The sequence below is a fragment of the Eleutherodactylus coqui genome, chromosome 12, assembly GCF_035609145.1.
Source record: "Eleutherodactylus coqui strain aEleCoq1 chromosome 12, aEleCoq1.hap1, whole genome shotgun sequence".
NCBI lineage: Eukaryota > Metazoa > Chordata > Amphibia > Anura > Eleutherodactylidae > Eleutherodactylus > Eleutherodactylus coqui.
The window spans coordinates 88,819,290-89,107,647 of record NC_089848.1 but is presented as its reverse complement, the minus strand read 5'-3'; the positions used below and the strand labels follow the sequence as shown (position 1 = coordinate 89,107,647).

The 288,358-nt window shown below is 44.4% G+C and overlaps 3 protein-coding genes across 5 annotated transcripts; 2 read left to right on the top strand and 1 right to left on the bottom strand.

The window, feature by feature from the left end:
• Nucleotides 1-60,499: 60,499 nt before the first annotated feature.
• GNGT1 (G protein subunit gamma transducin 1) lies at nucleotides 60,500-64,179 on the top strand. Of its 2 annotated transcripts, XM_066585781.1 has the most exons (3): nucleotides 60,500-60,587; nucleotides 60,676-60,774; nucleotides 63,776-64,179. In XM_066585781.1, exons 2-3 carry the CDS (start codon nucleotides 60,679-60,681, stop codon nucleotides 63,899-63,901), a joined length of 222 nt encoding a protein of 73 aa, XP_066441878.1. In that variant the 5' UTR covers nucleotides 60,500-60,587; nucleotides 60,676-60,678; the 3' UTR covers nucleotides 63,902-64,179. The 2 variants fall into 2 exon arrangements, with proteins under 2 accessions (XP_066441878.1, XP_066441879.1); XM_066585782.1 differs by lacking the exon at nucleotides 60,500-60,587 and having other exon boundaries at nucleotides 60,594-60,774.
• Nucleotides 64,180-94,736: 30,557 nt separating this feature from the next.
• LOC136586445 (probable acyl-CoA dehydrogenase 6) lies at nucleotides 94,737-188,826 on the top strand. 2 transcript variants are annotated; one of them, XM_066584532.1, is made up of 10 exons: nucleotides 94,737-94,840; nucleotides 94,998-95,172; nucleotides 111,726-111,846; nucleotides 146,127-146,256; nucleotides 155,728-155,834; nucleotides 159,146-159,313; nucleotides 164,280-164,453; nucleotides 171,694-171,855; nucleotides 181,335-181,485; nucleotides 188,240-188,826. In XM_066584532.1, exons 2-10 carry the CDS (start codon nucleotides 95,008-95,010, stop codon nucleotides 188,331-188,333), a joined length of 1,272 nt encoding a protein of 423 aa, XP_066440629.1. In that variant the 5' UTR covers nucleotides 94,737-94,840; nucleotides 94,998-95,007; the 3' UTR covers nucleotides 188,334-188,826. The 2 variants fall into 2 exon arrangements, with proteins under 2 accessions (XP_066440629.1, XP_066440628.1); XM_066584531.1 differs by lacking the exons at nucleotides 94,737-94,840; nucleotides 94,998-95,172 and adding an exon at nucleotides 105,987-106,188.
• Nucleotides 188,827-196,496: 7,670 nt separating this feature from the next.
• BET1 (Bet1 golgi vesicular membrane trafficking protein) lies at nucleotides 196,497-215,632 on the bottom strand. Its single transcript, XM_066585012.1, has 3 exons — nucleotides 215,419-215,632; nucleotides 205,796-205,852; nucleotides 196,497-197,184 (listed from the first exon to the last, which is right to left on the bottom strand). The coding sequence occupies exons 1-3, from the start codon at nucleotides 215,539-215,541 to the stop codon at nucleotides 197,029-197,031; spliced, it is 336 nt and encodes a 111-aa protein (XP_066441109.1). The 5' UTR covers nucleotides 215,542-215,632; the 3' UTR covers nucleotides 196,497-197,028.
• Nucleotides 215,633-288,358: the final 72,726 nt, after the last annotated feature.

Here is a 288,358-nt window from a genome sequence, read left to right as displayed (position 1 = left end):
GGGTGTGGTACTGTCTGCTAGCCAATCCCCTGGTCAGTCTGTATGGCCCCTCAGGCGAGCAGTCATGAATGCTTGTCTGGTGAGGGTTGCAGTGTGATCAGGTTCATGGCCGTTTGTACGTTTAAATTCTGTCAGTTTTGTGTTAGTTTGCTGTGTGACCTGCTATCTGTGTCCTGTCCTGTTGCAGCGTTCTGTGTGAACGGTGTCCGGTTCTGCTGGACTCCTGGTTAGTGTAGGGACTAGCAGTATAACCAGGAGCTGTGAAGTGGCCTACTAGCTTTCAACATCTTGTACAACATGTCAACTAATACCTGGTATTTATATTCAGCTTCCAATCTGGTACTAGTGGTTGCATTTTGTGTGCAGTGTATTCTGGGTCTGTCATGTGGCATGTGAATGCATCCTGTTCTGGTGTGTGGCTCCTAGGATCAGCTAGGGCCCAGATCCGAAGACCGCTGGGCTGCCCTTATTAGGGCAATGTCCCCGCTTAGGTAGGGCCACTGTCATCCTCCCTTGTAGCACAGGGTCAGTTGCCTGAAACCGGTGTGAGTCCCGTGTGACCCTGATGATACCCGTGTGCGTCCCCTTTGGTCATGATCATGTGGGTTCCGTGCTTTGCCTGCCCACACGATCGTAACAGACAAACTTCTGCAGCTCCTGGATCCCAAATTCTGCATCTCTGACAGCGCTTCTTACCAGACTCATCTGTGATGAACTTCTGGCTGCAGCCGGCAGGATCCAGTGAGATGGGCCTCTGAGGAAGCCTTTGTCAGGTTAAAACAGACTCTGGTGGGCACATCAGTCTGGGGGGCTGCTGAACTAGAGCAAGCCCTTTGTGCTAACTGTTGACTCAGGAGAAGGATATATCACCTCTGTGTTAACTCAGGAACACGGTGGGAAGCAGACTAGATCCAGTGGCCGAGCGCTCCCAGCCTGTGTACAAGCGGTAGTCAGACCTTCTGCCACTATAGTGCTGTCCCCCCACACACTGAGTACCGCACGCAGTTAGTTATACTCATATCTTAGTCCTTGTAGACATCCCCCTGCAGGACACTACTGCTCACAGCCACACCTGACAACCTTGGGATGTGCTACGCTTCATCCATCTACCTTACTGCCTATTTCTTCAGACGTTCCTCCATACAACTGTCTAGGAGAGATGGCACATAAGGTGTTATCCAGACCAGATCTGCAGGATGTATCTCTTGTAGATGCTGAATACACTCTTGTAGATGAACTGTACATCTCCGTTAAAAAAAAAAAAAAGCTATCTTACCTAAATTGTTCTTCAGATGTGCAGCAGTTTTGAGCCATGGCCTGTGTCATGTCTCAACAGGGGGGATGGTGGCACTCATATGGAAAGTATTCACAGCCTAGGGGTTTACAAACTACTCTAAAAAAATTTTTTGTCTTGTATTATTTGTGCTAAACAATGCAGAAGGGAGTATAAGACCAGGAGGGGGCGCCGTCCGACACATGGGGGATGCTGGGAGAGCTCTGAGTGTAACTTCTGAAGGAGTGACGAGCGCCATACTGGTATATCTGCTCCCTGACTTATTGACTGCAATCCCTGCTAGCCATCATAAACCGCTCCTGCAGTCATACCGTTTCTGCCGTCACACGGCTAAATGTCTGACCATTTGTCTATGTGTATAGCATCCCTCACTCTTCACTTCGCCATACCGTGCACATCTCCACCCCGCCATACTGTGCACATCTCCAGCCCTTTACCTTCTGTATCACCCCATTACCTGTAGTATGTAAGCTGGTTGGAGCAGGACCCTCACCCCTATTGTCTGTATCAGCTGATTACTATGTAACTGTGGTTCTGTAATGTTTGTATTGTCTTTCTGTATCCCCCCTGTCTATGTAAGCGCTGCGGGATATGTTGGTGCTATACACAAAGATTATTATAGATGTGTGTCAGATGAGGGACTTGTTGGCATTGCACATGAAGGTATAAGGTGTGGCTAGATGCTTGCCTGGCTTGATAGTACTCCTAGTCAGGCCACGTCCCTGGCGGCCATCTTAGTGCTAGTCATGGCCTGCGGCCATTTTAGTACCTGCTGTAATACCTTCGGCCGCCGCCCAGACGCCATCTTGGCTCCTTACATCCCATAGCTGTACCTTCTACCTGGCATCCCAATGCTTGCACTTGTAGTACACAACACCAGTGATTAGTGCCTTCTCTGAATTGCATAGGAATAGTCAGAACCCTCCATCACTGTCCTCTGTGTGTTGATGATATGTTGTCTATCTTATTAAGTGTGTGCTATAAGATGGGGTCAGTATGATACTGTGGGATATTAAGTCATAGCAGAGGAATATGTAAGGTCTCCTTCAGATAAGTGTCAGAGGTGACAGGTTGCTATGGGTGACAGTGTTGCTGACAAGGACCAGGGATAGTAGGCAGCAGGACAGAAGGGATGATTACATGATGCAGACAGTCCTGGGATCACACAGTGAAGGAATGAAGGTTTACAGTAGTATTAGATGAAGATGACAACGGCCTGAGTGCTGCTCTGTGCGGTGGGGTCAGCTCACAAATGGTTAAATCATCTGTTACATGGGAATGCTTCTTTCACCCTCACCCCCACCTTTCAGCTTAAGGCCTCATGTCCACGGGGAAAATCAGATCCGCTGCAGATTCTCAATGGAGAATCTGCAGCGGGTCCCTCCTGCCCCGCGGACATGAGCGTCGAAAATAGCAATTTATAAGAATTTACCTTTCCGTAGCGGGCGGGGACGCTCTGCTCTTCCTCACGGCCGGATCTTCATTTTCGGCCGGCGGATGAATTCCTGACGCCGGCGGCACGTCGCCGGCACGTCGTCGACGTGCCGCGCGCATGCGCCGGGCACATCCGCCGAGCCGAAGCAAGGGAGATGCGGCCGTGAGGAAGAGAAGACCTTCCCGGCCCGCTGCGGGTGAGTAAATGCTTTAAATTCCTATTTTAGGTCTCCCGCGGATCCGGACGGCTTCCATAGGCTTCAATAGAAGCCCGCGGGAGCCGTCCCCGCGGGAGACCCGCATGAAAATGGAGCATGGTCCAGATTTTTTCATGCTCCATTTTTTTTAAAATCACTTTTATTGACGATCCGCGGGTATTTATGTACCCGCGGGTGGTCAATGCATCCCTATGGGGTGCGGATCCGCGTGCAGGTAATCCGCTGCGGATCCTAAATCATATTTTCCCCGTGGACATGAGCCCTTAGAGTTCAGTGAGAAAAAGGGAGGGGGGGAGTGTGACTGACTCTAGCCATGCTCTGCTTGCTTGATATGAATAGACCTGTAATGAAGATGATCAGGAATGAAGTTTAGTATAAACCTGTGTGAATAGGGAACGTCCATTCTTGCTGTTATTTGTGTACAGGTCAGTTCTGTGATTGGTTTGCAGTGATTTTGATTGTTAAATGGTGTTTTCAATGTGATAATGTCATGTAAGATATAATAATAATGAAGTTGTTGATAATGTGAGAGCTAAGTGTCCCTATTAAGGGGAGGATATCACAAGGATGCTGCAGTTATCTGTAGTAGTCCAGCCACAGTTAAAGCTTTGTTTATCTTACTCCATCACCTCTCCCTGATAAGAGAAATTCCTGAGGGGGGGGGGTTGTTAAGGTTGGAGGACCAAGCGACTGCAGATGATTGGAGTAGTAGTAGTTGTGTAAATCTTAATGTTATGCAGTAAATATTGTGTATAGAGAATGTTAATAATTATATGAGATAGAAAGACTTGACCCCACGATAGATAAAAGTTAATGACAAGTCTTCACGCTGTGATGAACGTAAAATGTGTGATTAAGCTTCTTCACTGTACCTACACCTCACAGATAAGTGATCCATGTTATACATTGAGTTTGCTGCTTCCACCTGTGGGCGGGGACCAAATACCTGCTGTTGCCTCTGATCCTGGGGTCATGCTTGCTTCGCGCTACCTGGTAATGGGACCAAGGCAGACTACGGGAGACTGCCTGAGGGATGCTGTGCGGAGAGGAGAACCGTAAGGGCACGCTGTCTCTGGGATATGGCCTGAGCTACAGAGAGCACGCACAGATGTGTGATGGTTGTGTGGTGACCGGGCCTAGAACAGGTGCCAGGTACAGCCCCTAACGGGATTGTGCTTGGTACAACTGATAATGCCTGTGTACCTAAAGACCTCCGAGGGCAACAGCAAGGGCCGTGTCTGGAGAACTAGGAACACCTCTCCCAAAGGTTCCTCTGACCCATCGGGGTCCCAAGGGGGGTACCGGACGAGTATGGAACGAGAAATCGGATGGCTGCAGGGGGTTTGAGTCTCTTCTTGCATGGTGGGTAACAGTGAATAAAGATGTAGACTGGATTAATTACACATACTATAACCAACAGAGATTTGTTAATTATACAAGAGATGCAATCAGGAGCCTAGCGGAACAACTAGGACACACCTTACACTTATTGCATGGCAAAATAGAATGGCTCTTGTTATGTTACTAGCAGAGTTTGTAAAATGATTGGAGGATATTGTTGTACTATCATTCCTAATAACACGGCACCAGATGATACCTGAGCACTGGAAGGGTTAAATGCATAATAAAATGAACTAGCTAATAACTCTGGAATAGACGATCCATTCACAGACTGGTTGGAAAACTTGTTCGGACACTGGTCACAAGTCATATACTCCACATTAGTCTCTATCTCAGTATTTGCCTCCATTCTAGTACTCTGCGGTTGCTGCTGTATTCCATGTATCTGAGGACTGTTACAAAACCTTATTATTATTAACACTTCCATCACCAAAACTATGTTTCAAAATATACAAGATGACGAAGAACAAGATGGCTTACTGGGTCAGGTGACCACCTCTGTCTGACAAGTGATGGGTAAAAGTTCTACGAAGAAAGCGCCATTTTACTTTGATGATTTTGAAGTGTGACATTTTGATTCCAGTGCGTTCTGATTGTACCGGAGGATTGCGCTAAATAACTGACTGACACTTCAATAAGTAAGATTTTACATCAGAATGGACAATGATTTATATATGAAGAAAGAAGCATCAATTGGATAATAATAAATCAAGGCCAAACTTCTCTTGGGGGCGGGCCTAATTTTGGATACAATTGGTGGAAGAACTTTATATATATATATACATCAATGTAATGCTTTTATATGAAATAATTACATACTTAGCCTTGAAGTGTGAACCCAGGCGTCCTGGTAATAAAGCTTTGGGTCTGAATAAGCCAGGGGGTCTGTGGTAGAGTCATTATATATGTGTATTTACTATTATACTGTGTTGATGTATTGATCTAAAGTGGGGAATGTTAAGAAAATTGTAGATCAATGTATCAGTTAATTGTTCTTTTATTGGATTGTAAACTAGAAAGATATAGCCTGTTGCTAGTATAAGTAGTTAAAGGGTTAAACAAAAACTTTTCTATACCATTACGGGGTAGACAGACAAGATAAGAATCTCCAGACTGCCTCCCTTGCATTCCTTTTCACTGAATTCATAACGGTCTCATTGTATGTTATAGTAGCGCCTTAAGAGGTGTAACTTATGTTAATCATTTTTGTTTTAGCCTATCATGTATTATTATTAATCTTGGAGGTATATATACTTTTGCTGTGATGTCATTTATAGTATAAAAACCAAATACGCCTTAGAATAAATTAGAAAAAATTATCTGATACAGCACAGGCTGATGTGATGTGTATTTCTCCTGGGCCCAGACTTCTGCACGAGATCTGGGATCATCTTCTCTTTGATAAACACATAAATTCTCCTTACAAATACCCTGCCGGACGTCTTCCGACATCGTAAGCTGTACAACCTTCAATCAGAATGTCTTTAGACATCAGACAGTGGATTGGAAAGGGTTAATGGCCATTCTAGTCCACGTCGAGGTTGTAACACCCAAACATGTGAACTGGAATTTTGATGACAAAAATTACAGAACTTTTCGCTGGTACGTGTGTGTCAATCTGTTTCTTGCCATCTCCCAACCTATTTGATGCACAAATACAATCTGTAGCCGTAGGAAAGTGAGAGCCCAGCAGTACCAGAGGACATTAGAAGTGGCGGAGGGCGTCCATGGACAATTGTCACAGCCCAATGAAAGAGACTAGGGAACCTGATGACATGGTGGCCGAAAAGCGACACCAGATGGAGAAGCGGACAGACTTTTGGGGTGAAAGGCCCTGCAAGGCATAGGAGAAGAGCGAGTCTCCTTCCCCGCAGTGCCCGATATGGCAGTAGTCTTGCTGAAGAAATACATACATCGCTGTGAGAGGTCTGTGAATGGGTTATGATGCAGATGAAGAAGCATGTGAACGCCAGCAGCAAAATGTTCTGACAGCATTATTCTCAGCAGGACTGTGTAACATAAAATCCCTGGCTTGGGGGGTATTATGAGGACTTACAGGGACTGGGATATTACTATCATAGTTACGGTGCTATAGTGGGAATTAATGCAAGGCCTTGCTGAATGTTAATGTCCGATAAAATCCGATCCGATTTTTGATGAAAATCATGTGAAAATCAAATTTGTCATAACTAGCTGATCAATACACGAACATAAACCGGGTTGATTCACATCTGCATTGTTTTCCTGCATGGCACTGTGTTGTGATGCTATGCATGGAAAAAAGCACAGCATGTCCTTTCTTTTTGCAATATCGCCCATTGTTGTTAATGTGGCGTGTGGCAGCAGCTCCAGCCTCATTGAAAACAATGGGAGAACATCATGATCACCTTCCGTGGCTGTGACAGCCACGCAGGGATGCAAGGCTGTTTCCATGTGAAAACATGGCACTATCGGGTCGTGATTCACCAGTGTGAAGGAGCCCTGACACTCCCTAGCAGCGCTGTTTGCTAAAGCACAACAGCGCTGCTAGACTTAAAGGGGTTGTCCCGAGGCAGCAAGTGGGGTTATGCACTTCTGCATGGCCATAATAATGCACTTTGTAATGTACATTGTGCATTAATTATGAGCCATACAGAAGTTATAAAAAGTTTTATACTTACCTGCTCCGTTGCTGGCGTCCTCGTCTCCATGGTGCCGACTAATTTTCGCCCTCCGATGGCCAAATTAGCCGCGCTTGCGCAGTCCGGGTCTTCTCCTCTTCTCTATGGGGCTCCGTGTAGCTCCGTGTAGCTCCGCCCCGTCACGTGCCGATTCCAGCCAATCAGGAGGCTGGAATCGGCAATGGACCGCACAGAAGCCCTGCGGTCCATGAAGACAGAGGATCCCGGCGGCCATCTTCAGCAGGTGAGTATGAAGACGCCGGACCGCCGGGATTCAGGTAAGCGCTGTGCGGGTGGTTTTTTTAACCCCTGCATCGGGGTTGTCTCGCGCCGAACGGGGGGGGGGGGTTTAAAAAAAAAAAAACCCGTTTCGGCGCGGGACATCTCCTTTAACATAGGAACTTTGACCTTCCCTGATGGGTCACTGAATATATCAAACCGAAATGTTATGATTTTCGGCGGTGGTGAAGATGTCACAAATCTAATGACACCAAAATCATCCACCAGAGGTCCCGCAAAAGGGTCAAAATGTGGTGCAAGAAAAAGCCTGTAGGCTTATTTATATTAGATGCTTGCTACAGAGGTCAGTGTGTAGCCAATAAGCAGCCACAACACCTGGATGATGTCATTAAATGTGTTCTCCATCTTGCATGTGGACATCTGTTTAATTGGACATTTACATCACATGACCTAGCCATATATGACATAAACACAGTGTAACCAGCAGCCTTTTTACAGCTAAGCACAGGACTGAGAAGTTGCATCAGGTTTATATGCCTATATACCACGTGGTCTGTTATTAGGGACAGATATTCTGCAGAGGATACATTGCTGCTGGTGTGAAAGCTTGTATACCAACAGAGAACTTAAATGGGGTTGTATTAGAGGGAGCAGAGAAAGAAGCTGCATCACATTTATATGTCTATATGAAACCTGGCCTGCACATTGGGAGAGGATGTATGTCTGCTGCTGTCAACGTATATAGCAGCAAGGCAGACTGACAAAATACACTTTGGCGTGGGGAACATTGCAGTTCCCTGTTTGTGGCCTCAGATGTCGTTCAAAGTTGCCAGTCTAACCACTACAAATTATTTTCAGGTCTTATACAGCTAGTAGTGGGGTTTGGGGAATTCAATTACGCTGCGCCAAACAGAGACAGCGTACAAATATAAAAGCTATACTCTGTGGCCTTCGGTTCTCACATTGTGCCTCCCAGGGATTGCAGCTTATGTAGTTGGTGCTGGTGTGTGTCATTAAAAAGAAAACAAAACAGGGAAACAACAAATACACACAATGTGTTTCAACGACCTCAGATGTCATTTAAAGTCGCCAGTCGGGCCGCTGCAAATCGCTTGCAGGCCTTAGGCCCAAAGCCCCCAGATGGATTTTCGCTGCGGCCTGACGCCAGCCACGAATTCTGCAGCAATGTCTGTCTATAGACATGTCATGTTAAAATATTCTTCCTTAACCACGAACGGAAATCAACTGTGTGGAGAATTGCATGGACAGCTTCCATTGCAGTCAATAGAAGCTGTCCATCCCGCGGCACTTCCGCAGTGAGCACTACGGACGTATTGTGGGAATTTGCCTCACAGCCCAGTGCTGGCGAGTCATGCCCTGCACTGCGCTGTGTGCTGGCTCGCCAGCCAAAATACTCATGGCGGATCCCACCGAATGAGTATGAGTTTCTGGAGGTCACTGCCGGGGCACCGGGTCTGATTCCGCTGCAAGATTTCGCAGTCAGAATCTGAACTAGCCGTGGGCATGAGGCCTATGCAGTAATCAGTGGTTTATTTACAAACTACAAAGTTAGCTGAAAAGTTACATAAAACTACACAAAATGTAAACAAGAAAAGAGGACTAAGCAAAAATAAATAAAAACGAAACATGAGTAAAGCACGGGTTAGGGAACATGTTGGTGGTAGAGGTGGTAGGGGAGAGATCAAGTTGGCAATTCAAGTGGCTCCCATGTTCTGCAGAAGGTGAGGCAAACTCGCTGCTGTTCCCTAGAAGTGGTTATGCTCATGTGTTACCTCCACAGCATGTAGAACAGGTCATAGAGTGGATTACAGCTTGGCTCAGGTACCACCACCTTCTCCTCCCAGTCGCAGGCACACAGTAGTCAGTCTGCACCAGTCGGCAATGAGCATCCTCGCTCTACTTCACCTTGGCCCAAATCCTCCCCCCCTCCCCGAAACAGTCCACATGGATGAGGAGCTGTTTGATCATTCAGTGTCATGGATGTCAACCAACCACCAGCCCAAGCAACCAGAGGGAAAAGACCTAGACATTGAATGCACTGATGCCCAACCATTTTTTTCCTTTGAAGAGGAAGAGGATGGTGGGTCAAGGCACGCAGCCAGCCCTCCACAGGTGGATGTGGAAACAGTCAACTCAGGAGGAGAAAGACGATAGAAAAAAGGTGGAGGTGGAAGATGAGGAGGTCCTTGACCCAACATGTGCAGACAGGGAGAGTCATGATAGCAGCTAACACGGGAAGGAGAAAGAAGCGAATGTTACAGGGCAGCAGCATGCAAAGACAGGAAGTAGGGTGTCGCAGACAAACATAAGGGCCGTACTGTCGTCATCATTTACTGCTAGTCGTAGCAGCATCACCACCTGTGGCAGGGGAAATCTAACAGACACGTGGCATCGTTTTTTCTCTCTGGATGAAAAATATGACAATACGGAAATACAGAGTTACAACTTTCAGGTTTCCACGAGCAGCAAACGCTGCCCTCAAAGTGCTGTTGTTGCTGGTGAAACTGCTGCAGCTCTCCTTCTCCTATTTCCACCATGTTTCCTCCTCTGGCTCCCAAAACAAAAATTTTCTAAAGTACAAAAAACAGTTGTAGCTCTACAGCTTTGCCTTGGAGAAGGTCCGTGCTCGGCTGTTTTGTTCACCTGATAGAATTCATCGTTTGCAAACTTTGTGACATTGCTTTTAAAACAAGCAGCCCATCTGCTGTCCTCCGTAGCACAATGGTTGTTCGCTCTACAGCTGTTCCTTGGAGTAGGCCCGTGCTTGAATGTTGTGTTCATCTGGCAGAATTTGTCCTTGTAAATTTATGACATTGCTTTTAAAACAAGCAGCAAACCTGCTGTCTTCCTTGGCACAACTTTTGATCTAGGAGACCCTAATGTGGACCTTCTTTTGCTTTCAGTGACACCCCTGTGCTACGATTGACCTCTACACTGTACACTACTTTGACCAATTTTGGGTAGGAGCACAGTATTCCCAAGATGTGTGACTGTATTCCCATGCAATATGGGGGGCTTTGGCTGCATTGGAGACCTTCTGGAGGACAAAATAGTGAAACCAATTTTTATCCCAATTCACTTTCAAAGAAAGTTGGAATCATCCGTCTTGATTCACAATGATTTCAGTGAAATCGCCCCGATCCTGACTGATTATTTCACTAATTGCTCATCACTAGTCATGCACAGTCCATCACTTTTACTATAATCTAAACCAGAAAGTGGTGTAGATTATACCAAAAACCTACTGCTAGTTGGTATAGGTTTTTTATCTGGTGCACGGAGGCAATGCTAGGTGAAGCAAATGTATTAAGAGGCTTGCATCTCTTAATACATCGCTGGTAGATTGTCGCAGGCTTTACTTACTGTAGACTGCCATGTAAGATCCCAGTCTAAGTAAATATTCTCCAATATTTTTTATTCCCATTGCTCTGCCTGAATATAACCTCCTTGGACAGATCAAATTCTACCTGACTTAAAATGCGCATTTTAAGTCAACATAAGTATGTGATAAGTAAAAAAATCTTTATACTATGGACTCCTAGTATGTGAAATTCTTACTAAAAACTGTGGATTCTCATTATATATGCTAATATATGTGTATAATTTGTTTCGCTTGTGGCTTAGCTGCAGACTCTACAATCGGGAAGTGACTTGGTAGATCACTGCATTCCTGAAAAACCTGGTGATGTAACTTATCATCCATGAGAAGCCCTGAAGACACTTTTTGATGATGTAATCAATTTCCCAAATTGGAGATTCATAATGAATCAGTGATTGTCAAAAGATTTACTCCTCCCCATGGGCGACTTCACATGGATGCATTTGTGTGCGTCTCTGTGCATACACAAATTGAGTGCAAAAAACATTGGTTCGTTCTTATTTCCTTTTTTTTGAGCATGCAGTTCTCACACGAGCAAAAAAATAGGTGCTGCTTTATCTTTCTGCGTATTTGCACAGCAAAGGTCGCCGTAGAAGTCCTTGGGAGGTGCCCAAATGCGCACACAATACAGAAGGGGATGCGCAATATGCTTAGAAAAAACACAGAGAAAAGAACACATCTGGACCTCATTAGGCTTAATAGCCTTTTAATCAACGGAAGTGGCGTGTCGCGTGCGTGTGAACTGGCCCTGTGTATGCGTAGACACGTGCGCAAATCTACCTTATCCAACCTTGTTCACTGTGAAAATATGTTGAGCTGAGGCAAGCGTTTTGCAAATATGCTTGTGTGAAGCCGCCCTTAAATTGGGCTTCATCGGGGGTCTATCATTATGCCTGACATATTTATGGGAAGAATCACACAGCATGCAGCACTAGTCCTCCTGTCTGCCAGAATTGGCAATGGACTTCCAGTGTAAATATGAACAAAGCCTAAAGCACACTTACGTTAAAAAAATGTCCGTGTTACGTCCGCAAAACACAGACTTTTTTCATACATGTGCAGCTACATGTGGCCTCTGTATTGGGTCCATATTCAGTCCGTGTGGCAGTTTTTTCATGTATGCCATGCATTTTTCATGTCTGCGAAAAAACCCTGAAGCAAGATCAATTCTTCTTTTCTAGCATCTTTAAAGAAACGGACAGCAGACGGACTGCACACTAAGGGGCAACCTAATACCTATATATAAATATATCAGGGGACAATTCAGAGATCTATCCCATAATCTGTTTATACCCAGGACTGTAACAGTGGAGCGCCCTCTACATCTAGAGGAATTCTACATTGACATAGAAGGGGGTTCTTTACTGTAAGAGCAGTGAGACTATGGAACTCTCTGCCTGAGGACGTGGTGATGGCAATTTCGATAAATTGTACAGGGGCCTGGACTCCTTTCTTGAGCGATACAATATTATAATCATTAAGAACTTCAAAAGGTTCGGTGATCCGGGGATTATTCTGATTGACGGATTGGAGTTGGGAAGGAAATTTTTTCTCCCTTAACCCCTTCAGTAACAGGTTTATTATTACCATGTCAGCGTAACAAGCAGTGGAGATTTTCCTGAGGTTATTCGAAGTGGCAAACATGTACAGTAGCACAATAACTGTGTGTCTTCACCAGCATTTCAGCACTAGAGCTGTCCACAGAAATCTTCTAAGGTTTAACTGCGTGGTCAGTGCAGCAAGCCCCAGAGATTTTCCAGGCATGCCACTAAAGGGGTGAAATTAACTTCTACCTCATTGAAGATTTTGAATCAAGATGGGGGGGGGGGTTAATAGGCTGATCTAGATGGACATATGTCTCTTTTCGGCCTTACATACTGTGTTGCACAGATGGAATCTGTGCGCTGTCCTTTTTTTTCTCTCCCCGGTGACTTAAAAACCCTTTCCAATCCAATTTGTATCTTGGTTTTCCTAGGGGCTTACTATTTTTCTGCCATTATAAAACCGTGCTATATGCTGGCTAAAGCCAGTACTGCATGAGGTGATACATTGGATAGCCTCCAACAGCAGAGAGGCTGGCAATACACAGTAAGAGAACCCTGGACGGATGTCTTCCAACATCGGACCTGTACAGCCTTAAATCATAATGTCTTTAGACGTCAGACAGTGGATTGGAAAGGGTTAAATGGGCGACTCTTGTCTGTAAAATGGATCAGAATAGTGCATACAATGAGTTTTTTACGTGTCTGCATGAAAAAACTTGATAGTGTTTTGCAGCATAGAATTATATGTGTCCGTGTGCTGTCTGTGTGCAGACTACACTTGGATGAAAAACCCTCATGTGCCGGAGGCCTAAGGCTGTGTATACATGAGTAGTTTCTTTTACTGCTTTTGCATACTTTTTGCCACCATTTGCCACCATCGTGGTGGCAAAAACAGCTACAAAAGAACACAAAAAAAACCTCATACACACATTATAATACTATTAATTGTTTCTTTGGGAATCAGGAAAGCAGCTTGAGCGCAAAGGACCAAGCAGGGAAGAATCCTGTTTAATCTCCAGTTTCTCCAACACGAATGTTACTTACCAGCCCATAGTTACTTACGCTCTTGTATATGACCACATCACCCAGTCACTATTTGCAATAGTCATGTGTGATACATACTGGCATTATGGGTGTGACCAATGATTGGCTTCAGCAGTCCCATGTTAGTACATCATGCCATTGCTGATAGAAATTAACAAGAGAACATAAAACCATCGGAAAGGTGATGGATTTACCAGGGACAATCCCTTCAGAGCTCGTTCACATGAACGTACTTGCACAGTGTATCTATATATATTTAAAGACGAAAGCCCTCACTGACTGATTCACTGACTGACTGGCCACTAATTTTCCAACATTCCGATGTCGTAGAAACATGAAATTTAGTACGAGCATTGATTATGCCCAAAATAGGAAAAGTAAAGGGGTCCCAACTCGATTATTCAATTCTAGCGCAAAAGAACTAGCGTCCAAATTTTATGTACGGAATCTAATTCTCTCACTTCCTGATGTCATAGAAACATGAAATTTGGCACGAGCATTGATTATGTCATGAATAGGAAAAGCTAATGGGTCCCAACTCAATTATTCAATTCTAGTGCAAAAGAATGTGTCCAAATTTTACGTACGGAATCTAATTCACTTTACTGATGTTGTAGAAACATGTAATTTGGCACGAGCATTGATTGTGTCATAAATAGGAAAAGTTAATGGGTCCCAACTCGATTATTCAATTCTAGCGCAAAAGAACTTGCGTCCAAATTTTATGTACGGAATCTAATTCTCTCACTTCCCGATGTCGTAGAAACATGAAATTTGGCACGAGCATTGATTATGTCATAGATAGGAAAAGCTAATGGGTCCCAACTCGATTATTCAATTCTAGCGCAAAAGACTGTGTCCAAATTTTACGTACGGAATCTAATTCACTTCCTGATGTTGTAGAAACATGTAATTTGGCACGAGCATTGATTGTGTCATAAATAGGAAAAGTTAATGGGCCCCAACTCGATTATTCAATTCTATGCGCAAAATAATTAGTGTCCAAATTTTACGTACGGAATCTAATTCTCTCACTTGAAATTTGGCACGAGCATTGATTGTGTCATAAATAGGAAAAGCATATTTCGCACTACAATAGGCCATTGAAGTGAATGGGCCAGTGCAAATACGCAGAGAAAATGCAGGAAACACGCATAGTCACTGCATATGTGTGCAGAAAATCCATGCGCCCTTCTGCATAATTTTTCTCCTGTGTAAATACGCAGCATATTTGCACACACAAAACCCTGCCGAAATACACAGGCAATCGCGACTTTCGGTGTTGGGCTAGCATAGGGCTCTAATTTACTTGTAGTGTGCGCCCTGGGTGGCTGGGTGATCTGCCATATCATTCCTGACATGTTAGAACCAGGCTGGTTGTTAGCTTGGCACAGTTAAATGTTTTACATGGAAAAATAAAAATACTTCATAATTACAGGTTATTTCCATGGAGAAACAAGTAGCAGGATGCCCGGGCAATGGAGATAGAATGCCAATGTAAGAACACTAAGATACAAAACAAGGCAGTGCACAGACATGTCTGATCAACTCTGAGAAAGTCGATAAGTGTTTTATTGGGTATTTGGGAAATTAAAAAGTAGATAGTCAAGAGATCCAAGGTTCAACACAGCAGACGTGTTTTAAATACAGATGTACTTAATGATAGCATCAGACACTTGTACTAGGACTAAGGGCATGTATGTTTGAGACTAGAGATGAGCGAGCGTACTCGTTTAGGGCGTTTTGCACTTGAGCACCGCTTTTTCCGAGTAACTGACTACTCGGGCGAAAAGATTCGGAGGGCGCTGGGGGTGAGCAGGGGGTTGCAAAGGGGAGTGTGGGGGAGAGAGAGAGAGCTCCCCCCTGTTCCCCACTGCTACCCCCGCTCCACCACACCGCCCCCCCAAATATTTTCGTCCGAGTAGTCAGTTACTCGGAAAAAGCGGTGCTCGAGTGCAAAAACGCCCTAAACAAGTAAGTTCGCTCATCTCTATTTGAGACACATAAGCTGTGTTGGACCTTGGATCTGCTACCTATCTCCTTTTTAATTGCCAAAATATCCAATAAAACATTCAGAATTTTCTTCATATACGTACAGTTTGTTGGAGCCAATGTTTGTCCATGCACAGCTACAAATGAGTATCGTCCCTTATCTATAGACTCTACTATAAAAAAAAGTCAATATATGAAATTTACATGGCAATCCAAAATAACCACAATAAAAAAAATGAAATAAATATTACCAACGTTCATTGAAACAAGCAAAACATCTAAAAACACTTTAAAAAATCCCAATAATTGGGAACATGTTAATGAACAAAGGCCACATGTAACCCAGAATACAGAATATCTTTACTAATAGAGATATAAACAGCAGCATACACATTACACATTATATAATGAAATCTTAATACTTTGCCTTCAGTACCAATCGGGTAAACAGGTCCAATCCCTACTGTATGTGTTACACAAGTACCAGTATACATACAAAGCCTAGAAAGGTTAGCCAGCATAACAATCTAAGGCACAAATAAAGTGCTGATGCACAGCTCAATAGACATAATAATAAGTAGCAAGGTTACATCCAGCTTTAAACAAACCCAACATGTATCACCCCCATTGGTGACTTTCTCAAAGGCAAGAGGCAGATTGTTGAAAAGATTGGGGTTCACTCACCTTTGGATCGACAACTTTTCTGTCAGGAAATGGGCACCACACATGTAGAAACGACTCAGGAGATTTGCAATCTTTTTAAATCTGGCACCTGCCAGTTTTATTTCAAGTCACTGCAAAGGTAAATGCAGCATATCATAAAGTCCATTAGCACCCCACCTGGGTGTGAGTCCAGGGTTGTCATCCCTGTCAGACTTAGGCCTTTACTTGTCCACCTATGACCACCAACCTGCAGCACCTCCGCTCTGCTGCGCTGTTAGTCTCCCCCTGAGTGTGGCAGGAACTGATCCTTTTGTCTCACTGCCACACCCATAGTGTTAAACCCCTCTTTTAGTACCAAAAGGCCTGTCTGCAGCCCCCTACAGGCCCCTCTGTGTACTGCATGTCTACCACATCTATAGACTTTGTGTCACTTCTGTCCATGTCATGAGCACACTGCATGTAAATAGCGTTATCATAATGTGAAAATTCAGCTTTAGACCTTATCAATATACCACATTTTACCAAAACGTTTTACTTACACGAATGCCATAATTTAGGAAATACCCTACTGTAGTCTGCTAGGACGAATAAGAACTGCACTAGTCATGGCAACAGCACTGACAAGAAGTATAGGTAATACTACAACTTCCAACATGTCAACAGTTGTAGTATTTCCTTTGCTGCCACTTGTCGTCTGCCAGTGCCACTTAATCGTTGTGGCCTACGCATGTAGCAAGGTTTATCTTGCCATTCACCTCATTATGATAACTGAAGTACAATGTACTACAGTGCAGTAAATCGAGTCATCACGATGTGCTAGTCATGTTAACGATGGCTACATCTGTACATCAACCAGAGGCGACTATAACAAGAAATGGTGTTCCTTGGACTTCAGTTTTATCCTAATAGAATAGGATAAACTTGATGGTTCATCATCTTCAGTTTACTTAGTGAGGTAGAGTCTTTTATCAAATTGTGTAACGTACAAAGAACTCTAGTGGAAGATTGGGATTGTGTACTTTCTGAGTTATTAATCATTGTCCTCTACAATCTTCTCTATGTACGTAACAAGCTCAGTTTTGAACAGCACCCAAGAACATTTTGATCACCTCTAAAATTCCTCCCTTTTAGAAACTTGCCCTTTTTTGTTAGGAATTGACCTAAAGAATTAGTTGTATGCAATAAAAGTCATGTGCTGGAATATCCTGCATTAGGGTGAAAGATGTGGTTGGATAATCACTCTAATATCCACTGGGTACATGGAATGATGATAGATATCTATATAAACTCAAGATGTATTCTAGATGCTGACATCTCCTTCCTACACCCATTTCCGATACCTGATTTTATAAAGTATGATCAGCTATAGTGTTATGTTCGTGCTAAGTGTTTAAATACCATGCCCAGCATGAACGCAACGCAATGTTCACACGGGACAAATAAACACTGGTAGGTCCCACATAAAATACCAAAACCACCACCAAACACAACCAAGGAGGGAAAGAATGGTAAATCTAGCCTAAATTGGGGTGTTCGCCCCGAAGAGGATGGCCCCACGTCCCAAATCTGGGCCACCTGCACTGACCCTAGGTGGTGACCGGGTTGCTCTTTAAAAAAAAAAGAAAGAATTAAAATGGATATATACCCTGGACACATTGCAACTAGAGATGAGCGAACCTACTTGTTTCGAGTAATTACTCGATCGAGCACCGCGATTTTCGAGTACTTCCGTACTAGGGTGAAAAGATCCGGGGGGCGACGTGGCAGAGCGGGGGGTAGCAGTGGGGAACAGGGGGGAGCCCTCTCTCTCTCCCTCTCCCCCCCCCCCCCCACTCCCCGCTGCAATCCTCCACTCACCCACGGCGCCCCCCGAATCTTTTCGCCCAAGTACGGAAGTACTCGAAAATCGCGGCGCTCGGGCGAAAAAGGGGCATGGCCAAGTAGGCTCGCTCATCTCTAATTGCAACCCAATGGGTTGAATATTGAATACCATGTAACACCATTTCTGTGAATCCATTGCCAGCTGTCCCTTGTTGTGTGTATATGTAGACTTGATGTCCATAAGATTATATTGTCTAGCTTAGGGTGCGTTCACACGAACGTATATCGGCTCGGTTTTCACGCCGAGCCGATATACGTTGTCCTCGTGTGCAGGGGGGGGGGAGGCTGGAAGAGCCCAGGAGCAGAAACTCAGCTCCCGCCCCCTCTCTGCCTCCTCTCCACCCCTCTGCACTATTTGCAATGGGGAGAGGCGGAACGGGGGTGGGCTAATTCCCGGAACTTAGCCCCGCCCCCATTCCGCCTCCTCTCATTGCAAATAGTGCAGAGGGGCGGAGAGGAGGCAGAGAGGGGGCGGGAGCTCAGTTCCTGCTCCTGGGCTCTTCCAGCCTCCCCCCCCCTGCACATGAGGACAACGTATATCGGCTCGGCGTGAAAAACGAGCCGATATACGTTTGTGTGAATGCACCCTAACTCTGTTTTAATTTATTTATATATTTATTGTTTTGCAGCTGTTTTTGTTGCTGTACTTGGATCAAGTTGGTATACCGTCTCTGCTGGATTCCTCAAGAGTGATCACGACTTGGACTTTATTATACATTTTTTGAGAAACTGATGATATTGAATTAGGGGATTGCTTTTTTGAGGACTATCATAATGGGATCCAAAGGGGATTGTAAAAAGTGATGGCTATAATTGCTTGTAAAGATTATGATCTAATAAATGGAGTTCTGCAAGGATTTCTTTAATAGTGTCGCTTTTTCACCCTAATATCAAAAGCTCCAAAATGTTATGGAGCCCTATATTGTGGTTAGGGACTAATATGGTTTATGCTGGATGTGATATGCAGTTAGGCTATACCTATAAAAATAAAGACGCAATAGTTACATAAAAATATGGGTTGTGATTGGTTAGAGTGATGTAAGATTTATTCCCTATTATACCAACAAACCATGGGTTATGGGTGCTTTTGGCAGTTTGGGGTCCCGTTGGAGTAGGGCTCCGTTCTATGTTTTTATATTACTGTCTCCATACTGACTTTTTTATACATCTGTTTATGCTCTATATAGGAATGCAGATGAGTAGTATATAAGTGTGTACGTGTAAGCGCTCTATTAATATTCCCGACATACTACTCAGGATTTCAGAATGTACCCACTGCTTGTCTTGTGCATGCACAGCCATACTGGACAATGGTGACGTGTATTTACACAGCATTCTGTCCGATAGCGTTATCGCGTGAGTAGGATACTCCCGTGTATGATATAGTTATGACTTGTGCGGCACATGTGATCTGTCCTAGTGCCAGGTACAGCAAGAGCTATGTATGTTCGCGCTTGCGCACATTACAGGTATGACATGGTTTGAATTAGTTCCATTGCGTACTGTAGTGAGAGTCCTGGATGATGAATGGGGGGATATGTTTAACCCTTTTGTTACTCAGCAAAAACCCAGCAGAGACGGGAACCTCCTGCATTGTAAGCAAAGCTGATTCAGTCTTGAGCTGGTTAACTTGATTGTAATCATGACAATGAGTTAATACATCAGTGGTGACATGCAGCAACACACCTTCTTACAGCTGTAATTGTTTTTGTAATTTTGTGTGTGTGTACTTATATGTGGCATTTGTCTATGATGACTGAGCTTGATAAAGATCTCTGTATGTAGGTGGAAACGTTGCCAGTTGTTTTTTTACTATGGAGGAATAAAATAATGGATTTTAAATTCATCTGATTCTGCCTGGAATCTTTATTACCCTAGGTATAAACAGCTGGAACAATTATAGGCAGCAGGGGCGATGACAGAAACCACTCCAATATACAAGTAAATAAGCCAGATACTTTACTGAATCAGGATGGCAACACTAACAGAAATATGGACTAGACCAACTTCACCACAAGAGATGAATAATCAGCAACTAGTAAGAGCAGGGGCTGGAATATATAGGCCCCCACTCTAATAGATTGGTCAGCCAGGGAAAACATCTAAGAGAATCTCAACATATGACTTCCAATGGGTACTGTTGTATCTTGTCGCCACCGTAAGCTAGGGATGTGAGAGGCGTTAGCAGGAGTGAATGCCCCTGTCACTACCCTAGATGCCGATTGGGAGACAAGATGCAGCAGTAATGCCCAGGGGAGTGAGCAGCACACTATGTATTCCGACACAGTGGCAGCGCTGCAAGGCGGATGGGGACAGTAAGCACCTGCCACTCACCAGTGGTGCTCAGAGTCCCGGTTGGCCCCCAACACAGTGGCAGCGCTGCGAGACGGACAGGGACAGTGAACGTCTGCCACTCACCAGCAGTGCTCAGAGTCCCATTCAGCCCCTGACACAGTGGCAGCGCTGCAAGGTGGATGGGGACAGTGAGCTGCTGCCACTCACCAGCGGTGCTCGGAGTCCCAATCGGCCCCTTATCCGAGGAACTACCTCATATCACCTTACATCTGCTTCTGTGCAGCCGCGCCGCTCCCTCCGCTCTGTCTTACTGTGGGAGTCGCAATATCTCCCCCCATGGGCCCCCACGCTCCGCCGTCAGTGTCCTCGGTGTGGCCGCAGTCACCCTCCATCGCGCCCCTGATGCCCAGTCTCGGTCTCCCCCTTCGTCCTCCATCCAGCTGTGGTGTCTTGCACAACAGGTTAACAAAGTTGGTGCTATACCGTAAGCCAATGGGAAACTAGGGGCATGACGGTGGGGTATACTGCAGCTAGGGCTGTCAGCCCCTATCTTCCGGTGGTGACAAGGCACAATAGTACCCACCCAATGACCCTTTAGCAATGACTGGGGAACACTAAGGAATAAAATACATACAATCAAAGCAAGTGTCATAACATGGCTAACACTGACATAGTGCCACCTTGGCCCTGTCGCAGCCGTCTAGCCATGGCACAGTGACAACAATTTTGTTTTTCCTGCAAACCTTTGTGTGAAAAAAAATGTGGATAGTGCAAATATTGTAAGTCCCATTCATTGTAGGCGTTCTCTACCCTAGTTTATAGATGAAAATCATGAAAGAAGGATCACCCATATATTAATTCATAGTTCTCCATAACAAAGCATTTGGACATAGGTTCTAAATTGGTGGCTGTAAACTAAGGATCTTTTGGATGAGAGTTTGGGCACTAAAGGAGTTTTTCCTTCAACGTTTTCCAACCCACATCCGTCTTTTTACATTTTTCCCACTCACAACGTACCATGAACATTTACGTGAAGCCACCTCTCTCTAAGGAACAAGGGACTGGTAAAGGTTTACGTTTCTAACAAGATGTCTATGTGTCTGCAATGGGACCCATCTCCTTTGCTATTGAGTGTCAACAATAGCAGGACTCTTCAGGACTCCCCGGCCCTAATAAACTGCATTGTTAGAAAATAAAGGTGGATGAGAATTGATCATAGGGCTATGGAAAGGCGGTAATGGGATGAAACACACATAAAACCCTTCTGTCCCACTTTACATGATGGGGGGATGATTTTGTAAGGGGAGTCCTCTGTTATCTATGTACACGACTCTGTAAAGGGTATCAAACTCGTGGGCATCATGGACTGAACATGAAACTAAAATACTATGCATGCCATGGACTGGACATTGTATTCCAAATTATCAACAACATAGCAAGTAATCATGCTTGTTGGGGTTAGTGGCACATTCTTTGGCTTGATGTGCAGTAGAAGTAGCCTAATAATATCCAGTGGTGTAAGACAAATCAAAGTACTGACTGTGCTTCATGTCAATGGAAGTCACATTGTCAAAAACGTAATGTGGCCTGGTGTTCAATATCATTTATTTGGTCTTTGTTAATCTACTTACCAACCCATTGGTAACAGGTCACCTATCTGACCATATCTGACTACAATTTCATGCATCTCCCTTTTATTATTACTATTTATTTTAAAGCAACATAAGTTCCAGGCCACTGTATATTTAAAAACGGGGTTTAAATATATTACATATGAAGAACAGGGACAATGAACATGAACTAAATGTGTTACAAACTGGTACAGAGGGAGAGGACTTACAATCTGCAAGAAGGGGTAAGGAGACAGTAGGTGAGGCTAGAAGGTGCTCATGTAGTACTGGCAGCAGGTTATTGTAAGCTGTAGGCTTTTCTGAAGACATGGGTTATCAGGTTCTTTTTGAGTTTGGGGTACCAAGTTCTAGAGTAAAGGTGAAGCTCTGGAAAAATCTTGGAGACGATTGTGTGAGGAGCATAGTAGGGAAGAGCAGAGGAGGAGGTCTTGCAAGGACCAGAGATTACGCGTCTGGAGGTATCCGGATATTAGTACAGAGATGTATTGGGGTGGACAGGTTGTAGACAGCCTTGTAGGACATTGATAATATCGTGAATTGGATTCTCAGCCAGTAAAGATGACTGCAAATAAGAGAGAAATAGGAGTAACTGGGTTGAGTTAAATTAGTAAAACAGCAGAGTTAGGAATGGATTGGATGGGTGCAAGAGTGTTGGATTGGAGACTGTATAGAAGGAGGTTGCAGTAGTCTAGGCAAGAGATGATGAGGGCATGTGCTAGCATTTGCTTTCTCAAGGTTAAGGAAAGATCATATCTGAGGGATGTTTTTGAGTTGAAGGCAGCAGGAGGTGGGTAGGGATTTTAAGTACAGTATGAAAAACTGGGCAGAATCAACTGTTACACCAAGACAGTGGACTTGTGGGACTTCCATAGATAAGATAATATCCTAGCATTGAGACATCGATAAAATGAAAGTGATTTTTTTTCTAAGGTTGCCAATTTAATGTCCAAGCATTACTTGGACCATGCCCGCGCTCTACCTCACTGTGTACCGTAACATATACCCGCTAGGTAAAAACATTCGGCTTACTTCCTCTGCAGATGTGGAAGCCCTTCCAGCCAATGATTCAGATGAAGATATAAAACAAATCAATCGACATGTAATCAATGACAGGATAGTGATATCCTCATAATTCCTGCTGCACAGCACTAGAGGCTACAATGAGCAGGAATGTTGGCACAGATAAATATAAGTAACGTTTATAAGTAAAATTTACGTCAGTAAATAATGGAGAAAAACTGTTGCAGGGTAGACAGTACATACACTGAGGAACACAATTTTTGGTGACTGAGATGTTAGAACTTTTGGGGCGTATTTTGGGGTCATTGATTCTGAAAATGACATTAGTTTTCCTCCAACAGGTCTACTTATCAAGATATGACATGTGTCCATATAAATGTATACATGTAGACATATTGTATTAAACATGTAATAACTGCCAATCAAAAGCTGAAGTTATAAAGATAAATCCCAAGAAGCCTAGAACATGGATAAAACAAGAGTTTCTTTATTAAAATGTCGAAGAAACTACATGTTAGATGTTTCACCAGTAGTCCGCCATCATATGTGTATCCCATCGTCCGCAGTACTGTTCTTCCACGGTCACCAGTAGTCCGCCATCATATGTGTATCCCATCATCTGCAGTACTGTTGTTCCACAGTCATCAGTAGTCCGCCATCATATGTATATCCCATCGTCTGCAGTACTGTTCTTCCATGGTCATCAGTAGTCTGCCATTATATGTGTATCCCATCATCCGCAGTATTGTTCTTCCACAGTCACCAGTAGTCCGCCATTATATGTGTATCCCATCGTCCGCAGTACTGTTCTTCCATGGTCACCAGTAGTCCGCCATCATATGTGTATCCCATCGTCTGCAGTACTGTTCTTCCATGGTCACCAGTAGTCCGCCATCATATGTGTATCCCATCGTCCGCAGTACTGTTCTTCCACAGCCACCAGTAGTCCGCCATCATATGTGTATCCCATCATCCGCAGTACTGTTCTTCCACAGCCACCAGTAGTCCACCATCATATGTGTATCCCATCGTCCGCAGTACTGTTCTTCCACGGTCACCAGTAGTCCACCATCATAAGTGTATTCCATCGTCTGCAGTACTGTTCTTCCATGGTCACTAGTAGTCCGCCATCATATGTGTATCCCATCATCCGCAGTACTGTTCTTCCACGGTCACCAGTAGCCCGCCATCATATGTGTATCCCATCGTCCGCACTGCTGATCTTCCACGGTCACCAATAGTCTTTCATCATACAGTATCTGTATCCCATCATCAGCAGTACTGTTCTTTCGCAGTCCTTATTTCCTGGTGAAATCATTCATCTTGTTCATCACTTGCTTCACCAAGACCATCGGGAAAATCCATCCAAAATGTCTGCAGGTCCTGCAATCTGATATTCATGTTACACCCAAGTGTTCAGAAACAGAAGGGAGCGTATTCTCCACAAGCTCACCAGTTTGCGGCCTTATAGTTCCCAAGAAAATGCTTACAACCATACAAACCAACAACCGCGCCTCAAAGTTGTCCCCTGAATCTTGGAAGCACTGCTCTTTCATGATTTCCCAGATTTATGGTCCATTGAATTTACCTGCTTTTAGCTTCTCCATGCTCATAGCAGGAAATGTTCTACAGTTGTAGTCTAAACACGTTCCATTTCTCTTCAATGTCTTTACACATTGTTTCATCACACCAAGTCTGATGTTCAGCGGTGGCGATATGTATCATATGTACTAATAGTAAGCAAATGCTGGCGGGAAAATAAAGAAAATATAACAAAAATAGACAATAACATCAGGAATATCTCAAAAACTAGAGGTCCTAGAACCAAATGGATGGAATTTTCAGAATCAGTGGCACAAAAATACCCAGAATAAGGTCTAAAATTCCAGGCGCCATGAAAATTTTTTATTTGTTCCCCAGTGTAATTGATGTAACAAGAAGAAACCCTAAGTAAAGTTAGAAGGAGGACTCTATGGTCATGGCCATAGTCAGAAGTCAGAGCCTCCTTTTTTGAAGGCCTCATGTTTGCCATATGACAATAATAAGACAATCATGCATTCCCGAACAAAAAGCTTAAAGACAATGTAGGCAACATGTTTCCTTCATTCCTCCCAAGGACTGAGTCTTGTGAAGGCATGCTCCATGCTTTTATTTAACATAAACATTATAATTCTTCAAATTCTTTGTCATGCATGCTCTAGCATTCATCCCACCAAGCTCATGTTAATTATTACCAGGTAATTAATCTTTGCCATTGTACACAATGTACAGCATGTATAGGTCTGTCTTTATTACCTTAGGTGGAGATTAGGTAACACTCTTTCTTACTGAACCACAATTCCTAGCAAGATGTAATACGCAGGAAGTGATAGAAGATGCTGGGAATATAGTACCATGAAAATCATTGTCTAGACTGAACAATGCATTACAGGATTTTGCAGAAATATGGCTACTTTTTCTCAAAACCATTATGGATTGTATATGGTATTGTTGTTTAGTGCTATTTACTTCTAAAGAGCTGAGATACAATACCAGACACCATCCAAGGACCAATTAAGGCGACTCGGAAACTGTGAGTGGCTAGCACTATTATGAGGCAGCACTTTGCGGCTGGCACATTGTCTTCCCTTCACTGCCAGACTCCCATTCTCCAGATAAGAACCCCATTCTCCAGAAGTGAATCCCTAGCTATCAGACATAGCATATACTGTCTCACATGGGACTAATGCAATCTCACAGTATCGCTCTCGAACCAGCAAAAAGTGTGCAACCCTGGTCTAGATTAAAAGTGATGACCTCACCTCTATGTGACCATAGTTACAAGTTTGGAAGAAGAGCTCCTGAGTAAGACACAGTTGTTGCAGTTTAAAAGATTTATTGAATACATGTAGCACAATCCTACATACTGTCCTTAACCGAGGTCAGGAATATCAACTTCTCAGGAGTTCCCTACAAGTTATTTTGCGCCAAGGTGAGTGCAGGTTATGCAACTTGTCCAACTGTGCCACTATGGGTGTCTGAGGGGCTACCTTCTACACACAATATATATGAGGATGCACCAGTCACCTTGAGAGGGCAATGACCTGCACCTCTGTGGGTAATGATGTCTGATATGTCAAGACCTTTCACAGATCCTGACCTCCCTTGGCAGCGAATATGCAAGATACATGTTGTGTAAACTTTCAAAGCAATGAAGAGAACAGCCATAGTCTTAGTAGGGTAATTATGGTTAAAGGGAACCTGTCAGATCTGATAAACACCTATGGTGCTTATAGGGCAAGGAACATTAGGTCCAGAGGTGTACATCTTATACTTACCCAGCTCCCCGTTGCCTCGCTGTCACCCTCTAGAAGTTGGCACTCTTTCTGTGAGTAACTCATTATTTTAGTCAGTGCATGTGCATACATACTGTGCTCTATGGGACTGTGCATCGTCCCATAGGGAGACCCTGGACACCTGACATACGGTGGGAGGGTGAAGTGCTGACTTGCCAGAGTGGCACTTACCAGGCTCCTTCCCAGAGGGACACACGCAGCCAAGGCTAGAGTATCACAGCAGGGCACCTAGGACACCCATAAGATAGGGAATTCCCACTGAGACAGGATAACAGGGGGCTAATTGTCACGGGTGACGCCAATGTTTCTTTACACACCCGTATGACCCTTGGTGGATAATAACTTCAGCCACAGACAGTTGTTTAGTACCACGGGTCTCTAGGAACGGTTAGCGCCCGGCATAAACTTTACTTAAAATGAAGAGTAGGCAATACAAGGTAATTACCTTGTAGAATTCACAGTGCGGGTAAATAAACAGACTTCAAAGATCAGTACATATCTCCTAGACTTAAAGACGCACGTGGGTGTGACAAACAAAGGGTGTAACTCTACACGGTGATCCTGACTTCAGACGGCCGTGTAGGAAGAAGACTAACTCAGATAGTACTCTGCACTGGGCCTTGTAGGAACAGAGTCATACTTATTGGTGCTCTCTCTCTCTTTCCTTGTGGCTCACTCCATTAGCATCCGATCACATACAGAACGGGGAATCTCACCTTTTCTTCCATGCTTCCGCACACAAGGGCCAAAGGTGCCCTCATGTGCCCGGACCTCTTGCACCACCAAACTCCTGAAGACATAGACTCTCTTCCTGCTTCCAATCACTCACTTTTATAAACTCTCTCATACCACGTGACATGAGAGACTTGGTACATTTACATGCAGGCTTTGGATTTTATTAAACATTAACCTCTTAAGCGCTGAAGCTGTGCAACACACATACTGGAAATGACAAGACAGCTTTGCATAGTGCATCAACATAGGACATTACATGTATGACATTTATGGAGGGGACCAGGATGATGTGCCGGGCCACTACAACTGCACACACTGGCGGAAGAAAAGAGTCACTCACAGAAACAGTACTGACTTCCAGAGGGTGACAGTGAGGGAACGGGGAGCCAGATAAGTATAAAAAGCACATCCCCAATCTGATTCCTAACACCCAAGGGGAGGAGGATTATCTCAAGGAGTTGTTTCCATTCACCAACAGCCCATTCATTCTGGAAGTCTCTACAGGAGGAAGAGTCTTACAGTCCATTCTGGAGACCAAGGTCCCCTTTCTCCTCCACTTACAGTCTCTTCTTTCCACTGTCCTGACTCGCTGGGACTGAATCAGGCTTGCCGCTTGAATGGTCATGTGTTTCCTGTGTAAGCATCACACTCTCCCGTTCCCACAAAGAGGCAGGGCTCATCTTCTTCTCTGCTGGAAGCCAGGAAACCATCTATCTTAGTAACCAGTGACATCATATGTGTTTGGTGGTGGCCTTGATGTACAAAAAAAGGCTCCTAAGATGCCTGGTCCTGGTCATTTGTGTTGTTGTTGTAGCGGTGGTGGCCTTGGTCTCAGAGGCCTGCTGAAAAGTGAACCAATTTAAGTTAAAAAGACAGATACTAAAGGGAGAAACAAAAATTAAATACAGTAAGGGTGGTAAGGCTTGTACTCCCCTTACTCCCCTTAAAAGCTGCTTGAAAAAATGCTCCTTGATACTGGTAGTATTGAGCAAACCGAACCTGTTGTGGGTTGAACGTTGAAAGTTCAGTTCGGCACAAACCCGAATCAAGCAAAGTTCAACCCGGAGCAGGTTTCTATTAGATTAGTTCACGCAACACTAATTCTGAACACTGGTGTTATAGCCCTCTCAGAGCCTTATACAGGGCTTTTATGGCTCTTAGACACCAGTTTGTGGGGTTTTAGTAAACTTTCAGTTTAGTTTGATCTAAATCTGACTGATGAGCAAACTGAACTTTTCAAAGTTTGCTCATCACTACTCATTGACTCATAGTTGACAGCAAGTCAAGAAGTGATCATAGCTTACCCCTGATAAGGTCAAAGCACCAGAAAACGTTCTCTTGATGGACCTTGTTTAATGGTATCTGAACAGTAGCTGAAATTCAAGATAAAATAACTATTTCTGTATAATTCAACTAGTAGCACACCGGGGAACATCTATAGAAAATGTACTGAGGATGGTTACTCTTCTAGCAGTAAGCCCCCCCAAAATTTTGTGGGCCCATTGACAATATTTAAAGGGACATGCAACCCTAAAAGTGAAAAGCTAATCAAGAATATGGACTAAGCACGAGAAAACATTCTAAAAGAAATTAATTTCTTATGAACCGATTGCCAGCGGAGTCCTCTAGGGGCTGCTGTTCTCCTAATTAGATTTAAAAAAAATAGTCCATGTAATTGTTTGGCAGTGAGAAAGAACAAAAGAGCAACGGCATCATATAAATAGGCGAGGCAACTGATACAGGAAATCATCAGGGGCCAGATACACAATCCTCTTGGAATTTGAAGCGAACAATAGAAGATTCAGGTTATAGAGGGCTCAGAGGGGGCAAATAATCCCACACCTTACAACTTTATAAGAGGGTCATATGAATGCTGAACCCCTGATTGATACATTGCAGAAGGAAATAGAGAGCAAGACCTCTATCAAAGCTAAGTCATGGGAATATGCTTGAAAAGAAGTATTCACACTGCTCATATACCATAAAGCACGACTTTGCAAATTTTTTGAAAGGGTAATTCATGATAATGAGTTTCTTATGGTCAGTGCCAGTTCCTGGAGTATGTGGGCCGAGGGTTACATGCGGTTCCTGTCTACTATATTTTTGGTACGGCAAGCATGTTTGCCAAATTGCCATGTAGCCTCCTGCAGCCTAGTTGGTGCTGGCATCTGGTCAAGTTTGCTCTGTGTTGACACCAGTGTAATATAAAGGAAATCCTTAAGACTCAGCTGTATATTAATTTGGGAAATGTGATGCATAATATTGTGTAGATCCAGCCAAAGGGGTCATCTGTTACCAGCACTTCCATCTATGAATTCAGTTTTTTTTTTAATAAAGCTATGAGACTCACCCAGGCATATAATCTTCTTTCTCCATGCACAAGCATCTTATGGAGCTACATTAATTATCAACCTCCTGGCTCTCTCTTCTCCTCTGATGTTCTGAGGCACCCCTGTCAACCCATTGGCACCCCCGCAACACATTCACTTAGTGCTGCTACTGTATTTAGGTTATGAACTTGATTCTGGTACCGTATTTATGTTATGAGCTTGGTTCTGGTATTGTATCTATGCACTGAGGTTGATTTGTGCTGTATTTCTGTGTAGAGCTTGGATCTCGCGCTGTATTTATGTACTGAGCTTGGTACCGATGCTGTGTTTATGTCAAGTGCTTAGTTCTGTTGCTGTATTTATGTTTATGAGTTTGGTTCTGGTATAGTATTCATTTACTGAACTGTTCTGGTGTGAGTACACTGCTATCTTGCTGCAGAACACAGGCATACTATCCATCAGTGCAATATATATAGTTTTTCCTTATAACAGGGGTAAGTGTGCCAAAAAAAATCCACACAGTGTCCCATCTTACCTAGGGCTGGCATTGATGGGCTATGAAGTAAAATAAGGGATGCTGCGAGACAGTCTCTGTAGAACAGCGAGGAGATTTAGTGTTCATGTTTTCTTAGATTGTTCTCAGCAAGAGAAACGACGTAATCTTGTAGATAATCTTGCTCTACTGGCTAACACGGTACCAGATCTTTGTTTTCTTAGAGCGCTGCCTTTTGTTGTACTTCTGTTATTCTCCCTTAAAATATATGAATACATTGTCAAATGAGGCCCGTGTCACACAAGCGCATGCGTATTTGTGGAACAAATTTTTTTTTGCGTGCACATCGGCATATTTTGCTGTACTTTTTGTATCTGCAAGACATATTCATTCGTGTGGCAAAAAAATATAGACCGATGGCTAATTAGTCTAAAAACTTCCAGATGTGTTCTTTTTGCTGTGCAGTTGCGCAGTGTTTTATGCATCTCCTAGCATAATTTGCGCATCTCCATGGACTTTTTGGGGGATTTTGGGACAATAGAGCATGCTGCGCAGGAGAAATATGCGCATTTGAACGCCGGCACTGAGTGTAGTTGTGTCTGTGCGAGGTGAATTTCTTCCCCTTCACTGACTTTTTAAACCAGAGCGTAGGAATTTGAAAAAAGCCGCAGGAAAATAGGTGCCGCCCAATCTTTCCCGCACGTAGTATTTACTACATGCAGGAGAGATAGGGCAGGTCCTATCTTTTCTCGCCCATACAATTAACGGGCGAGAATCCTGATATTGCAAACAAAACCACTGAAATCCTATTGAAATCAGTGGTTCGTTTTGTCCCATTATGCGGCGTGGTTATTAGGCGGGAGAAATACATGTTTGTCTGAATCCGCCCTTAGACTTCATATAGGTTTTAGATCTGCATCCAGGGGTTTCACATAAAAAAAACACCGTTGCCGCAGTTACCAGCATTTTAACAAACGTTGTCATATAATTTTCGCCGCAGACGTTTTTGCGCATGTGAAAATAGCAGAATTCTACTGGCAATTCCGCATTCAAAATCCGCATTTAAACATAAAGATTTTGGTGCAGAATTTGACAGTGAAATATTCCACAGCATCCTACTGAATATTCCAAACAAGGAAGATGGAACAATACCTCTGCAGCGCCACCTATTGGATTGTAGCATTCCTTCAAATCAATGTCTGACCCTTTATACAGGTGTGTAGAGCAATGATTGGAAATTGAAAACCAAGCCAGAATCCATACACAGACAGCTGTTTCGGGGTGTTTGCCCTTCATCAGTGTGCAGTGTGATCGGGAGGAGTTACATCTCTTCTTAGGCAGAGGCAAAAACCCAGAATCAGCTGTCTGCGTATGGATTCTGGCTTGGTTTTCAATCCCCAATCATTGCTCTACAGACCTGTATAAAGGGTCAAGCATCGATTTGAAGGAATGCTGCAATCCAATAGGTGGCGCTGCAGAGGTATCGTTCAATGTTCCTTATTTACATATTACCCAGAGGATCAGGCATGGCCTTATAAGTCTCCTCACTCACCTTTTTGGTGCTCTCCCGAAGGAGAACTATTGCCCCTCCCGACTGAATTTTCCAGCATGCTTGAAAGAGCCATAAGTAGCATAGGGCTTCTTTAGATGGGCATGTTTTTGTCGTGTTATGTGACCGTGAAAATCACAGCCACATAAAGGGACGAAACGAAACCATTGATTTTAATGGTTTCGTTATCACTGTTGGGATTCTCACTCATCAATACAGACGAGAAAATATAGGACTTGCCCTATCTTTCCCGCAAATAGTATTAACTACATGCTGGTAGGGCAGGGGATATCTTCGCACTTTTTATTTTTAACACTCCTAGTGCAGAGTTTGAATAGGGAAAAAAAAAGCTGGTTCATGCGCCTAAATGCTCCGTAGCCACGAGCGTATTCGCGCATGCGCCCATATGTTTATGCCCTTACATTGGGCAACTGATCACTGAGGCAACTTGATATGGGCCTGTGCCATATGAACACATTTGCACAGCATTTTGCGCACGCAATACGTAATAAACAGAATCTATTAATTTCAATGGGTTCGCTCCCATGCACATGTTTTGAATATGCATTTAATTCTTGCAACAAAATACACAACGAGCTCTAAATTCCTGTACAATTGTGCACAAAAATGGCACATATTGAACTAATTAACTTAACTGCCTATTTCAATGGACGGGAGCATGCTTACGTGTTTCTTTGCATGCTCAAATTATGCGTGCAAAATGTACGGTAAGACGCACACGCAAATACGCAACGCCTATTGCGCAATTACGCACGTAAATGACACTGGCCATACAGGAGAGGATACCCGTTCGAAAAAATGCCCCTTTTTCCAGACATGACGTCACTGTTCTCCATGGGCTGACTCTGATATCGCAGCTCTGCTTGACTGAGGATGAACTGCAATACCTGACACAGCCCATGGACAAGAGTGGAGCTGTTTTTGGTTAAAAATAAAGCAGGCCCTTTTTGATAATCTTGGAAAACCCCTGTAAGCCGTCTGCCTGAATATTAACCCTTTCCAATCCACTGTCTGATGTCTAAAGACATTCTGATTAAAGGCTGTACAGCTCCAATGTCGGAAGACGTCCGGCAGGGTATTCTTACAGTAGATTACTCACCGCTCTGTTGTCGGGGGCCTCTCCAGCATGTCACATACCACAGTACTGGCTCTAGCCAGCAGATGGCGCCACTGTATAATGGCAGAAAGAGAAAGACCCCCTAGGAAACCCTGAATCCAAAATTGGATTGCAAAGGGTTAAGTTTTTGCATCAGGCTATGCAGGGTGTGGTGGTTTTGCATCTCCTGTAGAGACACAGGCTGTATAGCAAATGATTATTAGAATGCTTATTGTGATCATTATTATTAACTTTTGCGTATATTTGGTGAGACACTACAGATTAACCTGATAACTTGTACACACATGTTAAAGCCAACACATCCGCTGTCACAGAGCCCGTCTGCTCACACCCCTTATTATGCACCTTCCTGTTGACAGAGCCACATTCAGCGCCGGTCACGGTCGTCACCGTCCTTATGTGTAGTATGAGTCGTACAGCTATGAATAACATCCTGGTAAACTACTGCAGGCTTATCCTCTGTACAGGTCATCCACATAACCTCCCAGTTCAACCCACTTAATATACTGTGTGTTTAAAGGGGTTGTTCAGTTAAAAACTAACTTTTAACCCTTTCCAATCCAATTTGTATCCTGGTTTTCCTAGGGGGGGGGGGGCTTACTCTTTTTCTGCCATTATACAATGGCGCTATCTGCTGGCTAAAGCCAGTACTGCATGAGGTGACACGTTGGATAGACTCCAACAGCAGAGAGGCTGGCAATATACAGTAAGAGAACCCCCAACGAATGTCTTCCCACATCGGAGCTGTACAGCCTTAAATCATAATGTCTTTAGATGTCAGACAGTGGATTGGAAAGGGTTATAATTAGATACCAATGACGGATGCAGCTTCGCGATTATCCTATTCCCTGTTGACAGCGGAAGTTAGATGACCGTTGCCTGGCAATCAGAAGCCATAGCCTCACTGTTCTGAACTTCTAGCATAATGGTGCCTAGGAGGTGATGCCAGAAGAACGGGCAGTGACGACCGCAGTCAACAGTGACTGGGAGGGGTGCAGCGCTGGATCACCGGGGGTGAGGACAGATAAGTTCTGTTTGTTTTATAGTGTTCAGTCATTTGGATCTAATTTTAAAAGTTAGTTTTACCAGACAACCCCTTAAAGGGTGAGTTCATACACAGCGGAATTGCTGCAGAATTTCGGCTGCGGAATGCAAGGTGAAATTCCGCATCCATGTGCACTACAATGTAACTAATGTAACAAACCCCATTGACTTAGGCCCAATGTCCATGGGCGGATTTGATTTGCAGAGCACCAGTGCGAGAGATCCACAAATCAAGCGGCCCATGGGGATGCATGGGCACCCGCAAAGCAGTGAAAAGCATTTTTCTTTCCAGGTGTGCGGATAGCACACGCGAGAAGAAATCGCAGCAATGTCCATTTTCCTGCGAATGCCGCGTGGACGTCCTCCATTGAAGTCAATGAAAGCCGTTCGATCCCCAGACCGCCTGCAGCTGCCACTATGAACATGCCGCAAATCCGTGGGAAAGCAGGAGATTTACAAAAAAAAGCACTGTGCACGTGCCGAGCGCATCAGGCGGTGCGCTTAGACACATTTGCCATGCTGAAGAAAGAAGATCCGGCAGCAACAGAGGAGACCCGCGCTGGATACGGAAAGGTAAGAAAATGACTGTTCCTCTCTATGTCCGTGGGCACGCACAGATACTGCTGCGGGATTCAGCAGTGGAATCCACGCATGCAGGTGGACATGAGGTCTTACAACGTAAAAAAGCTGCAGTGGAAAATAGTTATGCTGCGGATTTTGAAGTACACCACGTGCTCCATTAGTTTCAGAAACACCACAAATTCATTTATTGCAATGTGATTAGTAGATTCTGCAGTAAAAATGTACAAACTGGTATTTATTTATTTTTTTATTCTTTATTTATAAGTTTTTTTTGGATTTTTTTGGGCCAAAACATAATTTTTAACATTGTTGTATCATATAAAGATAATAACTAGAGATGAGCGAGCATACTCGTCCGAGCTTGATGATCGTTCTAGTATTAGGGTGCTCAAGATGCTCGTTACTTGAGACGAGCACCACGCGGTGCTCGTCTCGATTAAACGAACACTGACCATTGAATTCAATGGAACCGGCAATACAGCCGGCTCCATTGAAAGCAATGGGCTGCCGGCGAGCGCGGGATGAATTTTCGGGAAGGGCTTAAAAATATAAGCCCTTACCTGAAATTCATCCAGAAATGTGTAAAAATAAAAATAAAATATATATACTCACCTGCTCCCGGCAGACGGAGTTCAGCTGCGGCCAGCTGGCAGTTCTCCTGAACTGCTCTCTGTAGTATTCAGCAGCCGGGGATTTAAAATCTCTGCCTGCTGAATGAGCTGCCTCTGATTGGTCACAGCCTGACCAATCAGAGGCAGCTCTCACTCACACCCATTCATGAATTCATGAATGGGTGAGTGAGTGCAGCCTCTGATTGGCTCAGCGCAGGGCCAATCAAGGGCAGCTCTCAGCTGAATGACAGCTGAGCTGAGCCAATCAGTGGCAGCACTCACTCACCCATTCATGAATTCATGAATGGGTGTGAGTGAGAGCTGCCTCTGATTGGTCAGGCTGTGACAAATCAGAGGCAGCTCATTCAGGAGGTGGGGATTTTAAATCCCCGGCTGCTGAATACTACAGAGAACAGTTCAGGAGAACTGCCAGCTGGCCGCGGCTGAACTCCGTCTGCCAGGACAAGGGGAGTATATATATATTTTTTTTTTAACACATTTCTGGATGAATCGCAGGGAAGGGCTTATATTTTTAAGCCCTTCCCGAAAATTCATCCCGCGCTCACTGGCAGCCCATTGCTTTCAATGGAGCCGGCTGTATTGAATTCAATGGGCTAACATCGTTCTACTCTGCCACAGCTGTTACAGCTGTGGCAGAGGAGAACGATCGTTATGCTGACAGTGCGGGGGGGGGGGTCTCACTCTTGCCACTATTGTAGCTTAATAGTGAGACCTCGGAGCCCGAAATGCAGCCCTGCATGTTGCTCCTCGCCTGCCCTATCCATTTCTGTGTTTTTTACATGACTTTGGTGATTTGCTAAGATTTTCACAAATGAAAACCTTAGCGGAGCACCAGTCATATACAAAAATGCTCGAGTTGCCCATTGACTTCAATGGGGTTCATTACTCGAAACGAACTCTCGAGCATCACTGAAAGTTCAACTCGAGTAACGAGCACTCGAGCATTTTGGTGCTCGCTCATCTCTAATAATAACCATTTCAAAACAAACATGGTAATGCACATTTCACATGGCTGATATGTGGCATAAAACTACTAACTCAATGGGTCCACCTAATTCTCGATCATAGAACTAGTCGGATGGTAGATATAGTAAGGTGGGGGATGTAAGCCCCAGGCAGCGACTCACCACTCTGCCCCTTCAAGTAATGAAAAGGTGAACGACTGGTCATGTGAATGGTGCCGTCAGCGAACATTTGGATTTCTAGACCATGGGGTGAATTACCTATAGGATGGACTGCTTGCTAGAGACGGGTTGCACCTTATAAGAACAGGTAAACATATATTCGGTGCGCCTTGCTTCACTCATTAGAAGAGCTTTAAACTAGAACAATATGGGAAGGAAGGGAATGAAAGGCCAGGTAAAACTATACAACTAATTAATACATTTGGGAACCTCACTGTTAGGCCTCGGTCAGACGGGCGTTTTTTTGCGCGATTTGCACATGCGCATGCGCATGTCCGGCGATTTTATAAAACCATTGCTATGCAATGGTATCGGACACATGAGCGCTTTTTATGCGCTCGTCCGATTAATTATAGAACAGAAATCGCAGATCGCACCTATCTGCGATCTGCGATTCCTGTTCTCTTCTCTATATGCGCTCAATGGGGCCGGCGGCAGCAGCGTCGACCCCATTGAGAACATATAGAAGACAAATCATTCTCCTCTGCCACAGCTGTAACAGCTGTGACAGAGAAGAACGATGTTTGCCCCTTTAAATTCAATGGAGCCGGCAATACATCATTACTAGAGATGAGCGAGCACCAAAATGCTCGGGTGCTCGTTACTCGGGACAAAATTTTCGCACTGCTCGAGGGTTCGTTTCGAGTAACGAACCCCATTGAAGTCAATGGGCGACCCGAGCATTTTTGTATTTCGCTGATGCTCGCTAAGGTTTCCATGTGTGAAAATCTGGGCAATTCAAGAAAGTGATGGGAACGACACAGCAACGGATAGGGCAGGCGAGGGGATACATGTTGGGCTGCATCTCAAGTTCACAGGTCCCACTATTAAGCCACAATAGCGGCAAGAGTGGGCCCCCCCCCCTCCCAACAACTTTTACTTCTGAAAAGCCCTCATTAGCATGGCATACCTTAGCTAAGCACCACACTACCTACAACAAAGCACAATCACTGCCTGCATGACACTCTGCTGCCACTTCTCCTGGGTTACATGCTGCCCAACCCCCCTCCCCCCTGCACGACGCAGTGTCCACAGCACACACCAAACTGTCCCTGCGCAGCCTTCAGCTGCCCTCATGCCACACCACCCTCATGTCTATTTATAAGTGCGTCTGCCATGAGGAGGAACCGCAGGCACACACTGCAGAGGGTTGGCACGGCTAGGCAGCGACCCTCTTTAAAAGTGGTGGGGCGATAGCCCACAATGCTGTACAGAAGCAATGAGAAATATAATCCTGTGCCACCGCCATCAGGAGCTGCACACGTGGGCATAGCAATGGGGAACCTATGTGCCACACACTATTGATTCTGTCAAGGTGTCTGCATGCCCCAGTCAGACTGGTAATATGTACCTTAACAGTAACCGCGTTGGTGGTAATGTGGTGGTGACTGCGGACCTAGTAGCGCGGTTTTATTTTGTTGGTTTTCGGAATGTGGCCAGGATTAAGTTGGCCGTGGCGGGGGATGTTTTTGAGGCACTACGTGTCCTCTCCACGTGTTCGTGGTTATATGCACCTTAACAGTAACCGCGTTGGTGGTAATGTGGTGGTGACTGCGGACCTAGTAGCGCGGTTTTATTTTGTTGGCTTTCGGAATGTGGCCAGGATTAAGTGGGCCGTGGCGGGGGATGTTTTTGAGGCACTACGTGTCCTCTCCACGTGTCCGTGGTTATATGCACCTTAACAGTAACCGCGTTGGTGGGAAATGGCCTCGCCGCCATCATGTCTTTGGGAAGCCTCTGTTTCCACACCCCAGAGACATACCATTAGCAGCGGTATAGGCAGAGCCCATAATTCGTAACATTTCAGCCGTAGCATTAGGACAGGCCCCACTAACATATCACTAGCAGCATTATAGGGGGAGCACAGTATTAGTTCCATTTCAGTAATAGTAGCACTCAAGACAGGCCCCAGTAACAATTCCGAAGCAGCAGTATAGTGGGAGCGCAGTCTTCGTTCCATTTCAGTAATAGTAGCACTCAAGACAGGCACCAGTAACAATTCCGAAGCAGCAGTATAGTGGGAGCGCAGTCTTCGTTCCATTTCAGTAATAGTAGCACTCAAGACAGGCCCCAGTAACAATTCCGAAGCAGCAGTATAGGAGGAGCATAGTGTAAGTTCCATTTAAGTAATAGTAGCAGCCTACACAGGCCCCAGGAACAATTCCGAAGCAGCAGTATAGTGGGAGCGCAGTCTTAGTTCCATTTCAGTAGCTGCAGTATAGCCAAAGCCCAAGTTACATTTATGTAGCTAAAGTGTAGGCCAACCCCACACACCTTTCTGTATCATGAGTGCAGGCGAAGAACATAGAAATTGCTATGATTACACTGTAGGCGAGGGCCCCAAAAAATTGGTGTACCAACAGTACTAATGTACCTCAGTAAAAATTGGCCATGCCCAACCGAGATGGCAGGTGAAACCCATTAATCGCTTTGGTTAATGTGGCTTAAGTGGTAACTAGGCCTGGAGGCAGCCCAGTTTAACGAAAAATTGTTTCAAGTTAAAGTTCCAACGCTTTTAAGAGCATTGAAACGTATAAAAAATTTTTAGAAAAATTATATGAGTGAGCCTTGTGGCCCTAAGAAAAATTGCCCGTTCAGCGTGATTACGTGAGGTTTCAGGAGGAGGAGCAGGAGGAGGAGGAGGAATATTATACACAGATGGATGAAGCAGAAATGTCCCCGTTTTGGATGGTGAGAGAGAACGATGCTTCCATCCGCGGGTGCAGCCTACGTATTGCTTACGTATCGCTGCTGTCCGCTGGTGGAGAAGAGAAGTCTGGGGAAATCCAGGCTTTGTTCATCTTGATGAGTGTTAGCCTGTCGGCACTGTCGGTTGACAGGCGGGTACGCTTATCTGTGATGATTCCCCCAGCCGCACTAAACACCCTTTCCGACAAGACGCTAGCCGCAGGACAAGCAAGCACCTCCAGGGCATACAGTGCTAGTTCAGGCCACGTGTCCAGCTTCGACACCCAGTAGTTGTAGGTGGCAGAGGCGTCACGGAGGACGGTCGTGCGATCGGCTACGTACTCCCTCACCATCCTTTTACAGGGCTCCCGCCGACTCAGCCTTGACTGGGGAGCGGTGGCACAGTCTTGCTGGGGAGCCATAAAGCTGTCCAGGCCCTTAAAGACTGTTGCACTGCCTGGGCTGTACATGCTGCTCGATCTCCGCACCTCCCCTGCTACCTGGCCCTCGGAACTGCGCCTTCTGCCACTAGCGCTGTCGGATGGGAATTTTACCATCAGCTTGTCCGCCAGGGTCCTGTGGTATAGCAACACTCTCGAACCCCTTTCCTCTTCGGGAATGAGAGTGGGAAGGTTCTCCTTATAGCGTGGGTCGAGCAGTGTGTACACCCAGTAATCCGTAGTGGCCAGAATGCGTGTAACGCGAGGGTCACGAGAAAGGCATCCTAACATGAAGTCAGCCATGTGTGCCAGGGTACCTGTACGCAACACATGGCTGTCCGCACTAGGAAGATCACTTTCAGGATCCTCCTCCTCCTCCTCCTCCTCAGGCCATACACGCTGAAATGATGACAGGCAAGCAGCATGGGTACCGTCAGCAGTGGGCCAAGCTGTCTCTTCCCCCTCCTCCTCATCCTCCTCATGCTCCTCCTCCTCCTCCTGAACGCGCTGAGATATAGACAGGAGGGTGCTCTGACTATCCAGCGACATACTGTCTTCCCCCGGCTCTGTTTCCGAGCGCAAAGCGGCTGCCTTTATGGTTTGCAGGGAACTTCTCAAGATGCATAGCAGAGGAATGGTGACGCTAATGATTGCAGCATCGCCGCTCACCACCTGGGTAGACTGCTCAAAGTTTCGAAGGACCTGGCAGATGTCTGCCAACCAGGCCCACTCTTCTGAAAATAATTGAGGAGGCTGACTCCCACTGCGCCGCCCATGTTGGAGTTGGTATTCCACTATAGCTCTACGCTGCTCATAGAGCCTGGCCAACATGTGGAGCGTAGAGTTCCACCGTGTGGGCACGTCGCACAGCAGTCGGTGCACTGGCAGATTAAACCAATGTTGCAGTGTCCGCAGGGTGGCAGCGTCCGTGTGGGACTTGCGGAAATGTGCGCAGAGACGGCGGACCTTTACGAGCAGGTCTGACAAGCGTGGGTAGCTTTTCAGAAAGCGCTGAACCACCAAATTAAAGACGTGGGCCAGGCATGGCACGTGCGTGAGGCTGCCGAGCTGCAGAGCCGCCACCAGGTTACGGCCGTTGTCACACACGACCATGCCCGGTTGGAGGCTCAGCGGCGCAAGCCAGCGGTCGGTCTGCTCTGTCAGACCCTGCAGCAGTTCGTGGGCCGTGTGCCTCTTATCTCCTAAGCTGAGTAGTTTCAGCACGGCCTGCTGACGCTTGCCCACCGCTGTGCTGCCACGCCGCGCGACACCGACTGCTGGCGACGTGCTGCTACTGCTGACACATCTTGATTGCGAGACAGAGGTTGCGGAGGAGGATGAGGAGGAGGGTGGTTTAGTGGAGGAAGCATACACCGCCGCAGATACCAGCACCGAGCTGGGGCCCGCAATTCTGGGGGTGGGTAGGACGTGAGCGGTCCCAGGCTCTGACTCTGTCCCAGCCTCCACTAAATTCACCCAATGTGCCGTCAGTTAGATGTAGTGGCCCTGGCCGCCTGTGCTTGTCCACGTGTCCGTTGTTAAGTGGACCTTGGCAGTAACCGCGTTGGTGAGGGCGCGTACAATGTTGCGGGAGACGTGGTCGTGCAGGACTGGGACGGCACATCGGGAAAAGTAGTGGCGACTGGGAACTGAGTAGTGCGGGGCCGCCGCCTCCATCATACTTTTGAAGGACTCCGTTTCCACAACCCTATACGGCAGCATCTCAAGGCTGATAAATTTGGCTATGTGAACGGTTAACGCTTGAGCGTGCGGGTGCATGGCGGCGTACTTGCGCTTGCGCTCAAACACTTGCGCTAGCGAGGGCTGGACGGTGCGGTGCGAGACATTGGTGGATGGGGCCGAGGACAGCGGAGGTGAGGGTGTGGGTGCAGGCCAGGAGACGGTAGTGCATGTGTCCTCAGAGCGGGGTTGGATCTCAGTGGCAGGTTGGGGCACAGGGGGAGAGGCAGCGGTGCAAACCGGAGGCGGTGAACGGCCTTCGTCCCACCTTGTGGGGTGCTTGGCCATCATATGTCTGCGCATGCTGGTGGTGGTGAGGCTGTTGGTGGTGGCTCCCCGGCTGATCTTGGCGCGACAAAGGTTGCACACCACTGTTCGTCGGTCGTCAGGCGTCTCTGTGAAAAACTGCCAGACCTTAGAGCACCTCGGCCTCTGCAGGGTGGCATGGCGCGAGGGTGTGCTTTGGGAAACAGTTGGTGGATTATTTGGTCTGGCCCTGCCTCTACCCCTGGACACCGCACTGCCTCTTGCAACCTGCCCTGCTGCTGCCCGTGCCTCCCACTCCGAAAACCTGTCCTGTGTAGGCGTTGCACACCAGGTGGGGTCAGTCACCTCATCATCCTGCTGCTCTTCCTCCGAATCCTCTGTGCGCTCCTCCCTCGGACTTACTGCCCTTACTACTACCTCACTGCAAAACAACTGTGTCTCATCGTCATCGTCCTCCTCACCCACTGAAAGGTCTTGAGACAGTTGCCGGAAGTCCCCAGCCTCATCCCCCGGACCCCGGGATCTTTCCAATGGTTGGGCATCAGTGACGATAAACTCCTCTGGTGGGAGAGGAACCACTGCTGCCCAATCTGAGCAGGGGCCCGAGAACAGTTCCTGGGAGTCTGCCCGCTCCTGAGCATGTGTCATTGTAGTGGAGTGAGGAGGCTGGGAGGAAGGAGGAGTAGCAGCCAGAGGATTTGGATTTGCAGCACTGGACGGCGCAGAACTGTGGGGGGATGATAGCTTGCTCGATGCACTTTCTGCCATCCACGACAGGACCTGCTCACACTGCTCATTTTCTAATAAAGGTCTCCCGCGTGGACCCATTAATTGGGCGATGAATGTGGGGATGCCAGAAACGTGCCTCTCGACTAATCGCGCAGCAGTCGGCTGCGATACACCTTGATCAGGAGCTCGCCCTGTGCCCACACCCTCACTTGGGCCTACGCGTCCTCGGCCACGTCCACGTCCACGTCCTCTAGGCTTACCCCTACCCCTCAGCATGCTGTATTACCAGTGATTTCCCAGGCAGGAAATAAATTGGCGCAAGCCTGCAGGACAAATAGAATGTTTCCCTTTTTGGGAAACGGAGGGCCCACTGACTATATTCAATCAGATAAGATATGTGTTGCACAGAAATGCAGTTATATGAAGTGCAGCACAGCGGAGACTTCTCACAGGCAGCAAATAAATTGGCGCAAGCCTGCAGGACAAATAGAATGTTTCCCTTTTTGGGAAACGGAGGGCCCACTGACTATATTCAATCAGATAAGATATGTGTTGCACAGAAATGCAGTTATATGAAGTGCAGCAGAGCAGTTACTTTTCACAGGCAGCAAATAAATTGGCGCAAGCCTGCAGGACAAATAGAATGTTTCCCTTTTTGGGAAACGGAGGGCCCACTGACTATATTCAATCAGATAAGATATGTGTTGCACAGAAATGCAGTTATATGAAGTGCAGCACAGTGGAGACTTTTCACAGGCAGCAAATAAATTGGCGCAAGCCTGCAGGACAAATAGAATGTTTCCCTTTTTGGGAAACGGAGGGCCCACTGACTATATTCAATCAGATAAGATATGTGTTGCACAGAAATGCAGTTATATGAAGTGCAGCACAGCGGAGACTTTTCACAGGCAGCAAATAAATTGGCGCAAGCCTGCAGGACAAATAGAATGTTTCCCTTTTTGGGAAACAGAGGGCCCACTGACTATATTCAATCAGATAAGATATGTGTTGCACAGAAATGCAGTTATATGAAGTGCAGCACAGCGGTTACTTTTCCCAGGCAGGAAATAAATTGGCGCAAGACTGCAGGACAAATACAATTTTTCCCTTTTTGGGAAACGGAGGGCCCACTGACTATATTCAATCAATAATATATGTTTTCTGGCCCTGCCTACACAATTCTCTCCCTGTAGTATTACTGCAGGGCGCAATGCTCTGCAGACAGCCGATTTTGAAAAGAAAAAAATATGCAACACTGCTAACAGCAGCCTGCACAGTACTGCACACGGATAGATGTGGCCCTAAGAAGGACCGTTGGGGTTCTTGAAGCCTACACTCACTCCTAACACTCTCCCTACCTAAGCACCACTTCTGTCCCTGTAGTATTACTGCAAGGCGCAATGCTCTGCAGACTGCCGATTTTGAAAAAAAAAAAATTTGTGCAACACTGCTAACAGCACCCTCCACAGTACTGCACACGGATAGATGTGGCCCTGAGAAGGACCATTGGGGTTCTTGAAGCCTACACTCACTACTAACACTCTCCCTACAGCAGCTCCAGCACCAGCAGCGCTTTCCCTCAGCTAACTCACAAGACATCTGAGGCGAGCCGCGGGAGGGGCCGACTTTTATACTCGGGTGACATCTGATCGCCCCAGCCACTCACAGCAGGGGGGTGGTATAGGGCTTGAACGTCACAGGGGGAAGTTGTAATGCCTTCCCTGTCTTTCAATTGGCCAGAAAAGCGCGCTAACGTCTCGGAGAGGAAACTGAAAGTAACCGGAACACCGCGTGGTGCTCGTTAAGAGTAACGAGCATCCCGAACACCCTAATATTCGCACGAATATCAAGCTCGGACGAGTACGTTCGCTCATCTCTAATCATTACATTGAGAAAAAAAGAAATGTATTGGATACACCGTCTCAATACATTAACCCCTTTTGGCTTGAATGAATTGTTAGAAAAGATTTAGCATTTTTATATTTGTAAAAATTAATCATCTAATTATTTAATTATTTATTATACCTTGTTTCCGTAGGGTCCTTATAAAAATTCCTTATAAAAATTGATTATAATAGCTGATTGCATAAAAATAGATTTAATTTTTATTTAATTATATATTATAAATTTTATTAAATGAGAATATTGATGCATGATGGGAATATTTTAAATTCACTATATGATTATAGTAACGATATATTTATAATACACTATTATTTAGTGTGGTAGGTTTAATTTGTATTTGACCGCACTGTGTTTGCGGCTTTTTTGAATAAAGTTTTAATTGTGAATACATGGAACGCATAGAGCGTTCCATGTGACGTAGTCTTAGTTGACGCTACTGGTGACGTAATTGTGGGACGGGAGGGGCGTTCCCCACGCCTCGTTCTCCGCTCGGAGTAACACTGATTGCTGCTCTGAAAGCTGAAGGAAACATGTGAGTAGGCTATAGTGTGTTATATAAATATTTGCTAAGTTATGCATGTATGTATGTTCGTCTAGAGCTTGAAAAAGGCGATTGCATTCGCCGAAATGCGTTGCTCTTATTAATGTAAATAAATCTAAGTACATTTACATTTTTTTTGTCTTTTATCCCAACGAGCACAAAAGCAGCTTTTTTCTTTTCATTATTGAGGAAGAGAAATATGATGTCATAGGCATCACGGAAAGTTGGTGGAATGATACACATGATTGGAACACAAGGCTTGAAGGATACAACTTATTTATAAGAAACAGACCTAAAAAAAGGAGAGGAGGTATTGTGTTGTATGTTAGGAAGACATTCATCTCCACAGAGATTCCAGCTTCAGAGCATGGGAGTTCTGTAGAAACTGTTTGGGTAAGAATACAAGGAGAGAACAGCAGAAAGGACACCATTGTAGGCATTTACTACAGATCACCTGGACAAGCAGAAGATATGGATGAACTCTTTCTACATCAGATGGCCAAGCTCTCAAAGAAGCATGACATAGTGATTATGGGAGATTGTACCTATCCAGACATTTGTTTGGAATCTCTCTCAAGTTAAAGTAACGGATCCAACAATTTCTTATCTGCTCTTGCTGTCAACTTTATCTTCCAAAAGGTCGAAGAGAAAACAAGGGGATCTGCCATCTTGGACCTAATTCTTACCAACAGGAAGGAAATGGTTGAGGAAGTAAGGGTGGTTGGGTCTTTAGGAGGCAATGATCATGCTGTCCTTGAATTTTGGATAAAAAGTGGGGGGGGGGGCTGAGAAAACACAGACCTCAAGGTTGGATTTCAGAAGGGCAGATTTTAATGAACTCAGAAAGAGGGTAGGAAGAATCCAATGGCTGGATGTTCTTAAGGACAGAAATGTCAAAGAAGGTTGGGAAATATTGCGAAATGAGATTCTCAAAGCACAATCATTAACAATCCCTAAAAGAAGGAAGAATGGGAAGCATTTAAAGAGACCAGGATGGATGAATACAGAACTTGCACACATGTTAAAAAGGAAGAAAAATATGTTTATCAAATGGAAAGAGGGGGGAATATCTAAAGAAGAATATAATGCGGTCTGCAGAAACTGTAGGGCAAGTGTCAGAACAGCTAAAGCTAATAATGAATTGCAACAGAGGCCAAAAGCAATAATTAAGGATTTTGGGGGTATGTCAAAAGCAAAAAAAGTCAAAGATGCTATTGGATGCTTACAAAATGAAAATGGTGAATTGGTTAAGAATGCTGTTGAGAAGGCCGAACTTTTAAATTCCTATTTTGTATCAGTTTTCTTTCAGAAAGTAGATGTAACATCAATTGATCTTCCTTGTGCTATTGGGTGAATAAAAGAATGCAGGCTATCTATAAGCAGAGAGATGGTGAGAGAACACTTAGCTAAGTTAAACGAATTCAAGTCTCAAGGTCCACATGAATTACATCCTAGGATACTGAAGGAAGCAGCAGAGGTAATTGCTGAACCACTCGCCATAATATTTAAAAATTCCTGGAGAACAGGAGAAGTCCCAGAAGATTGGAAAAGGGTAAATGTTGTCCCTATCTTCAAAAAAAGGAAGAAGATGGATCCAGGAAACTGCAGGCCTGTGAGCCTAGGGATGGAGTCTTGCAAGAAAATATGTTTCTTGTATAAAGGTAATGTGCCCTTTTCTGCCAGAGGAGACGAAGGAGAGAGGATCTCTTTTCAGGAATGTTTAGACCCTTTACATTAGGGTAGACAAAAAGAATGTTATGTTTACTGGATGACATCTTTTCCCTAAAACAAAGAGGAGACTAATGGTAAGATGGGATCTTAGTCTAATGGTTCGTACTTTGGGGTAGGATAGGGGCTCCAGAGAAAAATTAGGTGAAAGAAAGAAAAGAGAAAAAAGAAAGAAAAAAAGGGGAGGGGAGGTGGTGAGGTAGGAAGTTAACGAGAGGAGAGCAGGACCCCCCTAAAACCTCAACTTCTCTATCTATTAAGCATCTAACTAGGATTTCTAATGTCTTTGACAGCGTCCCTGGGTGTAACCACCGAGGGGGCAAGGACCAAAACTCCCTAAGTGGGGTGCTGTGGAACCACAAGGAGCTGGGGATGCGTTCTCTTGCTACTGCTATTTCTTCTATCTGTAGCGAGCAATTATCACAGTGGGCAAGTATGTCCTGTTCATTATGTTAAGAATGTATAATAGAAAAGTCCATCTTCAGCCAGTTCTTTCTCTGTCCTTTATTGTCTTTATTATCATTTTTTTCAGCTTTTTTTCTTCTTGAGAGAAGAATTTGAGGTGACTTAATCGTGAGGGGAGGTCCAGGACAGGTCTCTCTGAGGTTCTCTTTGAAAGTTGTCTGACTAGATGGAGAACGATGTTCTCTTCATTAGTGTCATCCAGAGAACAGACATGGTGAGGTGTGTGTGTGTGTGTGTGGGGGGGGGGGGGGCAAAGCCCTCGTACTTGGACCTCTGTTACTCCCAAAACGTTGAACGTTCCTTCTATATCTGTCACTGAGCGGACCACGTATATTGTGAGTCCCAGTGGGGACAGAACCCGCTATCAACTGATGTCAAGTGCTGCGTAACATGCATGCGCTATATAAATAAGGGTGATTATTATTTTATAACTATTTATTATACTTTTTTTTTTTGTAGCCATATCACAGTGATGATTTTACAGCTGCATTGGCTCTTGGAATCAGCGCTCATACCAACGAAGTTACAGCTGTGAGTAAATGCTCAGAGGATATTTTTCTCCTACAACATAAACGCGGGAAAAAAAGGAAAAGGAAATATTTCATTACGAGTCAGGAAAGCTCCCAGCCCCCACACCACATCCTTTGTGACAAAGCTGCGGTGGAGTCCGCTGAGGTCAGCGCACAGTTAGAATTAGTATTCAATTCTTCCCAGGAAAAATATTGTTAAGCCAACATACGCAAGAATATTTCTTCCGAACGCTAACTTTTGAAATAAGTAAACAATAACATAGCACAATAGATTTACACATGAAAGAGTAAGAAACTGATATCCGGAGCAATAACAGCATAAAACAGCACAACCCAGCAAGGAGGCAACGATGTAATAAGTCAGTCATATCATTCTTATTCAGCAGTGTAATAATAATAGCATATTACATTTCTGGATGCTGAGAAGTAAAAGTGGGTCTTGTTGCTGGGATCCCCTGCGATAAGATAATGGAGAAGAACCCTAAAAGAAATCTAAAAGAAAAGTCCTTATTGTTCAGGGTCCACACCACATTTTTTACGGTAAACAGCACAAATAAGGCTGCCTTCACATTTTCGCTGAGGATTCCACTTTTCTGCTCCGTTAAAGGGGCCACTTTACACCAAGTGGTTTTTTCCCTCGATGCTCCTTTACTGGGCTGCTTAGGACTCCAGTCACATTTGTGTTAGGGATTTCCATTTGATTCAGTCTGTCTGTTTCTATTTTGGAACAGAAAAATTCAAACAGAAACCCATAACACAGATGTGAGCAAGCCCTTACCTATGTGGCAACTGCGGCGACTCAAATGGGAGGCCCGCCATGACGGGAAAGACCATGGAGAAACCAAGATGGATTTCACGGGTGGTTCTGTGATCTCTTCCGCCAGCTGCGCAAACTTGGCCTAGCTCAGCCGCCTGCAGAACATAAACGTAGCAGGGAAGACTGTATTTGTCACGTGACGCCAGCACCCCTGCAAGGCCGCTATTCACACGGCATGAAATATAGAGTCCACAGTGCAATAATGAATTTTGGAGAAAAACTACCAGAGGTGCACGGTTATACTTTTTACTTACAACTTGGTAGTTTTGAACCTTCATCAAGTAGTTGCTGGTGGGAAAACAACAATTTTCTGTACAGATTCTTAATTCACTTCCACACCTTACTAGGAGACACTCTTTCCCCCGAACACAAAACGTCTTCAGTCCCAGTTATCTGATAAACCATCCGTGGGGTATGCACTCCCAACTTATTAGCAGCATTCCCTCAATTGGTTGCTCTTGTACTTAATCACAGCAGCCATCCACATACATACTCATTACGGCTTCAGGCTATTACAATTCCCCCACTTGAAGGAAGCTCACCCCGGCGCTCTCTAAACATAGAGAAAAATGGCCGAGATGAAGACTCCTCCCAGCGCACCACCTCCTGCCCCAGGATTATAACCACTCAGGAAAGAGAGTTTATATGAACTCCTTTTTTTTTTTTTTTTTTGTAAAGAAACAGAGATGGGACCCCCTCTGATGAAGTAAAGTGGTACAGTTTTTGAGCTTTGGTTGCAGGTTGGGTCTGCTCAGTTTCCTCTCGGGCAGGCTCAATCAAGTCTCTATGCCTTTCTGCCTTACCAACCACAGCTGGGGAAGCTTCTTGCTCAATAAAAATCTTTTGCAACTTCATAGCTGAGGCTGACATTTCCTCCAGGGAACGTTTTGAAGTCCCCTGACACACTCCTTGATTGTAGCTGGGCACAATGATGGCACAAAGGGCAGACTCTGCAACAGTCCGACTCAAGTCCACAGGAGAACTCTCAAGCAATGGGCAAAACTTGGGTAGAAGTTCCTGCAGCTCTCCCTCGTTCCTGAAGTACCACCAGGGGTCCACAGGAGGGTAGCCAGCCGGTACAAATCGCATACCACTACCGGCTGCCATCTGCTCAGTCCCTCGATCTGCCTCCAACACCTGCACAACCTAAACTGAATCTGTGGAGCTCACTGCAGACTCCTCCTCCATCTCCGCTGTAGGGGTTTCCCTCCCCCCTACTTTATTCCCACCACTCCCAGGCTTCAGACAGGGGGAAAGTTTGGTGGGCTTTTGCAAAGAAGAAGAAGAGGAAGTAGAAGGTGTTGGCTGGGTGCCATCTTGCATGTCCATTACAGCACCTGCAGTTTCAGGCACACCATGAATGCTTAACAAAGTCACTTTTCCCAGTGACCTTACACAGTCCTTTTCTATACGATAAGGCATTTCGGCCATCACAGGCATTTGATCAGCCATTATTTTCAATAAAGTCACTGAAACATTGGTAGACAATGAAAAGTCCATCTCACCCACTCTGACACGACAGGCACAGAGGTTTTGTCCTGTTTGTGACACCAAGGTGTAATGCAGTGACCTGAGCAGGAGGCCCACCGTGATGGGGAAGACCACAGGGAAACCAAGATGGTACATAAACGTAGAAGTACATAAACGTAGCAGTGAGGAATGTGAATGTCACGTGATGCCAGCACCCCTTCAAGGCCACTATTCACACAGCACAAAATAAAGAGTCCACAGTCCAATAATGAATTTTGAAGAAAAAGAACCGGAGGTGGCAGCTTTGACCCTTCATCAAGTAGTTACTGGTGGGAAAACAACAATTTTCTGTACAGATTCTTTCTTCACTTCCATACCTTCATCGTTACACTCTTACTAGAAGATACTCTTCCCTCCAAACTCAGAACGTCTTCAGTCCCAGTTATCTGATAGACTGTCCGTGGGGTATGTGCTCCCGACTTATTAGCAGCATTCACTCAAGTTTCTTGCTCTTGTTCTCAGACTTCTTAAATGACTTTCCTTCTCTTTCCCTGGCAGAAGGACCATTACTCCACACCTAGCTTAGCGCAGGCACGTCCACCTCCTCTGACTACATTTTCTCAACCTTTTCTTCTAAGCTCCGCCTCACAACTACTCACATCTCTCAACCACGTCACTCACACAGTTAAAGGGATACACACACAAAACTCACTCACAGCAGCCATCCACATCCACTCACTACAGCTTTGGGCCATTATACTACTAGAGCTATCGTGAATAGAGATGAGCGAGCACCCAAAATGCCCGAGTCCGCGTTATTCAAGTCGAGCTTTTCGTAAAATTCGAGAGCTCTACTTAAGTAACGAACCCCATTGACTACAATGGGAGACTCAAGCATTTTTGTATGTGGGACGCTGGGTGCCAAGCTTTTTTTTTCCCCTAGGTTCTCTCTCTCTCTCGCCAGCCAGCCAGCCAAAAATTTGCCGATGATGCACACTGCGTCGCGGCGGGGAGGGGCCAAAAACTGGGGCGGGGTCGAACACGGCTTGATGCTCATTCGAGTAACGAGCATCAAGCGCGGCAGAGTATGTTCGCTCAACTCTAATCGTGGATCCAGGTTGACACTGCTCATGCCCAGGAACTCCAGACTCTGGTTGGTTGGAGGTCTAAGTTGCTTCAGTGGTTAACATTTAATATTTAAGGTAATGACTAGAGATGAGCGAGCACCAAAATGCTCGAGTGCTCGTTACTCGAGTCGAACTTTCAGTGATGCTCGAGAGTTCGTTTCGAGTAACGAACCCCATTGAAGTCAATGGGCGACTCGAGCATTTTTGTATATGACTGGTGCTCCGCTAAGGTTTTCATTTGTGAAAATCTTAGCAAATCACCAAAGTCATGTAAAAAACACAGAAATGGATAGGGCAGGCGAGAAGCAACATGCAGGGCTGCATTTCGGGCTCCGAGGTCTCACTATTAAGCCACAATAGTGGCAAGAGTGAGACCCCCCCACTGTCAGCATAATGATCATTCTCCTCTGCCACAGCTGTAACAGCTGTGGCAGAGAAGAACGATGTTAGCCCATTGAATTCAATGGAGCCGGCAATAAAGCCGGCTCCATTGAAAGCAATGGGCTGCCGGTGAGCGCGGGATGAATTTTCGGGAAGGGCTTAAAAATATACGCCCTTACCTGAAAAAGGAAGATTTTAGTGTAAAAAAGAATTAAAATGCAGGCATTCTCTTCAATGGAGCCGCTGCAGCTGCCGGCGACTCCATTGAAGACAATGGTCCGCTGGCACACCTGAATTCTTTTTCAGGGAAGGGCTTTACATATAAGCCATTCCCTGGAAATGAATAAAAAGTGATTTAAAAAAACAAAAAAAATAGATACTCACCTCCCTTCAGCTGCTGGGGCACAGCCATGTCTTCTCCTGCTGTCCCCTGCACTGTGGTGCTGAACTGCTGTCATTCAGCTGAGAGCTGCTCTGAGCCAATCAGAGGCAGCATTCACTCACCCATTCATGAATTCATGAATCGGTGTGAGTGAGATCTGCCTCTGATTGGTCAGGCTGTGACCAATCAGAGGCAGCTCATTCAGCAGGCGGGGATTTTAAATCCCTGGCTGCTGAATACTACAGAGAGCAGTTCAGGAGAACTGCCAGCTGGCCGCAGCTGAACTCCGTCTGCCAGGACGAGGTGAGTATATATATTTTTTTTATTTTTACACATTTCTGGATGAATTGCAGGGAAGGGCTTATATATTTAAGCCCTTCCCGAAAATTCATTGTGCAATCGCCGGCAGCCCATTGCTTTCAATGGTGCCGGCTGTATTGCCGGCTCCATTGAATTCAATGGGCTAACATCGTTCCGCCGGGACAAGGTGAGTATATATTTTTTTTTACTTTTTACACATTTTAGGATGATTTTCAGGTAAGGGCTTATATTTTTAAGCCCTTCCCGAAAATTCATCCCGCGCTAGCCGGCTGCCCATTGCTTTCAATGGAGCTGGCTGTATTGCCGACTCCATTGAATTCAATGGTCAGTGCTCGTTTAATCGAGATGAGCACCGCGTGGTGCTCGTCTCAAGTAACGAGCATCTCGAGCACCCTAATACTCGAACGAGCATCAAGCTCGGACGAGTATGCTCGCTCATCTCTAGTAATGACATAATTATATTGGTTATGTAGTTAAGGCCCGTGTCTTGAGATGGACAGATTCTGGATGAGGATGGTGAACATGATTTTGGATGATGCAGCCAGACATTTGGAGTTGTAACAAGGTGACTCATAGCTGGTTGAGGCATATCTTCCACCAGCTATAAGTAAGTGGGGCCACTAGGTACTACAACACCATATTACCACCATCACCCTGCTTCAGTAACACAAAAGGATGGAAATCCCATAGAGACCGCTAAGGCACCCCTACAGAGAGGAGGAACCCAGCCCCAGTTGACCTAATTTCATATACTGTAGGTGGTAGAAGCCTGCACTCTTGACTAGTCTTCACAGCTACACAGTGTTACTAAACAATGGAGATCGGATTCAACACACATTATTAATTTGGTATTATTCACCGGCACCACAAGAGGCCCCATTTTTAGTCTTGATATGTAGGCCCCAGAAATGTTTAGCTTAAAGCTGATGGGCCCCAATGCAAAATCTATAAGAGAGGCCCCACAGCTATAATGCTTCATTCATAGTACTGGTCTCCTTCTACGGGGAAGGAAAACCTTATAGATACACCTCTAGTATGGACCCTCTTCTCTATGAACATCCATGGATAGAAGCCACTGAAGCAATATAACTTCTCTATAGAAAACTTGTCAACAACCCAATATGGTTACTAAAGGAAAATGAGCAACATTATGATATTCTGGCTCTCATATGAAAATCCAAGAGACCACCATGCTTCTTTTGCATAAGGATAGGAAGGAAATGGTCCAAAAAAGTCCGAGGGCTAGGCCGTTCTTGTCTGGGCATAGTGGGAGGAATGTCCATCAGCAATAGAAGACAGGGTGAACCATATTAATTCATGTTTTGGAGTTCCCTGACTAGGGGGATTCTTATCATGTAAGGTTCAGATGGTTATAGGCCAGAGATACAGATGCTTGAAATACATGACTGACTCTAGGATTACTGGAAGGAACCATATGGTCAGAGACAAGAAATGTGAGTCATTGTCATGTCACTGTCCATAAGCTGCGGCTGCAATGCTCAGAGTCTGTTCTTTGTGTCTCAGGAGACTGTATTGTCACTCCTATAGAAATGGAGACGTTTGGATAACAAGAGCCTTGTTCTTGACTCACACTTGACAAGAATAGGAAAGACATTCTAGAGAAAAAAAAGACAATACTTCTTGGCTCATTGCTATTCACTGAAAGCTTCTTCATACTTATGATTATTCAAGTGATGCACCGTTGAAGAGCTGAAGGTAGTATCAACCAACATATTATGATGCGCCCAGAGGTGCATAAAAGTGAATGGGGACCACTTCCAGCATCTGTTCTAACATGTAGATAGATCAATAAAGCTTTGGAAAAAACAATTCACTTGCTCATTCTTCCTGTTGCAGGATTGTAAGAGTCGGGCTACCTTCCTGTAGCCCATCCTGTATATTCAATTCCATCTTGAATCTGAATCCAGGACTTTCACCCCTCAGCCACCCCCATTGAATAAACTCTTGTATTAGAATTTATAAAATGGCATAACTAGGCAAGGATGCAGGCTTTCACAACCTACAGTATATTAAATTTGGTCAGCTGGGGCTGGCCTCCTCCTCAATGTAGGTTACCCTTGGCAGAATCTTTGGTATTTCTGTCCTTACGTAATACTGAAAGTGGTAATATGGTGTGGCAATTACAGACGTGGTGGAGGTAATGTTTTTATATACACAAATATATATATATATATATATATATATATATATATATACATATTTAATGAACTGAACTTTACTTCATGCCTGTTTGCACTTCACTCTGTAAGAGGGTACCTGGTTCTTACATGGTATATGGCCTTCAAAGCGTGGCAGCAGCAAGTCACCTGTGGGGAACATAATGGCCGTTGACCGGTATTGACACAGTTTACTGTTGCACAGACCTGTTCTTACCCAGTAGGGTCTGTGTCTCTGCAACTGAGATGACAGGAGTTGTAGACGCCACAATTTCACAATTCACGAAGGTCTACTTTTTACACTACATTACTTTTCCCCACGTCCCTTTTCTCATCGCATCAGGTGGATTGCCACATTGTTACACATATTGCATTAATCACACCAAACATTCCACCAAAATTTCACTACTCACGAGAATGAACCTAATCCAGTTTGTTGCCGCTTAGTCTTTTTCTTCTTTATTTTTCAATCGCAGGCCTGTGAACCCTCATAATGTCTCTATGACGTGTGCTCCGATATCTGGGGGCCCTATTGACTCATAGCTGGGGGGAGGTACGACTTAACTGTATGAAGGTCACCATGATACAAGTCCAAATGTCTGGCTGCATCCTCTGAAATCATGTCCACCATCCTCATCCAGAATCTGTCCCTCTCAAGACACAAGCTACACTTTCTTCTATGGTCCATTAAAAGCTCCAGGCAGACTCCGATGATCGTTTCCCCAGTATAAGGGCACCGTTGCTCAGGCTGCTCATATGTCACACGCATTCCTCTGTTGGCTATAGTCCTCTGTAATGGATACTAAGCAGCACCCACTGCTGTTCCCTAGTCTTCCGCGTCTCTTGCACTCAGCTGATGGCGCAGCTACAATTCTTTATATCCCAAAGATGGCCACCGATAGTCTCGCAAAAGGGGGCAGGGCTTCGCTTGAGCACGTGAATATTATCTTAGGCAAATTATTCATGAGTGAGCTACAGCTATCTATCTGTCTCATATCTATCTATCTATCTATCTATCTATCTCATACATATCTTTCTATCTATCTCATATCTATCTCATATCTGTCTCATATGTCTATCTATCTACCTAATATCTATCCATCTATCTCATATCTATCTATCTATCTATCTATCTCATATCTATCTATCTATCTATCTATCTATCTATGTATCTATCTCATATCTATCTATCTCATATCTATCTATCTATCTCATATCCATCTCATATTCATCTCATATCTATCTCATATTCATCTCATATCTATCTATCTATCTCATATCTATCTATCTCATATCTATCTATCTATCTCATATCCATCTCATATTCATCTCATATCCATCTCATATTCATCTCATATCTATCTCATATTCATCTCATATCTATCTATCTATCTATGTATCTATCTCATATCTATCTATCTCATATCTATCTATCTATCTCATATCCATCTCATATTCATCTCATATCTATCTCATATTCATCTCATATCTATCTATCTATCTCATATCTATCTATCTCATATCTATCTATCTATCTATCTCATATCCATCTCATATTCATCTCATATCCATCTCATATTCATCTCATATCTATCTCATATTCATCTCATATCTATCTATCTATCTATCTATCTATCTATCTATCTCATATCTATCTATCTCATATCTATCTATCTATCTATCTATCTATCTATCTATCTATCTATCTATCTATCTCATATCTATCTATCTATCTATCTATCTATCTATCTATCTATCTATCTATCTATCTATCTATCTATCTATCTATCTATCTATCTATCTATCTATCTATCTATCTAGTAGTGCTACATTCAAGTACCTGCTGATTCTCTGCTTCCAAAGTGCTGTTAATAGAGAGCATCGGTATACTATAAGTGTATAAGTATACTATATGAGTGCGGCTCTGTGGTCGGCACATTTTACAAGGCGCTGTTATAGTATTAACCACTCTACGGTGCTGCTAGGTGATAGTTTTATGGTCACTTCTACGCGGTTGTCATAATTTTATGGGAAATTCCATTATAGACATTATCACTCTGCCAGAACTCCTATTTGACCTATGCTACTAGAAATATAAAACATCGGAAATTGCTATAAACTATACAGTATTCACAACCAAGCAGGTCACAACGTTCTGTTTTAAAATTATGTTCAGGATTTATAGCCACTTATATGTATATTACTAGATAATCCAAAAATGGATTCTAGACATTATTTTTTCAAGTTTTCACTAATGTATTGAATGGGTGAAAAATAAGATCAGTAGAGGTCCGACTGTTAGGACCCCCACCAATCCTTTTCTCCATTCCTTCTAACTTCCAGGTGTCTTCTCCCACCTGTAGGGACATCATTTAATGGAGTACAGACACCTTTCCACTCATTTCAATGGAACTTACAAAAATGTCTAAGCACTTTGTACTTGGCTAATTCTGGCAGTTCCATTGAAAATGAAAGCAGCCGCACATGCATGAACACCGCTGCATTCAATTTCCTGCTTACTGTGGGGGGGCTGTTGCGAGGAGGGAAGGGGAATGGGATTCCTGTTCTGGGAGTGGTGGGAGTACCAGCGGTTGGACCCTCACTGATCACTTCGTTATCCCATACCCCACAAATAGTGGATAATTATCACAACAGGAATACTCATTTCATATCGGTGGCTACTGTAAACTGAATAACTAATTTAATAGAGACACCGGCCCTTTCATTATTGGAGCTTTCCTGTATGGAAATTAGACTTGTGACCACAGTGTTCCGCATGAAATCAAGAGACAAGTTTTCCATGGTTCAGTTTGTGTAAATTCACATTAGATTGGGAAAATCCAGCAAATTGAGTGACTTCCAATGAGGCCTGGTTATCGGTAATAGACTGGCTGGGGCCAGGATTTCACTGCCAGCCTTATGGGGTTTACTCGTGCAGCGATGTGGAGAGTATATAGAGAATGGTGTGATCGAGGAAAACCATCCGGCAAAAGCAGATCCAGTGGACTTAAAGGAGTTGTCCGGCCATAAACATCATATCTCATTACTTCCGTTTGCACATTTCCATGCACTTTGTAATGTACATTGTGCATTGAAAATGTTGCAAACAGAAATTATTCACTTACCTTTAGGGTGGCCCCCCCTGTGTTGACCCTCGGTCGTCCGTGGTTACGACAAGAAATCGTCTGGTTTTCTTGTCGGGCCGGCAGCAGCTATCGTCGGCGCGGGAACGCGCCTCTTCCCCTCCGCGCATGCGCAGTCCTTCGTTCTTCCGCCGGGACCACGCTCTTTCCCTAATCATTGCAGGGGACGCGCGCGGCCGGTCGGCGCATGCGCAGCACACTCACTTCCTGGTTTCATATACCAGAGCGGAGTGAGTGTCTGCCTGCCGCTGCTGCTTGGAGAAGAGCCAAGGAGACACCATCGGGGCTTGAAAAGCATGTGACCGACGTCATCGGGAGCGCGCACGTCGGAGCATATACTGTGGTGCACCATAGGAGAAGTCCCTCGGTACACCATGGGAGAAGACCCCCGGCGCCATCTTTGAAGAGAATTTTTACAAAGAAGATAAAAAGCTTGTTCAGGTAAGTGGAAAGGGCTACTTAAATGGGGGTTTAGTGTATATTTTATACGCTTGTATTTGCAGGTTGTATCTCCAAAAAAAAAATTAACTTCATCTGCTGGACAACCCCTTTAACTCGTCAGTCAGAGGAGGATGTCAAGAATCATCCTGATGAACAGTCAGTGCACAGTCCAGCAAATTGCAGCCCAATATAATGTTGATGCTCCAACTAACATCTCTGAATGCACAATTCGTAGTTCCTTAGTATAGATGGGCTATAACAACAGATGACCAGTTTTAGCACCATTGTCTCTAAGAGAAACAGAAAGGCGAGACTCTAGTGGGCAAAAGAGCACAAAAATGGGATCCCTGAGCAGTGGAAAAACATCAACTGGTAAGATGGATGCAAATTTCTGTTGCATCATGCTGACTGGAGGGTCAAAATTTGGTGCAAGCAGCATGACTTGTTCAACCAGTCATGAATGTATCCGGCATCCTTACTTTGACCCTGGCAATTCTATCAGGGGACCTCTGTGTCCAATGTGTTATTCCTGTGTGTTTTACTTTAATTTTGAGCTGTTTTCTCGTCTTTCTCAACTCTAAATAAGTCTGTTTTTCTGTAACCAATGTGGGTGCAGGCATGTTATAAGGGCCTAGGAACAATATACGAGTTAAAAAAGGACAGCAAGTCTGATGGACTGGGTATTGTATAGTGTGATCAATAAATTGACTCACCTGTTGTTCAGGCACTCCCCAACTAGACTGTGCCATAACATCAAAAATCCATGATTTCTCATAGAATGAACTAAATTTTCATATGTCTCTATCCACCGAGGAAGAGTACCAGCCCAAGCCGTATAAACAGTGAAGTCCTGATAGTATATGAGTAGTGAACAGAAAAAAAAAATAGCCAATGCTCAGAGAGCAATATGGTGAGCCAATAGGGCAACTAGTTGTGCTATGTGATATAGCTAACTCTGATGAGGGCTAAGGCACACTGGAACCCCTATTACAAATAGGCGGGGTAGATCCCCCACTATTATGGTATCTATATAGGCAAAACACATAGTGTTAAGGTAGCAGAAATGCAGTTCTAAGCTCTCGTGCACGATCTGAAGGTTGCAAGTTCAATCCCCACATGGTTCGGGTAGCCGGCTCAAGGTTAACTCAGTCTTCAATCCTTCCAAGGTCAGTAAAATGAGTACCCAGCTTGGTGGGGGATAAAAATTGAAAAAAAACCTGAAAGTGCTGCGAAATCAGTTGGTGCTATACAAATAACAACAAGATTGAATACCCACTCCAAAACACATTGCACTATTGGACTTTGTACCACAGATATATCTGCATTCAGCCATTAAACCTCTTCAGACTTTTATCTATGCTTTGTTTGGATATCTGTTTGGAGGTTCTACCTCAGCCTACGGGGAATTGGGGGGTTCCTGTGGTGCCAGAACCCCCATAAGAGTTAGTTATATCACATAACACACCTAGTTGTACAATTGGCTCTCCATATTGATCTCTGAGCACTGGCTATTTTTTTCTTGCTTTCAACCCAACATTGGAGGGAATTTATGAGGACCAACATTTTATATGCAAGTCTTAACACAGTATGAACGCAGCTGGAGTAAGATGTGCCAAATCTATTAATATATTAACCAGAGGATAATGAATGGTCTTATACGTCTCCTCACTCACCTTCTGGGTGCGCTCCTTAGGGAGAGATGATACCCTTCCCGACCAATGTCATAGGCCTCACTACAAGAGATGAGCGAGCATACTCGCTAAGGACAATTGCTCGAACGAGCATTGTCTTTAGCGAGTATCTCCCCGCTCGGGAGCAAAGGTTTGGGTGCTGGCGGGGGTGAGTGGTGAGTTGCGGGAGTGAGCAGGGGGGAGCAGGGGGAAGAGAGGGAGAGAGAGATCTCCCCTCCGTTCCTCCCCCCTCTCCCCCGCCACTCCCCGCCCGCCACCGGCAGCCAAATCTTTGCTCCCGAGCGGGCAGGTACTCGCTAAGGGCAATGCTCGATCGAGCAATTGTCCTTAGCGAGTATGCTCGCTCATCTCTATTCACTACCCAAGCCAGAAACCTACTGCACACTGATGAGGGGCAAAAGCCCTCAAACAGCTGTCTGTGTATAGATTCTGTCTTGGTTTTCAATTTCTAGTCATTGTTATAAGACTTGTATTAAGAGTCTAACATTGACTTGCAGGAATGCTGCCTTCAAATAGGTGGCGCTGCAGAGCTATTGTTTCATCTTCCTTATTTACATATTTCGCAGAGGAGCATGGATAGCCTTACAAGTCTCCTCACTCACCTTTTAGGTGCTTTTAGGTGCTCACCTTAAGGAGGAATTATACCCTTCCTGACCCATTTGGAGCATCTTGGGTCATCCATGCACCAAAAAGGAGATCTAGAAATACACAGAAATAGCAATCTATCTACCTTATAAAGGCAACATATGTGATACATATACATGAACAGCAGCCCTGTAGCGGATTTACTAACATGTCAGGCTATATTTGTTTTGTACTAATCTGGATTAAACAGTCTACTTGCTAAATGGATTAAATTATGATGCCCATATGACCTAATTTAAGGCTCCTTATAGCCCTTGTCGAAACACAAGTCTCATCCAGCTCTGTAAAGACTTTTAGTTCCTGAAGTACCCCTTAATATAACTTAACCTAATGGAATAATTCTAAATGGATAGTTGTAAAAGGCTCAGAATTATAATATTCAGCTGGTACATTGTATTACTCAAGACGTTTTCTTTAAACTTCCAAGAAAATTGATCATTTACACGGCTACACCTGGGAAATTCTTGGGCATGTATTGGAAATCTGAAATAGGAATATTTCCAGTACATTTTTCAATCAATAGCCAACCTGTCCTTAGCTTAAAAATGTATAGGTGTTCAGATTATCAATACGAGTATCAGAAAAGCTATGTATATCAAAATTTTCCTAAGTATATTGTCATTATTCAGTATAGAGTAATCATAAAAATATTAACAAGTATGAATATCAATAATTAATAAAAATGTGAAAAATATTAAAAACAATAAAAAGTTTAAACTAAATAAATAACATTTGAAAATTGTTGCAAAAAATAATATACATTTTATTTAATTTTAACATGTTTTTCGTGATAAATGTATAAAAATATTACAAATTCTTAAAATAATTTCAAATCCCTGCAAACCATTAAGTGACATAATTATAATCAATGATAAAAATGTATTTTTTTTGTATTATTATTTTTTTTACATTTTTAAGTAATAATATTTTTATTATTTTTTTTATTAGTTTCTTGCTTATAGTAAGTAAAGTAGATATTAAATCATTGTAAAATGATTGTGGAAGCAGCATATACTTTCAGTGGCTGTGGATATGAAAAGAAATTATGTGGAAGATCCTGGCCCTTGATTAGATCAGATTAGCCGAGATTATGCAGATTACTTTGGAAAACAGCTAACTGCTATTGTTTTAGAGAGGCTTTGGGGAAGGTAGACAGAAGAGGCTGTAGCAGAGGAAGCTGCTACTTCAGGGAATTCAGCTACCGGACCACTGAAGTACAAGTAAGTCCTCATGTAAAGAGCTCTACATACTATGACCTCTTCCAGAAAAGCATCAACGGCCTATATTGTACCTTTTTTCCCCCATCAGAAAATGCCGGTCATCAATATAGACGATCTAACGGATAAAGATAAAGCAAAAATGGAAGTCGAGCAACTCAAGAAAGAGGTGAAACTGGAAAGAGAACTGGTAAGTGAGAAAAAGCTGTAAGAAACTTTTTAAACTTTGTATACAGATGTAGCAGAGCTGAATTTATCATATATTTTCTGTTTTTGCATTGTCTGTGTACCCGGAAAGCTTTTTGAGTTACAAAAACGCAAAGAGGTTTCTTTCAATCCTGTGCGATATAATAATGGGCCATGCTAAACGACAAACTCTGCTCTGCTTCATCTGTAATGGCGACTATATTATGTAACTTTTACGCTGTGCAGATTAGAACAGACTAGGGCGCACAGTTGTTTGGGTCTATCTGAGGTAAAGGGAGGATTTGGTGGTTTCTGCTAGTGACGTGTGAGCCTGGGAAGTTAGGAAGGGAGGCAGTTGGGAGTCAACACCCAGGAAATGTCTTCATGCTTAACTTTTCCTGGGATAGAATAGAAACTGGGACATAAATGTATGAAAATATATTAATGGTCGATAGTCTCCATACAATAAGATGAAGACTAGATAGATATGAGATAGATAGATATGAGATAGATAGATATGAGATAGATAGATAGATAGATAGATAGATAGATAGATAGATAGATAGATAGATAGGAGATAGATAGATAGGAGATAGATAGATATGCGATAGATATGAGAGATAGATAGATAGATATGAGATAGATAGATAGATATGATGCAGATAGATATGAGATAGATAGATAGATAGATAGATAGATAGATATGAGATAGATAGATATGATACAGATAGATATGAGATAGATAGATGGATAGATAAATATGAGATAGATATGAGATAGATAGATATGATGCAGATAGATATGAGATAGATAGATATGAGATAGATAGATAGATATGAGATAGATAGATGGATAGATATGAGATAGATATGAGATAGATAGATAGATATGATGCAGATAGATATGAGATAGATAGATAGATAGATATGAGATAGATTGATAGATATGAGATAGATATGAAATAGATAGATAGAATGCAGATAGATATGAGATAGATAGATAGATAGATATGAGATAGATAGATAGATATGAGATAGATAGATAGATAGATATGAGATCGATAGATAGATAGATAGATATGAGATAGATAGATAGATATGAGATAGATAGATATGAGATAGATAGATATGAGATAGATAGATATGAGATAGATATGAAATAGATAGATAGATATGAGATAGATATGATGCAGATAGATAGATAGATATGATGCAGATAGATAGATAGATAGATAGATAGGAGATAGATAGATAGGAGATAGATATGAGATAGATAGATAGATGACATAGATAGATACGAGATAGATAGATAGATAGATAGATAGATAGATAGATAGATAGATATGAGATAGATAGATAGATAGATAGATAGATAGATAGATAGATAGATAGATAGATATGAGATAGATAGATAGATAGATAGATATGAGATAGATAGATAGATAGATAGATAGATAGATAGATAGATATGAGATAGATATGAGATAGATATGAGATAGATAGATATGAGATAGATAGATATGAGATAGATAGATATGAGATAGATATGATGCAGATAGATAGATAGATATGATGCAGATAGATAGATAGGAGATAGATAGATAGGAGATAGATATGAGATAGATAGATAGATGACATAGATAGATACGAGATAGATAGATAGATAGATAGATAGATAGATAGATAGATATGAGATAGATAGATAGATAGATAGATAGATAGATAGATAGATAGATAGATAGATATGAGATAGATAGATAGATAGATAGATAGATAGATAGATAGATAGATAGATAGATAGATAGATATGAGATAGATAGATAGATGACATAGATAGATAGATACAAGATAGATAGATAGATAGATAGATAGATAGATAGATAGATAGATAGATAGATAGATAGATATGAGATAGATAGATAGATAGATAGATAGATATGAGATAGATGCACATTATAGGCAATTGTATATCATTACATATAAATATAAGTTTGCTTAAAGTTGGGAGGGGAGGATACCAATGTGAACATGTGTATTATTAACTTATCCCTCATTTGCAGTACAGAGCATTAATAGTAATATAATAGTATATAGTGAGGATTATGACAGTCATACCCTCAATCCTATTACTGAAAGAACTCAGTCTTATCCTATTTGTGACATATGTTTGATGACATAAACTAGGTCACCTAGGAAAACTAGCAGCAGGGGGTCTACTGAAACATTGCATTTTGTTATTCCCTTTTACTAAACACCTTGGTACATTTATAGATATCTGGATATGGATTATATATACATATATGCATTTCATCTTCCATTTTCACAAATAACCCAGCCATAGACGTTAACATGTACCCTTGATCAGGCAAGGATGTTCTGATTAGAAGAAGAGTTCTTTGGGGAAGGGCTTTTGGGAAATGCTGGAGTGAGGTGTTCAGAAAGTTGAGATACAGGGAGCTCATAGGCAGAGACTAAAAAGTGGAGAATTGGTAGGGACAGATAGTCACTTACATGATCTTGAATGAAAATTCAAGATGTCTTAAAATATCGGTCTACTCAGATGGACATTTACAGTAAGTTCCTCTACAGCCAACAATAATTTCAAAGATCTTATTACTGAAGGTGACCTCAATATCTAATATCTTCCATTTCATACCACTATGTATCCAAGAAGCTGAGGTCTAGGTAGCTGGTAGGCACAAACAAGAAACTGGAAAACTGGTAGATACTGGTCGTCCATGGGGCCAAATAATGATCTGGAAATTTATTTTTTTTTGGCTCAGTAGTATCAGGCATCACAGTTGACCTTAAGAGCACCAGTTTGAGGACCCCAAAAATAAGTTTCCATATCCTAACTTCCTGGGCCTCATAGGAGAGTTAACTGTAGTCAAACCTGCAAATTAAACTCGATGGATAATTCCTTTAAGTGATAAGATTTGTGCTGTAGATGAGTTTAGGTAGGCTTTCTCCACCAACCTGATCTTGAGTACCTTTTTTCCTATTAAGGTTTCCAAAATGTGTGAAGAAGTTAAGACTTATATTGAAGGCAATTCTGGAGAAGACCCTCTTGTAAAGGGCATTCCAGAAGATAAGAACCCATTCAAGGAGAAAGGTGGATGTGTCATTGCCTAAGAACCCTAGGACTGTTTTCTTCAGTCAAGCAATGGTGTAGATTTCTTTTTTGGCTCTCCTGGCACATGTACACAACCCAGTGCTACACTGTGTGGAAACTGGATGATGGACTTTACTTAATTTCCTACTGCACTCTGCAAGAACTAGCACCGACCTTGGGCTTGCGGCTCACAAAGAATGTCTCGAAACCAAAAAAGTCTAACTTGACCCTAAATGTAACATGTTGCTATGTGAGTTGCACTAGATTGTTTTAATAAAATATGTGTCTGTAAATCCAATTAATTACTTTTATTCTAGAATAAAAACTTGATAAGGTTGTATGGTTCCTGCTGGTATATAACAGCATGAGAAAAATCTGTGGTTTGTCGTATGAAAGCTTGTGGTAGGATGCCATCTGTTAGCTATAGCGGCTAAAAAAAGAGGACCCAACTCATCTGTGCATTACATATAAAACTCAGGGATCTCAAAAGGATCTGTCTAATATTTAAAGTAGTTCTCTACTTGGGACCCTATATGTTAGAAGGCTCCTTTAACAATAAGCTGACCCTAATTGTCTGTTACTGTGTGCCATCCATAACAGGTAGTGGAACCAGGGTGGCATTATTGTGTCAGTTGGCTATGCTTTGAGCTCTGCTGTTTACCCCTTAACTGTCACTGCAAACGATCCTTGTGAAATTATCTGTTGGAAATACTTCACTGGGGTCCTCCTCTCCACTCTGCTGTAACATCTCCTATGATGGTCGACAGGGAGTTGCGTCCCCTGCTTGGCTAATCAGCCATAGTCTGACCCTGGGTGTGGGTCATTCTGTAGTCTGGCTGTTTGTGTGTTGATGAGTGTCGTGCCGCTCTCTGTCTGGATCCAGTTTGGTGTGTGAGTCTAGCTCTATGTTGTGTCAGATGGGTGTAGTCTGTTTGTTGGTGTTTGAGTGTAGACTCTATGTTCTGTCTGTATTTGCCTGGATCCACATTAGAATTTGTGTTCTGTTTGGTGGTGCTTGTGTCCCTCCGTCCATAGGTGTGTGCACGCCTCAATCTTCTTGGTCCCAAGATGTGTGGACGCTTAAATCCACCACATCTGTTGCTGCATTGACTTCTGAATCCCCTCCATCCACTGCTGTGGGGACGCCTGAATCCCTTCCATCCATTGTTGTGAGGACGCCTGAATCCCTTCCGTCCGTTGCTGTGAGGACGCCTGAATGCGTTCCGTCTGTTGCTATGGGGATGCCTGAATCTCTTTCGTCCATTGCTGTGGGGACATCTGAATCCTTTTCATCCGTTGCTGTGGGGACACCTCAATCCTTTTCGTCCGTTGCTGTGGGGACACCTGAATCCTTTTCGGCCGTTGCTGTGGGGACACCTGAATCCTTTTCGGCCGTTGCTGTGGGGACACCTGAATCCTTTTCGTCTGTTGCTGTGGGAATGCCTGAATCCCTTCCGTCCGTTGCTGTGGGAACACCTGAATCTCTTCCTTCCATTGCAGTCGAGATGCATGAATCACTTCTGTCCGTTGCTGTGGGGATGCCTGAATCTCCTCTGTCCGTTGCGATGGTGAAGCCTCCGTCTGTTGCTGTGGGGACATCTGATTCCGCTCTGTCCATTGCTGTGGGGATGCCTGAATTCCCTCTATCTGTAGGTATGGCGACGTAGCAATCCCCTCTGTCCGTAGGTTTTGGGATGCCTGAATCCCCTCCGTCTGTAGGTGTGGAGACGCCTGAATCCCCTCCGTCTGTAGGTGTGGGCACGCCTGAATCACCTCCATCTGTAGGTATGGGCACGCCTGAATCCCCTCCTTCTGTTGGTGATGGGACACCTGAATCCCCTCCGTCTGTTGGTGTAGGGATGTCGCAATCCCCTACGTCTGTAGGTGTGGGGATGTCCCAATCCCCTTCGTCTGTTGGTGTGGGGACGCCACAATCCCCTCCGTCTGTAGGTGTGGGCACGCCTGAATACCGTCCGTTTGTTGGTGTGGGGACGCCTGAATACCGTCCGTCTGTTGGTGTGGGGACATCGCAATCCCCTCTGTATGTTGGAGTGGGGACGTCACAATTCCCTCCGTCTGTAGGTGTGAATCTTGTTATACCTTGTTAAGTGGTTCTACAGAAGACAACAGCAGCAAGAGTAATCGATTTTACAGGTCGATATCTGTAGCCTCAGTGAAAAAAGTTTAGTAGTCAGTGGAACAAAATGTTGTTGTTTTCAGAAAGGGGCCGTCCACACTGGTGCTTCCATGCACATTTCAGGTATGTGAGATGTACATGAAAAAAGTGTAAAAACGCATGCATTTACATTCTGAAATCGTATGTGCTGTATACTCCTTGATCCGGTTATTGATATGAAAAACAAACATTTTTCACATAAATCTTTTTTCTTAGTAAAGTTTTGTTGTTCAACACTTTTTTCCTTTAAAAGCATTTGATCACAAAAACTGTATATGTTTTACAGTCAATGGAAAACCTACAGCCAGACCATTCCATACGTTTTCCATTGACTGGAATGTTAAAAAAATGCATCTGTTTCTCTACTTTTTTGTGACACCGAAAAGCGCAGTAGGCTATGCTTTTCAATCACACAAGAAAAACACATGGCGAAGTATGCTTTGCTACATGTAGTCAAACATCTGCATTGTTTGACTACATTTAACCGACTCTACCCTGTGGGTCTGTAAAATGATATATTTTCGTCCGTTTTGTGGAGTAAAAACGCGTGCGTTTCATGGATAACCATATGACAGGCCCTGACAAAAAGAGAAAGCTTTCAAGGCTACATAGGCCTCTTCATCAGGCTTTCTATCTCTTAAAGGGGTTGTCCCGCGGCAGCAAGTGGGTCTATACACTTCTGTATGGCCATATTAATGCACTTTGTAATGTACATTGTGCATTAATTATGAGCCATACAGAAGTTATAAAAAGTTTTATACTTACCTGCACCGTTGCTAGCGTCCTCGTCTCCATGGTGCCGACTAATTTTCGCCCTCCGATGGCCAAATTAGCCGCGCTTGCGCAGTCCAGGTCTTCTCCTGTTCTCTATGGGGCTCCGTGTAGCTCCGTGTAGCTCCGCCCCGTCACGTGCCGATTCCAGCCAATCAGGAGGCTGGAATCGGCAGTGGACCGCACAGAAGAGCTGCGGTCCACGGAGGCAGAGGATCCCGGCGGCCATCTTCACAGGTAAGTATAGAAGTCACCGGAGCGCGGGGATTAAGGTAAGCGCTCCGGTGAGCTTTCTGTACGTCCCTGCATCGGGGTTGTCTCGCGCCGAACGGGGGGGGGGGGGGGGGGGTTGAAAAAAAAAAAACCCGTTTCGGCGCGGGACAACCCCTTTAAGGCTTCTTCACACAACGCTAGAACACATTGATTCCTAAACGTTTGTTCGTGCGCACGGGAAAAAGTAGAGCCTACTCTATTTTCCTGCGTTTTGCATAGCAAGAGTCCAATAGAAGTATATGGGAGGTGTGAGAAAAAAAGCATTTAACCCCTTGAGTGGCACGCCCGGAAATTTTCCGGGACAAGCTCCACTGCTCATAGTGACATAGCCCGGAAGATTTCTGGGCTATGTATCACTATGGGAGCTGCAGAGCACAGTGCCACAAGCTGTGACAGTGTGCTCTGCCTGCACAAACCCACAGAGAGCAGTGCAAGGGCTTTGAAAAACCAGCAGAAGATATTGCCGATATGTCGGCAACCTCCTGCACTGGTTTGTTTACAGGTTGCCATAGAGACCATCGGCTTGTCAGAAGCCAGCCGATGGTCTCTGTGGCAGGGAGAGCTGGTTGTTAGCTGTCAGAGGACAGCTAGGTACTAGCTCTTACAGCAGAGATCAGAGAAAACCTCCGATCTCTGCTGTGTTAACCCTTTACATGCTGCAGTCTATGTGACTGCAGCATGTAAAGGGCTGTCACTGCAGCATGTAAAGGGCTGTCACCATCAGACCCCTGGAATGTGATCAGGGGTCCTGATAGGTCCCTGTGGAAGTCCCCTATAGGGACAAAAAAAAAAAAAAGGTAAAAAATTATAAAAAAAATAATAAAAACACTTGTCTCCCTTTACTTTGTAAAAAATCAAAAATACAATCACACATGTGGTATCCATGCGTCGTAATGACCCAGAGAAGGAAGTTAATACATTATTTAACCCCTTAATGACATGGCCCCTTTTTTTCTTTTTCCCCATTTCTTTTTTTCCTCCCCCCTGTTTCAAAAAATCACAACTTGTCCCGCAAAAAACAAGCCCTCATATGGCCATGTCAATGGAAAAATGATTAGACCATTTTAAAAAACCTGCCCTGGTGGGCACGACAGGGTAGTAGGAAACCCGCCACTCAAGGGGTTAAAGGTACAGTGCTATGTGCAGACACGTGCGCAACACAGATTATCTACCTCTTCAAACCTTGTTTATGCGCAAATACGCTGTGCTGCACCAAGCGTTTTTACACATGGCCTTGTGTGAAGCTCGCCTTTGGCCTCATGCCCACGGTTGAGTTTTTGCTGCAGAATCCAGAGCCGGCGTTCCGCTTCAGATTCCCCAGCAATAACCCTACAAAGCAAGCTGAGGAAAAAATATTTTTCATGTACACGAGCAGAAACCAATTGTGGTTTCCGCTGGCGGATTAAAAATCGCAGCGTGCTCCATTTCACTGCGATCCGTGCACAATGGAAGTCAATGGAAGCCGTCCGATCCCTAGCTCGTCTGCAATTGACATTGCAAACGGGCCGCGGATTCTGCGGAAAAGCAGGAGCTTAAAAAGAAACAACTGTTCTGCGCATGTGTGCCGGCCAGCACTTTGGCACATATCCGCAGTACAGAAAAAAAACAAAAACATGGACAGGTACTCAGGGTCGCCGGCGGCAGGCACGAACGGATTCCGTGCGGGATTCCCCATGCAGATTTTGTGCGGGATTCTCTATGCGGAATCTGTGCGTGGCCGTGGACATGAGGCCTTACGCCCAATGTCCACAGGTGGATTTGATTTGCGGAATCCGCACGGGCAACCCGCGCAGAAGATCTGTAATTCGAAATGCCCATAGGAAAGCATGAGTATAAGCAACTGAATTTAAGCATGCAGATTTCATTTGCAGACCATTTGGTACGGAAAACAAATCACAGCATGCGTCATTTCAGTGAAGTTAATGGGTTCGGACGATCCGCAGCGTATTTGCAAATACAATTGCGGATGCACTGCGGATTTAAAGGTTACCATCAATTAGTTAGGTGGGGAAAAGGCTGGGAGGCAGGACTGCATATCTTTTTCCATGCAGAGGATCCGCAATACATCCGCGTGGAAAAACCATTACATCCGCGATCTCCCGCAAATGGTTTCCGGAGGCCCTCCGCTGCGGAAATCCACATGAGGAATCCAACCCGCCTGTGGACATGAGTGGAATACGACCGAGTGTCGGCTGGCGCACATGCGCAGTTCACAGAATGCCGTGTCGGCGATGACGCAGATCCGGTGCGATTTCGAAATTGACGTGGGTCGGACGGCTTCCATTGTCTGCAATGAACGCCGTCTGTGTGAGTTTCGCATGAATATAGAGCATGCTGCAATTTTTCCTCCGCAAGCGGAAATCGCAGGTGATTTCAGATCAATGGAAGAATCATTTTACATTGCATGTTATGGACAGACACTGCTGCGTCCATAGACGCCCGCCGCGGATTCTGCAGCAAAAATCTGCCCGTGTACATTGGGCCTTAGGGCTCCTGTCCACGGGCGTAGCGATATCCCGCGGCAGATCACTGCCGGGGAGCAGGGAAGAGCTGACAGCTCTCCATGCTGAGCCTATCTGACAGTTGGCTCACTGCGGAGAATCATGGCACGTCGCAGCATGCTGCGATTTAAATCCCGCGAGTGCATAGTAAGTCTATGGAAAGTGTTCACTGCTGGATTATCGCCGCAGGGAATGCTGTGAAAATTCGCCCGTGGACAGGAGGCCTTAGGCTGGGTTCTCACTAGCGAAAAACCGTGAGATTTCCTCCGGGAAAGCGTTGCTTCAAAACCTGTGGCACTTAAAGGGGTTGTCTCGCGAAATCAAGTGGGGGTATACACTTCTGTATGGCCATATTAATGCACTTTGTAATATACATCGTGCATTAAATATGAGCCATACAGAAGTTATTCACTTACCTGCTCCGTTGCTAGCGTCCTCGTCTCCATGGTGCCGTCTAAATTCGCTGGCAGCTTGCTTTTTTAGACGCGCTTGCGCAGTCCGGTCTTCTGCTCTGAGCACGAGCCGCTTCAGCCTGCTAGCCGCTACAGCTCTTCTGCGCATGTGCAGACGAGCTGTCACTTCTCGGGAGCGCGCTGGAGCGGCCATTCTGTACCATCCTCTCTTAGAGGAAGGTGCAGAGCCGCCCAGCTGTCCCGAGAAGCCGCCCAGCTGTCCCGCCGTCCTGCCGTCCCACCGTCCTGCCGCCCAGGTAAGTGATGGGCCGGGGGGGCTGCTGCTGGGCCGGGGGTCTGCCGCTGGGCCGGGGGGCTGCCGCTGGGCCGGGGGGTCTGCCGCTGAGTCGGGGGGGGGGCTGCCGCTGGGCCGGGGGGGGGGCTGCCGCTGGGCCGGGGGGACTGCCGCTGGGCCGGGGGGGCCTTCGTCTGTTGTCAGGGGTCTAGCGCCAGTTACCTGCTGCCTGGCGGTGGGTGACTGTGTGCCGTGGTCGGCCGCGTTCAATCCAGGGGTCCGGTCGGCGGCTGCGGGGCGTCTGGTTGTCAGGGAGACACAGCTGGTAGCGTCTCGGGAGCGCGCACGTCGGGCTACAGCAAGCGACGGGAAAAAAGCCGGCGGCCATCTTGGGAAAATTTGTATAAGTTGCTGAAACGCTGGAACTGTAAGTACAAACCAGCTAGAAAAGTCATTTACAGGGGGGCTTAGTAATGTATGCTTAATTAGGGGGACTGGGCAAAAAAAAAAAATTTACTGCTTTCTCGAGACAACCCCTTCAACAAAATTAAAAAATAAATGGAGCATGCTGCGATTTTTCATCCGCGGGTGGAAACCGCAATTGATTTCCGCTCATGTGCATGAAGAATCATTTTTGCATAGCATGCTATGGTCGGTATTTGCTGCGGAATGCGGAAACGGTCGCCAGCACCAGATTCCGCAATTCAAATCTGCCCGTGTGCAGCTGGCCTTAACCCTTCCTACGTGAGTTAAAACCACAGCATACACGTTCCTGCACAGATTGCTGGCAGTGTGTTGCTATATATCACTTTCCCCGTAGTAGGCTGTGAAGATGAACTTGCTGAGTCTGAGACCTTGTGAGTCATCCTTCCCACGGATCTATGTGAGAAGGTTTAGTACATCTCTCACGACCTTCTGCTCTCCAATGACATTTGTGCTTTCCTGTTACATTGTGTGAATTGATTGTTAGGCTGCCTTCACATCTGCGTCCTCCATTCAGGGAGCAGTAAACGTGAATACCCTGGCCGAATAGATCCGTCTTATGATGGTACTGAATGGCACCAAATGGACCCCATTGACGTTAATGGGGGTGCGTTTGGTCTCCGTTCAGCTGTCTGGCATTTTACTGGACGGTAAAGTCCTGCGTGTAAGACCTTTTCTTCCGACACTTTGTACTGGATCTGTGACCTCCTAAAGCAGGTGTGAAAGTAGCCTTACCAAGTGTTCATGGGTAGAAAGATGTAGGATGAGTACCCATTCTTAAAAGTATTCTCAAAGCGATTGCACCACCACAGCAAGTTATCTGCTATCCACATAGGGCACATTGTGAAACTCAAGACCCACAGGCCAAATCCAGATTAGCATGTCATTTTATTTGGCCCGCGAAGAGGTCTGGGCGCAGCTAGACCGGCTCTCCACTTTTCCTGGACGACACAGCTAGCACTTGGCAGAGGAGGTGGCACCAGCCCATGGTGCCATCTTGGATTCTGAGCTCCGATGCACACCTCTTACTGTGTTCAGCAACTCGCAGGTGGTGACACAGCTTTGACAGCCTTACCCAGGCACCGTTGCCACCCTCTAAGGTAGGAAGCTCGGTGCCAAAGATACATACAACACATGAACCTATTCCCTGTTTGGTCAGCTTACTCTCTTTGGGGCTTCAGTACACCAATTTTATATCCCCCATATATCTCTTGTAGGTACTTGTATGTTCCCTTATTATATATTTATATTTTCTGTATCTTACTTTGCATCATTTTATATATTCTTTTATCACTCCATTGTTTGTCATTTTTCCTAATTTAGTGATTTTAACTATTTACGTACCGTTCTGCTTTGTGTAGCACTTTTATACATATATGCCCTTCTCTTCCCTTTTCCTTTGTTACTATTTTTATTTTATTTTATTTCTCAATAAGTATTTTTATCCATAAGTTATATACACTTTAGGGTTTTATTGGTTCATTGCATGATTTTCTGGTCCAGCTCGCTTCAACCGATGATTAGCTGCAGTGGTCATATGTCCCTATGGTGAGATGTTATTGCCATTGCAGCCAAAGGACTGAGAGAGCCGCGGCGGTACGGGCATCAGCAACATGGCAGTGGCAGGGGATCAGACGAGGTGAGTATGGCTTTTTTTGTTATTCTTTATGCAATATCTTCCCCGATAAGCCCTTTTAGAACTAAGATCAGAACTCTTTCTGATATCAGTGGCACCAAGGATTACTCTTGTGAAAGCGCTGATGTTGCCACAAGTGTCATGTAGCTCTGCAAGTAGTCCATTTTGGTTTACATTTAGGGGGTCATAAACGCTATCTTTTCTCCTTAGGGAGAGCAACTATAAACTAAGTAAGTATACTCAAATGGCCATGCACGCTCCTCTGGATAATATGCAAATAAGGGAGATGGAATAAATCCTCCACAGTGCCACCTAGTGAAAGGCAGCATTCCTTCAAGCCAAAGTCAGACTTTTTATACAAGCCTTGTTACAATGACTGGGAATTACATGCGGTTTACATTTACACTTTTCAAAACCCTAAATGGCTTGATCTCTGAACTGATCTGTAAGGCCTCTTTCACAAGGCGACAGCAATATAGCCGCGAAAACATTGCAGCAATATTGCAGCTGTGTTCTGTGCAATATCAGTGCGTTTTGTCGCGGCCATTTTGTGGCACTACCAAGTCGCACGACTTTGTGGCGCTATTTTGCCAGGATTTTCGGAGGGGCTTGAAATATAAACCCTACACCCAAAAAAGCCCTGGCTACATTTAAAAAAAAACAAAACAATACATTACCTAAGAGGCTATGTCCGATCCACCGCACTTTCCCCCACGGCATTTCCGCGGCACTTGTCTATACTCTTCAGTCAGCACTTTCTGGTGAGGGGGTTCAAAAATTGCGCCTCAAGAAAGTGCTGTCTCTAACTGGTTCTCGAGCGCCGTGGCTCAGCCAATCACTGCAGCGCTTAATGAACCAATAGCAGCCATTCAATGCGATGGCTGTGATTGGTTCATCGAGCTCTCCAGTGATTGTCTGAGCCGTGGCACTTGAGAACCAATTAGAGCCAGCGCTTCCTGGAGGCCGGATTTTTGATCCCCCAGACCAGGACGCGCTGTCTGAAAACTACAGACAAGTGTGCTGGAGCTTCGGAGGAGAAGTGCGGCGGAGCAGACAGCGCCTGTTAGGTAATGTATTGGTTTTTTGGGTTTTTTTTTATGCAGCTAGGGCTTGAGGGACAAACAGTAGGACTTCCTACTGTAAAAGTTGCATTGCACAGCACGAAAACCGTGTTTTTGTGCGATGCGATGCAACAGAAAGAAGTGCTTCATAGGGAAACATTGGGTACAAAACATCGCGCATCGCAACTGTATAGAGCATGGCGCAATTTTTTTGCAATATAGCAGCCTACAAAACATCACTAAAGTGAAGGAACCCATTGGAAAGCATGGGCTTTACATACATGCGACCTGTAGCACTGTCACATTGCGAGAAAATCGTGTGATTTTGTCCCCCGTGTGAAGGGCAAGCAGTCTAGGATTTTCTCCTACCTTTAACATCCAAAAAATGGGAAGACTTGCTATTCCCAATATGCTCAGTTTTTGCCGTACTTGGCAGAACAGATCCAATATTTTGTCTTTTGATTAATCATTTTGTTCGAATTTGGTGTAATATTATGATTTATTGAACTTTTTTGAATTACTGGCAGGGGGTCTACAATGTCAGAATACGATGAAGAATATTACTGTATATTATATACAGTAATGGATATGGATGACGCATAATGGGGTTGCGCCAATATGGCATTCCCTGTTCATTCGTCCTGTTAGTGTCAAGGAGTGGGGTTCCCTGCCCAGGACCCACTTCTATGACCCAGAATGGAGTCCTGGCAAACTTTTTGCACTCCTGATATTATAGAATGGCTGTGCTGTAATACTACATTTGCCCTGGAGGTGAATGTCAGGCTGGCCACTACTTCCCCAACATGATTAGCTGTTTGCCGAGGGTGTCAAGAGAGGTACAGAGATTAAAATTCGAAGGCTAGCTTTTCATAGATGCCCCAATTGCCTTCATGATTCTGCAGATCTAATACCCCTCCTTTGGAGGAGAAAAAAAAACTTTTCTGTCTTTTTTTTTACCTCTAGGTTCTAATGGTAGAATTCGGGGTTTTGAGGGGAATATATTTATGGCTGCGTTCTATTTTTCATTCTTGCTATTGTATGATGGTATTTTTATAAAGAAGTATAAAAGGGAAGGAGGAAAAAGAGGAAAAAACATCTTCAGGGTACAGGAAACCAATCAGACAGCAACATCCAAGTGTGATTTGATAATTGTACGGGTCATAGTGTATCCTTGGGTGTGATTTCTGCATCTTAAGCAGAAGCCGCTGCATCATTACTAATCACTTCTAGAAGGACATTTGGCTGATATTTCCTCAGAGACTGAAAAATGCAGAATTAGTCGAGGTTTGAGAAAAGTTTTGTGCAGTTTTGGTAGAAAGAGAATGCTTATCTGTATGATAATGGCTGATTGTATCTAAGCAATATGAGTGAGAGGTATCAAAACAAGTGCAAGGGAGATGTATCCTATTAACCCCTTAGTGACAAGCCTGTTTGCGTTTTACTTACCAGTTCAAATGTTGGAAATCTGACGTGTCACTTTAACATAAAATAACTCCATAAAGGTTTTGCACATCCAAGTGATTATGACATTGGGGTTTTTTTTTGCCACATATTGTATTTTCTTTAGGTGGTAAAAATAGACTGATAGAATTTGTGTATATTTATTAAGTGCCAAAATTGGGAACATTTTGAAAAATTGTAATTTTTTTTTCACATTTTCAACTGCAATATGTCAAATATGTGCAAACATACTGTACAAATTTTTGATAAGATGTATTTTTTCATCTGTTTACCTTATTCTGGAAGCACATTTAAAAAAAACTTTAGGTTTTTGTTAACTGGTTGTAAGATCTGGCCTGGAGTAAAAGAGGATCGGACTACATCACAGAGGCTAATAACCTCTGTGATACATACCTTCCACTCCAGACCACACCTCTCACCCTGTTACATACCTCCCCCTCTGCCCCAAGCTGTCCGGCTGGGCACCAACTGCCACTGAACAATAAATTCTAGACAGGGCATCTGCATTGCCATTTAATTTTCCTGGCCTATTCGAATTCTTGTAACGTTAAGAACCATCTTGTCACCCTGGCATTATTCCCTTTATTTTTATACATCCACTTCAAGGGAGCATGGTCTGAGATTAGTTTAAATTTCCTTCCCAGGAGGTAGTACCTTAGGGAGTCTAATGGCCATTTTACCGCTAACCCTTCTTTCTCAACTATGACATAATTTTTTTCATAAGGGGACATTTTTCGGCTCAAGAACAGCACTGGATGCTCCTCTCCATTAATCTCTTGGGACAATACAGCCCCTAGCCCTACTTCCGACGCGTCCATCTGGACTATGAATTCTTTTGAAAAGTCTGCAGCAGCTATCAATATGGGCTGTCGACACAATACATGTTTTAGCTGCTCAAACGCATGTTCCGCCACTGGGGTCCACTGCACCATTACCGACCTGTTCCCCTTTGTAAGCTCTGTCAGCAAGGCTTCAATCGTGGCAAAATTTGGGACGAAGCATCAGTAATAGCCCACTATACCTAAAAACGCCCGCACTTGTTTTTTGGTTAGAGGTCGTGGCCAGTCCTGAATGCCTTCCACTTTATTAATTTGGGGTTTAACTAGACCCCTACCCACTATGTAGTCAATGTATTTGACCTCTTCCATTCCCACTGCGCATTTTTTTGGATTTATCATGAACCCCACCTTTCTGAGGGAGTCTAATATTGCCTGAACTTTGCTGAGGTGGCTTTCCCAGTCCCGGCTAAATATTATGATGTCGTCTAAATATGCCACCGCGTACTTCGTATGGGGAGCTAGGATTTTGTCCATCACCCTCTGGAAGGTTGCGGGGGCTCCTTTTAGTCCAAAAGGCATGCTTACATGCTGAAAACAACCTTCTGGGGTAGAAAGAGCCGTCTTTTCTTTGGTGTCGGCCAACAGGGGAATCTGCCAGTACCCTTTTGTGAGGTCTAGTGTAGTCATATACCGGGCTGAACCAAGTCTGCTAATCAGTTCATCGACCCGGGGCATTGGGTACGCATCAGATTCTGAAACTTCATTAAGCTTCCTGTAATCATTGCAGAAGCGCCATTCCCTTGACGGTTTCGGCACCAAGACTATGGGGCTTGACTATCCACTTTTGGGTACCTCAATAACCCCCAGTTCAAGCATCCTTTTTACCTCCTGGGACACTACTTCCCTGCGGGCTTCAGGGATTCTATTGAGGGATTATATTGACCCTTAGGTTAGGGTCTGTCCGGATCTCATGCTCCAGGACCCTAGCGTGACCGGGTCGGTCGGTAAACAGATCCATATTCCTCTGCAAAAATTCTTTGCTTTCTTGTCTCTGGGATTTCGACAGGGTTTCCGCTATAATCACGTCCTGGATATTACCCTCCGGCTTTGTGACCAAGCAGGGAGAACCCAGTGAATCCCGCTCCTTCCAGGGTTTTAACAAATTTACATGGTAAAGTTGGACAGGCTTTCTCCTACCTGGTTGGAGAACTTTATAATTGACCATCCCTATTTTTTCCACCACCTCGTATGGTCCTTGCCACTTGGCAAGAAACTTACTTTCTATGGTGGGGACTAGCACCAGCACCCGATCCCCTGGGTTAAACTGTCTGACTTTGGCTGACCAATTATAGAGGTTAGCCTGCCTTTCCTTCGCTTGGAGGAGCTGTTCTTTTACTGGTGGCATTATCTTGGCAACTCTCTCCTGCATTTGGGCCACATGTTCAATGACACTCTTATGTGGGGTAGCTTTGCTCTCCCACGTTTCTTTAGCTATGTCAAGTAGTCCACGGGGTTGTCGTGCGTACAATAGCTCAAAGGGAGAGAACCCCGTGGAGGCTTGTGGTACCCCCCGAATGGAAAATAGTAAATACAAAAGCAAACAGTCCCAATACCAGCCATCCTTTTCTACCATCTTTTTTAACATATTTTTTAGCGTTTTATTGAATCTTTCCACCAACCCATCTGTCTGGGGGTGGTAGACGGAGGTGCGCAATTGCTTAATCCTCAGCAACTTGCACAGTTCCCTCATTACCTTTGACATAAATGGGGTCCCTTGGTCTGTAAGGATCTCTTTGGGGAGCCCCACCGAGTGAACATCTGGAACAATTCTTTACCGATACATTTAGAGGAAGTGTTCCTCAGAGGTATTGCTTCTGGATACCTGGTGGCATAGTCCACGATTACAAGGATATACTGGTGACCTCTACATGACTTCACTAGGGGTCCCACCAAATCCATAGCAATTCGCTCAAATGGTATTTCGATTATTGGTAGTACCAACGGGCTTCTGAAGTGCGAGATAGGAGCAGATATCTGGCACTGAGGAAAGGATCTACAAAAATTCTCTATTTCTTTATGGCACCCTGGCCAGAAAAACCTCTGTAAAATACGTTCCTGTGTTTTTTCTGCCCCTAAATGATCGCCCAATATGTGAGTGGGGGCTAGGTCGAGGACCGTATGCCTATATCCACCAGGTATCAGAAGTTGTTTTACAACTTCATTCTTTACCCAATACAACAATTCATTAATCAATTCAAAATGGGGAAATCACACCTTATCCCCTGCCTCTTGGGGTACACCATTAATCACAGAGATATTTTCTCATGCATTTCTTAAAGTTAGGTTATTAAGCTGTGCAGTCCGAAAATTATCCCTGTTCACCTCAAGATCAGGTACCTGGGGTTCCGGAGTGGGTTCCTCAGAATCAGTCAGTCCTGCAAAGGGAAATTCGTTAGGCTGACGTTGAACATCTCCCGTGTTGTTCGACGTGCTGGTTCCGCAAGGCCACGGTACCTCCGCCCACAGTTCCCAAAACAAAGGGAAGTCCCTCCCAATTATCAGTGGGTAGAGTAATTTGTTAACCACACCTACCTGGTGTACATAGGTTCCACACACTGTGCTTATGGTCACCTGGACAGCCGGATATTCTTTGGTGTCCCCGTGTATACAGACCACCCCCAATCTGCCCCGGGGGCCCAGTCCAGTCCAGTGGCGATGGCTGAGTCCAGCAATGAAATCATGCTCCCAGAGTCCAGCAAGGCAGACACTTCCACACCATTCACTGTCACTTGACACATCTGTGGCTGGGTGTCTCTGTCCACCCCTGTAGCGCAGGTAGAATGTGCCACCACAGAACAGTCCCGGCCATAGGAGCATTCCATGGGTTCAACCCAAGCTGGACAATGAACGGCGATATGCCCTGGACATTGGCACTCCCAGCACGTAATGGGGTGACCGGGTTTCTTTGCATGTGCTCCAGACCCCTCTGGTTCCTTGGCTTCCTTTCTGACACGGATTTGGAGCTCTCTCTCCAAGCGTCTACAGGATGACTAGGAGGCCTCACAGCCGCCACTGTCTCTTCCGCTGCAACATACCGCTTGACCAAGCCCACCAGGTTGTCCATGTTCTCGGGATTTCCCTGGGCCACCCATCGTTGGATAGGCCTGGGCAGAGTCTGTATAAACCGGTCAATCACAACCTTCCCCACTATTTGTGTAGGCGAGGAGGTTTCCGGCTGCAGCCATTTTTGGGCTAGGTGCAAGAGATCAAACATTTGTGACCTGGGCGGTTTGTCTTGGCGAAACTTCTAGTGATGGACTCGCTGTGCTCGGACTGCCATGCTCACCCCCAGGCGAGCCAGAATCTCCGTTTTTAGCTTATCATACTCCCCGGCATCCTGTTGGGGCAAGTCATAATATGCCTTTTGCGGCTCCCCAGTGAGATAGGGGGCTATAACTTCGGCCCATTGTTCTGTTGGCAGTTTTTCTCTTACTGCCAGCCTTTCAAAGATGGCCAGGTAAGCTTCCACATCATCCTCTGGGGTCATTTTTTGTAACGACCCCCTTACAGTTTTTAATATGTCCATGCTAGTGGATGACTTCTCCTCTTTTCTTTTAGTCTCCATTAGTATCGCCATCTGACAAGTCAGCAAGTGATTTGTTTCTTGCTGCAGACACAATGCTTTCTGCTGCTGTATACTAGTTGCTGCTAGCTGTTTTATTAACTCCTCCATGGCTATGGCAACAGTTTGTTTTTTCCTCGGGGAGTTTACTACTGCCAGTGCCTCGAGCTGTTTTATTAAAGGGGTTGTCCGGCCATAAACATTAGGTCTCATTACTTCTGTTTGCCCAATACAATGCACTTTGTAATATACATTGTGCATTGTAAATTAGGCAAACAGAAGTTATTCACTTACCTTTTGGGATGCCCCCCCCCCCTGTGTTGCTCCTCGGTTGCCATGGGTTCCGACAAGTCTCTTGTCCTCTTCTTGTCGGGACGACGGGGACACGCTTCTCCAGCACAGCTCTGCGCATGTGCAGAAGAACTTCAGCCGCTGGGAAGCTCAGTTCTGCCTGCAGGGGAGGCGTGGCTGCTGGCTCTTCATCTCCAAGGTAAGAATGAGTGGAGGGGCGGGCTCTCGCGGGGGGGGGGGTGGAGAGGGAGAGATGGATGGATGGATGGATGTTTGCAAGGGTGGGGGTGCAGTGATGTGTGTGTGTGTTCATGGTGTCTGGAGACCCGGCTGTCAGAAGTCCCGGGGGAAGGGGGGGGGGGTGGAGAGGGAGAGATGGATGGATATGTGCAAGGGGGGGGGGTGCAGTGATGTGTGTGTGTGTGTGTGCAGGGACCCGGCTGACAGAAGTCGGGGGGGGGGGTCATTGTGAGGGGGGGGGGGCTGTGGGAGGGGCACTATGAGGGCATGTGTGTGTGGGGAAATGTTTTGTTTTACTTTACTTTAGCAGGGTGGGGGGGGGCAGTAGGTAGCCTTGCAGTGGGGGGCTGCAGGAGAGTTCTCTCTCGGCTCTCCCCAGCCCCTCTCCATTCACTATACACTCATGCCAGGATTTTATCCTGAACCATGAGTGTATAAGTGTCCCCTGGCTACAACCCCTCTGAGTATAGTATGCAGCAGGAGGCGGGGCCTGGGTGGGGAGAGACTGTAGAGCAGTTCAATAGAGTTGGGCGTGTCGTGGGCGGGGCTGGGAAGTGAGCTGAGGGAGGCCATGAAATCCTGCTTTTTCATGCCTCTTACTGCCATCGGGAGCGCGCACACAGAAGAGGGAGAGCGCAGAGCATTGTGGGAAGGCAGCACAGAGGCGCCATCTTTGAAAGCTGCAGTGAACATCAGATTCTAAGGTAAGAAACTGACATTGCAGCTGATCTGCCTGCCGGTTTGAGCCCCTGTATGCTGTGTGTTACTATCCTTACTGAAAGGGAAGCAGCAGCATTATAAAAATGTTTACCCTGTGTGGCCGGACAACCCCTTTAACTCCTCCAGAGCTATGGCAGCAGTTGTTTTTTTTCCTCGGGGAGTCTACTACTGCCAGCGCATCCTCCACCACTTGTAGCACAGCGGGGGTTAAAGAGCACACCAAACGGTCACTTTTCTTCTTGTTTGGGTTTATTCATATAATCTTTGTTTTTTTTTCAAATCAAGTTTTATTGGAAATTTTTCAACAATATAAGGGGTACAAGGCATTGACTGGCATTCGGCTTCCAACGTCCGGAAGAGGACCAGAGATAATACACAGGTTATAATATTTCGCATACACGCCTCTCCGGTTATCAATGACTACTACTGGAAAACAATAGTAACAGTGATGCTGGAAGAAAGATCCAAACTCTTCACATATAAGTTATCTGGAAACCGCAACCAGAGAAGAGGAAAGGCAAAGAATAGTCTTAAGAAGACAAACACAGGAAAAGAAAAAAGGTGGGGGGGTCCAGAGGGGGAGGGGGGAGGGGAGGTACAGGGGCGGGTGGGGGATATTAGGGTTTAAAGGAGAGGAACACCCTGGGGGGGTGAACCCCGTCTCACTTGTCCCAAACCGCCAGGAGCCTCACCTGTCTCCAGGGCGTCCAAATTTGGCTGAACTTGTCGTGGGTGTTTTTGGACCAGCTGTATAACACTTCTAGATTGTAAAGGTGGTCTACTCTTTCCTTCCACTGTCCGAGCGATAGGGGTGTGCTTTGTAGCCAGAGGGACAAGATTAAAGATTTGGCAGCATCAAATAGAAAAGCTATCAGTTTATTCCTCAGTGGGTGGAAGTGGTTTGACAGTCTCCAGAGGAGGACCATGTCTGGTGAAATGGACAGGTTCGCTGAGAGTTTCTGGATAATTTTCTCTACCTCTTTCCAGAAGGGGACCAATATCGGGCACGTCCACCAAAGGTGTAGGTATGACCCTGTGCCGCTCTTGCATCTCCAACAGGTTCCCTGGGAGCGAGATTATGACCGTGTAGCCATTGGGGGGTTCGGTACCATCTGACCAATAATTTGTAATGCGACTCCTGACTGAGTATACATGGGGATAGCCCGAAGGAGGTTCTTAAAATCAAGCTAGACTCATTTGTCGAGAGCGAGATACCCAGCTCCCTCTCCCACGAGGTAAGGAATGCTGGCTTATAGGTGGTGGGAGGTGATATGAAGTTTTTGCGCAGGAAGGCAATTTTCCTAAGGGAGGGTTTATTTTCAGCCAGGGCCTTCTCAAAAGGAGTTCGTGGTCTAGTGGATTTGTGTGTTTGGAGGAACTCCTTAAATACCCCTAGCACTTGAGCTTGATGTAAGAAGAAGAATTTTTCCAGTGGCAGTAACGTATGTAAGATAGCAGATGGCGGGAGGTGGGCGAGGGATTGCAAATTGGACAGAGTGAACGATTTGAATCTCCTCCATACCGAGGCAGTGCTCGGGTCCAGAGGAAGGTCGAGTGTTTTGGTAATATTGCGCAATGGAAAGATGGGGGAGGGAGCCGGAGCAAGGTCCGCTCTAAGCTCATCCCAGACTCCGCATGGGCCCCTGAGTAATGGGTTACAGGTCTTAGCTTTGTAGCGGTTCCCCGAAGGGAGCCATAGGTCCTCGGCCAGTGAATCGCCATTGTACCCTTCAACAAGCGTAGCCAGAAGTATGTCACGACGTGCTTGGGTTAAATCTAGCCAATAGCGAAGTTGTGATGCCCGGTAGAAATCGTACAGGTTAGGGAGGTCGATACCACCCTCAGAGCTCCTCTTGATCATCAGGCTGTACGCTAGTCTTGGCCTCCTCTGCCTCCACACGAAGCCTGAAAAGGCTGAGCGTAGTGTCTTTAAAAAGCTAGCTGGGAGGTGGATGGGAAGCATTCTAATCTTATATAGAATGATAGGTAGTATGTATGATTTAATAATATTTTTTCTACCGAACAATGATATAAGTGGCCCATTGAAGGATTTAAGAAGGTGTTTGAGCTGGCCCAACAGAGGGGTAAAGTTTGCGCTATAGAGATCTTCAGCGTGTTTAGATAGTTTTATGCCTAGGTAGTCCGAGGAGGACGACCATGCAAAGGGAGAGTTGGCTCTCAATAATTTGCACTGGTTTGTAGGAATGGAGATATTCAATACTGTTGACTTAGCAAAATTAATTTTAAAGTTGGAGACCGAGCCAAACTCCTCCAGCAGCTCCGTGAGTCTGGGCAGAGTCTTTTGCGGATCAGTTATTAAAAAGACGATGTCGTCAGCGAATGCTGCTGTAGAGAGCGATTGACCACCAATAGGCAGGCCCCGGACCACATGGTCCTGTCTGACCTTTAGTAGCAGGGGCTCCAGAGCCAAGATGAAAAGAGAGGGTGAAAGGGGGCAACCCTGCCGAGTACCGTTTTTTTATATTGAAGGGAGGGGAGAGAGTGTCATTAATTTTAAACCTAGCATAGGGGCACGTGTAGAGGGAGAACACCGCCCGAATAAACTCCACCGGGAAATTAAAGTGGTGCAAGACTCTTTATATAATGCCAATCGAACCTATCAAAAGCCTTTTTCGGCGTCAGTGCCTACTAAGGCTAGGGGTATCTTATGGCATTGAGCGTAGCGGGCCGCATGGCGTAATCTAATGCAGTAGTCTCTCCCCTCCCTTCCCCTAACGAAGCCTGTCTGTTCCCCATTGATCAAGGAGGGCAGGAAGGGCTCTAATCTTTTGGCTAGTAGCTTAGCCCAGAGTTTCATGTCTAAATTGATTAGGGATATTGGGCGGTAGCTTCCACATAATTCTGGGTCCTTACTGTCTTTATGGATCAGGGTGATGTGAGCCTATTGGGACTGCCTCGGCAGGGATGCCCCCACAACAGTTTGTTAAACAGGTCCGTCAATTTCGGCTTTAGAATAGGCAGAAAAGATTTATAATACTGAATGGGAAGACCATCCGGGATGGGGCTTTTGTTAGGGGGACATATTCATGTAATCTTTAACAGAAAACATAGACGACTGAGTCTCCAGAGAAATAATAAATGATGGCAACAACAAAGTCTCTTTTTAAGTTTAACCCTCCACAGTCCGTAGGTGAAGCGAGTAAATCCTCAGCTGAGGAAACCATACAAGTCCATAGGTTTTCACAGACCTGTGGATGTCCAGAGCGCAGCTGGTCCTTACGCCTTCAGTATATTCAGACTCTAGTTCAAGGGCAGGCGTACCCCAGGGGTCCTGCTGGAACCACGCAGCACCTCGTCCACAGCACCTCTCTGCTCACCAAGGAAGTCACAGTTTAACTGCAGCCTGAATCTCCCAGGCACACACACCTCTCTCTAACTTCCACCTGTCTCCTTAAATGGCATGCTGGACTGGTTGTAAGATCTGGCCTGGAGTAAAAGAGGGCCAGACTACATCACAGAGGCTAATAACCTATGTGACACATACCTTCCACTCCAGACCACACCTCTCACCCTGTTACAGAGGCTTGAGTGAAAACATCGCAAATAAGTATGAAACCATTGAAAAATCCTTGGTTTCATAATCATACATTTTTACTTGCTCTCGCATAGCAAAAAAAACTATCGCTGGTGGGTAGGAGCCCTTAAACAGTCACATTTTATGCAAAAAAAAATGTAGCTTGTGTAAAAAAATGGAAAAACCTTGAAGGAGTCACTAAACCAGCACTGCAGAACCTTAAAGGGGTTGTCCCACTTCCAGCTGATTTGCAGGAAGAAGCAGACTACTCCGTACATTGTGCAGTGGCCTCGGTGCAATAGGACTCATCCTTCAATAGGACTCAGCCTGCAGTACCAAGTTAGGCCACTATGCAATGTACAGAGCTGTTTGCATCTTGTAGCAAATCTGATAGAAGTGGAACAACCCTTGCAATTTGATAATCCAGCAATTTTACACTGAATGACCATGTTATTAGAGACCCTAGCCCTTTCACGATTGGGGATTCCCTATATGGAAATTAGACATATTTTCTGTGGATCAGTTGCATTGTGAATTCTCACTAGATGGGAAAATCCAGTGATATTAGCGACTTCCAACGAGATCTGGTAATTGGTACTAGACTAGCCGGGACCAAGATTTCACTGCCAACCTTGTGGGGTTTACTTGTATAATGATGTGGAGAGTATATAGAAAATGTCGTGATTGAGGTAAAAGATCCAGCGAAAGGGGATCCTGTGGACTTATACAACTTGTTGCTGAAAGTGTTCAGAAGAGGATGTCAAGAATCATTCTGATGAAGTTAGCAAATTGAAGCAAAAGACAACGCTGGTGCCCCAACTAAAGTGTCCGAACACACAACTTGTTGTTCCCCAGCACGGTAAGGCTATAACAGCAGGCGACCAGTTCCAGCGCCATTGACTCTAAGCAAAACAGAAAGACAAGACTCCAGTGAGCAAAAACGCACAAAAATTGTATCACTGAGCTGGTAAAACATCACCTGGTCAGATGACTCCAGATTTCTGTTGTACCGTGCTTTGGGTGGGGGGTGTCAGGATTTGGCGCAAGCAGCATGAATTGATGCTCCCTTGTGCCACAGAGGAGTAATGCCATGGGGAATATATTCTTGACACACCATGGGTCATCTGATAACTGTTAATGGGTAACATGATGAATTGCCGAGGCTCTGAAGGACAAAGGAGGTTCTCCATGCTTCTACATGGGTGTATCTAATAAAGTGGGCATTTAGTGTATGTAGTTTTGCATGAAGAGGTTATGGGCTCCTTCACACTGGCGAGGGCGATATCGCCCTTGCCACCTATGCGAAACCTCCTTTCATGTGGAAACAGCCTCGCATCACTGCGGGGATAAAGGAATCCCCCATTGAAGCGGACACAGTTCTCCCATCGTTTTCAATTGGGCCGACATTGCTGTCGTCGGTCCAATTATAAACAATGGGTGATATCGTAAAAAGATAGGACATCTCGCAACGCACAAATCTCGCACGTTTTTCTTGCCAGTATGAAGGCACCCTAAAAACAGCAACCATAAGAGAGTTAGCTTGTGGGTTATTGGATGGCTCTGTGAATGCATCCAAAGGAAAATTAGGGATAGGATGTCATAAAACAGTTTGGTTCTGAGGGTAGCATGGCAGGGAGTTTGAATCCTTCACAACCTCGCGGCTTTATCATTGGGATATTTCCGAACCTTCCACGACTGAGGGCTGTTTGGAGCTTTGATGTCAATGCAAAATTTCACCTTTGAAACAATGCATTATAAGGGCTCTTTCACACGACTGTATGCATTTTTATGTTTGCCCATACGCGCCGTAAAATGGCATAAATGAATAATTGCCACAATCAAACCATTGTATATCTTCAATTCTAGTAAAACCGAGCATTGCAAAAAAATACTGTTTCAATGGAAAATATACAATGGAAACTTCACAGGACGCAGCAGTAAGGAAGTGTGGATTCTAACCCTCATCCCTTGCTGTTTTCGAGGTACCATCTGGAGCCTGAGTCCTAGGGAGTAACCACTGAGCTCTTCATCCTGCTGACCTGTTCAACTGTAAAGCAAAACTTTTATGGCTTCCTGTGGATAAAATAACCCGGCAATCCTTTTATCATGTGTATTCAGCCAAATACTGGGGGGATCCATGCTGCTGTCTCTACATGTCCCTATTAAAGTCATGTGAGCACATAAATGTTAATGTAGGCCATATGTTTTATGACACATGGCAAGCTATAGATGAGAAGCTCAACGGGTCAGACGTGGCTTGCACTGTCCTTGTTTGAAGGAAAACTTGGGAAAATGCCCAAAGGAAAAACAAGGATAAAGGTTTCCGTGACACACAGTATATAGTCAAGGGAAGTTTCATTTGTCCTCTTTAAGGGGGCTTTCAAGTCTCATGAGCTAGCCTAAAAGTGTAGCACCCATATAATAGTAATATAGTGCGCAGGGCTAAAAAACAATAATGTCCATCTAGTTCAGCTTATTACACACCCCCCATGTTGATCCAGAGGAAGGCAAAAAATAAATATCAATGAGGTAGAAGCCAATCGGCCGCATTTTTGGGGGGGAGGGGGGGTGGATCCTTCCCGACTCCAATCTGGCAATCAGAATAATCCCCGGATCACCAACCCTTCTGAAGTGATTATAACATGTAATACTGTAAGGCCTCCTTCCCACGGACGGATTTCCGCTGCAAAATTCGCTGCGAAAATCCGCTGCTTCGCCCGCAGCTATTAGGTTCTATTGAACCTAATAGCTCAGGGCACACGGTGCAGAATTCCACCGCGGAATTCCGTACTGTGAAATCTCCCTTCCTCACCCGCGGCATGCTCTATTTGCCGCGGGTATACGCCCCGACGGCTTCCATTGCAGTCAACGGAAGCCATCCATTCACGCTATCTTCTGCTGTAGCACAGCGGAAGATAGCGTGAAAACGCTTCCCCGCCTACCGCCACCGCGTCATATGATGCGGCCGGCGCGTCACATGACACGGCTGGCCGCGTCATGCGACGTGGCCGGCGTGTTACATGACGCGGCGGTGGTGGGCGGGGAAGCGCCATGCAGGAGCGAGGACGCCGGATCCGCAGGTAAGTATGGGGTCTCCTGGGGGGCGCCGTGACGGGCTCCGCCACGGAATTTCGTGGCGGAGCCCGTCACGGCCGTGTGCAGCTGGCCTAACACTCAAGAAAGACGTCCAAGCCCTGCTTGTACTTTTTTAGTGAATTTGCCATCACCACGTCCTCAGGCAGAGAGTTCCATGGTCTCACTGCTCTTACAGTAATGAACCTCCTTCTATTTTGGTGTAGAAACCTTCAAGATGTAGAGGATGCCCCCTTGTTACAGTCACAGTCCTGGGTTTAAATAGATGATGGGAGAGATCTCTGTATTTTTTTTTTTAAACTAAATAGCCCCAATTTTGATAACTTCTCTGGGAATTGTAGTCCACCCATTTCATTTATAATAATCGTTATTTATATAGCGCCAACATATTATGCAGCACTTACAAAAACAGGGGGATACAGAATGACAAAAGTACAAAAACCATGGTTACATGTAGTAATCAATTAAAGGAAACAATAAGGGTGAGGGTCCTGCTCCAACGAGCTTACATACTACAAATAATGAGGTGATACAGAAGGTAAAGGGGCTGGAGATGTGTCCGGTATGACGAGGTGGAGAGTGAGGGATGCTATACACATAGGCAATGGTCAGACATAAGCCATGTAGTGGCTGAATCGGTATGACTGCAGGGGGTGGTTGGCTGCGGCTGGCTGGGATTGCAGTCAGTAGGACAGGGAGCATGTTATCAGGTGGAGTACAGAGGGGTTTGGTTTAGGAGATGTGGTATGTGTTCTGCCCAGCAGAAATCGAAGCTACATAACATCCCATTCTAGGTGTTTAGTGGTTACAGCACCATCTAGCTGTGTTAAAAATGTACGACACCTTGTTTTTCTATCATAAAGACTGATGCATTATGGTTAGTTTGCAACGCATTGTGGGAAGAAGGAACTTTCAGCCAAAGACAGGCAGAGTTCAGACTTGCCTTTGCACCCTCCTCTTCAAGTTCCACTATCCTTGTAAAAGTATATCTGGTAAGAAAGCTACCTTTGTTTCTGTGACAGTATGTTATGCAGAGCTGTTCAGTGGTCAGTTGTGTTGTTACTCAGGGAGTTAGAACTTTTTAGTTAGCTATTAGAGATGAGCGAACGTACTCGGATAAGCACTACTCGTCCGAGTAATGTGCCTTATCCGAGTACCGCTGTGCTCGTCCTGAAAGATTCGGGGCGCTCCGCTGCTGACAGGTGAGTCGCAGTGGGGAGCAGGGCAGAGCGGGCGGGAGAGAAGGAGAGAAAGATCTCCCCTCCGTTCCTCCCGGCTCTCCCCTGCAGCTCCCCGCTCCGCAGCGCGTCCCGAATCTTTCAGGACGAGTACAGCGGTACTCGGATAAAGCACATTACTCGGACGAGTAGTGCTTATCCGAGTACATTCGCTCATCTCTATTAGCTATGCAATACCATGTGTAGCAGCCACTTTGCCATGTACCTTCATGTTACTGTTGTGTAATGTTATGCGTGATTCCTATGCATCATACTTATGTAAATTATTTGTATTCTTATAGTTTTACCAATCGCACATTATCATCATCACGAATGCACCCTTGTATTCTATGATCTGTTAACCAATAAACCTGTCAGATTAAGAAGAACAGTTTGTTTATTTGGAAGACACAAATGGTTAAACTGGGTAGCACGATCCAGAGGACTGGTGCTGCTCTAGAAAAGTCTTGGAGGTGGGAATGAAAGGTTTGCATTAAAGGGGTACTCAGTCTGATTTCGTTAGCAGAGCGGAGAGCCTGGGCTAGGTGGTGGATTGACATAAGGGAAGCAATGTAGGGCGGCGCGGTGCTGTGGAGGGCTTTATGGATGAAGGTTGTGAGTTTAAATTGAATTCTGTATTTGACGAGCAGCCAGTGCAGTGACCGGCGCAGGACAGAGGTGTCCAAGGAGCGGCTGGACAGGAAGATGAGCCTGACTGCTGTATTTAGGATGGATTGGAAAGGTGAGAGTCTAGCGCAGGGGAGGCCAATCAGCAGTGAGTTGTAGTAATTGAGCCGAGACTAGATTAGGGTAACAGCGAGCATTTTTAGCGTGTCCATGGGGAGAAAGGAGCAGATTCTTGCGATGTTCTTGAGGTGCAGGTGGCATCTTCTGGCTAGAGATTGGATGTAGGTGGTAAAGATCAGAGTTGAATATAACCCCAAAGCAGCGGTCGTGCTGTCTGGGAGTTATGATGGTGCCACATACTGAGATGGAGATATCAGAATGAGGTCGGTTTGTAGAGGGTGGAAACACTAGTAGGTCAGTTTTTGAGAGGTTCATTTTTAGGTAGAGAGAGGACATAGTGTTAGAGACACCGGACAGAAAGTCGGTGGTGTTCTGGACTTATGTTGCTGTGATGTCATGGGAAGAAGTATATAACTGGGTGTCGTCAGCACAGAAATGGTACTGAAAGCCAAATCTCCTGATGGTTTGTCCAATAGGGGCTGTATAGATAGGGAAGAGGAGGGGGCTGAGGACCAAGCCCTGGGGTACCCCAACAGCAAGGGGAAGAGGAGGGGAGGTAGAGCCAGCAAAGGAGGCACTGAGTGAGTGGTCAGATAGGTAGGAGGAGAACCAGGAGTGAACACTATCCTTTAGGCTGATGAAGCGAAGCATACTGAAGAGGAGTTTGTGGTCAACAGTGTCAAATGCTGCAGAGAGGTCGAGGAGGATCAGTAGGGAGTAGTCATCCCTCGATTTGGATGGAGGGATCTGTCAGGAGGTTGTTTGACACCTTTGTAAGGGCGGTTTCTGTCGAGTGTAGGGGGCAGAAGATGGACTCTAGGGGGTCAAGAAGAGTGTTCTGATAGATAGCTTATAAGGCAGGAGTAAACCAGGCTAGTAGTTTGAAGATGAAGGGGAGATTCCAGATGGGTTGGTAGTTAGCGGCATCAGTTGAGTCAAGAGTTGGTTTCTTTAGCTGTGGGGATATGATGGCATGTTTAAAAGATGAGGGAAAATGCCAGAGGTCAGAGAGAGGTTGAATATAGTGGTGAGATGGGAGATGACCACCGGGGAGAAGGAACGGAGGAGGTGTGAGGGGAGAGGGTCGCTAGCACAGGTGGTGGGGCGAGCAGAAGAAAGCAATCTGGAGACTTCTACCTCTGTCGTTGGTCTGAGTACAGAGAGTAAGCAGGAGCTAGATGCAGTACCCAGGAGACTAGGGTCGGGGATAGTCTGGGATTGGGATATTATTTCCTGCCAAATGTCATCGATTTTCTTTTTGAAATAAGCAGCCAGCTCTTCAGCAGCTGCCTGACACTGGTTGCTCCAGTTAAGCTTACAGTTAACTGAAACCCCCAAGTCCTTTTCCATGTCAGTGTTCCCCAGTGGTTTCCCATTTAGTGTGTAATGGTGACATGTATTTCCCTGCCCATGTGCAGAACCTTACAGTTATCAGTGTTAAACCTCCTTTGCCACTTTTTTGCTCAACCCCCCAATTTAGGGCCTTTTCACCCTGAACAATTATTGTTTAGATTATTGCTGGATCGCAGGAATCTGAACGATAATTATTCCATGTAAATGCCTGCACAAACTGAACGAGGAATGATAATTCGTTCATTGTTTGGTTTGTGCAGCCATAAAAACCCTGTGTAAACATCTAACTGCCTGTTTACTGTGAATGGAGGCGATCTGGAGCTGGAACGATTCCTGCTGCGCTCCGCCTCCATTCACTGAGCGATGATCACTGCTGTGTAAAAGCATAGGAGTAAATATCACTGAGATGACACTTGGGGTCTTCTGTGTCAGACAGTTGACTCTTATCCAGATTCATTTGCAACCATAAACTATCCTCCCTTGTGTTAATTACTTCACAATTTTATATAATCTGCAAATAATATTTTAGTGCACAATCCCTCAATATGTAGGTGCACAGCACTTGTGTTCGAGACTCTCTCTTAGGCTGGATTCACAAAGCCATATGGGAGTTGTGCCTGAGAAACTCCCAAAGATGTTCAATGGGATTGAGATTCGGACTTTGGGCTCCTCAAATCATGCATCAACACTGTGTGCTGTATGACATGTCGGTAGAGACACTGCAGGACAGGTTTCATCCTGTGTATCCTCCCTGATCTCGATTCTACCTTCACTTAAAAGAATTTGTACCTGCATTGTTTTGAATAATTGTTTGCATAAGTTACTTCAAGTAAAGTTATGCCGGGCCCTAACTGTTCCTGGGGACCGGGGTACTATACACAAGTCTCCATGCTTTAATCTCCGCCACGTAGCATACCGGTGTGTAGGAACATTGGCATCACGAGTGATATCTACTACTACTCCCCTCATTCTGTTTATTGGCATTCCCTATCCTAGGGGTGTCGAATGTGTGCTGCAATCCTGCTCTGGCCTTGGCTACGTGTCATCCCTCTGGGACCAGAGCCTGGTAAGTGCCTCCGTGACAAGCCAACACTTATCCCTCTTAGCTTTCCGTGTTAGTCAAGTGTCCGGGGCATCCCTCTAGGGTGTTGCAGCGATTTGGTGATATACATTTTTTAAAATTCAGCTAGGGCTTATTTTTGGAGTAGGGCTTATATTTCAAGCCCCACCCTCCTTCCCCCTCTCCCGGAAAATCCCAGCAAGAGAGCGCTACAAAGTTATGGGACTTTGTAGCGTAACAAAATTGCGATATCACACAGAACACCAATGCAATATCGCCCGTGTGAAAGAGGCCTTACGGTCCAAGAACAGAGCTCCAATCACCATCATGGGCATGTCCGTCCATTCACTGCTGTGATGTTTGACTTCTGTGCAGCCACTCATTCATGGTAATCCTTCACATGCAGTTCCCTACAGATGGTTCTGGTGCTAATGGATGTTCCAGTGGCCTGTGAGATCTCCAGAGTTAGTGTTTCAGAGTAGACGATGTCCGTGATGACTTCACAGCTCGTATAAGAACGGCACTGCACACACCAGAAGTTTTCCATTTCTGAATAATATTTCCAACAGTGGATTTTGGAAGGTCCAAAAGCTCCGAGATGTCCCATACTGATTGGTTGGTGACATCCCACCACCAGACCCAGTTGGATGTCTGCCAACTCTACCCATCATGACATTTTGATGGTTTCTGTACTGGGATATGCCTGTGCGATACTCTTCTTTATATCCAATGGTCTCACATCCGAGTTGCGTATCCCCTTCGCCTGACAGCACAGGATTGCTGGGGGGTCCCAATACTTTTGTTAGCATAGTGTATAACTTAGGCCTCATGCACACGGGCATATGCAATTTTGGTCAGTAAAACTGCCTTGTTTTCACTGCATATGTGTATGTGTCTTTTTAATGTTCATTTCTTGCGCTTTGGTGCTATCCTTTTTTTTTTTTTTTACGTCCACGTTGCATACGTATTCGCTGCACTTTTCACGCATGCAAAAAAAAAAGCAAGAAGGCCCAATTTATGTCACTTTTTCCAGTGCATGCAACTGTGTATTTGCTGTGTTTTTACACAATCTCATAGACTTTAATTGGCGGATTTTGGTCCGTGGTACGAACCAAAATAGTACATGTGGTGATTTATTTTTCTTTTTTTATGTGCGTAAAAAAATGCATGTTTGAATACACCAATGCAAATCAATGGTATTGTATGCTGTCCATCTTATATCTAAAAAATACGGATGTAATGCGAACAGAAAATCTGTCCGTGTGCACGAGGCCTTAGGATGTGTTTACATGCAAACACGATCTCCTGAAATATGCACTGCATGCAGGGTCGGCTCCAGGCTTATGTGGGCCCTCAGTGGGCCCCTCTCTCTATCAATGCGCCTTGCGCTCCGATTAGCACCTTCTTTTGCCCCAGTCAGCAATATTACCTTCTCTTACCACCTTTTAATGCCCTTGTGCCCCCTTTTTATATATAAGACCGCCTATTGCCTTTTTTTAAATTTGTGATGAAAAATAAATTCCACACTCCCCTCCTCTGTTCCTCTCCGTTAGCTGCAGTTGGCGCTTGTCTTCCCGTTGTTTAACTTCCAGGTCATGTGACACACATATAATCGCTGCAGATATTCCCCAATCTCCATGACTGAGGAGTGTCCACAAAAAAAAAAAAAAAAAACTGTAGAAGGTCCAGTATTCTTCCAAAATTGCTTAGCAATGTTCACTGGAAAATGGAGCGTACACAGATGTCCTCCGTACGCGCTTCATGTTATTTTGCGCACCCACTGACTTCAATAGTTGGCTGTCGTCCGAAAATTCGGACCAAAATAGGTAAGGCTGAACAACCTTTCGCACGTGTGTGTATAGCTTCATCAACTGTAAGGGCTCATTCACACGGCCGTGATTGCACTGCATATTCACGCGACGCACGGCCGCATGGACTTTCATTGATGTGTTCACATTGGCGTGTAAACACTGCGTGTAGATACACACGTGAAAAAGATCGAAGCATGCTCTATGTCACCGTGTACCATGCAGCATGAGCCCTAAACATTTGTATGGGTAGTGTATGCAACACGCATGTCCATGCGGAATACATTTGTGTATGGGGAGGCGATTCATACGCAACTCTGCCATGACCGCGAGAGTGAGATACACTGTCAGGCGCAGCGCACTCGCTGCCATACATGGCGATAGCCGGGTCACACAGCGGGTAAAACGCTACGTGGCCCAAGCAACATTTTTACGCATACAGTCGCATGAATGAACCCTCAGGCCAGGCTTACACGGATGGTAACTCGCAGGTAATCAATTACATTACCTTAGACCGCCTACACACGGGCGGATTTGCATTGCGGAAAATCCGCCTCCGGATTTCGCGGCAAATGCTGCCCATAACATGCTATTGAAAAACGCTTTTTTCTGCACACGAACGGAAATCAATTGCGATTTTTCCACTTGTGGAGTAAAAATCACAGCATGTTCTATTTTTGCGCGGATTAAACGCGGACAGTTATAATTAAAGTCAAAGTAACCCGTCCGATCCACTTGCCCTTCCGCAATGACGCAAGAAAAGCAGAGGTTTTAAAAAAATAAATAAAAATCTGTACTGCGCACGTCCGACGGCTCGCAGTGCGGACCATCCACAGTACAGAGAAGATTAAAAAAAGATGGGTACGTGCGGATGCCAGCTGGGCACAGGGTCAGATTCCGCATGTGGAATCCAACCCGCCTGTGTGTAGCTGAGCTTACACTGTTCAAATCACATGTCAGAATTGCGTAATAAGCGAGCGCAAAAAAAAAACAACCCGCAGCATGTTCTGTTTTTTTTTCTGCATATATACAGAGAGAGTGCCCATTCTTCTCTATGTGTGCGTATATACGTGTGCCCGTACGCAATTACATTATGTGGTGCGGGAAATATAAACAGAGGGGAAAAAGTGGTGGACTGCGCAGGACAGCGTATTTCACGCATCTACAATTCCGCCACCATAAGCCGGCTCCGCAACGATAAAATGCGATGTTAGCGCGGCAACGTCATACGCTTACGGCCGTGTGAGCCCGGCCTAGTAGGTCAGTGTGCGGCTCTTGTGCAGCACAGACATGAAAGCCTCCGTATGATGTGAGGTAACCTCCTCCCCCTCCTCAGGAGACGGCAGCCGCCTGCCTGAGTGGCAGCCAGGCCCGAGCTGTGTGTAGGGGCGGGCTGTCAGTGGACTGCTGACAGGAAGTGCTGCAGCCGGAGCTTCAGCTGCTGTGTGAGTGACTACAAGCTGCAAGCTGACTTTTACTAATAAAACTGCTGCGAGTGACGTAATAATGGCTGCACACAGCGCACCAGCCAAGCCTGTGTGATACGTGTATTGTACACGCACAGCACTGCTACACGCGTGACATTGTGTCCTTTGTTTGCAGGTCACAGTTCATGGCTGCAGTCATGGCTCTCAGACTGAGCATCGCACAGCGTCTTCGGCCCGGATGTCTCCGCAGACTCTTCTCCCTAACCGCCCCCGCTAGCCAAGCCGGCAACCAGGCTGTGAACGGCCTGTACACCCCGGAGCACAACGCCATCCGCGACTCCCTGAGGAAGGTACAATATTTGCGCTGAACACTTGTCAAACAAAATCACGTTGAGATCTGCGGCGCACTCCGTTTACTGAATGACTATGAGGTCGGGTTCACAGCGGCGATGAAATCGCGTGAAAATACGGAATTATGAAACCCATGCTTTTCAATGGTTTCCTTCACATTTGCGGTGTTATCGCCCATGCGTCCCTATGGAGCCTTCGTTTTATCGCATCGCAACGCACAAACTTGCGATAGACGATTATGTGCCACACCGTCGTCTCATGTAATATCCCCAGGCGAGCGTATTTAATCTGTGCATTAGGCACATTTCTGTACATGCGTAATACGCATTGCACAGCAAATACGCATGCATCTTAGGTATTTACTGCGCATTTTATGCACAAGACTATAATAATGGTGCGTAATTTGCGCCAAGATAAAACATGCTGCGTTTTTTGAGCGCAACTAATGCATAGTTCTGAATGGTCCGGTGTAAATTAATGGGCTTTTAGCACTGTGTATGACGCCCGCAAAAAAAAAAAAATGCACTTGAGGAGAGGATTACACAAGCGTATGCGTAAAACATTGTGTGTGTAACGCAGCGTTTTACCATTGTGTGAGCTGGCGCGATTTTAGACTGCGCATGACAGCTTATCTCACGCACACGGTCTTCCTGGTTTCTTTTTCAATTTGCTGCTGTTGCTTCGCGATGGTGCATAGAAACGCCGCACATTTGCAATATGTGCGGCGCGTACATACGCACATATGCATGCGTGTCCATAGAGAACAATAAGGCTCTATTGTGCGTAATACGCGGTAAAATAGAACATACTGCGCTTTTTTTTCCTTACCTGTATTATATGCAATGTATATACACAAATGCGAATAAATTAATGTAATGTCATTGGATCCATTCACCACGTATCATTCACCACGTATCATATGCGCACACATCGTGTGTGTAGTACGCAATTAAATTACGCTCGTGCGAGCCGGCCCTAATACGCGGACTAAATACGCTTGTGTGCGCTATAAGACCATCGGGAGGGCGATGTTGTTCTATTTATTTTTAGACTACTCTTTTTCTGTGTAACTTTGGCGCTGCGGATGTGGATTTAGCCCTTTTCATTGGGCAGATCCACAAGTAAGATTGCCAACATGGATTCTGCGTCAAGAAACGAGATGTCACTTTTTTTCCCGCATGCGGATTTAAAATCCGTGCCAGATTCTCATTGAAAGTAACGAGATACTGATTCTGCACCAAATACATGGCAAAAATCTATATACTGTACGGGCTCATTCCCACGAGCGTGATTTCATCGCGTATTACACGCGCATAATCCGTGGGGATGGGAGTCAATGGAAGTGCATTGATTTTCATTGATCCATTGACATTAGCGTATAAACATTGTGTGTAATACGTGCGTGAAAAAGAACGCAGCATGTTGTATTTTACCGTGTATTACGCGTGTACAGCCCTTTTGTTCTCTACGGGTAGCATATTCAATGCTGTCTATATGCAATACACTGCGTATGAATGGCGTTGTATATGTATTTTTTTTTCTGATGACGTTCACTGTGCAGGGTGAATAATCTGTTAAATAGATCGGACTTTTAGGGATTCAGCGATGGCAAATATGTTTTTTTATTATTATTATTATAATATGGGAAAAGTTTGTTTTTTTTTGACCTATCCTTTATTTTTTTTAAATAGTTAAGAAAACTTTTTAAACTGACCTTATACCTCCGTGCGGGGGACTATTTGGGACACCCCAACTCCGGTCGGGGGATTTAAATGCCGTTGTCAGAATTGACAGCAGCGGCATTTAAAGCGTTAACGGCTACGATCAGCAATTCGTTTCCACTCCTGTGCATGAAGAATCAATTCCCCATGGGTGCTATTTGCTGCGGACCCGGGGTGCGGACACCCATCGTGGATTCCGCAGCAAATATACACCCATGTGCATTTACCCTTAGGCCTCATATCCACGGTACGCGTGGATTTCGCACATGGATTTCTGCAGTGGAAGATCTGCGAGTCCGTGCAGAAATTATTTTTAAATGCTGACCCACGATCGCAGATGCAATTTTCTTTTTTTCCCGCCTTTCGCGCAGATATACGTGCATGCAGATGGTCCGCCCAGGAAAAATCGCAAGCCTAAAGTGACTGCCTCTCCCCTCCTCCCAACCTCCCTGCTTGGTCTCCAAGCAACCATTGAGGTATCTGCCTGCAAATCCACAATTGAATTGTGGATGCATTGTGGATTTGCCCACAGTGGAGACCATCCGTGCCGAATCCACAGTAAAATGAAGCACACTGCGATTTTCTTTGCTGCACAAAAAATCCGCATTTGTGCACAGAGGTGCGAACACTCCATACTTTTTGGGGGGGCGGCTTGAACTGTGGATCTTTTCCGTGGGTGCCGATCGCAGATTCCGCAAATCAAATCTGCCTGTGGACACGAGGCCAAACAAAATATTGACACAACTTTGGCACAGAGGCCCGTGCATTTAGGCCCGTGTCCCCTTTTTTTTTTTTTAAGAAAACTGCACCCCTTACTGCTAAGCCATGCTTGTTTGTTGAGCAAGTGAGCCTCTGAAAGTGTCTAAACACATAATTGTGGTGCAAGTCATGTAAGACAGTTTTCTGGAGCAACATGAGACGGAATTGTGCTGCATTTAGTCGACTAAATTTTGCAAACTGTTTATCTCATCAAACCTATAGGCACCATGATGGAACAGTGACGGACCTCAATGTATTGTACGTCAATAGTGTCCAACAGGACAATGGATCGGGAGAGCATAACATGACCACTTGCTGCCTCTGTTCCATTAAATAAGAGGAGACATAAAGTGCTACATGTGATAACCCGCAGGGAGTAAGCGCTGCTGACTGCTCACCTGTGTGTAGGGGCGTAACTAAAGGCTCAGGGGCCCTGATGCAAAAGGTGAGCTGCCCCCCCCCCCCTCTATCTGCTTCTGTACCCGTACCCATACCTAAACCATGCTGCACAGAGATATAACGTGAAGCTTCTGGGCCCCAATGCAAAACCTGTAACAGGGCCCCCAACTATAATGCTTTATTCATAGTACTGGGCTCCCTATATGGAGAAGAGAGGCCTTATGGGCCCCCTTAGGTTCCTGAGCCCGGGTGCAACCGCATCCCCTGCATCCTCTATAGTTACGCCCCTGGCTGTGTGTGTTGTATCTCACACAAATTTGGTCAACGTACAGAGAATCCCCCAGTGGCTGCCGACTCCGATCTAACAGATCAGCTGTATTAAAAGGATGAGGAGTTTCATCTAGCGTGCTTCAAGGGAAGGTACGTATAACATTCTTTATTCGGTATAGAGTACAGGCTACGCATTTCGATATCTAAAACTGATAGCATTGGCAGGCCATGTGTAAAGCCTGACGAAGCTATAAGTTGTAGATGGCGAAGCGCGTTGCCTGTATTCTATCCCGAATAAAGAATTTTATACTAACCTTGTCTGGATCCCTGGAAGCGCGCTGGATGGAAACTTATCATTTGTGATGCCTCTGTTTCATGCCAGGCGGTCATTTAACTCTGTGTATGTAAGACCACAGAGGACAGAAGTGGTCAAAACTACTTCTGTCTTCTCCTAGAATTACCTACTGTACACACAGATGAGCGCAAATTTGGGCCATGAAACTCACCCGTTACCATGTTCGTGAACATGATATTTAGCCACGGATGTGGCCAAAAAAGATCCTCCGGTGCAGCTTTCAGCCGCATCGGAGGGTCGGCAAGTGTTTCCCATTGTTTTCAATGGGGAAACCTAGCCTCCTACTCACATGCACATTGCACACCGTGCAATGTCTTTTTCTGTCCCATTGAGAACGATGGGCGGTGAGTTCCAAGGAACATGAAAATACAGGACATGCTGCGACTTCTTGTCTGGCATCGGTGCAAGGACTTCAAAAAAATAGAGGTAATATTTGTGCGAAATTGGTGCGTCTTGCAAACACTATTTTCCCGGCCATGTGAACGCGGCCTAAGGGTACACAGCAGTCTCTAAATGGCAGGCACCCAATAGCTTGGGTCATCACTGGCACCCCCACGATCAACCGAATGAAGGGTTAGTGGGGTGTCCTGGAGTGCTGCGGCCCTCCTCCTTGCAGTACTCAACATCTATGCAAGTCTTGAAGTGAATAGAGCTGAATGTGGTTGAGCCGCAGTACTAGGTACTGTCATACTCATATGAGTACTACAATCATGGGATTGTGTTGCTGCAGGGAGCAAAAGTCAGCGTGAGTAGCCCGAGTGGATGCGCTACTTCTGACCTTCTGACCTGGTCGCGGTGATTGCTACTCAGCCTAAAATGGTGGCTCATGCAGTAGATGTGATTGCAATAGGGATCCTTGTTGAGAGTAATTAGACATAAGTGTAAGTTCAGTGTGACGCTAGTGCCTTTGAATAAAGAGACCAGTCCAGGGATGCATTAGTAAAACCGAAGGCGCACAGTTTACTGGAATTCAGAATCAATCCAACAGTCACAACTCTTCAGAATTAAATACAATGCTCACAGTTTCATTGCAACAGGCAATAACTTCATCAACAACTTTGTAGGCATAAAGAACGAAATGCATGGATTTTCTTAATCCCTTTGTGGAGGAGCGAGGTGGCCAAGATAAGTAAAGTGGAGCTGAACTGGAAGGTTATTTGTGGAGGAATCACTGACTTTTTCTATTTCAGGGATAAGTTTACCTCATGGTTGCAGTGTCCCATCCTTCCCTCTGGCTGACCTCCAGGACTGAAAACCTCCTAAGCTTTAGTCGTCTCGCTTTCCGGGCCTCTTCTCTGCTCTACCTCCATAACCAGGCTTTCCCAGCCAGGCCTTGACTGGACAAGGCTGGGTTTGGCTTAGCCTATGCTTCCCTGCACTTAGATGGAACTCCTTAACCCCACCCACTCTCTGTCTTTTATACTTCACCCGCCAACCAATACTCGGCTAACAGGTATCCTCCTACCCAATCAGAGTCCTAGCTAGGGGTGACTGACAGGTAACAAAGTGGGTTAGGGTGAACTCTGCACATTCATGCTGGGTTAGCTTGAGAAGACACCAGACATTAACTCTTAGTGACCCAGACAAGGCCAATAAACACAACAAAACATTGGTACACAGACATACATATATACACTCCACAAGAGTTATTTATGAAAGTGCTGTGGGACCCCAACTCTGGGGTACTGCAGTGCTCCAGCAAGAGTGCTTTCACCCATCATGCATTAACCCTTTCCAATCCAATTTGTACCCTGGTTTTCCTAGGGGGTTTACTCTTTTTCTGCCATATAATGGCCCTATCTGCTGGCTAAAGCCAGTACTGCATGAGGTGACACGTTGGATAGGCTCTGACAGCAGAGAGGCTGGCAATATACAGTAAGAGAACCCAGATGGACGTTTTCCAACATCGGAGCTGTACAGCCTTAAATCATAATGTCTTCAGACGTCAGACAGTGGATTGCATGGGGTTAAGAATAGACTATCCTTGTTATAGCCTGAAAAATCCCTTTAAGTTTTGCCTGAAGTTCTGAAACTATTAACTTGTGATAGGTATGCTGCAAAAAATAGAATAGCTTGTGGGGAATACTTTCCCAGTGGTGCACGTGCAGCGCACAGCATCACGTAAGCATAGGGTGGGACTTGCATTACAGTCTGCTGGGGCTTTGAAGTATAGCAGTGGGTTGGGGACATTTGCCATTGTCATGACATCATTGGCATGTCCTGATTTTCTCTACAAAGGAAATTGTAATTATTGCCAGAATTCTCACGTGCACAACACTATACAGATAATGGCCCTTGTTTATGAATGTGTTTCCGGCAGATTTATGTCTCCTTCACAGGGGGGTATTTGCGCATTTACGTGTGCAATACGTAGAGAATAGAATCCATTGATTTCAAAGTGTTTGTTCACATGGGCGTAATTCTCCTGTGCATTTCAGTTGAACAAAAAGCCCCAAAATGCAGCATGCTCTTTTCTGTGCATTTGCGCACCAAAGGTTTCCATAGAAGTCGATCAGGGGTGCGCAAATAAAAAAAAAAAGGGGGATGCGTGAAAGGCTTGCGCAATTCCACTGGAAAAAGATTAAATAGCTATTTAAATTGGGGCATGTCTGCCTGCTGTGTACAAATGAACATGCCCTGTGGGCACAAAAAGTACAGTAAAACGTATCGACAAATGCGCAAAAAAACTCTTGTGCATAGAGCGAACATGTTGGATTTAGGCTAGCGCAATTGCGCATAGGCCCGTGTGAAGCCGCACTGAAACTGTGCCAGAGTTAGGGTGCATTCACACGAGCGTATGCATGTATAGGTGCGCATAAAACCGGGCACCCAGGTACGTGCACAAACGTGTGCATGCAGGGCCGTGCAGCATTGCTTTCAATGCAGCCGCGGCTGCTGCTGGCGGCCCTGTTGATGGCAGTAGGATGCCGGCAACCCCTGCAGTTATTTTTTTTCAGGGAAGGGCTGGAAATATAAGCCCTTCCCTGAAAATCATCCCTGGTTTGTGTAAAAAAAAAAAAGTATATACTCACCTCTCCGCTGCTGCTGGAGAGGTGTAAATATTCCCTGCAGGGAGTCTCCTTGTCACTGAACACTGTCACATCCTGTGGCAGAGGATCGTGATGCTGGCACCCCTGCAGTAATTTTCAGGGAAAATTAAAAAAAAAATAAATAAATACTCACCTCTCCGCTGCTGCCAGGGCTCAGGCGCGTCTAGCAGCTTGGGTCCCGTCACTGCTCTGAAGCTTTTTCAGCAGGCGGGAATTTGCTGAAAGGGCTGTATCTGATTGGCTGATTGCTCAGCCAATCACAGGCAGTGCTTGGCCATTTATTGAATTCAATGAATGGCCGAGCTCTGCCTGTCATTGGCTGAGTGCTGTGACCAATCACAGGCAGCACTCAGCTGTCATTCAATGAATGGCTGAGTGTTGCCTGTGATTGGCTGAGCGCTCAGCCAATCAGATACAGCCCTTTCAGTAGGCAGGGATTTTAAATCCCCGCCTGCTGAAAGGGATTCACAGCAGTGCAGGGAGAAGATGCAGCTTATATTTGAAGCCCGCCCCCGAAAATACCCGCAGGGCTTGCCAGCAGCCCATGGCTTTCAATAGGACTGCAGAAGTGTCAGTGCCATTGAAAGCAATAGGGAACATCGCGATCCTCTGCAACAGCTGTCACGGTGTTCAGTGACAAGGGGACTCCCCGCGGGGAATGTTTACATGCACCACGGATCTATGGTGCATGCATGTCCTATCTCTTACAGGTGCACATGTTTGTACACCTGTAAAACAGGACATGTGAACACATCATAGGGAACCAGTGGTTCTAATAGACGCGTGGTTTTGTGCGCACATAAAGACGCTCGTCTGAATCCACCCTTAAGGTGTATAGAGTTTCAGACAAATTTACAAATAGAAGAAAGATATCCAACAAACTCGCCGATTTTTTTTTTTTTTTTTTTTTTTTTTTTTTTTTTTTTTTTACTTCCCCCGAAAGTGGGTGTGGCAAGCTTCTGTCTACTTTTCGGATACATTTCTGAAGCGATACAGCAATATATGCCAATATTTCTAAATGAGGACAAATGTGTTCCAATGCCCATCGTATATCCAAAATTGAAGATACCGGGGTTGGGCTGACCATGGCAGACTTTTTGGACTGTGCAATCTTTTTGCACAAGACTAATTTTAATAAAGAGTTTCTCTGCCTATATTTTTACAAAAGTCTGGTGCTTAATTTGGAAGTCAGCGATAGAGGGGGCAGAGGTTTAAATAACTCTTTTTGCCCCTTCTCTCTGCTCAGTTCAATAACCTATGTGATTTGAGGCAGACTAGTTGCTCGGCTCTTTGGAAAAGACTTTGAAAATATTATGGTTGTTAGGCAATGTTTCAATAGCAACCGGGGTGTCAGATATATCCATAGGATATGTTATAAATGCCAAAGAGGTGTGGGTGCCAAGTATATGCCCCTCACCTATTGGGATAATAAATGTCTGGTGACTCCTCTCACCAGAGGCATACATAAAAGTTATGGTGCCCCGTATCGAAACTCAGAATTTGGGCCCCAGACCTTCCCAAGTTTGAAAAAAAAAAGCCCTATATGTTCTCGGCAGGTGTTTGCAGGATGAATGGAGGGAAATACCAGCTGAAGTGTATCAGATGTTGGTAGAAAGTATTCCACGGAGAGTTTCCAATGTTATTAGGGACTTTTGATTCTTGCTCAGGTGTCAATTACTTTTGGTAAGATAGTCTACCTACGGTATTTATTCTCATATCTAGCTGACTTCTCCAAACTTCTTAAGGCCTATTTACATGATGCCTGTCAGCGCGTCCCCGAGAGGCTCGCTCCTGCCCTGTTACACAGGAGTGAGTATCACTGGCATCGCTCAGTCTCTGCATGTATTTACATGGGACAACTATTGTTCAAAACTCACAGGAGCGTGGGGTTTTAAACAACTCGTAATGATAATCGTCCCACATAAAAGAGCCTTAACCTAAGCGCTGAGTTTTGACAGACTCTTGGGCACAGGGGACCCCCAGCTATCAAATGTTTCTGGCATAGCAAAGGGAACTTTTTTCCAACTAAATAGGTTCTTATGCAAAACTGGCACCAGGACCTCTCAATTATCAAAGGGCACGTACAGATTAGACCTCCCATTATAAGCCAGAGGAAAGATTCGCTGCAAAGAGCAGCCAATGATCCAGTTGACTCTAGGGTTTGTGTTCTAAACCATTAACTTAAGAGGGATGAAGTGCCAAACCTAGCTCTAACTTCTGCCAAAACTCAACTCAACTGCATCTGACATGCTCCATTCTGCAGTGTTACTTCTTTGCCAGCTCTCTAAATACTGTAAATGGATGAGTCTTATTGTTAGTGGTGCATCATCCATGACCAGGAATGTTGCTTCTATAACTTTGTAGCTTGTAATCAACATAGTTTAGTGACCTGGACATTGTTCCTGCTAGGCCAGATGATCCAAAACAGCATCAAAGAAATATAGTATACACAGCAGCCAATATCTGTATTTGTGGTGGTCTAATCCAGAGGAGTTAAAGTCTGCATACCTGGTGGTCTTGGGCAGTGAGTGGATTAATATAAACATTCTTGGAGGTCTAATACAGGTGAGGAGTGAATGCCAATTTCCTTGATGGCCTAGGGCAGAGAAATGGTGACTGGAGGTACTTCCTCTCTTAACAGCTCCCCTCTATATTAAATAACAAAAAACTCCACAACTTTTGGCTTTTAAAAGGTGGGGTAGGCCACAAGTTTATTAACTATAACTATTTTTAAAATTCAAAAACTTTAACCTTTTCCATGCTTCCTTATTGCCAATCATCTTCTTGAAACCACAAAAGGCGCCCATAAACCCCGATCTAATCGGCTTGCTAACCACCCTTATCCTGCTGGCATGGAAAGTTTCCGCCACCAAGGATGTAGCATACCCCCCTATGCCATACTCCGCCCCACCCCACCAGCTCTCAATAGCACTGCCTCATACCCATCTTGCAAGCCTGACAGGATGATGTCTAAACTGATATCCTTAAGGTGAACCCCATTCCCCCTTAGAACACCCCACTCTTTACCTTCTAACTCCCAATGATGAACCGCTATCCCACGTAACAATTGGACAAACTTGGAAATCTTGGCGTTGATCACTCTCCTAACCGAGCAGCCTCTTTTCCCGGAAGCACACCTCCTATATAAACCAACCACGATGACCAGACCGCACTGTAGCTCCTCCAAATACTTTCGGCCACTGACGCCTGCACCAACTTCAATATTTCTCCTCTGCCACGTCCTATAAGAAAGAAGGACAACATACCCCCTCGGCATCTGCCATCGGGCAGCCAGCGCATGCGCAGACCGGAGCCGGTGGCCGGTGAGTGACGTTTCTGTGTGGGGCTCTGTGAGCCCCGCACAGAAATAGAATATGCTTCAGTTTGTTTGCCGCGCGAGACCTCGCGCGGCCAAACCGCAGCCATCTGCCTAGGATTGCGTTTGCTAACACAATCCTATGGCAGCTTTCAAGGCCGGAAATTCCGCGGGAAATCCCGCCGTGGAATTTCCGCCCGTCTGCAGGCGGCCTTAAAGGGCTTGTCCCGCGAAAGCAAGTGGGGGTATACACTTCTGTATGGCCATATTAATGCACTTTGTAATGTACATTGTGCATTAAATATGAGCCATACAGAAGTTATTCACTTACCTGTTCCGTTGCTGGCGTCCCCGTCTCCATGGTGCCGTCTAATCTTCAGCGTCTAATCGCCCGATTAGACGCGCTTGCGCAGTCCGGTCTTCTCCCTTCTGAATGGGGCCGCTCGTGCCAGGAGTAAGTAGATGTGCACCCCACGCTGCACAGTGGGAACTCGCACTTCTTGCGGCCTTTCACTCTCCTATTCCTCCATACAAGGAAGAAGGGGATCCACAGCACACATCTTCGGTATTATTGTATCTTGACACCACCAGAAACTAGGGGTTTGACAGGGCTTGGATGCAGGAATGCCCCTGTCATACCCCTAGCTCTCGATTAGCTGACTTTTCTAAGCTCCTAGCAGCACAGTGTGTATAGATTGTTGGCTGCCCTGGAGGGTTAGGGTTAGGGATTATTTTCCTGTTAGTCTTACATTATTACTTGTGTACCATGGAAGTATTTACCTGTGACATGGAAGTATTTACAGTTAATAATCTAAAGCTAACAGCAAAACAATCCCTAACCCTAACCCTCCGGGGCAGCCTACAATCCAGACACACAATGCAACAATCTGTTTCCCAGTACTGTGGATCTCCTGCTGCCAAGAAGGTAGACAGACAGCGGGGATGAGCAGCGGCGGCAAAGGGCCAGGGAACAGATGCCAGCGGGGATCAGCAGCAGCAGGGACGAAGGGCCGGGAAAGAGATGTGAGCAGGGATCAGCAGCAGCGGCAAAGAACCAGAGAACAGATGCCAGCAGGGATCAGCAGCAGCGGCAAAGGACCAGAGAACAGATGCCAGCGGAGATCAGCAGCAACGGCGAAGGGCAGGTAACAGATGCCAGCGGGGATCAGCAGCGGCAAAGGGCCGGGGAAGAGATGCCAGCGGGGATCAGCAACGGCGAAGGGCCGTGGAAGATACACCAGCAGCAGAGAGCAAACGTAATGGCCGGGGAGCCTCGAAGAGGGGCCGGGAGCTGGGATGGGAGATTTATACTGGCCTGCCAGGACTTGCAGGGGAGCCATCTCTCCAGCCAATGAGGTACAGCGGGCATCACCTCCCTGTCACTGTTGTCTCCACTAGTACTTCCTGGTGGCGTCAAGATACAATAATACCCACATCTTCTATCCTCTTCCATATCCACTACACACAGACTAAAGGTGTCTGTGTGCAGAGCAGCTCCTCCCCACACGACAGATAGGAAAGACCACCAAAGGCAGACAGACAGGCTGACTGACTGACAGAAATCCACTCACTCATGCACCTTGCATCCACATATTTAAAACAAGGTCACATGACATACAAAGAGCTACTTTTCCAGACATAACCCAGACTTTAACCCATTCAGTGCTGCATGGAACACATTGACAATACACAGAAACACAAGACTACATAGACCATCCGAAAGCTTCCACATATTAACTTCTGTACACTACACTTGTTTGTTCCTGCTATTCTTCTCCTTGAGCATCACACTGGAGGGGGGTTGAAGTATACAGTTCATCTCTGCACTTTCCTATTCCTCTAGACTCCATATCTTATTTTGTCTCAGGAAAATGCTAGAAGCATCTTTAATTTGGAAAACTTTTCTCTGTTAACCTGCAAAACTTCCATGCTCTGTTTCACCATGCGTCTTGGGAGTGACTTGCAGCGCTATATAGTGGTATACACCTCCTGGCAACATTCACTTTTGATTTCCTCTTGCCTGTAAATAATGTGGTGAATATGGGGCAGATGCTTACCCAGTGGAAGGTAACTTGTCAAAGGAGACAAGGTGAAAAATGTCTAGGGAAAACATGGAAAATTATGCAAAATTAATATTATACCATCTGCATGTGATTTCTGGTGCATTGTGCTGTTCAGCGGCATCTGGCTCCTTAGCAGGAAATCTTAAAATATCCTTCATTAAGACTTGGCTGTATCATGACTTGCAGATTTTGCAACATTCTTCTTGTCTAAAAGGTAAAGTATTTGAAAGTAAAGCTCAAAACCCCATTTGTTCGGCACCTAAGTGTTTCAGCTAAGGGTGTTTTTACTTTTGCATTGTACTGATCTACATAATGTACAGTACGAAAACTATGTTTTACAGATACAGTTGTGATTCCCCTCCATCCAAAACTTACTGCAGCATAGAACTTCAATTATAGCCCTACCCTAGACACCACTATAGGCAGCCAAGGGGTTGTCTCTGTAAGGACAGTGATGGCATATTCCAAGTCAGATCATTAAGGCCCAATGTCCACGGGCAAAATAGAATTAAAAAAACCGCGTGGGTCTCTCGCACGCGTGATCTACGCCCATAGGGAATCATTGAACTACCACAATTAATTAAATACCTGGGAATGTCATTTTTTCCTGGCACGCGGATCGCATGCGCGGGAAACCACCCTCAGCATGCTCCATTTCAGGCAGTTTTCCCGCACGGATGGCTCCCGCGGCTTCCATTGAAGCCGCCTGGTCCCGTGGCACACCTGCAGCTGTTATTGTGCTGTACCGGGGAAAAGCAGGAGTTGAAAAAGGGTTTGCACGGCGCATGCGCGCAGCACGCTGAGCACATCCATTGGGCTGAAGAAAGAAGATCTGGCATCGACGGAGGGGAAACCCGCAGCGTCCGGACAGGTAAGTATAATCTATTTTCTTGACCTCCTGTCTGCGGGCCAGGAGGGACCCGCTGCGGGATTCTGCACGGGGAATCCGTGAGGGTCTGAATTTCCCCGTGGACAGGAGGCCTAAGGTTCCAACTGCTGTGACCCTGCACCAGTTCCTTTCAAATCTCACTCAACTTTTTCGGAAGCTGAATGGTTGGGCACTAACCATACTGGGTCACCTGTCCCCCAAAAAATGATGCTGCAATAGCAGTAAAGAAAACCCTAAACATTAGCAATGCTGAGAATTTCTGATATCAGAGCTGTACTTGCCTCACTTAAGGCAATGAATATTTAAAAATGGATTTCTATTTTATCGTACACTTTCTAAAATGGCACTAGAATACAGTTGTCTATTGTCTAACAGCTTATTTCTAGTAGAAACTTGGGGAAAATCACTTGCATGTAGGATGAGGAACAGTGCCGGCGTTACCAAACTTCAACCTTTACCAAAGTACTCTTCCAAAGAAAACTCAAAGGTGTTGCTCTCTTGCTCCTCCCTTTGTGTTAGGGGGTTGGAACATGAGACAATCGCTGTGGCGCTGCCCTAAGTGCATTAAAAAGGGCTGGACCAGGTTTTATGAAGGATAGGATAAACCTATATATAACATTGCCAAAAGGCCACCAGGGCAATTAAAAGAACAGAGGTGTTCTCTCTGTGGGTAAAACCCAAATTTCACATTTTTTTTACTTGTCTTTAATACACGGTGCAGCAAATTATTTGCATGTTGTTTGAGGAAGACTTCAGAGGTTTCCAAACTTCATCCATTACCAATGTACTACCCCAAAGAAAACTGGAAATGATTGTGTCTTGCTCTACCCCCTAAGTTTGGGGCATGATACAATTGCTGCGCATCTGCCTTAATCGCCATTAATAAGGGTACTTTGTCAGGTTGTATGCAGGAAAGGAAAGCCCCATGTTTTTACAGTAATACCACCAAGACCATAAGAAAACCAGGGGTGTGACGGATGCATATCCACCCCGGGCTGAATCTAGTTTTTACATGTTTGTGCAGAATATTATATAATATTAATATTGAAGTTGTATTTTTGTTGGAGTTCCTTTTTTAACCTATAAAGACTGTGGAGGAAATAAGTCTTATGTGGCCTAAAAAGTCAATCCAATTCCCAGAGTCCCCACGATTATGCCAACTGCAGCGGGAGCCATGATGCTCCAAGGACAGCTATAGTGACCCAGGTCCTCACATCAGGCCCTTGTCCACATGTTTAATCATCGTGAGGTCCATTGTCTCTACTTGGACAGAAGTCTCATGTCCTGTTAAATCTCGAGCTCATTGTCATACTGAGGTGTCCAGGGCCCACCAGGAAAATTTATTTTGGGGGCCCATTGTACAGTCACATACAAATTTTACCGGATCCTTGTTCACAAATGCCTCGCCACTGTATTTTCCATATACCTTAACCCTTTCCAATCCACTGTCTGACGTCTGAAGACATTATGATTTAAGGCTGTACAGCTCTGATGTTGGAAGACATCCATCGGGGCTCTCTTACTGTATATTGCCAGCCTCTCTGCTGTCGGAGCCTATCCAACGTGTCACCTCATGCAGTACTGGCTTTAGCAAGCAGATAGCGCTGTTGTATAACTGCAGAAAAAGAGTAAGCCCCCTAGGAAAACCAGGATACAAACTGGATTGGAAAGGGTTAATAGAAAGGTGGCTGCATTTGCATTTGCCATGCCTCCATGAAAGTAGATGGAAAATGTAGCAGGAATTGGTAGACTCCCATTTAGCCAATATGTGCAGATCCGGTGTGCAGCTCATGCGGAGGGTGGCCCACCGGGGGATTCTCTTGTTCCCCTATGGGCCGGTACAAGCCTGCTAGGGCTCCTGGGTGGTAAAATCATACTCGGCAGAAGTTACTCTAGAGGTAGTCACCTTGCCAGCCAGAAACTGTCTGTAAAGATCACCTTGCAGCAGTTTAGCTGAGATTTATCTCACATAGTATGTTACTTTCTTGCACTCTGAACTCCTGTCTGTAGCAGTTATCTCTCCTGGCAAAAGTAATTCAATTTCTCAAAGCAGTTTGACGATAAGTGGTTTTGCCGTAATAGGATATAAAGGTGATTACAAAAAATAATTAACGTTAATATCCATCCAATGTGTAGTGTAACTCCACGCGCCCCTGATTTCATATATTACAAATGTGTCGTGATTGAGATGCAATGCCAGGAGCAGCCCAAAGGCAAGAGTGGCGCTTTTCTTGAAGAAAAAGTAGACCTTGTTTGTAATGTTGGACCATCCCTTAACCCCTAATTGACCAGCCATATCGGTTTGTACAGTGTTCACTAACGGGTGTTAGGCTCGGCTGCTATGTTTTGACCTAATCCAAGGTTGGCACGGAAAGAGCCATGTTCCAGATGTCAGGTGACAATCAGGACCCTGCATCAACAACTGTGTGAAGAGAAACCTCTGTTCCTGACCATTTAACCCCTTACATGCCGTGATGTAAGTAGGTGACAGTGGATGGTAGCTCTTCCTGCCATCCCTTGGCACCCCGCAATGTGATAGCGGGGTGCTGATGGATTCCCATGGCAGTTAGAGGTCTCAATAAGGCCTGAGGATCTGCCAAGCATATCAGCTAATCAAACCCTACCTTTGCTGATTGTAGAAAAGTACACTCTACTGCACTACATAAGTAGTGCAGTATAGTGTACTAGCGATCGAATGATCGCATCTTCAAGTTCGAAAAAGTTAAATAAAAGTGATTTTAAAAAAGAGGAAAAAAATTCCTACTCTTTCCCTACAAAACCCCCTTTGTAATAGAAAAAATAACAAAAATATATTATCCATTTCCATGTTCTAATAAGCCGTACTATAAAACCCCACATGGTTTAAGAAGAATTACTATTTTATATCTATTTTGCAAAACAATGCATTAAAAAAAATGAGGTTGCAGTCAGCCCAAAAAGGGACCAATGGAAACTACAACTTTCTGCAAAAATCAATACCTGACGCAGCTCTATTGGTGGAAAAATAAAGTGTTATGGATCCTGGAATGCGGCGGTGCAAATATATATATTTTTTTCAAAGCGTTTTTAACCCTTTGCAATCCAATTTTGGATTCAGGGTTTCCTAGGGGTTTTTCTCTTTCTGCCATTATACAATGGCACCATCTGCTGGCTAGAGCCAGTACTGCGGTATGGGACATACTGGAGAGGCCCCCCCGACAACAGAATGGCCAGTAATATACAGTGAGAATACCCTGCCGGATGTCTTCTGACATCGAAGCTGTACAGCCTTCAATCAAAATGTCTTCAGACCTCAGACAGTGGATTGGTAAGGGTTAATCTAAAAAAATAGTACCACATGAAAAACTCTCAAATTTGGTATTGCTGTAATCCTATTGACCTGCAGAATAGAGATAGCTTTTCATTTATACATTACGGTGAACCTCTGTAAAAGAAAACATGGTGGAATCTTTTTTTTTTTTTCCATCCTCTCCAAAAAATATTAACGTTTTGATAATACATTATATGTCCCCCAAAGTGGTACATTGGAAGATACAACTCGTCCTATAATATAAGGGGATATCGACGAATATATATAAATATTATGGCTCTTGGAAGGTAACAATGCAAAAACGAAACATATATATTGTTTGGTTATCAATTAGGCCGGCCACTGAGGGGTTTAAATTTTACAGTACATAATATACAGGAAGAAAAGAATTGTGATTCCTTTCAATTTCTCCATCCACAGATAATAGAAATCGAGATTAACCCTTTTGTAGACCAATGGGAAAAAGAAGAACAGTTTCCAGCACATCATGTTTTCAAAATTCTTGGACAGGCTGGGATGTTGGGAGTGAACAAGCCGATAGGTAAGACATTCTAGTAAGGCTATTATAGTGGTGGAATAAAAGGAACTTCTTCGGAATGTAGGTATTATGTAGTGATGGAAACAACTTGGAAAATTGGTTATACTCTACGGATGTTCCAGGAAAAAAAAATCTATTTATACGGGAGTTTGGTGCCAGATTATCAGAATTCTAATTAGTGTTGAGTGAACCAAAATAGTAGAACCAAAAACTTAGGTGCTTCATTGTGGCCAAAGTTGCTAAAAGAAGAGGAAATAAGCTTTTTCTTTCTTTTTCTTCTTCTCCTTTCCCTTTTTTCCTCCTTTGTCCTTTTTTCTTCCTTTTCCATCTTTTTTACTTCTTTAATTTTGCCTTGAAAATAGCTCAAAAGTATTTGGATACACCTTAAGGCCTAATGCCCATGGCTGTGAAGGGCTCCGCAAGCGGAATACTGCAGCGGAGCCCATCACGGCGCCCCCCCCCCAGAGACCCCATACTTATCTCTGGATTCGCTGCCCGACGTCCCACATGACGCACAGGCGCGCACGCGCAGTAGAGTGCGTGGCGTGCCGGCCACGTCATATGACATGCCCACAGTGTCACATGATGCGCCGGCTGCGTCATATGACACGGCCGACGGGGAAGCGGTTTCATGCTGTCTTCCGCTGCAGCGGAAAATAGCGTGACGGACGGCTTCCATTGACTGCAATGGAAGCCGTCCGCGGCAAATAGAACATGCCGCGGGTGAGTACGGGAGAATTCACGCTGTGGAATTCCGCACCGTGAGCATTGCACTATTAGGTTCGATAGAACCCAATAGCTGCGGGGCAACGCCGCGGATTTCCGCCACGTGAAACACGGCGGAAATCCGCCAGTGGGAATTAGCCCTAAGAGAGCTAAGAATGTAACATTTTTTAATGGTTTTTAGACAGCGTTATACGCCAGTCTTAGGGATTTTACGAAATTCCGGTTGGTTCGGAGTAAAGCAAACCGTTAGCCTAAATTTGACGAATCGGCCAAACCCAACTTTTCAAATATTCTGTTCTCAGAAGGTTTATCTATCTACAAAAAGAAAAAAGACATTATTTCAAAGAAGTACAGTAAAAAAGTGATAATCTATTTGATAAGTAATTGATAATGGTAGCCGTTCACCAAAACCACAGCCCAAAATAAAACAATAGCATAAAATACACTGCAGTCATTGTGGTTTTTATTTATGAGTCTCATAGTTTGTTTGGACTATTCCACTGTTTAATTCCGATATTCTGAAAGTTTAAACTACATTTAGGACGCCTCAATTTTCCCAGTTTTTATTGATATTTACACAGCTTAATGTATCAGATGTACTTTGAAACCAAAGCGTAGAACAAATAAATGACCCTTCGAAGTACCCGCCTCCAGCTGATAGAACAGCTGGATCGTTGTCTTGCTGTAATATAAACTCCTGACCAACTGAACGTATACCGGAGGGCAGGGGCGTAACTACAGGGGGATGCAGAGGATGCGGTTGCATCCGGACCTAAGAGCCTTAAGGGGCCCATAGGGCCTCTCTTCTCCAGTAGGGAGCCCAGTACTATGAAGAAAGCATTATAGTTGGGGGCCCTGTTACTGATTTTCATTAAGGGCCCAGAAGCTTCACGTTACGCCTCTGGCGGAGGGTATAGCATGGCTTATCAAAATGCTGTGGTAGTATTTTTTGTCCAGTGTGCCAGTCACCCTGTGCAAGCTGCCAAGTCTGGATCCAGCAAAAGGGCCTCAGACCATCACACTTCCTCCATGTTTGATAGTTGGTGTAACACGCTGAGGATCCCTCCTTTCACCTACTCAACGGGGCGCAAAAGGCCTGTTTGATATACCAAAGATGTCAAATTTCGATTAGTCAGTTCATAAGACCTTCCGCTTTTTGGTAGTCCACTGGAGGTGCTGCTGGGCCCAGGCAAGTCTTTTGTTTTCTTATTTTGCAATCTTAGCAATGGTTGTCTTAGGCTGAGTTCACACGGGGCGGAATTGCCACGGAAATTGAGCTGCATTTACTTACAGTATCAGCAAGGTGGTCCAGACTTTGAAAATCTCGGCCACATGCTGCAGAATTAACCCACACAAAACCCGTGCAGAAATCCGCGACCTGTCAATAATATCGCTGTCTCCGCTGAGGAATTCACACTACCCCCCCCCCCCCAATGAGGGGGTGAATTCCTCAGCGACCCAGGCGGTCAGCTATTGATGACCTATCCCGATGATAGGTCATCAATAGTATTTCTCTGGAAAACCCCTTTAAGCTGCGCTTGTAGATTTTGTGCTGTGAGGTGTCGATCGCGCAAACTGTTGACTCTCAAAAACTTGCCATCTGATCTTGTGGTGCCCCTTGGTCTGCCAGACCTCTTCCTTTCAGTTTCCTCCAGTTTCCAAGTGCCTTTGGATGGTATAGGAAACTGTACTGACTGCCACTTTGGCTTTCTTGGCAATTTCTCTGTAGGACAGACCTACAATTCTAAGGTTCTCAGGGTTCCAATTGTCTGTCTGTCGGTCGTCTTTGGTTAATTGCATTTTCTTGCTATTATGATAGCAATGTGTTCTATCTGAAGAGCAAAACTGTCCAAATCCTGCCCTAGAGGGTGTTGTAATGCCGTCTGTTCCAGCACTGATTATATAGAATCAGAGGGTTTGAAGGTAATCTACAGAAGTTGAGACACCTGTATGGAATAGTTTGCATCCAATTTCAAACCATAAGTGCTTTCTGTATTGCAGAGCAGCTCTCCTTTTTTTCAGGGAACACATCAAGCTTTTGGTTAAAATCATAAATTCAGACTTATGTTGCGTTTCAGGTTAGAATTTCATAATATTTTATGTTTTTAACTTACTTTTGAACAATTTCATGTTATTTTCTGGACTTAAATTGTGTAAAGCTACTAACAAATGGGTGGATTTGCATTGTGGAATCCGGAGCAGGTGTCCCCCTCCAGATTCTGCAGCATATACCGCCCACAGCATGCAATGGAAAAGCGATTTCCCCTGCACACGAGTGGAAATAAACTATGATTTTCCACTTGCGGAGGAAAAATCGCAGCATGCTCTATTTTTAGGCTGATTCCGTGCAGACTGCTTCCACTGAAGTCAATGGAAGCCGTTCGACCTGCGGCCTTTCTGCAATCATTGCGGAAAGATTGCGGAATCCGCGCCGCTAGGCAATGGCAAAATCTTTACTGCACATGTGCGCTGGATGGACCATCCGCAGTACAGATTTAGAAGATTCTGCACAGGTACACGGGGTCACCGGCCGCGCACAGGGTCAAATTCCGCTGTGGGATCCCGCATTCGGAATTCCGATCCGTTTATGTGCAGGCGGCCTTGGTGTAAACAATAACTGGCACAGTTGGTGTTCTAAAACTTTTAGCAGTAGTGTACATTTCAGTTTCGCAACTTCCTGGATTATTTGTCACATAAAGAATTTTTTGTGTAAACTTATCTATAGAAACGGTGAGCTTCCTGCGATGTAACATTTGATACTTTGGCATTATCCATTGTACTTCAAAAACTTTTTTCACCATTCTAAACTATTCCTATATGCTTTTCTATGAGTGTCCAATCATCTAGAGTATCTGATAATGTGGCCCATTTCATGCCCAGTTGATGCCAGATTGAAGACGTTTTACTGCATCACTTTCTGCTTTCTCATTACCACAACTGACCTATTTCTGAGGAAGTGCCAGTACTGGAGCCGAGTCAGATCTTGTGGTTTATATGAGATGTACATGAAGGAAATTCTGTCTAAGCAAGCCACAACCCAATCTACACACCTCATCGATAGACATGTTGTCTATATACCCCGAGGTTATAATTTACTGTACAGATGCAGTGGACCGTGCAAAGTGAATTTGCTGTAATGATGTTCTGGACCATATATAACGGAGGGATATATAAAATATAGATGTTCCTGCAGATTTAATGAGATGTTTGTTCCACTTTTTCTTCTTTTTACAAGTAATTGTGTAACGAGTTTCTGCCATTGATGTAACCACATACACAATAGACACAAATCAGGTTACATTCCTCAGTGCAGCTGCGTGCAACAGGAAAACTGCTGACAGAGCTGAAGGTGCAGGAGACGACAAGGTAAAGAGGATTATACTGAGTATTATATTATCCTAGTAACCCAGTTATCAGAAATCTCCTTTCTTATCTGTCTATCAGTCTACACTGAATGGCCACTTTATTAGAGACTAGAGATGAGCGAGCACCCAAATGCTCGGGTCCTCGTTATTCGAGTCGAGCTTTTCATAAAATTCGAGAGCTCTACTCGAGTAATGAACCCCATTGACTTCAATGGGAGACTCGAGCATTTTTGTATGGGACCCGTTTTTTTTTTTCTCTCTCTCTTTCTATCTCTCTTGTTGACGTGCGCAGCGTCGCAGCGGGAAGGGGGCAAAACTGACAGGTCACATGGGGGCGAACACGACGTGATGCTCGCTCGAGTAGCGAGCCCCATCGAGTATGCTAATACTCGAACGAGCATCAAGCTCGGCAGAGTACGTTCGTTCAACTCTATTAGAGACTCATCCAGTGGCACGTTGGACCTATTTTGGTTTCAGAACCACACCAATTTGTCTTGGTGTCCATTAACGGATATCCGAGAACCCTGGGTCTGCTAAGAAAACCTTCTCCACACTATTAGGCCATTCTCACACAGGCTAAAAACCTTGTACTGAGCCTCCATTGATTTCAATGGCACGTCTCAGACGAGCATTTTAGCGCTGCGTTTCTAATGCCCCGCTAAACGAACACTGTATGTTCTATTTTAGTGCATTGCAGTGCTTTTTAATCCACCACATTACCCATTGCCATGATGGGTTGCATTAAACTCTGTCAAGCCTGCTTGAAAGAACTGTTCCAAAACGCTGCATTTTTACAAACTCCTGAACTGATGGCACCAGATAGGAAGGGTTCATCAATTCATGCTGCTTGCTGTAAGTTCTGACCCTTCCAGAAGCATGGTGCAACAGAAATCTGGATTCATCTGGCCAGGTGATGTCTTTCCACTGCTCAGTGATCCAATTTTTGTACCCTTTTGCCTTGTCTTTCTGTTTCTTTTATCTAACAATAGTTCTGGAACCGGTCGTAGGCTGTTATATCCCATCCATGCTAAAGGAAGAACTAGTTGTGCATCAAACGAGTTTTGGATTCGACTGCAATTTGCTTGACTGTGTGCCACTTGTTCATCAGAACAATTCTTGACATCCTCCTCTGACTCCTTTCGTCAATAACTTCTTTAGATCCTCAGGATCTCCTTTCATTGAATGTAATTCCTCAGTCACAACATTCTTTGCGTTCTCTCGGTACAAGAAAACCCCACAAGTAGAATCCGGGCACCGGCTAGTCTAACACCGATGATTAGGCCTCATTGGAAGTCACTCAGATCGCTGGATTTTCCCATCTAATGTGTATTCACACTGAAACTGATCCACGGAAATCTTGCTCATCTGATTTTATGCCGCACTCCGGGGTCACGGGTCCAATTTCCACACAGAGATGCTCCAATTGCGGAAAAGCTGGTTTTTGTAATAAAGCTGTCTATCATTAAGACCCCAATATTCAGCAATATCCACAAATCCTCCTTCTATGAACCCAAGTGATAATAGTAGAAAGCAGCTCTTGTAGAACATCATAGAACAGTTGGAAATACCACATTTCCCTGCAGCGGCCACAGTAAAGGCCAGACTTAAAGCGGCAGCAAGTGGGTCTATACACTTCTGTATGGCCATATTAATGCACTTTGTAATGTACATCGTGCATTAATTATGAGCCATACAGAAGTTATCAAAAGTTTTATACTTATCTGCTCCGTTGCTGGCGTCCTCGTCTCCATGGTGCCGACTAATTTTCGGCCTCGAATGGCCAAATTAGCCGCGCTTGCGCAGTCCAGGTCTTCTGCTGTCTTCAATGGGGCCGCTCGTGCAGAATGCCGTCTCCGTGTAGCTCCGCCCCGTCATGTGCCGATTCCAGCCAATCAGGAGGCTGGAATCGGCAATGGACCGCACAGAAGCCCTGCGGTCCACAGAGAGAGAGGATCCCGGCGGCCATCTTCAGCAGGTGAGTATGAAGACGCCGGACCGCTGGGATTCGGGTAAGTACTACCCGGTTTGTTTTTTTAACCCCTGCATCGGGGTTGTCTTGCGCCGAACGGGGGGGGGTTAAAAAAAAAAAAAACACGTTTCGGCGCAGGACAACCCCTTTAACTTCCTCCTGGAGCTTGGAAAGTTGGGCCCATGGTTATCAGCTGATCACCAGACAATTGCCCGTTTCAAAAAGGGTTAAAATGGGATAAACGGAGAAGGAAAAGTTTCTTCTTGTTACTTTGTTTATTTTTTTGGGGGGGAGGGGGGGTTGTCTTTTTTTTTGTCTATTTTTTAATACTTTATTGCAATCCTGTTCTAATTTACAGAGAAGTTCCAAAGTAATAAAACAAGAGCTTCACATCCCATTGTCGATTCTGAGGGGTTTACCAACGACTCTCCTCCATAGATTTCCTTGTTATTTGCTTGCACAGTAATTTAGCAAGAAAATGATTGATGTAGCCGCTTCTACATCCCACACAGCAGCCTAGAGGTGTACGGAATATTTCAAGTCACTCCAGGAACTTTTATAAACTCCTATAGTGTCTTCTAAAAAAGTTAGTGTCAGGAAGATTGATGTGGAAAAAGGAAGGACGCCCCCACAGAATGCACTTTTGTAGATTTATTTTCTGGTTTTCTGTACAAATTTAGTATTAACTGTTTCATGTAAAGTCACTTGTATTGCAATTGGAAAGCCCTATGGTTTGTCTTAAAAACATATGGGCCAACAGATTGGATCAATTGAATCCATCCTTTATGTGACCTGCTGGCTGCACTGTATTGTCTGCATGTTCTAATAGCAGAATATAAGCAGACTTTAAGTAAGTGAGGCAGAGCTGCAATACCAGACATGACCTGTAGGCAAGAATGGCGCTGTTTCTGGGAAAAAAATACCTTTTTTTAAAAAAAAAATCTCATAAAACCTTTAACTAATTCCTTAATATAAGTATACGTCATGTGGGCACGATAGCTGTATGGAGTTGGCTCGAGAGCCAAGGGTAATTTGTACTCGGCAGCTATCGGCTGTTTCTGACAGCTGCCAACAACTGTTATGATCAGAGTTGGCTCCAAACATAGGTGTTAACTAAGGCTGATAGCATGTCTAAACAGCCAGCTGGAGGGGCACGCCCCTGGAATGTTGCCGCCGAGTGCCAATGGGTTAGCATGGCACCCTGGAGACCAGTGAAGGCTTTCAGGGCTATCATTCATGGATTCCTATTAAGCTCTGCCTGTAGTAGTGCTTACTAGGCAATACAGAATATTGCTACAGGCTGCAATACATAATCATTGCCGTATAGAATACAATCGATCACAAGTTCAAGTTCCCCTATTTCATATAATGGTTCAAATTCACAAAAAAATCTAAAAAAAGAAAAAAAAACACGATTTGGTATCACTGTGTTCATAAATGTATTAAATTATCACACTATTCCACATGGTGAGCACTTTAAAAAAACATGAAGTACAGAATGCCGGAATTGTTATTTCCCTGTCTCCCCCCAAAACAGAATTATAAATGATCAAAAAGAGGTATATATCCCAAAATGATATTAATAACGACATCTCACAAAAAAAGGACCCTGTATACAACCCGACTGATGAAAAAAGGTATAAGTCTCCGAATATGACAAAAAGCTATTTTTGGAAAAGAAAGAAAAGAAAGTTTCTTCATTTTTTTTAGCAGTAAAACGATAAAAACTATATGACTTTGGTATTACCGGAATGGTACTGACCCAAAGAGTGAAGTACATATAGAATGTTTACTGCATCAATGCTGTAAAAACTACCCCCCCCCCCCAAAAAAAATAAGGTAATTTCATTTTTTTCCACTTCCCCGGTTTTAAAAATGTTTAAAAGTGTATTTTAAACAATATGGTTTTTCTGTAAGTCAGGAGCTTCATCCAAAGCTTTGTGTCAAGTATGCACCAGAGGTGATGGACATGCATCAGACCCTCAAAATGGAGCCTCTAACGCATTTGTAAAATAGCCTAAGGCCGCCTTCACACGGGCAGGAAAATCGTCCAAGATTTGTGCGTTGTGACTTGCACAAACATGAGACCCATTCTTTTGAATGGGGTCATAAACACGATGCGATGGGGGAAACAAATTGTGGCATGTTCTACCTTTCCGTGAGCTCATGCATTGTAGCACCTATTGTCTTCAACGGGGCTGATGGCAGCATCACACCACATGCTAGGCACATGCGATATGAGGTCTCCCATTGGGAAAAAGTGAGAGAAGCTCTGCGATCATCCGCTGCGGCCGAGGATCCCTAGATTCCCGAAGTGATGCCAAGCTGATTTGACATAAAAGCGCCTCGCGTCCGCCAGGAATTCACATAGCGGGGAGAGCGATATGGGGCTATGATTCACGCCCTTGTGAAGTTAGCCTGAGGGATTTGCATCACAAGTAGTGAATATGACCCCTAAACTACTGCAGACGCCAGACCCTTAAATAAATACAGACCCCAGATTAGACCACCTGAACGAATACAGACCACCGACCAGAGCCACCAAATAAATACAGACACCAAACCAGACTCTCTAAATAAATATGGACCCAGACTAGACTCTGTGGTTAGTCATCTGCCCTGACCCCTGCATCAGGACCCTGTCTAGGGTGGAACGCATAAGTGAAGCGAACTCCAGGAGTGCAGAGAGGTGATATTTTGTCAGGATGTGGTGCCTAGGAGATTTGTCTGACATCTGGGAGGTCTCCCCAAAAGTGTTCAAGAAACATTTTGGGAATAGCTTCCAAGTTTCATCAACTTCTTACAAATAAGAGCAGGTCAGGCTGGGATGGAGAATGACAGGATGTGATCTCGGTTAAGTCTCATCCTTTGTAAATAAGTGAACCATCTCTCATTACTTGACTGTACTCCCCTGTGTACAGTTAATGGGTGTAGAGGACCCAGCAACAACTGTTTCATTTTACTGCTTTGGGCTATAAACCTTCAACATCAAGACCTCTCCTCACTGGGTATTAAAAACCACAAGAAAAATGCTGCTGCTTGCTTCGTAGATAAAATCTACTGTGATGAAGGCTAAAAGTTGAGTCATTATTTGGTACATTGTATTGGGGCTGAATGCTGACAGATATGGTTTATGTGACACACGAATACAGGATTTTGCAGTCTGTAGAGTCTTCTGTGGATCTTTTTCTGTTCTTTCTTACCTCTTTCAGAATTGCCCATTATGCTCTTAACAGGATGCCCTCTCCTAGGGAAGGTAGCGACATCTTGAATTTTCTCCATTAGTAGATAATTTGTTTAACCATGGTACATCCAGGTCTTTAGCGATCCTTCCCAGCCTTTTTCCAGCTTCATGTATCTCTATAACTTGGCTTCTGCGGTATTCTGAAAGTTGTTTGCATCAAGTCACGGTTCCCAATAACCAATCTGTTTTGAGAAGAACAGATTTGTCGGTAACCAGGCTTTGTGTGCCTTTATTTAATGGACCCCTGTGAAGCTTCAGTTCCAGTCTTCTCTCCTTTAATGGGGTTGTCCAACTGTAAACTATCGATAGCCTATCCTAAGGACAGGCCATCAATAGTAGATCAGCTGGGGTCCGTTGCTCAGGACCCCACAAGAATCAGCTGTTCACCAAGCCAGCACTTGTGTACTGAGCTGTTTTCTGCACAAACCAGATAGCTCTGTTTTCACTCCAGTGGCCCAGCTTGGGAACTGCAGGACAAGTTCCTATTCATTTCAATGGGAACTTGACCTGCAATACCAAGCCTGGTCATTGCTATAAGAATGGAGCTGTCTGCTTCTTGTAGAAATTGGCTCAGTGCACAAGTTCTACAGCTGATCTACTATTGATAAGCTGTCTTGAGGATAGGCCACCAGTAGTTTATAAATGGACAACCCCTTTAATTGAAACACCTTTTTCTAATTCTCTCAGAGAGAAGTCATTAAAGGCATTTTCTACTGCGTTATATTTAATAATATTTTAATATGCTGCCCATGTCCAAAAACAATAAACAAACCTATATTCACCTGTGCTGGCTCTATGCTGCTCCAACTCTGCCTTCCCATAATCCCCTGCGGTGCTTTGTTTATAGACTGCGGTCAGCCTATTCATGGGGTGTGACAGGCTGCTGCAGCCAATTACAGAAATCAGTGGCTGACCTCTGTGTAGTCTTTCCCCTAAATCACAGGCTAAAGCTAGTCTGCCCAGCAACAGCTTGCTTTGGATTGGCTGTTTGCTAATAAATTCCTGATTGTTGGGAGGGTGAGGAGGAGGATTGGTAGGAGGCGACGGCCATTGCAGGAGGAGCAGCTATGGAGCCACCATTGACAATACCATCTCATCCTAAGGCCTCGCAACAGCTATACGTCGCTCGGTCGACGCACTCTGAGGTCTGTGATTGGCTGCAGTAGTATGTGATGTTCCATTAAAGGAGGACTAAGGCCTCATGTCCACGGACTCGCACGGTTTTCCCCATGCAGAATACTGCAGCGGATTCCACCCGGCCCGCAAGCATGAGGCCAAAAAATACAGTATACTCGCTTGTCCGGACGCTGTGGGACTCTCCTCTGTCGAGGACGAATCTTCTTTCTTCTGCCGGCGGGTGCTCTTCGGATGCCAGGGGAGTGCCGGGTGTGTGCACCGTGCCATCTTTTTTTTTAAACCCCTGCTGTCTCGCGGCACGGACGCAGTGTCGTCTGTGTTATGGGGCGGATGGCTTCCATTGACTTTAATAGAAGCCATCTGTGCGGGTAAACCGCACAAAATGCAGCATGCTGCGGTTGTTTTCCCACGCGTGCGATCCGCGTGCCGGGAAAAATTGCATCCGCAGGTATTTAATTACCTGCGGGTGCCCAATGATTCCCTATGGGCGCAGATCACGGGAGACCCGTGCAGATTTAATAAATCGATTTACCCCGTGGACATTGAGACTTATGGGGGCTTTAAGACCAGTTATGGTGGCAGAGCAGCCTTGCACATGGCCAAAATAGTTCACAAAAACGAAAGCAATTTAAAATTTGCGGAAATAACTGTGAAGGGGGTGGGGCCATTTTGAGCAGAATACTATATAAAAAGGAAATTTAAAAAAAACCTGAAGTTTATTTCAAAAAGTAAATGGAGAAAGGTTTTCCCCATGGATGTGACTCCAGAACAAGTACAATCTCAAAAGTTCATCTATGTTATAATTAGAATCCAATAGGCGTGGCTGGAGTTTATTGGCCCGACCGGATGCAGGATTATACGTTTTCATTCCCAACATGCTAAACAATCTCCTTCTGAGCATCAGATTTAGCTTGGATGGAGTTTGCTGTAATCTATTGCACAGCCATCCTGTAATGAGAGAAATATGTTGTCCCTGCTTTGCTCCAAACTATCCAGTTTCATTTTTTTTGGCTGACAGACAAGCTCATCTTTTGTTCTGTCAGCCTGTTATTTTCTTCTGTCAGTGACTCCTTGTGTAGAAACCTTCCTTTATGCTGCAAATATTTTTTGTATCATGTCAGAACACTTTCTGAACAAAGGAAACATCTGTGAGCATCTAATACAAATGCACAGGATCACAGCTTTCCTCTAGTAAAATGGCAAAAAATAAAATCATTATAAAAAAATATCTGAAAACAAAAATAAAAAGTGTGTGTGGGGGGGGGGGGGGGGGGGGTGAAAAAATAAAAATGTAAAAAAATCAAGCAAAAAACTAAAGGAAAAACACATTGAAAGCAAACTTTAAAATATAAAAAAAAAGTAGACCAGGGAAAAAAGTAAAAAAAAAAAAAACAACTAATTATATATATATATATATATATATATATATATATATATTTATATATATATATTTATATATATATATATATATATATATATATATATATATATATATATATATATATATATATATATATATATATATATATATATATATATATATATATATATATATATATATATATATATAGAGAGAGAGAGAGATTTAAAGACAAAAAAATTAAAGTGGGGAAAAAAGTGGAACGTTGGTTTTGCATATTTTTTTTTTTTTGTTGCAAAAACAGCACATTTTTTGTTTTTGTGACGCACTAAGGTAGAAAACACAGCATCCAGATGTTTGCTATAGGTCAGAAGTGAAATATGAAAAGCACGACAAGCATGGTGGCTTTTTTTATATATCCTCACTTTTGCTGTTTTTTTTGGGTTCGTGGTGCTTTTTTTTTTCAAATCGTAGAATGCTCTGGCCTTTGTTCTGGCGTGTTTTTGTTTGACTTTGTTATAGGCAAAAGATATTTTAAAAAAACCAAGACACACGTATTACTACAAAACGCCACAAAAAGAGCAGTAAGAAAACTCATGCATCATCCAAAAATCGCATGATGCTGCTCTTTTTTACGCTCTCAAAAAAACCACTAGGAAAATTATGCAGTTTTAGGGCGCCCATCCACTGGCGTTTTTTTTTCCCTGCGAAATTCGCAGCATTTTTTTCCTGCAGGGGTCTATGGGACTTGTAATGTTAAAATCGCGATCGCGCAAAATCGCAATTTACCGGGTCTATGGGACTTGTAATGTTAAAATCGCGATCGTGCAAAATCGCAATTTACCGCGATTCGCGTTAAATTGCGATTTTGCGCGATCGCGATTTTAACATTACAAGTCCCATAGACCCCAGGAGAAAAAAAAAAATGCTGCGAATTTCGCAGGGAAAAAAAAACGCCAGTGGGTGGGCGCCCTTATTAGAAGGAAAACTAAAAAGGGTGAAAAAAAACTCTCAAAATGTAAAGAATAAAACTTAGAAAAAAAAAGCAGAAAGGAAAATAAAAATTAAAAAAATGTAGAAAACAAACAAATTAAAGTGTAAAAACAAAATCAAACTAAAGTTAAATGTAAAACGCAAAATTAAAAATAAAAAAAAATAGTTAAATAAACAAAAATCAAAGCGTAATAGACAACAAAAATATAAAGAATATAAATGTAAAGAATTTAGGACCCCCACATACGTGCATGCGCATATATACACACGAAACACAATGCACAATGGCAGAATATGTACTTAATGAGAAAGCATGCCCTAAATATAAAATATGGCTAGATAGCAGAAAAAATATTTCTTGATGTTTGGCTTCAACGATGCTTTAAAAAACTGCATCACCATCCAGCTGTCAGAGACATGAGCCAGAAATACAGTTTGCTCACTTCATCAAGCCCTCTGAGGCTTACGAATAAGAGAGATGACAAACCGCGCCGGATATTATACAGCCCTGACCGGCACTTTGATATAATGTTCCGGAGGAGCGCTGTGGAGAATTTGTGTATGGAGATACAAACCAATCACACAGCACAATAAAACAAGTCCCGCTCTAGCACTTTATCAGTTGGCACATCGAACTAATCTGCAGAGATGTAAGTACCTTTGTTCTGCAGCATCATGTGATATCGTAGGTCTGGATTTTGTGTAGTGCGGTCCTTGATCTCGGATTTCTGTAAAGAATCCCGCGTCATTTCTCATGTAAACGTCTCTCCTCTCGTACACATAATGCTGCCGCTTTGATGGCAAAAAGGTTTTTGTTGCAATGAAATGGATTTGATCATTCATGGGATTTTAACCCTTTCCAATCCACTGTCTGACGTCTTAAGACATTATGATTTAAGGCTGTACAGCTCCGATGTTGGAAGACGTCCGTCGGGGTTCTCTTACTGTATATTGCCAGCCACTCTGCTGTCGGAGCCTATCCAACGTGTCACCTCATGCAGTACTGGCTTTAGCCTGCAGATAGCGCCGTTGTATAATGGCAGAAAAAGATTAAGCCCCCCTAGGAAAACCGGTATACAAATTGAATTGGAAAGGGTTAAAGGGGCGGTCCAACATTACTTAATCCTTGGAAGTAAGGAGTACCTATGGGTGTGATTTCAGGAGGTGCAACTGACCCCTGCTACTTATGGGGGCCCAAAGTCTCTACCACATAAAGACACCAGTTCTATAGGTTGAGTCTGTCGCAGATATTGCATTGTGCTCAGGTTACACCTCTAGGTTTTCATCAGTGAAAATTAAAATCTTTTTGGCCTTTTAAAACTCTTCCCGCTGCAGCCCTTTTTTTCTTTTTCTCATTTTCTTTTTCCTCTCCACTCTCAAAAAATCATAACTCCTTTTTTTCTGCTCACATGCCTACCTGAGGGCTTGTTTTTGCAAAACAAGTTGTACTTTCAGGTGCGTGTGTGTGTGCGCGTGTGCGTGTGCGCGCCCTGCAGCTTTTATTAATACCAGTTTGGCTACTTATGACTTTTGAGTCGCTTTTCATTCAAATTTTTTTTTCGATACAGGTTAACTTGTGTGGGAGCAATGTTGCCAAATTTTTATTTATTTTTAATTAGACTTTTTTAAAATTTTTTCTAATATTTGAAAACCTTTTAAACCTATTTTTACTTATTTTTATTTTTTTTGTAAATCCCATAGGGGACTTGAACTTGGGATCATTTGATAGTATAGACTGACTGTACTGACAAGCATTCATGGTAGCTCTGGGTCCTTCAGAGGGCATGACACCCCCAGCCCATCACACTGCAGAGTGGCTGTTTGGGACCCCTGAATGCTGATCAGGGTATATAATGCCACTGCTAGAATTGACAGCGGTATTTGAAAGGTTAACAGCCGTGATCAGTGTGAACGTTGATCATGGCTGTTGCCAGTGGGTGTCAGCTGTCTTTGGGTGACACCTGACGGGCACCTTTTATTCACGTCACACATCGAGAAGGGGTTAACGAACAATTCTAAACTAAATTCATTTAGTTTATCCTGGAAAGGACATTTATTATTAAAGCCCTATCTGCCAGCTGAACTCAGCCAGTCAGCATTACTAATAACATTCCCAGTGATGCTCATTGGCTGAGAGCAGATGACTGATTGGGCTCTTTCCCCAATACTCCTCCAAACATCCTTTTTAGTTGAATGAAGGTACAGAGTCTCTTTTAAAGCCATACACCCCTATGTGCCATTTTTTTCTAAAATGAAAAATAAAGCTCGACAAATAGTCTTTCAGAAGGCCCATTTAGACTCAAATTCACTAAAAGCCGTCTTTTGAGCGATTAACCGTTGAGTCTAAATGCATTGCCATCATGCAGTTTTCGTGCATGAGTCATTCATCGTTCAGTTCTAGTTTTCTTGAATTGAGCAATGAACTCTTACCAGCATTGCAGGCTGTTATCACAGTCGGCAGCGCTGATAAGATTCTTACAGCTCGTGTCCCGCTAGTAGTTCACAGCGGGATGCGAGCTTTACTCGCAGAGAACAATGCAGCTGTTTGCTTATACAGAACAGCTGTATTGTTTGCCGAGCGATAGCGGCGGTGTCCCGCTCCTCCTGCATAGCTCTTAAGTAGCTACTTAGCAACTATAGACTATGCAAAGATAATTGCTCAAAACTGTCACTCAAACTATAGTTTGAGTGACTTTTGAGAGATCATCTGTAAGAGTAAATGGGATCTTGGTCTTAAATGGGTTCTGCCACTTGTAGCTATTTATGACCCATCCTCAAGATAAGTGAAATGGTACCAGTCAATGGCTTGTTACTGGTTCAACACCTTAAGGAGTTATCCGGTTGTGAGCTATTGGTGACGTGTCCTCAGGATGCATCATCAATAGTAAATTCAAATATTTAAAAGCAAGACAACACTCTGAGGAGAAAAGGACTCGCCTGGTGTAAAGAGCCTGACCTCCTGGCAGGCCGTCACACCCGTTGTCCGTGCAGGTATATGGATAAAAACACTTAGTCACTAGAGCATCCCAGGATGGGAGTGCATTGGGAATGGCCCAAGACTTCTGCAAGACTTGGTCATTAAAGCATATAAAACAGAAACAAATAAAATCTAGCGCTCAAAGTGTTAAAATTCATTGCTTAAATCCATTTGGCAAACTTTGAGGTACTCACTTAGAGGAAGGGGGGCTGGTTCTGGAAATCAACAAAAGGATCGACGCCCCCCCCCCCCCCCCTCCTTCCCCAGTGTCAAGAAATGCTAAATAAATAGAGCTGTTCTCCGTTGACGCATGGCTAAATCCAACAATGTATAAAGTTACAAAGATTCATTAGCAAATCCAAAACAGTCAGGGTACGGAGATGGAACAACGCGTTTCAGAGAACGATTCACCTTGAAAAATCTTTTTACATTTATACAACGTTGCATTTAGCCTTGTGTGGGCGGCGACCATTGTTTGGCATTCGGAGACAACAGGGGGATCTCTTTGATGATTTCCGCCTCCCCTCCCCCTCTGAGTACCTCAAAGTTTGCCAAAGGGATTTTAGCATTGAATATTAACACTTTGAGCGATTCATTTATTTGTTTCTGTTTTTTATCAATAGTAAATTGGTGGGGGTTCATTGCCTGGAACGCCTGCTGATCAGCTGTTTCTCGGATGGGTGCACTTGTGTACTAAACTGAATTATGCAGGAAGCAGACAGCTCCGTTCCCACTACAGTGGCCATGTTTGGTATTTGCAGGGCAAAGTCCAGTTGAAATGAATGGGAACTTTGTCTGCAGTACCAATCCTTAGCACTGCAGTGGGAATGGAGCTGTCTGCTTGCTACAAAAATCAGCTCTGTGCATGAGCACACCGGTCTGGCAAAAAAGTGATCAGCAGGGGTCCCAGGCAGTGGACCCCCCCCCCCCTTCCCCGCTAATCTACCATTTATGTATCCTGAGTATGTCATCAATAGCTTACAACTGGACAACCCATTTTAACAACAGCCATAGATGAATCGGCACCAGTGTGTTCAGGAGGACCCATAAATTCATGTCTTACTCTTATCTTAACAGCAGCATATTTCACATGAAGCCCTTGGTTGCAAGGATATCGCGGTATTAGAAGGGATGCTGGAATAAATAACTTCTAGAGCCGCGTTAGTGTTCCACAACAAACGCTTACATGAAGAAAAGCAGGGGATGAGCAGATTTATAAAAACGGTCTAAAAAAAGTCCTGTTTTTTGTTGCCCATTGCAACCACAAAGCAGCAAAGTATGTTGAGGTGGGCATTGCAAATAAATTAATGCTTTCTTAGTGTCTGCCTCTCTCACCGCATCTGTTCAGCCAATTCCTTTTCTAGTTCTTTACATAGGTAATCAGTAACAGATCGTGGGGGGCCGCTGCTCGGTACTCCCAGTAATCAGCGTTTCCCCTGGAGTTGCTGCCTGTGTGTACATAGCTGTTTTACAGCCAAAAACGGACAGCTCTGTACACTGCATAGTGGCCATTTTTGGTATTGCAAAGTAAATGGGACTCAGCCTGCAATGCCAACTCAGAGCACTGCTTCAGGTAAAGAGCAGCTCTGTGCACTGTGTCAGCAGCCTGGGGGAACGGCAGCCCTGTTCTTCTTTATGCTGAAGATAGTTCTTAATGACGTTGGCTGTATGTTCGAGCTCGTTATCCTTCTGGAGTTAGACGCCTTCTATTTTTGAAAACAATATTTACTTTGTAACATTTTTTCCAGAGATGCCTAAGCTTTTGCACAGTACTGTAATGGATCAGAGCAGAATTTTGGAGCTATTGAGATAAAAAGGAAATGGTGTTCCGGGACATACATTTACTTTATAACGGGCAACATCACAATATGATTTCAAGCCTGAAGTAATTATCTAAAATTGCCTGTAAATTGCAGACAATGAAAAAAAAACAGCAAGGTATAAAGATCACCTTCATAAAAAAAAATCCTAAAATAAAAGTCTTGTTAATTTGGGCTGTAATTACCTGGTAGTTGTCTCATAAAATTAACTAATCACTACCTAACTCACCGTTGTATACATCATATAACAGACTAAATTATTGCAGTAATTATCTTCTCTTCACAGCGATAAGTGAAAGGTCAGGTATTAAAAAAAAGATAAACTAAGGAAAATAAAGTTCCGCTAATGCATTTCATGACAAAAAAACAACTTAATTTGATACTGGCTAGGCTGGAAATAGACATGCACCTGCCATTATAAACCTGCAGGAGGAAGGAGTTGGAGTGGGGCTCCACTTTTATGCTATGAGGCTCAAGTCTGTATTTAAAATTCATGCTACCTAGTCCCCTTTAGTGGTACGCCTGGAAAATCTCTGGGGTTCTCTGCACTGACCATGCAGTTAAACCCTGGAAGATTTTCATGGACAGCTCTAGTGCTGAAATGTGCAGAGCACTGAGCTGTCATTTGAAATCTTCCGGGGTTTTTACTGCATACTCAGTGCAGCAAACTCCGGAGATTTCCCTGCCATAATATGGTAATAATAAACCTGCCACTGAAGGGTTTAAGAACAATGCCAAATGCCCCCACCCTCCCTTCTGGTTGCAGTAAAGGCCCAATTATGCTCTTCAATTATCCTAATGATCCACTCATTTGAGTCATTGTAAGGCCATCTTTTGTGTCTAAACACGCTGCCATCGTGCACTATTTGTTCATCAGTGATTTCTAGCAAGCTGCAGCTGCTTTGTTTTCGGAGCTATCTCAGGGGTATCCCACTCCGCCTGTATTAACTCTCACGTAGTTAATTAGAGTTATGCAATGCTGATCGCTCAAAACTGTCACTCAAGCTATCGTTTGAGCAATTATCTTTCAGTGTAAATGGGCCTTACCATTTTATCATTGCGTACTGATTCTCAAATAGGCCTGACTTGGGAAGTGTCGGCTTAAGGATGTCATCAACTCGGGGCTTACCTTCAGCCAGTATTAGACCCCGCATACCAGTGATAAATGTTTTGGGAGCAAGGGTTCCGGTCAATCAGACAATAGGTTGGTGTAGATACAAGATGAGACCACATTGGGAAGTGTTGCAACGTAGGAAGTTCTTTCAAGGGAGCCTGTCAGCTCTGAACCGAACCAATAATTAAGTTACAGCGCTCTCAGGGTAGTGTGTGTGTGTGTATGTATGCATGTATGTATATACATACACACACTACGCTAACAGCACTGTAACTTAATTAATGGTTCGGTTCACAGCTGACAGGCTCCCTTGAAAGAACTTCCTACGTTGCAACACTTCACAATGTGGTCTCATCTTGTATCTGCACCAACCCATTGTCTATATAATATATAATTAGTATGCATACATTTAATCACCTACTCTCCTGTTGTTGCGGTATCCTCTGGTGAAATCTACGTGCTGCATGAAAATCTGACTCTGGGCCGTTGACCCTTTAAATTCCTCTGACAGTAGCATTTAAATGCCCAAATCGGTGTTTCGGGATCCCAAAGAACCCCCTCGTGATGAGATTATGAGGTGTCATTTAGTTGCCACTACAGCCGAGGGCTTTCTTGAAGGCCCCAAGTCTGTCATGAGTAAATGCCTAGAAAGGTATGCCTGTGGCATGCCTTGATAGACTGTCTATCAAAATACAGTATAATGCAATACTATAGTATTGCATTATACTGCATTAGAAATCAAACGATAGCAAGTTCAAGTTCCCTTATGGGAATAAAAAATGAAAACAAAGATAAGTGGGGAAAAAAAGGTTTTTTTCTTATTGTAAAGAAATTAAAAAATCCCTTTTCCCATACTTTTAAAATAAAAGCAATCAAAAATCCTGTTGGCATCACTGCATCCATAAAAGTCTAATCTATCCTAATAACACATTATTTTTCCCAAATGCTGACTGATGTCAAAATTGCGCCTTTTTTTTTGGTCACCCTGTCTCTAAGAGAAAATGTAATAAGTGATCAAAAAGTCATATGCAATCCACTTAGAAGGCTTCGAAACGCGTTTTCCTTCATTCATCTGGGCTATGAATTACCTGTATAATGTTCTGTCAGTGAAGAAGAAATTGAGTTTTGCAAAGTTCACAGTGCTGGGACTTTGCTTTATTGTGTTTAGCGCATGATGGGAAAATCCATTTGCCATCATGTAGTGGCCCTGTATTACCTGCCTCGTGTGATTTACTGCAGACTGTGGTGGACAACAGCCAGCACCACAGCAGTCTGTTCTCCGGTGATCACTCTTGTTGTACCTTTCCACTTTCATCCGTATTATCTACGGCATGCAGAATCCTAGAAAAAAAAGCTGTCGCATGTAAAACAGCGCTAATATAAATGTATCCCTACAGCAAGCACTGGCACACCGCAGATTACCAGCTGCTGGAAAACAAGTCCTTGCATGACCCCCTCAACTGTCTGATTAGACATCGGTGTGGGGAAGAGCACAACCCTCATCATGTTTTATTATAAAAGATATTACTAGATTATAATACCTCCGATGTTACATAGGCATACAGTGAATCGGCACTTTATTAGAGACACCGACGCTTTTTCACGATTGGGGCTTCCCAATATGGAAATTAGACCTGTGACCCTGGAGTAAAGCATAAAATCAAGTGACAAGTTTTCTGTCGATCATGCTGTATGCAGAAGACAAACGGGGCCGCTATCTTCTGCATACAGCTATTGTCTTCTCAGAGCGCTCAGCTGGTATATAGCTGAGTGCTCAGAACTGGGTATGTAGAACACAGCTGGAGCGCTGTCTTCTGCATACTCCTGCTGTGTTCACGGAGCGCTAAACTGGTATCCAGCTGAGCACTCCGAGCGGAGTATACAGAACACAGCTGAAGCGCTGTCTTCTGCATACTTCTGCTGTGTTCTCTGAGCAGGATACCAGCTGAAACAATAGTATCAGCGGTATCCCGCTGAGAACTCAGAGCACGGTCCTGATAAAACTCATCGTTGCCTTTCAGCTTGCTGAAAGACAACGATGAGTGAATCATAACGAAAACTGCATGATGGCCGCGCGTTTAGAGCCAGCAATTCTCACTCAAAAGACGGCTTTGAGCGGATTTTGAGCGTGAATCGTTGGGTCTATATGGGCCGTAACTCAGTCAAGCTCTGATCAGGATAGGATGCTGCTATAGCTTAAAGAAGATCCTCACCACCCCTCCTGGCATCTGAGCTGTGTACAGTACTTGCAAGTATGCAGATACTGGGGAGATGAATGATGATCTCTGAGCTGCAGCAGCATTCCATCATGACTAGAGCTTGACTGAGTTATAACGCTTGATGACAGAGTTGCTTCTCAGACAGAGGTTCAGGGGAGGTGAAGGCAACAAGAGGGGGCACTATTAGTGCTGGGTTCATTAAGGGAGAGAACTATTCCTACTGGGGCCACTAAAGGGGGCACTATTATCACTAGGCCACTATTACTGGGGCCACTGAGAGGGAGTGGTGCTATTATTGGAGCCACTGAGAAGGGGCATCGGTATTACTAGGGGCGTTATTAGTACTGGGCTTACTGGAATAATGGTGGTAAAAACCTTCCCCTTGTGATAAACCACGCCCCCTTTTACATTGGCTGGCATTTCTTGGTAAAAAAATGTTTCAACACTATCTGTGCCAAAGTTTTATTTAATGAATCAATAAATAAAATTGATCAGGTGCTCGCAGGATAAAGTGCAAATAAGTGTTGGATAGAAAGCACTTACAGTGGAGGAGGTCTTACTTCTGGAGACCTCCCAAAAGGATTCCCAAGAAGAGTACTTGTCTTAAAGGTTCAGTAAAAGTTTACTATTCCAAAAGATAAGGTACAGAAATGGATCAGGTTTGCGACGCGTTTCGGAGCTTCTGCTGCTCCTTTGTCAAGCAATTCTGGAAGGTTTTCTGTTCCTATCAAGAATTGCTTGACAAAGGAGCGGCGGAAGTTCCAAAACGCGTCGCAAACCTGATCCATTTCTGTACCTTGCCTTTTTGGAATATTAAACTTTTACTGAACCTTTAAGACAAGTACTCTTCTTGGGAATCCTTTTGGGAGGTCTCCAGAAGTAAGACCTCCTCCACTGTAAGTGCTTTCTATCCAACACTTATTTGCACTTTATCCTGCGAGCACCTGATCAATTTTGCTTTATTGATTCACTATTATCCCTGAATCGCACATTTTTTTTTTTAATGCCATCTGGTGTTTTATTGATCTGCATGCTTTCCCCCTTGTGGTGGATTTGGGTAGGGTCACGTTGCTGCACGCATTGATATTGATCGAATTGAGATTTTTATAAATGTATACAAATATATATTTATTCCGTACATAATCAGAGCGCTGTCCCTAAACTATCTTCTCAGCATAGTTTTACTTAAGGGCTCGTTCATGCGAGTGTATTTCACCGCGTATTACGAGCAACATTTTTGCACGTGTAATACGCAATAAATAGAAGACATTGATTTCAATGGGTTCATTCATTTGAGCGTATTTTTTTTTTTTTCAAGCGATGTGCAATTGCATGACAACATAGGGGGCAGGGCCTAACTTGGTGCATATCGATCACCGTAGAAGCCTATTGAAATAAATTGGTGTGCATCAATATGCAGGAAACCTGCATATTTATGCACAAAATCAATGCAATTTTAGCTCATCTTTTGCACTGACAAAAACATGCCAGAGTGGGTGTAAGCGATTTTCAGGTCGCAAATAGAGATGAGCGAACGTACTCGTTTAGGGCGTGTTTCCAAGTAACTGACTACTCGGACGAAAAGATTCGGGGGACGGGGGGCGGCGTGGTGGAGCGGGGGGTAGTAGTGGGGAACAAGGACTCCCCTCTGCAACCCCCCGCTCACCCCCGGCACCCCCCGAATCTTTTCGCCCGAGTAGTCGGTTACTCGGAAAAAGCAGTGCTTGAGTGCAAAAATGCGCTAAACGAGTAAGTTCGCTCATCTCTAGTCGCAACGTATTTATGCAGCCGCAATGCTCTTACACCCATGTAAACAAGCCTTAACGCTTTCCAATCCAATTTGTATCCTGGTTTTCCTAGGGGGCTTACTCTTTTTCTGCCATTATACAATGGCGCCATATGCTGGCTAAAGCCAGTACTGCATGAGGTGACACGTTGGATAGGCTCCGACAGCAGAGAGGCTGGCAATATACAGTAAGAGAACCCCGATGGATGTCTTCCAACATTGGAGCTGTACAGCCTTAAATCATAATGTCTTCAGAGGTTAGACAGTGGATTGGAAAGGGTTAAAGCATTAAGTGACCAGTTAACCGTTGCTAAGCCTGTCTGCAACAGGAAGTAGTGACCAGCTTGGTTGTGAATGCTAGACAGTATATAGCAAGTGTAATATGAAGACTAATAGTATTATATATGTCTGGTAGCATAGGCCAAATAGTCCTGGCAGAGCGATCATGTCTACAATGGAATTTCCCGTAAAATTATGACAACCGCGTAGAAGTGACCATAAAACTATCACCTAGCAGCGCCGTAGAGTAGTTAATACTATAACAGCGCCTTGTAAAATGTGCCGACCACAGAGCCGCACTCATATAATACACTCATTACCGCTATGGTACACTGACGCTCTCTACTAACAGCTATCTACAGGCACGTAAATGTAGCGCTAAGGCAAAGAGAGAGGCGAGAGTGGTAGTTATAGTCACACATTTGTTGCGGTTAGTAACAGACTTTCCTGATTGTAGCGACTTGTCATTTTTTAGATGCATGTTAATTAGCAGTAATTTGCATGTCAGTAAATTATTGAGGGGGTTGTGGTTGATGCGGCGAGTTTTCATAGTGTTGCTGTATATGACTTGTGCCAGTGATAAACTGAACGTGTTACTAGTATCCTTTTCCTGTTTCTTTCTTGAAAAGAACAAAAAAAAAGGGAAGAGCAGGCGGAGTATCCCCAAAAAGTGATGATATAGGTGATGCACTGGTGGGCCGTATGGGAGAAAGAGTTGTAGAAGAGGATGAAAATCAGAGGCTGCAGCGTCACTGTCATAACTCTTGGCATCAGAGCTCACAATCTGGGCACCATAATGCCAATACTTAGTGATAGTTCACCCTGCAGTCACCTGACTTCCACTGTAGAAGTGGCGCCAGTCCCGTGGTAAACTGTCAGCTGCGTCCCAGAAGAGAGGGGAGTATGTCCTATTTTTTTTTTTTTTTATTTTACACCGGGCCCAGTGGGTGGACAGGTTTTTGTCTTTATGACAAAATCCCTTTAAGAGTTTACATAATACATATAGCAATTTGCAGCATTTTTTCACACCTACCTAAAACACTTTCAATGGAAAAATGCTTTCAAAAATAGTGTATTCAGATCAGTTTTTGGTGTGACCGCCCTTTGCCTTCAAAACAGGTACATTTCTTCTAGGTGCACTTGCACAAAGTCAGGGATTTTGTAGGATTATGATTAACAAGTATACTCAACAGGTGATAATGATCATCATTTTCATATGTAGGTTAAACCAGTCATAAATAGAAACAGCTGTGTAGGAGGCTTAAAACTGGGTGAGGAACAGCCAAACTCTGTTAGAAAGGTGAGGTTGTGGAAGACAGTTTCATGTCACAGGTCATACACCATGGCAAGATTGAGAACAACAAGACACAAGGTAGTTATCCTGCACCAGCAGGGTCTTGGCCATGCAATGATTTCAAAGCAGACTAGGGGTTCAAGATGTGCTGTTCAAGCTTTTTGAAGAAGCACAATGAAACAGGCAACGTTGAGGACTGTAGAAGCAGTGGTTGGCCAAGGAAACTTAGTGCAGCAGATGAATGACACATCATGCTTGCTTCCCTTCAAAATCGGAAGATGTCCAGCGAAGCTCACAGCTCTGAACTGACAGAGACCAGTGGGACCCCGATACACCCATCTACTGATTTGAGAAATCTGGCCAGATGTGGTCTCTATGGCAGAAATACGGCCAAAAAGCTATACCTTCAATGTAGAAGCAAGGCCAAGCAACCCAACTATGCACAGGAATATAAGGTTCAGAAAAATGGCAGCAGGCACTCTGGTGTGAAATATTTGTTATAGCAGAAGGCAATTTGTTCGCTGAAGGGCTGAAGAGCGGTACAATAATGAGTGTCTGCAGGCAGCAGTGAATCATGGGGGAGAGCGGTATAATAATGAGTGTCTGCAGGCAGTAGTGAAGGATGGTGAAGAGCGGTATAATAATGAGTGTCTGCAGACAGCAGTGAAGCATGGTGAAGAGCGGTATAATAATGAGTGTCTGCAGGCAGTAGTGAAGGATGGTGAAGAGCGGTACAATAATGAGTGTCTGCAGGCAGCAGTGAAGCATAGTGGAGGTTCATTGTAAGTTTGGGGTTACATTTAAGCAAATGGAGTTGGGGGTTTGGTCAGAATTAATTGTGTCCTCAATGCTGAGAAGCACAGGCAGATACTTATCCATCATACAATACCAACAGCGTCCGATCGGCTTCAAATTTCTTCTGCAGCAGAACAGCGACTCCAAACATCCAGCCAATGTCATTAAGAACTACCTTCAGTGTAAAGAAGAACAAGGAGTCCTGGAAGTAATGATTTGGCCCCACAGAGTCCAGATTTAGGCCTTAGTCAGACGGGCGTTTTTTCGCGCGATTTGCGGATCGCATGACGGATGCACATCCGCAAATCGCGTGACCGGTGCGCGCAAGTCGCCCGCAAATCGCCCGAAAATCTGTTCCTAGCCGCGTTTCATTAGAAACGGGCCGGAGCTGTCCAGCGCATTGCATTCAATGGAGACGGCAATAGAGCCGACTCCATTTAAAACAATGCGCTGCGGGCGAGCCCGGGATGAATTGTCAGTAAGGGCTTAAATATATAAGCCCTTCCCTGCAATTCATCCTAAAATGTGTTAAAATACAAAGAAATTGTATACTCACCTTCTCCCGGCAGCCGGAGCTCCGCGCGGCCGTCCTGCAGTGGGTGTGAAGGGGGTGTGAGTCAGACCTGCCCCCTGATTGGCTCAGCGCTGAGAGGCAGCAGTCACTCACCCATTCATGAATTCATGAATGGGTGTGTGAGTGAAACCGGCCTCTGATTGGTCAGGGCTGTGACCAATCAGAGGCAGATCATTCAGCAGGCGGGGATTTTAAAGCCCCGCCGGCTGAATAGTGCCGAGAAGCAGTTCAGGAGAACTGACAGCGGCCGCGGCTGGACTCCGGCTGCAGCGGAAAGGTGAGTATACAATTTTTTTTTATTTTAACACATTTTAGGATGAATTGCAGGGAAGGGCTTATATATTTAACCCCTTCCCGACAATTCACCCCGCGCACGCCGGCAGCCCTTTGCTTTCAATGGAGCGGCTGTATTGCCGCTCCATTGAATTCAACGGGCAAACATCGTTCTTCTCTGTCACAGCTGTTACAGCTGTGGCAGAGAAGAATGATTTGTCTTCTATATGTTCTCAATGGGGTCGGCGCTGCTGCCGCCGGCCCCATTGAGTGCATATAGAGAAGAGAACAGGAATCGCAGATCGCAGATAGGTGCGATCTGCGATTTTTTTGTTCTATAATTTATCGGACGAGCGCATAAAAAGCGCTCATGTGTCCGATACCATTGCAAAGCAATGGTTTTATAAAATCGCCGGACGCATGCGCATATCGCCGCTAAAAACGCCTGTCTCACTAAGGCCTCAATCATCACCCAGTCTGTTTGGGATTACAGAGAGAGGAGGATTTAAGTGAGCGAGCTTAGTTCTCCAGGATGTCTGGAACAACTTCCCCGCTGAGTTCCTTCAAAAACTGTGTGCAAGTGTACCTAGAAAAACTGATGCTGTTTTGAAGGCAAAGGGGGAGTAGGGTCACACCAAATATTGATATGATTCAGATTTCTCTTTTCTTCATTCACTTTACATTTTATTAATTTATTTTCCCGCCAGCATTTGCTTACTATTAGTACATATGGTATATATGATGAAACAATGTGTAAAGACAATGAAGAGTAATGGAATGTGTTTCAGCTACAAATGTAGAAAATTTCCTGCGATCAGCATGGAAGATCTAAAAGCAGGTAAATTTGAAGGACCACAAATCCAGGAACTCCAGAAGATTCAGCGGACAACTTTGAGGTGCGGCGCGGTCGTTGTTTGTTTGTAAAGCATTTCCCTGGGAAGTATAAGACTAAACTCCAGTAAACTTGTGGAGAATATGTGCAATATTCTGTTTCTGAGCACTTGGGTGTAACATGTACTGCAGATGATGGAATACATATATGACTGCAGACTACTGGTGACCGCAGAAGAACAGGACTGCGGGTGATGGGTTACACATACCGGTATGATGGCAGACTACTGGTGACTGTGGATAATGGGATATATACATATGATGGTGGACTACTGGTGACTGCAGAAGAACAGTAGTGTGGATGATGGGATATACATATGATGGCGGACTACTGGTGACCGTGGAAGTACAGTTCTGTGGACGATGGGATACATATATGATGGCGGACTACTGGTGAAGCATCTAGTGCGAATGTCCAGAAATATCTAATGGCCGTCTAATGACCGTGAAAGAACTGGAGTACAGACGATGGGATACACATATGATGGCGGACTACTGGTGACTGTGGAAGAACAGTACTGCGGATGATGGGATACATATATGATGGCGGACTACTGCTGAAGCATCCAGCGCGAATGTCCAGAAATATCTAATCACTGAAAATCATCACTTCTATTTTTTAAAGCATTTTTACTGTGCAGTATTTTTCCATACCTGCCTTAAACTTTTGCACAATACTGTGTGTGTATATATAATTTTGCCCATTAATATAGCGCATGGATATTCCGCAATGGGCCCTGTCTCCTTAAGGGGGTCACAATTTATAATTACCTGTTAGTACGTTTTCGGCGTGTGTTAGGAAACTCACGTAAACATGGAGAGAATATATAAGCACCAAATGGATATTGCCCTTGGCTGTATTTGGACCCCCAGCGCTGCGGGCAGCAGTACTAACCACTGAGCTATTGTTCCTTAAGGGCACAAACCTTTCATGCTCGGTGCCATCTGTAAATCCGTTTTCCCAATCTGCTGATACATGTTTGTGCGAAGTGATTGGAAAATGATCTTGTTTTCATCCAAAGTTTGTGAATTGTCGATTGTGCAGCTGTTAGGATTGCACTAAAATACATTTCTAGGATTAAGCGCCGAGGGAAGTCGTTTACAGGCATCTGAGCAGCTGCTTTATCTTCAGGAGGCTTCATAATTATATTCTGACATTGTATTTTCCTCGCAGTAAAAGCTTTCATAAAGAAGAGTATTTTCCAGTGTTGTATCTCACGCTGCGACCTCGGCATACACAAATGGTTCTGGAGAACAAAACGACACGTTGTCAAACAACAATCCCTCCCCTAGAAGTTGTCGGAATCACAGGAAACTTTTTCTGTGTGATTGTAACATTGTTATAAGTAAGTGATGACAATATAAGAGCAAAAGGAGAATTTATTGTGGAAAACCGACCCCTTGAAGGGAGGCTCTACCACCCTGTTGTACCGCCTCTAGCTTGGATACAAGATGTGATACGGATGGACATGGAGGCTCTACCACCCTGTTGTACCGCCTCTAGCTTGGATGTAAGATGTGATACAGGTGGGCATGGAGGCTCTACCACCCTGTTGTACCGCCTCTAGCTTGGATACAAGATGTGATACGGGTGGGCATGGAGGCTCTAGTACCCTGTTGTACCGCCTCTAGCTTGGATACAAAATGTGATACGGGTGGGCATGGAGGCTCTAGTACCCTGTTGTACCGCCTCTAGCTTGGATACAAGATGTGATACGGGTGGGCATGGAGGCTCTAGTACCCTGTTGTACCGCCTCTAGCTTGGATACAAAATGTGATACGGGTGGGCATGGAGGCTCTAGTACCCTGTTGTACCGCCTCTAGCTTGGATACAAGATGTGATACGGGTGGGCATGGAGGCTCTAGTACCCTGTTGTACCGCCTCTAGCTTGGATACAAAATGTGATACGGGTGGGCATGGAGGCTCTAGTACCCTGTTGGTACCCTGGAGGCTCTAGAACCCTGTTGTACTGCCTATAGCTTGGATACAAGATGTGATACAGGTGGGTATGGAAGCTCTAGTACCCTGCTGTACCACCTCCATCTTTGATACAAGATGTGATACGGATGGGCATGGAGGCTCTAGTACCCTGCTGGAACGCCTCTAGCTCGGATACAAGATGTGATACGGCAGGCATGGAGGCTCTAGTACCCTGTTGGTACCCTGGAGCCTCTAGAACCCTGTTGTACTGCCTATAGCTTGGATACAAGATGTGATACAGGTGGGTATGGAAGCTCTAGTACCCTGCTGTACCACCTCCATCTTTGATACAAGATGTGATACGGATGGGCATGGAGGCTCTAGTACCCTGCTGGAACGCCTCTAGCTCGGATACAAGGTGTGATACGGCAGGCATGGAGGCTCTAGTACCCTGCTGTAACGCCTCTAGCTTGGATACAAGATGTGATATGGGCGGGCATGGAGGCTCTAGTACCCTGTTGTTACCCTGGAGGCTCTAGCACCCTGTTGTACTGCCTATAGCTTGGATACAAGATGTGATACAGGTGGGTATGGAAGCTCTAGTACCCTCCTGTACTGCCTCCATCTTTCATACAAGATGTGATACGGATGGGCATGGAGGCTCTAGTACCCTGCTGTACCGCCTCCATCTTTGATGCAAGATGTGATACAGGTGGGCATGGAGGCTCTAGTACCCTGCTGTAACGCCTCTAGCTTGGATACAAGATGTGATACGGGTGGGCATGGAGGCTCTAGTACCCTGTTGTACCGCCTATAGCTTGGATACAAGATGTGATACAGGCAGATATGGAGACTCTAGTACCCTTTTGGACCACCCCTAGCTTGGATACAAGATGTAATATGGGCGGGTATGAAGGCATACAGGTTCCATATGGCATCCTATGGCATATCTGTACACATTGCTGTAACTGAGCCCCTAGATTGTGCAAACTTGTAGGCTGCTGATGTTGCCGTCCCATACATATTTTATTGGTGATATGTAGTTTCATCATTCACAACATCCCTGCAAACGGAGGCGATGGTGGGTGTGAAAGGCCGTACACCTAATGAATGCTGTGATACCAAATTTTTTTCAGCCAAGCGTCTGGAAATGGTTCCGACAGACACAGAGGCCTGTAACAATGGCGTCACCTGTCTCTGGATGGTGGACAATGAAACAGATGCAACAGCTTGTGCTTGTCAGACAATCAGATGATCCTCTTTACTGGTGGTTTGTCGTTCTGAGCCCGGTCGGCTTGTGTGCCCTTACAAATCCACTTGTCCCAACACCTCCTAACAGTCTGGTCAGGGCCCCAGGTGGCAAGACTGATCATCTAATAACACCACAACTGTAATCATTTGCAAAAATACAACTCCTTTTCGGGGTGCGATTTTTATTTACATTTTTTATAAGTGTATTTCTCTTACAAATCAAAAAATTACTGTGTGTCAGTATTTACTACATGTTTGGTATTCTGTTCATAAACCAGGAACTCAGGATGAGCCTCTGTAGTGGCACCATCCTGGTTCCCTCCATAAATGTCATACATGTTTTGTCTCATGTGGATGCACTGTGCAAAGTTGTCTTTTCATTTTCTGTATGTGTGTTGCACAGCTGCAGCGTATGAAGGGTTAACTTTAAAAAATCATTGCATGCCTGTAAATGTATCAGTTTGTCTTGTTATGTGGTACAAGTGAGGATATAAATAAGAGTGATTGAGAGCTGGAAAAGCCCTTCCATCTTGCCTGTTACAGAGTTCTAACAGAGAGCCACATGGAAGCACCTTCAGCTTCCATGTAGGTGAAGATGGAGGAAGAAGAGCAATATCCCAGAGTGCTTGGAATGTGAATGTGAGAGGAGTGAATCCAAGCAACAGAGAGAGCGCACTACTCCAGTTTTCTAAAACCAGGTACCCGTTCATACTACAGGCTTTCCCTGTGCGGCCGTCCGTCATTAGGATCACCGCACAGAGGTACTTGATTGCGACACTCATGCATATGCTGTGCTGGGTGTATGTTGGCTAAGCCTTCCTGAGTATTAAATGTTTTGCTGGAGTGTCTGTGGGGGGACCAATGCCCCCTTCCTCCTCCAGAGTGCTCCCAATCCAGGACTGGTGACATATAGATAACGTGGACTATAGGGCCGTATTTATCCTGTGTATCCTCCCTATCTGTGAGCTTTAGCCTGTTTCTACTGAAAGTGAATTGTACCTGTTACCTGTCATACCAATTATTCTTCAAGTAAAAGTTATACCGGGCCCTAAGCGTTCCTAGGGACCCGAGGTACCACACACAAGTCTCTGTGTTTATTACTCAGAGGCATAGAATACTGGTGTGTGGGAACGGTGGCGTCACTAGTGATATATACTACAACCCCCCTCATCCCCTTTATTGGCGCTCCCTGCCAAAGGAATGTTGAAGCTGGCCTGCGATCTTGCTCGGGCCTTGGCTACATGTCATCCCTCCGGGACCAGAGCCTGGTAAGTTCCACCATGACAAGTCAGCACTTATCCCTCCCAGCTCTTCACGTTAGCCAGGTGCCGAGGGTCACCCCTCTGGGGTGTTGCACCTCTATGCCTTCAATCTTTAGGACTCCTGGAAAAATTATTTTAACCTTCCAACAGTCATGTTAAAATTGTAAAAACCCTCCTGAAAAATGTCACTTTCTTAATCGTCGATTTTTAATTTATGTTTCATGTTAATGTGTATGACGCAGACCTCCGTGGTCTTAAGTGCCTTATTAACCCCTAATTTATTTTAGCCTTAACCACCAGTATATCATATCCCCTTCTGTGTTCCAGTGGTTGTACCCTTGTTATGTTTTCAGCAGTGTTGCTGTAGGACACCTTGTATTTTGCGAGACGAGTTTTAGTTTTTACAGGAACCATTTTCAGGATATAGGTCTTGCATAACTTTTTTTTATTACTTTATTTACTTTTTTTGTTGGGGACAGTGCAAAAAAGCTATTTCCCCACAGCTTTCTTTTTATTTTACAGCATTCACACTGCAATATAAATATTATGTTACTTTGCTATTCTACAAGTCATTATGATTGTGACAACACCAACTTTTATAGAGGTTTTACTACTTCTGTGCACTATAAACTTTTTCTTCTTTAACTAAGACTTTTTGTGTGGCGCCACACTGCAGGACCACAGCATTTTTATTTTTCAATAAACACAAGGCCTATTTTTTGGGGTACAACTTGTAGTTTTTTTTTGTATCATTTTGATATATATAGCCTTATGTAGAGCAGAGTGCTAAGGCAGCAGAAATGCAGTCCTAAGCTCTCGCTCACGTCCTTAAGGTTACAAGTTCAATCCTCGCCTGGTTCAGGTAGTCGGTTCAAGGTTGATTCAGCCTTCCATCCTTCTGAGGTCAGTATTTTTTTATATATAAAATATTTTAGCAATTGTATATACATTTTATAAAGTATTCTTTTTTCACATTTGGGGGAAGTGAGATGATCAAAAAATGGCTATTTTGGAATTTTTTTTTTAAATGGAGTTTTCCATTCTTGATAAATGATGTCTTAATTTATAGCATGGGGTGTTATAGCTGTGGCAATACCAAATATGTGCATTTGCTATAATGGGGGTCTGTTCGATTTCCGGCCAACAATCAGCATTTTGCTGGAATTTACAGGACGGAATGGCGCTACTGTTTTTTAGCAGAAATCTGTGATGGAGGTTCAAACGCATTCTCCGATGCTGATTTGAATGAACCCATGGAGACAACCTGCCCCAAACCCCAAAAGGAGAAACTTTTTCTGACTAAACATGTAGTTACACGGCAGCGCTGCGGTCTCTTCTCAGGCCTCTGACCTTGTGTTTAGGGGCCATTATGCAGTTGTGTCCCATGTACGTGAATGAGACGGAGCTGCTCTACTTAGAAACGTTCAGCGCTTTGCCGTGAACACTGATCGCCACTTCAGACGGATGATCGTCAGAGATCCCAAGCAGTAGACCTCCACCGATGTGATATTGATGACCTATCCTCAGGGTAGGCGAGGACGCTGAGACATATTAAGCAACTTGGTTAAGGGTATATTTACAAGGTTGAGTGTGATATCGGTCCAAGAAATTTGGATCAATATTACACTTGTAAATCTGTGCTTTTTCTTTGAATGCGATGCATTTTGCATGTAGATGCCAGGAGGAGAGGTGAGAGGTTCCAGCCTCTAAATCCTGCAACGCGGCCAGACGGGAGCTAGACAGAGTGTGTGACACACTTAATGCTGTGGGGCTACTGCCAGATTCAGGATGGGAAGGGCACAAAGAAAGGGCCCTATTACTACTGGGACCACTTATGGGGGCCCTATTACTTTTGTGGGTCCTATTAATATTGGGGTCTCTACTGGGCCTCCGTTACTATTGGAAGCACTATTACTATTGGGGCCACCATTAGTACTAAGGGCGCTGTTACTATTCATGCCACTATTGGAGGCACTATTACTAGTTGCTGCTACTAGAATAATGAAGCTAAAACCATACGCTGTCATAAGCCACTCCCCAAACCTTGGTCGATACTTTTTTGTGGCAAGGCCGGCAACCCTAAGTCCACCCTATATAACTGGCACATAGTAAGTGGTGGCCCTGTTGGTGAGTGTGCATTAGGGCCCAAGAGCTTTAAGTCACACCTCTACAGGTTACAATACAATAGAGAGATTAGATGTTTTTCTGTCCTATCCTAAAACTGGAAATTGGATTCAAAAGAGTTAACTTTATTAGCTCCTCTGTCAGTTATTGCAATTTAATATACTCCCTGATACATACGAACACTTAACCGCACGTCTCGATGGAATTCAACGCAAAGTCTTGTCTTTTGAGAGCTGTATTAAAAATTGCTAATTAAATGCCCTGGTCCTTCACAAGCCGTCATCTTCATTCATGTCCAGCGCTGAGGGCAGCAGGTACTTTGCTGATTCCAGCAGAAAGGGATGCGGTCTCGGGGGCTGCCTGACCTGACCCCAATCTACCAGCGGATGATTAGAAATAAGAGACTCCTATGGCCTCACACTCTCCTTTTCCTTATTCTAGATTTTCTCCCAAAAATGTCATGACCCCTTCTGTTTCCGTTCACCCACAAAGCAATCTGTGTATTACAATTATTATGCACAACGGGGAAATAAGTTGTTGTGAGACATAAACCAGGTTGACATATTATCAGAAAAAAAGTCAATATTATTTACTGCTTACCGAATAACAGAAGCCCTGAGTGTCATGCTTATGGTAGAAACCGTCATGTACACGAGCGTCCCATGTTCACATTTAATAAAAGGTTATAGTGTTATTGGTAGAAGTAACATGGAACAGCTGGATCTTATACCCTCTAGACCATCCTGACTGTCCCAAAATCCCACAAGTCTTGGAAAATGTTGTATCTTTATTCTATAGTCTCTTAACGTCTTGAAGAACATTTTGATTATAATGACTTGGATAGGACATTGAGATCTAAAAATGTTTAAACTGTTTTAATAAAGCCATTTTTACATTTTTCCACATTAGAATATGGCGGAATGGGACTGGACTTCTCCTATAGCATTGCTATTGCAGAAGAACTGGGAAATATTCACTGTGGCGGCATACCCATGGCCATCGGAGTCCAAGCTGATATGGCCACACCAGCTCTCACCAGGTAATGTGTTACCAGTTATCTGCATTAAAGGGGATCGGCCTCCACTATCTTATTCTACAACAACAAGTGGTACTCCATGGTTGAGTATGCAAATGTATTCAACTATCCCGCGCTACCGTACCCCAATCTGATGAACCACATGTCAAGGAGCCATGAAAGCAAGCCAATATTGAGACCTGTGTTGGTGGATTGCATGCAGTAGCTTTATATAATGGATCATAGTCCAGAAGGAAGGGCATTCTTTATAAATTGCAGCACTTTGTTGATAATTGATATGAATAGGGTGACAATGGCATTATTATAGAAGAGGGAAGAGGCACTAACAGGATTACTGATGCATCAGCCATAGTGACCACCTATAGTCACCAAAAATACTCCGTGCCAGTCTTAAGTTAGATAGTACCCTGTGTTGAATATTTTTTGGCACTCAGACGGTTATAATAGGAAAAATTATATATATATATATATATATATATATATATATATATATAATTTTTCTTCTTTTAACCGGCTGAGTGCCAAAAAATATTCAACACAGGGTACTATCTAACTTAAGACTGGCACGGAGTATTTTTATATATATATTAATCTAGCAGTCTGCTCCTATTCTACTTGTGAAGATAGCATATCTACAACAGACAGCTCAGTGAATAGGTACTATACCAGAATAAGCCTTATAACCTAAATATAGCACTAGAACCAAGCTCCGTACATAAATACAGTATCAGAACCAAGTATCTGGACAGAGCTCAGTACAGAAATACGGCCCCAGAACGAAGCTTAGTTCATATATACAATACCAGAACCAAGCCCCTAACATAAAGACAGTAGCAAAACTAAGCGACTGTGTTGTGCGGCTGCCAATGGGCTGACAGTAGCATCTTGAAACATCAGAGTGCAGGAGACAGAGCTAGGAGGAGGGTGATTTATGTAGCTCCACAAGATGCTGCTGTACAGAGGAAGATGGTCATCTGACCGGTCGGAAATAATGGGGGCGTTTGCTACCACCTTATGGCCGCCTGGTGCCCCCTCCACAAGCTGCGGACTAGTGCCTTGTACGACTGCCAGCCCTCAGAACACCGACTATATTTCTGACTGCTGGAGACATGATTATTCCACCAAGTAGCAGCTTGAAATCTTCCTCTGCATCCTGTGTGTGTGATGAGAAGTGGAGATATCCTTTAAGACCTCGGGACGGGACTTTTATTTGGCTCATTTCTTGAATTATTGAAACCATTGCTGTAGAAGCTCATATATCAGCGTTTGCTGTTGGGTTTTCAAGGAAATCAATCAACTCTATGGTCTGGGCTAATGCCAGGCTGCTGGTCTCTGGAGATACCCATCTTACCAGTAATGATATTCTATAAAGCCTGTCCGCAGGAGACGACCTAAACAGCCAGTTGAGTAATGATGTGAGTGAAGAGATTGTTTTGCTTCATTAAGGAGATTGCTGCGCTCCCCAGTTGCCTAGGCTATGAAGACTCCTCGCAATCCGGCTTATGCATTTGTGCGTTACTACAATTATTCACTGTTAGAACCTGCATTTTATATATCGGACAGCTTATACGTTGCACTCATTTTGTTTTACATTAGGCTTTTCCATCAGTCACATCTAAAGTACCTGCAAAGTTTTTTTGGTGTTTGGCCACTAGTATGCCATGCGTTATGGAAGCTCAGATGACCATAAAGCCCTGTGGATATGTCATAGTGATCCTGAATGTGGCCCGGTAGGAATCTATAGGCCCACACTGGAGTTTGAAGTACAGTATAGATGTGTGCGTGAGATCTCACACCAATGGTGGTCAACCAGACTTCATCGAAGACTGGACATAAATGAATCGGCGACTCGCATGCACACTGCTGCGCCATTCATCTCTATAGAACTGTCGGAGATGGCCAAGTACAAGTGCTCAGCTGTCTCCGGCAGTCCCATAGAGAGGAATAAAGTAGCAATACGCAGACCTAACTATCACTCTATTCATACATGGACCCCCATTCTCATGATCAATCATCAGACTAACACCAAGCAGACATTAATCACCTATGCTAAGTTGTTTCCTTTAACCCCTTAGTCACATGGCCTTTTTTATGGACCTAACGATTTTTGGGGATCTTCATCTCTAGTTTTTAAAAGGCACAGCATATTCTTTTATTTTTCCGTCGACATGGCCGTATGAGGGCTTATTTTTTGCATGGCATCTTGTAGCTTTTATTGGCACCATTTTGGGGTACATATGATGTATTCTATAATTTTTATTAACCCCTTAGCAGCCAAGCTTTTTTCATTTTTTTTACCCCCCCCCCCCCCCCCTCTTAATTTTTTTTTCAGACAACAATCACCATGCAAGTCAATTAATACGTTATTTTGATAGATCGGACTTTTACGGACGCAGCGACACCAAATATGTATTTTTGTTTTATGATTTAGATTCTTTTATTATAAATATGGCAAAGGGTTTTTTTATTTTTAATAATTAGTAAAACTTTACTGATCTTATTTTACCTTTTTTCTTAGTCCCCAGAGGGGACAACAACTTGCAATGCTTTGATCGCTCCTGTAGTATGATGTAATGCCATAGAATTGCATCATACTGCAATCTGACAGGCAGTTTGTCAAGCCACCCCATGGGGATGGCTTGATAGGCATTCTGCTAATAGACCCCTGGGGCCTTTCAAAAGGACCCCAGCTGCCATGACACCTGCATGACACCCTGCGATCTCATCACGATGTTCAGGGGATGTAAATGCTGCTGTCAGAATTGACCGCGGCATTTAAAGGGTTAACAACCCTGAAGAACCGTGGGGCCTATTGGGGGTGTTGCTGTCAGTTGTCGGCTGTAAGAAACAGACGGTGCCCGTGATTTATGAAGAAAGGTCACACCGCAATCTTTACTCATACAGAGGCTGCCGATACAGGCCGTAAAGAGGCGTATCTGCAGTCACGAAAGGGTTAATCTTCTTGGAGGGTAGGGAGAAAAACATCAATTCTGCTATTTATTTTTTTTCTTTACCAATAAAATACATCACTGCATTCAAAGACCCATACAATGTTTTTTTTATTTTCCAATGGATGGCGCTGTGTGAGAGCTGCTTGTTTTGTGTGATGTGCTGTATTTTTTATTGGTACCATTTTGGGGTCCATGTAATATATATTATAGCATTATGTAATTGGTGGGGTGGTTGTGGCTGTGTGAAAAAAAGCACATTAAATCTGCCATTAGTCTGGCGTTTATCGTGCATTATAAATGGCAGAGTGTTTTTTTTTTGTTTGTTTTTGTCTGAGTCTGTATGATCTAAGCAATACCTCAGGGTTTTTTTTCCTCATCTTTTTGTTTTTTTCACTTGCACAAAACTAGAGATGAGCGAACGTACTCGTTTCGAGTAATGACTCGATCGAGCACCGCGATTTTCGAGTACTTCCGTACTTGGGTGAAAAGATTCAGGGGGGGCGGGGGGAGGCGTGGCGGAGCGGGGGGTAGCAGCGGGGAAAAGGGGGGAGCCCTTTCTCTCCCCCCCACTCCCCGCTGCAACCCCCCACTCACCCACGGCACCCCCCGAATCTTTTTGCCCGAGTACGGAAGTACTCGAAAATCGCGGTACTTGGGCGAAAAAGGGGCGTGGCCGAGTAGGCTCGCTCATCTCTACACAAAACCTTTTATTGGAAAACACATTTTTTTCTCTCAATCACTGCATTCAAACACCCAGAGCCTTTAAACTTTTTTCATGACTTTTTTATTGCATTTTTTGAGGGTGTGAAATGTGCTGCAGTGAATTATTACAGTCTCTGCCTTTGACAGGCCAAGGAAGACCCAGATCTCATTGACTGGCATTCCAGTTGCAATGGCAACCCGTCATCCCTTTGTGGTGTATTCACTCTCTGCCATAAAATCACAGAGCGAACCCTGTCCCTCTGCCACTATCAACATTAATTGCAGCATGTAAGGTGTGAACAGCAGGGATTGGTAGGAACGCTTGTTGCAGCAGGAGGCTGGCAGTCAGTCATAGCTGGCTTCTGTTGAGGATAGCGCAGGATCAACTCTGTGAGCCTGTGCCATCCATATAACATAAATATATGCCATTTGTAGCAACCCCTTCTCACCCAGGATGTACATACAGCACCAATTCCAAAAAAGGTTAGGGCACTGTGTAAAGTGTAAATAAAAATAGAATGCAATGATTTGGAAATCTCATATAGCCACATGTTATTCACAGTAGAACGTAGCAGAAGGTGAGAGGTGAGACATGTTTACATTTCATTAATTTAAAAAAATAATTTAGAAATTGATGACAGCAACACATCACACACAGTTAGAAAAAAGGTAACAAAAGGCTGGAAAAGTAAGTGGTACTAATGAAAAACAGTGGAAGGGTCACATGACTGTGTATAAAAGAGCATGTTAGAGAGGCAGCATCTCTCAGAAGCAAAGATGATCAGAGGTGAAAATCTGCATCTAAAAATTGTTCAGAAAAACTGTTTCTCAACATAAAATTGTAAAGACTTTGAATATTTCACCATCTACAGTACAAAATATCAAAAGGTTCAGAGAGTCTGGAGAAATTTACATTCACGAGGGAGAAGACCGGTGGTCAATATAGGATTCTTGAGATCTACGGGACCTCTGATGTCGCTGCATTAAAAACAGGCATGATTCTGTAATGCAGATCACTGCACGGCTCAGGAGTACTTCCAGAAATCATTGTCTCTGAGCACAGTTTGCCGTGCAATTCACAAATGGAAGCTAAAGCTGTATCATGCAAAGAAGAAGCCAAATATCCACACAACAAACACCAGCATCTTCTCTGGGCCAAAGCGCATTTAAAATGGACTGAAGCAAAATGGGAAACTATTCAGTGGTCAGATTAATCAAAAATTGAAATTTTAGTTTTGGAAACCACTGACTCCATGTTCTGAGGACTCAAGAGGAGAGGGACCATCCAGCTTGTTATCGGCACACAGCCAAAAGCCTGCATCTCTGATGGTATAAGGCTGTATTAGTGCCTATGGCATGATCAGCTCACACATCTTCAAAGGCACTATCAACGCTGAGCAGTATATAGGGGTTTTCGAACACCATATGCTCCCATCCAGACAACATCTCTTTCAGGGAAGTCCTTGCATATTTCAACAAGACAATGCTAAACCATATACTGTATCCATCACAACAGCATGGCTTCACAGAAGAAGAGTCCGGGTGCTGAACCGGCCGCCTGCAGTCCTGACCTTTCACCAATAGAAAACATTCGGCGCATTATGAAAGGAAAATCCGGCAAAGAAGTTCCAGAACAGTTGAGCAGCTAGAATTGGACAACCTCCCCATCCCAAAACTCCAGCAATTGGTCTCACTCCCCAGATATTTACAGACTGTTGTAAAAAAGAAAAGGGGATGCCACACAATAGTAGACATGCCCCTGGCCCAACTATTTTGAGATCTGTTGCTGCCAGTCTACATGGGGTATTCGGGGGCACTGTTTTCAGGATTGCTGGGAGTCAGAACCCAGCAACCAATCATTCATCTCCTATCCTGTGGATAAGGCATAAAAGTCTTTGATGGTAAAACCTCATTTAATGCACTTCTTTTCCCCATTGTATGATCACCCTCCATGAAGCTTACATTCTATAAACCTTTCCTTTAAGCTGCGGAAGCTTCGGTTACAAGATCGAACACGTATATTGTTGGGAGCGACATAATAACATTTCAGGCTTGTTAATAGGCTTAGAGACGACGGGGGATAATAGTTTTGCTCCTTTTGTCCGTAAGACCAGTTAATTCACGAGCCACAAAGAATTCTGAAATGTGAAAATAAATTGAAGATGTTCACAGGCGATACACAGAATGACATCTTCTATCATTTCCATCTCTGTAATGCAGGTCCCTGGAAAAGAGCTGACAAGTCTGATCCTCTAATTTAGACGTTATCCATCCCTTCACTTATTTTAAAGGTCAAATCTGCAATGTAATTTGCATAATACCAATGACACTGCGGAGTAAGTGAAAATTACTACTTTCTCTATTTTTCGTTTATGCAAATAAAATAAAAAATCCAAGGGCGCTGCTAATATATGAAGGGGGGCACTGATTAGTTGGTTCCATCGGTTAAACTCTGAAAAGAGAAACTCACATGTAGCGAATGTCTCGGCTTCTGCTGCCAGTTGATACATTGTAACAAATGGGATTTAATAGTGTTACTCAGTGCAGTATAGTTACAATAGAGCTACACTCCGAATGGTTGTGCAACAGTTACATAAAACCTTGATATGCAAAACCGAGATGCCCAGGGGAGCGAATGCAGTTGCATACTTGATGCAACTTTACTAATCTTGTTGTACCACCAAGTGGCCTGTTAGTGTATAATCGTGTAGCATGTTGCACTGCACAAGGCCATGCAACCTCTACAAGTGCTAATACAATTGGATCCCTACATCTACTGTAAGAGTGGCAGAAAACCCAGTTGGATAGAGTTCACAATGTATCTACACCTCTTTTCTTGCATGAATATGGCGCCTTATTTATGAAGTCCCTACAAAACATAGAAATAAAGGGAGCAACATGTACAGATGTGTGTAAAGTGTACCTGCACTTTTCAGATGGCTTTTCAGACTAAGCTGCCGTGTGTGTATTTGAGGAATAACACTATTTTTGGTCATTATACGACTTGTATCCTGAATTTTCCCCCTCTGCAGGATGTACATCTGATTCTCAGGACTGGGGGGAAGAGCATCCTACTTGGCTGTGTTTTATATACTGCACTCAAGGAACTGCAGATTCTGGTCTCTAACTGTATATAACACACACTGACGTAGCATCCTCATGTAGGACAGTTTATAGCAGTAGACATGTGAATAAATGACGAGTATCCTTTAATTTTCACCAGTTTTCCCCTCTGCAGGCTGTATATCTTATTTGCAGTTTTCTCTGAGCTGGTGGGTGAAGACTGCTGCACATGGAGAAAACATCAGATTCTTCTCACTAACTCTCTGTAAGACAGAGAAATAACATCACATGAAGGGCACTAGAGAAGTACTGAACAGTGTGGATGTGATTTCAATACTTGTGGGATCTATGGGCAGAATGAGTAATTGTTCTCCACTTCCTGTTCTCCCTTTTTGTTATCTCTTGTACTAGACATGGACGTCAAATGTTAATAGGCAGCGTACAGCAAGTTATATAGGAATGGAGACCCTTAGGGTACCCTCACATGGAATGGAAAATTGCCTATTAATGTTGCAGTTTTCAACCCTTGAAATGCAAGGATTAGGACCCACAGCAGATGCACAACAAAATCTGCACCATTTAGGTGCAGCTTTGACCACTACAGACTTAGAGTATTTGCTGTGGGTTTTCCATTGCATAAAGCCTGCAGTCAATACACTAACTGTGAACGTACCCTTAGTGGCTAGTGCATTTTAGGTAAATTAAGTGATTTGCACATTTGCTAGTTCTTATATTGGCTCTTATATAGAATCGAGTCACATTACTGTGACGATCAGCTAATACCCAAATTAACCACTGTGTGCTGCATGGAAAGCAGCTAGATCTGCTAGGAGCGATTTAGTAAGGTTCTGGTAGGTTGTCTTAGGTATCTGGAACCATGCAGACTGCAGTGCATCCCACAGTTGTTGGAGGGTGTGTGCGGGACGATCAAGGTGGTACCACAGATGATCCATTGAGTTTGTCTGGGGAATTGAGGGCCAGGGAAATGCTTGGAAGTCTTGGTCGCGCTCTTCCAACCACTGTCAGACATTGCTAGCCATGTGACATATCGCATTATCTTGCTAGAAGATCCTATCTGGAAGACAAACCTGTATGGGTATACATGTTCTGCAAGGATGGATTTTTAACCAAATTGGCTCAGAGTGCCTTCCACATGGATGAGCTGCCCAGAGAATGCCACAAAAATATTCCTCAGACCATAATGATGCCACCACCAGCTTGTGTTCTTCCACCGATGGTTGCAGGTTGTTTTGTTCTCTGGTGTTTCTTACCTGACACGCCAACGTCCATCCATTCTAAAACGTGACTCATTGAGGAAGGCAACTCCTTGCCAATCAGCGGTGGTCCAATTCTGATACTGCCATGTTAATTGAAGCCTTTTCTTTCGATGCACCTTTGTTGGCTTAGGTGCGGTTACCATCCCTCTGCTTTGGAGCCCCATACACAGTGGGGTTTGCTGAACTGTTTTGGATGCACATCAAGTAGCCCGCTGGTTCATTCTCATGATGAGCCGCTCCACTATAGTGTATTGGTCAGCCCTTGGACACCTTTGTAGCCGACGCTCACCTCTCATATCAATAGTACGTGATGGTCTGCAGTTTCAACATTTATTTCCAATGGTGTGATTTGTCCACTTGCGATACACTTTCACCACAGCAGCACACGAACCGTTCACAAACTGTACTTTTTAAGAAATAATGTCTTCGCCACTTTTGGGGAAAGTGGGTGTGACTCATCAGGAGGGGGTGTGGCCACCCGGGACTGACAAATTTAAGTATAATTTTGCCAGAAATATGTGCCTGGTCAGGCCACCATGTATTAAGTGCTCTGCGGGAAATTATACTAAGCAGGCAATGGAAATGCCAGGCGTAATAAATTTTCCCCATAGTGCCTGAGTAGCAGTGTCATTGTATGGTACCTAAGGGCTCATTCAGACAAGCGTGTTTACACGTGTACATATGTCCACACAAAACCACGCATCTATTAGAACCATTGGTTCCCTATGGTGTGTTCACATGTCCGTGTTTTACAGGCATGCAAACGCACGTACCTGCAAAACATAGGACATGCGTGCACCATAGGTCCGTGGTGTGCGTCCATATTCCCCACGGGGAGTCCCCTTGTCACTGTCACTGTCACTGTGTTTAGTGACAAGGGGACTCCCCGCGGGGAGTAAAGAATCCACTTCCACAGCTGTCACTCAGTGAATGGCTGAGCGCTGTCTGTGATCAGCTGAGCGCTCAGCCAATCAGATGCAGCCCTTTCAGCAGGCTGCTGAAATAGCTTCATTACAGTGCCAGGACCCAAGTGGCTAGACGAGCCTGAGCCGTGGCATCGGCGGAGAGGTGAGTATACAGTATATATATTTTTTATTTTTTTTCACCTGCTAGGGATGATTTTTAGGGAAGCCCTTCCCTGAAAATCACTGCAGGAGTTGCCAGCAGCAGCCGCGGCCCCATTGAAAGCAATTCTGCACGGACCTTTGTTCACGCATGTTTGTGCACAGACGTGGGCGTGCTGGTCTTGTGCGCGCGTGTATACGCACCAGCATAAGCTCGTGTGAATGAGGCCTAAGTAGCAGTGGCACACAATTCCTAATACCAACATGCAGTTCTCAGCTAATATTTCCATACCTAAAGCAATTGACCAGTGCTATGCAATGATTGTAGGTGGTGACGTGCCACCTGCTGGTAAACCCATCTATGGGAATAATGGAGGTCTTTGGTGATTCTTTTTTTCTTGTTTCCTCATTTTGCAGGTTTGGCAGCGATGAATTGAAGCGTCAGTTCTTGGCACCAACTATAGCTGGAGACTTAGTTGCCTGTCTGGGAGTCAGCGAGAGTGGAGCAGGATCTGATGTGGCAAGTAGGTAATGAGGTCAGATTGGGATGGCGAATCACACCAATATAGGCAAAGGAAGTTATGGTACAATGTGAGCTATTCAAATACTGCAATTTCATGGACTAAATCAATGTGCTATTGATTAGACCAGTTTCACATCTACATTGGAAGCTCCAGTCAGAGATTTCGTCACAGATCCATTTCAAAATACTGCATGCAGCACTTTATCTTCTGTCCAAAATCCGGGCAGCTGAATGGAAACTGAACAAACGCATTATTATAGTCAATTGGGTCTGTCCTGCTCGCATATATCTATATTCCACAACACTTCTGCTCAATTCACAACCTGATTGGTTGTTTGGGTTGGCTGATTCACAGTGATTGGTTGTTTGGGTTGGCTGATTCACAGTGATTGGTTGTTTGGGTTGGCTGATTCACAGTGATTGGTTGTTTGAGTTGGCTGATTCACAACCTGATTGGTTGTTTGGGTTGGCTGATTCACAACCTGATTGGTTGTTTGGGTTGGCTGATTCACAACCTGATTGGTTGTTTGGGTTGGCTGATTCACAACCTGATTGGTTGTTTGGGTTAGCTGATTCACAACCTGATTGGTTGTTTGGGTTGGCTGATTCACAACCTGATTGGTTGTTTGGGTTGCCTGATTCACAACCTGATTGGTTGTTTGGGTTGGCTGATTCACAACCTGATTGGTTGTTTGGGTTCCCTGATTCACAACCTGATTGGTTGTTTGGGTTCACTGATTCACAACCTGATTGGTTGTTTGAGTTGAATCAAGCAGAAGTTTTGTGGAATATAAATAAAAGCGTCCTGCACTGCTCGGTTCTGTCCAGAGATGGAGCCATTCGGTCCCAGAGATTCCCCTTTCCTGCTCCCCAAACAGAGGAGAAAGGTGAAACCCCAGCTCAGATGTGAAAGCAGCCTTAAGTAAAAAAAATGAATATGATATTGATTTAGTCCATCAAACTGGACTAATTGAACTGACTGTGTCATGGCAATCTCTATCATCGAAGGCTGGGATCCATGGGGCACTTGCATCTGGTGTCCAGTGTGTGCTGTCCGTGCAAGTTGCACACGAGTCTTTTGGGCTAGTGCCATTAAGAGGGGATATTCCCACCTGGATGGAAACAGCTGAGCATGGCTGGCTACATTGTTCCCCTTACTCATATAGAAGCCAATGGCAGTTACGCAAACAGTGTAGCACAGCAAACTGTGCTGTTTCCATACCTCTGGAGTTACAGAAGCAGCATTGCATGTTGTAATTACTATTGACTTCTATGGGAGTTACAAAGACTGTAATATAACTGTAATTTACTTTAGTAATATACATATACATTACACAAAGCCTGGGGGGACCACAACCAAAGATAGGTGTGGGTCTCAGAGGTAGTAGATGCCATAAAAGTTAAATATGCCATACTGTGGATATGCCACAAAAGTCGAATCTGGGAATACTACTTTAAGTTAACCCTTTCTAACCAACTCTTTCAGCCTAATAGCAGTTCACACAACATTACCATTTGCAAATAGATTTGAGAGATGTAGATTGAATTTTGTTTGTGACTTGCAAGTGTCACACATTATTTCTGCAAGAAATAGGCTTCCCAGAGAAAAAAACTTATCATGTCTTAATTAAGTCCTGTCATGTGGATCGCTTTTCCTCAGTATTTGATGGTTATTTGCATGGAAATTGATCAGGGAACGGTGTGAAAAGTGGAGAATCTTTGTTCGTTTATAGAGAGACTCTACCTACCAGCGACTTACTAACGAGCTTTAGATGAAGGCTTTGTATTTGCCATCTCCAAGAAAGAGGGGGTGCACAGCTGAAATATCACTAGACAGGAGCAATCTAATTGTCACCAACAGAAGTTCCGTTCTCTATTCAACATTCATTAATATAGGGAACAGACACATGTGATTGGATGCTTGTATATAGGGTCCTGTCTGCGCAAGAGGTGGGAGTTAGAGATGAGCGAGCACGCTCGGTTAAGGCAGTTACTCGAGCGAGCATCGCTCTTCTCGAGTAACTGCATACTGGTCCGAGCAGATTCGGGGGGTGAGCGGGCGGTGCTGGGGGTGGTGGCGGGGAGGAAGGGAGAGAGATCTCTCTCACTCCCCCCCCCCCCCCCCCCCGGCCCCTCGAATCTGCTCGGACCGGTATGCAGTTACTTGAGAAGAGCGATGCTCGCTCGAGTAACTGCCTTAACCGAGCGTGCTCGCTCATCTCTAGTGGGAGTACAAAACAAGTTATGGTTCTGTGACTTTGGAAGACACGACTCAACTTGCTCAATCACTGAGGGCAGACATATAGGACTAAGGTCCTAGAGGAATGTGCTCCCAGTGATGAGTGTCAGGCAATGAGATCAGGGCTCATCTGTCTCGCATTCACATAGGTCGATTCAGACTCTATTATTGGATGAACAGTTGTTCATATGATCATTCGACCCCATGGAGTAGCACCTTTTGGCGGTATTACATCCCCATTCACACAAGGGAATTGGCTGCCAACAACGATGATTTTTTTTTTTGGGCCTCATAAACGATTTATTCTTTTGACGAATGAGCATGCGTTTGTCAAGTGATTGGAAGCGCATTCAAAAGGGCCAATTATCAGGCAAATCGAACAGTAGGACGAATCTTTGTTCCTAATCAGCCCATGGATGCTGGTTGTATGTATGCTGCCATATGTAGATCCTTGATAGTATAGTAGAACTCCTATCATTTGGAATGTATTGTATCACATGATTATATGATGCTCTATCTAGATAAGTGTTGAGTGATTATTGAAAGAATCGAGTTGGATTGACCTAACCGATTTAAAAAAAATAATTGTGAATCGGGACTCCTGATTGTGACTTCCATTAAAATCAATAGGAGTAAAAATCAGATGCTCTAACTTGGCCTCCTTGAATAACAGTGGAGGAGGTGGCTGTGTCCCAATGATCAGCGGTGCTGCCTTGCAGTGCTGGGGTCCCAGGTTCAAATCCTCATCAAGGTCAGATTCAAACCTAGAACTACAGAACTGTAAGGCAGCAATGCTAAGCCAGCACACCTGTCCTCTCTGCTCAGAGAGCCAATATTTTGGTGATTTTTGCTAAAAAGCATCCCAATTTTATCACCAGTCCAATTACAGTGAGCGCCACTAATCTAGATCCAAGAGCTGATTAAATAAATCTTCACAGTGATTGGAGGTTGCAGAGCATTGTCTAGACAGGATATTGTAGAGGAGAACCCTTGCCAGTTGGAGACGACGGATGTAACAGCGTATGTTTAATTAGTAGAATGGGATCTGTTAATTTGCACTCTTTCTTCTTAAGGTATCAAGACCAAGGCTGTTAGAAACGGGGACGATTATATTATCAATGGAAGCAAGATGTGGATTACTAATGGCTGTCAGGCCGACTGGATGTGTCTTCTCGCTAACACAAGCACCGGACCCCCCCACAAAAATAAGTCCCTCATATGTCTCCCCATGAAGTCACCTGGTAAGCTCATCCTTCTACAAAATGTGGAACCTCGAGTCTTGTGTTATGTTCTCTATTGAAAATACCCATTCGGACTGTCAATCAAATCTGATGTCACCCATTGACAGTAAGCAGTAGAGACCATCCACTTGAGAGATTGAGAGTGTCGGGAGATGGACCGAGGAAGAGTTGGTCCATTCGAAGGGAGGTCAGCAGAGCCGTGGCTGTATAGCAGTAGTCAACCTGAGTCATTCTATACCATGACAGGTCCTCTTTAACCCTTTCCAATCCACTGTCTGACATCTGAAGACATTATGATTTAAGGCTGTACAGCTCTGATGTTGGAAGACGTCCGTCGGGGTTCTCTTACTGTATATTGCCAGCCTCTCTGCTGTCGGAGCCTATCTAACGTGTCCCCTCATGCAGTACTGGCTTTGGCCAGCAGATAGCGCCATTGTATAACGGCAGAAAAAGAGTAAGACCCCTAGGAAAACCAGAATACAAATTGGATTGGAAAGGGTTAAGGGGGATATTGAAGATTGTGTAGTCACCTTGAGCCTTAATCAGTAATATACCGTGCTATCTGGATACTGTTGATGGCTCTGGACAGAATGCAGTAGATTCAAATCGTTCCTGCGCTTATGAAAAATGCATTACATTGGGGATTTGCTAGGTTAGCAGTTTCCTAAATTTTCTGCAACATCTGTATGCAGGATCGTACTTTAAAATTGAGCTGTCACTTGGCTAATTTAATCCACCTTTTCTACTGTGGAAAAATGTGTTACAAGTTTACTCGTATCCAATATGTGGCATGTTCATTAGAGAGGAGCGAGCGTACTCGCTAAGGCAAACTACTCGAGCGGGTAGTGCCTTATGCAAGTACCTGCCCGCTCGTCTCTAAAGATTCGGGGGGGGGGGGGGGGGGGCGGGGAGCGGGGAGGAACGGGGGGAGATCTCTCTCTCTCACTCTCTTCCCCCCGCTCCTCCCTGCTCACTCCCGCAACTCTTCCCCACCGGCACCCGAATCTTTAGAGACGAGCCGGCAGGTACTCGCATAAGGCACTACTCGCTCGAGTAGTTTGCCTTAGGAAGTACGCTCGCTCATCTCTAATGTTAATCCCTCACATCTAGACCTGTGTCCAGGTAAAGCAGATTATGAACTGCAGGTAACAGGAGGGACTTGTTCTAAAGTCTGCGCCACATTGTATTCACTCATCAGCACATACAACATGACTAATGGTGACTCCTATACAGCGGTGTATTGGTATGGATACGATGCTGAGACCACATGGTTATCCGGTTTATATTTTCCCAGAAATTGCTTTATCTACTGTATACAATGTCCCCATGTCTCATCCGTATAATGCACCTTATTCTTTGATGATACATCACCTGGAAAGGTACTATACCAACTTCTATGTCTTGGCCAGACCTTTGTGCTGCAGTACAACTCCCTTAATTTGGAAGATATTGGATTACATGTGGTAAGTGAGCAATGCTGGTTACATGCTGCTATATCTAGAGCCAAGAGCTGATTAAAGGAATAAATCTTTATGGCGTTCGGAGCTCCGTTTTTCTGACATACACCCTTTTAAATCTCAAGAGTGAAAGGTTGTTTATGTTTTATACCTTTTGTGCATTTTTTTTTCTTTTTTATCAATGAGTTTTTGGAAATGAAACTTTTTGTAATTGGGTTTAGGATTTGTTTAAGTTCAAAACAAAGCAAAAAAAATTCTGATTGTTTTAGTTCTATGCTTTTATTGTTTTCCAAGGCACTGCAGAGTGGAGGATGGAAATGTTAGTAAATCCTGTCAGTCCGAATAACCCCTTAACCACTCGGCCTATTTTGGCGTTGAGGACCAAACGATTTTTGGTAGATTTGCATCTCCATTTTTCAAAAGCCATAACTTTTTTTTATTTTTCCGTTGACGCGACCGTAGAAGGGCTTGTTTTTTTGCGTGGTGAACTGTAGTTTTTATTGGTGCCATTTTTGCATACATAGACTTTATTGTAAAAGTTTTATTATTTTTTTTATGATCGTAGGGAGAGAAAACGCATCAATTTTGACCTAGATTTTTTGTTTTGTTTTTTAAAGCGTTAATTATGCAGCATAAATGACACACTAACTTTTTTTCTGCGAGTCAGTGCGGTTACAACGATACCAAAATTCTTATTTTTTTTTTTTAGGTTTTTCCACAATAAAAACCCTGTTTTTGGAAATTATTTATTTTTTTCTAAACTCCCTGCATTTAAAGTCCTATAACTTTTTTTTATTTTGCATAGACACAGCTCTGTGAGGGCTTATTTTTTGCGAGACGAGCTGTAGCTTTTATTGGTACAATTTGGGGGTACATACGTTTTTTTAATCACCTTTATTGCGGTTTTTGGGTGGCAAAATGCTAAAAATTAGCATTTTGCCTCAGTTTTTTAGCGTTTTTCTTTTACGCTTTTTGCCGTGCAGGATAAAACTCTCATCCAATTTATTGTACGCGTCGTTACGGACGCAACGGTACCAAATATGTGGGATATTTTTTTATGCTAATATGAGAAAAGGCATAAAAAAAGGTATTTTTAAACTTTTTTTTATTTTACATTTTTATTTTTTATACTTTATTTTGCTCTTATTTTTACAGCATCTGTGTCCCTCTGAGGGACTTTCACTGCAGGACTGAAGATCGCTACGATAAGGCATGGCAGGACTTCTCTCCTGCCATGCCTTATCGCTTGCTATAGCGATCTTAGGCAATGGCAATACAGGACGCCGGTATCTGACGTCCTGTTGCCATAGCAACCAGCCGAGCTCTCGCGATGTTATCATGAGAGCCGGCTGAAGTCACAGAGGGAGCGCTCTCCCTCTGTGAACCCTTTACCAGCCGTGATCTAGTTAGATTGTGGCAGGGAAGGGGTTAACAGCGGGTCAGTGCATCTCCGATGCCCCCCGCTGTTGCAGCAGGAGGCCGGCTACTAGTGACAGCCGGCTCCCGCTGCAGGATAGCACGAGATCTGCTATGACCTCATGCTATCCCCATGACGTAAGGGTATGTCATTTTGCGGAAAGTACCCCGCTCCCATGACTTACCCTTACGTCATGGGGCGGGAAGGGGTTAAACTGGCAGCTCCTCCCCTGTTGTAAATGTGCTTTCACTGCCTTTCCACTGAACTTTTACAGAGGGTTGCATGACAGTGCTGGAGGACGGTGGAGATCAGGAGGACAGAGGACGGAAAAAGCTACTATTACAGAGAGCTGTAGTTCACTCTGAGTGAATTTTCTGCTGTTTTCAGCAGTGAGAAGGAACGGGACCAGCTACTAATAAGAGGATGAAAGATAGCTGTGTAGTATTGAGTAGGTGTGGTTATGCTACACGGCCTCTGAAAGAGGGTAGGGGGGAGCTGAGCTTGTGTGTGTATTCATGAGAGAGACCTGTTAATCAGTGCTGGGAATGCACGGAAGCTAGAAACTTGAGTGTAGGGGAACTTGTAAACCAAGTATGAGGCTTTCTAAATGCATGAGAAGGAAAGCTCAATGCAAAAGCTGATGCAATGAATATAATAAGTTTACACACCCCTGTTAAAATGCCATTTTTTTGTCATGTTAAAAAATACGACAAGGATGAATCATTTCAGAATTATTTCCACATTCAATGTGAACCGTGGTGGTGTCTATAAGCATAGCACATCTTGACTTGGCATTTTTTTTGCTCTCTTCCTTGCAAAAGCTCTTCAAATCTGTTAGATTGTGAGTGCATCTCGTATGTACCACCATCTTTAGGTCAACTACAGATCTTCAATGGGATTCAGGTCAGGATTCTGGCTGGGCCATTCCAAAACTTCGATTTTCTCCTGACAAAGTCATTTTGTTGATTTGGAGGTATGTTTTGGGTTGTTGTCATGCTAAAATATAAGAGGGTGTTCACACTTGTGCAAACAAATTATTTTAGTTTTATTATTTTTATTTTTCTACCCCAAGTAATTTCAGTTTGTTTTTCAATGGGGTCGTACAGATAGCGGGTCACATTGAAGGTGGAAAGACTTCTGAAATGATTCTGATTTTTTAAAATGACAAAAACATGGCATTTTAATTGGTGTTGGTAGACTTTTATATCCACTGTAATTACATCACGTTTTCTGCAGGGTCTTAGTAAGATACGTGTGCATTGAGTTTTCATGCATAAAGGTTTTCATAGCCTTTAAATGATATAATTCTAGCTACTTGCAGCTACACCAGAGGGAGCTTACTGCATACTGTATTATTAGGCTGGATTCAGACGAACATATATCGGTTGGGTTTTCACGCCCAGCCGATATACGTCATCTCTCTCTGCAGGGGGGGAGCCTGGAAGAGCCAGGAGCAGTGCTCCCGCCCCCTCTCTGCCTCCTCTCCGCCCCTCTGCACTATTTGCAATGGGGAGAGGCGGGACGGGGGCAGGGTTAATTCTCGGAACTTAGCCCCGCCTCCGTCCTGCCTCCTTTCATTGCAAATAGTGCGGAGGGGTGGAGAGGAGGCAGAGAGGGGGGGGGGAGCTCAGTTCCTTCCCGTCCGCAGATGAGGACACAGTATATCGCCTTGGCGTGAAAACCGAGCCGATATACAGTCGTCTGAATCCAGCCTTAGTTAAATGCATAATGCAGCTGAACCGTCCATTGAATGGTTTGGTGTTAATCTGCGTATAGCATGCCAACTGAAAAGAATGATTTCAGGGCCATGGAGGCCGAAGAATTATACCAAAGGTATGGGTAGGTTTTGTAGATAGGGGAGAAACATGGGTGACAGGCTTCCTTTAATGTCTATGTAGGGGATTTGGAGCTCTCCTTCTGTTACACGGCGCTCCAACAGCTAGAAAGAAATTATACAGCACAGAATTGGGATAAAAAATGGCGTTCAAGGTTGGACCTTCACTTTGAAGTGACTGAACCATTTTATCACCTAATAATTGTATGTGCAGCAGGAAATAAATACATTAATATTGTACTATTATATTCCTTATAGGTGTCCACGTCACAAAGAAGATTGACAAAATGGGCATGAAGTCATCAGATACGGCTCAAATATTTTTCGAGGACGTCAGGGTACCGAGTAAATATTTGATAGGCGAGGAAGGCATGGGGTTCATCTATCAGATGCTGCAGTTCCAGGAGGAGAGAATGTGGGGTGCAGCTAACGGTAAGCAGAAGTTGCACTCTTTCGGCCTGTGGCTGTCAAGGTTTGCTGGGAGTTGCCGTTTCCTAGGATGAAAAAGTTAACGTAGTGTACAGCAGTTGACTAAATGCTATAACTAATGTACAGTAAAACCTCTACTAACGTTGGTAATCCGTCCGAAAGCAATTTGCTTTACCTGAAACCGTTGCTACTCAAGGTAATTATTTTCAAAGGGATCAATGTAAATCCAATGAATTTGTTCTAGACATTCCAAAGAACACACCAAACCACATCTAATGGAGAATAAATATGGTCTTTACTACCAAAAACAATAATAAATGAATATAAAAGACTACTGCAAAGAATAAATGAACATTTAACATGTTATTACACATGTTACTGTGTGTTATCTGTGGTGTTATCTAGGACTGCAAGTCACATCTACTACATCATCTGTCCTCAGCGTTATCACTGTGTTCTCTGTGCTGTTACATAGGACTGCAGGTGACATCATCATTTGTTCTCAGTGTTATCACTGTGTTCTCTGTACTGTTACATAGGAGTGCAAGTGACATCATTATCTGTCCTCAGCGTTATCACTTTGTGTTATCTGTGGTGTTACATGGAACTGTGAGTCACATCTACTGCATCATTTGTCCTCAGCGTTCTCACTGTGTTCTCTGTCCTGTTACATAGGACTTCAGGTGATATCATTTTTTGTCCTCAGTGTTATCACTGTGTTCTCTGTGCTGTTAGATAGGACTGCAAGTGACATCATTATCTGTCCTCAGCGTTATCCCGGTGTTCTCTGCGCTGTTACATAGGACTGCAGGTGACATCTGCTGTACTACAGTACATAATCTGTCCTCAGCGTTATCACTGTGTTCTCTGTGCTGTTACATAGGACTGCACGTGACATCATTATCTGTCCTCAGCGTTATCACTGTGTTCTCTGTGCTGTTACATTGGAGTGCAATTGTACAGTACTGTTCTGTACTAGTGTATTACCCATAGCCGATGATGGAGAAGGGTGGGTTGCATTAGCATCAGGAGGAGGAGACACCAAGCAGGAGATTACGTGGGTTCAGCAGCAAGGTCACGTGGGCCAGCACATGTTTCTATTAGAGGCTACCAATGTTACTAGAGACAAATTTTTGCTAAAAAACTCGGTCTTGGTAGATGTCAATGCTAGTAGAGGTTTTACTGTAAATGTTTAATGTAATTGATTTAGTGGGCACTATCATGGCTTCTGTGGATGTCGTATGAGTGGTCTTGATCCAATCCGGTGACCATTCTAAAGTCTTCATAATTGGTCCCCGTGCTGGATCGTTCATGTGTGGTCTAATGGACAAATGATAGGACATTTCTCATCCCACAGCATGGTTCCTATGTTTGGTACAAATGGCTAGATGTGACACGCAAGATGTTACTTTGGCTGCGGTGGTGGAGTGCACATGCCATTTCAATTGGTCTGAGCAGAAGTTGAGTGCAGCCTGCAATTGCACGGTTGCAAACGAGTCCTGAAATGTTTACTAAGAGGTTTGGTGCAGCTGAAAGCTCTGTGCTGTGTGGAAGCCAGTCAGTCTGGACTGAGTTTATGGAGCTAAAATCGATGACCTGCTGCGTTGCAGAAAGAAAGAAAGTCTACCATTAAGAGACTGTAAATGGAGTATGTCCACGGAGTTATGTCAGGCCTGCTGAGTAATTAAAGAGACTGTGACTAGAGATGAACGAGCATGCTCGGATAAAGCAGTTATTCAAGCGAGCATCGCTCTTCTTGAGTAACTGCTTACTGGTCCGAGCAGGCTCAGGGGGAAGCGGGGGGGGGGGGGGGGAGTGAGAGAGATTTCTCCCCCCCCCCACGCTGCCCCACCAAGCCTGCTCGGACCAGTAAGCAGTTACTCGAGAAGAGAGATGCTCGCTTGAATAACTGCTTCATCCGAACGTACTCGCTCATCTCTAACTGTGACTTTTCCATGTTGTGGGTGATGATTCAGGATACGATACAGGAGGAGGACCAAAAATATGCAATATTTATTTAGTAAAAAAATATATAAGCGAGCAATATAATGAGGATTAAGTAGTTGAACTTTTTCTGCTAAACACCCTAGCACTAGCTGTCATGTAGCAAGGCGAGGAGGAGGCATAGATTGTGGAGTGACTGATACCCAACTTTCCGAGACACCGGACAAGCGACCATCACCTACGGCCAGAAGTCTACAGCAATACGCCTGGCCCTGCACTGCACACCAATATGTCCCATACTGGACTAGAGGAGAGAGGAGAGAGGAGAAGGGATGATACCTATCGATCCTGCCTCTGTTCTCGATCATTCTGCAGTATTGCAAGTTGGCAGTCGTTAGAATACAGGCTGATTTGTACCCAGCTTTCCCGGGCTCCTGCACGCATGCAAAGCAAAAGCTCAAATCATCCACCTGATCCGTTCTAACACACTCCAGAGCTCTGCAATATACATACAAAATGCTTAACTGCTGCCACCACCAATGTTCACGGGCACTGGACCCGATTTATGAATTATGAATACAGTCCTCAGAGAATATGGTTTCATGTTAACACGGACGAGGTTCACTAATTAATTTAAAGTTTAAGTCTCAAAAAGGAGCAGTGCTTATTTACAGAAAAATACAAAAAGGATGTTACTAGATAATCGGCAAGAGACTTGCATAAGATATTCACAGACAGAAAAATAACAGGCATTAAGGTAAGAGTGTTACCATTCTTATGTGTGGAGCCACACGGAAAGGAGAATCCGGCCAGTCCGCATGCAGGGTGCACTCCAGGGGGCTGACCATTTGGGGTCTTTGGGCTCCCACTTTTAAAAGATCCCTCAGTACACAGCTCCCCGCCCCCTTTGAGATCGCACAGAGAAGGGAGGGTTGGGATTATAGGAACTCTGAAAAATCATAATTCCCTACTTTTTGGTCATATCATTACATGCGGTTAGCTGATCGGGAATATAGGCCTGGCATATTTTTAGTAGACTCGGCTGTATCCTGTCCGAGATACGCGATTCTCAGTTTCTGGGCATCCCGCAAAGATGGGAGTCCCTGCATCTTATTCGCAGTGATGCAACATTTCACAAAATACCCGTGTCAGCGGGCTGCGCCGTACAGATCTTTCATAACTTTTAAATTACATTTTTTCTCTGTCTCGAGCAAATGACATTTTGTTAACTTTTGGCCCCAAAAGTTATCAGGTCTGGTTATTGCCTTCAAGAAATGGGGCGGAGAAGCTCATTGGGGTGTGAAGCCTGTTCCTGCCCTTACCTACTGATATAAACATGTTCTAGCTCTGGCTTAAGCAGGGTTGTAGGACATCAGAGACCCCCTGGGGGAGTGTAACAGCCTTTGCTGAAGTCTACTTCAAAGGTATTTCGGCACTCAGCTTTCATAGATGCTGAAAAGCTTTTAACTCTTCCACCTACAAGCTACACAGCAGTGTTGCCAAACCACATAGGACTAATGTCCTGCCTCACACTAGCTACAGCTAACTTACCCCCAAGATTAACAACACTTTGTGCACAATACAGAATAGTGCCAGAAGCACAGCATCAAGAATGCTGTACCAAGATTTTTCTTGTAGACCAGAAAAACTAACTACGCAACCTAACACCGTTTGTCTTGAAAAGGGTTAACACAGTTCAACTCAGTCCGTAACTGCAAGCAATGCACTTTGTTGAGCAGTCCAATTCCTTTGGCATAATGCTCTTGGACACAACAGGCCGGTTGGTTGCTATGTCTCTACTGTGTGCACACATAGTACTGGAACCGAGACCGGCCTCACTTAAAATAGTGATGCATGGGAATTGTTGCTTCCCCTGACCCAGATTGCTTTAGGCAACTGTAATGCATTGTCCTCTTTGCTCCTGATTACAGTCCAGATGCCTCACTGGGTAATAGTGCTGCCACTTTCTCCTCTTGGGTTCCAGAAAGCTGGAACCACAGTCTCCAGTTGCTCTTCTCATTGCTCCTCTCCAAATAGTGCCTTCACACATAGGCTCTCTGCTCTTGCTGCTTCTGCCCTCCGCCTTCCACTTGCAGGTAGCAGCTCCTCTCACACACCCTAAGCACCCTGCACTCTCTGAGAAGCCTTTTCACCTCCAGACTCTGTATAATAGCCTACTTTCTTCTGTTGTGCAGCAAGAAATTGTTTCTTTTATCTGTGTGCTTCAGCCAATCAATACACTTCTTCTGAGCATGCTCAGTCCCCATGTTCTGAAATTTGGCACACATTTTGGCAAATGCAATCATGTTGGTTCAAATTTTGGCGAATCTCATAGTCCATCACCATAGTGACCTTTCAACCTTTAGGGTTGTGCCCAAGGGCTGAGAAGTCAAGTCTGTGTCGCTGAGTTCTAGAGATAGCATGGCCAAGTATTGAAATTGTGTTGCAACGTTCTGAAACTGTGCCAGGTAAAAAAGACCGTACCTCTGATTCAGCTGCCACATAAAGACTGTTCTGTTTTACTGCAATGTCTGCTCCATTCCTTAATCTACTAGCCTGTGAGCAACTGGAGAATCACAGGTTAGAGACCACTGTCTTAGAGGTTCCTGGACTATTCTTAGTAGATATGGTGATGTGGCTATTGTCGTCAAAGTTAGAACCCATTGACCCCGGTGAAGGAATATTATTACATAGTAGTTGGAGGGATCAGACGTTTCCTCTTCCAAATAGTATATAAATAGGAGTTTGGTCTTTCTGGCAATGACGTACGTGGCTGGTGTTCCACTGAGCTGTCAGCGGCCAGGGAATATCTGTCTAAGTAGGAAAAATATGTAGTAGTATGATGTCTTAAATGGCAGCGTGTCACATCGAGACAGGGCTGAGTACACCGTGAGATGTAATACATGGTGTCCAGTGTAGATGGAGGTGACACAGATCCGTCCCTACGAGAGTACATCATTTTCTTCTTGCTTCACTGCAGATGTGCAGACGGTCAGGCACACCCAGACAGCTCCAACCTACTGAGCATTAACCCTTTTTTCGCATCTCATTTATTATCCCTAATAAATTTTTATTTTTTTTAATATTGTTTTAAAAAGTATTTGCCCCCCTCCCCCCTTCCTGATTACTTCTGTTTTTGCAAATTGGTCAGAATTACATGTACTTCAGATCTTCAGAAGAAAGCCATCAAGAAGCACATGCAATTTTTTCTAACCCCTTAAGAACTTACCTAAATTGGGTCTTCAGGACTGAGCATTCCAACAAAGCTTGTTTTTTTTTTTTTGCAGTAGTTGTATTTTGGGGTATAGATTGTATAACATAAAGGATTTTTCAATATTTCCACAAAAAAAAACCGTAGAGATTGCAGATAGCAGATAAAGGTAGAAATTCAATAAATACTTACCTTTCCAATGGCGACCTCTATCCAGAGATGCTGCTCCGATCCTGCAGTGGTCACGTGCCGTCCATGCACCCACTGAGGCCAGTGATTGGCTGATCAGTTGCTTGAGTGATCAACAGACAATGACCGCTGTTGTCCCTTCTGGGATCGGACAGTGGGGGGGCCACTGGAAATGTGATTATTGATTTTTTTTTTTCTATTTTACACCATTATCTTATTTTAATGATTTTAACTTTTTAATTTTATTTTTTTTTTTTGCCATGGTTGTTTGCAATTTTTTACAAGCCATGCACATTACTATTAATCTATTTCTCTTTTGTTTACTATTTTTAAAAAATATATATTTTTAATGGAGATTTTTGTGAGGGGAGGATATTTTAATTTAGCAAACTTTCTTTTCTCTTTTTTCATCACTGATATGCTTTGGAATACTTCGCATTGCCTGTGAGTGTTTGTCCTCTGGCACGGGCTAATACCTATGGCAGACCTATGGATCTTTGTTATACCCCTGGCTACAAGGGTAACACCTCTTTATAGTATTTGTAATAGGTCAGAGAGTTCCATTTCTAAAGGATAAAATTCTGATTGTCTGCAATCACCACTAGAGGGAGCTGACCACACTGTGAAAATCTGTATGCTCTGAACACCCCTCCCCTCCCACCTCGATGGCTGCAACTTTGACTATGTAACATTAAGCTGGCCCCTCTCACCACTGGCCCAATAGCAGTCAGCACTATTTTTTTTTCATTTATTTTCCCCATTGCCCTAATACTCATACCTTTTTCTAAAGTTCAGTCTATATTGCTGTAAGGTACTTTGTGGGATTTTAGGGGGGGGGGGGAGGAGTGATTATTTTTTTTATTTTAATCAAGACATTTACAGTCTGAGACATTCTTACAACCATCTATTACTTCATTCTTCTACTTAATTTGTATTGTTACCTATGTATTCAAAATCTGTCCGCAACATATGAAAGTGAATGGAACCTTTTACAAATTGACCCAAAACGCCACAACATTCTTTGCACTTGTTTCCGGAGTACTGATGGAGACAATATCTCAGGCCTTCTCGATATTTCCACTTTCTAAGGCGCTAATGTATACGCAGAGGCAGCGCTGGCAGCCACACGCAGTGCAGTCATGCTTTTATTAAGCGCTGAATGGCTCTGCACTAAACTTTTCCCTTTTAGAAACTTCAGAATTCAAATTGTTTGTTCCTTTCTGTTTCTGCATTAGCTTAAAAGGTCTGGTCTGAGCATCTATATTTAAGAGGGGCTCTAAAAACACATTTAAAGGAATATGAAAAAATATGTGAATTTTGAAGAAAAAAAAAGCCAGCAAAGGGTCTTCTAGGAGGGGGCTGGTTTTTTTGCCCTTTTTTTCCCATGATGACCTATCCTCTGGGTCGGTAATCAGTAGTTGACAGACATGTGTCCACCGCTTGGGACCCATCAGCTGATTGTCCGGGCCCACTGTCCAGTGTAGCAGGCCAGATGATGTCATCAGCAAACCAGGGAGGAAGTGCGGGCACAGGCTTCACCCCCATTGAAATCAATTGAAGCGCTGCGCTGCTACTCTATTTCCTGCTTCTCCTGGTGAGGCTGGATGTGAAGTCCTGACCAGCTACAACGCAGGCAGTGGAGTAGCAGCGCGGCTCTCCCATTGGTTTCAATGGGAGTGAAGGCAGTGCCCCCACTTTCTATGCTGACCGCTGATGCCAATATCTGGCTGGCTGTACTGACAGTGGGCCAGACGATCAGCTGATGGATGGGATCCCAAGCGGCGGACCCCCGTCCATCTACTACTAATGGCCTATACAGAGGATAGATCATTAATGAAAAAGAGGGTGGAAAGCTCCTTTTTAAGCCTATTTTCTTACATGTTCTTATTTCAATCTCAGTTTTGACTCCCATGGAAAAGATCATACAAGAAACTGTGGACTACACAAGGAACAGGAAAATCTTTAACCAACCGGTGCTGGACAACCAGATCGTGCACTATCGTCTGGCCGAGCTGAGCACGGAGGTGGAGCTTCTGCGATCTCTGCTGCATCGTACGGTCGGTGAGTCCTCTTGTATGTTATAACGTACATCAAAGAAGAATGTGAGTAAATGCGGGTCCATCTGAGCGAGACATGATCTTGGGAGCTGTTCTCCACTCTAGCTAGCAGATGAGGGTCACGAAGGAGGCCCTCAGAATTCTCTAATGGGGTATTGAACCAGAAACCCCCTTTAACAAGTAATGATCTTTAATTACATTAGGCTCACACTTTATTTTCCTCTAGATTTCTGCTGCCTTCTTGCTGGCATTCAGCCTGTATAACCTTGTTTCTCCCTGGAGCCCCCTGCTGGTTCAGTGTCTCTGCAGAGCACGTTCTGTGGATTGCGAGAGATGTAGTCTTTAATCTAGAGATTGCACAAGAGTCTGGTGTAGAAAAAGAAAACTACATTTCCAGAGTAATATAGGATCTCGGACAAACTGCAGCCTTGGATGTGTATAAGATGAAATGTAACTCGAGATCAAGGCAAGATTTCTAAAGTAAAATCTTGTGTCCCCGGGTTTGCAGCTCTTTTCTTCCAGCAGGTAGGATAGGCCCAATGCACACATTGTAGGACTGTTCCAAGGTATTTCTTTATAGGGATTGTATTGTGGTGGGGTCACAAGCGAGAGCTCCCCCCCACCCCCCCTATGATGTCCATATGTACTTATAGAGCATGCGTACAGAAGTTATCTTCATGAGGCAACTTCTTTAAAGGACCACTCCAGCGATTTTTTTTATTCCCCCCCCCCCCCCCCATTTATTATGTAGCTAGCCCACCAATGTATATAATTAGCTTGGTTAGTTATTCCTTTCTATCTGAAAATCCCAGCCTCTTTCTCCTCAAGTGGTCATGTCTACTTAGATTTAGGTGCGATCAAACTGTTGTAAGTTCAAGTCCCCTGTGGGGACTAAGTAAAAAGATAAAAATTAAGGTTTAATATTTTTTGTTAATCATTAGAAATAATAATAATAGGGGGTGCTGATAAGTATTGAGCCTGAGCCAGAAAAAATTGATCTAGGAAACTGAAACTGACGCACTATTCTACATATTCCCCCAGGATGTCAGTGCGCTTGATTCGTCGCTCCTGCAGCTTTTAAGCCCCTGCAAATAGAATTCTTCCAACTATTGGTCAAACCACCCATCTGCAGTGTTAGTTGCCTCCAAAACCGTTGTCCCTTTAGCTGTTTTTTTGAGATTGTGGAACAGATGGCAGTCAGATAGAACACTGTCGGGCGAATAGGGTGGATGGGGCATCAGTTGAAAACCTAAGGAGGTCATTTTTGAAATTTTGCCCCCTGCAGTGTGTGACGGGGAATTGTCTTGCAACAGGATGACACCTTTGGAGAGCTTTCTTCGATGTTTTTCTTAATATTTAGCCTCAGCTTTGTCCATAACAAACAGTAATATGCTGAATTGATGGTTGAACCCTTTGGGAGGTCCACGAGCAGAACTCCCTTCTTATCCCAAAAAATGGTTGCCATTTGCTTCTGTGCTGACCTTTGTACATGGAACTTCTTTGGCCTGGGGGAACCACTGTGCCTCCATTCCTTAGACTGTTCCTTTGTCTCTGGATCATAACAGTAGATCCGTGTCTCATCACCAGCAACCAGTTTGTCCAGGAAATCTGACTCCTTTCTTGCAAAAGGCTCCAAAACAGCTGCCAATGTCTCCACGTTTCCTCTTCTGTTTGGGATCCACTTGGCTGTAGGCTTTCTCATTCCCAACTCTCTCCCGTGATATCCCCAGATATGTAGCAATCCTCCTGGCTGATATTCGGCGGTCCTCCATGATCATATCATGGATGGCTTTCACACTTGCAGGCACGGAGACCGGCCTTCCACTCGTTTTCTCACTTTCAACACCGAAATGAACATTTTTAAAATTTACAACCCAACGTTAACTGTTGCATATAAAGGGCCGCGGTCACCCAAAGCTTGTGACATTTCATCATGGATCTGCTTCACACCTTCCCCTTGGAGAAACAGGAACCTCATTATGGTCCTCTGCTCTTCCGCACTGAACCTTTTTTGGAGATGCGGCCATGTTCACTATGGACCGGAAAGAAAAGATAAGTTAAAATCACAGGTAGTTGATTTTTGCATCATTGAATATAGACAAACAGACAAGTACTCCCTGCAATTCACGGCTTCCTAGCTCACTTTTTTTTCTGGGTAAGGCTCAATACAAGAGATGAGCGAACGTACTCGTCCGAGCTTGATACTCGTTTGAGTATTAGCGTGTTCGAGATGCTCATTACTAGAGGCGAGCACCACGCGATGTTCGAGTTACTTTCACTTTCATCTCTGAGACGTTAGCGCTCTTTTCTGGCCAATAGAAAGACAGGGAAGGCATTACAACTTCCCCCTGCGACGTTCAAGCCCTATACCACCCCCCTGCAGTGAGTGGCTGGCGAGATCAGGTGTCACCCGGGTATATAAATCGGCCCCTCCCGCGGCTCGCCACAGATGCATTCTGACAGACATCAGGTAAAGTGCTGCTGATGCCAGAGCTGCTATAGGGAGAGTGTTAGGATTGATTTTAGGCTTCAAGAACCCCAACGGTCCTTCTTAGGGCCACATCTGACTGTGTGCAGTACTGTTGAGGCTGCTTTTTGCAGTGTTGCACTTTTTTTTTATTTTTATATCGGCCGTGCAGAGCATTGCGTCCAGAGCATTGCGTCCTGCAGTAATTTTACATAGTCCAGGGCCAGTAGTGGTGAGGCAGGGACAGTGAAAGACATATACAGTCTATATAGGCAGTGGGCTTTTGCAAAAAAATTTGGGAAAAAAAATCTACTTGGGCTGCCTGTGACTGTCCTCAGTGTACTGCATCTTTGCTGGGGGTAGTTGTCCTAATTCATACGCAGCCAGCTAAGTGTTACAGCAGGCTTGCGCAAAATTCTTTCCTGGCTCTGCCGTGCGTTCCGTAAGCGAAGTCAGCCTCCAACCACAGGCCAATAAGCGGCACATTTAATTACAGCGTTCTGTTTCTGCACTACTGGTAATACACCATGCTGAGGGGTAGGGGTAGGCCTAGAGGACGTGGACACGGGCGAGGACGCAGAGGCCCAAGTCAGGGTGTGGGCACAGGCCGAGCTCCTGATCCAGGTGTATTGCAGCCGACTGCTGCGGGATTAGGAGAGAGGCACGTTTCTGGCGTCCCCACATTCATCTCACAATTAATGGGTCCACGCGGTAGACCTTTATTAGAAAATGAGCAGTGTGAGCAGGTCCTGTCATGGATGGCAGAAAGTGCATCCAGCAATCTATCGACCACCCAGAGTTCTGCGCCGTCCACTGCTGCAACTCTGAATCCTCTGGCTGCTGCTCCTCCTTCCTCCCAGCCTCCTCACTCCATTACAATGACACATTCTGAGGAGCAGGCAGACTCCCAGGAACTGTTCTCGGGCCCCTGCCCAGAATGGGCAGCAATGGTTCCGAATCCTCTCCCACTGGAGGAGTTTGTCGTGACCGATGCCCAACCTTTGGAAAGTTCCCGGGGTCCGGGGGATGAGGCTGGGGACTTCCGGCAACTGTCTCAAGAGCTTTCAGTGGGTGAGGAGGACGATGACGATGAGACACAGTTGTCTATCACTCAGGTAGTAGTAATTGGAGTAAGTCCGAGGGAGGAGCGCACAGAGGATTCGGAGGAAGAGCAGCAGGACGATGAGGTGACGGACCCCACCTGGTTTGCTACGCCTACTGAGGACAGGTCTTCAGAGGGGGAGGCAAGTGCAGCAGCAGGGCAGGTTGGAAGAGGCAGTGCGGTGGCCAGGGGTAGAGGCAGGGCCAGACCGAATAATCCACCAACTGTTTCCCAAAGCACCCCCTCGCGCCATGCCACCCTGCAGAGGCCGAGGTGCTCAAAAGTCTGGCAGTTTTTCACTGAGAGTACAGACGACCGACGAACAGTGGTGTGCAACCTTTGTCGCGCCAAGATCAGCCGGGGAGCCACCACCACCAGCATGCGCAGACATATGATGGCCAAGCACCTGACAAGGTGGGACGAAGGCCGTTCACCGCCTCCGATTTGCACCGCTGCCTCTCCCCCTGTGCCCCAACCTGCCACTGAGATCCAACCCCCCTCTCAGGACACAGGCACTACCGTCTCCTGGCCTGCACCCACACCCTCACCTCCGCTGTCCTCGGCCCCATCCACCAATGTCTCTCAGCGCACTGTCCAGCCGTCGCTAGCGCAAGTGTTGGAGCGCAAGCGCAAGTACGCCGCCACGCACCTGCACGCTCAAGCGTTAAACGTGCAGGTAGCCAAATTTATCAGCCTGGAGATGCTGCCGTATAGGGTTGTGGAAACGGAGGCTTTCAAAGGTATGATGGCGGCGGCGGCCCCGCGCTACTCAGTTCCCAGTCGCAACTACTTTTCCCGATGTGCCGTCCCAGCCCTGCACGACCACGTCTCCCGCAACATTGTACGCGCCCTCACCAACGCGGTTACTGGCAAGGTCCACTTAACAACGGACACGTGGACAAGCACAGGCGGGCAGGGCCACTATATCTCCCTGACAGCACATTGGGTGAATTTAGTGGAGGCTGGGACAGAGTCAGAGCCTGGGACCGCTCACGTCCTACCCACCCCCAGAATTGCGGGCCCCAGCTCGGTGGTGGTATCTGCGGCGGTGTATGCTTCCTCCACTAAACCACCCTCCTCCTCCTCCTCCTCCTCCTATGCAACCTCTGTCTCGCAATCAAGATGTGTCAGCAGCACGTCGCCAGCAGTCGGTGTCGCGCAGCGTGGCAGCACAGTGGTGGGCAAGCGTCAGCAGGCCGTGCTGAAACTGCTCAGCTTAGGAGATAAGAGGCACACGGCCCACGAACTGCTGCAGGGTCTGACAGAGCAGACCGACCGCTGACTTGCGCCGCTGAGCCTCCAACCGGGCATGGTCGTGTGTGACAATGGCCGTAACCTGGTGGCGGCTCTGCAGCTCGGCAGCCTCACGCACGTGCCATGCCTGGCCCACGTCTTTAATTTGGTGGTTCAGCGCTTTCTGAAAAGCTACCCATGCTTGTCAGACCTGCTCTGAAAGGTGCGCCGGCTCTGCGCACATTTCCGCAAGTCCCACACGGACGCTGCCACCCTGCAACATCGGTTTCATCTGCCAGTGCACCGACTGCTGTGCGACGTGCCCACACGGTGGAACTCTATGCTCCACATGTTGGCCAGGCTCTATGAGCAGCGTAGAGCTATAGTGGAATACCAACTCCAACATGGGCGGTGCAGTGGGAGTCAGCCTCCTCAATTCTTTACAGAAGAGTGGGCCTGGTTGGCAGACATCTGCCAGGTCCTTGGAAACTTTGAGGAGTCTACCCAGATGGTGAGCGGGGATGCTGCAATCATTAGCGTCACCATTCCTCTGCTATGCCTCTTGAGAAGTTCCCTGCAAAGCATAAAGGCAGACACTTTGCGCTCGGAAACAGAGGCGGGGGAAGACAGTATGTCGCTGGATAGTCAGAGCACCCTCCTGTCTATATCTCAGCGCGTGGAGGAGGAGGAGGAGCATGAGGAGGATAAGGAGGAGGGGGAAGAGACAGCTTGGCCCACTGCTGAGGGTACCCATGCTGCTTGCCTGTCATCCTTTCAGCGTGTATGGCCTGAGGAGGAGGAGGAGGAGGAGGAGGAGGAGGATCCTGAAAGTGATCTTCCTAGTGAGGACAGCCATGTGTTGCATACAGGTAACCTGGCACACATGGCTGACTTCATGTTAGGATGCCTTTCTCGTGACCCTCGCGTTACACGCATTCTGGCCACTACGGATTACTGGGTGTACACACTGCTCGACACACGGTATAAGGAGAACCTTTCCACTCTCATACCCGAAGAGGAAAGGGGTTCGAGAGTGATGCTATACCACAGGACCCTGGCGGAAAAGCTGATGGTAAAATTCCCATCCGATCGCTAGTGGCAGAAGGCGCAGTTCCGAGGGCCAGGTAGCAGGGGAGGCGCGGAGATCAGGCAGCATGTACAGCACAGGCAGGGGAACACTCTCTAAGGCCTATGACAGCTTTCTGGCTCCCCAGCAAGACTGTGTCACCGCTCTCCAGTCAAGGCTGAGTCGGCGGGAGCACTGTAAAAGGATGGTAGCCAATCCCACGACTGTCCTCCGTGACGCCTCTGCCCCCTACAACTACTGGGTGTCGAAGCTGGACACGTGGCCTGAACTCGCGCTGTATGCCCTGGAGGTGCTTGCTTGTCCTGCGGCTAGCGTCTTGTCAGAGAGGGTGTTTAGTGCAGCTGGGGGAATCATCACAGATAAGCGTACCCGCCTGTCAACCGACAGTGCCGACAGGTTTACACTCATCAAGATGAACAAAGCCTGGATTTCCCCAGACTTCTCTTCTCCCCCAGCGGACAGCAGCGATACCTAAACAATACATAGGCTGCACCCGCGGATGGAAGCATTGTTCTCTATCACCATCAAAAACGGGGACCTTTTAGCTTCATCAATCTGTGTATAATATTCCTCCTCCTCCTCCTGCTCCTCCCCCTGAAACCTCACATAATCACGCCGAACGGGCAATTTTTCTTAGGCCCACAAGGCTCAGTCATATAATTTTTGTAAACAATTTTTATACGTTTCAATGCTCATTAAAGCGTTGAAACTTGCACCTGAACCAATTTTTATTTTAACTGGGCTGCCTCCAGGCCTAGTTACCAATTAAGCCACATTAACCAAAGCGATTAATGGGTTTCACCTGCCCTCTTGGTTGGGCATGGGCAATTTTTCTGACGTACAGATAGTCCCCGACTTGCGAACATTCGACTTGCGAATTTCGCTAGTTGCGAACAATCTGTCCTGCACAGTATGATGTAATGCTACGGCCTTACATCATACTGTGCAGGGACCGGAGAGGCTTCTATCAAGCCTGATAGAAGCCTGTCCGGTCACATCGCGGTTGCTGGGCAGCCGGGGGCCTTCTGAAAGGCCCTAGGGCTGTCTATGCAGAGCGCCTAGCAAGCCGTGCGCTTGATGGGCACTCTGCATAGACAGCCCTGGGGCCTTTCAGGAGGTCCCCGGCTGCCTAGCAACCACACAGCGTCCCACGATCTCATCGTAGGACGCTGTACGGGCCCCCTGAACGTCGGGTGCAGGCTGTTCTTACAGCGGGCACCCGGCGGCAGCAGTTCTGACGAGCCGCGCCGCTCGTCAGAACTGTTAACACTTTAAATACCGCTGTCAGAGCGGTATTTAAAGTGTTAACAGTTCCGACAAGCGGCACGGCTCGTCGGAACTGCTGCCGCCGGGTGCCCGCTGTAAGAACAGCCTGCACCCGACGTTGTATGGAGCGGGATCCACCCGCGATCCCGCTCCATACTACTACTTGTTCGACTTGCGAACAAAACGGACTTGCGAACGGGCTCCCGGAACGGAACCTGTTCGCAAGTCGGGGACTAACTGTACATTAGTACTGTTGGTACACCAATTTTTTGGGTCCCTCGCCTACAGTGTAATCCAATTAATTTTTTGCCCACCTGCATTAAAGCTGACGTTACATCAGCTGTGCTGGGCACTGCAATGGGATATATTTATGTACCGCCAGTGGCTTCCTGGCACCCACCCATGCTGTCGGTCCACAGGGAGTTGTAACTGCATGTGTCTACTTCTAAAGAACCCCAGTCTGACTGGGGCATGCAGTGTGGGCCGAAGCCCACCTGCATTAAACATGACATTACCTCAGCTGTGATGGGCAATGCAATGGGATATATTTATGTACCGCTGGTGGCTTCCTGTCACCCACCCATGCTGTCGGTCCACAGGGACTTCACACTAGGGAGTTGTACCTGCCTGTGTCTATGAATTAAAAACCCCGGTCAGGTTGGGGCATGCAGTGTGGGCCGAAGCCCACCTGCATTTAATCTGACGTTAGTTCTGCTGTCCAGGGCACTGCAATGGGATACATTTATGTACAGCCGGTGGGTTCCAGGGAGCCACCCATGCTGTGGGTGCACACGGAATTCCCATTGCGGAGTTGTACCTGCCTGTGACTATTTATAAAAAAAAACGCGGTCTGACTGGGGCATGCAGACACCTTGACAGAATGAATAGTGTGTGGCACATAGGTTCCCCATTGCTATGCCCACATGTGCAGCTCCTGATGGCGGTGGCACAGGATTATATTTCTCATTGCTTCTGTACAGCATTGTGGGCTATCGCCCCGCCCCTTTTAAAGAGGGTCGCTGCCTAGCCGTGCCAACCCTCTGCAGTGTGTGCCTGCGGTTCCTCCTCATGGCAGACGCACTTATAAATAGACATGAGGGTGGTGTGGCATGAGGGCAGTTGAGGGCTGCGCAGGGATACTTTGGTGTGCGCTGTGGACACTGGGTCGTGCGGGGGGGGGGGGGGGGTTGGGCAGCATGTAACCCAGGAGAAGTGGCAGCGGAGTGTCATGCAGGCAGTGATTGTGCTTTGTTGGAGGTAGTGTGGTGCTTAGCTAAGGTATGCATTGCTAATGAGGGCTTTTCAGAAGTAAAAGTTGTTGGGGGGGGGGCACTCTTGCCACTATTGTGGCTTAATAGTGGGACCTGGAAACTTGAGATGCAGCCCAACATGTAGCCCCTCGCCTGCCCTATCTGTTGCTGTGTCGTTCCCATCACTTTCTTGAATTGCCCAGATTTTCACAAATGGAAACCTTAGCGAGCATCAGCGATATACAAAAATGCTCGAGTCGCCCATTGACTTCAATGAGGTTCGTTATTCGAAATGAACCCTCGAGCATCGCGAAAATTTTGTCCCGGGTAACGAGCACCCGAGCATTTTGGTGCTCGCTCATCTCTACTCAATACTGATCAGCACCCCTTTGTAAAAGGTATTAAAAGTTAAAAACTAACTTATATGTGTGTGTGTTTTTTTTTTTTTGATCACCCCATCTTCAAGAAAAAAGAGTAATAAGTGATCAAAAAGTTGTATGGATTCCAAAACAGCACCAATAGAAGCTACAGGATGTCTGGGAAAAAAAAGTTTTTTGGCTGCCAAATTATGGCGGCAGGAAATTATTTTATGTTTTTCCAGACTTTTTTCTTTTTTAAAAGTTGTAGAACAAAAAAAAAAAAAGCTATATAAATTTGGTATCGTCAAGTCATGCTGACCCATAGGGTACAGTTATCATGTTTTGCTGTGGTGTGTACACCATAAAAACAAGACACCCCATAAAAGGATGGAATATTTTTCCTTTTCACTCCACTTGAACATTTTTTAAGGTTTTTCAGTAATTATGGTAGTTTGAATAGTACCACTGAAAAGTACAACTCGTCCTGCAAAAAGACAAGCCCTCAGACAGCTATGTTGATAGAGAAATAAGAGTTATAATTTTTTGAAAATGGGGAGGGAAAACACAAAAGTGAAAAAAGGTCAGTGTTTTAAGGGGTTAAAGAGCCCCCCAATAAATCACAATAGGAATGCTGCTATCTAATCCCTTCTATATGCTCGGCTGATAAACGTTTCTTCTCATTGACTCTCTCTGATCGCTGTATGTATTTTTTCCTATAGGATTATATATTGATGGGAATGACGTCACCAAATTAGCTTCCATGGCCAAGTTAAAGGCTGGGCGTCTGGCAAGAGAGTTGAGTGACAGCTGCCTGCAGTTCTGGGGAGGGATGGGATTCACAAATGAAGTTTTCGTAAGCAGATTTTATAGGTAAGTGCAACTAAGGATCAGATGTCGTACTGTGGATATTTATGGAGCCATCTATGAATTATCGCTTTATTCCTTTTATTCATGGTGGAATAAATAAATAAATAAATAAGCAATTCCATCCTTGATTGTTCATATTTTTACACCAGTCACATGTTAAAGAGGTTGTCCCGCGAAACAAAGTGGGGTTCAGCACTTCTGTATGGCCATATTAATGCACTTTGTAATGTACATTGTGCATTAATTATGAGCCATACAGACGTTATTCACTTACCTGTTCCGTTGCTGGCGTCCTCGTCTCCATGGTGCCGTCTAATCTTCAGCGTCTAATCTCCCGATTAGACGCGCTTGCGCAGTCCGGTCTTCTCCATTCTGAATGGGGCCGCTCGTGCCGGAGAGCGTCTCCTCGTAGCTCCGCCTCGTCACGTGTGCCGATTCCAGCCAATCAGGAGGCTGGAATTGGCAATGGACCGCACAGAAGACCTGCGGTCCACCGAGGGTGAAGATCCCGGCGGCCATCTTCACAAGGTAGGTAGGAAGTCACCGGAGCGCGGGGATTCGGGTAAGTACTACCCGTTTTTTTTATTTTTATCCCTGCATCAGGTTTGTCTTGCGCCGAACGGGGGGGGCTATTGAAAAAAAAACAAACCCGTTTCGGCGCGGGACAACCCCTTTAAGGCCAGTTTCACATCTGTCAGAATCTACAGTCGGAGGTCCTATCACAGATTTGGCTACTTGTAGGCCTCCAGTCCACGGGTGATATTTCACTGCGTTACCCGCGGCGATAATCTGCAAGCAAGTAATGCAATGAATGCTTTCCCTAGGATAACTGAGGAAAGCACAGTCTAATGTACACGAGCGGAAAATCGTGGCGATTTTCTGCTCGCGTATAAAAATTGAGGCATGCCGCGATTTTCTGCGATGAACCTATCATAATGATCGGTTCATCACGGAAAACCATGCGGAAAATCGCGGTGACATAATGCTCTCCTGTGGCGGCTCCCGCGGAGGTATATCGTAACGCCTGTGGACAGCCGGCCTAAGAATAGGTGCTGCATTCCGCTGGGGAGCTGAGTGGAAACTGAATGGGCTTCATTATAGTCATTGAGTCCGTTCTTCAATGTTCGGTTCCTTCCAGAGACAGAACCGTTCGGCTGCTGGAATTTCCCATTCCTGCTCCCGAACAGAGCAGGAAAGTGGAATCCCAAGTGCACATGTGAAACCACCTTAACCCTATTATACAAGCTGTTACAGCTGCAGAGACGGTTTAATTTATTTAACTTTTTCTTTATCCTAATTTCTTTTTTCCTTTGACTTATTTTTGGTAATATTGATTTTTTTTTTAAATTATTTTAGTTTTTTTAATCTGTTACTAATAATATGTACAGGTGTTTTTTAATCCCTTCCCGCTCCAGGCCGTAAGGTTACGTCCTGGCTGCAGAGTACTTCCCGCTACAGGGCGTAAACTTACGTCCTAGAGAGAGTGCGAGATCATAAGCGATCTCACGCTATCCGGCAGCGGGAGCCAGCTGTCACTGATAGCCGGCCTCCCGCTGCAAAAGCGGGGGTGCATCGGAGATACGAACCCTGCTGTTAACCCCTTCCCTGCCGCAATCTATGTAGATGGCCGCATGGGAAGAGTTCACAGATGTGACGTCATCGGCCTCTCGCGATATAATCGTGGAGAGCCTGACTGTTTGCAATGGCAACAGGATGCCAGATACCGTATTGCCATTGTATGTGATCGCTGTAACAAGCGATAAGGCAGTGCAGGACAAGTCCTGCAATGCGTTATCATTGCACTCATCGTTGCTATGCTGTAAGTCCCCAAGAGGGACACAAATGATGTAAAAAAAAAAAAAAAAAAGTTAAAAATGTACAAAACAGAAAAATGTAAAAAAAAAACCTTTTTAGGTCCTTTTTTTCATATTGGCATAAAAAAATGTTAAAAAAATTAAAGTCCCACATATTTGGTATCAAATATACCAAATATGTGGTATCATCGTCTTGTAATGACACATACAATAAGTTGAACACTCTTTTTATCCTGCATGGTAAAAAAAAAAAAAAATGCTAAAAAACTGAGGCAAAATGCTAATTTTTAGCATTTTGCCTCCCAAAAAAACTAAATAAAAGTGATCAAAAAGTCAGATGTATCCCAAAATGGTAAAAGTGGAAAAACCAAAAAAAAATAAGATTTTTGGTATCGTTGTAATCGTAGCAGCCCACAGAAAAAATGTATTGCGTCATTTATGCTGCATGATTAACGCTGTAAAGAAAAAAAACAACCAAGCATCTATGGCAGAATTGATGCGGTTTCTCTACCTCTTATCATAAAAAAAAAATTATAAAAGTTTTACAATAAAGTCTCAGTGTGTGGTCCGTGTTATCAGGGACGATGGATTTTAAGCTGAGCTGAACTCAGCGATGGACGAAAAGTGCACAGTAAGTGCATGATGGGCACACATTTACATGCAACGATTATTGCTCAAAAATGGCTTTAGAGCGAATTTTGAGTGATAATCATTGTGTGTAAAAGGGCCTTTAGAGCAGAACTAATTTAAATGAGTGGTGGAATAATGCCGCCACAGCGCCACCTATTGGAAGGTAAGTCAATATCCAACCTTTTTAACAGGCCTTGCAAAATAACTAGAGATGTAAGCCAAACCACAATATCCATGCTCATGCAGCTGTTTGTGTTCTCGCCCCTCATCGGTGCACTGTAAGGCCTCATGTCCACTAGCAAAATTGAATTGCGGTTTCCGCATGCGGATTCCGCGGGTGAAACTTTGCCCATAGGAAATCATTGGCCATCTGCAGGTCAATTAAATTGAATTTTGCACCCGTGGATGGCATTTTAATTGATTTGCGTTTTTCAGACGCGGAAAACAAAAAGCAACATGCTCCATTTTAGTGCGGATTGGGGCAGATCGGCCACATTGCTATCAATAGGTGCGGATATCCGCATGAAAAAAAATACCATTTAAAGCAAATCCACACGGAATGCTGCAGAAATCTGTGCGGATTGTATTTTTCTAGTGGACATGAGGCCTAGTCTGTAGGCTAGATGAGAGGCCAGCAATTTGAGTCCAGAGTGGTAATGTTTCTGCTTGTGGAAGTGAAGATTTCGGTTAGGCTTACTCCCTTAGTCATGTTGCAAGGTCTGTTGAAAGGTTGGATATTGACTCATAGGGAAGCCACCTTCAAATAGGTGGCACTATAGGGGATTATTCTATCTTTTGTTTGCATAACTTTTTCCCATGTAGCATTGCATGTTCTATAAAACTCTAAATTCCCTTTGGTTTTACTCTGAATTTCAATAATAGAAATTTCAGACACTTTTCTAAACAATCTGTCATTGAGCTGATTGGACCTTTGCATAGAATAGACATCTCTGAGCAGTGCCAACGGGGTGTGGGCTTTCTGTAAAGCCTGACAATCATACTGACTAGATCTCCCATTTGCAGTTAAGAAAACCCATTTTCTTATAAACTATTGGGGAAGTTCTGAGTTAGAGAAGAGGGGGTCTTCTGTTCCAGATCCTCCTCTCTTGCACAGTGTATTTAGTGTGGGTGCGAAAAGTGCCTCTTGCTCTGGAGGACACAGACCACTTATTGATCTGAATAGACACTGTGTAATGCTTCACTTTTCCTGTAGGAGTGCTGCAGGGAAATTGAACAGGTTTCTCCACAGATTATAGATGATTGTTGGAGGTTCCAGCAAGAGGACGCTTTGTAATCTCCTTATGGCCATCAACTCTTCCAAGTAGGGGTTTCCAAAGTGGAAAAATAGAAATAAAGTAGTTTTCCATGTTGTGCATTGAAGTTTCTTTGGTCCTGCGTTCATGAATCACTGAAGCAGATTTGTAATTAGATCAGGTTCAGCATGATAGTTTCCTCCACTTGGATGCCAGTTGCACAATCTCCCGAGTGATAATACAGGTCAGATGTTCCAGGCCGGTATCTCTGATGCATTCCTTCATACAGGTAGCGTCTGGCACAGCCTCCCCTGCTCAGTCCCGGTGCCCGCTTGTCCTTTTTCATATCTCTGCCCACATATTTGTACATCATTTAACTGTAAATGACTTGATTTTAACCTATTTGCTCTAATTTACAACACATTATGAACCTGTCTTATGCAACCTGGGAGTTTTGCTACCCATTGTGACCTCGGCATCAGGTATTTCAGGTCTGTTCTGCTTTTCGTTGCATACACTTCTATCTCCGATGATGACATTCACTTCTAATAAATAAGAGATGTTTTCAATGCGGCTCATTTATTGGGTTTTCTCACAGCACAGGTGGAGGAGGTCAGGAGATTTGGATCTTCTCTTCCAATAATTAAATGTTCTTTTCACATTTTGTACATTTCCGGAAAGCTCTGACCTTGGACAGACCCGGCTTACATGCTATTTGGCTCTTGTACCTGGCGTAGCAATAGGACATGAATTGAGTATCTTCTAAATGTGAAGTGACAGTTCTATAATGAGTCTCTGAATGCTACTTGTGGGTATGAGCTGCTACTAGACAACATCAGCTTTGTGACCAGGGTGCTGGTCTTGAGGCGGTGGATTAAGCTGACAGCAAAGTCAATTTGTGGTTGGATATTCTTAACACCTTAGTAGCATCATACTGAAGTCCAGTGGCACAACTAGAGTTGCATGGGCCCAAAAAACAAACTTTAGAGCCACACAACTTTAGAGCCGTTGCTCAATTAACCAATCGCATCCATTCATTGAATGACATCATAGTCCCTAAAGCATCCCTAGTGCCCACACAATAAACTGTCGTTGGATTGGTCTTGCATATCCTGCAGCTTTGCATCCAAGTCCACAGTGTCATCAGTGTCTTGCGGGACCAAGTCTACCTCTCCTTCCACATGGCTTATTGCTGTCCTCTTTTGCCCTCTCAGTTGTCCAGCTTCGGCCCTCATCATTGGGGCCCTTTCGTCGCTTGGCCTCTGACCACATACCCCCTCGCATGAGGAAACAGTTGCTGCCAGACTCTCAAACAGCCCTTGGCTTTCTGGCTGCTGACAGTCTATTGCAGCACCCGGTCTCCTTCCTTGCTCAGCGGCCTCCGCCACTATTCTGCTGGTCTTGATGCCACTGCTCATGCTGTGTTCTAGCTGTGTCTGCTGGGCTCCTCTAAACAGCCCCAAGTTCTCCTGAGCTTAGGGACGGGCTTAGCTCACATTATCTGTGACAGAGATGCTGATTTTCGTGGCTGTGGGTCACTCCTGCAAAGGGGGAGCAGAACAGATTCACCCCTATTACAGCACAATGGGCCCAAAACTGTATTAAACTTGGAAAACCCCTTTACTTCATGCCCCTACGTTATTAAAAGGGTTTTCAAACGTATATATTTTTTTTGCTATAAAATAATAAAAAGTCATATACTCACCCCTGATGGCTCCCAAAATTTCCCGCGATGCAGCACCGACCTCAGCAGCTGATCTGTGTTTACAAACTGCTGCAGCCAATCGTATACCTTGGAGCTGAAGCACTGAGGTCTGTTATTGGCTGCAGCAGCTTGTGATGTCCTGTACACAGGATGCTGCAGCCTGTCAACAATACATCACAGCAGAGACCTGGAGCTAGGCAGAAGTGAGCCAGGAGAGGCGAGTATATGACTGTTTCTTCTAGCAAGAGGAACATGTTTTTAAGTGAAAAAAGGTTGGGCAACCCCTTTAACTATATATGACCCATGTTGATTCATTCTCCGTTAAATATATTGGCGATGTTTACAGAATAATTTCCTGTGCTGGTGACGCATACCATAATAATGCTTTAAGGGAACGTGTCATCAGAAAATAACCTAATATATACTATTTTTTAAAGATTTTATTTTGGTGATTGTGCCTGAAAATTAAAAATAAATACTATCTATCTATACATACATACACTGAGAGGTGACCCCTATATGTAGATAACACAGGATCCACCATTTACTATGTGATCATCTGTGACCATCTACTCCAAAATGACCGCTGCAGAGAACACAGAGCATGTCTAGAACAGTCTCCATACAAGTCAATTGGTCTCCTCTTGTTCATTGTGTAAATGGCCCAGGAAGCTGCTGTTAAACATCTCTCTAAATTCTCTAGCCGCCCCCATAGTCATATATAGTCAACAGAATATATTTTAAAAAAAATCTGAAAATAAAAACAGAATAGAAAAATGGAAAATGTTTCACTATCTGGTTTTAATTAAGCATAGGAATTTTGGTGATCTAGTCCAGGGGTCCCCAACTCCAGTCCTCAGGGACCACCAACAGGTCATGTTTTCAGGATATCCTATAGTAAGCACACCTGTGGCAATGTCTGAGGCACCGGCAATAATTCCATCACCTGTGCAATACTGAGGAAATCCTGAAAACATGACCTGTTGGCGGTCCCTGAGGAATGGAGTTGGGGAACACTGATTTAGTCCCTTTAAGTCTGGTGGTAGCCTTTCAAGGATGCCAAATTAGAGCTCCACCCTGCATGTACCACCCAGCTGTATTACTGTGTATTTAGCACAGTTAGATATGTTTAGCTTTAAAAAACTGCCTTGTGTGGATATAAGCACGCCTAGCAGTACACAGTAGGAACCAGCAACCCAATGGAATCAGCAGGTTCGTGGATATGGGGTCTACGGACTGCTGGATGGTGAGGAAAATGGTACTTTACCCTAACAAAAATATTAATTTTTGAATTTGTGCTAATAGTACATTTATGAGCAGCGCCTTTAAATAAGTATATATTTTCTTTTCCACAGAGACTCCAGGTTGGTCTCGATTGGAGCAGGAGCGGATGAAGTCATGCTGTCAATTATATGCAAATATATGGGAATTCTTCCAAGTAAAAAGTAGATGCATCCAAGATCGTTAACCTTTATGGGAAAAAAAACTATAAAATTTACAAAAACTGGGTCAGAATCCGAGACTAATATAATAAAATGTGAACAGTGGCAGCAGAAAATGCATATTTTTAAAAATATTTTTTCCGTCCTTTTTTCCTCACGGTATTAATAGTATTTTGATAAAACTAAAACACTAATGACTCAAAAGATTCGGGAAGGATTTTCACATGGGGAATCATCATGAAAGCAGTTTGATGTGTTTGTCAATCATATTTGCAAATACTTGTATTCTCATACCACTATGATGTGTGTAGGCTGTTATATACAGATGCAATAATCACAACTAAAGCAACAGAACTATATTTATAATCTGCTGGCTGACATATTTGCCTTTAGGCAAAAGCCTTGTTCTTAAAGCGGTTGTGTTACCATAATTTGTTGTACAGATCATGAAAAATTAACAATATTTGCCTTTTACATGCATTAAAAACTGATTCAGTGAAGAGTTGTGACGTTTACTTACACATTATGGTGCCACCTGGTGTTCAAAGTGTATATCAATGTGCACTTCCACCTAATGAGCTGAGAGCTGGGGACACAACCACTGAACAGCAGTCTATTTGCTTCTGCTGCTTGTTAGAGAAACACTAGAGCCTAAGTAAGAGCCATAAGTTTAGTCCCTGCAACAGTTATGTGCTACCAGAGGGTGAAGGAGACTGAATGGAAAGTTATAGAGGACTATATTTACAACAGCCAAAGGGGTCAGGGGACTGACTCGGTATTTACTGAGGATTATAGTTATAGCTGCCAGTGGGAAAAAGGAATGGAATAGGAAATTTACTGAGGATTATTTACAGCTGCCAGAGGGGGCAGGAGACTGACAAGGAAACTTATTGGGCACTATATTTACAGCTACCAAAGGAAATTAGAAACAGATAGAGAAATGGGTCATGTGACACTTACCAGCCACACCCACAATAGCACAGATTAGCAGTGGTGCTGAGGGGACCATAGAGAAGGAAAAAAGAATGAGAACGAAAAATATTGGGTGTAAGCAGTGTAAAATAGTTTAAAACAGTAGTTAATAGTTATTTGGGAAATTGTATATAAAGTCAAACTGTGGGATAACTCCTTGGGGATTGTCCATATTGAATATCTGTTTTCAGTAGAACAGTCTTCCCACTATGAACTGTTCATAGGTGTAATCTCTGTGGAAAGCCAGAAGCAAGTGTGTTTTATTTCTCTGCAGTGCCTCCACAGGAGAAATGAATTATTGCACAGTTGACATTAAAATTAATGGGCTGTGCCTGTAGTTGTTATCTTCTGCTGTTAGTAGATGAAAATCCTGAATGGGGTCTCACCTTATACCTCTACATATGTTCTAGTAGGGCTCATTGAAAGCATTATCTGAAGGTGGATGCTGGCCACAATCATTTAGTTCCACTGACCATCACAGTTTTTGGCGGATAAAGAAACTGCCGCCATGTACTGCTAAACCAAGGAGCCACTTACTTATGTACATTTTGTATGACTACCTTAGAAAATCACTTTGTATGGATATCTGGGAAAATAGGTACATTCCCCAAAGGCAAACTAAAGGCAGATGTTCTGTGGTATATACAGCACTTTCCAGCAATCTTTGGTATTAACATCATTCTTACTAGCTCAAAAGTTTCTTGAACTAAGCCACCGAAACCCCCATAATTACAGATATGTCCTTTTCTGTCCCTGCCCAAGGTGTCCTCCCTCCACTGCTTAATTTGGAGAATACTCCCTTCTGTGCCTGCTCCAGGGATGCTGCTTTCTGTAGCTACCTTGGGTATACCCCCTTCTGTGCTTGCTCCAGGTGTGCCCCCTTTTTGTGCCTACCTTGGGTATAACCCCATGTTTGCCAGCCTCAGGTGTGCCGTCTTTCTGTATCTGCTGCAGGTGTGCCACTTTCTGTGCCTACCTTTGGTACACCCCCTTCTGTGCCTGTCCCAGGTTTGCTACTTTCTATGCATAACTTGGGTATATACTCCCCTCTGTGCCTGCCTCAGGTGTACCTGTGCCAGGTGTGCTACTTTCTGTGCCTACATTGGGTATACCCCCTTCTGTGTCTACCTTACGTATGAAATCTTGTCTGCATACTTCAGGTGTGCCCTCCATTTAACAGCATTATGCCGCCTTACATCTCAATCCACCACCCAGCTGCGCCCTCCACTCCAATAACTGAATCTGATTAAGCGCCCCTTTAAGTTGAACCTCTCATTCCCGCCTCCAAGACTTCACCAGAGCAGCACCAGTCCTCTGGAACATGCTACCCAAAACTATCCGGGCAATCACTTCTGTTCCCCCTGTCTTGTAAGCCCTGTGAAATATGTTGGTGCTATATAAAAAAAAGGATTATTATTGCCTCCACCAGAGTTGTGGGTGGAGATATTGGCTGGCCTGCCGGAGCTAGAGGGGGCGCCCGCAGCTCGGGATTGGCTGCTGGATACACACCTGCAGTGAGCTGAGGACATTTTCAGAAGCCGCTTTTCCTTCTCCTCCTGGTCTTGTTCGACTACTTCGTCCCAAGCACTTTTTCCTACGCTCTCCGGCAACTCTCTTTCTCCGACGCCCACTGTACCGTCTGTCATTTGTCCCGACCAGTTCTCAGCCACTGATATATCGGAAGGCCGGCCGGCTGGCTGGCTGGCTGCTATTGTGGGTGAGCTGGCTCCCTGCTGTGCACGAGTTACCACCACTGCTAGGTGCTGGCCGACTGGGAGATCTGACAGCCAGCAGGGTGACAGAGGACTACGGCAGCATGCATTTGCAGCATATATGGCAGTCCATGGGGGTGACTGTCAGCGCAGGAGGAGAGAAGGGAGAGTGGCTGCAACAGTGACCGTAGTCGGGAGGGGGGAAAGATGATGGTACAGCAGCGAACATACTTGCCACAGGTTAGCACAGCAGAAGCCAGAAAAGCGCCTTCTGACTCCCCCCAGCTTGCTGCAGGTGTGTATCTGGCAGCCAATCATGAGCTGTGGGTGTCCCTTCTAGCTTCGGCAGGCCAGCCCCTGTCTCCACCTATAACTCTGGTGGAGACTAGATACACCAGTACCGTGTGCCCTTTCTGTAGGTATCTTCCCCCATCTGTGCCTGGTCAGGTCTGCTGCTTGTTGTGCCTACCTTGTGTATCTACCCCACCCACTTTCCCTCTGCGCCTGCCTCAGGTGTGCTGCTCTTCGTGCCTACTTGGGTATATAATCCCTTCTGTGCTTGCCCCAGGGGTGCTTTCAGTACTTAACTTGGATATACACCCCCTTCTATGCCTGCCCCGTGTGTGCCTCTTTCTGTACCTACCTTGGGTATAACCTCTTGTCTGCCTGCATCAAGTGTGCTCTTTTTGTACCTGCTGCAGGTGTGCTGCTTTATATGCCTACCTCTGTCTGCCCAAGTATGCTGCTTTCTGTGCCTACCTTGGGTGTACCCCAGGTGTGCCCCCTTCTGTACTTCTGAACCATTAGACCAGTGTATGTACAAAGTGTTCCTGCAGGTATGAAGAGCATTTTGTTCTGTACTTCCTACTATATTTGGTTATCACATAGCTGTTAGATGTCTGACCCCCTTAAGGCAATAACAGAACAATTCACTGGCAGGACACAAAGGTTTTACCTTCATATCAATCTCTCACAGTATTTACACAACATAAAATAGAATATTGTCTGAAAATAAATGGGGTTCCTGCTTGTAGGAAGCCGGAGTGGCCAGCGGAGACCATTCAATCAGAGTTATGGCCTGAGAGCCTTTTCAGTAGTATACACCGGGGTGCACTTACTGTGACATTCAATCAGCCGGTAATGGCTCTGCAGCCGCCAGATTACAGAACGGTTCAGGCTTTGTAACAAAAGACAATATTGTAACACAAGCCAAGTTGCTGAAGAGCGAACGATTCCAGACAGCATACTACTTGTAACCCACGAGTGGGAAGAACTTCATCAACCTTGGCAACCTTACAGCGGGCAACCATGAAAATCAGTCCTTGGGGTCCTGTATCAGGGGAGTCGAGTACTGTGAAGCCTTGGATCACATCACCAAAAATTTTGTTGGCACAGCCAAAGGGGAACATGCCCACTTATACCACAATGCTGCTGACCATGGCAAGCAAGCGGTTAAACAACTTGTTCTGATTTCAGCTATTAAAGGGGTTGTACTAAAAGTGACTGTTATCCCCTAGCCATAGGATAAGTGATAAAACTCTGATTGGTAGGAGTCTCACCACTGAGACCCCCACCTACTTTGAGAACAGGTGCATCCTGTGTCCTGCCTCCCCATCACTGCTGGCTCACTGCAACCCCCTGCAGTGAGGAGGAGATTGAATGGTGCAGTGGTTACACATGCGCCACTACATTCACTCTGCGAGGGGTGCAGTGATAAGAAGAGGGGGATACAGGACCCCTGTGCTCAGATCAGTAGAGGTCTCGGCCGTGAGACCTTCACTGATCTCAGTGATAAAAGTACTTTTTTTGGAAAACCCTTTAAATCATATATGTACAAGTTCTCTACAGCTGCCTGCACCTTGCAATGTATGATAAATCAAGGACAGCACATGACCAGTTTAACCCCTGAGTGACAAGCCCATAGTGTTTTTACATCCTGGCCTGCTGGGCCTAATACCCAGAGGACGTAAAAACATGCATCCTCTGGGAATGACAGCCCTGCAGGCCCTGGACGTGACAGCTCCATGCTGTCGGCTACCTACGGTAACCGGCAGCATGGAGCGGTCATCCCGGGCTGCGGGGCCCCACTCCCGGTCTACCAGTAGAGAGTATTGTCTAATCGTCCAACAAGCACGAGCAGCTCCAACTGTGTTGTTGTACACCATCCAGAGACCGGGAGCGCCATTGTTACAGGTTTCTGTCGGAACCATCTCCAGGCACTTGGCTGAAGGACAGTTGCTCTCTCGCCCCCTCCCCTTATGTGTACTGCCTTTGACACCCAACCAGTCACCTCCATTTCCAGTGGTGTCATGAACGACAAAACTGGACTACTACGGAGTGGATCTGGATTTAGTTTGGGCATGGACAACAGCCGTGTCCATAGACCTAGAAGTGAGCACCTCAATCCTACCTTTGCTGTGGATCGGCACACTACCCCCCTGCTGGTGTGATCGTCTGGGGGGCCATTGCATACACCAGTCGGTCACTACTAGTAGTGGCACGAGGGACAATAACTCAGCGATCTGTTCAGAACATCCTGAAGTTACATGTGTGGCCCCAACAATATCCTAAGTACACCAGTGCAAAAGCTACCGCTTGATAGCAGCTATGATAGAATGGGGTACTAAACAGAAGAAGTCTACAGGGTGGGTCATGGAAAAGTATCCCAGCACCACACTCTTATGAAAGCGGTCTAAAAGAAAAACTTTCCATGTTGTCTATAATCAACTAATCACAGCGCAGCTTTCATTTCTTATACTGCGGTTTAAGAAAATCTGCACTGTGATTGGCTGTTATGGCCAACAAAGACAGATTTTCTTTTAGACCGCTTTCATAAGAGTGGGGTCCATCCCGTATAACCTCCATATGGAAAGACATTGTCCTGATGGGCATACCCCCCCCCTTTAAGAGAAAATCTGCTCCTACCTCTCGAAACGAATAGTTAACAGGGCCTCCTGCCACACTAACATTTATCTTACTTTACAGACGTAATGCCAGCGCTGGCCGGGCTGCGGGAGGCTGGGCAATCTTCCCAGAATACTTACCGGGAACATTTTCCTATGTAAATACCTAATGATCATTGTGTAATAAACTTGCAGCAGGTTTGTTTTAGCTTCTCCACTTTCTGGGAGATACTTCTAGTAAGGAAAACAGACTTCAGTTTCTTCTAAGTTTATGGAAATAGTAATGCTCTGTGCAGAGATCGGCAATACCGTACATAGGCCTATTGGGCCTAGAGGCTTAGCAGTCACATACGATGACACCAGGATACATGGTAGGTGGGGGACCCAGTTCAGAGTTTGCTCTGTAGTGTAAACACACTACACCCGTTTATTATTAGTGTTACACCAGGATTCCTGTGGAAGCTGCACGCACAAAATCCTGAAATGCGAACGAACCCATTAGAAGCTATGGGTACCATTCTCTGCATACTGCGCACACAAATAGTCTGGCTTCACACAGCGTAACATACTGCCTTTGAACTGGAAAATGGAGAAGCAGCACAGTAGAAAACGGACATCAAGAATTCCTCTGATAATTCCTCCCCCCCCCCCCCCCCCGTTGTGTGCCGCCATATAGTGATCTTCCCAAGAAGTAATACCTCTGTAATAGGGCATGCAATGCCACAGATGTTCAGTGGGCCAGCCGATACCACATGTGCCATAAGAGTGTATGCACATGGGGTGGCACTTAACCATTAAAGCACTGTGAACATGTAACCCCTTAATAGCCGAGGTATTTTAGACATTAAAGGGATATTTCCATCTCAGCTGCGCGGCCTGTGCTACGCCGTTTCTGTAATTCCCATAGAAGTCAATGAGCGTTACATAAACAGTATAGTGGAGTTACAGCGTTTCCATCATCCTGCCCACTTCCTGTTCCCTTCTCTGCCCAACTTGGCCATAATGGGAACACCCCTTTTAAGAACTATAATATTTGCCATTTTTTAGACTTTGTTCTTACTTTTTACCTTTAATCGTGTGTCACCTAGCGGTCAAAAAAGGTGGCTGTCGCTTTCAGGACTGTGCTGGGTTGCATGACAGGAACAATGAAGGCAGTCTTAGGGGGTACAATTAAGACACCAGTGTTAGGCTTCTTTCACAGAAGCGCATATTGGCCGGCGTTTTCACAGCCGGCCAATATTCGCTTCTGTTTGGGGCGTAGTTGCTCGTGAACGAGTGCACAAATCTAACGTTTGTGCGTGCATTCACACAGCAAGGGGTCCGGTGCAAATGGGCCGAGATCACCATGCCGTTGCCCATTTCCCCTCCCTCCCCACCAATTATGCATAACAAGCGTCTTATTAGTTACAGTCCCGGCTGAAATCAGAACGCCGATAGCAGAGATACCAGCTGTTGTCTTAGCGGCACCAGTAACTAACGTGCGGGGGGTGGAAGGGATGAGCTAGGTAAACGAATCCAACTGGTTTAATTACCCAAAATCCACATGAACTGCGAGGTCCTGGGGACGGATTTTACAAGAATTACCAAAATATGGATGAGAGAAGCGTTTTTTTATTCCCAAGATCATTCCCCTGAAGTCAGAAATTTACTAGCATTTGCAATTTTTGAGCGATGTTTAATACTTTTGACTTTTCTGCGAGAGTATTCTAGAGAATACCTTTATTGGCTAAATAGAAAAATTATATCTGCAAACTTTTGGAGTACGGAGGCAACATTGGGGCGATAGCAGGCTGAGCTGGATGGACATAGGGCTCTTTTTTTAGCCCAACATACAATGTTACAATGCCCAAGTGGACCGGGTATAACCGAGTCTTTTCTTGCCGTTCTTTGATTCCCGATGACATGCACCAAAGGTCCTTTCATTCGGGACAACTGTCAAGTGTCCTCTTCCAGCCACCCGCCTCCAGAGTAAACAGACAGTCATTCATAGATGAAGCACTGCCTGTTCACACGGGCCGAGTATTGTCAGGTTCTTGTGCCTGTATATTGAAATGTAAAAAGTTGAAATAGGCTGCCTGCAGATGGCCGGGTCGGATCCGGTGGGCAGGGAGCTGCGGGGGAGAGTGGAAAGGAACGGAGGGGAGATCTCTCGCTCACCCCCTGCTGACTGCCGCTACTCACCGCTCCCCCGCGCTGGCACCCGAACCTTTTGTCTCGAGCGGCCAGGTACTCGTTAAGGGCAATGCTCGCTCATCTCTAGTGCTAATGTAAAGACAGTCTTAAGCACATCAATTGAACATTGGGTATTGCAAGTGAAGGGGTCACCCCCTTCATTCTACTGGTCTGGTTAGAGACCCAGGGGGTCAGACCTCACCATCACCAATCCCACGCCACTTAAGGGGTTCACCCCTTCAGTCTACTGTTCCAGGGATCACACCCCACCAATGACATGTTGATGAAAATCTGTGTTTCTGCACAAAGGGACAAATGTTAGAAAGTTGCAACTATCTTGCCTGTTGGGGGGGGGCACAATAATATGACACCACACAGCCCCTTTAATATGAAATGACCACATATAATGAATATGTTAAAAGTGCTGTTTAATGTCCATTCAAAATGTTAATTTACTACATATGGAGTTTCCAAGAGGAGGGTTAGATGCATCCAAGCCTGGAGATTGTGCGCTTCCTTCCATGAAGAGGAATCCTCTGTACGAGGTCATAATTAGAACACAATTAACAGAGTGTGACCCTTCACAACTCTTCTCGGATCATTAACGGTCTTCTGCTAGGACTTGCTACTTTCATCATCGTACGCCTATGGATTTACTGGAATGAACGTCCGGAAACATGAAAAAAATCTGGATGAGCGAAACTGGTCATAAAACGACTAAATGGTCTCAACAAGTTTTTAAAAAAGGAGAAAACAACCAACTTCCAGTAAGCGAGACTCTACGGTGCAGTCGTTGAAAGAAATGCTCAAGACCAGTAGACTCGAACCTGTTGTGATGCTACAACGCCCGGAATGCCCTGAGAGACTAGCGACCGCTACGCCAAGAAAATAATGAATTATATTAGAGAATTGTGGCACAATAAGAAGCAAAGAGAAAGTCCGATCACCTGAGCTTTACAAACCAGTAAATGACAAAGAACACAAAAAAGGCGAAGAGCATCATATACAAAAACAGCTTGGCCTGACTGCCCCTGGAGAGCACCTTGAGTCTGCCCATTGTCGCCCCTAGGATGCCACCGGTGGAATCGAAATCAGAGTCCTAAAAAATAAAAGTTAAATGGATAGAATGTAAAATTTTGTAACAAAGAAAAGGAATAAACATGTTAGAGCTAAATAAGATTAAACATTCCCACTGCAGCTGAACATTTCATTCCAATGCAGGTTCTAATACAGTTTGGAGTACAGATCTTTCCTTATTTTATAGGACTACAATAAGAAGGGGGGGGGGGGGGGTTCACACAGGATGGATTTGCCGCGGAAATTCCGTCCGGAATGTCCGGGCGGCAAATCCGCATGCGGCCACTAATCTCGGGATTAGCCAGCCATGTGGACGAGATTTCTCAGAAATCTCGACCATACGGGACGGCCAATCCGCTGCGGTTAATCCGGCCGAAACCGCGGCTGCGCCGACCGCAGCATGTCCCTTCTTTTTTCTTTCCTCTGCGGCCACGCTCTCCTCTGTGGGAGTGCCGGCCGCAGCGGAAGAGCGATCGGCCGGGCCGCTTCAAAGCCGCCGTGGGTTTTTCTGCGGCGCTTCTCTCGGCGGAAATCTCGCGGTTTTTGCTGCGGCCAAATTGCGAGATTTCCGTCGGGAATCCGCCCTGTGTGACCCCAGCCTAATACTGCCCCCCCATGTCCAAAGCTATGACTACTATAAGGGTATGTTCAAATATAGCGAAAAAGCTAAAGTTAAACCATTGGTGCAGATTCTGACTTGTTACTAAGGACTGCAGCCACAAGTCAGGCAATGCAGTAGTGGGCACATCACCTGACTGGCGGCTGCAGTGCTTAGTAGTACACTGCACCGAAGAGCGACCGACTGCGAGGTGAGAGGAGTAGCAGGTTGAAATCAGCTGTGGATCTGCAGGTCATTACGGGTCAAAATCCACACCAATTGTTTGACTTTATTACTTATGTGGAAATGCTGAAGATTTTGCCACATGACTTCCACTATGTGTAAACCTAAAAATGTGTGAACCCAAACACTGTCCCCTTACGTGCAAGAATATATTGTCTACAATACGCCCCCCCCCCCCCCCCAAAGTACAAGAATATAACTAGTATAATATTACCCCTATGTACAAGAATATTAGTAGTTACATACTAGTTATATTCTTGTATGTAGGCAGTAGTATTAAACTACCATAGTACTGCCCGCCGTCGGCGCGAGCCTGCTGCTACTATAATGCTGCCCCCCCTATGTACGAGAATAGAACTACTATAATGCTGCCCCCCCTATGTACGAGAATAGAACTACTATAATGCTGCCCCCCCTATGTACGAGAATAGAACTACTATAATGCTGCCCCCCCTATGTACGAGAATAGAACTACTATAATGCTGCCCCCCCTATGTACGAGAATAGAACTACTATAATGCTGCCCCCCCTATGTACGAGAATAGAACTACTATAATGCTGCCCCCCCTATGTACGAGAATAGAACTACTATAATGCTGCCCCCCCTATGTACGAGAATAGAACTACTATAATGCTGCCCCCCCTATGTACGAGAATAGAACTACTATAATGCTGCCCCCCCTATGTACGAGAATAGAACTACTATAATGCTGCCCCCCCTATGTACGAGAATAGAACTACTATAATGCTGCCCCCCCTATGTACGAGAATAGAACTACTATAATGCTGCCCCCCCTATGTACGAGAATAGAACTACTATAATGCTGCCCCCCCTATGTACGAGAATAGAACTACTATAATGCTGCCCCCCCTATGTACGAGAATAGAACTACTATAATGCTGCCCCCCCTATGTACGAGAATAGAACTACTATAATGCTGCCCCCCCTATGTACGAGAATAGAACTACTATAATGCTGCCCCCCCTATGTACGAGAATAGAACTACTATAATGCTGCCCCCCCTATGTACGAGAATAGAACTACTATAATGCTGCCCCCCCTATGTACGAGAATAGAACTACTATAATGCTGCCCCCCCTATGTACGAGAATAGAACTACTATAATGCTGCCCCCCCTATGTACGAGAATAGAACTACTATAATGCTGCCCCCCCTATGTACGAGAATAGAACTACTATAATGCTGCCCCCCCTATGTACGAGAATAGAACTACTATAATGCTGCCCCCCCTATGTACGAGAATAGAACTACTATAATGCTGCCCCCCCTATGTACGAGAATAGAACTACTATAATGCTGCCCCCCCTATGTACGAGAATAGAACTACTATAATGCTGCCCCCCCTATGTACGAGAATAGAACTACTATAATGCTGCCCCCCCTATGTACGAGAATAGAACTACTATAATGCTGCCCCCCCTATGTACGAGAATAGAACTACTATAATGCTGCCCCCCCTATGTACGAGAATAGAACTACTATAATGCTGCCCCCCCTATGTACGAGAATAGAACTACTATAATGCTGCCCCCCCTATGTACGAGAATAGAACTACTATAATGCTGCCCCCCCTATGTACGAGAATAGAACTACTATAATGCTGCCCCCCCTATGTACGAGAATAGAACTACTATAATGCTGCCCCCCCTATGTACGAGAATAGAACTACTATAATGCTGCCCCCCCTATGTACGAGAATAGAACTACTATAATGCTGCCCCCCCTATGTACGAGAATAGAACTACTATAATGCTGCCCCCCCCTATGTACGAGAATAGAACTACTATAATGCTGCCCCCCCCTATGTACGAGAATAGAACTACTATAATGCTGCCCCCCCCTATGTACGAGAATAGAACTACTATAATGCTGCCCCCCCTATGTACGAGAATAGAACTACTATAATGCTGCCCCCCCTATGTACGAGAATAGAACTACTATAATGCTGCCCCCCCTATGTACGAGAATAGAACTACTATAATGCTGCCCCCCCTATGTACGAGAATAGAACTACTATAATGCTGCCCCCCCTATGTACGAGAATAGAACTACTATAATGCTGCCCCCCCTATGTACGAGAATAGAACTACTATAATGCTGCCCCCCCTATGTACGAGAATAGAACTACTATAATGCTGCCCCCCCTATGTACGAGAATAGAACTACTATAATGCTGCCCCCCCTATGTACGAGAATAGAACTACTATAATGCTGCCCCCCCTATGTACGAGAATAGAACTACTATAATGCTGCCCCCCCTATGTACGAGAATAGAACTACTATAATGCTGCCCCCCCTATGTACGAGAATAGAACTACTATAATGCTGCCCCCCCTATGTACGAGAATAGAACTACTATAATGCTGCCCCCCCTATGTACGAGAATAGAACTACTATAATGCTGCCCCCCCTATGTACGAGAATAGAACTACTATAATGCTGCCCCCCCTATGTACGAGAATAGAACTACTATAATGCTGCCCCCCCTATGTACGAGAATAGAACTACTATAATGCTGCCCCCCCTATGTACGAGAATAGAACTACTATAATGCTGCCCCCCCTATGTACGAGAATAGAACTACTATAATGCTGCCCCCCCTATGTACGAGAATAGAACTACTATAATGCTGCCCCCCCTATGTACGAGAATAGAACTACTATAATGCTGCCCCCCCTATGTACGAGAATAGAACTACTATAATGCTGCCCCCCCTATGTACGAGAATAGAACTACTATAATGCTGCCCCCCCTATGTACGAGAATAGAACTACTATAATGCTGCCCCCCCTATGTACGAGAATAGAACTACTATAATGCTGCCCCCCCTATGTACGAGAATAGAACTACTATAATGCTGCCCCCCCTATGTACGAGAATAGAACTACTATAATGCTGCCCCCCCTATGTACGAGAATAGAACTACTATAATGCTGCCCCCCCTATGTACGAGAATAGAACTACTATAATGCTGCCCCCCCTATGTACGAGAATAGAACTACTATAATGCTGCCCCCCCTATGTACGAGAATAGAACTACTATAATGCTGCCCCCCCTATGTACGAGAATAGAACTACTATAATGCTGCCCCCCCTATGTACGAGAATAGAACTACTATAATGCTGCCCCCCCCTATGTACGAGAATAGAACTACTATAATGCTGCCCCCCCTATGTACGAGAATAGAACTACTATAATGCTGCCCCCCCTATGTACGAGAATAGAACTACTATAATGCTGCCCCCCCTATGTACGAGAATAGAACTACTATAATGCTGCCCCCCCTATGTACGAGAATAGAACTACTATAATGCTGCCCCCCCTATGTACGAGAATAGAACTACTATAATGCTGCCCCCCCTATGTACGAGAATAGAACTACTATAATGCTGCCCCCCCTATGTACGAGAATAGAACTACTATAATGCTGCCCCCCCTATGTACGAGAATAGAACTACTATAATGCTGCCCCCCCTATGTACGAGAATAGAACTACTATAATGCTGCCCCCCCTATGTACGAGAATAGAACTACTATAATGCTGCCCCCCCTATGTACGAGAATAGAACTACTATAATGCTGCCCCCCCTATGTACGAGAATAGAACTACTATAATGCTGCCCCCCCTATGTACGAGAATAGAACTACTATAATGCTGCCCCCCCTATGTACGAGAATAGAACTACTATAATGCTGCCCCCCCTATGTACGAGAATAGAACTACTATAATGCTGCCCCCCCTATGTACGAGAATAGAACTACTATAATGCTGCCCCCCCTATGTACGAGAATAGAACTACTATAATGCTGCCCCCCCTATGTACGAGAATAGAACTACTATAATGCTGCCCCCCCTATGTACGAGAATAGAACTACTATAATGCTGCCCCCCCTATGTACGAGAATAGAACTACTATAATGCTGCCCCCCCTATGTACGAGAATAGAACTACTATAATGCTGCCCCCCCTATGTACGAGAATAGAACTACTATAATGCTGCCCCCCCTATGTACGAGAATAGAACTACTATAATGCTGCCCCCCCTATGTACGAGAATAGAACTACTATAATGCTGCCCCCCCTATGTACGAGAATAGAACTACTATAATGCTGCCCCCCCTATGTACGAGAATAGAACTACTATAATGCTGCCCCCCCTATGTACGAGAATAGAACTACTATAATGCTGCCCCCCCTATGTACGAGAATAGAACTACTATAATGCTGCCCCCCCTATGTACGAGAATAGAACTACTATAATGCTGCCCCCCCTATGTACGAGAATAGAACTACTATAATGCTGCCCCCCCTATGTACGAGAATAGAACTACTATAATGCTGCCCCCCCTATGTACGAGAATAGAACTACTATAATGCTGCCCCCCCTATGTACGAGAATAGAACTACTATAATGCTGCCCCCCCTATGTACGAGAATAGAACTACTATAATGCTGCCCCCCCTATGTACGAGAATAGAACTACTATAATGCTGCCCCCCCTATGTACGAGAATAGAACTACTATAATGCTGCCCCCCCTATGTACGAGAATAGAACTACTATAATGCTGCCCCCCCTATGTACGAGAATAGAACTACTATAATGCTGCCCCCCCTATGTACGAGAATAGAACTACTATAATGCTGCCCCCCCTATGTACGAGAATAGAACTACTATAATGCTGCCCCCCCTATGTACGAGAATAGAACTACTATAATGCTGCCCCCCCTATGTACGAGAATAGAACTACTATAATGCTGCCCCCCCTATGTACGAGAATAGAACTACTATAATGCTGCCCCCCCTATGTACGAGAATAGAACTACTATAATGCTGCCCCCCCTATGTACGAGAATAGAACTACTATAATGCTGCCCCCCCTATGTACGAGAATAGAACTACTATAATGCTGCCCCCCCTATGTACGAGAATAGAACTACTATAATGCTGCCCCCCCTATGTACGAGAATAGAACTACTATAATGCTGCCCCCCCTATGTACGAGAATAGAACTACTATAATGCTGCCCCCCCTATGTACGAGAATAGAACTACTATAATGCTGCCCCCCCTATGTACGAGAATAGAACTACTATAATGCTGCCCCCCCTATGTACGAGAATAGAACTACTATAATGCTGCCCCCCCTATGTACGAGAATAGAACTACTATAATGCTGCCCCCCCTATGTACGAGAATAGAACTACTATAATGCTGCCCCCCCTATGTACGAGAATAGAACTACTATAATGCTGCCCCCCCTATGTACGAGAATAGAACTACTATAATGCTGCCCCCCCTATGTACGAGAATAGAACTACTATAATGCTGCCCCCCCTATGTACGAGAATAGAACTACTATAATGCTGCCCCCCCTATGTACGAGAATAGAACTACTATAATGCTGCCCCCCCTATGTACGAGAATAGAACTACTATAATGCTGCCCCCCCTATGTACGAGAATAGAACTACTATAATGCTGCCCCCCCTATGTACGAGAATAGAACTACTATAATGCTGCCCCCCCTATGTACGAGAATAGAACTACTATAATGCTGCCCCCCCTATGTACGAGAATAGAACTACTATAATGCTGCCCCCCCTATGTACGAGAATAGAACTACTATAATGCTGCCCCCCCTATGTACGAGAATAGAACTACTATAATGCTGCCCCCCCTATGTACGAGAATAGAACTACTATAATGCTGCCCCCCCTATGTACGAGAATAGAACTACTATAATGCTGCCCCCCCTATGTACGAGAATAGAACTACTATAATGCTGCCCCCCCTATGTACGAGAATAGAACTACTATAATGCTGCCCCCCCTATGTACGAGAATAGAACTACTATAATGCTGCCCCCCCTATGTACGAGAATAGAACTACTATAATGCTGCCCCCCCTATGTACGAGAATAGAACTACTATAATGCTGCCCCCCCTATGTACGAGAATAGAACTACTATAATGCTGCCCCCCCTATGTACGAGAATAGAACTACTATAATGCTGCCCCCCCTATGTACGAGAATAGAACTACTATAATGCTGCCCCCCCTATGTACGAGAATAGAACTACTATAATGCTGCCCCCCCTATGTACGAGAATAGAACTACTATAATGCTGCCCCCCCTATGTACGAGAATAGAACTACTATAATGCTGCCCCCCCTATGTACGAGAATAGAACTACTATAATGCTGCCCCCCCTATGTACGAGAATAGAACTACTATAATGCTGCCCCCCTATGTACGAGAATAGAACTACTATAATGCTGCCCCCCTATGTACGAGAATAGAACTACTATAATGCTGCCCCCCTATGTACGAGAATATAACTACTATAATGCTGCCCCCCTATGTACGAGAATATAACTACTATAATGCTGCCCCCCTATGTACGAGAATATAACTACTCTAATACTGCCCCCTATGTACAAGAATATAACTACTCTAATACTGCTCCCTATGTACAATAATATAACTACTATAATACTGCCTCCTATGTACAAGAATATAACTCCTATAATACTGCTCCCTATGTACACGAATATAACTACTATAATACTGCTCCCTATGTACACGAATATAACTACTATAATACTGCCCCCTATGTACAAGAATATAACTACTATAATACTGCCCCCTATGTACGAGAATATAACTACTCTAATACTGCCCCCTATGTACAAGAATATAACTACTCTAATACTGCCCCCTATGTACAATAATATAACTACTATAATACTGCCTCCTATGTACAAGAATATAACTCCTATAATACTGCCCCCTATGTACAAGAATATAACTACTATAATACTGCCAGCTATGTACAAGAATATAACTACTATAATACTGCTCCCTATGTACACGAATATAACTACTATAATACTGCCCCCTATGTACAAGAATATAACTACTATACTATCGCCCCCTCCTATGTACAAGAATATAACTACTATACTATCGCCCCCTCCTATGTACAAGAGTATAACTGCCTCCAACATCTTATAATACATTTGTTCCTTCCATCACATTTTGGGCTTAATACATAAATAGTATTACCATAGCAACCGAACAGTTCATGTAATTTCCCAACCTGTTCTGGAAAAATGAAAGCAATGAACCGACTGGTTGCTATGGTAACAATGATGAACAGTTTTTATGCTTTCCTCTACATAGCTATAGAGTTCTATAGGCCAAGTGGAATCTGACTACTACATGATCTCATACTTGCCAAAAGTCCCGTTCCTGGAAAGTATAAACCACAAAAGGGGAGGAGTTTATGCAAATTAATATTTACACGGTAATTTCCCAGCTGAATTGAGGGAACAGCTTATAAAACAGGCGACAATTTCTGAATCAGCTGTGTCATGCAGGGTCACTATTAGAGATGAGCGAGCGTACTCGGAAAAGCACTACTCGCTCGAGTAATTTGCTTTATCCGAGTATCGCTGTGCTCGGGTCTGAAGATTCGGGTGCCGGCACGGAGCGGGGAGCTGCAGGGGAGAGCGGGGAGGAACGGAGGGGAGATCTTTCTCTCCCTCTCTCCCGCCCGCTCTCCCCTGCTCCCCGCTGCGACTCACCTGTCAGCCGCAGCGGCACCCGAATCTTCAGACCCGAGCACAGCGATACTCGGATAAAGCACATTACTCGAGCGAGTAGTGCTTTTCCAAGTACGCTCGCTCATCTCTAGTCACTATGTATACTCTGCACGTCTTGATGAACGGTTGTGACATCCTCCTGTTGTGTATGACGGCGCACTCACCATCTCAGAGAGCATGTTATTGTGGTACTTCACTTCTGTCCCAATATCAATAGAAAGCTAAAGAGAAAGAGAAGAAAATGTTAATGTACAGTCTTTATAGGCATTTCTTCAACCACAGCTTGTATAATTCAACCTGACTAAGAAACGGTTCTGAAACTCTTAAAACATTTGATGGGGGGGGGGGGGGGGGGGGGGGGCGGTTCGTGCATATGCACAGAATTTTTAAAAATTGCAAAAAATAAAAACTGCAACTTCTTGCAGTTTTACTCTGCGTCTGCCATTTTTTTCTGCAAAAAAAAAAAAAAAGGGCGCAAGGCTCTTCACAGGGGGTCGCAAGAATGTCTATGCAGGCGATTGTACACCTCATGTGATTATCTATGTATCAAACTGATCTTGGCATGTACCGGCTATGGAGAAGAAACAAGATACTCGCCTCCTTTGCTCCCCCAGCTCTGCTGCTTCCCACTTTCTGGTTAGGCCAATCAAGTGCTGGATGGCATGTGACCACCGTAACCAACACCTGGGCTCAGCTGCCCACCTACCCAGATCAGAAGGAGAAGAGAGGAGCGGCAGGGAGCAGGAGAGGAGAGTATCCTGTCACTTTTCCCCCCTCTTTGGGGGCAACAAAGGAGGGGATGCTACTGCAGGATCAGACAAGGCAGTATTTTTACCATATGGGGACAGAAAACACACAATGTAGGTTGCAAAATAAAGGTTGTCATCTGGTTGGTTGCTGTGTGTAACCAGCTGTGGCATCTGCTTTTCTGTGAATTCATTTTAGGTTACAGCCACTAATGTGAATTCATGCATGGTTATTTACATCTACACTGCTCAGTACTTCTGTACACTGTCCTACTTGATGATGTTATGTCTGTGCGTTACAGAGGTCAGAATCTGCAGTTCTCTGCAAAGTCTATAGAACACAGCACAGCAGCCTGACTCTCCCCACAAGTTCTGAGAGAACCGAGAATCAGAACTACACCCTGCATAGGGGGAAAATGCAAAATACCAAAAAACTTAATGGCCAGAAATCGTGCCATTCCTTATATACACACGGCAGCTTAATCTAAAGCGTTAGATATGCTTTAGTTCATGCCTTGCCCAAGTATCATGCAATCACTCCTACTTTCTGACCAGGGTATGGTCAAACCTGTTCAGCTCTACCAAACAGCCTTGTCAGATCATCTCTGCGATTAGGTTTAAAGAGGTTGCCATTTGTATTGCAGCCTTAAAGGGGTTGTCCCGCGCCAAAACGTTTTTTTTTTTTTAATTCAATAGGCCCTCCGTTCGGCGCGAGACAAACCCAAGGGATGGGTTAAAAAAAAAGGTTTAGTACTTACCCAGATCCCCGCGCTGCGGCGACTTCTTTCTTACCTTACCAAGATGGCCGCCGGGATCTTCACCCATGATGCACCGCGGGTCTTCTCCCATGGTGCACCGTGGGCTCTGTGCGGTCCATTGCCGATTCCAGCCTCCTGATTGGCTGGAATCGGCACACGTGACGGGGCGGAGCTACGAGCACCAGCTCTCCAGCACGAGCGGCCCCATTCACCAGGGAGAAGACCGGACTGCGCAAGCGCGTCTAATCGGGCGATTAGACGCTGAAATTAGACGGCACCATGGCGACGGGGACGCCAGCAACGGAGCAGGTGAATAACTTCTGTATGGCTCATATTTAATGCACGATGTATATTACAAAGTGCATTAATATGGCCATACAGAAGTGCTGAACCCCACTTTCTTTCGCGGGACAACCCCTTTGTGGATCCACCGATACCAACTGTTAGGTGATGCACCCTCCCCCCAAAACACACAAAGGGATGGAATTGCTTTTTTCTTTTCCACCCCCAACCCCTCTTCAACTAAAAGATTTATACATTTTCAACTAATCACAGCACTGTTTTTATTGTGCAGCCAGTTCTTCAAAGTGAAAGCTGTGCTGTGATTGGTTGCTATTGGCAGGAAAGACAGTTTTTCTTTATGGTAGTTGACATAAATCTGCCCCATTAACTGCAGGACACAGAGCGTTGTCGGAGTGTTGGCCATGTGACCTGAAGGCCGGAACAAAAGTGCAGAATTCACAGCCTGGAGGGGGTCAAGCTACAGAAATGGATTCTTCACAACAGAGGTCTCCGATACGGTGATGGATTTCCCAAAATGAACAGTTTAACTGTACTTGTGTGTGAGAAAGGCGATCGTGGAACCTTGAAATAAACTGTAATCTTCATCACATGTAATAACGTAAGGCCTCCGCTCCCGAATCCAAAATAACCCTCTCAAATACTTCCGAAATTTAGACATTAATTAAAGAAGCTCCATTGGACTTATGTCTTTGCACTTGTTACCTTCTGATCAAGTATGTTCATCTTATCCATCTTTCTGCACTTGCGAGGGTCCATGAAGTTGGGGCTCTCACTGACTGCTTGTATGAAGGTTGCTATACTTCTATAACTATTCTGATGACACGGCCACTGAAGTCAATGACAATATCATGAGCAAACATCCTTCTGGCCAGAGGTTCCAGGCAGAAGCTGTTGATAAACCGCCACACCGTAGACATTCAGGTAGCGCCACCCCCCACCCCCACCCCCACCTGCTGAGGTTACACTCGGAGACTCTATGTATTTTAGTTCTGGTAACAAGTCTAGACATCTCCAAGGAGCCAACTGTTTTCTAAAAATCAGTCTTGATAAGCATCAAAGGGGCTTCAAAGTAACTTGACACATGAACAAAAATCTAAAAGTTTTTATTTACATACGTTACTACAAGCCTCCTTTGGCCCTAAGGACATCAGATATTCTCTATGGACATACCAAATGTATCAGATATTAGTAAAAAGTATTTCCCTCCATTCATCCTGCAAACGTCTGGCGAGTTCTCTCAAAGAAGATCTCCACTGTTCATATTTCTTGACCTGACCTTCCAGTTTGTCCCAAAGATGTTCTGTTGGGTTCAGGACGGCCTCTGTGTTGTCGGTCCAATCGTGGAACATCCATATCCTCAAACCAACGTAAACCGCGTTGGATTTGTGACAAGGCGCGTTGATTTGTTGGAAGTATTGTTGACCATGCCCAAAGTATTGTCACATAGTCAGCAGCACATTATTGTCTGGGCCTGAGGACTGGAGTTGAGAAAGACCAGTCTAGAGTGTCAAGGTACACCTGTGTTCATGGTCCTTGTCACTACAATCAACGGACAGAGACCATCATGCCACGTAAAACACCCCCAGACCATAACGGAACTCAGGTGTTCCCTAGGCATCCTCCACATCCAGGTACGTCCATCTGATCTGAAGATGGAGTTGTGTGTGATTCATCACTCCATACAACGTTCTTCCATTGCTCGACTGTTGAATGTCGATGTTTCTTGCACCATTGTAGATTGGCTGAGGCATCTTCTCTAAGAGAACATGCTAGATATTCAGCATGAAGGGAGAGAAACATCAGCAGAAGTGTGTCAAACGTTAGTAGAAAGTATACCACGGAGAGTATCTGACGTCATTAGGGCCAAAGGAGCCCCACTAAGTAGCAACATATGGATATAATTTTGATTGGCCAATTTTGGTAGGATAGTATTCGTTCTACAAACTTGCAATTTAAAAAACAGTCTAAAAAGGTACCTTTACACTGGGCGATTATGGCCTGAAGTCTCACTAGAAACAGCAAATTCGGGTGATAATCGTGGCATGTACACGCGGTCACTGACAGGGCAGTGAGCAAGAAATCGCTCACTTGTTGAAGTTGCTTTGTTTGTAGCCAAACTAAAGACCAAGCGACTATCCGGCCGTGTAAACAGGAGATGTGAATGGAGAAGAAAGGGCCAGAACGATCCCAGGCCGCTCCGCCGTCATTCTTTGACAAGCACATGAGCTGTAGTTGGGCGGCAGCCCATAGGACGGCTGTCAAGTGCTTATGCGGCCGACAGTCATCCCGCCTATAAGGTACCTTAAGGCCACTCTCACATGTGTTTTTTACCGCGGCATTTTGAACGCCGCTGTAATCGCGGTAGAATGTTCCCATTGTTTTCAATAGGTTCACGCAGACATGCGTTAGAAAACATTTGAAGACGCTATGTGTGAGAGTGGCCTTACTGTTGACGAAATGTGACAAATGAGCTTTTGTATGGAATGAGGAACTCCTGGGAATCTTGCCTTAAAACCACCATTAATAAGCCCTCTTCATTGCTAGGTCACCAGGCAGCACAGCACTGCCGGACAGCACTTCCGGGAGCGGTCTACCGCAGTCTACTGGAAATTGTAACTTATTTAGTAGAGGTAGTTTTCTCCAAGGAGTCTCGTAACAGCGCTGATCACAAGAAACACTATCTAGTGACCTGGCTGAAGAGGGTTAGAAATCTTGGAAAGTTCTATGGGGTTTCCACTTCAGAGAACCACCGATTCCAATAGGCACCTTGAATAGTGCTGCAGATTAATGGCCCATACAGCGGCACATATTACTGATCACCCGTTGCATGAAGCAGTAACAGAGGTGACTGACTGCTATTGGCATGTCCTGTACCCCCAAATGCCTTAGATTTCTTATGGCGGAACCATGGTATGTTCCAATGTGTGCCAAGTTATAGAGATACTCACCCCTAGATGTTATAGGCACATGGATTGTCTACAGGTCCATAATATTGACTTATAAAGACTGTGTCAGTTGGCGTACAAGGCCTAGGCGAGCAATAATGCATATGGGCCATTACTATGGGCAGAGATGGACAGCATTCTGCTGACCAAAATAACCGACGTGACCAGCCCAGGAGACAAACTGACTTGTATTGGCATCTATAGAAAAGAACCCCAAAAGTAAGCAGGAAGCAAAACTTTAGGCACAACGGCAACATATTTTGTGCGATTCTCCAGGTGAGGAACCTACAATGTCAGCTGGAGACAATCCTCTTCCGGTTAACACGCTGCAAAAAAAGTTCTGGAGACATGCCGGGAGAGGATATTGGTGGCGGTCATTTACCGGAGACTCCTACCAATTGCCAAAACGAAGCAGCTTTGGCACTGGGATAAGCGTTGTGTACCTTCGACTTACACTGGCTTTAAATGTCCAAGGATAAACGTGATAAGTGTTTCACCATCCCAATCATCTGAATGGAACGGTCACTACCTTGGCTTAGAGATATGTCCATCACCAATGAAAGTCAATGATGCCAGAGAGGTGCGGTGCTCTGCCTTCACAAATCCTCATTTTAGGTAAATATTTTTGTTTTCACCACTTTTCTATGATGTAAGCGTTTTAGCAGTCGGGTCATTCCGTGTCAGTTCAACCAACGCTCCCAGTCGACCATCTCAGATTTCAATGAAACTTTGCACAAAGATAGACCCTGACCCTAAACTAAGATAGCCAGAATATTAGGCTTCAAAGTGCTTTGGTTCACAAGCTACAGGTCTTAATCTAGGGGGTTGTCATGTGATTACAGCGCGCAACCTGAAAAAAGGGGCGATTTCAATCCATTGCCAAGCCAGTTCCAATGACTCTAGAGCAATGAAACTTCACACACTAGGAGGACTTTTGGTGCTGAATCCAGCTAAGCTACTCAGACTGCCACTCTTATCATCATTCTGCCACCATTGCATGTCAAAGTAGCTGAAAAAGTCTATCGCGCAAAATAAAACTCATATTTTAAGCAGTAATAACTCATAATCAATGCGATCCAACTCAGCTCTGAATTTATCAATGTGTACTCCATAGAAATGGTTCTCATTATTCCCATTATGGACCCAAAAGGATAAATAGCTCTTAAGATACAATGAGTCAAAAATTGCAAAAAACACTTTTTTGCTAATTTTTCCCTTTTTCAAAGGCAAAAATCGGAATGTACTCCATTTTTTTTTTCTTTTCATTTTTGTTCTATTTGGAAGAGAATTTTTTGCTCTACAAGATTCGATGTTTTTCATTTTGTTCCCAGACCTTCTAGATGGGAAAATATCAATGCCTGTGAAGGTCCTATGCACTCGCGGAGGTCAAATAATAAAATAAGTGTAAGTTTTGCATGGATGTATAATTAGTTTAGAAATCATGAGAAGGTAAATTATTTTTGGAATGAGACAACTTTTTGTGCTCAAGAAACTTATGTGATCAAAAATTGCATGGCGAGTTCAGGTGAGCCCCAAGCTTTGGCCTAAGATGGTCAGAAGATCATTGAGTGTTGCATAATGATTGTGGTATATTACAGTGATCACTGGGCTTATTTAGCACTCTATCCAGATTGGATACTAAGATTATCTAAGGCTAGCATTTGTGGAATAAATAACTAGTTATTTATTTATTAACTAGTTATTTATTTATTATACAAATGCTAGCCTTCGATAATCTTAATATCCAATATGGATAGAGTGCTAAATAAGCCCAGTGATCACTGTAATATGCCACAATCATTATGCAACACTCAATGATATTCTGACCATTTTAGCCCAAAGCTTGTGGCTCTCCTGAACTCGCCATGCAATTTTTGATCACAAGTTTCTTGAGCACAAAAAGTTGTCTCATTCCAAAAATAATTTACCTTCTCATGATTTCTAAACTAATTATACATCCATGCAAAACTTACACTTATTTTATTATTTGACCTCCGCGAGTGCATAGGACCTTCACAGGCATTGATATTTTCCCATCTAGAAGGTCTGGGAACAAAATGAAAAACATCGAATCTTGTAGAGCAAAAAATTCTCTTCCAAATAGAACAAAAATGAAAAGAAAAAAAAAATTGGAGTACATTCCGATTTTCGCCTTTGAAAAAGGGAAAAATTAGCAAAAAAGTGTTTTTTGCCATTTTTGACTCATTGTATCTTAAGAGCCATTTATCCTTTTGGGTCCATAATGGGAATAATGAGAACCATTTCTATGGAGTACACATTGATAAATTCAGAGCTGAGTTGGATCGCATTGATTATGAGTTATTACTGCTTAAAATATGAGTTTTATTTTGTGCGATAGAATTTTTCAGCTACTTTGACATGCAATGGTGGCAGAATGATGATAAGAGTGGCAGTCTGAGTAGCTTAGTTGGATTCAGCACCACAAGTTCTCCTAGTGGGTGAGGTTTCATTGCTCTAGAGTTATTGGAACTGGCTTGGCAATGGATTGAATTGGCCACTTTTATCAGGTTGCGCGCTGTAATCACGTGACAACCCCCTAGATTAAGACCTGTAGCTCGTGAACCAAAGCACTTTGAAGCCTAATATTCTGGCTATCTTAGTTTAGGGTCAGGGTCTATCTTTGTGCAAAGTTTCATTGAAATCTGAGATGGTCGACCGGGAGCGTTGGTTGAACTGACACAGAATGACCCAGTCAATGAATGACTCTACACAGTAGCTTATGAGGAGCACCAACTCACCCATTCAGCGGAAATCATTTGGGTATGGCCAAGATAAACCAACCCAAGTGGCCAATGTGCCAAAAAAAAAAAGTCACCGATACTTGACACCTTGGCTCGTTTCCTATGGATGTCAAAGTAAGTTTTTACTGTATGGCTATATAAAATCGCACTGGCTTCTGGGATGATCTGAGAATTGCCCCAACTGCAGCAAAACTCATGATTGGTCCAACGATGAGTTACCTATGGTATCAGCCAAATCATCTATGCGTGAAAGTGCTGGACAAAATCTTACTAGGTGGGAATGGGGCAACTCCATCAACTAAGAAGCCCATAAGTGATTCAATGGATGAACGAGGGGAAAAGGCTTATGTAATAACCTACCAACTCCTCTTCAGTAATTCCATCTTCATGCCATCATGGACTCACCTTGCGTGTTTCCCTACCAGCTGCCACTATGAATTTCCTGGTTAGACTAATAGGAAGACCAGGTAGCGGCCAGTACAGAGCCCATGCCAACCTGGCCACCCAGAGGGGAAAGCAATGTCCTGGCATCAGGGCCTTAGTGGTGGACTGGTGGTTAGGCTAAAATGTGACCACATCATGGTCATCTGAAGTAGCCAAAGGGTGCATTCCGTAGACAGCCTCTTTTCCTCTGTGTATTGTTTGACTTCTCATTGACCTGGCTTGACTGATTATTTTATGCTTGATCCCATTCTATCTTCTACTTTGTGCTCTTACTGGACCCTGGTTCATCCGACGGCACCATAGCTGACCGCTACACCTACATTACTGAGCCCTGTCTTTCTATGTTACGTCTCACCCCGCATGTGTCTTAGCCCGATTACCATTACTTAGTAATGTAGTGCCTGGCCTTGCCTCACACTCCTCTGTGTTATATTCTAACCAGCACGCCTATTTGCTTGTGTTTGTTTGCCATTGCCTAGAAGAACTGTACCGCCAATCCCTCTTATTTTTGATCTGGTTTCCCAAGAGCTATTGGTGTCCAAAGAATTATATACAAATAGGCCGCCTGCACACGGGCGGAAATCCCGCGGCGGGATTTCCCGCGGGATTTCCGCCACTGAAAGTTTGCATAGGAGTGCATTACAATACGCACTCCTATGCAGACGGCCGCGGTTTGGCCGCGCAAAATCTCGCGCGGCAAACAAACCGCGGCTTGTCCTATTTTTGTGCACGGCTCGCACTCACCCAGTCGCCGCAGCCGGCACATGAAAGAGCCGGGGCCGCCAGGCACGGGAGAGTACGCGCTCGTCCCTGCAGGCTCTCGGGTCGGGTCCCGCGGCAAGAATTCTCGCTGCTGGATCCGACCCGCTCGTCTGCAGGCGGCCATAAGGGAGATGGAATAAAACCTCCACAGCGCCACCTATTGGAAGGCAGTATTCCTTCAAGCTGAAGTCAGACCCTTTATACAAGCCTTGTAAAAATGACTGGGAATTAAAAGCAAAGCCAGACTCCATGCACAGACAGCTGTTTCAGGGTATTTGCCGCTCATCAGTGTGCAGTAGGAGTCTGGCTTTGCTAGTAAGAGGCCTGGGACGGGGGCCAGTCAATGGAAGCCATCCGTCACGCTATCTTCCTCTGTAGCACAGCAGAAGATAGCGTGAAACCGCTTCCCCGCCTACCGCCAGCCGCGTCATATGACGCGGCCGGTACGGAGCCAGTCACGGCCGTGTGCAGCCGGCCTTATGGGCTGCCATCCTTTACCAGAGACTTGCCTTTTTTTTGTAGATCGCCTTAATATATAAGTCAAATCCTACTACAGACAGCGAATTGGGACAGCCTGAACCCTGCAAATAAAACCCCCGGACTGCAGCAATTAGGGTAGCGTAAATGGTTTACTGCCGTACGCTCTTCCATGTACATGAAGGCGTAGCGTTCTAGGATACTTCATGGACATTATGTAAACAGTCCACCACTAAGGGGTTAAAAATAAGGTCGTTAAATATTGCCAGGTCCCAATTCCAGCCTCTGCAGCTACATTTAATAATCATGGAGAAGCCCTTTAAGGCCACCTGGAGCTCTCTAGCTACGGCATAACAATCATGCGGCCTCACTCAAAAAACTATCATTTACAGGACCTAGAATTACAGAAAATAGGAAAACAACCAAAAGTTTCTGACAGCTGCTTAGAACTACAACTCCCATCATACTTTCTCGAGTGTGAGCATTACCAGCTGGCACAAACGCATGACGGGATTTGTAGTCCAACACCAACTTTAGAGAGAGACAGCTGAGAAGCGGGTACGGAGGCCCAAGCGGGTCAGTTCACTCACAGATTTCAGCGCGTTGGCCTTGAGCCGCAGGTTTTCGGTGAGTTTCTCGTTCTCCTCTTCATACACGCTGTAACCGCTCATCTCCGGGCGTCCTTCCCGGTGCTTCATCCCTTCCCGGTCCATGCTGGCGGTGCGGGCTCCTTCTCACATCCAGCACAGTGATTACGTGGACTGGACTTCAGAAAGCAGCAAAATGAAACCGGCTGTGTACGGCGTGCGGGAGGGATCAAAATGCTTCTCTTGTCGTTTCTCATTGGTATTTGTCAGCGCTTGTTCTATCAGTGAGGGGTCTCTGCGCCCAAGATGTTTCTTACGTCAGTGGAGGGGGAGGGGGGGCTTGTTTAGTCACTTTTTGGGTACATAATATATTAAAAAAGGTTATTTATATTTTTTTCAATGATAAAAGAATGCCTGGTTATAGGGATATAAAAATATAGTTGTTTTTTAACTTTTTTTTAGGCCGGCTTCACACGGGTTTAAGCACAATTGCGCACGCTTTAAGCTGGCTTCACACGGGCGTATTTGCGCACGTGAAATTTCGGTGTGCAACACGCAGAGAATGGAATTCATTGATTTCAATGGGTTCGTTCTCATGTCCCGATTTTGCGTACGCACTTCTCGCACAAACAGAAAAAAAAATTAAAATCAGACCGTCTCTATCTTTCTGCGCATTTGCGCAGCGAAAGGTGACGTAGAAGCCTATGGGGATGCACAAATGTACGCACAATGGGATGTACAACGCCGCGAAAAAAAGAACTCATTAGGCTAAAATAGTCATTTCATCGGGACGGGTTCATCTGCCGCGCACAAATGAAAGCACGCCATGTTGGCGCAAAATGTACAGTAAAAACTGAACGCAAAAAAAAAGCCACTTAGATGTTCTCTCTCTTTTTGCGTGGACGAAAATGCGCACGCAAGATACGTGCGTGTGATTAACCCATTGAAATCTTGTTTCTTACAGTCTGAGGCTTTATTCACACGCGCGTATATATGCGGCTATGTATCCGCGTTTTCACGCCTGGCCGATATACGCAACCATCTGAGGCAGTGGTTTCTAATGCATTCATTCGCATGGGCGATCTAACGGTGCGTAAAAACGCACCGTAAGAAATAGAACATACGCGGCCGACATCTGCGCCTGCTGTTATACGCTGGGTAAAAAGATAGTGATGGTTCTATCTTTCGACCGATATACGCTGGCGGCTCCCATAGACTTCTATGGGAGCTGGAAAAAAAGGAAGCAGCAGCCAACGCAAGGAAAGCTTGGGCTGCTGTTACACGGGACGGAAATCTCGCGGTATGACTACAGTGGGTCCGCACAAAAACACCCAAAATTTCTGTGGCAGAAATGCAGCCTCGAAAGTTGCGCCGTTTAGCCTGTATTCCGCTGCGACCATCTCTCCCCATAGAGAGGAGAGAGGTCGCCGCGGAAACAGGCGATACAATTGACAAGCCGCGGCTTTGAATTCCGCGTGGCGTGTTAATTTCAGCGCGGCTTCTCTGCAGCGTGTGAACGAGATTTTTGCAACTCTCGTCCACTTTGCTGGTTACCGTGTTTCCCCGAAAATAAGACAGTGTCTTATATTAATTTTTGTTCAAAAAGGTTTAACTTTTTTACATGTATAGCTGCCTGGACACTATTTAAATTGACTTCTTTAATTAACTGTTAGCAGGGCTTAATGTTGGAGTAGGGCTTATATTTCAAGCATCCTCAAAAAGCCTGAAAAATCATTTTGCATCCTCAAAAACTCTGGAAAATAATGCTATGTCTTATTTTCAGGGTATGTCTTATTTTCAGGGAAACAGAGTAGGCTCAAGCCTAAGATTACCGGCGAAATTTCCGTATGGAAATTCCGCGGCAATTCCGCCCTGTGTGAACCCAGCCTTAGAGGCGCCTCTATGTAGGCCTTGGAAGTCATTCCGAGGATTTATGCTGAGCGAGCGATTTCCGGGCTGCGCCGTATTTTTTCGCCACTAGGTCGCACCCAGGCATGTGAACGGACGAGAAAATGCTAATTAAGCTCTGGACTTGATCGCGGAAAATCGTCGATTTGTGTGAATTCACAGGGCAAACAAGCAAACATAAAAATGTAGGCGCTCGAGTGAAGGAGCCCTGAGAGTCATTCAGGTGCCTTTTCGCAAACCTCGGATGGACTTCCATGTGTCTCTTACTGGGGAGAAGCTTCTTTCTGGCCACTTTGCCATAAAGCCCAGATTGGCGGAGGCCACAGTGATGGCTGACCTTCTGGAAGTTTCTCCCATCTGCACATGGGATCTTCAGAGCTCAGAGTGACCATCGGATTTTTGGTCACCTTTCTTACCAAGGCCCTTTTCCCCCAATTATTTAGTTTGGTAGGTCGGCAGCTCTAGGAAGAGTCCTGGTTGTTCTAAACTTCTTCCGTTTAGGAATCATGGAGGCCGCTGGGGTCTTGGGAGTTTTCAAGGCAGCAGAATTTTTACAGCCTTCTCCAGATCTGTGCCTCCACACAATCCTGGCTCTGAGCTCTACAGGCCGTCCTGTCCTCCTCATGGCTTAGTTTTGGCTCTGATATGCATTGTGAGCGGTGAGACCTTATATAGACAGGGGTGTATATTTTAAAATGATGTCCAATCAACTGAATTTACCACAAGTGACTCCAATCAGGGCGTAGAAACATCTCATGAATGATCAAGAGAAATTAGAAGCCCCGGAGCTAAATTTCTAGTGTCATAGCAAAGCGGCTGACTACTTATGTCAAAATGTTAGTTTTTAATAAAAAAAAAATGCAGATATCTAACATTCTGTTCTCACTTTGTCATTATGGGGTACTGAGTGCTGAATGATGCAGAAAAACGTAATTTTTTAATTTGTACAAGGTCACATCATAACTAGAGATGAGCGAGCACGCTCGGATACAGCAGTTACTCGAGCGAGCATCGCTCTTCTCGAGTAACTGCTTACTGGTCCGAGCAGGCTCGGGGGGTGCGAGTGATCTCTCTCACTATCCCCCACTCACACCCGCCTCCCCCCTGAGCCTGCTCGGACCAGTAAGCAGTTACTCTAGAAGAGTGATGCCCGCTCGAGTAACTGCTGTATCCGAGCGTGCTCGCTCATCTCTAATTATAACACAATGTAAAAAAGTGAAAGTGTCTGAAGATTTTTCAAATGCATTATGTAATAAATATACTGTGTATATACACACACAAACACACATATATATATTTTCTAAAGGCCCATTTTCACGGAGTGATGATTGCTCAAACAACAGTGTGAGTGACAGCTTTAGGGTGCATACCCACGAACGTATATCGGCTCGGTTTTCACGCCGAGCCGATATACGTTGTCCTCGTGTGCAGGGGGGGGAGGATGGAAGAGCCAGGAGCAGGAACTGATCTCCCGTCCCCTCTCTGCCTCCTCTCCACCCCTCTGCACTATTTGCAATGGGGAGAGGCAGGGCGGGGCTAAGTCTCGGAACATAGCCCTGCCCCCGCCCCACCTCCTTTCATTGCAAATAGTGCACAGGGGTGGAGAGGAGGCAGTGAGGGGGCGGGAGCTCAGTTCCTGCTCCTGGCTCTTCCATCCTCCCCCCCCCCCTGCACATGAGGACAACGTATATCGGCTCGGCGTGAAAACCGAGCCGATATACGTTCGTGGGAATGCAGCCTTAAAGGGGTTGTCCCGCGGCAGCAAGTGGGTCTATACACTTCTGTATGGCCATATTAATGCACTTTGTAATGTACATTGTGCATTAATTATGAGCCATACATAAGTTATAAGAAGTTTTTCACTTACCTGCTCCGTTGCTAGCGTCCTCGTTTCCATGGAGCCCGTCTAATTTTCGGCGTCTAATGGCCAAATTAGCCGCGCTTGCGCAGTCCGGGTCTTCTTCTTTTCTCAATGGGGCCGCTCGTGCAGGATGCCGGCTCCGTGTAGCTCCGCCCCGTCACGTGCCGATTCCAGCCAATCAGGAGGCTGGAATCGGCAATGGACCGCACAGAAGCCCTGCGGTCCACCGAGGGAGAAGATCCCGGCGGCCACCTTCAGCAGGTAAGTAAGAAGTCACCGGAGCGCGGGGATTCAGGTAAGCGCTGTGCGGTGTTCTTTTTTAACCCCTGCATCGGGTTTGTCTCGCGCCAAACGGGGGGGGGGGGGGGGGTTGAAAAAAAAAACCCGTTTCGGCGCGGGACAACCCCTTTAAGTGATCATTTTGCATAAACTATTAAGTAGCTACTTAATAGCTATTTAGTGAGCTAATGAAGCCGTCACTGAATGCAGTTAATAGCCCGAGGGCTCTTATCTGCTTTCTGCTCTCTTGTTCTCCTGCTGCCACCCCATTAAAAGCAATGGGATGAAGGGAACTGCTGCAGTGATGATTTTCAGGGGGGTGGCTTGAAATATAAGTCCTAACCCGAAAATAAGTCCTAGCTGCAGGAAAAAAAGGTATACATAATTCATTCTAAAAACTTCATATTGTAGTAAATACTTTATACAAACACCAATTAATTTATTAACTATTTGTTATATTGGTATTAACCCTTATTCATATACTATCTATCTAAAATGTTTCTATTAATCACTAACTAATACTAAAATTTATATTTCCGAATATTGTAAATTTTCCTTCTATTGGTAACCAACAATTTTCATAAAATATTATATCATAATTTAGGGAACAATAAATACAAATGGATATTAAAAAACTAATAGTAAAGGTATAAATACTTATAAATATTTATAAAAACTCCATTATTATCACCTTTCTGTCATTGCCAGGTGTAATATTTCCAGAAATTTGCGTGTAGCTGGGTTTATCTGTTCTGGGTATTTTATGTTAGTGGAGCATTAAGTTAATATTGTAAAGGTGATGCACAGTCATACAGGAAAGCATGAAAAGGGTGTTAACCAAAAAACTGGGACTGCCCCCATGCTATAAAGGCTCTGTGTAGGGATGGAAGTGGGTTCTGTGACATAGCAGGTAGGGTAGAAAGGGGAGGATTGATCCTGAATAGCTCACCATGGTTTGCCACCAGATAGAGCTGCACAAAGGCGAGTGAGATAAAGATTAAGATGGTGTCCCTGTACGACTTGCTGACTGCCATTCAGCACCGGTTACACATTCTACTATGTTTAGAGTGAGGAACCGATGTATTGACTGACATTCGTTTAATAAAAGTTATCTCAAGCAAGTAAGCATGTGGGTTGTGATGGGTTATGTGCCAACTCATTGCATGATCCCAGGACAAGCCTGTGACTGAGCCTTCTTTAACTGGTACCCAATGGTGGTTTGGACTGCAAAAACTGCCAACATTGAGACTTTCACACTCTCGGTGAGTCAACTCAAGTACCTACCTGAGGCCTGTTCTGTGTTCGAGGCCTTTTATGTGGTTCAGTAACTCTTACATGGGATCGGGCCAGATGAACTAGCCTTCACTCCCCACAGACATCAGTGAGCCTCGGGTGTTCCTGAGCTTGTGATCGGTTGTCCTTTCTTGGACCATTATTGATATGTAGTAACCACAACATCATACTGCCAGTAACCCACCAGATCTGCCATATTATAGATGCTCTGACCTAGTCATCACAATTTGGATCTTGTCACAGTCACTCATATCTTTACACCTGTGCATTTTCCCACCTCAAAAACACATCAACCTCAAGAACTGACTGATCGCTTGATGCCTAACATATCCTATTGAGACGATCAAGTTATTCAACTAGCCAATTATGTTAATGTTATAACTGTGTGTATGTGTGTAAACTCAGCATGCAGTTACATCTCAGGCAGGTATGAAATGATTACAGTTGTGTTGTGATTAGAGATGAGCGAGCGTACTCAGAAAAGCACTACTCGCTCGAGTAATTTGCTTTATCCGAGTATCGCTGTGCTCGGGGCTAAAGATTCGGGTGCCGCTGCGGCTGACAGGTGAGTCGCAGCGGGGAGCAGGGGAGAGCGGGCGGGAGAGAGGGAGAGAAAGATCTCCCCTCCGTTCCTCCCCGCTCTCCCCTGCAGCTCCCCGCTCCGTGCCAGCACCCGAATCTTCAGACCCGAGCACAGCGATACTCGGATAAAGCAAATTACTCGAGCAAGTAGTGCTTTTCCGAGTACGCTCGCTCATCTCTAGTTGTGATTCGATGAACGGTCTTGTCACTTGAGACTCTAAAAGTGGTTCCTCCCTTGGCTTGCAAAAAGGCTCTCAGAGGCTACTTGTGTGTAGTGGACCTCTTTTTCCACTTGTGTAGAGCCTGTTGACCACTAGACACCACTACAACACAATTGAAGACATTTCACAAGAAAGTCTGAGAGGGGGCACATTTTTGGAATGCAAGAAGCTGGATGGTTGTATCAACAAATTGCCCGCTACCTGAGCCATTCTGACCAGACTATTAGGAGGTGTTGGGACCAATGGATGCATGAGGGCACACACACAAGATGACTGAGCTCAGGGCTAGAGCCTCCATGCTTGCCTGTATCACATATTGTAACCAAGCTAGAGGTGGCCCAATAGGGTACTAGAGCCCCTCCATGCCTGCCTGTATCACATCTTGTATCCAAGCTAGAAGAGGCCCAACAGGGTTCTAGAGCCTCCATGCCTACACGTATCCCATCTTGTATCCAAGCTAGAGGCAACCCAAGAGGGTACTTGAGCCTCCCTTTAAGTGTTCAGTTTTCTGCACTTAATTATAGTTTTGCTCTGATATTGTAATCACTTAGTTATATTAATGTTAAAATAACAAAGAAAGTTTACTTCTATTCCAACAACTTCTTCTAGGGAAGGGGGTGATTTTTTTGACAACAAGTATATCGTGGTAAAGTAATTCTCAGGAAGGCCTGCCCAGGGTGCAAAAGTAGATATAATGTGTGCTAATCAGTGGGGACATTTGTGTGGGTGCGTCTGGAGGAGTTAAAACCTGCAGACACACTAAGTTCCCTACTGAAAACCAGGGGAAGAGGCTGCCTTCATAGCTACAGAAGTTGCAAGCCTGAGGCCGCAGACTATTTCGGTCGCTCGTCTGACGGGAGGACGCCCCCAGATACCCGTGTGGACACAGCGGTTTGGAAACCCTCATGGTTGTGTTGTATTCCGGTGAATGTGTACTGTTGATCCTATAAAGCTTGCCATAGCCAGAGTGTTTGAAGAAATCCTGTCTCCTGAGTCTATGTGAGAGTGGCGCAATCCATCTAACAGAAGAAGATGGCGGTCTCCGTAAGTGAGTAACCCCCAGGTTACCACACTATCTAGCTATCTCATGTCTGTCTATCTCATGTCTGTCTATCTATCTACCCATCTACATCATATCTATCTATTTACCGTTTTCTGGCATTTTCGATGCTCTCTCCCCCGGTTTCTATTTAATCTTCCTATCTCTCCGTGGTTAATACTTTACATTTAAACCTAAAACAACTGCAGGCAAATGAACTCACAGTAATTTATCAGCGGATTAAAATCCTGTTCCCCGGTTGCTCACATTTATAAAACATGTCATCCGACTAATCATTTTCACTCCCTTTAGGTCTGTACATGGCAAAACTCAAAAATCCCATTTCCTTCCCACTCATTTTTTAATGCAATTTTCTTACAGCAATTCATATGACACCAACAATTGTAAATCTAGAATTTTGTATATAGCTGGGTTATCGCAATCCTGTACTGATACCTTGTGAAGTTGTGCGCATTATTGCAGTTTTGTGTTTGGCACAATTTTTTTTAATTTTCAGAGTTATAAAATGCCAATTTCATCTAAGTAAATTATAACTGGCAGCGGTTATTCTGCCCCTGGTAATGGTTATCAAGTAGAGATGAGCGAGCACCCAAATGCTCGGGTCCGCGTTATTTGATTCAAGCTTTTCGTAAAATTCGAGAGCTCTACTCGAGTAACGAACCCCATTGACTACAATAGGAGACTTAAGCATTTTTGTATGTGGGACGGCGGGTGCTGAGCTTTTTTTTTTTTCCTAGGTCTCTCTCTCTCTGTGTCTCTGTCTCTCTCTCTCTCTCTCTCTCTCTCTCTGTGACTCTCTCTCTCTCTGCTTCATGGCGGGGAGGGGCCAAAAACTGGGGTGGGGTCGAACACGGCTTGATGCTCGTCTCGAGTAACGAGCACCATCAAGTACGCTAATACTCGAACGAGCATCAAGCTTGGCAGAGTATGTTCGCTCAACTCTATTATCCAGCAATGTTCACTCTAATGGCATTTAATTAATGAATCTGGAAGCACAGGATCTGTCTATACGTGAAAATGATGTTTAAAGGTGTGTTTAGACGTAATGATTCTACACTGGGGAACAAAAAAAATATTTTTTTCATGGTGCCTGGAATTTTAGACCTTATTCTGGGTATTTTTGTGCCGCTGATTCTGAAACTATTTCCCGATTACTTTCTAGGATCTCTAGTTTTTGGGATATTCCTGGTGTCATTGTCTATTTTTGTTATATTTCCTTTATTTTCCCGCCAGCATTTGCTTACTATTAGTACATAAGGTACATATCGCCACCACTGCACATCACCCTTGGTGTGATGAAGCAATGTGTAAAGACAATGAAAAAAAATGGAACATGTTTTGGCTACAAATGTAGAAAATTTCCTGCTATGAGCATGGAGAAGCTAAAAGCGGGTAAATTTGATGGACCACAAATCCAGGAACTCATGAAAGAGCTGCGTTTCCAAGATTCAGCAGACAACTTTGAGGTGTGTGCGCGGTCGTTGTTTGCATGGTTGTAAAGAATTTCCTTGGGAACTATAAGTGACAGACAGCCTGCATGAGCCAATCATCACCTGTAGGCAACACCTGGCTGTCCCCTCTCTCTTAACCCAGTTAACCCATGTCTCCACCCATACTTCCGGTGGAGACATAATGCACCAGTACTGGCCTCACAGACATGCATTTGATCGCGGGGCTGGACAACATTTTCTAGCGCCACGATTTTCAAACATTTAGCGCTCCTCATCACAATGATGGGGTACGCTAAAACATCCTATCAGCTGCAGGAGACTGTGACCCAAAAACAAAAGTAAAATTGCGGCAAAGCACCCTGATCTCGGCATATTGCCAAGCGCTTGTGTGAGAGTGGTCTAAGTAAAAAACATTGTGCCAGTCAGTAATATACTCAGAATACAGGGCCTTGGTGCTCAGCCAATCAGAGGCAGCGCTTCCTGGAGGCGGAGATTTTCCAATCCCTGACCAGAAGAGACACCTGAACACAACTGCCAGGAACCGGGAAGAAGACGTGGCAGAGCTGACAGTGCTTCTTAGGTAATGTATGTGTTTTATTAGTTTTTTTTATGCAGCTAGGCCTTATTTTTGGGGTTTGACAGTAGGATTTCCACACGAAAACTGTGTTTTCGTGCTATGCAACACAAAAGAAGGATCCATAGAGAAACATGGGCTACAAAATATTGCAAATTGTGGCTGTTTGAGCATGCCCCGATTTTGCAGTCTTGCAATGTTGTAGACTACAAATCATCACTTGTGTGGAAGAATCCATGGGAAAGCATGAGCTATACATACATGCGACAAAATCGCGTGGGAAAATCACCTGTGTTATGGTTGTAGTGGATAAACACAAAATCTATATTTCTGGGACAGTGGACATACATTTCATATGTAGTGGACAGTGGACCTGTAGTAGACAGTTTTACGTATATTATGCATGCTGTATCTTCTGTATACCTATGACAGTATTTTTCCATCTTGTGTTTGCTTAAACACAAATATCTTTTTTATATCTTATATATCCACTTCCTCATATATACAATGAAACTCTCCGTTCTCTAAACTCTAACAGACTTTTACTGTAAATAACATTAAGGGGAACACTCCACTTTCCGATTCCTAACAGACCAGCTAAAATAAGGCAGACACACAAAACCGCAGTCTATAACATTACCGCTTTTAGCAAACGCACTAGTCAACATAAGCAATTTACGGGAAATTTATGCAAATAATGTTCAAGTCCTAGCCTCCAATCATACCGGACCATCCACATGTGGTTCCCAAGACAACCCACTCATCTCGTCCTGCCCTCTCCGGACTGATACCACGTGACGGGCAATAACAGATGACCGGATGAAGGAAGAATCTCAAGACGCTCATCCAATAATCAAACAATACGTTGTATCTATGTAATCTTTGGCCTGCCCAAAAGGGCAGATATGTTAAACTTTATAAAAGAGGCTACGCGCCCACAAATAAAGCAAAAATGAGGAAGTTTTCATATACTGAACTTGTGTCAGTGTGATTGCTTCAGGCTGTGCGCACAGTCTCATAACATTAATTTGGAAGGATGCAAACATTTCTATTGATTACGCCATGGACCCCCCAAAGGTCATCCACGACATGGTCACATAACAGTCTTCTGACTTTATATTTTGCAGGTCCTTCTAACATAGAAATTATATCATAAAAGTATAATACAGCAATAGAAATATAAGTAGAATCACAGAATGGTAGAGTTGGAAGGACCTCCAGGGTGATCGGGTCCAACCCCCTGCTCCGTGCAATCGAACCTTATAAAACACGTAAGAAAAACACCTGGCCTTATATCTCACCTAACCTACAGTGAACGAAAATGATTAAAAAATAAATAAAACTATTGGTCCCTGCATCAGCATGCTCAGACTGAACAATGAAGCAGAAATTAACGCTCAAATACCGTATTCAATATTATACTCAATAAAAGTACATTCTATGTGATGCAAGCAAAAATAAATAATAAAAGTGCACCCTGAAGTGAAAAAAGTTACTAAAGTGAACGGTTTAAGGCATTCAAAAACAAACCAAGGAATTCAGAAGTGCATGGAGACTAAAGACACCTGTAAATAAATGAATACTATGGAAACAAGACAAGGAAAATAAATATATGCAAGATGACTCCAAGACATGTTGAATACTTATGTAGACAAAACCCACTAAAAAGAATTAAAAACACAATTAGACAACACTAAAAGGACGATGCTGGGAAAAAAAACAACTATTTCTAGCACAGTGGAAAAGACTAAAGAAATGGTGCAGAACTCAAAGATGAATTTAATCCCTTTGGGTGCACAGTGTCCAGAATATAAATCCATCTGGACTCCTTTTGCACCAAAGTTCTCTTCCATTTACCTGCCCTTGGCCCAATAAAAACTCGATCAATACCACGGCAGCGGTGTTCTGTAGTGATACACGATTTAACTAGTGAACATTTCCCGTAGGTCTGTAACTGAAATACTGTACAAATAAGAAACCTGCAATATGTAACCTGCTGCCTTGCGGTACAGTGTATGATGACGTTGCTATATGGGGACACGAATAATAACTATAAGATTTTGAAAAATGATGCAATAACCTGATATATTATTTTTATGATTAACCCTTTCCAATCCACTGTCAGACATCTGAAGACATTCTGATTGAAGGCTGTACAGCTCTGATGTCGGAAGACATCCGGCAGGGTATTCTTACTGTATATTAGTGGCCGCTCTGTTGTCGGGGGCCTCTCCAGCATGTTTCATACCACAGTACTGGCTCTAGCCAGCAGATGGCGCCATTATATAATGCCAGAAAGAGAAGGCCCCCTAGGAAACCCTGAATCCAAAATTGGATTGCAAAGGGTTAAAGGGGTTCTTCGGTTACCGGACAACATTACCTCTATAGCGATAACTATATGAAAAGAAGAAAGAGGGCTGTACTTTTGTTCCTCTGACATGAGGATTCAGCACTGTAGACCCGCAGTCCTCCCGAGTTGTAGAAGATGTCATCGGATGTCACCTGACCACTGCAGACAATTAGACGCTGCTTATTCTCCTGGCATCAGTGAAAACATCTGGGGTGCCATAATGCTAGTAGATCAGAAAAATGGCTGTGGTCCGGTGACGATCAGTAACGTCACCTTCCACAAAAAAAAACAAAAAACGGGAGGACGGCAGGACTGCAGCGCTGGATCCCCGTAACAAAGGAGGGGAGAGTACAGTACAGCTCTTTTTGTCATTTCAACACAGTTGAAACTATTATGGGAAGGGTGTCCGGTGACCGGTCAACCCCTTTAAGTTATGATCATGAAGAAATGTACAATCGGGGTATGTAAGCAGGTAGGAACTATTAGGGGTTGATCCAGGGATTAGTCTGATTGCCATTAGGGAGTCGGGAAGGAATTTTTCCCCCAAAAGGGTTAATTGGCTCCTGCCTCTTGGGGTTTTTGCCTTCCTCTGGATCAACAACATGGGAGGATTAATAGGCTGAACTAGATGGACATTGTCTTCATTCAGCCTTACATACTATGTTACAATTCACCTCCTAATGCATACACAAAAGGGAGTATAGTATCCAAAACTCAAAACTCATCCAAGAAATGTCTTCAACTTTATTCTTTATTGTCGCTGTTCTTATGACCTTTATTTGTTATATCAGGGAACAGACACACTAATTTACAACCAGTGGCGGGAAACCTGTATAAACTTTAAAAAATACTTTTATGAGATGCTTTTCATACATTTAGACAGTGTTCTGTCAAGTAATCTAACGGCTCTCCTACATTCAGTGGTGATGCTGGGTGCTACTTGTATTTACATTGCCACTGCGAGCCAAGCAAGAAGATAACTACTATAATACTGCTGCTAGATTGTGCTGCTGGAGTTTGTAGTTTTACAGCATTTCAGGGACACACCTGCACAGGTGAGGGTAAATTGAGCTGGCTGGGTGTGGTTGTTCAGGTCAGCCAATCCGCTCTGGAAGAGGAAACTGTATTTCCTCAGTCTTGTCTGCGCTGTGAGTAGTGTATGGCCAGCTTGCTGTGTGTATAGTGTCTGGTCAGTATGCAGCTTAATGTGTGAGTAGTGTCCTGTGCTGCCTGTTTAGTGTCTTGCTAGAGAAGGGTCTGCAAGACAGGAGGAGTCTTGTCGCGTCCTCGCAGCTTAAGTTCATTTGTCAATGTACGAACTAATCCCTCGCTTTTATATTCAGCTTTAGCATCTGCTTTAGTGTGCGAGGTTGTGTGGTAAGTGGGTTTGTGCATTTAATGTGTCTGTTTTGCCTAGTTGAGAGTATCACACTTTCAGGGAGAGCTGGGCCGAGGTTCTGCGCGGGGCCACCTTTATAGAGGCGATTGCTCCACTTGTTAGGTAGGGCCTTGCCATCTTTCCTGCAGCACAGGGCCAGTTGCCCCAAAACTTGTGACTTCGGGTCACATTCACGTGGGCCGGGTGAATATTTGTACACACGAACGTAACAACTGCCTTCCATGTACAAGAATATAACTACTAAAATACTTCCCCCTATGTACAAGAATATAACCACTATCATACTGCCACCTATATACAAGAATATACTGTAATACTGCCCCCTACGTACAAGAATATGACTACTGTAAAACTGCCCCCTACGTACAAGAATATAACTAATATAATACTGCCTCCTATGTACAAGAATACAACTACTATAATACTGCCTCCTATGTACAAGAATACAACTACTATAATACTGCCTCCTATGTACAAGAATATAACTACTATAATACTGCCTCCTATGTACAAGAATATAACCACTACAATACTGCCTCCTATGTACAAGAATATAACTATTATAATACTGCCCCCTATGTACAAGAATATAACTACTATAATACTGCCCCCTATGTACAAGAATATAACTACTATAATACTGCCCCCTATGTACAAGAATACAACTACTATAATACTGCCTCCTATGTACAAGAATATAACTACTATAATACTGCTCCCTATGTACAAGAATATAACTACTATGATACTGCCTCCTATGTACAAGACTATAACTATTATAATACTGCCCCCTATGTACAAGAATATAACTACTATAATACTGCCCCCTATGTACAAGAATATAACTACTATAATACTGCCCCCTATGTACAAGAATACAACTACTATAATACTGCCTCCTATGTACAAGAATATAACTACTATAATACTGCTCCCCTATGTACAAGAATATAACTACTATAATACTGCCCCTATGTACAAGAATATAACTACTATAATACTGCCTCCTATGTACAAGAATATAACTACTATAATACTGCCTCCTATGTACAAGAATATAACTACTATGATACTGCCTCCTATGTACAAGAATATAACTACTATAATACTGCCCCCTATGTACAAGAATATAACTACTATAATACTGCCCTCCTTTGTACAAAAATATAGCTACTATAATACTGTTCCTGCTATAATCAAACTACTAACGACAACCTGTCCATCCATCTGTTCGTGAGTGGGTTTGTGAGTTACTCACATGCTCCACCCCTAATCACATGACGGTGACGATATCAAAGGTCCTTCATCCCTGGAGAGAGAGCTCCATGCTTTCCCTCTGATCACATAATGGTGACATCATCATTGGTCCTGTATGCACATGGATGCTGTCCAGCTAGGTGTTCGTTAGTATTCCATAGCAACTGAGGCTGCAGGGGATTTGTAGTCCACCCATAATCTGCACAAGGATGCAGGACCTTTGTTCATGTCACTGTCGGGGGCAGAGCATGTAAATTACTCCCTCGGGATGAGCGATACCATCATGTGATCAGGAGTGGAGTATGACGGTGATGTGATCACAGGTCCTTCATCTCCACTGCTGTCCTGCTTCTGATCCCTGTTGTGTGGGATGAACAATATATATGTAGCAGTGCTGTGTGTGTGACATGCATCTCATTGCGCCACCAGAAACACTGGTACTATAATTTCCTAGTAATTACTAGTACTGCCCCTATGTACAAGAATATAACTGATATACTACTGCCCCCCTATGTACAAGAATATAGCTACTATAATACTACCTCCTATGTACAAGAACATAACTACTATAATACTCCCGCACTATGTACAATAATATAACTACTATAATACTGCCCCCTATGTACAAGAATATAACTACTATAATACTGCCCCCTATGTACAAGAATATAACTACTATAATTCTGCCCCTTATGTACAAGAATATAACTACTATAATACTGCCTCCAATTTACCAGAATATAACTACTATAATACTGTCCCCTATGTACAAGAATATAACTATTATAATACTGCCCCCTATGTACAAGAATATAACTACTGTAATACTGCTCCCTATGTACAAGAATACAACTACTATAATACTGCCCCCTATGTACAAGAATACAACTACTATAATACTGCCCCTATGTACAAGAATATAACTACTATAATACTGCTCCTATGTGCAAGAATATAACTACTATAATACTGCCCCCCATGTACAAGAATATAACTACTATAATACTGCCCCCCATGTACAAGAATATAACTACTATAATACTGCCCCCCATGTACAAGAATATAACTACTATAATACTGCCCCCTGTATACAAGAACATAACTACTATAATACTGCCCCCTGTATACAAGAACATAACTACTATAATACTGCCCCAATGTACAAGAACATAACTACTATAATACTGCCCCTATGTACAAGAATATAACTACTATAATACTGCCCCTATGTGCAAGAATATAACTACTGTAATACTGTTTCCTATGTACAAGAATACAACTACTATAATACTGCCCCCTATCCACAAGAATACAATTACTATAATGCTGCCCCCATTGTACAAGAATATAACTACTATAATACTGCCCCTATGTACAATAATATAACTACTATAATACTGCCCCCCATGTACAAAAATATAACTACTATAATACTGCCCCCTATGTACAAGAATATAACTACTATAATACTGCCTCCTATGTACAAGAATATAACTACTATAATACTGCTCCTATGTACAAGAATATAACTACTATAATACTGCCCTATATGTACAAGAATATAACTACTATAATACTGCCTCCTATGTGCAAGAATATAGCTGCTATAATACTGCCCCTATGTATAAGAATATAACTACTATAATACTGCCCCTATGTATAAGAATATAACTACTATAATACTGTCCCCTGTATACAAGAACATATCTACTATAATACTGCCCCCAGTGTACAAGAATATAACTACTATAATACTGCCCCCTATTTACAAGAATATAACTACTGTAATACTGCTCCTATGTACAAGAATATAACTACAATAATACTGCTCCCTATGTACAAGAATATAACTCTTATAATACTGCCCCTATGTACAAGAATATAACTACTATAATACTGCCCCTATGTACAAGAATATAACTACAATAATACTGCTCCCTATGTACAAGAATATAATTACTATAATACTGTCCCCTATGTACAAGAATATAACTACTATAATACTGCCTCCTATGTACAAGAATATAACTACTACAATACTACCTCCTATGTACAAGAATATAACTACTATAATACTGCCCCCTATGTACAAGAATATAACTACTATAATACTGCCCCCTATGTACAAGAATATAACTACTATAATACTGCCTCCTATGTACAAGAATATAACTACTATAATACTGCTCCTATGTACAAGAATATAACTACTATAATACTGCTCCTATGTACAAGAATATAACTACTATAATACTGCCTCCTATGTACAAGAATATAACTACTATAATACTGCCTCCTATGTACAAGAATATAACTACTACAATACTGCCCCCTATGTACAAGAATATAACTGCTATAATACTGCCCCCTATGTACAAGAATATAACTACTATAATACTGCCCCCTATGTACAAGAATATAACTACTACAATACTGCCCCCTATGTACAAGAATATAACTACTATAATACTGCCCCTATGTACAAGAATATAACTACTACAATACTGCCCCCTATGTACAAGAATATAACTACTATAATACTGCCCCCTATGTACAAGAATGTAATTATGTATTACTCATGGAACAGCATTATTGTTGGACTGATGGTTTTCCGGACTGACATTGCACTTGTCCTTGTCTGTTACATTAATTATAATAGTGTTCGTTCTGAGTGCTGTAGATGAAAGCATTTTTTACCTTTTCACACAAATCACCTTGGTGACCCCTTATCTGCAAAACACTTATAGTGGATCTGACAAATGTAAGAAGTATTTTTCCTCTGAAGGAAAATTGTAGAAGGCTGATTTGTGTAAACGTCACTGACTTTTGATAGATCAATAAGAATGTGAAGGATATTGGAAAACGCTTACAGACATTCTGCTAAACCCATTACATCTTATCGGGGTATTTACAGTATCACCGGCTGCTGTGTTTATTGATGGCATGAAGAGAGTGGCACATTTATAGAAAGCATCCTTTTGTCCTTATGGACCTAGCCTCGATATTATCAGACCTAAATAGAGAGAAGACGTAAAAGCATATTCGGTGCAAAGATAGAAAAAGTCTTTATTCCTCCATAAGTCAAATGACAGCAATGTTTTGACCAAACGGTCTCTATCAAGCAGAAATGCTGCCTTCCAATAGGTGGCGCCAAAGAGGTATTGTTCCATGTCCCTTATTTGCATATTACCCAGAGGAGTATGAATGGCCTTATACGTCTCCTAATTCACTCACCTTCTAGGTGCTCTCCCTAAGGAGAAAAGAGAGCGCTCCTGACCTACATGTTAAAATGTCACATATAAATAGTTATACAGACTAATAATGTAAATGAGCACTAGAGATGAGCGAGCGCCCAAATGCTCGGGTCCGTGTTATTCGAGTTGAGCTTTTCGTAAAATTCGAGAGCTCTACTCGAGTAGCGAACCCCATTGACTACAATGGGAGACTCGAGCATTTTTGTATGTGGGACGCCGGGTGCCGAGCTTTTTTCTTTCTTTCTTGGTTCGTGTGTTCTCTCTCTCTCTCTCTCTCTGCCTGCCAGCCAAAAAATTTGCCAGCGGGGAAGGGCCAAAACACGCACGTCACAGAAGGGAGGAGCCAAAAACTGGGGCGGGGTCAAACACAGTGTGATGCTCGATCGAGTAACGAGCACCATCGAGTACGCTAATACTCGAACGAGCATCAAGCTCGGCAGAGTACGCTCGCTCAACTCTAATGAGCAACATCCAAGTAAACCCACCCTACAGAGTAATGAGCCAATAGACTTACATCATAGTGAAAAACCCCTCTTTTTCATTGTGCACGCCCATCATGGCGCCTTTCAAAATCAATAGCGTTCCAGATTCTTAAGTACGCCGGCACTGGAAACCATCACAGAATGCCGCAAGATTGTGATCACACATCACAGACGCAAGCCAATAGAGATCGCAAAACAGCTAAATTCATCAGAGCGCAAAATATAAGATGAAAGTATTCCTAGAAGTGTTCATCTGAGTGATGTATAGACAAATCAGTAACAGCCTACAATCGTCAGCAGAGGAAACAAATAATCACTACTGCATAATGTCGCAAAACCATTCCATCAAGCGAACACCTATAAGACAAAGGGTATACAAAAGTGCAGCGTACAAAGACATAAATGATATAGAGTACAATGCCTGAAAGTCTCTTCCGGAGGGCATAAGGCATCATGTCCACGGGGACAGATCCGCAGCGGGTGTCCTGCACGCATGATCCGCGGCCATAGGGATGCATTGGACACCCGCAGGTAATTAAATACCTGTGGATGTCATTTTCCCATGAGGCGCGGATTGCGTGTGCGGGAAAACACCCGCAGCATGCTCCATTTTAGTGCAGGTCTCCCGCAGGCTTCTATTGAAGCCTATGGAAGCCGTCCGGATCTGCGGTACACCCACAGCTGAATTCCTGCTCTCGGGCGCGGGAGCGAGTTAAAAAAAAAAAAAGCACATCCGCCGAGCTGAAGAAAGAAGATCCGGCAGCAACGGAGGGAAGATCCACAGCGTCCGCACAGGTAAGTAAATCTTTTTAGGCCTCATGTCTGTGGGAAAGGAGGGACCCGCTGAGGGATTCTGCATGAAGAATCCACGGCGGGTCTGATTTTCCTCGTGGACATGAGGCCTAAGACACCCACAGATGTACTCGCACAAATATTACTTTGTGTTTGACAGGTACATTGTTATCAAACAAACAGAGAGAGAATTATGCAGGGCTCATATGTATCGGCACACACGGATATCCAGAATTCTCAAATAAATATATAGATGCCAACGCTGGAAGTATAGCAGCCAAGTGGGTATGCACGTAGATCTCGAGTCCTTCACCATGATAACTAAAGAAAAACATAAAAGAACAACATGAAAACCATATATAAAACACATCCTGAAGCATAGCAACAAGTTAAAAGGGGTTTTCAGGGATATACTATTGATGACCTACCATCAGGATAGTCCAAAACGTGATTGTCAGCAGCACACCAAGACAACTGTAATCAGTGAGGCAGAAATGCAAAGCCCAAACGGACAGCGAACCGACCGTCCACATGCAGTCCAAAGTATAAAGATGAGGGCAGCAGTCAGTTGGTGCAGTATAAAATCCAGGTTTATTCCACTGCAACACAATGAGAAAGGACCAACGTTTCGACCCGCTTGGGGTCTTTGTCAAGATATCCAAATCTCGTAGGGTGAGGGGCACTGACACCATGTGCTCATCCCAATTGCATGTTGGCGTCCGCAATTCCGAACTGCACATGCGTGGGAGTTCAGTATATCTCGCACAATTACCACCGTCCTGTACCCTTTCCCTTGTCTCAGCCTTCTTATTTTCAATTCATGCCAGGATCATCAACCTCTCTTTCACCCGCTCAAATGGACATAAACATAAAGTATGTATTATATTCCGCGGCATCCCATATGCATTACTGCCCATGCGCGAGATGTAGGAAGTCTGCATTACTTCATGCGGATGATTATGTTATAGGTTATACAGGTGATGGTGGGTGCTGGTTTGTCTGTGTATTGGGTAATAGCTGTATATGTTTTAGATACATTGGGCAGTGGTATTTACATTTGGATATCTTGACAAAGACCCCAAGCGGGTCGAAACGTTGGTCCTTTTTCACTGTGTTGCAGAGGAATAAACCTGGATTTTATACTGCACCAACTGCCTGCTGCCCTCATCTTTATACTTTGGACTATCATCTGATAGGTCATCAACAGTTCATCGGCTGGGGTCTGCCGCTTAGGACGCCAACCAATCAGCTGAGTGGGCGCATGCTGTCAGCGCCGCAAATACACAGAGGTCAAAGTGGAAGCCTCCGCGCCGACCTCTGTGTAGTGGCCGGCACTTGTAACTGCAGGCACGGCTCTCACTGATTTATAATCCACATAGAAAATCCGCTTCAAGTGTCCGTATGATTAAATTCAGCAGTTGCGGATTTGTTGCGGATTTTCCAGTTGTCAGCTGTGTACTTTCTTACAGAAAATCTGCTCTCCAGATTCGCAGCTACTGTTGTGAATTTGCTGCAAATACTAATATAATAATAATAGTGCAGATTTCCGCCTTTCCAGCGAAGCCTATGGCAGAAATCCACATGTTTTCTTCACCAAATCCGCTTCTAAAATCGACATGTTGCGGATTTAAAGCCCACACTGCTAATCACAGAGGACGCATAAAATTATATACTTTAACACTTTATTGATTAAACTATTAAAACAAGGGCTAAATGTAGTAGAGCTGTCATTTTAACCCTTTCCAATCCACTGTCTGACCTCTGAAGACATTATGATTTAAAGCTATACAGCACAAAGTTGGAAGACGTCCATGGGGGTTCTCTTACTGGATATTGCCAGCCTCTCTGCTGTTGGAGCCTATCCAACGTGTCACCTCATGCAGTACTGGCTTTAGCCAGCAGATAGCGCCGTTGTATAACAGCAGAAAAAAAGTAAGCCCCCTAGGAAAACCAGGATACAAATTGGATTGGAAAGGATTTTTTGAGAAATCCTTATATCTCTCCGTACTCTGATGAGTCAGCCACTCATTGACAATGGCTACACACATGGGGTTCCAACATAGATCCTCAAAAGGAGACCGTAATTATAGCACCTGGCATGGAAAAACGTTTTGACTCAAAATGAATGCACAATTCTACTGGATACGGTAATAGGTTTAATGGATGTGTCAGTTCCCAACAATTATAATTATTTGATCTAGACTATACTGAAAGGGTGCAGTTCCCCTAACAAAAGACATTTTTCAGGTGATGATAGGTAACTAGAACAGAATTCTGGCTTGATTAAGCTGCTTCATATCATTCTTTATTAGTATATATGCTAAAATCTTTGGGCTATGGACTAACAAGATGAACAGCTGCCAATCCATCATCAGGGCTGGCGGCTATGCTACTCTGCTCTCTCGATCGCCTTTATCTTTGATTGCACCAGGGGATTGCAGCCTGTTTAGGAGAAGAGATAACAATCCGTAGGGTTTCTCTTTATTGTAGTTATCTGAGGTCATTGTAGCCTGAGAATCAAGAATTTTGCAGCAATATAGTAGCATCCAGGGATATTGCGGAGATAGGGATCCTACAGTATGGTAATCTTTAAGGGTCATTGTAGCTAGTTATCCAAGAATAGGCCGGCAATATAGTAAGATACAAGGATTTTGTAGCATAAACTTTGCTATACATTGGAGCATGTTTAACCTGGCATGATTCCCTACGCAGTATTGTAGGTCTGGGGATCTGGATAGATAGGGGTGCTAGCTGCTTCAAGCTCCCCAATAGTATGACATTAGACCACCTGGTTCCTGATAAGTTGAAGGTCCAACTGAAACACGTTGAACCACCTTGTACCTCCTCATTTAGGCTGGGCGTTTCTCAACCAGACTTTATAACTTTATCTCAGGTTTCCATGAATCAGTTAATTATTCTTTGTCTCTACTGAAGAATTATAGGTACGAGTCAGTTTTAGCAGGATTAATCTATCAAACAGGCATAATATATGATTGTCATTGTCCTAGGGTCCTTCTGGGCTATGAGAGGATAATTTGCTGTAGCCTTGCTCCACATCAGGGGTCCATCTAGGTGTGATAGTATCAAACAGGCATAATATAAGATTGTCAAGTGTAACTCACGTTGATACACAAATTCTTGTCTGTTTGTTTGTCTTGTTAGTCCATAGCCCAAAGTTTTTAGTGTATATACTAATAAAGAAATTTATGGTTTAGGCCGCCTGCAGACGGGCGGGTCAGCTCTGGCGGCGAGAATTCTCGCCGCAGGACCTGACCCCGGCGCCTGCAGGGAGCAGCGCGTACTCACCCGTGCCTGGCGGCCCCGGCTCTTTCATGTGCCGGCTGCCGGGCAGCCGGCGCATACGCAGACCGGAGCCGGCGGCCGGGTGAGTGACGTTTCTGTGCGAGGCTCTGCGAGCCCCACACAGAAATAGGACATGCCGCGGTTTGTTTGCCGCGTGACATTTTGCGCGCCCAAACCGCGGCCGTCTGCATAGGAGTGCATATTGTAATGCACTCCTATGCAGGCTTTCAGTGGCGGAAATCCTGCGGATAATCCCACCGCGGGATTTCCGCCCGTGTGCAGGCGGCCTTAGGGTACTTTTATTGTCTCCAACCACTGCCTTGAAACCCAACATGGGACATGATGGAAACCTTTACATATGTTACAGAAGGATAGAAGGGAGAGGCAGGACACAATGGAAACCCTCATATGTGTTACAGGAGGAAAGGATGGGTATGATGGAAACCTTTATGTATGTTACAGGAGCAGAGAAGGGAGAGGGGGAACATGATGGAAACCTTTACATATGTTACAGAAGGATAGAAGGGAGAGGCAGGACACAATGGAAACCTTCATATGTGTTACAGGAGGAAAGGATGAACATGATGGAAACCTTTATATATGTTACAGAAGCAGAGAAGGGAGAGGAGGGACATGATGGAAACCTTTATATATGTTACAGGAGGAAAGAAGGGAGAGGGGGACGTAATGGAAACCTTTATATATGTTACAGAAGGAAAGAATGGAGAGGAGGGACATGATGGAAACCTTTATATATGTTACATGCATAAATAAGGTTCAGGAAGGACATGTTTTACTAGGAAGCTAAACACTAGAACAAGAGGGCACAGTCTGAGAATAGTTGGTGGGAAAATTAGAAGCAATGTCAGGAAATATTACTTTGCTGAAAGAGTAGTAGATGCTTGGAATATGGATATGTGGAGGACATCCTGCAGCCATATATGTTGCCTCTCATGACGGCTTCCAAGAAGCACTTTCCAGCAGGATAATCCTCACACACAAGGGTTTTACAGGAATGTCCCCACAACATTGTCACACTTCTGTGGCATACCTGATCACCAGATTTATCACCAATGGAACATGTATGGGACCATCTAGGATGCCAACTTCGACAGCCTACAGGTTTGCACAATCTAGAGGCTCAGTTACAGCAAATGTGGACTGCCATGCTCCATGCCAGCCGTATCACATCTTGTATGCAAGCTAGAGGTGGTACAACAGGGTACTAGAAGCTCCATGCCTGTCTGTATCACATCTTGTATCCAAGCTAGAGGTAGTACAAGAGGGTAATAGAGCCTCCATGCACGTCCGTATCACATCTTGTATCCAAGATAGAGGCGGTACAACAGGGTACTAGAGCCTCCCTTCAAGTGTGCAGTCTTCCACAATAAAATATTCTATCAATGTTAGAATCACACAGAGAAAGTTTCATTCAATTCCAATAACTCCTTCTATGGGATTGATTTTATTTATTTATTTTTACATCAAATGTATGTAAAATATTGATTTATAGAGCAGATTCCAATATTTAGGATGATCAGAGACGGGGTTATAAGTCTAGATTCACAGAGGAGATTCCTCTATACCGCAGAATGAGCTTCCTAGAATATTTACTCTTACCAATGCAAATTATCCAAGAAGTCCTTTAGTATTGATCATGTGCAAGTTGGTCAACAGTAATAGGACAAGTGGAGTAGATAATCTATCATATAATTGGCTAATACAATTCTGTACATTAGGTCTTCTCTCTGGAATGAGAGTCCCAAAAACTTGCAAGTTCCCATTTTTAATAATAATAATAAACTTTATTTGTATAGCGCCAACATATTCCGCAGCGCTTACATAGACAGGGGGGATACAGAAAGACAAAATACAAAAATTTCCTATAAAGTTTCTTCTGTAATAAAAAGGTAACCCTTTCCTGTACCATGTTTTTATATGAAGACATTGAAGAGCATTAGAGATGAGCGAGTATACTCGCTAAAGGCAATTGCTCGAGCGAGCATTGCCTTTAGCGAGTATCTCCCCGCTCGAGACGGAAGGTTCGGGTGCCGGCGCAGGGGAGCGGTGAGTAGCGGCAGTCAGCAGGAGGGAGCGGGGGGGGGGGGGGGAGAGAGGGAGAGAGAGATCTCCCCTCCGTTCCGCCCCGCTCTCCCCCGCAGCTCCCTGCCCGCCGCCGGCACCCGAACCTTCCGTCTCGAGCGGACGGGTACTTGCTAAAGCCAATGCTCGCTCGAGTAATTGCCTTTAGGGAGTATACTCGCTCATCTCTAAAGAGCATTCCTCTTTAAGTAAAGTTAACTTTTCTAATTCTGCAGCAGATTGTTGCTGCCACACAGAACAAACCCTCCACAAAGTCTTTGTATTTCATTATCATATAATTAGAATAATCTGAAGAAGCAGGGAAAAAAAAGATGTTTCTGCTAAAGTAATTGGACTGATTACTTCTCAAAAGTTCTTCCGACACTTGAATAACATCATGAACGCCACTGTTCATGGAGGAGCTTAATATGCAGAGCGGTAAATGCAGCGCAATTACATTGTCTCTAGTCGGATTCTTCTATTAGTAATGTGCCGGCTCTTTCCTGGTTACCTGTCATATATCAATATTTATATACTGTAACACTGACGCTTTTGAAATAAAACACAATAAATGTAATGTTAGGGGTGCTGAGCAATTAAGAGGTAGGGGCTATGTTTCCTTTCATCTACCAGGGCCGATGCTGCAATTTACGTTTTTTAGAATCCAGGAGTTTAAATTATCTTCTAATGTGTTTATGGCAGTGAAGTGTCCCGCAGTCTCAGATCTTTGGATGTGGGGAATGGGCCGTCTGCGTGAAAGCCTTTTGTTATTCCCTGCTTTGATCTGGCTATTTACTGCAGGTTTGACAGAATGTAATTTTTACTGTTTACATAGCTACATAGGCGGAATTAAGCATGACAGGAAGAGATACACTCAGCAGTGCTTCTTTGTGTTGTAGAAGTATCCATGTGGAAGTGCAAAAGTTTCAGATAAGTAATAGTGGCGCCACATTGTGAAATTTGCATGGGGTCCAATGGCCTTCTCTGCATATGTGCATGAGGAGATACATACCAAATACATAAGATACGCATATACATACGCTGAATGGCCACCCTATTGGAGAGACTTGCCTTTTCACGATTGGAGCTTCAAGTGATCAAGTGATTTGAGTGACTTCCAATGAGACCTGATCATCACTACTAGACTTGCCCGGACCAGGATTTCACCTTCTAAAGGTTTTCTCTCGCAATGGTGTGGATCGTGTAATGAGAATGGTGTGATCGAGGGAAACCATCTAGCGAAAGAGGATCCTGTGGGAATAAAGGACTCGTCAATGAAAGGAGTCAGAGGAGGACTGCAAGAATCATTCCAACAAACAAGCGATCTGCGGTCAAACACATTTCAACAAGATACAAAGCCTGGTCAGATGAATCCAGATTTCTGTTGCACCGTGCTGCTGGGAGGTCAGAATTTGGCACAAGCAGCATGAATAGATGAACCTGTCCTGAATTGTATCAACAGCTCAGGCTTGTGGAGAGGAGGAATAATGGTGTAAAGAATGTTTTCTTGTCACACCTTGGGTCCTCTGTGTTTAGGCACCATGCTAAGGTCAAATAATGCCCAACAAGCTATTAGATGGCTGTCTGTGTGTAAATGCTCAAAAAACATACTTAATAAACATAAATAAAAACACACAAGGGTATCTGTGCCATAGAGTAGACCATACAGCTCATATGGGGAACTTGGAGAGAGGAGGTTGGTCATGTTCCTATTATTAATGAGTCAGGAATGTGGTTTCTGGTTGCTGCAATTTCATAGAAGAAGGCAGTGTTCATAGCATTTATGATGGAAGTATCCAAAGATGAAGACCCAGAAAGAGCTAAAGCATTGTGCTCATTGTAATGGAAGAATGAATATTCATACAATTTTTGATACTCTGCTGTGCGTGGATTATATGATGTAGACCACAATGCAGTGCAGGATCAGTCACATGACAGACACCAATGGTGCCTGGTGGACCACATAGACTTCTAAAGATTCACTTTTGCAATCAACCGGGTCTAGATGACCAGATGGACGTTGTCTTCATTCAGCCTAACATACTATGTTACTATGTTACATTTGTTGTAAATTATAAAAGTTAATTATTTGTACCCTAAAGTGGTGCTAATAAAAACTACAACCCATCCGGGAAAAAAAATAAGCCCTGCATGGGCTGCATGAAAGTAAAACGTAATATGCCATAAAAAGTACTAAAACATAAACTATACCTTGTATGTGTATAAATATGTATGCATGTGTGTGTGTATATATATATATATATATATATAATCTATACCGTATTACTATATTAGTAGTGACCCATAGAATAAGCTTAAAGGGGTTGTCCCGCGCCAAAACGTTTTGTTTTTTTTTCAATAGCCCCCCCGTTCGGCGCGAGACAAACCCGATGCAGGGGTTTAAAAAAAAAACCGGATAGTACTTACCCGAATCCCCGCGCTCCGGTGACTTCTTACTTACCTTGTGAAGATGGCCGCCGGGATCTTCACCCACGGTGGACCGCAGGTCTTCTCCCATGGTGCACCGTGGGCTCTGTGCGTTCCATTGCCGATTCCAGCCTCCTGATTGGCTGGAATCGGCACACGTTACGGGGCGGAGCTACGAGGAGCAGCTCTCCGGCACGAGCGGCCCCATTCAGAAGGGAGAAGACCGGACTGCGCAAGCGCGTCTAATCGGGCGATTAGACGCTGAAATTAGACGGCACCATGGCAACGGGGACGCTAGCAACGGAACAGGTAAGTGAATAACTTCTGTATGGCTCATAATTAATGCACGATGTACATTACAAAGTGCATTAATATGGCCATACAGAAGTGCTGAACCCTACTTGCTTTCGTGGGACAACCCCTTTAAGGCCTCATGTCCACGGGCAAAATAGGATTTAGAATCCGCAGCGGATCACCCGCATGCGGATCCGCATCCCATAGGGATACATTGACCACCCGCAGGTAGATAAATACCCAGGGATGGTCAATAAAAGGGAATTTTTTTAAATGGAGCATGAAAAAAAACGTGACATGCTCCATTTAAGTGCGGGTCTCCCGCGGGGACGGCTCCCGCAGGCTTCTATGGGAGCCTATGGAAGCCGTCCGGATCCGCGGGAGACCTAAAATAAGAATAACTTACCCGCAGCGGACCGGGCAGTTCTTCTCTTCTTCATGGCCGGATCTTCTTTCTTCGGCCGGGCGGATGTGCACACCACATGCGCGCGGCAAGCAGCTGGCATGCCGAGTATATCCGCCGGCCGAAGAAAGAAGATCCGGCCGTGAAGAAGAGAAGATCTCCCCGGTCTGCTGCGGGTGAGTTAATTCTTATTTTAAGCGCTCATGTCCGCGGGGCAGGAGGGACCCGCTGCGGATTCTCCATGGAGAATCCGTAGCGGGCGTGATTTTCCCCGCGGACATGAGGCCTAACACATTGTATGCATCCCATTGTGAATAGCATAAAAAATACTTTAAAAAAACTATGGCAGAAATTGCACCCACCCAACAAAAAAAATGATAACAGTTAATCGATACAATTATTTGTACCCCAAAGTGGTGGCAATATGAACTGCAAGCCCTCATACAGCCACGTCAATGGAAAATTACAAAAAAATACTGCTCTTAGAATACAGCAGTGAAAATCTGAAAAATCCAAACACTCAGTCCTTAAGATCCAAAATTGTCTGGTCCTTGAAGGATTAGAAAATGAAAGTAACGCACATAAAGTTGCTGAATAGCATTTTCATGAATTAAATGAACAGCTCATGGCGGCATATCTATTTGATATATGATATATAGAATTTATAACTGTCCCGCGCATTTTTTGGTAGGTCCTGGCACTTTTTTTTGTAACAGTGGGAGGGGCCTGGTGTCAGGGGACCATGCAAAGCCGATCTAATTTACGTAATCTACACCCAAACTGGCATACATTATAACAGAAACCTATGCCAGAGCAAAGCTGGCGTAGGTTTCCATTTGGCGCACAAAGGTGCTACCGGATGAGACAAATGTGTTGAGACGCTTGTGACTTTTCATACATTTGTTGCTTATAGCCTGGCACACATATTACGTAGACTGGCATATAAGGCACCAGTCTAAATAAATGTGCCCTGTTGTTCTCAAGCTGAAACATGTAATACTTCATTTCTCCTGTGGTGGTGCTGCAGGGAAATTGAACATTAAGTACCAGGTTCCCCTGACTTTAGAGGTGATCATCAGGGTCCTAGCAGGAGGAACCTGGTTTACCGCCACACCAGTATTTCTCATTATGCTCTAAGAATATTACTGCTGTAGCACTACGGTCAATTAATGTTCTTTTCTAACGTTAAATTACAATTACTCTATTTTCCCTAATTATCCTTTATTTTCTTGTCACTGCTCTTAGTCATTATTATTCAGCTTTTTCCTAAAATTCGCTACTTCTAAAGTGGAGAAAAACTTTAGAGGGAAAGATAAACTATGCAAATGAATTCATATCTTAAATATAGCAATCACGACGACAGAGGCGCACAGCTGCTGAGTGTTCGCCTGTGCGGGCTTATAACACATATTATGTAAATGGCTTATCCCTGTGCAGGAAGAGAGTGAGAAAATTTGCAGAGGTTTTATGTCAGATTCACTTATTAAGCGCCAAGCTCTGCTCTTTTTATGTAGAGGTTCAGATATTGTGACATTATAGAACATTTTTGCAAGTATTTGACAAGAACATAGCATTTCTACTTCACATTTATATATCTCTCAAGGGCTGTTCAGTTTAGAAAGCCCATTTATATACACCCCATGAGGGAATTCTCAATTAATAGAGGGGGTGTCCCATTTAGACTGCCTTCTTGGCCAATATAGAGAGCAGCTATAAGGAGTGTCTCTCACTCTGGAGAGTCTATCTGTCCTGCATTACAAAGACAACCCATTGATTTGAATGGGCACTGTGTAGTACTTCATTTCCTCTGTGGGGGAGCTGCAGGGAAATTGAACACCTACTGTTAGGCTTCCCTAAAACACAGCTGATTGCTCGGAGACCCAGAAGGAGGACACTTTGTGATCAACTAATTACCAGGGACTCTTCTAGGGATGTATTCATATTTTGGAATTTGTAATGGATTTCACAGTAAATTTGCATCAATTCTGTGTCCCATTTATTTGAATGGCAATCTGTTTAGGTGAATGCTTGAAGATTTGAAATCCATGTAAAAAAAAATGATGTGACGCGTTTCTTCTTGACACAGATTCCACACAGAATACGAGCTGTGATATCGGCATGGGGTTCAGCCCTATTGAATGGAGCTAAATCAGATGCAAATCCACAGCAGAAAGACGAGGCTCAACGTCAGGATTATGTCTGTGTGAACAGAGCCTAACAAGATGGGATTGCCTAAAGTAGAAAACCCTTTTAATGAGGAACTATCACAGTGGGAATTTTATTTAACTTCTTTAATGGTTTATCATGTACATGTACACTCTTTTTCAAAAATTAACAAGCACCTAGAAGTGCAATATTTGTGTCTAAAGACCTAGATGTGAGCGCCTCGATCCTGCCTTTGCTGTGGTGCAGCACACTGCCCCCTACTGGTGTGATGGTCTGGGAGTCCATTGCATACAACGGTCGGTTACCCCTAGTAGTGGTACGAGGGACAATGACAGCTCAGCGATATGTTCAGGACATCCTGCAGCCACATGTGTTCCTCTCATGGCGGCTTCCAGCAGGATAATGCTTGGCCGTACACACAAGGGGGGTCACAGGAATGCCTCTATAACATTGTCACACTTCCAATAGAATATGGTATGGGACGATCTGGGACGCCAACATCAACAACCTATGAGTTTGCACGATCAAGAGACTCTGCAAATGCGGACTTGTATGCCATATCGAACCTGTATATCTCCATGCCCACCCATATAACATCTTGCATCCAAGCTAGAGGTGGCCCAACAGGGTACTAGAGCCTCCATGCCCACCTGTATCACATCTTGTATCCAAGCTAGAGGCGGTACAACAGGGTACTAAAGCCTCCATGCCAACCCATATCACATCCTGTATCCAAGCTAGAGGCGGTACAACAGGGTACTAGAGCCTCCATGCCCACCTGTATCACATCTTGTATCCAAGCTAGAGGTGGTACAACAAGGTACAAGAACCTCCATGCCCACCGTATCATATCTTACATCCAAGCTAGAGGCGATGCAACAGGGTACTAGAGCCTCTCTTCGAGTGTTCAGTTTTCCACAAATTATCCTTTTGCTCCGATTATTGTAATCACATATTTATAACAAATGTTACAATCACACAGAGAAAGTTTCATTCGATTCTGACAATTCCTTCTGGGTGCTTGATTTTTTCTTTTGACAATAAGTGTATGTCATTAGTAGGGATGACTTTATGTGCTATTGCCATTTTACACATTCATGATATATTCATGATTGAGGATCCTAATAGAGATGAGCGAGCACCAAAATGCTCGGGTGCTCGTTACTCGGGACGAAATTTTCGTGATGCTCGAGGGTTCGTTTCGAGTAACGAACCCCATTGAAGTCAATGGGCGACCCGAGCATTTTTGTATATCGCCGATGCTCTCTAAGGTTTCCATTTGTGAAAATCTGGGCAATTCAAGAAAGTGATGGGAACGACACAGCAACGGATAGGGCAGGCGAGGGGCAACATGTTGGGCTGCATCTCAAGTTCCCAGGTCCCACTATTAAGACACAATAGCGGCAAGAGTGGGCCCCCCCTCCCAACAACTTTTACTTCTGAAAAGCCCTCATTAGCAATGCATACCTTAGCTAAGCACCACACTACCTCCAACAAAGCACAATCACTGCCTGCATGACACTCCGCTGCCACTTCTCCTGGGTTACATGCTGCCCAACCCCCCCGGGCGCGCGCGACGCAGTGTCCACAGCGCACACCAAAGTGTCCCTGCGCAGCCTTCAGCTGCACTCATGCCACACGCTGGCCTCATAGCCACACCACCCTCATGTCTATTTATAAGTGCGTCTGCCATGAGGAGGAACCGCAGGCATACACTGCAGAGGGTTGGTACGGCTAGGCAGTGACCCTCTTTAAAAGGGGCGGGGCGATAGCCCACAATGCTGTACAGAAGCAATGAGAAATATAATCCTGTGCCACCGCCATCAGGAGCTGCACACGTGGGCATAGCAATGGGGAACCTATGTGCCACACACTATTCATTCTGTCAAGGTGTCTGCATGCCCCAGTCAGACCGCGTTTTTTTATAAATAGTAACAGGCAGGTACAACTCCGCAATGGGAATTCCGTGTGCACCCACAGCATGGGTGGCTCCCTGAAACCCACCGGCTGTACATAAATGTATCCCATTGCAGTGCCCTGGACAGCAGAGCTAACGTCAGATTAAATGCAGGTGGGCTTCGGCCCACACTGCATGCCCCAACCTGACCGGGGTTTTTAATTCATAGATATAGGCAGGTACAACTACATATTGTGAAGTCCCTGTGGACCGACAGCATGGGTGGGTGCCAGGAAGCCACCGGCGGTACATAAATATATCCCATTGCATTGCCCATCACAGCTGAGGTAATGTCATGTTTAATGCAGGTGGGCTTCGGCCCACACTGCATGCCCCAGTCAGACTGGGGTTCTTTAGAAGTGGACACATGCAGTTACAACTCCGTGTGGACCGACAGCATGGGTGGGTGCCAGGAAGCCACCGGCTGTACATAAATATATCCCATTGCATTGCCCATCACAGCTGATGTAACGTCAGCTTTAATGCAGGTGGGCAAAAAATTAATTGGATTACACTGTAGGCGAGGGCCCCAAAAAATTGGTGTACCAACAGTACTAATGTACCTCAGAAAAATTGCCCATGCCCAACCAAGAGGGCAGGTGAAACCCATTAATCGCTTTGGTTAATGTGGCTTAATTTGTAACTAGGCCTGGAGGCAGCCCAGTTAAAATAAAAATTGGTTCAGGTGCAAGTTTCAACGCTTTAATGAGCATTGAAACATATAAAAATTGTTTACAAAAATTATATGACTGAGCCTTGTGGGCCTAAGAAAAATTGCCCGTTCGGCGTGATTACGTCAGGTTTCAGGAGGAGGAGCAGGAGGAGGAGGATGAATATTATACACAGATTGATGAAGCAAAAATGTCCCCGTTTTTGATGGTGATAGAGAACGATGCTTCCATCTGCGGGTGCAGCCTACGTATTGTTTAGGCATCGCTGCTGTCCGCTGGTGAAGAAGAGAAGTCTGGGGAAATCCAGGCTTTGTTCATCTTGAAGAGTGTAAGCCTGTCGGCACTGTCGATTGACAGGCGGGTACGCTTATCTGTGATGATTCCCCCAGCCGCACTAAACACCCTCTCTGACAAGACGCTAGCCGCAGGACAAGCAAGCACCTCCAGGGCATACAGCGTGAGTTCAGGCCACGTGTCCAGCCTCGACACCCAGTAGTTGTAGGGGGCAGAGGCGTCACGGAGGACGGTCGTGCGATCGGCTACGTACTCCCTCACCATCCTTTTACAGTGCTCCCGCCGACTCAGCCGTGACTGGGGAGCGGTGACACAGTCTTGCTGGGGAGCCAGAAAGCTGTCAAAGGCCTTAGAGAGTGTTCCCCTGCCTGTGCTGTACATGCTGCCTGATCTCTGCGCCTCCCCTGCTACCTGGCCCTCGGAACTGCGCCATCGGCCACTAGCGCTGTCGGATGGGAAATTTACCATCAGTTTGTCCGCCAGGGTCCTGTGGTATAGCATCATTCTCGAACCCCTTTCCTCTTTGGGTATGAGAGTGGAAAGGTTCTCCTTATACCGTGGGTCGAGCAGTGTGTACACCCAGTAATCCGTAGTGGCCAGAATGCGTGTAACGTGAGGGTCACGAGAAAGGCATCCTAACATGAAGTCAGCCATGTGTGCCAGGGTACCTGTACGCAACACATGGCTGTCCTCACTAGGAAGATCACTTTCAGGATCCTCCTCCTCCTCAGGCCATACACGCTGAAAGGATGACAGGCAAGCAGCATGGGTACCCTCAGCAGTGGGCCAAGGGTAATTCAGCATGCTGTATTACCAGTAGTGCAGAAACAGAACGCTGTAATTAAATGTGCCGCTTATTGGCCTGTGGTTGGAGGCTGACTTCCCTTACGGAACGCACAGCAGAGCCAGGAAACAATTTTGCGCACGCCTGTAGTGAGACGTAGGTGCGTATGACTGAGCTAGTGGAATTCACAGCGCAGAAGCAGTCAAGTGGCCAAAGGTCAGTAGTAGGCCTTAAGTATTTTGCTTCTATTTTTTAAAATGCTGAGCTGATACAGCAGACAGGTACTGTAGGCAGCGTATAATATTATGTATACTGTTTCCCTCTGGCGGGATGACGGCGCTGATGTAACAGAGACAGCAGTTCCAGGAAACAATTTTGCGCAAGCCTGCTGTAACGCTTAGCTGCATATTAATTAGGACTACTACCCCCAGCAGATAGATACTGTAGGCAGCGTATAATATTATGTATACTGTTTCCCTCTGGTGGGATGACGGCGCTGATGTAACAGAGACAGCAGATCCAGGAAACAATTTTGCGCAAGCCTGCTGTAACGCTTAGCTGCGTATTAATTAGGACTACTACCCCCAGCAGATAGATACTGTAGGCAGCGTATAATATTATGTATACTGTTTCCTTCTGGCGGGATGACGGCGCTGATGTAACAGAGACAGCAGATCCAGGAACAATTTTGCGCAAGCCTGCTGTAACACTTAGCTGCGTATTAATTAGGACTACTACCCCCAGCAGATAGATACTGTAGGCAGCGTATATTATTATGTATACTGTTTCCCTCTGGCGGGATGACGGCGCTGATGTAACAGAGACAGCAGATCCAGGAAACAATTTTGCGCAAGTCTGCTGTAACGCTTAGCTGCGTATTAATTAGGACTACTACCCCCAGCAGATAGATACTGTAGGCAGCGTATAATATTATGTATACTGTTTCCCTCTGGCTGGATGACGGCGCTGATGTAACAGAGACAGCAGATCCAGGAAACAATTTTGCGCAAGCCTGCTGTAACGCTTAGCTGCATATTAATTAGGACTACTACCCCCTGCAGACACGCAGTAAACTGAAGACGGTCACAGGCAGCCCAAATATAGTATTTTTCCCCAATTTTTTGGAAAAAGCCCACTGCCTATATAGCCTGAATATCTCTTTCCCTGCCTCACCAGTACTGGCCCTATACTCTGTACAATGACTGCAGACTGAGGACGCAATGCTCTGCACGCCCGATATACAAAAAAAAAAATTGTGCAACACTGCTAAAAGCAGCCTCAACAGTACTGCACACGGTCAGATGTGGCCCTAAGAAGGACCGTTGGGGTTCTTGAAGCCTAAAATCACTCCTAACGCTCTCCCTATAGCAGCTCCGGCACCAGCAGCACTTTCCCTGATCTCTGTCAGAATGCATCTGTGGCGAGCCGCGGGAGGGGCCGATTTATATACTCGGGTGACACCTGATCTCGCCAGCCACTCACTGCAGGGGGGTGGTATAGGGCTTGAACGTCGCAGGGGGAAGTTGTAATGCCTTCCCTGTCTTTCTATTGGCCAGAAAAGCGCGCTAACGTCTCAGAGAGGAAAGTGAAAGTAACTCGAACATCGCGTGGTGCTCGCCTCTAGTAACGAGCATCTCGAACACGCTAATACTCGAACGAGTATCAAGCTCGGACGAGTACGTTCGCTCATCTCTACAGGTACCAGCTCTGGGCTCTTAGAATACAAGACTCCTGATGAAGTCACTTTTGCCTTTTCATTGGTTGTCGCTGGTGGTGGTGCGATGCGGGATTCAGGATATGATGCAACAGAGTAATGAAAATTTGCAATATTTATTGATAAACAAAGACGTAGAAATAAACAATAATAGTATAACAATAATGGCTATACAATTTAAACCTTTACTTAGAATTAGAGATGAGCGAGCATACTCGCTAAGGGCGAGCATTGCCCTTAGTGAGTACCTGCCCGCTCGGAAGAAGAGATTCGGGTGCCGGCGGGGGGCGTGGAGTGGTGGGGGAGAGCGGGGGGGTGGGAACAGAGGGGAGATCTCTCTCTCTCCCCCCCCCCCGCTCCCCCCTGCTCACTCCCGCAACTCACTGCTCACCCATGCCAGCAGCCGAATCTTTTCTTCCGAGCGGGCAGGTACTCACTAAGGGCAATGCTCGCTCATCTCTACTTAGAATCACTTGTTACTAACTACAGCTAACTAGACCCTAAGGATAATACTTTGTTCCCCATACGAAATAATTTTGGAAGAAGAATATCGATAACACTTGACTATTATCAGCAATGATTCATACAATGTCCGGAGTATATGGCACAGGGACACAGCTTTCCCTTAAAGGTTAACACTCCAATACAGTTTCCTAGAAAACCTGTTTACTGTATTCACGTATAATGTCCTTTTAAATAACACGTCCATAATCTAGGTTTGAGCATCCAGAACCTGAATGATGTTAGTGTTTGCAACTAAGATCAAGATCAAATTCCATAGCATTAAGAAATGAGCTCCATTGAGAAAATTCGACCCCTCTAAAATCCCCCAATCATACACTACAGAGATAGCAAACCGATATAAACTGTTTGACACATCAAAAAGCATCCAGAGGAACTATGGCATGCTATATAGTCCACAGTTATAGAAACAGCCAGTAAGCATCTCACCTATAAGAAGCAGGAAAAATGACGCTATTGGGTGACCAAGCAAACCCTCAGAATAGCGAGAAAAGAAGAGCAGCAAAGGCGGCCGGCAACAAAGACGAACTTTGGCAACTAAATGCCGATTTTCAACGAGCGGCAAGGAAAGATAAGGAAATGGATTGGAATGAGCATTGCAAACAACTCAAAGCAGAAGCCATGAAAGGATATATGAGAGGCCTATTCTCGTGGGTCAAGATGGCCCGAAAAGCTTTCTTTGCACGCAACTGCACAATTTTCTTAAAACTACACCTATAATGATGATCACAACAAGGAATAAAATCATTGAAAGGAATATAAATGTGCTTTTTTGGGCAATGTTACATAAATATATTCTCTAACACACAGCTACACTCGGTCTGAGGCTAGCCTCACTTACAATATGTTACTTTGATTGACCCATCCTAGTCCAGGGTGGGGAGCGCTCCTTTACCGCAATTTCTATAGATCTTTCTCACTATCCAGGTATCCCACTGGACTGGAGACACGACGCTGGTTCTCTCTTAGCTCCAGCCACCAGGCAGTCTCTGGTCACAGTCTTTTTTAGAAGCTCCATCTGCTTCCCCTCACAAACAGCACATCCTCAGCTATCTCAGACTTCGCTTCAGCAGCCCCTTCAGCTTAGTGTGTTTAGCACTGTCTCTCCACTGTGACGCAGCACAAACAAAGGTTCGTTTTATAAACAAGGCTCAAGTCTCTAGAATGTTCCTACTGAGCATGCTCAATTCCAATGTGCCAAAATTTGGCATAAATTATAGTCTATTTCCATAGCAACATTTTAACTCTTTAGGGTAGCCACTTACATAGTGGAAAGGTAGCTACTAGAGATGAGCAAGCATACTCGCTAAGGACAATTACTCGAGCAAGCATTGTCCTTAGCGAGTACCTGCCGGCTCAGAAGAAAAGGTTCGGCTGCCTGCGCGGGTGAGAGGTGAGTTGCGGCAGTGAGCAGGGGGAGCGGGGGGGGGGGGAGAGAGGGAGAGAGAGATCTCCCCGCACTCCCCCACCGCCAGCAGCCGAACCTTTTCTTCCGAGCGGGCAGGTACTCGCTAAGGGCAATGCTCGATTGAGTAATTGCCCTTAGCGAGTATGCTCGCTCATCTCTAGTAGCTAGAGATCTTGCATGTTCCCTTCTTAGATGATAATTTTAAGAGGCCTTGGTGCGTTGTAGTTCTCCAATCAGTGGTTTGGGAAACAGCTCATAGCAAGATACCCATTGTAATCCATTGACAATCATGTCAACCATTGATACCAATGCAATATCATGCTCTCCCTCTGGTGCTGGGACCTGCACATGATTTAGTTCATGGCTTTCGCTAGAAGATGTTCTGAGACAAGAGTCCCCTTACCTAAACATTTCCATGAAGAGTATTCGAAAAGGGATTGTAAAAACTAGATAACAGTTTCTCCGAAAGCGTATGAAAGTAAGCATATAAGATCCACATTACAGATGGTTCTATGAACAATTAATCTGCTGTATCACACTGTGTATTACATTGTGATAAGTCCAGGTAACTAGAGAATAATACATTGTGTTCCAGGTAAAACTTGGACAAGGTTAGGTATTATTCATCTGGACAGTTGTAATTTTTATTAAAATTAATGGGGTTGTCCAGAACACTTACTATTGATAACCTATCCCGAGGACCTCTCCTTGTAATATGTTATACCTGCATTCCATAGTCTTTAACAAAAGACAAGAAAAGATGTTCTAATACAACTAGAGATGAGCGAGCATACTCGCTAAGGCAAACTACTCGAGCGAGTAGGGCCTTATGCGAGTTCCTGCCCGCTCGTCTCTAAAGATTCGGGTGCCGGCGGGGGAGAGCGGGGAGGAACGGGGGGGGGGGGGGGGGGAGATCTCGCACTCACTCACCCCCCCCCCCCCACTCTTCCCTGCTCACTCCTGCAACTCACCGCTCTCCCCCGCCGGCACCTGAATCTTTAGAGACGAGCGGGCAGGTACTCACATAAGGCAGTACTCGTTCGAGTAGTTTGCCTTAGCAAGTATGCTCGCTCATCTCTAAATGCAACATATTGTTATCCATTGGGAAGGGGGTTATTACTCCGGGCTCTATTCATGAGCCGGAGGGGAGAACCACTGCAGAACGATGTTCTGGCCGATAGAGAAAGTCATGTGTTAAATATTTGCCCATACATTTGAATGGGTGCCTAGGTGGCTTCATGAGGGCTTGTGAGGTGGGGAGGAAGGGCCCATATTCAGGACTTTTAATGGGGGGTCTGCATGTACATAGGAAGTGGAGTACTGGGTAACAGCCTCTAAATCATACTGGGAGTTATCGGGCCAGGCACAAAGTTGGCACGTTTAGAGGCCTCTGGAAGGGTGGGAACTGAATAAGGGCCGACAAGTCGATACAAAAACAATTTATTAACAAGAAAGATAATAATACAAAGATCTCCAGTTTCAAAGGCTTTCTTGCAGCTGGGAACGGGAGGGAAACATGCTGGGGCCTCTCAGTGGTGCAAATTCAACTTTGGTCTCCAGCTCTGGATTAATTCTCCTTGTTTATAGGTGGCTGTATGCTTCACCGTCTAGCTGTTCTGCAATCACGGTTGTGTTGCAACATGGTAAACAGAGGGCCTAGTACACGTTCCCTCCCATCATGTATGGCTCCTGGTGGCAAAAAAGAGTCTTCGGCATCGTATAGCTTCCTCACATAGAGTTCCAGTGTCTGCATGCCTCACATGACCAGCTGCAACCAATTAGAAATGATGCAACCTGACATCTGAATATGGACAACATCTGCTTGGAGGTCGTATGTTCTCATTGTGTTTATTCTTCTCAAGCATGGCAGCTCAGTAGGTTCAAATCTGAGATTATTGTCTGTATTGGCTTTTTATGTTCTTCTTGTGTTTATTCTTTTTGCTCCTCTAATTCTATGCAATGAAAGTTCGAGTGTGGTGGCTCAGTCATTAGCACTGCTGCCCCACAGTGCTGGAATTGCAGGTTCAAATCTGACCAAGGGTGACGTCTGTATGGAATTTTTCAAAGTTGATGTTGCCCTTGATGAGATTTGAACCTTGGACCCCAGCAAGACAACAGTGCGAACCACTGAGGCATAACTCACAGAAAAAGAAGCCAAATAGGCATCACCTGATAGGGCAAGCCCGATTACCATATCCCCTAGTAGCATGCAGAAAGCCAGTAGAAACTAATGTGCAGCTTCCGTACATTTTTTTCTCTCACCTCTGTTATTTTATTTAGCTATTAGTGAGATAACGTAGGTACTGACGGACGAGTAGCGGCCTTGCCGCGGCCCATCAGCTTACGTGCTTTGGCCAAAATACAAATAACATCCGCATTTCTCAGTGTTTTTTTCATGCAGTGTGCTTTAGATGCTGGGGAAGCCCAGGATGCCCTGTTAGTGTGGCGCAGAAGTGGATTGAGGCTATGGGCTTGAAAATAGAATCTTTTACTTTCTAATTTGATGTTCCCATGATGGATCAGTGAAATGGAAAGCAGAACACTAGTGTTAAAAGGCCCCAATACACAATGTAACTCAGAATCCGTACAGCATATGTGAAATATTTACTCAGTAACTCTACTTTTTATTTAGATTGTATATAAGCTGTAAAATTGTGTAAAGTGTAAATAAAGTACATAATAAGACTGGATGATGTTTTTATACAAAGACCAAAAACTAGTTCCATATTAAATGTCTTGTAGACAACTCTGCTCTTTTGGTTTCAGGTTTCTTGTAACAATATGTATATCGATTGTAAAGGCTTTTAACAAACTAGATTGACCCGATGTAATAAAATGTTTAAGAATATGTTTGTTGTGAACTTCTAAATCTGCTTGGTTAGCTGATTATTTAGAGTGTCACTTTGTAATTGAAGCAGATATCTAATATAAAAAAACCTACAGGTCTCTGCCTCTATCTGTCTGTCTTTCTCTCTGTCTGTCTCTCTCTGTATCTTTCATTGTCTGTCTCTCTGTTTCTTTCATTTTCTCTGTCTCTCTCTCTGTCTGCCTATCTTTCTCTCTCTATCTGTCTCTCTGTTGGTCTCTCTCTCTCTCTGCCTCTCTCTATTGCTCTCTCTTTCTGTCTATCACTCTCTCTGTCTCTCTATGCTCTCTTTCTGTGTTTCTCTGTGTCTCTATTGCTCTCTCTCTCTGTCTGTTTCTTTGTCTCTCCATCACTATCGCTCTCTCTCTCTGTCTCTCTATCGTTCTCTATTTGTCTCTCTATCGCTCTCTCTTTCTGTCTGTCTAGTGCTCTCTCTTTCTGTCTGTCTCTCTATCGCTCTCTCTGTCTCTCTATCACTCTCTCTCTCTACAGAGAGAGAGCCTGAGAGACAGCCCAAGAAGTTCTCCTGCAGACAATAGAGGTCCAGGACCACTAGCTAGGAAGTGTCCATGTGACCATCATGCAAGGCCATATAGCAGCGAGTCATGGAGCCCGTGCAGCAGCTTCCCCCCAGTGCTCTGCTCCATGCTGTCCGTGAAGATTCAAAGCTGCGAGGTGACGGGCTGGAGAAGGACAGCAGCTGAGCGGGTGAGTGGCAGGGGAATTACTCCAGGCATTATAAGGGCACCCTGGTGGTTGGTCAGTGTATGGTTCAGCTTCACTCATTCCAGTGCATGCCTGAAGCACAGCAGCGCCACTCATAGACTTAACATTGTAACTTCCAACCCGCCCGACAGTCCCTAAATGTATTAAACTCACATGTGATGATTTTACGGCACCGGTGAGTATGTGTGTCCTCTAATGACACCAACATCATACACCAAAATTACAGCAAAAGGGTCAAAGTGTGGTACAAGGAAAAGCATGTAGGCTGATTTATATTAGTTTCAGACAAGAATTACTTTATCTGCCATATTCCTCACATACTAAACAAAGGTTCTTATATCAGTTCCCCGATGAGCAGCACAACCAACTCTATAGAAGAAACAACATTTTAAGAATTCACAGATTTGTATTTTTCTCTACTGATATGTCTTTTTGGCAATATTTTCTTATTGTATATGTGTTTTCAATTTCAGTTGCTGTTTAATAAAGTTTGAATGTTTAAAAACAATTAAGAATTCATTCCATGACCAATGTGATAAGCGAGAGTAAAGTCTGATTTACACACAACGATTATCGCTCAAAATTCGTCAAAACGATGGCTTTTGAGCGCTAGCTGTTGCGTGTAAATGTGTGCCCATCGTGCACTTACCATGCACTCATCGACTATCGCTGAGTTCAGCTCAGCATGAAAGCCCAATATACAAAGTAAAAAAGGCTACATGCCGAAACGTCGCTTGCTGGTGTGATGGCAGAATAAAATCGTTATTGGATTTGCACCATTGATGCTGCTGAAACCTTTATTTCTTGACCACTCAGCATAAAAGTCGTTGTCCCTGATAACAGGGACGGCATGCTGTGTTCTCCCTTGGCAGCACTGATAGCATTATATGCAGACGGCAGCCCACAGCAGAACAAAAGCGATATATTTAGAGAACAGACCACCTACTATTCTCCAAATACATTCCAATGAAGCTAGTTAGCTAATAATGGGCTGATTAGCCTATTAGTACGTAATGTTAAACGATCGCTCAAAACTGTCTGTTTCTGATGAATTTTGAGCGATCATCTTTGCGTATAAATGGACCATTAGTCTTGTTATTTCCTAAAAATATACTGTTACGTTTAGATTAGAAAGGCAAATACAAAAATAGCAAAAACAACAAAAAACCACAAAGATCTATAAACAATAACAAAAATATAACTTCAATATAACACTATAGGTTCCAAACCTGACTTTATGCATTTTAATGACTACTTCATCTTCTTTCGGCATATGCTGTAATGTGACCTCTGTTTACCTACCCAATGATAGCAAGTGTTTGACAAAAACAACCTAGTAATCTAATAGCTTAATGAACAGATGCCGCTCGGTCATAATAAACCCCAGTTGCATTTCATATATGCTATACATAATAATTTTGTTTTTTCATAGATGCAGTTAGCTCCAAGAACATTGCACCAATCCGACCTTAGCTTTGTCCCACATATTCTATGCTACTTATGGTACTTCCATTATATACTGAACGATCACTGCATTAGAAACACCAACTCAATTACTGGTTGGTCCACCCTTTTGGGCAATCACAGCTTTCAGATGTCGGGGAGCAGATTCCACAAGATAGTGGACATCCTCCGTACTCCGGTTGACCCATGCCCACTGCAGTAGCTCCGCCAGTTTTGCATATAAGTGGGAGCAGATCTCACAGCCCACTTATTTGAAAAACTTTGTGGCTCACTACACACAAGTAGCCTCTGAGAGCCTTTTTGTAAGCCAAGAGGGGGAACCACTTTTAGGGTCTCAGGTGACAAGACTGTCCATCTAATCACACCACAACTCTAACTGCATATCTACCTGAGATGTAACTGCATGCCGAGTTTTGCAGTGAAATGACAAGTTCTAGGTGTTTGATTTTTCTAGACAAAGAGAGTACATTGGGCTGCTTTGGAAAATTGTCGTAAAATTGCAGAATTTGGAAAATTATGGAGACCAGTGGCACCTGACAGTCCCGATTGGGTAAAGAGGGTTCTGTCTGGTTTCTATAATAGTTTCTGTCCTTTCACAGTAAAAAAATATTGTCCTTTTAGGGAGCGTGTGTCACCTTAAAACCCCTAATTTTTTAACTTGTTCGATATGTTACCTGTAGAAGTTAAGTGCGTATACATATTTATCTACATTTTTTAGGGTGAAACCTAGAATTGAACAAAACCAAATCCAGCTCTGTCATTTCAGTTCAAGGCTGAACAGTAGGGAACTGGAAATTGTACACTAGTAGAGTAAATTTAATTGCTTCTTGACCTTGAAAGAAAAAAGGAACATTGCTGACTATGCAAGGTGTCAGAATGAGTGTAAACAATATGTAGACCTTCAGTTAATGTCCGTACTTGTATGTCACGGTTGGTATAGCCGCTGTTGTTGCTTAATAAAAAGGAAATTTGTTCTGTTTCTTGTGGTGTGATGAAGAAATTTATCATCAGTCATGTCATGATTATTAATATTGTATAGATTTAAGCCCTGGTGATCACATTATCAGTGTTCCTTCAGAATGTCCTGTCCTTTCTTTGAAATTGTGTTGGTTGTTGTCTTTCTTGCGCTCTTCACATCTCTTCCTTAGCATCACTCGTATATTATACTCCAGAGCTAGAAAAGTTTTTACCACTTCCATTTTTGCACCTTCCAGAGTTGGACAGCCCACGAAAGTACCTGATGATCCTTGGGTAGGCTCAGGCTCTTCCCCTAATAATGAACCCTAAATAAAATAGGGCCCCAAAGGACCATAGAAGAGAACACCATTTGGAGGTAACGTGGAATCAATGAATTTCTACGAAGGTCTAATAATCCTTTGGTTCTTCTTGGCAAAATGTTGGTTCCTACTAATGTTGAGTGAACTGAAACAGTCAAATCCTGTTTCAGATTAAACGCTGCTAAAAGTCCAGATTGGCTCGTTCCCAAACCTTGGGCCATTTGTCTTGGCCAAACCCACTAAAATGTATTTTTCTTCTTCTCCTCATCCTTCTCCCCCTTCTCCATAAATATTTGCATTAAGTAAATACTAGAGATGAGCGAACCTACTCGTTTCGAGCAATTACTCGATCGAGCACCGCGATTTTCGAGTACTTCAGTACTCGGGTGCAAAAATTTGGGGGGTGCCGGGGGCGGGGGGGGGGCATGACGGAGCAGGGGATAGCAGCGGGGAACAGGGGGGAGCCCTCTCTCTCTCCTTCTCCCCCCCACTCCCTGCTGCAACCCCCCACTCACCCACGGGGCCCCCCGAATCTTTTCGCCCGAGTACGGAAGTACTCGAAAATCGCGGTACTCGGGTGAAAAAGGGGCGTGGCCGAGTAGGTTCGCTCATCTCTAAAATACATAAAGGAGATTGCTTTGAAGTAACACACGCAAACACAGTAAGAACATACAAGCTCCATGCAGATGCTGTCCTGTACATCTATTGACTGCACTTTCATCTGTTGGCTTCTGTAGTGCAGTTACCACTGATTGAAGACCTCCTCGAGGACTATGGCAGGGGCAGTGCTATGGGAAATACCTCCTTATGGAAATAAAGGGTAAAAACAAGGAGATCTAATTGTGCTCTAGGTATTTCAGGTTTAATCTAGGTGGTAGGTCATGTACCCCAGAGGCGTAACTTGAAGCTCCTGGGCCCCAATGCAGAACCTGGAACGGGGCCCCGAACTATAATGCGTTATTCATAGTACTGGGCTTCCTATATGGAGAAGAGAGGCCTTATGGGCCTCCTAAGGCTCCTGGGCCCGGGTGCAACCGCATCCCCTGCACCCTCTATAGTTACGCCCCTGATGTACCCTGCATGCTGGCTATCAGACGGATTGTGAACAAGCCGAAGCCACGGTATTTAGATACAGGGCTACAGCAGCAAACTCAGTCTTTCCCCCCAGTAAAGGGAAGACATAGCTACAGTCTGGTTAATCTGAATTAATTTCCCTGCACCAAGGGTTTTTGTTGAGCAAGTATCAATAAAAGTATCTTGTTTCCTCATGCATTTTCTATGCAGGTGTTCAGTGAATTGCTTCTGACTTTGCTTCAATCATGCCTACGCCTTTAATAAAGGCCTTAATTTAGATACAATCTAGCTAAATTAAATTTGTGTGCTTTGGCTCTTAGAAACAATTTTCATTATAATGCATTTCATGTTCAATCCAGAGAATACCAAATATTAATTATCTTAACAGATATGTTTACAGACTAAAATGCTAGCGTGCCATTCCTGAGAAAGGTCACACCAACAGCCAACATTTACAACTCTATTTAATATGCAGAGCCTGGACTAACGAAGAACACAGATGTCTCATTTTATCAGTCTCATGAGACGTCTATATAAATGTGGGGCTTTTTGAAGTATTAATTTTGAACAATAGCCGTATATACAAAGCAGAACCTTGAAACTTCTGGGTCTCAATGCAAAAAGTTATAACAAGTCCCCCCAGCCACCCTGTGTCATTCATAAAACTACTGTGTGTCCATGGAACTTTAGCCTTTTATGGATGGGGACCATGTGCATTTACAGTTTTTGTCCTCCTTCCCTCCAGTACTTAAATCAAAGAGTTAGAATTATTAACCCTTTCCAGTCCAATTTGTATCCTGGTTTTCCTAGGGGGCTTACTCTTTTTCTGCCGTTATACAACGGTGCTATCTGCTGGCTAAAGCCAGTACTGCATGAGGTGACATGCTGGATAGGCTCCGACAACGGAGAGGCTGGCAATATACAGTAAGAGAACCCCAACGGATGTCTACCAACATTGGAACTGTACAGCCTTAAATCATAATGTCTTTAGACGTCAGACAGTGGATTGGAAAGGGTAAAGGCCCATTTAGACACAACGATTCTTGCTCAAAAATTGCTCAAAAGACATCTTTTGAGTGATAATCGTTGTGTGCATTTACACGGCAAGATGATCGCTTACAATTTGCTCAAACGGCAGTTTGAGTGATAGATTTGAGCTTTCACTTTGCATAAGTGTATAAATGAAGGCTCATGCTGTATGCAGAAGACAAGCGGGACCGCTATCTTGTGCATACAGCTGTTGCCCTTCGCAGCGCTCAGCTGGTACACAGTTGAGTGCTCCGAGCAGGGTATGCAGAAGACAAGCGGGCCGCTTGTATTCTGCATACCCCACTTGGAGTGCTCACCTGTATTCCAGCTGAGTGCTCCAAGCGGGGTATTCAGAACACAGCTGGAGTGCTGTTTTCTCTGAGCTGGATACCAGCTAAAACAATAGTATCAGCGATATCCCACTAAGAACTCAGCGTGCCGCACTGATAAGGCTCATCATTCTCTTTCAACTTGCTGAAAGACAATGATGAACAACTTGTTAACGCAAACTGCACAATATCCGTGCGTTTAGACCCAGCAATTCTTGCTCAAAAGATGGCTTTGAGCGATTTTTGAGTAAGAATCGTTGGGTTTAAATGGGCCTTTGGTTGATCGAAAAGAGAAACTAAGCTTTCTCCAGAAGCACTTGTGGGGTTAACTGTACTTGATGCTCAATTCTTTGCCGTAATTGCAAAGTGTTTGGGTTATGTGTATCTACTGATTTTACATTTTCAAGCACATCTTTATGTTTACGTACGGTTGTGTAACTACAGGAGGTGCAGAGGCAGCAGTTGCACCCAAGCTCTGGTGCCGGAGGCGACCGAAAGGCTCACATAAGAAGACACCAGAATTGTAAATGTAAATAATGGTCATTTGTCAAGATACTATGCCATTCCTGGAGTAACATAAACAATGTCTGCCGAGGAACCAGGGAACCATCAGTGGGAGTGTCTTGTGCTATTTAGCACATATTCTGCACATGTATAGGCTGGGCGCTTAATAATGTTAAAAGACAGGAGAAAAAGCAAGCTCCACTTTTCCTACAGTTACGGAAGAATCTACAGGTGTTTTTCCCCATTCTTCCATTGGGAGGAGACAACTCAATGGCGAAGATGTGGAATGATATGCAATCATCAAAAAGCCATTACTAATGAAATAGCAAAAAAAACATAGAATGGTAGAGTTGGAAGGGACCTCCAGGGTCATCTGATCCACCCCCCTGTTCAGTGCAGGAACATGCTATAGAACTGGACATATAAGATATAGAGAATGTTTTGTGGACTGATGAGCCTAAATTTGAGATATTTGGTGCGCACGTGGTTAAAGTAATAATAGACTCTGTACCCCATACGGTACGTACAACCATTAGTTAAGCATAGTACAGGACTAGTACAAGTTTGGACAGTTTCTAAAAAGTCCTGAACACCTTTCTTGAATTTGAAGATATTACAAGTTATGGATATTACAAGTTTTGAACCTAAATTACTGGAGACTAGATGAGAATTATGCTGATTGGCAAATTTTGTGTCTACCTCATAGGGAGGTTGCCTTCCTCTAGATTAACATTGTAGGATATTAGGCTAAAGTGGATAGTCTTATGTCTTTTTTCAGCTTACAAACTATGGACTGGCTAGCCTGGACTTTAACATCTTTTTTATTCTAGGGGGGGGGGGGGGGGGATTTTGGGGGATTGTAATAAGCGAAGGAGTATCTAACTTTGAATACTTTTACAATTTTGAATCTGTCTACAAGAAACAAGAAAATATCACTAAACATTTCTTTTAAAGTTCTTATTGGAACGCTGTAGACTGAAATGAAGAAGCTATGGGTCTCTGCTGAGTGCCATGCTTTTTTGGCTTCCCTAAGCTTTTCAGCTTCCTTCGAGAAATGACTCTGTTTAGATCAAGACTTATCAATGAAAGCTTCTGGACTGCCAATTAGAGATGAGCGAGCACCCAAATGCTCGGGTCTGCGTTATTCGGGTCGAGCTTTTCGTAAAATTCGAGAGCTCTACTCGAGTATCGAACCCCATTGACTACAATGGGAGACTCGAGCATTTTTGTATGTGGGACGCCGGGACCCGAGCTTTTTCTCTCCCCCCCCCCCCCATTGCCATTGACGCACGCTGCATCATGGCAGGGATGGGCCAAAACAGACACGTCACAGCAGGGAGGAGCAAAAAACTGGGGCCGGGGTCAAACACGCCTTGATGCTCGTTCGAGTAATGAGCACCATCGAGTACGCTAATACTCGAACGAGCATCAAGCTCGGCAGAGTATGTTCGCTCAACTCTACTGCCAATCCTAAACCCCGGTCTTCAACATCATTGAATATGTGACAGATTCCTTGAATTGTTATAAGCTGAGGATGTCATCGACTTTTAAAACTTTGAAGGTGTTCACAAGAACATGAAACCTATCCTTGAAGATTTCTTTGTAAATCCTTAGTTGGGTTTTAGAGTCTAAAGCGAGGCCATTTGGTTCTCATCTTCTTTTTTTGGATTCCTTCTGGAAAGATATTCATGAGCCAAAGCAATTCTTGAACTGTAGAATAAAAAAAACTAACATATTCCATCGTTCATTGAGAAGAAAAGAAACTTTCCTCCAAGACAGAATATTCAAACATAAGAGGTAATTTACTGTAAGCCAATTCGGCATGTACCAAGTACCGCTGTTAAGTAATTGTTTTTCAGAAGTTGACTGTCTTAAGAGAAAGTTTTCATCTAATAAGTTACATTTTCTTAAATGATCAACATTAAGAGGCCTATAATAAAAAATGGCCGTAAGTGATAGCATTTTCTGGGAATTTATATGGTTATATCTCCCGTGTGGAGCTCTTGTGTTGTCATTGTAATGCAATTATCCTTGATGACATGTTCAGAGAGTAGTTGAAATATTCAATAGCCTCTTAAGATAAAATTTTAGAAGCAATATTCATTAATGTTCCATCCTTAAGTAGGTATATTTATCCAAATGATTTATCAGGCAGTAGATTCTAAATGGCCTGATTATACTGCAGGAAAGTCCTTTGAGGATGGCTTCTAAAATTAGGTTCCATTATAGAGAAAATCAAAGAATCATAGAATTTCCATAAATCAGAGTATGCAGTAAGTGTGCTGGGATCTCAGAGAAACCCGTTTTATAAGAACTGTCCTATTTTAAGTCTGAAAAATCAAGATTTCATAATATCATAAAATAATTTAATGTGAAATTTGTATATACAAATCTACTTAAAAAGTGGAGTGTCCTTGTAAATCTAGTCTATTACATTACTTATCCTGTACTGATGCCGTGTTATATCATGTATTATACCCCAGAGCTGCACTCACTATTCTGCTGGTGGAGTCACTGTGTACATACATTACATTACTTATCCTGTACTGATGCCGTGTTATATCATGTATTATACCCCAGAGCTGCACTCACTATTCTGCTGGTGGAGTCATTGTGTACATACATTACATTACTTATCCTGTACTGATGCCGTGTTATATCATGTATTATACTCCAGAGCTGCACTCACTATTCTGCTGGTGGAGTCAATGTGTACATACATTACATTACTTATCCTGTACTGATGCCGTGTTATATCATGTATTATACCCCAGAGCTGCACTCACTATTCTGCTGGTGGAGTCATTGTGTACATACATTACATTACTTATCCTGTACTGATGCCGTGTTATATCATGTATTATACCCCAGAGCTGCACTCACTATTCTGCTGGTGGAGTCACTGTGTACATACATTACATTACTTATCCTGTACTGATCCTGAGTTACATCCTGTATTATACTCCAGAGCTGCACTCACTATTCTGCTGGTGGAGTCACTGTGTACATACATTACATTACTTATCCTGTACTGATCCTGAGTTACATCCTGTATTATACTCCAGAGCTGTGCTCACTATTCTGCTGGTGGAGTCACTGTGTACATACATTACATTACTTATCCTGTACTGATCCTGAGTTACATCCTGTATTATACTCCAGAGCTGCACTCACTATTCTGCTGGTGGAGTCACTGTGTACATACATTACATTACTTATCCTGTACTGATGCCGTGTTATATCATGTATTATACCCCAGAGCTCCACTCACTACAGATAGTCCCCGACTTGCGAACATTCGACTTGCGAATTTCGCTAGATACGAACTATCTGTTTTGCACAGTATGATGTAATGCTATGGCATTACATCATACTGTGCAGGGACCGGGCAGGCTTCTATCAAGCCTGATAGAAGCCTGTCCGGTCAGATCGCAGTTGCTGGGCAGCCGGGGGCCTTCTGAAAGGCCCTAGGGCTGTCTATGCAGAGCGCCTAGCAAGCCGTGCGCTTGATGGGCACTCTGCATAGACAGCCCTGGGGCCTTTCAGGAGGTCCCCGGCTGCCTAGCAACCACACAGCGTCCCGCGATCTCATCGTGGGACGCTATACGGGCCCCCTCAACGTCAGGTGCCGGCTGTTCTTACAGCGGGCACCCGGCGGCAGCAGTTCTGACGAGCCGCGCCGCTCGCCAGAACTGTTAACACTTTAAATACCGCTGTCAGAGCGGTATTTAAAGTGTTAACAGTTCCGACAAGCGGCGCGGCTCGTCGGAACTGCTGCCGCCGGGTGTCCGCTGTAAGAACAGCCGGCACCTGACGTTGTATGGAGCGGGATCCACCCGCGATCCCGCTCCATACTACTACTTGTTCGACTTGCGAACAAAACGGACTTGCGAACGGGCTCCCGGAACGGAACCCGTTCGCAAGTCGGGGAGTATCTGTATTCTGCTGGCGGAATTACTATGCACACACATTTCATTACTTATTGTCTACTGATCCTGATTTATATTCTGTACTAGCTGATATACCCGGCTTCACCCGAGTTAATTTGATACAGGTGTTTACTTGTTGTTTGCATGGAAATTTTTCATGAAGTCATGGTTACTTTAGAGGAACCAAGGAATAAAATATGTATAAACATAGAGGACCGTTAGATTCTCCTCAGACTGCATGCACCGATGTCCCTCTGTAGAATGTGCCACCCCTCCCACTCTCCTCAATTTTCACCCTGAAAGGTAAAACCCCTTTTATTCAAATTTAACCCCAGACTGGAGGTTGCAGCCCCTTCTTAGCACTAAAGGCATACTCCATCCCTGCAGTCCATGGCTGCTTCCTTATGTACTTTACAGCTTTTCAGTATATGCACATAGAGGTCAGTTAGATTCTCCTCAGTATATACACATAAAGGTGATGTAGATTCTTCTTAGTATATGCACACAGAGGTCAGTTAGATTGTTGTGCCAAATTTCACACTTGTAGAACACTGGTAAGTTACATTACACAGGGATGCACTTACTTTTGCAATTAGCATTGAATAATTGAGTTGTGACCCCTTTGCTTTTCCTATTTAGGACCAAAAGAATGCTCCTGCCAAATTTCATGCTTGCACAACTCTAGGAAGTTAGAAAATTAGTGGTGAGTCAGTCAGTGAGTGAGGGCTTTCACCTTTATATATATAGACTATACTCCAGAGCGGCACTTACTATTCTGCTGGTAAACTTATTATGTACATACATTATTCTACTTATACTGTATTGATCCTGAGTTATATCCTTTATACTCCACAGCTGCACTCACTATTCTGCTGGTGAAGTTATTCTGTGTATATAGTACATTAGTTATCCTGTATTCATCCTGACTTATATGCTTTATTATACTCCAGTTTTGCATTCACTATTCTGCTGCTGGATTCACTATGTACATACATTACATTACTTATCCTGTACTGATCCTGAGTTACATCCTGTATTATACTCCAGAGCTGTGCTCACTATTCTGCTGGTGGAGTCACTGTGTACATACATTACATTACTTATCCTGTACTGATCCTGAGTTATATCATCTATTATACTCCAGAGCTGCACTCACTATTCTGCTGATGGAGTCACTGTGTACATACATTACATTACTTATCCTGTACTGATCCTGAGTTACATCCTGTATTATACTCCAGAGCTGCACTCACTATTCTGCTGGTGGAGTCACTGTGTACATACATTACATTACTTATCCTGTACTGATCCTGAGTTACATCATGTATTATACTCCAGAGCTGCACTCACTATTCTGCTGATGGAGTCACTGTGTACATACATTACATTACTTATCCTGTACTGATCCTGAGTTACATCATGTATTATACTCCAGAGCTGCACTCACTATTCTGCTGGTGGAGTCACTATGTACATACATTACATTACTTATCCTGTACTGATCCTGAGTTACATCCTGTATTATACTTAGAGCTGCACTCACTATTCTGCTGGTGGAGTCACTGTGTACATACATTACATTACATTACATTACTTATCCTGCACCGATCCTGAGTTACATCCTGTATTATACTCCAGAGCTGCACTCACTATTCTGCTGGTGGAGTCACTGTGTACATACATTACATTACTTATCCTGTACTGATCCTGAGTTACATCCTGTATTATACCCCAGAGCTGCACTCACTATTCTGCTGGTGGAGTCACTGTGTACATACATTACATTACTTATCCTATACTGATCCTGAATTACATACTGCAGAGCTGCAGTCACTTTTCTGCTGGTGGAGTCACTATGTATATACATTTAGTTACTTTCTGCTGGCAGAATCACCATGTACACACATGACATTACTTATCTTGTACTGATTTAGTTTTACAGCCTGTATTATACTCCTGAGCTGCATTCATAATTCTGCTAGGTTTTTTTTTTGCAACCAGTCAAAATGTTTGCTGTCAGATGCAACCTAACAGTTTAGTAAAAAGGCATAATTCCTCATGTTAGTTTCCTGATGTAAAGATAACATTTCTCAGACTGCTCATCACCAGAACTACCCCTTTTTGCAGATACTGATCAAAGAATGCTGTAGATTTCAGCTTTCAGGAACCTTTCACATAGGGCGGAATTCTTCACAGGACGCAGCGCAGATGCAGACTTTGTTAATTAGTGTGGATTTTGCTGCATTTCAAACTGTGGAATGTCTTGTGGAATTTGTTTTTTTCCTGCAGACTTTAATTGCGGAATTACGTCTCTTGTATGTCAGAAATCCGTAACAACAATTCTGCAAGACGTCCTTAATTCCACCGCAGAAAGTTTTTTAGCTGTGGAATTTAATTTTGCGATTTTGAAGTAAAGACTCAGATTTTAACAGAAGTGAAATTCAAGCCCCATAGGGATAACATTGGGACGCAGAAATTGATTAATTCTAACCCCCTTGAAAAGTCCCTTAGGTCTGTAGAGCTCTAAATGCAGCTACTAGCATTTCTTACTTGCAGATTTACATGCTTTTAACATGTTAGTGGATGGCTCTCTAATAGAGATGAGCGAGTATACTCGCTAAGGGCAATTGCTCGAGCGAGCATTGCCTTTAGCGAGTACCTGCCCGCTGGAGACCAAAGGTTCGGGTGCCGGCGGCGGGCAGGGAGCTGCGGGGAGAGTGGGGCGGAACGGAGGGGAGATCTCTCTTTCCTTCCCCCCCCCCCCCCGCTCCCACCTGCTGACTGCCGCTACTCACCGCTCCCCCGCGCCGGTATCCGAACCTTTGGTCTCGAGCGGGCAGGTACTCGCTAAAGGCAATGCTCGCTCGAGCAATTGCCTTTAGCGAGTATACTCGCTCATCTCTATTCTCTAACGCGCACCCATATAACTAAACCAAGTCCACATGGCTGACAACTTTTAAAAAGTTTATACATGGAGATCTTTCCTTTCTCTTTCATCAATTTCATTTCTCAATCATTTTTCCTTTGTGTAACGGGCATAATTAAATATTCATTCATCTGATAGCTAAACCCCTACCACAAAGGAGTGACTGTTTAATAAACGTGTCAGGCTTTAGTGATTAATTTATGACTTGCAGACGGACCAAAGAGAACAGATCCATTTAATTTCCTGATACATAGTATATCTTAGATGGCATATGAATGATATCGTTCTATGAGATGTAATCATCTCTTTAATTAGCATCGAGCTCGTCTTTGAACCTAAATGTTTTACCTCTTGTCATTTAAAAGAGCCTTAATGATTCTTTACATTCACCTCAAATAATTGCAGAGGAATTACAGTATATGTTTTTCAGGTTATATCTTTTGTACAGAAGCTTTGGGGAAGAGAGAAGAGTCATAGTCATAAAAAGAGAGAGAGATGGAAGAAAAGACAGAGGCAATTATTTCTACGTATCACTGACCTGGAACCTCTTCATCTACTCAGTAGGGCAGGCACGAAATAGAAAGAATGAAGAAAAGCTTTCCAATTATCTACAGGTACCTTCTGTTTTTAAAAGGGGATTCCAGTAAAAGTGAAGTTTCTCATTGCAGTTATACATTAGGGGCCTGGAGAGACATGTTTGGTAAATATCATCCTAAATCCGGGCCCTAACTAGTAATCACTAGTCATTAGAGATGAGCGAGCATACTCGTCCGAGCTTGATACTCGTTCGAGTATTAGAGTGTTCGAGATGCTCGTTACTCGTAACGACTACCACGCGATGTTCGAGTCACTTTCATTTTCTTCCCTGAGAAATTTGCGCGCTTTTCTGGCCAATAGAAAGACAGGGAAGGCATTACAACTTCCCCCTGCAACGTTCAAGCCCTATACCACCCCCCTGCAGTGAGTGGCTGGCGAGATTAGGTGTCACCCGAGTATTAAAATCTGCCGGCCCGCGGCTCGCCACAGATGCGTTCTCACTTAGCTGAGGGAAAGTGCTGTTGATGCCGGGGCTGCTATAGGGAGAGTGTTAGGAGTGATTTTAGGCTTCAAGGACCCCAACGGTCCTTCTTCTCTATATGCGCTCAATGGGGCCGGCGGCAGCAGCGCCGACCCCATTGAGAACATATAGAAGACAAATCCTTCTTCTCTGCCACAGCTGTAACAGCTGTGGCAGAGAAGAACGATGTTTGCCCATTGAATTCAATGGAGCCGGCAATACAGCGACTCCATTGAAATCAATGGGCTGCCGACGATCGCGGAATGAATTGTCGGGAAGGGCTTAAATATATAAGCCCTTCCCTGCAATTCATCCAGAAAAGTGTTAAACTAAAAAATATATATATACTGACCTGCTACCAGCAGCCGGAGTTCCGCGCGGCTGTCCTGCAGTGGGTGTGAAGGGGGTGTGAGTCAGACCTGCCCCCTGATTGGCTCAGCGCTGAGCCAATCAGAGGCAGGTCTCACTCACACCCATTCAGTGGGTGTGAAGGGGGTGTGAGTCAGACCTGCCCCCTGATTGGCTCAGCGCTGAGCCAATCAGGGGGTAGGTCTGACTCACACCCCCTTCACACCCACTGCAGGACGGCCGCGCGGAACTCCGGCTGCCGGGAGCAGGTCAGTATATATATATTTTTTAGTTTAACACTTTTCTGGATGAATTGCAGGGAAGGGCTTATATATTTAAGCCCTTCCCGACAATTCATCCCACACTCGCCCGCAGCGCATTGCTTTCAATGGAGCGGGCTGTATTGCCGACTCCATTGAATGCAATGCGCTGGACAGCTCCGCCCGATTTTCGGGCACTGGTCACGCGATTTGCGAATGCGCATCCGTCATGTGATCCGCAAATCGCGCGAAAAAACCCCCGTCTGACTAAGGCCTTAGTCAGACGGGCGTTTTTCGCGCGATTTGCGCATGCGTCCGGCGAATTTTTATCGGACAAATGAGCGCTTTTTATGCGCTCGTCCGATAAATTATAGAACAGAAATCGCAGATCGCACCTATCTGCGATCTGCGGTTCCTGTTCTCTTCTCTATATGCGCTCAATGGGGCCGGCGGCAGCAGCGCCGACCCCATTGAGAACATATAGAAGAGAAATCATTCTTCTCTGCCACAGCTGTAACAGCTGTGGCAGAGAAGAACGATGTTAGCCCATTGAATTCAATGGAGTCGGCTGTATTGCTGGCTCCATTGAATTCAATGGGCTAACATCGTTCTTCTCTGCCACAGCTGTTACTGCTGCGGCAGAGAACGATCTTTATGCTGACAGTGCGGGGGGGGGGGGGGCACTCTTGCCGCTATTGTGGCTTAATAGTGGGACATGTGAACTTGAGATGCAGCCCAACATGTAGCCCCTCGCCTGCCCTATCCGTTGCTGTGTCGTTCCCATCACTTTCTTGAATTGCCCCGATTTTGACAAATGAAAACCTTAGCGAGCATCGGCGATATACAAAAATGCTCAGGTCGCCCATTGACTTCAATGGGGTTCGTTACTCGAAACGAACCGTCGAGCATCGCGAAAATTTCGTCCCGAGTAACGAGCACCCGAGCATTTTGGTGCTCGCTCATCTCTACTAGTCATATTATAAAGCAGTGGGGCACAGATTTGGCTCTTGTTGGGAAGGAGTAATACGTGAACTTTTAAAAAGTTTGGTTCAATCTGTTCACCAAACTTTTTCAAAAAGTTCAGTTTAGCCCAATTAGTTCAAACCGAACTGGAAGTTCACCAAAACCCCTACGACAGATGTATAGCATTGTCTAAGAGCCATAAAAGCTCTGTATAAGACTCAGGGTGCTATACAGGGCTTTTACTGCTCTTAGACACATTATACACCATTGATCGGGACTAGCGTTCGATAGAACTTTGGTTAAAAGCTCAATTGCTGTTTGTGCTAAACCAAAGTTTTAGTAAAGTTCAACTCAAAACACAATTCTACTGGTTCAGTTCGCTTAACACTATTGGTGAATGAGAGAAAATCCAGATAAGTATAGTGGCCCCAGACAGCCGGCGAGGGGAGGGGGAAACAGCTTAGCAGAGCTAAATTGTCTCCCCCCGCCCGATGGCAATGCGGGCTTAGCATATATGCGTCGTGCCCGTGCTGTTCGGAACGGGCACGCAAACGTTAGATTTGTGCGCCCGTTTACACGTTTTTACGGCGCCAACGGGAGCCCATAAGAACGCCTACGGCCGTGTGAATGGGCTGATTGCTGCTTTAATAGGGAAATACTGATTGTATCAAGACTGATAGTATGACTACAACCCGAATCGGGGCTCATACCTAGTATGGGTGAATATCTCATATTCCATTAAAAAGATCCTGGGGCTGCCTGATAATATTCCTTTCTGTTAGGGCATACTTACTGTAGGTATGCCCTAATAAATGCCAATGTACTATGACCCCATTCAGATCTCGCTTTCCTTAAAAAAGAACCCTTGGATGGAACCTCTTGGTTGTCATTGAAAACTGCTGAAGTGGAGACCAAGAGGTTTCTTCTCATTTTTCATTCTTCGGCAGGTTTCTTCTCATTTCCACACATTCCACCACTAGTAAAAGAGTAAACCCACCACCAATTTATAGGTGCAAAACCGAGGCACCCAGATATAGTATCATTGTATAATAACAAATAAGGTCCCAAACAGATACAAAAAAATTTAAAAAATTAAATTTGGCCGCTTAAATGCAGAGTCGAAATTAAATTATCTTTGTCCTCAAGGCCAAAATTAACCAGGTCCTCAATGAATTAAACAGTACCAAGTGTTATTTTATAATACTTCCCCTTTAACTCTTTCCAATCCACTGACATCTGAAGACATTCTGACTGAAGGCTTTACAGCTCCGATATCGGAAGACGTTCCGGCAGGGTATTCTTACTATATATTACTGGCTGCTCTGTGGTTGGGAGCCTCTTCAGCATTTCCCATACCGCAGTACTGGCTCCAGCCAGCAGACGGCGCCATTGTATAATGGCAGAAAAAGAAAGCCCCCTAGAAAACTATGAATCCAAAATTGGATTGCAAAGGGTTAATGTCCCCCATTCGTATATATACACTGGTATATGAACATGCAAAAATGCAATTCCTACGTGTTGGGGGAACGTTTTTATTATGTCCATTGCTAACGTTTGAGTCTATCCTGGTTTTGAAGCAGAAAATCAGTTCAGCCGATGTTGGAGACTTCTGCGCAGACTACGATGTGGTGAAAAGTGTTTAATTAACAAGACTAAATGAAATCAGGAGCCGTCCTTCATGAGGAGAGATGTAGATGTGATATGAAATGCAATACAAGAGTAATTTAATTAAAGTAAAAGGAAACATTAGATGCATGACGATTAGATTATTTCCCAGCAAACCTAATTGTATAATTATTTTCTAATAACGCTCACTGCTCCATTGGATAATATTAATTTGAATAAATATTTTCCTGCTCTCTTCCCACACAAAACTTTGGGTTTAATTTGTAGCAAGCTGAAATATGTTCCATCAAAGGCGAGAATCACAGAGGAGTCCCAGACAAATGTAATTTTCCATCCTTTTACGTTTGACATTCTTATGCCTACGGGGCAGTAGTACTTATAATGTTGGACATAGAAGGCAGCATTATAGAAGTTATATACCTCGTACTTGTACATAGGGTAATACTAAAGTAGCTATATTATTGTACATAGGGGACAGTATTATAGTAGTTATATTCTTGTATATAGGAGCAGTATTATAGTAGTTATATTCTTGTACATAGGGGACTGTATTATAGTAGTTATATTCTTGTACATAGGGGGTAGTATTATAGTAGTTATATTCTTGTACATAGGAGGCAGTATTATAGTAGTTATATTCTTGTACATAGGAGGCAGTATTATAGTAGTTATATTCTTGTACATAGGGGGCAGTATTATAGTAGTTGTATTCTTGTACATAGGGTGCAGTATTATAGTGGTTATATTCTTGTACATAGGGGACTGTATTATAGTAGTTATATTCTTGTACATAGGGGGTAGTATTATAGTAGTTATATTCTTGTACATAGGGGGCAGTATTATAGTAGTTATATTCTTGTACATAGGGAGCAGTATAATTGTAGTTATATTATGGTACATAGGGGCAGTATTATACTAGTTATATTCTTGTACATACGGGGGCAATATTATAGTAGTTATATTCTTGGACATAGGTGGCAGTATTATAGTAGTTATATTCTTGTACATAGGGGGCAGTATTATAGTAGTTATATTCTTCTACATAGGGGCAGTATTATAGTAGTTATATTCTTGTACATAGGGGAAGTATTATAGTAGTTGTATTCTTGTACATAGGAGCCAGTATTATAGTAGCTATATTCTTGTACATAGGGGCAGTATTATAGTAGTTATATTCTTGTACATAGGGGACAGTATTATAGTAGTAATATTCTTGTACATTGGGGGCAGTATTATAGTAGTTATATTCTTGCACATAGGGCGCAGTATTATAGTAGTTATATTCTTGTACATAGGAGGCAGTATTATAGTAGTTATATTCTTGTACATAGAGGGCAGTATTATAGTAGTTATATTCTTGTACATAGGGGGCAGTATTATAGTAGTTTTATTCTTGTACATAGGAGGCAGTATTATAGTAGTTATATTCTTGTACATAGGAGCAGCATTATAGTAGTTATATTCTTGTACATATGAGGCAGTATTATAGTAGTTATATTCTTGTACACAGGGGGAAGTATTATAGTAGTTATATTCTTGTACATGGGGGTAGTATTATAGTAGTTATTGTCATGTCCTTTTGTTATCTGAGTCCATCAACTCATATCCAGTTGAATCTTGTGCAGTTGGATGCAGGTAGTTTTTTCTTAATTTAGGCCAACATATACTTGGTATCAGAGTACAGCTAACATGGTCATTCGATAACATTTATAGTATATTTTTTTATAAACTGCCTTTTCACATTTACTCCTCCACAGTGTGGGTAAAGTTGGAAATACGTTGCAAATATCTTACAGCCATGCACAGCAGAATCTAAAATGGCTACATTTGGACTCATTATTCATCCCTCTAATTTGCGGAGTGCACAGCACTTTCTATGCCCTATCTATCTTCATTTATTATGTGTCAGTTCGGTAATTTTGCTTCTATCTCTAAAGGCTCTTTAGAATGATAACATAGCACACGCTAAACTTCCATCATAGAGAGCCTTGCCAGGAAACCAGCAAACTGGATATCATGTGAACACAACTTCATCTGCGGCTATTTTAAATTGGATGTAAATATTTGATGCACTTTCTTGTTAAAAGGGTTATTTTGCAAAACATCTCTGCTCTTAAAGAGAACATAACCTCATCAGGACTTCAATATAGAATTGTTGCAGCATGCCAGGCATAAGCAGTAAATGGGTCTGGTGTGATATCATGGCTTCAGCCCCTACCCATATGACTACAGCATTGGCGCATACACCCTGTTATTCGGCACTGGGTGCCAACATGAATACATCATTTGTTGGTGTAGGATCTGATTGGTTGGTAGGGAGATGGTTACCTTAGCCAATCAGTCAACCACTATTGCAACAGATTTATTCTGATCCCTCCTTTTAGCAGGCACCGGTTATTCATCTTCACGGTGGCGTTCTGGTCCTGTTCACATGCTTCTTGTGTCATCATATTGTCAGGTAAGTCCCTAATGTTTATACTGATTTTTGGGCTTAGTAACACATTCTGCCTAGTGCTGTTATGTCAACTTTGATTTACTTCTATCAATTGTCACCCCTCTCTTGTCATAAACTTGGGACAGTCTAGGTTGCCTCCAATTACGGGCACTGCTCCACATTTAGGGTGCGTTCACAAGAGCGTATATCGGCTCGGTTTTCACGCCGAGCCGATATACGACCTCCTCATCTGCAGGGGGGGAGCCTGGAAGAGCCAGAAGCAGGAACTGAGGCTCACGCCCCCTCTCTGCCTCCTCTCCGCCCCTCTGCACTATTTTCAATTAGAGGAGGCGGAACGGGGCGGGGCTAAGGTCCGCAAATTAGCCCCGCCCCACCTCTCTTCATTGCAAATAGCGATATACGTTCGTGTGAATGCACCCTTAGGGAGGGTTACCTCTAATTAGTATAATAGGGTGAGATTTCCCTTTTTCTCCTTTTGTAACATAGTAACATAGTATGTAAGGCTGAATGAAGACAATGTCCATCTAGTCCAGCCTGTCTATCCTCCTGTGTTGATCCAGAGGAAGGCAAAAAACCCCAAGGGCAGAAGCCAATTAGCCCTTTTGGGGAAAAAATTCCTTCCCGACTCCCTAATGGCAATCAGACTGTTCCCTGGATCAACCCCTAATATTTCCTACCTGCCTTTTTCCCCGGATTGACAATTAACCTAAGATCTATAACCTATAATATCCTTCCTCTCCAGAAAGACATCAAGTCCCCTTTTAAACTCCTCTATGGATTTTGCCATCACCACTTCCTCCGGCAGAGAGTTCCACAGTCTAACTGCTTTTACAGTAAAGAATCCCCTTTTATGTTGGTGATGAAACCTGCTTTCCTCTAGACGTAGCGGATGCCCTCTTGTTACCGTTGCAGTCCTGGGTATAAACAGATCATGGGAGAGATCCTTGTATTGTCCCCTGATGTACTTATACATGGTTATTTAATCACCCCTTAGCCGTCTTTTTTCTAGAGTAAATAGCCCCAATTTGGATAGCCTCTCTGGGTATTCCAGTCCCGCCATTCCATGTATTAGTTTAGTTGCCCTTTAGAGATGAGCGAGCGTACTCGGAAAAGCACTACTCGCTCGAGTAATTTGCTTTATCCGAGTATCGCTGTGCTCGTCCCTGAAGATTCGGGTGCCGGCACGGAGCGGGGAGCTGCAGGGGAGAGCGGGGAGGAACGGAGGGGAGATCTTTCTCTCCCTCTCTCCCGCCCGCTTTCCCCTGCTCCCCGTTGCGACTCACCTGTCAGCCGCAGCGGCACCCGAATCTTCAGGGACGAGCACAGCGATACTCGGATAAAGCAAGTTACTCGAGCGAGTAGTGCTTTTCCGAGTACGCTCGCTCATCTCTATTGCCCTTCTTTGAATCTCCTCAAGCACTGTGACATCTTTCCTGAGCACCGGTGACCAGAATTGTACGCAGTATTCCATGTGAGGCCTGACTAGTGCCTTATATAATGGAAGGATAATGTTCTCGTCCTTCGCCCCTATACCTCTTTTAATGCACCCCAAGACTTTATTTGCCTTTGCAGCAGCTGACTGGCATTGGTTACTCCAGTTTAGTCTACTATCCACTAATACCCCCAGATCCTTTTCCATATCACTTTTTCCTAGCGGTACTCCATTAATCGAATATTGGTGACATCCGTTTCTCCTGCCATTTGCATAGTCTTACATTTTTCAACATTGAACTTCATTTGCCATTTTTCTGCCCAAGCCCCCAGCTTGTCCAGGTCCGTTTGTAGCCGCACATTGTCCTCCGTTGCATTAATTATATTGTATAATTTTGTGTTATCTGCAAATATTGATATTTTGCTGTGCAGCCCCTCTATCAGGTCGTTGATAAATATATTGAACAGAATGGGGCCCAATACTGAACCCTGTGGCACCCCGCTAGCGACTGTGGTCCAATCAGAGTACGAACCATTTATTACCACCCTCTGCTTTCTATCATTGAGCCAATTTTTAACCCACTTACACATGTTTTCGCCCAGTCCGAGCTGCCTCATTTTGTATATTAGCCTATTATGTGGCACGGTGTCAAAGGCTTTAGAGAAGTCCAGATATACGAGATCAATAGATGCTCCCTGGTCCAGCTTAGAGCTTACTTCATCGTAGAAACTGATCATTATAAATAGTTTTGTTTTCCGCATTTACAATTTGTGTGTATATTCATCCTTTTAGGACAACTATTACATATGGCTCAAACGTAACAATGATGCAAAGCCTCTAATAAACATGGGTGTATCTTGAAGCTGCTGGTCCCCAATGCAAAATGTGTAACAGAGTCCTCAATTGTAATATGTCATTCATAATACTGGTCTCTTTATATGGGAAAAAGTGACTACATGCGCCCCCTAAGGCTCCAGAGTCCAGGTATGACCGCAACTTCTTCACACATTATAGCTATGCTCCTGATGGTAGGTGTAGTGGCCCAGAGTTAGGGCCCTCACAGCACTTAGTTAGCTAAGTCATGTGAAATGTCTATACGGGTATGTCTGTACTGCTAATTGTGGTTGAGTTATGTTTATTGACCTACCGAGGTCATCAAATGGTCACTGTCTGGTGTCACTGCCAACTAACCTGTTTATGTCTTGCTCGGTTCACCCTAGCCTGTTCTGTGTCTTGTCAGCCATCCCTGTCTAGCTTAGGATTGGTTAGGGGGAGGGGGTTAGGGTAAGCGGGGGCCTAAGGCAGTGTAGGAGGAAGTAGAGCAGAAGAGGAGAGAGAAGGAGAAGAGGGGAGTCTGAGCCTAGCACCGGCCAATTCCTTTTCAGCTAAAGCTAGGATTTGAGTAGTGGAGCCAGTCATCGGAGAGTCTTTTTCCTTCTTGCTTAAGTGGGAACTTAAACTAGGGCAGACCCTGCAGAATCTGAATGAACAGCGGCCATTTCAACTGTAAGTTGTCTTGTCCCTGCAAAAGCAGAAGTTAGCAAGACCACAGGAGAGCCTGCTCCACTTCCTCCATTACTTCAGATGTAACCTTCCAATGTCACAAGTTTGGACCTTAGCTCACTAGCTTTATCCCTCAAGTGAGAGAGAGAGTGACTGAGAAGTATTGAAACGGTTACCAAGTGTTCAATTGACAACTGTGTACTGTATCATCAAACTGCCTGCTTTAAGTAAACTGTGTGCCTTTGGTTTACTATTACTTGTATGGACTGGTCTCTTTATTTCAATGGTACATTACATTAAAAGGCACTGATGTCACATGACATCTACACCATCATTACTGCTGTCAATCTTTTGTGTAATCTGCTTGCTGCACGAGCCATCGTTCTGGGTGGAGTAGCCACCACCATTACACAAGCTGTAGTTAGCTTGCTCGCTCAAGGTATTCCTGCCAACTCCAGCCCGCTGCATAGGTATGTCACATAAAAAGCAAGTAAATTCACATAACACTGGTGAATCTCATTATATCATATTTTAACTCCACACGCATTTCTTTGTTTAAATTGATTAAACGATTCGCTCATAAGTTTGAACTTTGCAGTTTCTGAACTTCTACTTTTAGAAGATGTTGCAAATGTTTGGATTCAATTGAGTCTGACATTTAGTTGCAAACACAATTTTTTGCATTTATGCATGATAAATAATTGATTTCTGGGGGTCCGACCATAGGGACCATGCCAACAATCATGAAAATGTGCAGCTTTGAGTAATTTGAGTGGCACTTTACATGTGTGACTAGTGCTCCATTCACTTCTATGGGACTCTTCCACACTGGCGATAGAGGCGTTGGGGCTAAAGGGGTTCTCATAATTATTCTTCTCTAACCAAGAGAGGGGCTGGGCTAGAGAGATCCACCCTCTAGCCACACCCCTATCTAGCCCCACCCTTCAACCCCGCTCTTGGGAATGCCCTGGACATCTCAAGGTAAGCCATTTTTAGGATCCCTGGGGCTCCCAGCAGTCAGACCCCAGCGATCAGACATTTATCACCTATCACCTGGAGAGATAATAAAACATTTGGGGGGGGGGGGATAATCCCTTCAATGTTCTTTTGGAGGCATTTGCCCTTGTGTGTTAGCTCCCTCTACTGCTGGAGCTGAGGACTGCAGAGCAACTGCAGCAAAGCTGGCTTTTCCTACATGTGACCCGTGCAGTTGCACAGGGCACAGCTCATTAGCTTGTAGGGGGGGTCTCAGATACACATATGCTGGGGGCGATCATTACGCTTAGGTCTGCCTGGTTAGATGATCTTCTTCCTATATGTAGGAGTGTCTTGTTGAACTAAATGAATCATCATCCTGGTTCTGTCTCCTACCTTCTGATGTTTCAGGGTGCAGCTGTAAGCCCATGCAACACAATTGCTTAGTTCTGCTGTTGTATTTATGTTATACACTTGCTTCTGGTATTGCATCTATGTACTTGATTTGGTTCTGGTACTGTATTTATTCACTAAGCTATCTTGGTGCAGGTATACTGCTATTGTGCTGCTTTCTGCACAAGACAAATACAGGAAGACTTTATACTGTTTTTTCATGATGGGAGGGGCTCCAAAAAATTCTACATCGTGTGCCATCTAACCTAAAGCCAGCACTAGATATGAGGGACTAGAAAACACAACAATTAGAAAAATAAACTATATTTAGATAACCTAAGAAAAGTGCAGATATTGTAGTATATCAGGACTTGTAGAAATCAATTCCACCCAAAATGAAAACAAAAATCTTGCCACAGATATCTGAATCAGCCTTAAATGTGTTCAACAATTTTGAGTCTACGTATTGCTAGAATAGTGGCCCCCATAAATAATACTGCCAGCAGAGTGCCTCCAATGTACATCACTACCAGAAGAGCACTTACTAACAGATACAGCAGAGAACCTCCCTTTACCTAGCATAGAATTCAATAAAATTCTGTCTCTAGCTACCACTAGGGGGAGCTCACTAGCCAGAAGCATTTTGCAGATTTGCCTGCTCTGTTGGGAGTATTATAGTAGACCTTGCACCAATTTCATAGATTTGGGGCAGTATTCACTCATCCATCTGTTTCTATATCTATCCCCAGGTCAATTTTATCTAAAAAAAAACTAAATCTTACTGCACTCCTTATAAAGGGGTTAAAGGAGATGTCCCGCGCCGAAACGGTTTTTTTTTTTTTTTTAAACCCCCCCCCCGTTCGGCGCGAGACAACCCCGATGCAGGGGTTAAAAAACCCACCCGCACAGCGCTTACCTGAATCCCGGCGGTCCGGCGTCTTCATACTCACCTGCTGAAGATGGCCGCCGGGATCCTCTGTCTTCATGGACCGCAGGGCTTCTGTGCGGTCCATTGCCGATTCCAGCCTCCTGATTGGCTGGAATCGGCACGTGACGGGGCGGAGCTACACGGAGCTACACGGAGCCCCATAGAGAAGAGGAGAAGACCCGGACTGCGCAAGCGCGGCTAATTTGGCCATCGGAGGGCGAAAATTAGTCGGCACCATGGAGACGAGGACGCCAGCAACGGAGCAGGTAAGTATAAAACTTTTTATAACTTCTGTATGGCTCATAATTAATGCACAATGTACATTACAAAGTGCATTAATATGGCCATACAGAAGTGTATAGACCCACTTGCTGCCGCGAGACAACCCCTTTAAGATGTAGACTCTAGATATCACATTGCCTCCTGTGGGCTTCAGATTGTGCTTGTATCATTTCCTCAGCCTTCTCTGCATATACTGCGTGCTGTCCGTGGCCATTCCCTTGGCTGCCGCACATATGCTGTTCCCTTCATGCGTTCTCATTTAGCTACTGGAAGTAAAAGAAAGCTGCTTGGATCTAAATTGGTTCAATGAAGGTGCCAGCTGCAGGCGAATCTCATCCTCACACAAATGTTTGAGCTTCACTGGCGTCCCAAATGTAATTAGACGAAATTCATAAAGGGGATAAGAATCACTGGGAAGAAAATGAAGAAGTCCCTCTGCTCAATAATTTGTTAAATGATGCGGCTCTATGCCATGTACTGGAGTATGATCCATGCTCTCCTGCTGCAATTCATAAAAAGGATGGAGCAGGAGATGTAGCAGAGCTGAATTTATCAATATGCAAATGTTGCAGGGCTGAGTTAATCAAGGTCTATATAATATGCGACCAAAGGTGGATTCAGGGTGTTATTGGGGAAGGGAAGCTTTAAGGACCTTTTATATGGGCTAATATTAGAAGACGAATGTTCGTCGAGACATTCATTCACCTAATCAGTTCCCTGTATGGAGGTACCTGTGATTATTCAACAAATGAGCACATGTACCGTGTTTCCCCGATAATAAGACCTACCCTGGTTTTTGGTGGAGTCTTGAAATATAAGCCCCCCCCCCCCCCAAAAAAAATAAGCCGTAGCTAACCTGCATAAAAAAATCAATACTCACCTGGTCCGCAGCATCCCAATGCCTCGCGATGGTCTCCGGCGGCACTGTTGCAAACTGCAGTGTCCTTCGCTCTGACATCTCAGCTTCTTTCTAGTGACGGGGCTTTGAATTCCCCCGCCTCCAGCCAAGTGAGCGCTGTGATTGGATTGAGCGCCACCCAATCACAGCTGGTGCTCAATGAGCCAATCACAGACATTCAGTGATGTCATTTACTGAGGGGCTGTGATTGGCTAATCGAGAGCCGGCTGTGATTGGCTGGCGCTCAATCCAATCACAGTGCTCGCTTTGCTGGAGGCGAGGGAATTCAAAGCCCCCGTCACCAGGAAGAAGCTGAGATGTCAGAGCGTAAGACACTGCAGGTTGCCGCAGTGCCGCCAGAGACCATCGCAAAGCATCGGGAAGCCGCAGACCAGGTGAGTATAAGCCGCTCCCCAAATAAGACACTGTGCCTCCTTTGTGGAAAAAATTAATATAAGACAGTGTCTTTTTTTTCAGGGAAACACAGTATTTGTGCTGTAACCAAAAAGAACCTGCTGTGGCAGCTGTGCGACAGACTTCTACATAAGAGGGTGGGGACTATACTGCAACTGTAGACAGGTGACATTGCAGACCAGGGAGCTTCCTTCTATGGAAGCAGAGGGTACCAGCCCTGTGTAGGGGGTGATTGCGCCCATCTTTCCTCTCTAAATCTGCAAATGTATGCAGTATGTATCTGTCTAAGAGGTTCATAACATAATACAACACAATGTGTTACCTGTGGTTGTACAAGTGGCTGCAAATGCACCGTCACTCAGCAAATCAGTTCCACTGGGAAACAATTTTGACAACATTTTTGTTGCCTTCGGATTTCAGGTAATTTAGACTAAAACAGGCATGCCAATTTCAAAAATGCTGTTATTTTTCTCCTATCACTTCAGTTTTTTTTTCTCTACAGCTTATCTTAATGTGATTACTCAAGCTTGGGTCGAGTGGAGCACTAGTGTTCTCCTATTGGCTGAGAGCGAGCCTCCCTCAAGTGGGGAGGGGTGCAGGATGACCTTGGCAGACGTTTTTTATTTGTCTGGGCTATTCACTTACACGTTCCATGGTGTGGGGAAGAGTTATGTGCCGCTCTATATACTGGGTTGGGAATGTTATCTTTTCTCCTTAGGGAGAGAGCACCTAGAAGGTGAGTGAGTGAGGAGACTTATAAGGCCTTTCATGCTCCTCTGGGTAATATACAAATAAGGGAGATGGAACAGTACCTCAGCAGACGTTATATGTCTCCTCACTCATTCACCTTCTAGGTGCTCTCTCTAAGGAGAAAAGCTATGTCACTGAGGCAGAAGGATCAGAGAAAAGATCCGAAAATAATTTTACTGGGTTGATCCTTTTAAAATATAACCTTTATTGATAACTAATTAAAATAAATGAGGCCTCCAGACAATAAGTGAGACAAACAACAAATCACAACACACAACGCACAAAACGTGGGACCCAAAAGGGTCAGAAAAAGATGCTGGGATGATGTGATATCAAACAACCACCAATCTCAAAGAAATTCACAACTACTTCTGGACGGAATTTGATGATTCAACGTTTCGAAGTCTTATTGAAGTGTTGTGATAAAGAGCAATATCCTCCACCTAACAGCGTGGAGCAAATGACCAATACGTTTTAAAGTACGCTTGGCCTAAATTGGGAGGACGAGACCTCCAGTGTACTTTCTATTACTTCATATGTACACTGCTGGTTACACAAACATGGTGGCTGAAAAAACGGTACCCAGCATTACCACTACTGCACTCTAATGATAAGCAGAAAGTAGTGGGAAATAACTAAATATCCTACAAAAAGGAGTCATTTGCAAGTATTGATGATGAAATACAAATATCTGAGATGATAATCGGTCCGACGCGTTTTCGTTAGATAAATAACTCATCAGGGACCCATATAGAAAATAAAGGCCTGGCTAAAGTATCCAGGAGGATAATGAGTTACATAAACCATGTAAGGAGTGCCTTTTGTAAAAATATAAGGAGACAACCAAAGCGATGTATACTGTTGTGCCTCCTTGACAAAGCGTCCACAAACCTGTGTGAGATGGATACCCTGGAGTATTGGTAACGCCTATAGGACAAAAGGCATTAAACCAATAAAAGAGAACATGAACAGGGATCCAAAATACCCTGATATATACAGAGGTTCTTTGGAAAGGTGATCCCACTGTCCCAGCTTCTGATGAATGGGCTGAAATACCAAGTGGAATGATAGCCCTTTCAATGTACTTAGAGAGATTGAGTCAATGCTGAAAAGTAAACTACTGCTTATCAATAACTAGTAGAGAAAAAAAAAATTTGTAGGAAGCACCAATAATCAACCATCGATCTAATTGAAGAGTAAATGGTTCCCTATGCTCCTAACAGAGGAATAGAGACAGTGCTCAATGGTAAAATGACCTGCAGTTGCTAACTAACTCGTAGTTCAGTTAAAGACCCAAAGCAGCTAACTCTCTAAGATCTGAGTGGACGCAGCAAAGTCTCCAGCCCATTTGCTCCACGCTATTAGGTGGAGGATATTGCTCTTTATCACAACACTTCAATAAGACTTTGAAACGTTGAATCATCAAATTCCGTCCAGAAGTAGTTGTGAATTTCTTTGAGATTGGTGGTTGTTTGATATCACATCATCCCAGCATCTTTTTCTGACCCTTTTGGGTCCCACATTTTGTGCGTTGTGTGTTGTGGTTTGTTTGTCTCACTTATTGTCTGGAGGCCTCATTTATTTTAATTAGTTATCAATAAAGGTTATATTTTAAAAGGATCAACCCAGTAAAATTACTCTAAGGAGAAAAGATAGCGTTCCTGACCCACATCACAGGCCTCTCACTAGCCAATCCAGAAACCTACTACAAACAGCTGTCTGTGTATGGATTTTCGCTTGGCTTTCCAGCACCAGTCATTGTTACAAGGCTTGTATAAAGAGTCTAACATTGACTGGCAGGAATGCTGCCTTCCAATAGGTGGTGCTGCAGATGTATTGTTCCATCTCCCTTATTTGCTCTATATAGTGAAGTAGCAAAATGTATTTTTTTATTTACACACATATTTCCTTTCCTTCAGATCCTGTCTGCATCTGCTATTTCTCCTTGTAAGTTCCTAAATAGCCCTAATTTCTTTTGCTATATCTGTGGCAGTTTCACCATTCCCAGTCAAAGGGCGAACATCAGCACATTTGTCAAACAAGCCTATTTTGCATATTTCAAATTTAAACTTGGTGATCAAGATAAGTCTTGGGCCCCTCACAAGGTGTGTCGAGCGTTTACGGATTGGGACCAAGGGAACACGTGATAAGTTGTCATTTGGTATACTTATGGTTTGGCGAGAGCCAAGAGATCATTCCAGTGATTATTACTTGTGTAGTGAAAACTTCAGGATATACCATGAACAATAAATGTAAAATAGTGTATCCTCATCTTCCATCAGCTATACGTCCAGTGTCTCATTCAGCTGAAATCACAGTGCCAGTCTTCGTTCAACTACTCTCTCTTGAAGATGATGACGATTTTGAAATTGAAGATGACTTGGTTCGTAAGGGATTGGATCAGCATGAGCTGAATGATTTGGCACAAGATTTGGGATGATCAAAAAAGGTTTCAGAACTCCTAGCATCAAGACTGCAGGAGAAAAAAGAGAAGCGATGGTATCCTACTTTCCATCCAGAGAAATTGCATTTCTGCAATACTTTGGAAGTGACAGTGGCTTTGTATATTGCCATAACATACATGGTGTAATGGAGGAATTGGGAAATCCAAACTGTATCTCAACTGTATGGCGACTGTTCATCGATAGCTCAAAGCGGAGCTTAAAGTAAGTCCTTCTCCACAATGGCAATTTATCTGGTGCTGTCCCGATGGGCCATTCAGTTTCTTTTTGTGAAGAATATGGAGACATAAAGAGAGTCATTGAGTTGTTGCAACATCACAAACACAATTGGATCATCTGTGTCGACCTTAAAATGATATGCTTCCTTCTTGGTCACCAAGTATCCCTGTTATCTGTATATGTGGGACAGCGGAACTAGTGAGAAACATTGGGTGGAAAGGAATTGGCCTCCAAGATCTGACCTCAATCCTAGTGATCCAAACATTCTATATGAGCCACTTGTTGACAGAAAGAACACTATATTCCCCCTTCTATACATGAAACTGGGTCCCGTGCAACAATTCGTTAAAGCTTTGCCAACTGAGGGAGATTGTTTCAAATACCTCATTTTGGCATTTCCTAGCATGTCATTTGAAAAAATAAAAGCCGGTGTGTTTGATGGCCAACAAATTCGGCAACTCAAAGATGGACATTTCATTGGGACAATGTCAGAACTCCAAAATAATGCCTAGTTACCATTCAAAGACATTATCAGGTCAAGGACTTTCTTGGAAATAAGCGAGCAAAGAATTACACCAAAATTGTCCAGAAACTCTTGGAGAGCTACACAATGCTTGATTGCAACATGAGCATCAAAGTGCATTTTCTGCATAGCCATCTTGATAAGTTCCAGGAAAACCTTAGGGCGGCCAATAATGAGCAAGGTGAACGATTCCACCAAGATTGTATGTGCATTTTGTATGATTTTTGAGAAAAAAAAGGAGGGTATCCTTTATCTTAAAAAGTTGATGTGATAGAGACTTCTAGATTCAGAAGCCAAAAGTTAGTAAAAAGCAAGTGTAAGTTCACCTTCCTGTCAAAGGACAATGCTGGAGCTGGAGAGGTGAGTAATGGCCCTTGTACACGGGATGATTATTGTTCAGAATTGTTCAAATTCTCGTGCTCTCGCATTGAGCAGGGGGTTGGACCAGATGATCCTGAAGGTCCCTTCCAACTCTACCATTCTAGGATTCTATGAATTTGAATGATTCTGAATGATATTCATCCTGTTTAAATGCATGCAACGACTGAACAAGAATTGTTCAGTTTCTGCATGCAGAAAACTGAATGTTGTGCCATTCAGTCTAATAAGTAGTCTTTGCATTTTGAACAAATGTCTACTTACAGTGAATGTAGGCAGGCGGGTTGAAAACGGTTCCCGGGCTGCCTTGCCTCCATGCTGCCAATGTCAGCAATACTCACTCCTGTCTAACAGCACAGGAGCGAATATCAATGGGAGGAGCTGCCAGACATTATTTGCCTGACAGCACATCCTGTGTAAATGGGCCATAAGTCACTAGACACCAGTCATGTTAACATTGGAGTCTTCACTACTGTAGGCTACTTCTATTGTTCTTTTTTAGTCTCCTAGACCACCAGCATTGTAACCACTAACCCTCTTCAGTACCATAGACCACCAGGGTTGTTACCACTTACCCTCTTCAGTACCCTAGACCCTCAGGATTGTTACCACTAACTCTCTCCAATACTCTAGACCACCAGGATTGTTACCAATAACCCTATTCAGTACCCTAGACCACTAGGATTGTTACCAGTAACCCTCTTCATTACCCTAAACCACCAGGATTGTTGCCACTAACCTAGTTCACACCCTAGGCCACCAAGATTGTAATGAATAAATCTATTCAGTACCATAGACCACAAAGATTATTACCACTATCCCTCTTCATTAACCTTGATCAACAAAGACTGTTACCACTATAACTCCCTTCACTAGACTGCGGGATTATTAACATTAAGTATCAGCTGTTTTGTTATTTTACACCACAGGGGACCCCTTAGGCCGCCCTTTTATAACTTGGACAACCTGTTACGATCGTGTGGGCAAACTAAATATGGGGCCCACATGATCATGACCAAGAGGCGGATACACACGAACAGGTTTCTGACAACTGGCCCTGAACTACAGGGAAGATGATAAGGCCCTACCTATTATGCGGGGCAATCGCCTCTATAAAGGCGGCCCCACGCTGGAACCTCGGCCCTGTTCTCCCTGAAAGGGAAATACAATCAGTCTGAACTGACACAATGTACAATCTCACCACACAACCTCGCACTCAACAGCAGATGATAAAGCTGAAAATAAAAGCAAGTTGTTAGTACGTACATTGGCCAATGAACTTAAGCTGACAGCCCTGGCAAGGCCCCTCATGTCTTGCAGTCCCTACACTAGCAAGACACATCTACTAGAGGATCCTAGGGGCCACCCTAGTGCAGAAATAGCAAACAAACTCAGCAGAACAAACTGACACAAAACTAACAGAAAATAAACATACAAAGGGACATGAACCAGCAAGACACCAAACACACAGCAAGCTGTAACAGACATGAATACATGACTGCTCACTCTGGACACTAGACAGACACTGACAGGAGCTGGGTTTATATGTGAGCAAAGACCCAGGAAATTGGCTAGCAGGAAGTCACCCCACCCAGCCAGCTCAATCATTCACCACCTGTGAGCTGTGCTGCTAGGAACCTTAGTACCACAGGTCTCAGCAGCACACGTAACAGTACCTCCCCTTTAATCTTTATCCAGACACATAAAACAACACAAAGTAATCTCCATGGATGTGAGGACATCTGCAAAGTTAACTTTGCAGATTGTTTTTTCTTTTTTCTTTTATCCTGCTCCCAGATCGTGTGATTGGCCGGAAACTGCATCACTTTACATAACTTTTTGCCTCCCTGAATTGCATAATGCTAACGCTCGCAGACTTTTGCTTGGATAGATTTTCAATAAAATGTCATATTTTTCTCTCTGGAAAGTCATTTATTTTTCATCAGGCAATAAACAGCAACAGCGCAGCTCCATATGGAATGAAGAAATGAGCTCGGAGTTCGCAGGCAGCGACTTGTACCGAAGGGTTCTCTCTATTAAAGGGGAGAAGAAATATTTTATGAAGTGTTAATATAACAGCAGCGATCTATTATCTGCTCTTACACGTATCGCACTTATGTCACAGCGAACTGACAAAATGAGCTTTTACCAAGTTTTCATTTAGT

Coding starts and splice junctions, on each gene's coding strand:
- GNGT1 (XM_066585782.1), top strand. CDS start 60,619: ATGACCTCTTCCAGAAAAGCATCAACGGCCTATATTGTACCTTTTTTC. Junction 60,775..63,775: donor TGAAACTGGAAAGAGAACTG/GTAAGTGAGAAA, acceptor TTTCCTATTAAG/GTTTCCAAAATGTGTGAAGA.
- LOC136586445 (XM_066584531.1), top strand. CDS start 106,018: ATGCCAGCGGGGATCAGCAGCAGCAGGGACGAAGGGCCGGGAAAGAGA. Junction 111,847..146,126: donor GGGAGTGAACAAGCCGATAG/GTAAGACATTCT, acceptor TTTCCACATTAG/AATATGGCGGAATGGGACTG. Junction 146,257..155,727: donor GCCACACCAGCTCTCACCAG/GTAATGTGTTAC, acceptor CTCATTTTGCAG/GTTTGGCAGCGATGAATTGA.
- BET1 (XM_066585012.1), bottom strand. CDS start 215,541: ATGGACCGGGAAGGGATGAAGCACCGGGAAGGACGCCCGGAGATGAGC. Junction 205,853..215,418: donor AGGCCAACGCGCTGAAATCT/GTGAGTGAACTG, acceptor CTTTCTCTTTAG/CTTTCTATTGATATTGGGAC. Junction 197,185..205,795: donor ATAACATGCTCTCTGAGATG/GTGAGTGCGCCG, acceptor TTTATTTTTTAG/GACTCTGATTTCGATTCCAC.